Source organism: Pteropus medius, unplaced genomic scaffold, assembly GCF_902729225.1.
Source record: "Pteropus medius unplaced genomic scaffold, Ma_sr-lr_union100, whole genome shotgun sequence".
NCBI lineage: Eukaryota > Metazoa > Chordata > Mammalia > Chiroptera > Pteropodidae > Pteropus > Pteropus medius.
In genome coordinates, this window is record NW_024345601.1 from 10,301,002 (window position 1) to 10,589,359 (window position 288,358).

Consider the following 288,358-nt stretch of genomic DNA (forward strand, 5'->3'; position numbering starts at 1 on the left):
TGTCATTTCCTGAAAGCATACTTGACACCTTACAAAGTTATAATGAGCAAATTAAATGGGAAATTGTAGGTGAACTTGCTTTATAGATTGTAATGGGAAATGCACTTACTATTATTGTTTCTGTTTTAGTGGTAATATTTCACCCATGTAATTTACAAGACACTTTAGAATTACTCATTTTATTTTTAATACATTTGTTTTTATATCCTCCTTTTGATGGCTAGTATTTCATTTTGTGCATCTCCTCATAACATCAAATTGTGTTTAAGAGCTGCATGAACATCCATCATACACAATAATTTAACCATCTTCCTTCTATAAGACATTTAGGTCAATTTCACTATATTCTTATGAATAACAATACTGTAAATAATGTTTCTAGACATAACTTCATTGTGGTGATCACTTTGTAATGTATATAAATGTCTAATCACTACATTGAAACTAATATATCATATGTTGACTATCACTTTAAAATAAGTTAGTAAAAAATCATTTAAAAACATATTATCACCTAATTTAACAACAAGCTACTGCGGTGGATATTATTATTGTTACTTTGACTTAGTAAAAGTGTCAGCGGAGGCTTAGAGAACTTAAACAGCTTGACCAAGATCACACACTTTCTGACACATGGCTCAATGTGGTTGCTTTTCACTATCCATGGATAAGTCTCTTTGGTTCCACCCTGCTTGCAGCTGCATCGCTTCAGTCCAGCTTGCTTCTAAGTTAGGCAAAACCATTCTGTGGGTCACCAGGCTTCAGAGCATGCTTCTTATAGAATATAAGATGCCAACGAAGGTAAGACACATTAATATACAATATTACACAGAGAAAAATAAACTGCTGACAAACTTAGAATCTATATTTTATACTTATTAAAAGAACTGTTTTTTACCTGTTTCAGGTAAAAATAGGAATACAATGCGAACAGTAACCAAATTGAAGTTCAAACATGCAATAACAATCTAATTACTTCTTACTGCCTTATGACTGACAACAATTTTGAAATGCATCAAATTACAAGATCCATCCCAATTACAATGATGTTAACATAAAAAATTGTGTGAGTCTTAGAGCCAATGAAATATGGTATCAACAAACTAAAATTGAGTCCTTAATATAGCCTGAGAAATTATTGAAAAGGAAAAGCTGTTACAAAATGTGTTATTTATTGGGTTGTCTATGAATCACCTGCAACAATTTCCTATAACACCAGTGGTTCATAGCTATATTTACTCAACTCTTACACTCAATAAATGAAAAATGGTCATTGTTCTTATTAAGAAAGCAAACCCTTCAAAGAGAAGCTGTTGATACAAGTCTAGACTGTTTCGTATTTATATACAAAGGAGCTTATGATCATCTGTTCACACTATTTCAACTAGTTACATACATAGAGAACAACTGTCATGAATTTTCTGGTTGAAATGTTCCTGTTGACAGTCTAAGCCTACTCTGGCTGAAGAAAGTTTGAGTCACCAAAAACAGTGTGAGTTCTTCCTTCACAGTAAAGATGTACCAGAATAATACATGACTAGCTTAGTGTAACTCCTTTTAAAGAAATACCCATGTCTTTTTTGTCTTCAAATTCAGGTTCATCCTACCTAATCTTTTGTTGGAATATGATAATTGTTCAATTAAAAAAAAAAAAACTTTTAATCCCTATCCTGTTTGAAATCGAAACCACTGAATTCTAGGATAATTGGCACCCGGCCTTGTTTCTCTTTCCTTTATGAGAAGCTCAGCGTCCTGTCTGAGGCTTACATCCACTACTTTGATCCTTTTCATAGAAAAAATTGAGAAGGTTCAGTGGGTCTGAGTGTCTGATTTCAAATCAAGTCTTTATAATAATAAGAGGAAGGAGTCATCATACTGTATTCCCAAGTTCAAAAGTGTTTCTGTTATTTTGAGATTAAATTAAAAATAGATTAGACTTAACTGTACTTTAGCAGAGTGAATCTATTACTTACACCTCCAGAAGATAGTTTTTCTTAGAATGAAAAAAATAATAATAAATTATCATTTCCAAGTACCTTTTTATAACAGCTCAGGTCTATAGTATGAAAGAAGGATGCAGATGAGGTTACTGGATGTGGGCAGCCATTAAGAAGAGTATATATTCAACTTCACAATCCAAGGTGATATAAAATGAGTCTTAAACCATCTTTTTTACTTACAGGCTTGGAATATTCAAAAACATATATTAATTAAATTTACTAATGGTGTATGTATCAGTGGATCATGGAAAGGAAGAGACACACACAAATTGACAAGAGTTTAAGGAAGGGACTGTTTACAGTGAGTGGGCGAAGTTTAGGAGACCAACAAGAAAAGGCAAGACTCCTAAACCAGAAAGAGCAAGAGTTGGAGGCAGTCACTATAATACTGAAGCATGTCTGTAGAAGAGAGCTGCCTAGCAAGAGTCATGGCCTTTCATAGCAGTATCAACCAATCCATGGTTAGGGAGCAGGTAGGGAGGGAGTCAGGAGAAAAAATACTCCATCATAATGCTCCAGTCCCCTACATCTCCTCCTCATACCTCTTATTGACCAACCAAACTAGAAGTCAGAGGAGATCCACAGAAGTCAAAGTAAGGTGGATAATATGGAAATTGTTTGATGTTCTTCTCTTTCTAGTCCAGGGCTGATCCACTACCACCACCAGAAGTTCACCAGCAGCCTGCAGTGGCTCCACAACTGTCCATGGCATCCACATGGGCTTGTCTTCCTTGAGTCGCAGTCCTCATATTTCTACTTTACATCTTTCTACATCCTAATTCTTCAAGGAAAGTTACTCCTTGCTAGGTGGCAAGCTAGCCAACCTCATAAATAATTCTATACAAATATCTAGTATCACTAATTGGATATAATCATAGATCTTGGAGATAGAAGACCTCTAAGAAATTATATCTGGCTCTATCAGAATATTTGATATAATAACATGCATTATTTTATATAGGAGGCAGCAAAGGCCTAAAAATGTAAGGTAGCACACAAAGCTTATGTGCAATGTCTTTTTTCCCAAGTAGGTCTTTAATAAAGAACTTCAGGAAACTCAGTGTATCCCAAAGTGTGAGACTCACCTTAATTGGATGGCATCAAGAACACTGAATCACATGGTAAGAAATTGATTCTATTTACATTCATCTAACAATTTATTATATTGGGAAGAATGTTTGGATTAGGACATCTTAATCCCTCTTTAACACTTGCCATACTCCTTTCTTAACAAAGAGAAGCAAGCATCAGGCACAGACTTCAAGTTCAGGCAATGGCTAATAGATTTAATTTAATAATGTTTTATTTCCCTTGAATTTATATTTTGTGTCTCTTTCTGTTTCGCGATGAATAATAATGACCTTCAGGTTATGTTATTGACATTAAAGTTTCCTTTTTAAAACAATTTTAAGTTTAAAAAGTAATTGATTTAGAGAAAATATGTATAAACAGCAGTATGCTTTTTTTCAAGGTTATGTAAAAATAAAAGCATTAAGTGAAGAAATGTAGTTTAGAAAACATGACTTTATTCCAAAGAGTTTTTAATCTATAATCTTATAGTAATTTACATATATATGTATTATGGATAATTTACGCATATATATGTATATATATATATTTATAATGACAGGGAGAATTCTAACATGGCCCCCAATATTCCCTAGTATACATGCTCTGCATAATTTCTTCCCCTTGAGTGCAGGCAAACCTGGAAATACCATGGGATATCACTTCCATAATTATGTTACATTGTATAGTAAAAGGGGTTTTGCAGATATAATTAAGGTCTCTATCAGTCAACTTTGAGTTAATCAAAAGGGAGATTATCATCTGACCTAATCAGGTGAGCCCATAAAAGGAATTTTAAAAAAAACAGCAACGATGTTTTTGTGCTGGCCTAGAAGCAAGCAGCCATGTTATGAAAAGAGAGGGCCATGTGGCACAGACCTTAGGGCATCATCTAAGCAAAGAGCAAGCTACAGCCAACAGCTAGCATAAAAGCATAACCTTGAGTCCTATGGCCGCAAGATACAGACTCTGCCGACAAACAGTGAGCGTGGAAGAAGAACCTGAGTTTTAGATGAGACTTAAGACCCAGCTGACACTTTCATTTCAGCCTAACAAGAACCTAAGCAGAGACAGCTAACTCATATCTAGAATTCTGACTCATAGAAACTGTGAGAAAATAAATTTGTGCTGTTTTAAGCTGCTAATTGTATTATTATTTATTACATAGTAATAGGAGAAATATGTAGACATACATACACACACAGATGTACACACATACATATACATATATACTAAAAACCTTACAATGTAAAGGAACTTGAGAGAATTAATTGGAGGAAAGCCTTATGGGAGCCTTCAGATTATACAGAAACTATAACATTACCTATACTATATAGGTAGTATTATATATCTACATAACTACCTATAAAACTACTCATTAATTCACATGCTAAATAGAAATCTTTGAACTTTCAAAGAATTATCAGGAGTCTTGGGGCCTGAGATTTTACATTACTACCAAGCTCGCAGGTGATGCTATACTGTTAATGTGAATAGTAATTTTCCAGATTTGTCCCCTTTTTCCTAAGAAGGCTTTATCTAAGCCACAGTAAACGGTTTCCTAACTAGCTTTAGAGAATTATCAAGATGACACAATCTCCTTGCCATTAGCCAACATAGCCAAAGCCTTTCTATTCATAGTCCATTCATAAAGTTAAAGGGCATTGGGACTTGTCCATCTCGGAATTTAGATAACCAAGACTGAATTTAGGAGCCACCTCTGTGACACAGCGCAGGTCACCATGAGACCGGAAGTTTTGTTGAAATGTATGCCCAAGATTTGCAGCCTAGTCTAAGCTCTATTCAAACTTCTGAGACTGTGAAATTAGACTAGAAATCTCTGCATTTATTATAAGATTCCTGGTATTTCCTGTTTCCATTCAGGCTGGCAATATCACAAGCACAGCCTCTCTCGTGTTTTTTGGTACTTCCACTTACCATCTCAGCTAGAATCAAGAAAAATAAAGTAACATACAAAAGACGCAATGTTCAAAACATCGTGGGAAATTTCCAAAGAAATTTCATTTGGTTTTCACTGCAGTAGTGAAAGATAGGTAATTTCTTCACTTATATAAAATCATGTGCCTGGTTTTCTTTTCCCTACTCTCCTACCTTCTAATATATTTTATTGCATAATATTGGGTCGAATTCTAAATCTTGAGACTAGAAGGGAAGCTTTAGAGATGACCTGTCTGGCAATTTGTAGTAAACCAACCACCACTGTATGCAAATATGCCCACAGATTTGTCTGAAATTTGGGATAAACTGATAGTATCTTCAAAAGAAACTGGATAGTCTTATTGATTAGTGAGAAAGCCTTCTTGCTCATGCTGACTGAGGAGAAACAGAAAAGAGTTGGAGGAAGGATTTAGCTAAAGTTGGGAAAGAGGGAAACTGTTGTTAAAGAAGAGGTTGAAGATAGAGACTACAAAGTAGACTTCTCAGGCAGCCAGACAAAACCTTGAATCTAGGAGCTGATTCAAGTAGTAGAGATTTGTTCTAAGCAAAAGAGGGAACATAGTGAATATTATCTTCAGAGAAGTATGAAGCCACAATTCATTTTGAAAATTACCAAATGTTTCATTGTCAAGGCCCGAATTACTCACCTTGCTTGTATTTAGAAGTATTCGGCATTCCACTTACAGAGACTGGCCTTACTGAAAGCATGGGCTTCGTGGGAAGGGCTAAGAAATAATAAGAAACTGCTTTTAGTATTTGGTAGCAGGTGCAGAGTGGAGTTCATTTGCCACTTACCAACCTTGGATGGTAGCTGCCTGAAATTCGATGCTGGGGTCTTCTACCTGATGCACCTCTCTCAAGCACATAGATCTGAGATCAAAGTTTTAGAAGCCTAAACCCAAGATAGGGCTATTCCTTGATGCTACTTTTTGAAAAGTCTCTTGTGTTCTGAGGCAACCTTGACACTATGTACCAAGTCCACTATCAATCCTCAGTTTCCAGGCAGAGCTTAGGACAGCAGACCTCGGAGGGTCGTAATGCTGAGGGATGTATGGCAGAGAAGGTATGGCATGAATTTTCTCTAAATACCCACACTGTACTTTGTAATAATCCCACTCGTAGTACAGGAGTAGAAATAAATATACACAAACACACATAAACACTATACCAAAGACTCATAAAGGTGTGTATAATATTTCAAATATATATATACATATATATGTGTGTGTGTGTGTGTGTGTTTATATATGTATTTTTGACTGGGTTCACTCTGTTAGCTACTTAAGATAAACATGGTTGGAGGGTGAGGTGATTCTCAGAGGAAATGGTCATAATACTAGGAAGGACCTGGCATTGAGGCAGGAAACCTAAAATATAAAGAAGATGGGTCAGTGGCTCCACAGGGCATTTGGGGTGATAGAACTTCCACTCTGGATGGAGGGTCTGACACTTGAGACCAATAATCCAAACTCTCGGCTGTAATTTTTCCGTGTGACAATCATAGCCATTTGCAAAAATTAAATTTCCAATGATAACTCAGAATTCCCTGAGGAAGGCCCCTTCTACCTATCCCTTTGTCAACATGCCTGAGCTGCCATGTGCCCTGTCCTGTTCTCTGGAGGAGACTTTTCCTTCTGCCAGCATCACATTGGCCAGCACTAACTGAACTCCCCAAATCTCCATGCCTGCCTCTGCTTTCACATGAGTAAAGAAAAGTGGACAAATAAAACCACTTAGAGAGCCAGGAGTCTCTGCTCTTAATTACTTTTGCTTCTCTGATGAACCTCAGTATACAACCAACTGCTGTAGTGAAAACATAACACACCTTAGTTAGCAATTTGAAATCCTATTGAAACTCCATAAAGATGGCCATACAAGATCCATGAAGTAAAAAACAAAAAACAGTATCACTGCCAAATAAATGTGGCTAACTTTGGGTCAGACAATGATAAACAGATCTTATGACTGTAGGACTTCTCTGAAAGGATTGCCTTTCATCTGTTTGCCTGTCTACTTGCCTCATGACCCTTCATTCTATTCTCCCCCACCCTCCCTAACCTGCTCTGTTTTGTACACAGGACTAGCCCCTGCAGGGTAAATATCCCAGATCTCTTTGCCCATTTGGTTTCTAATTACAATGGGACAATGGGAAGCATTGGCCTTGGGGGCTGGGCAGGAGAAAGAAAGAGGTCAGAGTATTTTTTTCTTCTCTCTTTGCTTTGAGTGATTTCTCAGACAGAGACTGCATCTCTCCATGACTCCAGCTCCTGCCCAATGGAGTTTCCTCTTAAGATCCAGATCCCCATAAGCAACCCCTGAGCTCTGCTAACACCACATCCCTGCTCTGTCCTGCAGCCCTTGGAGTGATAGTGGCTTCCTGCCATGTTCACCTTTAGATTGCCCTGCCTTCCCTGGTTTTCAGCTCTTCCAATACCTCTCTAGTTCAGTTTCTATATCAAATTCTATTGAACCACTTTGTGTGGGTTCGATTTTCTTGAAAAACCATAATAGATACAACATACTTACTTGATTTATGACTCTCCAAGAGAAAGAATGAGCATGCCCAAGACTTATTTCTCCATATTCCCTTCATCTTTGTGATCATGTATTGACATCCTACAGAAGAATTGGTAAAGCCTGTTAAGATATATTTGACTATTTTCCCAAAGTTCTACCTCCTAAATACAGAATATTTTTGCATGAAATGAATGACATCTTCTAGGAAATTGCAAAGCTTCTGAAGGCCAAAAATGACATAGCTAAACCCATTATTAAATGTCCAAGAAGAAAGGGTAAAAGTAGGCATCCCAGAGCTGAAGGCTAATTTCTAGAACCCAAATAGTTCTCACAAAGAATTCAGTTCATCTCATGAGCCAATGACTTTGCTCCTTGAAAGTCAATTTGGAGAAGAGTAGTCTATTGACCTCTCCCCACCCCCACCCCCCCACGAAAAATCAGGCCCTCTAAGGCTGGCTTGGCTCTCAATAGTACTTAGAATTTACACAGTACTTTCTGTCTTCAAAGAACTATGCAGACATTAACCAATTATTCTGTTCTTGGCCCCATGCTGTGTTACACTATCAAGATTTGACAAACTCTTTATACTCTCTGCAATTCTATAAGAATGTAGGTTTGTCTATTTCAATCAAAACTGAAGCCAAGCCGGGACCTTCAGCTGAAGGAAGCCTTGACAATTTAATATTTAATACAAACATCCTGTTCTCATAAACTGATCCTCTTTAACAGAAAAAAAAAATGTCATTAGAACACAGCTGAGCAAAAAGGGAAAGGTTATAAACTTTAAAAAGAACAAAATAGTTAATGTTTGGAGCTTTTAAAGTGTTTTCAACAGACAGTTGTGCAGCTGTGGCTACTTGGGAGGGGGGCTTTCGCTTCATCTCCTTTCATCTGCCTATGGGTGCCTATTATTAAAGGTTTACATTTTGTTTATGCTCTCCATGATATGCAGATATTTTCTTTCCCTTTTGAATTTCCTCCTTCTTGCTTCCCCTTTGAGACCCTCTTGCCTTTCAGGCATTGAGCTAATGAAGAGCTAGAGAGAAATTAGTCCTAGAAAATAAAACTGTCTGCTTAAAACAAGATCAGGCACTATGTAGAAAGCTGCAAACTGAGCCTTCTCACCGTGCCCTTTCTCTAGACTGATGGCTGACCTGAAAGGACCACCCTCTCCCTCTCGGCCTTCCTTACTGCCTCTTCTACAAGTCCTGCTTCAGAACTGGCCTTCTGTGGTGGAAATTGAGGCAACTGGCTAATGATGCCAGAATTTCACTGTGGCAAACGTATCTCCACTTTTCATCAGACTTTGGAGCATTATACAACTGGAGTATAACCAAGATCCACCAAATACTGTTTGCAATCTGGTCTTGATTTAAAAGCCAACCACATGGCATTTGAACTTTTTGACTGACAAGTTCAATCGCAAACCAACCTTGGCTTTCCCATTCCACTTGTCCTTGGGACTTAAGATAAATAATTTTGGCATTGAATACATTCATAAATATCCTACCAGGATGTGGATCTATGTGATCATCCATAATATATAAGGAGTTGACCCTAAAAAATTATGCCACAATCAAAGATAGAAAAAATGGAGACAACTTAGATTTCAAGAAGCATTAGCAGTTTCATGGTAGGCACTTGGTGATTAAAGTTTCCACTGGGTACTGAAGCACTATTAATGGTTGACATTTAGTACAGCAAAGAAAAAGAGAGGTTTATAAGAACCCCAGAAAAATGCCCTCCACGGATTCCCATGCCCAGAATTTCATTTAACAGTGTACTTAAATCACACTTTCACTTAAAGAGTGAATCTAGTGACCCCAGTTTTCATGATTTCTTCTTATTCTTTACAACTCCTGTATTATCTATTTATGCTCTCTTCCTCCCTCTCTCATATATATAGTATCATTTCACTACATTATTTATGATTTTGTGAGTATATGTTTTGTCTTTTCATTTTAGCTTGGGGAAAGAAGCGGAACCCGAGACAAGGATGCAAGTATCTCCTGGAATTGTCCAACTGCAAGGTAAGAGGATGTAGCATTTACTCACCAGATCTTGTTCCCAGGTTGAATGTCATCCCAGGAGTATTAGTCGCCGAGCTTTTCTGAGTGGCACAAGCCAAACAAGCTCAAACTCCTATGTCTTGGCAGAAGGCCTAGCAGGGAAAGCCACACAGACACCCTCGAAGTGAGATGCTGACAGCTGGAGTTGAATCTTTAGTTCATGGAATTGTCTCCCACATGTGGGCTGAAATCAGAGGTGGGTCATGGGTCTATGATGCCAATACCAGAGGCATTTGCTCTTGTCTATCACGCCAACTTGGACTGCAAGTTTCTCAGGGCAGAGGTTGTCTCCTCTGACTTGGTGCCATGCCATAAATCTAGCATAGCACCAGATATTGGAAGGAGGAGCAATAAATATTTCTGATAGAAACAATTTTAGAATAAATCAGTCATATATTCCCCAATGTCTCTTTTCTCTTTGTCTATTTTTCTCATTCCTAATTTCATTTTCCACCTTTCTAATTTTTTTTATAGCACCAACAAAAAAAAATAGTTCAACCTGGGTAGAAAGAGGGTTGAAACTTACAATACAAAGGCTTAGGTTTGAGTCTTAACATCAACCTTAAACTAATTGAGTGACATTCAGCAAGTCAAAAACCTCTTGATTTCCAAATCTATAAGATACTTTTCTCCAGAGCTTAATGTCAAAATGTGCACATATCTATGTGCATGAGAACCATGGAAATGTGTGCATCTAGAAGGGACATCTTACCTCCTCATCTCCACGGTCATCTGCTTCCTAAATATCCACTCCTGGAATTTAAAACTTCTGAGCATTTCTAACTGCCAGGAAGACACAGAACATAGGAAAGTGATATAGTTTGACCAGGGCCCCCTTCTTGCTGATAAACCTTGAGTTATTTTATGACTTCTGGTCAATATACATCTTCCTAGAAAAGTAGATCTCATCAGTACCATTTGGATAGAAAACACTGTCGTGCAAAGAACCCCAAATCAACCACTTTTCCCAGAACCCTCGCTTATTCCCCCAGCTAAGGCTTCCTTTTATATTATTTCCACTATATCAATTACCTATTGCCACAAATAATGCTTACATAACACCATCTCAGAAGTTAGTGAGTAAAAACAATAACCACCATAAAAAACAAATATGGTCTGATGGATGAATAGAAGGCTGGATGGATGGTTAAACAATATAGTAAAACAATATAGTAAAATGCTAGATAATGATATATGGCTGTTCACTGAAAAAAACATTTCAGTTTTTCTATATGTTTAGAAATTTTCATTTAAAAAATGTTGAAAGACAAACCAAGCACTTATTTAGTTCATAAAAAGGTTGCTCTGGGCTGGGCTGGGCTGATCTTGGCTAGGCTTACTTATGCCTCTGTCCTATTACATTGGAAACTGTGCAGTCCATGATGGCCTCACCCAGCATAGCTCTTCTCCATGTTTCATCTTCCAGCAGGCTAGCAGGGGCTTGTTAACATAATGGTTACAGGAATCCAGAGAACAAGTGAAAGTGTGAAAGTCTTCTTGAGTCCTTGGCTTGAAAATGTCATGCTGTTACTTTCAGACTGTTGGCCAAAACCAATCATAAGGCCTTCCTAGACTGGGGCCATTTTTGCAGTCTACCACATCTACCTTACTGGTCGCTAATCACTGTTACCACAAAGCAACTGGGCCTCTATAGTCAAACTTACACTCTCACCTAATTTTGATCACTCGCCAGCAGTCACACACATAGGACTTTCAGAATCTAGAAGATCTCAGCTCCAGAAGTGAAGGACGATACTTTAATATCTATATCTTAGTCAGGTGAGGTTGCAGGCCAGAGAAAGTTAGCAATTACCCCAAGGAAGCAGTAATCAGGAGGTAAATGTGCTAACATTCAAAACCTGGTTTGGGGCCCTGCTACACTCTGCTATCTCCATCATTCAATCCTAAAGTCATAGGTCTCCCTATGCAACCTCTTTCCTGGTTCTTCTTGGAGAACACACTTCTTCCCTGCTTCTCTTCACTCACTGCTTACAGTCTGTCTTTTGTAAACTAAGATGAGGTCACTATCCCATTTTCCCAGAACTCATGCCTTCTCTCTGTTCAGCAAAGATTTCAGGGTTCATCAAGCCAGGCGTCTGTTGTCTCTCGGTCCTCCTCATATTCAGAGGAATTAGACCAACATAAGCAGTGCAGTCTTGGGTCAGAACATTGCTGTCTCTTTGTGCTGAGTCCTACAAACACACCTGGGGTAAAAACTCCACTTCATTAGCATCATACTAACACACCACTGGCTCAGACAGCTAACTGGCTCAGACAGGGGAAATGGCAAACACAACATTCTAAAAGCTGGGAAACCTAGGAAGCATTGCCCTCTTCAAAGTCCAGTCATGTGTAGGGTATTTCAACAACCTTTTGTTACCATTCTCAGTAAAGAGAAGCAGACAGTGAGAATTACTTCCTAATAAGGACCATTGAGTTATTAGCAAGCAAGCTAATGGAATTAAGCCTTTCTTGTTAGTCACTTGCCAAATTCAAAGACTATAATATTTATTAGTTTTTAATTAGCCTTGTCATTACATCATTAGTACCTTCCCCACTACTGCAATTCAGAGAGAGTAGAAAGGTATAATTTTACGGTGCTTACTGATCGTATTACTTGATTAAAGATGACAACTAGACCTGCCTAGCATTCTTAAGAGCTGAGGAGAGGGCAAGTTAGAGCAAGGAATTAGGAGGGGTGAGAGGTTGGACATCAGGGAAAAGCAACCACTTTTAGCTCAACATGAATGAAATCACAGACTCCTTGCTGCATCCTGTTTGGAATATAAGATATTATCATGGCCTGTAATGGGAACTCCTTAGTTTATTAAAAAATAATAACTATAAGGGGGAGAAGGAGAATAGGGAGGTGAAATATTTGCAACAATGACTCATTTTATATCAAATCATAGGTCAGATGATGTCAGAGATATGAGCCACCCTAAGTACAAATCAGACACCTCTGTCCACTGGAACTCTCTTTAGACTCAAAGAGAAGACGTTGGCATAGTTAGTGACTTACTGAGCCCAAGAAGAGTGTTACCTTACACACATCTCTGTTTCTCCACCTGTAACATGAGGGGTTAAAATCAGATCCTTCCTCAGAAGTCTTCCACCACTAACTTCCTGAGACCCAGAAGCCAACATCTAATATTTGCCTTCTCAATACCAGTGCCCATGTCAGGCGCTCTTACCACTGCTGAGTCCTGATAATAATCCTGAAAGGTTGGCATCATTCTGAACCCTGTTTTCCTAAAGAGCCAACTAAGACTGACTTTGGTTCCAAGACTTGCCGGGTTCCTTGCTACTCATAGCTGGTGAAAGGAACATCAGCAGGGCATCCCTTGGAGCCTGGCAGAGAGGTAGAGTCTCAGGTCCCATCCACACTTACTGAGTCCAAATCTGCATTTTAGCAAACCTCCCAGGGGATTTGTACTCCAATGGGATGTAAACCACGTTACAGTTTAAAAAGTGCCCTAGGTCACAAAGCCACTAAATGTCAAAGCCAGAAGGCAAATTCAAACCCTCTAATATTACATCTTGTTCTTTTTCCACCCATACCACACCCATGATTTCTTCTTCCAGAAGGAACTGGCCCTTGTTCAGCTCTTCTTATCAGCCACGGTCAGGATGCCAAGCAAATCTCTGGATACTTTCTGCAGTCTCTCTCTGAGGGACTCTTTAAACCCATTACACACCACTCAAATCATTCCCTGGATGGCTTACACCTTGCCCCCACCCCATGTAATTAAATTAGTCTTGAATCCAAAATGACAGCATTGCCAATGGCCTTGGAAATGATAAATAAACCAACTTTTCAAGTGACTTTAAGGATAAAACCTAAAAGAAAAGCAAAGAGCAATTTTTTTCTGTTTCTGAAAAGAATTTAAAGGAAAAAAAAAAAAAACTTGTCGATGAAGTAGCAGAGGGCTACTATCAGCACCAGGAGGACTTTCTTTAAAGGAGAGTTGGCTTTGGCTTCTCTTTTGATGCTTTGGCTTAGAAGACATCAGAGGAGACCTCCGCTTAGCTGGGAACAGTGATAGTCTGGAGACCCCCAGGCAGACCAGTCCCCCCTTAGTTAGGTTACTCTAGAGTTGTAAACACCGTGCTCTCTCAATCTGTTTTCCAAGATGAACTGTATATAAAGCGTGTGTGTGGCAGAAGATGATAGCTCGCTTGAGGCTTTCAGCAATCGATGTTTACAGACTATAATGGAAACCACAAGTTTCTTCTTTAACTCAAGTCAGTATACATTCCTTTAACCGCAGGCAAATAGGAGCAGGGAGGGGGGTTGGGAGGAGCTCACAGTGAGTCATCATTTCACATTTTTTAACAGCTTAATGAGCATCTAGAAATGCTGTATTAGCCAGCAAAAATAGTCTTATTTTCCCCCAACAAATTCAGCCATGACCCTATTTGGATGTTGAATTCCTTGAGCATCTACTTCAAGTGACTCCCCTCACGGAAGGTGAGTGACTAATGTCTCTACCACAGAATTACAAATAAAAGCATCTGAAAGGCCCCACAACCAACTTCACGTTCATCATCTTCCCTCATTTTGCCCCAAGATTGAGAAGAGAAAAAAAATATTTCTCCTAGGTTCCATTAATCCTCTGGAAAACCCAGCCCAGGGTGCTTGGAAGAAAAGACAGAATTCTCAGATCTGTGAAGCAGCTCTCTCAGCCAAGATTCCCGGTGCTAACAGACAGATGGTAAATATAGCTAGGGTTCTAAAGCCACAGCTGTGTGCCTCTGGATCTCTCAGATCTATGTGTGCGATCATTAAAATTGTTCAGATCATCTAAAATAGCAGTCTCTGTGTGATCTGGGAAACTTTGTTATTCCTGACCCACTTTCATATTTTACTTTCAGGGGCCACATGCATAATCTGAGCAAAATAAGGGGGAAAAATTCAGAATTTCTCAGAGCTACTAAATATCTTGAATGTATGTGCATTTGTATATAGATAATTTAATGCTATATTAAAGTTATTAGTATTTTGATATCTCTTTGATAATTGAGAAGGAGAAACTGAGTTTTTCCCCAAGTTTTGTCTTGAGTCCCAAATAAATTATCTTTTGTCTTTTCATTCTTCTTTTTCCAATCCCCTCTAATGCTATTAGTCATATTCTGGCTCCCAAGCCAACTATAAGATCTGAAGAATCCCATTTGTCCTATAGACAAAAATATACATCTTTTAGGTCATTGGTGCCAATTCTGTGCAAACTTAAAGGAAGGTGAATTTAAGAGTCACCCAGTTTCATGAGAAAAATCTATGAGACTTTCTTCTTGAATTTACAAAGAATAAAATGCAAGTATATCATTTCTGGAATAGTGCCAGAGGACATGACCTTGTGATCTCATGGCCATTTCTTCATGTCCCTACAGATTAGCTTTAAAACTCCCTGCTGTTTCACAGCAAACGAAGTGTAGCTCCTACAGAAGTTGTGGCAATTGACAAAAATATTCCTGTTATATGGAATTCTTATGATGATGCTGATAAAATACAGAATTAAAGAAAAAAATGACATTTTTAATTCTAAATTGTTTCCCCTTATACTGGGTGAATTTCTCTGAATAAAGCTAATTCGCCTTTTTAAAAGGTCATCATTAGGTCTGGTCAGAACATATGATTATTTAGTATTGCCTTCTGAGGACTCCGTCAGGATAATTTCGTGACTATTCGTTCAGTTTTCAGTCTTTTTCTTTTATTTAACTTGAGCAAGAGGAAAAGAAAAATCAGTCATGAGTCCTATGGATTGCAGGCCCCAAATAGGAGGTTGTAAATATATACAAGTCGATATGTGGACAGAGCAATTTCCATACATGTCTTTTCATTTATATATTTGTAATTTCAGCAGATATTCATGAGAATCTAGTATACATTGCTAAGCTAGGTGCTAGGGGGACTCTGGTGTGCAAAATTGACAGAGTCCAGCTTCCAATTTAATGGGGTTTTAAAGGGTGGCTAAAGATGGATTAATTAACAAAAAAATGAACAGATTATCTAGTAAGAAAAATATCAAATGACATTAAGTGTTATGCAGAAAATTAAAGGTATATGGACTTTATTTGGATTCTGTTTGAAAAATTAGTTGTGAAACACATTTTTCAATCAGTCTAGGAAAACTGAACACAAACTATGTATTTGATGATGTTAAAGAATTAATATTAATATTGTTGGGTGATAGTGGCTTTGTGCTAATGCTAAAAAAGAAAAACAATAAAAGTCCTTATCTATTAGAGACACATACTGAAGTGCTTGCAAGTGAATTTGCGAGGATTTGCTTTAAAAATTTCTCAAAAAAGAAGGAGTCAGGATAGAGGAAACAAGAATGTCAAAAAGGTAGTGGTTGTTACAGCTGGGTGGTGGGCAAGAAGGATTCACAGTACTATTTTTCCCACATTAATGCATTTTGAAAATATCCTTAAAAGTTCATTTTAATAATAACAGAAAGAATGATGCTGTATCACATGGGTGTTCAGAGTTAACACTTTCTGAGCACTTAGGATATGAAAATTGCTTTACATACACCATCATTATTGCCAATCCTTAGAAACAGACTGGACTCCCACCCAAAATTTGGTTTGCATGTCTAGAATGATGAAGCCACACACACACTAAGAGGGTATGAAAAGATTTATTGTTTAATAATGAAACTTTGAGAGGAGAGCAGGGCAGGCCCCTCAAGCTGGTCTGACACTGGCTTGATATTTTTATTGTGTTGGAGGTGGGCAGAGTAAGAGTTCCCATGTACAGGCAGGGACTTGTGTGGCTTGAATCTTCTACCAGCTCAAAAAAAAAAAAAAAGCACTGAGCTTTCTTATCAATAGTCCTAGATGTAGGGCACAAGGGAAAGAGGGAGGAGTAAGGCTTAAAAGTTGTCAGCAATCGAACATCAAAAATTGAAGTCAGACAATTGCAATTCCCTCATTTAACCATCACTGCAGTTCTCTAAAGTAGGATAATATTTCACAGAGGAGTACATCGAGGCCTAGCAAGGTTAAGGTACTTGCCGAGATCGTCAAGGAAAAAACATTAGAACCAGAACCTACTGTCTTAATCACATACTGCGCTTTAGTTATTCCTTCCTTTTACATCAGGGGGACATGAGGCACTTCCACATACAAGGATCATATTTGGACCACATTTCAACCTAGGAAAGTCAACAGGGCTTATTATGCCCATATCCGATAGAGGAAATTAAGGCCCAGGCCAGGCAAATAATAGAATCAATAAAGATGGCATATGTAAGAAGCACACATTCTTCTCTGCTGACAAATTGTTTTTCCACTGAATCAGTTAGGATGTTTTTGGTTGCAAGAGGCAAAATGGCTTAAACAATAAGGACTGTATTGTAACCCCTAACAGGAAGTACAGGTGTGGGGCAGGATCCAGGGCAAGTGAATTCAACAGCTCAACAAGACCTTCAAGGATCCAGATTCTCTTCAGGTTTCCATTCTGCCACCTTGGGACTGGTCTCATTCACAGACTAGAAGCAAAATGGACACAGATGTCAGGTCCACATATGACAACATTAGAAGAAAAAAGAGAAATTCTCTAAGAGAGAAAAAGTCTTTGAAGACTTCTGGCAGATTTTCTCCTGTGTTTTGTTGGCCAGTGGTCTGAGTCACATGCCCCTCCTTGAACTACTCACTGAAGGCCTTAAAGTGATGCTAAACTTTAGTAGACACTTGAGCTCCTTATGAGCACACCGTAGAATACACTGGAAGTCTACACAAACCTAAGAGGGCAGGCTCTACTCCATTCCAATAGATTGTGCCACACAAGAATATGAGGTCAGTGATGTCAGACCTTTAGTTTTGTCATGATAAGTTGTAAATCTAGATTTTTTACATCTAGACTTGGAGATGTTGACAACAAATTTAATTATAAAAAATAAATTATAGGCCAACATTCTGTAGCTCAAAAAAAAAAAAATCCGTTGATTTAAAAGCGTCTTTGTCTTGCTAGTGTTCAACCTCTAAGCAAAAGAATCACAGAGATTTCAATTCAGAAGGTCTGATGTGACAGCTGAGGTTTGTATTTCTCACAAGCTCCAGGGTGATGCTGATGCTGCTGGTTCATGGGCCACACTTGGAGTATGTTGTTCTACACTCCTACTCCATTTTGCTTTTCTCTACCCTATGGGGTGACTGTATGAGGTCCAATATTTCATTGCCCTGGCTGGAGCAGCCTATGCTCCTTCCCTTTTGCTCTCATTGAGCATCCTAGCAGCCTATCGATGCTGCTCCTGCCCTCTTCCAGCCTTTAGCACATTTTAGGAAACAAACTGGATTCTCAGGTTGGCCATCGATGTCTTTTTCCTACCTTTCTCTCCAAATGAAATGGAATGAAATGAAACACACCATGATATAGAAAGGCAGAAAGAACTTCAAATAAGCTGGCTCATTACTTCCTTCCACAAACTAGGGAAGGGCACAAACAAATAAACACAATATTGCAAAGGGGAAGCCAGTTAGGCTGGGCCTGGTTTTCACCAAGCAGTGACCTCCTCCCTTAAATTAAATGCCCAGAGCCTCACAGTCTCATCTGGTCCTGATTTTCAATCGGCAGTAAACTGATATGTTTTTTTTTTCACTTTCATTATAGCTTGTTTTCATCTAGTTTATATTTCCAAATGTACTGGTTTTCAAGCCTGGACTGTCATATTAAAAAACAAAAATACAACTTCAAAAAAATGTAGGCTAGCCAACCCTATGGCACCAGGGAGAGGGCCCAGACCTTTACTTGTGGGAACTCCTTGGAGATTTTCTATTCTCTGAGCTAATCCCATTGGGAGTCACTGAGTTGGTGGGTGGGTGTAAAGAAACTGCTTTCTTACCTCTGTGTGGAGTGGCATGCTGAGCAGAGAGAAAAGAGAATGGAGAAATCCATAAAGGTTTCCACACCCTGCACACTACAACCCATTCTAGAAGGGCAAAAGAAACTCTGAAGGAATGGAAAGCTGGGCAGAGGGGTCATAACAGAGACTTATAAACTTGCCAGATAATGGAGAAAAGGCCTAACTCTTCCACCAAGTGAGAGTAGAGGCCCATGTTTTGTGCACAGAAAGGAATAGCCAAACCCTTCCCTCTGACTAAGTCTCAAAGGAATTACTCAGCAAATGGAATGAACTCACCCTGAGGTACATGGACAACACACTCTTCTACTGGACAAAAATCATCCAAGGTAACCCTCATGGATGCCTGCCAGACCTCCAGCTACACCATCATTGGAGGATCTGAGCTCATTCCCTTGGGCAGGCGCCTCCCTACTCTGAGCTCTCTGCAGCTGGATCAAGGCAGTCTTTTCTCCCCATTGCAGGGGGTATGATTTTGGCCATTTGGGAGTATGGTAAACAGGCTTGCAAACTCTTCAGAGTAGAGGTCAACATCTAACAGCTGGTTCTTCAGAGGCTCAGGCTGCCCTCAATTATGGAATATTTGGTGGTGAATTGAGATTCATCACAAGGCAGCCTCCATTTTCGGTAACTCCTATGTACAGTTCCAAAATGGACTTTCTCCTTGACAGAAATGATTCAGAGTATAAACCCAAACAGGCTTTTCCTCCAAGTTTAACTTTTTATGTATCAGCATAAAAAAATAAATATTTAGTGTTGGCCTTCCCAGACTTTCTCTGAAGTCTCTTTCCTCTTGGCTGATTCCAAAGCTCATTCTTTCTTCTTCTCTTAATCTCTTCTGCCAAGGTATTTGTCGTTCCTGGTGACAGCACTTTCTCTTCTGAGGATGCTTTAAATCTTTTCTCTCTGGAATCTTCTTAAAGCTTCTATTTCCATCTGGTGTCAAGCTCAGAAAGTCAAAAAATAGTTTCCCAATTCCCATCTTTTAGTAAACACCTTTTGGTAATCAGACCATTCTCTCTTGCTCTGTTTTCTGCAGTTTTAAACACACACACACACACACTCCCTTCATCATTATCTATCTTCCTTCCTCCTTCCCTTCTTTTCTTGACCTTCGGAAGTTCAGGACAGCATATGCCATGCAGAGCAAATCTATGTATGGTATGAAAGAAATCTGTCTAATCATAAAATGAGAAAAATGAAATTAGAAAAAGAATACCAGACATTAAGTATATGAGTTCTTCACAATCAGTAGTAAAACTGATTAAATTTTCAGGTTTTGCTGGATATTATCTTTTAAAGGAATTGTTTCACCCATTCCTCAAATAATTCCATGACTGATGAACCACCTTGTACCCACTTGAGGATTCAGAGAGGTTAAATAACTAGTCGAAGTTGCACAGCTAATGGGTGATGCAACCACAATTTCAATCCCAGTAGCCAGACCCCTGCTTTAAACACATGCTATGTTAACTCCTCCTCCCCCTCAAAAGTTCCGGAAAGGATCTGACAACCTTTCCTCCAGACCTGAGGGAAAGATGCCTAAGTTTAGCTCAGGTACTTGGAGTCTGAGAAACATTCAGAGCTCTGCCACACAGTGACACACTGTCATAGCAGGAATCAAGATATCACGTCTCATAACAGAGTAGCCAGCCTCAGTCTCAGCTGCACATAGACCTGGAGCTTTAAAAATCCTGATGCCCAGGCCACACCTCAAAGCCTGATTACATCAGAATACCTGAGGGGTGAGACCCAAGCATCAATATTTATAAAATCTCCCCTAGTGATTTCAATGTGCTGCCAAGACTGAGAATCACTAAAATAATGAAATTAGGAGAGCTCCTCATTATGAGTAGCAGGGCTATCCTATCATCTCTGAAGTCATGGTATTAAGCAATCAAATTGCTTTTCCTATATATCAAGTCAGCTAGGGATAAACCTACCTCACAGTATCCAAAATGGCAGATGGCTGTAAAGAAAAGTATTTTGAATTTTGAATTGATGAGACCGAGGTTCTATCAATCTGCTGTGTGCAAGCTGTATGACTTTTTAAAAAAAAAAAAAATTGTGGTAAAATACACATAACAAAACTTACCATCTTAACCTTTTTAAGTGTGCAGTTTAGTAGTATTAATTACATTCACACTGTTGTGCAACCATCACTACCATCCATCTTCACAACTCTTTACACTGTACAAAACTAAAACTCTATATTCATTAAATAATAACTCCCCATTCCTTACTCTCTCTAGCCCTTTGCAACTGCCATTTTACTTTCTGTCTGTCTGAATTTGACAACTCTAGGTGTCTCATATAAGTGTAATCATGCAGTTTTTGACCTTTTGTGATTGGCTTGTTTTACTCAAGTTCCATTCATGTTGTAGCACATTTCAGAATTCCCTTCCTTTTTCGGGCTGAATAATATTGCATTGTATTTGTATATACCACATTTTGTTTACTCATTTACATGTTGATGGACAATTGGGATGGTGGATACTTTGGCTATTGTGAATAATACTGCTATAAACATGGGTGTACAAATATCTCGTTAAGACCCTGTTTTGAATTATTTTGGATATACACCCAGAGGCAGAATTGCAGGAACATTAACTGTGTGACTTCAAGAGACTCATTAAATTTTTTCTGAGCATTTATTATTTCCTCATTGATAAAATTTATGTTTATAAAACATGGTTCTAAGTGCTAGAGATATTTCAGTAAACAAGACAAATAAAGTTCCCATCTAGAAGGAGAAACAATTCTTACTACCAGCTACCCTAAAATGAGTGAGATGACTGAGGTTTTCTAGTATTCATTAAAAATTTGATATAAAAAAATTTGACTTTCTCACTGGATGTTGAGAACTTTGTATCAAGAAACAAAATGAGTTTAAGTGAGTGCTTGAGAGTGATAAATGAAAAATGAGAAAGCTCCCATATTTTATCTTTGAAGGAAGAAAACTTGAGTCCTGGAATTTTAATTAGATAGGTCAATTGTCAATCCCAGCCATGTTTCCCCTTGGGCATGGTATTAGCAAGAATTCATGCCAGGACCTAATTAAACATTTCAAATATCCTTTCTCAAAGAAAAAATGAAAAAAGATCTCAAAGCTCACACATACACAAATATCCTACATTTTTAGATGAATTTCAGGAAAATTTATGAGACATACAAGCATATAAATCCATGAACTCTGCAAGTCAAAAATCATAAAACCATAAAAAAAAGAGTCCCAAATGGTAAAGAAATCTCTGACACATCCAAATGAAGGGCAATGAATGATTTAAATAGTCGTTGAGAATTTTTTGTGAAGAATGAGTTGTGTATTAACTAAATTCCCTTAATTAAAGTGATGATTTCCTAAAGCGACAGGAAGACAAGTGGAATATAAGTAACGAGAGATGTACATGGCAGTAGACTGGGAATTTTCCATTTTGGAAACTTTTGAGAGAAAAATTATTCTTTTAAAAAATATAGAAAAAAAGCACGTCCAGTCAAGATGGTAGAGTAAGAAAATGTTGTGCTCACCTCCTCCTATGACCATATCAAAATTGTAACTAAGTTAAAAAACAATTGAACTAGAGAACCATCTGAACACTAGCTTAACAGAAATCCTATAACTAAGTATATAAAAAAAAAGCCACATCGACACTGGTAGGAGGGACACAGATGCAAAACCATCTGGCCTCACATCCACATGTGGCAGTTGGAAATCAGGAGCTGAAGAGGTACCCTCTAAGGAGTGAGGGGTCCCAGTTCCACATTGGGCTTCCCAGCCGGGGGCCCACAATATCCAACTATAAATATCAGTGGGGATTCCATCCATCCAGGAGAGATAGAAGATTGCTGAAACTCTAGGCATCCTCTTAAAGCGCCTGCACACAGACTCACATGCCCACAGGCATGCACCTTGACCTCTGATGAAGGGACAGCAGCTTGGGAGTGGCATCAGAATCTTACTAGGAGAAACTGATTTATGTGGCTTCAGTGTAAGGGCTGGAGGCATAGCTACCATTGTCCCTGTGTTCAGCCCTCCTTTCACATAACCAGCTGCCGAACTTTATCTTTCCTGTATTGAGCCCCCACCTCACATGGCCAAATCTGAGTCTGCATTAACCTGGTGAACTCTGCTTGATCCATCCTGATGACAGCAGGTACCTTGCCGCACTCAACTCGAGCATCACTGGAGGCTTCTTCAGTGGCAGACAGCCAGGCTTGGCCTACACTGCAGTGTTTCTTAAAAATTCTCAAAGGTCTGCAGGCCCCAGGCCCTGTGCCATTTGCTGAGTATGCCCAGGCTTGTCTGCATTAACCTAGTGAACACCACTTGCACGACTCTGAGACCCTACTTTGTGTAACCCACATACTGCCTGATGCTTTTTCTGTGGCTGTGCCTTATAGGCAGCTGGCAGGTGGTGGCAGGCCTTGTGGTGCCCTGTGCCTTTTGATGAGTGGCCCCAGGCCTGGTAACAGCTAGTCTTGGTTCACAGCATGCCTTTTCCCACACGCCTCCAGGTCCAACACAGTCTGCTACCAACTACAGATTGCTTTGCATCTCCTACCAAGTGGCCTCAGGCTGATCAAAGGCAGCAGCTAATCTCGGCCAGCACAAGAACCCTTCCCAAGAGGCCCCAGAAAAAGAAACACCTGGAGGCTGGCTTCAGACCACAACAGAGCACCACCTGATTAACCCATAAGCGTCACACCCAGAGGATGGTCTCGGCAGGCACCAGTGCCTTGCCAGGGAGAATTCCACTCTGTGGGGTAAGCCCTACAGCCCTACACTGTGGTCATGGTCAATCCTCATAACCAGTCACCCTGAGGGTCAACTCTACCCTCTGACATTCCAATGGCAATCAAGACTCAACTACAACAAAAAAGCACACAAAACCCACACAAGAGATAGTCCTGAAGCACCCAGTTCAGGTGATCAGGGAGACTGCACTACTGGGTCTCACAGGACACCTACAACGTAAGGGCACCCAACCAAGACTGGTAAATGTAGCAGATATACCTAATACATTAAAAAAAGAAAACACAGAGAAGCAATGAAAATGGAAAAAAAGAAAGAAAGAAACATGCCACAAATGAAACAACAAGAGAAATCTCCAGAAAAAATCTAAATTAAATGGAAGCAAGCAACCTACCAGAAACAGTTCAAAACAATGGTTATAAGGATGCTCAATAAACTTAAGGGGACAACAGATGATATCAGTAAAAACTTTAACAGAGATAGTAAACATAAAAAAGGAAATAGAAACCATAAAAATGAATAAGCCAAAAATGAAGAATACAATAACCGAAATGAAAAATACACTAGAAGAAATCGATAGTAGATTAGATAAAGCAGAAGATCAAATCAGAGACTTGGAAAACAAAGTAGCAGAAAACACCCAATTGGAACAGCAAAAGAAAAAAAAATTTTTTTTAAATGAGGGTAGTTTAAGGGACTGAGGACAACATCAAGCATACCAATATCATAGGGGTACCAGAAGGGGAAGAGAGAACAAGGGATTGAGAACCTACTTGAAGAAATAATGAAAGAAAACTTCCTTAACCTGGCAAAGGAAATAGAAATACAAGTCCAGGAAGCACAATGAATCCCAAACAAGAGGAATCCAAACAGATCTACACCAACATACATCATCATTAAAAGGCCAAATGTTAAAGACAAAGAGAGAATTTTAAAAACAATAAGAGAAAGGCAGCTATGAAATGAAAATGTCAGCTGATTTTTCAACAGAAATTTGGCAAGCCAGAAGGTATTGACATGAAATATTCAAAGTGATGAAAAACAACCTACAGCTAAGACTATTTTACCCAGCAAAGCTAAAAATTAAATGGAAGGTGACATAAAGAGATTCCCAGACAGAAAAGAGCTAAAGGAATTCATCACCAATGAGCCAGAATTACCAGAAATGTTAAGGGGGCTTCTATAAAAAATAAGAAAGGGGGAAAAAACCATATACAAATAATAAAATGGCAATAACTATGTACTTATCAAAAATCACTTTAATGTAAATAGATTAAAAGCTCCAATCAAAAGATATAAGGTAGCTGAATGGATAAGGAAATAAGACCCATAATATGCTGCCTACAAGAAACCTACTTTAGATGAAATGACACACACAGACAGAAAGTAAAGTGATGGAAAAAGATATTTTATGCAAACAGAAATGAAAAAAAAACTGAAGTAGCAATACTTATATCAGGCAAAATACACCTTAAAATGAAGGCTATAATGAGAGACAAAGAAGGACATTTCATAAGATAAAAGAATCAATTCAACAAGAAGCTATAACCCTTGTAAACATTTATGCACCCATCATAGGAGCATCTAAATATATTAAGCAAATAGTGACAGATATAAAACAAAGTATCAAGAGTAATACAATCACAGAAAGGAATTTTAACACCCCATTGACAACAATTGATAGATCTTCCAGATAGAAAATCAAAAGAAAACAGTGGCCTTAAATGACACATTAGACCAGATGGATTTAATTAATATTTTTAGAGCATTTCAACCCAAAGTAGCAGAATATACATTCTTTTGAAATGCACGTGAAACATTTTCCAAGATAAACCACATGTTAGGCCTCAAAAATGTCTCAATAAATTTAAAAAGATTGAAATTATATCAAGCATTTTCTCCAACAACAATGGTATGAAACTAGAAATCAATTATAAGAAAATAACTGAAAAATACACAAACACGTGGAGGCTACATAACAGGCTACTAAACAACGAATGAGTTAACAATGAGATCAAGAAATAAACAAAAGATATCTGGAGACAAATTAAAATGAAAACACAATGACCCAAAATCTATGGGACACAGAGAAAGCAGTCTTAAGAGGGAAATTCATAGCAATAGAGGCTTACCTCAAGAAACAAGAAAAATCTTAAATAAACAGTCTAACCCTATTCCTAAAGTAACTAGAAAAGAAACAATAAACAAGACCCAAAGTGACTAGAAAGAAGGAAATAATGATCAGAACTGAAATAAACAAAATAGAGTGTAAAACCACAATAAAACTTAGGGCTGGTTCTTTGAAAAGATAAACAAAATTGATAAACCTTTAACTGGATGCATCAATATAAAAAGAAAGAGGACCTAATTAAATAAATTAAGGAAAAAAAGAGAAGTGACAGCTGACACCACAGAAATTCAAAGAATTGTAAGAAAATACTACATAATTATATGCGAAGAAATTAGACAATCTGGAAGAAATGGATACATTCCTAGAAACATACAATCTTCTAAGAGTGAACTAAGACAAAACAGAAAATCTGAACAGACCAATTACTACTAACAAAATTGAATCAGTAATCAAAAGACTCCAACAAACAAAAATCCTGAAGCAGATGGCTTCACAGATGAATTTTACCACACATTCAAAGAATTAACATCTGTCCTTCTCAAACTATTCCAAAAAAAATTCAAGAAGACGAAAGGATCCCAAGCTCATTTTACAAGGTCAGCATTACCCTGATTCTTAAACCAAAGATATTACAAAAAAAAAGAGAAAATTATAGGCCGATATTCCTGATCAACAGAGACACAAAAATCCTCAAGAAAATATTAGCAAATCTAATTTAGCAATACATTAAAAAGATCGCACATCATGATCAAGAGAGATTTATTCCTGGGATGCAAGTGTTGTTGAATATCTGCAAATCAATGAACATAATACACAATATAAACAAAACGAAAGCTAAAAGTCATATGATCCTATTAATAGATGCAAAAAATGCATATGAAAAAATCCAGCATCCATTTATGATAAAAACTCAGCAAAGTGAAAATAGAGAAAACATAACTCAACATAATAAAGACCACATATGGCAAACCCACAGGCAGCATCATTTTCAACAGGAAAAGCTAAAAGCATTTTCCTTAAGATCAGGAACAAAAAAAGAATGTTCGCATTCACCATTGTTATTCAACATAATATTAGAAGTCCACTACAGCAATCAGACAAGAAAAAGAAATAGAAGGCATCCAAATTGGAAAGGAAGAAGTAAAACTCATTATTTGTAGATGACATGATACTATGTATAGAGTACCCTAAAGATTCAATCAAAAACTATTAGAACTAATAAATGAATTCAGTAAAGTAGCAGGATACAAAATTAATATTCAGAAATCATTTGCATTTTTATACACCAATAACAAACTATCAGAAATAGAAATTAAGAAAACAATCCCGTTTATAATTGCATCAAATATAAAGAAAGAAATAAATTTAACCTAAGAGGTAAAAGACCTGTACTCAGAAAATTATAAGACATTGAAGACAGAAATTGAAGATACAAATAAATGAAAGCATATACCAGGCTCACTGATAGGAAGAATTAACATTTTTTAAATGTCTATACTATCCAAAGCAATGTAAAGATTCAATGCAATCCTTATCAAAATACCAATAGCATTTTTCACAGAACTAGAACAAATAATCCTAAAATTTATATGGAACCACAAAAGACCCTGAATAGCCACAACAATCTAGAGAAAGAACAAATTTGGAGATATCACACTTCCTGATATCAAGCTATACTACAAGGCTACAGTAATCAAAACAGCATGGTGCTGGCACAAAAATAGACACGTAGATCAATGGAACAGAATAGAGAGCAGAAATAAACCCATACCTATATGGTCAATTAATCTATGACAAAGAAGGCAAGAACATACAATTGGATAATGAGTCTCCTCAATAAATGGTGTTGGGAAAACTGACAGATACATACAAAAGAAAAAAGAAACTAAACCATTTTCTTACACCATATGCAAGAATAAACTCAAAGTTGATTAAAGACTTAAATGTAAGACCTGAAACCATAAAACTCCTAGAAAAAAACGTAGGCAGTAAACTCTCTGACATTGCCATTAGTAATATTTTTTTTTTCTGAATATATCTCCTTGGTCAAAGGAAACAAAATAAACAAATGGTACTTCATAAGACTAAAATGTTTTTACACAGCAAAGGAAACCATCAATAAAACAAAAAGACAATTTGCCAAATGGGAGAAGATATTTGCCAACGGTACATCCAATAAAGGGTTAATATCCAAAATTTATAAAGAACTCACACAACTTAACAACAAATAAATAAACAATCCACTAAAAAATGGGCAGAGGACCTAAACTGACATTTCTCCAAAGAAGACATACAGATGGCCAATAGACATGTGAAAAGATGCTCAATATCACTAATCATCAAAGAAATACAAATTAAAATCACAATGAAATATCACTTTACACTTGTCAGAATAGCGATCATCAATAAAAGAACAAACAATAAGTGTTGATGAGAATGTGGAGAAGAGCAAACACTCATGTACTATTGGCGGGATTGCAAATTGGTGCAAATTTCCAATACGGAAATTTCTCAAAAATTAAAAATAGAACTATTTTATGACCAAGCAAATCTACTTCTGAATAATTATCCAAAAAAATCAAAAACACTAATTCAAAAAGATATATACATTTCTATGTTCATTGCAGCATCATTTATAATAGCCAAGAACGAAAACCACCTAAATGTCCACCAAATGGCAACTGGATAAAGAAGAAGTAGTGCATGTATGCAATAGAATATTACTTGGCCATAAAAAAACAACATATTTGCAAAAACATAGCTGAATCTAGAGGATGTTATGCTAAGTGAAATAAGCCAGACAGAGAAAGATAAATACCATATTGTTTCACTTATTTGTGGAATCTAAAAATCAAAATAAATGAACAAACAAAACTGAAATAGACTCAAAGATATAAAGAACAAACTGATGGTTGCCAGATGGGTAGGGGATAGAGAGGGCAGAGTGAAAAACGTGAAGGGATTAAGAAGTATAAATTGGCAGTTACAAAATAGTCTGGGGAATGTAAAGTACAGCATAGAAAATATAGTCGATAATACTGTGATAACCATATAGTGCTAGATGGGTACTAGACTAATCAGAAGGAATAATTTCATAAATAATATAAATGTCTAACCACTATGCTGTATACCTGAAACTAATATATTTAATGTCAACTATAATTGGAGAAAAATTAAAATAAAAATATAGAAAAATACAGGGACAATATAACAAACACCTGTGATTCAGTCTTTCATTGTTGGTTTTGTTGAATCAACCTTATTAAATGAAGTGTAATTTATATGCAATTAAATGGAGACATTTTAAGTCCAGAGTTCAGTGAATTTGGATTAATGTGTATACCTGTGTAACAACCCACCCCAACCAAGCTATAAAACATTGCCATCATCCTGGAAAATTCCCTCATGCCCCTTTGCAGTCAGGCCACTTTTGGCCCCGGGCAAACACTGATCTGATTTCTATCACTGTAGATTATTCTAGAAATTCAATCAAATGGAATCTACAGTATGTATTATTTTGGTCTGGCTTCTTTTGCTCTAAATTCATGTTGCATGTATCAGAAGTTCATTCCTTTTCACTGCTGAATTGCATTTCTTTGTACAAAGGTGTCACAATTTCTTTATCCATTCTCTTGGCTTGTTTCCAGTGTTTGACCATTGCAAACAATGCTGCCATAAACAAGTACAAACCTTTTTGTGAACATAAGTTTTTACTCTTCTTGGGGAAATATCCAGGAGACAAACTGAAGGTTCACAGAGTAGACATTTAACTTTATAAGAAAATATTCAACTGTTTTCTTAAATGGTTTTAAAGTTTTACGCTCACACCAACAATATATGAGATCTCTAGTTGCTCCATACCCTTGTCAACACTTGGTATTGTCAGTCTTTTCAACTTTATCATTCTGGTGGATGTGTAGTGATACCTCATTGTGTTTTTAATTTGCATTTCCCTAAGAACTAATGATGGCAAACATCTTTTTATGGGTTCAGTGGCTGTATTAGGCAGATTGGGCTTCCATAACAAAACAATTGATTGGGTGGCTTAAACAACAGAAATGTATTTTCTCACAGTTCTGGAAGCTGGAAGTCTGAGATTAGGGTATTAGCATGGTTGGGCATTCTGCCTGGCTTAGAGACAGCCATCTTCTTGCTGTGTCCTCACAGCAGAGGGCAGGGGAGAAGGCACTCTCTAGTACCTTCTTATAAGGGTGTTAATGTCATCAGATGAGAGCCCCACCCTCATGACATCATTAATTTTTATTATCTCCCCAAAGCCCTATTTCCAAATACCATCAAATTGAGCATTAGAGCTTCAACATATGAATTTTGGAAGGATACAAACATTCAGTCCATAATATTGGTCTTTCCTTTAAGTCCTATTTATCTATACAAGCCTTTTCCTGATGTTCGCATTGGATTATCTGTCTTCTCATTATTGAATTGAAGCATTATTTATATATTATACATAAAAGTCATTCATCAGACATATTTATCGCAAATACTTTCTCCTAGTCAGGACATGCCTACACATTTTCTTAATATCATTTGAAGAGCAGGGGTTTTAAATTTGATCACATACATTTAGTCTTTTTTTCCTTTTAAAATTAGTGCTTTTGAGTCATATCTAATAAATCTTTGCCCATGCCAAGGTCATGAAGATTTTTCCACATGTCTTCTTCTAGAAGTTTCATATTTTTAGCTTCTGTGATTAATTTTAGCTTTTATCCTTAAGAATAGAACCCAATTTGAGTTAATTTTTGTCTATGTCATGAGATAAAAACTGAATTAAATAAGTTAATGTATTTGACACAGGGTAGGCTCTCAATCAATGTTACATTTATTAGCAATTAAGGATATTAAAAGCCATAGTTACTCATTTACTGCAAAGATCAAGATGGTTTACATTAAGGGAGAAAAATTTGAATGGGGCACTTATCAAAACTAAGAGCTTTTTTTTTCTTTTTGCAAGAAGCCTGTATTAACTGGCAAGTTGGTGGCTATAGCTGATGCGCCAGATTGCCACAAAACTCCACTTGGCCTAGCCCCAAGGGAGCCTGAAAAGATTTCCCATATAGATGGACCATTTTCCCCGTCTCTCTTCTGCACAAGACCATTCTCTGGATGTGGCTCTATCAACCTAAGTAGGCTGGAAAGTCTCAGATTGAGGGTAACAACTCAGGAGCAAATCTTGACACAAGAGGGACCAGAGTTGGTGGATGGATGCCTGAACTGCCTCATCCTCCAAGGGACAATTTTCAGTTATATTACACAGTGACCCAGAGGGTGTCCAGTGGGATTCAGTCCTATGGAGTTGTTCTGTTCTTTTACAACCTTTTATTGGCTTTCTTCCCCTCCCTTCCCTCCCTCACTTTCCCCACTCCCTCAATGTGCTTCCTGGGATCCACTCCCAAATAATCTGCTTACGCCAAAATTCCTATCTGAAGGAATCTAAACTAAAGCAGATGCTGACTTCAGAAATTCAATGCTCTGGACACATACGAGTGTCTCCTGTGAAGGTGACCCTCACTGAAGAAAGAAATAAAAGGGAGAGAAACAATTTAGGTCAAATCATGAGTTCAAGTAAGAAAGAAGGTAGAGAGATAGTCACTCAAGGTAGTTTTTGCTACCAAACCTTCCATGATATCACACCCATAGTGTTCAAAAGTCTTTGTTCTGGAAATTTCTTAGCCAAATATTTCAAGGGCCTTGGCAAAAATACCTTGCTCAAGGTAGCAGTCTCACGAGATATTGGAGTAATGTCTGGGTCGTGACTTTCTTCTATGAGAAACAAGCCACAAGCCATCAGCCAAAGCAAGGAGGACATCATCCCAAATACAACAATTTTGCAATACAGATGGTTTTCTTTGAAAGAGCTCTACAAATACATTTCTCTCACTTGGAGACTTCAGTAGAAGATAATTATTCTTTTCTGCCTCATAATATATATTAGAAATGTTCAAATGTGGTTTTCCAGGGATTTCTGCCAAATATTTCTAGGCACCAGATCCAGCTTTACTTAATTTTATATGGCCTTCTTAGTCTATTACAAAATACCCTTTCGTGCAGAATAAATTTGCTAAGGAGACTAAAATATATCCCTATATATTAAAAATCTATTTTTGAAAAGCTTTCAAGGCTAGGGACTTTCATCCTCAGACTTATCTTATGAGGAGATAGCCACTAAAAAGAAACTGAAGCCTACCTGAAATATCGTACACTTCTCCAGCTTGTCACTTACCACCATGAAATGAAATAAAACAAGACAGCCACCTTCCAGGAAAAGCAATGTACATCACAAGAAGGCTGTTTTCAAACAAATAGTATACTTTATTGCCACCAGGGTATACAGTATTGCAACCACTACATTTCATGGCCTATTCTATTTTAATGAGCTTCTGCTAACAACTAGTAATGAGCACAAAAGACTGAGCGAAATACTGCATTCGTTGGTGTGTTTGTGTTGGCTTCCTTCAAACCGGCTGATTTCCAAATCTCATTCTTCACTCCACCTTAGTTATATTTATACTGTTGTGCAAAACAAACTTGTATCCATATTTAAATATGAAATGCTTTGTAGCCATTCGTGCAAATCTCTTTATCGGGGTCTCGCACATTAACGGCCTTCACAATTGACCCACAAGTTGATTGTTTAACATAACGTTTCCACAGGGCTGTGTTCATGCACTCACAGCCCTGTTTTTACTTTTCTTAGCTTTCCTGGACAATCAAAAGGAAGTGGAACCGAGCTGGCTTGCTGAAAGCTGGAGCTGCCCCAGTGTCTCCTCCTACCTTCTGTCCCGGGTTTTGTTTTTCTGCTTTTTTTTTCCCTTGTCATTTTTGGTGGTAGAGAAGGCAGAGCCAGACTATGTAGCTATACTCTCTTGATCCTGTATCAGCTGCTTTTATCCTACTAGCTCAGAGTCAGTGTGAAGATTCACTGTGACCAATCTCATGAAGCCAAACTGAGCCACCTTACTTTCATAGAAAATGTGTTCTGTGTAGATTCACAAAAGCAATGCAAAGGTGTGTGTGTGTTTGTGTGTATGTATGTGTTTGTGTATGTGGTGATAGTCTTGAGAAGGGGGATGCAGAACCTCTATTTCTTAATGTAATAGAAACATCCACCTTAGAAAAATGTTTATTTCCTCATCCCTCTTTAATTTCGGAGTGAACATAAAGGGTCACAGGGTTCTACACTACATACTTCCTCTCTCTTCCAGTTTTTTTTCCTTTAAAGAGAAGGCTTGCAATCTGCACAAACTAAAGCAGAAAGACTTAAGGTGCCGAAAGAATGTTTCCATGAGGTATATGTAGTCTTTCTAAGCTACAGTTTTCTATAAGCTAAAGATTGATGTCTATTTATTGAGTACTGACTGTAACTACTAAATACACAAGGCATACACATAACAAACAGTAATAATGTCTGTCTCATATGGTGGTAATGAAGACTTAAATTATCACAAGTAAAGCACAGAGCACAGGGTCTGACAGGTAGTGACTGTGCAGAAATGTCAATTATTGGCATCATAAATCAATCATGAATCATATTGAGATTAAGAGGTACAGGGACTAACACTGAGTATATTTACTATGGTTAATATAATGATCAAGAGCCCAGGTATTGGATTCAAGTATATCTATCTACCTGTAAATCTCCACTTTGCCACTTCCATAAATGTGATCTTGGGCAAGTTGTCTAAGCTCTTTAAGCTTCAGTGTACCATCTGTAAATAGGGCTAATAAATTGCTATAAGAAGAGAGAAAAAATGGCGTAGAAGATAGAGGCTCTGTTCATTACTCTTGCTACTAAATCAAAGTTATGACTGAAACAAGGAGCAAATAGCAAGGAAAGTTTCCTGGGATCTAGAGGAACAGAAGCTCTACAACTAGGGAGAGAAATAATTAATCAACCTGCAACAGTAGAAGGTAGGAGGGGGCGAAGATGCCAGGCTGCATGGTCAGAGTGGCTGCATGGGACAAAGGCTGTGGCAGTAGCAGCTGGCAGCTGCAGATGCCTCTTAAAGGGACTGTGTATGTAAGCAGACTTTCAAGGTAATGGACCTGCTCACTCTGAGCACCAGCACCAGGTTGGCTACTTCAGGGACACCAGGGTCTTACAGGGGTACACTGAGTTGTCAGAGTGAGTGCCGAGGTGAGACTCACTCTGTACAGAAGTGCCAAATATATCCATTGTTCCTCTGTTGAGCACTCCCGTCTCCCAGTATGTGGATGCAGCACTGCCAAAGCTGAGACGTCATCAAACTAGATAACAGAGGTCGCTCCGCCCAGAGGATTCCTTAAAACTCCACCTTCGCCAACTGGCAGCCCCACTCAAGCCACATCCAGTCGTAACCTCAGTGAGCCCAGTGCTTCTTACTGAGCCAACCCTAAGACTCACACTGGAGGCAGCTGACCTTGGTTTCATGGCCTAATGAGGCAACTATAAGTATAGCATCTGTGGTTTGCTTGCTGAATCTTAACAGGTGGCCCCAGAGGGGCACAGGCTGGGACTAAATTTGACCTGTAGCTGAAACCTTCTCAGGACTGTGCCACTGGACACCTACTTCACAAAGCCACACTAATAAGAACGGGATACTTAAGAACTTTGCTTAGCACATAAAAACAGACACAGAAAGGCTGCCAAACAGGGAAGACAAAGAAGCAGAAATCATATGAGAGAACAGAACAGAGATCTAGGAATAATGGAGTCAAGCAATCTAACAGATGCAGAGTTCAAAACACTGCTTATAAATATGCTCAATGAACTTAGAGAAAGTGTACATGAATTCAGTAAGAACTTTAACAAAGATATAAAAAAAAACGTAAAAATGGGAATGGAAATTACATAAGGGAACCAGTCGGAAATGAAGAACACATTAACTGAGATGAAAAGTATATTAGAGAGAATAAACAGAGAGGATTGAACCAATATAGAGGATAGGGAAACCAAGGACACTCTATTAAAATGGCAAGAAAAAGAAGCCAAGACTATAATCATAATTTAAGGAACCTATGGGACACAATTAAATATAAAAATATTTGTGTCGTAGGGGTTCCAGAAGGAAAACGAGACATTGAATAGCTATTTGAAGAAATAATGATGGATGAAAAATTTTCCTAACCTGGTGAAGGAAACAGACATACAATCCCAGGAAGCTCAGAGAGTCCCCAAAACCAGGAATCCAAAGAGGCCCACACCAAAACACATCAAAATTAAAATGCCAAAGTTTAAATACAAAGAGAGAATCTTAAAATCAGTAAGAAAAAAGCAGTTAGTTAACTACAAGGGAGCACCCATAAGACTGGCAGCTGATTTTCTTAAAAAGAAACTATGCAGGAGAGAAGTGCTTGGCACAAAATATTCAACATAATGAAAATCCAGGATCTACAACCAAGAATACTTCATCCAGCAAAGCTATCATTTAGAGTCGAAGGATAAAGAGCTTCCCAGACAAAAATAAGCTAAAAGAATTTATCAAGTATTAAAGGAAATGTTGGAGGGACTTCTTTAAGAAGAAAAAACATGTATCAAAAACAGAAATAAAGAATGGTAATAACTACTTTCCTATCAACAAGTACCTCAAATGGAAAAGAATTAAGTACTTCAACCAAAATATAGAGTGGTTGAATGGGTGAGAAAACAAGACCCCTACATATGCTGCCTACAAAAGACTCATTTCAGATTAAAAGACACACACAGATTAAAAGGAAGGTGGTGGAAAAAGATATTGCCTTGATGGACCTAGAAGGTATTGCGCTGAATGAAATGAGTTGAATAGAGAAAAATAATATCTCATGATTTCACGTACATGTGGAATCTAAAGAATGAAATAAATAACAACAAAAGTGGAAATAAACTCATAGATACAGAGAGTATTTTGAGGGCTACTAGATGGGAGGGGGGTTGTGGGGGATGGCAAAAAAAGGCAAAAGGATTAAGAGCTACAAATAGATAGTTGCAGAATAGACATGGAGAGGTAGAGTGCAGCATGGGGAAGATGGTTAATAATGATGCAATAAATATGGAAGGGAGAAGAGGGTTACTAGATTTGGTGGGGTGATCACTTTGTAAGTTATGCGGATCTCTGATTTAGTGGGGTGATCGCTTCATGAGTTATATAGATCTCTAATCACTATGCTGTACAACAGAAACTGATATATTATTGTGTGCCAACTATAATTGAAAAAAAAAAACCTCATTGAATTGTACAGCGTAAATATGAGCAATGAATTGTCTATTATAGTTCAATAAAGCCAGGGAAAAAAAGTTATAAAAAGCAAACCTGAAAAAACGGAAACAACTGAATTCAGGTGATGGATGTACAGTGTTTATTGTACTATTTTTCTCAAAATTTTTTTTAATGTTTGAAAGTTTTGATAATAAAAATTGGGGAAAATTGCTAAAAGATTGTTCTTATAAATGTACTTAGTACAGTGTTTTGCATATCAATATATGCTTTACATATCATTGTATGCTTTACATATCAATATATGGTATGTATTATTAACATTACTTTGGCTATTTAATGTATTTTTTAAGGACATAATCCAAAATTAGCCCAAAGGACAAATGTATATCTACTTATCTATACACCATAAAAATACAAATTATTTTTATAATCAATTGGTTTGATGGTGAGCATATACTTTAGTCCTAGGAAAGCTTTCAAACCAAGGTGTTACCATATCACATACAGGAGGAGAGTCAATTAGCCAGAGAAACTAATTCTGTGTCAAATAGGAGAGTCAATTAGCCAGAGAAACTAATTCTGGGGTAAATTTTCCTAGGAGATAGTTGGATGGAACATTAATGATGGTACGCAATCTTGCAGTTGTAACACATGGAACCCACATTATACTGGCATAACACAAAATATGGTTATATATAACTAAAGTGATAGTCCACAGGGAGGATATGCCTCTAGTTATTTAGGGACCTCAGTCTACCTGTCAATTGGCTCTACCATCTTTTAATTCCTCTAAATCTTCTGTTAGCTTATTCCCATTCATCCAGTAGAAAAGGAAAAAGAATATCAGAAGATCATGTAAGACATTTTACAGCTAGCATCACTTCCTGCCTGTATTCCACTGGCTAGAATTCAGTTATATGTTGTCATCTACTTCAAGGTATACTGAAAATTGTCTTCTTAGATGTCCAGAGATGTGAATATTACATAACACTTTGCCTCAGGAGGGTAGAAAGAGCTCACTTTACATCTGTCAATCTAATTTAAATTAATTAAAGGATAACAGCTACAAACTTCAAGGAAAATGCATTATCCAGGCTGAATATTTTATCCTTGCAAAAGGTGACTATATAATTTTTGATATAACCTGGGACAATTTTGAGAGTGAAAAATATGTTAAAAATAAATAAAATAAAATAAAATAAAATATTTTGAAATATTTAGAAAGAAAACTAACATGTTGATTTGTAATTTATTGGTGGACTATAAAGTAGTTCTGGTCAACACTATTTCTGGAAAATATTTTTAAAAATTAATGCAGAATATATCATATATATTTTTAAATTTAAACATAATATTTATATTTATCTGAACATTAAAAAACAAGACAAGCAAAACATTTTTTCTTGATATTTATTTAAATACATTAATCAGCCTCTTACACCATAATGTTTTTCAACGTGATCTCATAATTTTTCTTGTTATTATAAAATGCCTGAGATCGTTCTCAAAACTGATGATTAACATATGTGAATTTTTTAAATTATTTTAAAGAGAAATTTTTTTTGCATTTGTTATGTTACCTGGCAAGCTAACAGTAAACTCTGCTAAATGAAGGTTGTCTTAGTCTGTCCAGGCTACTATACCAAAATATCACAGCCTGGGTGGCTTGAACAACAGAAATTTATTTTTCTCTGTTCTGGATGCTAAATCCAAGATCGAAGTGTCAGGCAATTCAGTTTCTGGTTAAAGCCTTCTTTCTTGCTTGTAGACAGCTGGCTTTTTCCTGTATCCTCATAAGGCAGAGGAAGATAGAGAGCTCCCTGGTCTTATAAGAATACTAATCCTATTGGATCAGGGCACCACACTCATGACCTCATTTAACCTTATTTACCTCCTTATAGGTCTTATTTTCAAATACAGTAACATTGGGGGATAGGGACAAATGAATGAGGGAAGAGTTATACAACTCAATTCAGAGCAAAGGCCACTATCATTGATACCACTTTTTTATTAAAATATATAAATATTTCAGCTCAAATAATTTCACAGAGACTGACTTTTGCCTCTCGCTGGAGTACTTTTCTTAGGTGAACATTTTTACAAGCAAAGTTTTTAAAAAGAACTTATTTTTATTTATAATACTTTGAATGTTTCAGATGCTACAGAATCATGGACCTTTTCAATTTTATTTTATTCCAATATATGAAATATAACTTTATCCAGTTAAAACTAGGAGCTCTATCAATAGAGTCTTCTCACAAGGCTTTTTTCATAGCATAATTATAGTCTCAAACGGAAATCTCACACACCATTTGAACTCTCATTGTTTAACACATATAATGTACAGACATAAACTTGAATGTCTTTCTGTCTGCAAATTTTATTAATAATTTCAGGTCTCTAAAAGCTTCAATTGTCAAAATTTTCTTGACATGAATAATTTGATTTAAAGATTGAATAATTTGATTTAAAGATTTCCAACTGGTTTTGAACAAGACGCAATCAAATTGAGAAAACTCATTTACAAAACGTGGTTCTCCTTCACCAGAATGAATCCTAAAATCTTGACTTAAATTCCAGGAACTGGTGAAAAAAGACAATCAAACTGTTAATAGAATCACCTTAACCAATCTCCTATTTGAAGTGTGACTTGCAAGTATCATGCAGGCTGCCCCCTGAGCCACAACGTTACTGACGGATACACGGAGTGTCCAGCAGGAGCAGTCTTGAATTCATCTCTCAATGACACTCCAGAGGAAGTTAACCAACTGTAGCCACTCCTATCTGAATGCATCATACCTGCTGCCCTAGAAAGGGAGATGTTGATTTTGATGCACCTAGAAAGAGTTTAGAAAAGAAAAATGTGTCATCTCTATTCCTCTCAGATGTGACTGCTTAATAAAAATGCTGTCCACTCTACATATGAGATCACACACTGCTAGGCAAGACAATGGGAGAACTGAAAGTATAATGTGAAGGTCTTTCCCTTATATCCCAGACTCTTAATACAAATATTGTTAATAATTCATCACTTAAAGGAAATATCAGGGACAGATGCTAACCTAGACGGATGACAGAATAGCAGGTATGAATGGCAAACCAGTACTTGCAATTACCCAATTTTTGTGCTCCTTCATTGTTATAATTTTTTGGAGCTTTTACCATGAAGATAAGCAACATATTCATCTTTCAGATACCCTGAATGTAATCTGCTTAGCAAACAGAATCTACTGTGTCCAAATGAAACCTCATCGCTATAGCCTCGGAAGGGGCTTTGCTGACTATTCGCTGCCCTCTTCCAAAGCTGGTCATCCTTCAAATTCCAAGTGGAGGGGATAAGACACACAAACAGGCTAAAATCCACTAGAGCCTTCTATTCTGACAAATTAGTGGAGAAGAGTAATGGATGCACTTTTAACACTCATGAAGCATGAGTATGTGGAGTGTGACAGGAGGGACAGGATGGGGTTTGGTGGCCATGCGTGCAGTACTTTAGTCACATCATTTTACTCTCTATGTATAGTCCACTTGCAATTTGGGATTCTAGGTGAGTAAATCCATCAAACACCTGTTCACCAAATTGTAGCTTAAAAAACTAGGAGCTATACTCTATACACAATTCAAAAAGTTCAAAACAATTAGTTTTAGGACAAATTAATAAAATCCTATTTTAAACCCCAAATAGCAAATGCTGTGTTATTTATTTGAAGAGCTAGTTTAGACTGAAGAGAGAAATGGTTTCAAGAAAAAGATGTAAAGCAAGCATGCAATTTTGTAGTTTACATTTGTAATTCTGTTCTTAAACTATATCTTCTAGCAACTTTTAGAGCTAGACAAGTCTGCATTTAATTAAGATTTTTTTTTTAAACTGTACTAGGAAACTAGATTTCATCAGATCATTCGTTTACCTATCCATTCACTCAAATATTCATTCAACACTTATTTGGTAAACACTTTGGAGACAAATGGCACCTTAGGCTCTGTAAAGCCACAGTATTTTCCTGAAAGGAACCCCTTAAGGCTGTGGGATATTCCTTAGATTTAACCAAGGGGATAGTCACGATATTTAACAATGACAGAGCATGGGCATCAGCCAATCAGAATGATACCCCTCTATAGATTGAATGCTAGGTTTCCCCCAAAAATTCTTATGTTGAAAGCTAATTCTCAAGGGGATGGTATTTGAAGATGGGGCCTTTGATAGGTGATTAAGTCATGAAGACAGTGCCTTCATGAATGGGATCGTGCCCTTATAAGAAGCCCCAGAGAGCACTCTCACCCCTTCCACGTGATGACACAGCAAGAAGACAGCTGTTTTTGAACCAAGAAGAGGATCCTCACCAGACACTCAGTCTATAGAATCTGCAGGCACCTTGATCTTGGACTTTTCATCATCTAGAATTGTGAGAAATAAATGTTTGCTATTCAAGCCATACAGTCTATGGTATTTTTGTTATAACAACCAAAACAAACTAAAACAAACCCCCACCACTCAACCAATAAGGGAGGATGAAGCTAAAGAATACAATGTGGCCACCTTAATACTTAATACTTAAAATAGCCTTTGAGCAACCTTTAATTTCAAGAATAAAGACAGATCTTTTTATTTTATTGTTGGGTTTTGTTTTGTTTTGTTTTGTTTTGTTTTGTTTTGAGTTGCTATGAGTTTTTAAAAATTTTTAATTATAGTTGACATACAGTTTCCTATTAGTTTCAGGTGTATAATACAGTGATTAGACATTAATATGCCTTATGAAGGGATTACCTTGATAAGTATAGGATCCATCTGATACCATATATAGTTATTACAATATTATTGATTATATTCCTTATGTGGTACTCATAGTTATCCCAATATTATTGACTATATATCCTATGGTTTTCTTAACTTCCCTGTGACTATTTAGTAAATGTGAATTGGACTTCTTAATCGCTTTCACCTTTTTCTTCCATCTCCCCAAACCTCTTTCCTTCTGGCGACTATCAATTTGTTCTTTGTATTTATGAGTTTGTTTCTATTTTTTAGATAAGTGAAGTCATATGGTATTTGTTTTTCTAGGATCTATTCACGTTGTTGCAATGGCAAGATTTCATTCTTTTCTATGACTGAGTAATATTCTGTTGTATATGTGTACCATATCTTCTTTACCCATTTGATTATCAATGGACATTTAGGTTACTTTTCTACCTTGGCTATTGTAAATAATGCTGCAATGAACATAAAGGTACACATGTCTTTTCTTTAACTTTAATTTCTCTGATAAGAGAACTTTTTAATGACTAATGCTTCTAAATTCTGTGGTAAAAGCAACAGTAGGTTGAGCTATACTGTAAAATGTTCTCCTGTATTACTTTCTGAAGAGACTAAAGGAAAACTGTCTAAAATATGCAAAATCTACCTTTCATTCCACTGTGTCAATTCAAGGTAAAAATTAGAGAAGTTACTGGGTGACTACTATATATAAACATGGGACTCATGCCTTACTTTTATAATCTCTAATTCTTACAACAACCGCATACATATTACTAAACCCACTTTGCACACAAGAAAGCAGTTTCTGAGAGGTTCTTTGTTTTGCCAAGGTCACCTATTTAGCTGATGGTGGGTTTTAAAATCAGGTCTGTCAAGCTCAGGTCATCTTCTCTTCATTCTTCCTTTTGGGAACTAAATAACTTCTCTCACATTGTGTTCACTCTTAGGAGTAAAATTGACCAGCCCAGGGAGTAGACATATGATCAAAGCAAAGTTTGGTGAATTGAAAAAATATTTTACAATTGTTCTTCACTACTGCCCCATATCCATACCACTTTGCAATATGAATTTTTCAGCTCCTCTCATCAACAGCTAGAGTCTCTTTCCCCAACACTTGAATCTGGACTAGCTCTATGACTTGCTTTGACCAATAGAAAGTGGCAGAAGTGACACTGAAAGTTCTGAGCAAGAATCTCAAGGCACATTTCATATTTCTATAAAACTCTTGGACCTTTGATCATTGCCATGCGAACAAATTCTTGCTGGCCTGCTGAAGAACGAGAGACCACAGGAGTAGAAACAAGCCATCCCAGCTGGACTATCTTAGATGGACCAGCTCCCAATCAACATGAAAACTAATGGAAGATATGTAACCATTTACATATCTAGGCTAAGATCAGCTGGGCCTGGTACAGATCTGCAAAAAAGTTTAGCATACACCAAACTGTCAATCTGCAAAATCATGAGCTGCACAAATGTTGTTTTAAGACACAAAGTTTTTGGAGCAGTTTGTTATACAGCCAAAACTAACCAACAAAGAAGGTTTGAAAAGACCTATGATAAATTTTAGAGAGGGCCCACAACAAGATTTTTAACTACTTCTTGCTGCCTAGTTCACTAGACCTTCCCCAATACAGCCCTCTCTGAGCCTGGTTCTTTAACATCATCTTTAATACTATAAGTCACCTATATCCTTACGACAAGTTCTTTTGCTTAAATTTGTCAGAGTTTCTGTCAATTGAAAGCTCATTAACTTACTTTAAAACCTTTAGGGCCAAAGTCTTCATTTTGCTGCTAAAAAATTGAAGCCAAAGAAAAGGGTTAGTATCTGCCCAGAATCATGCATCCACTATCGGGCAGATGCCAGGACCAGAATTTAGACAACCTAACATAGAAAACAGGACCATTCGCATCATACAAGGCCATTACCCTAGTCATGACATAAACCAACACAATATCAGCAAAGTAAGTAAGGCAAGCTGTTGGAAAAGCAATCTCTAAATCTCAGTGACTCGTTTAACACAATGACATTTTTATTCTCATACCTCTCACTGGCTAGTAATGGATTTTTCTGGTGGGATAATCTTCCATGCACTCATTTGGGGACTCAGACTCCTTCTATATTGTAGCTTTACCCTCCTCTAAGTCCTAGGGGTCCTTACCATTCAGCAGCACATGGAGAAAAGGAAAAGAGATGATCCACGAGGGGGTTTTGTGAGCCATGCTTGGAAGTAGCATGTATGATTTTGTTCATATTCCATTGGGCATTGCTCAGACACGTGACCACATCAAACTGTAAGAGAAATATATTCCAGCTGTAAGGAAAATATATTCTCAAAGATGAAGTAAGAGCACAGATATGGGCAAATCTTTGCGACAGACGTTTAGCTGATTTTATACAGCATTACATCACTGAGAGTAAGCTCTTTCTGCTCTTTAGTAAATCACTCCATTCCAAAATGTGATCAATAAAAGAACACACCCACTTTTTACTTACTGTTAAAAAAAAGATAATAAAAAATGTTACTTGCACAATGGAGTACCCAGAATCTGAAATTCTTAAGTTCACTTTAGCTTGCTAAAGAAAAATCTCTGTTAAAGACAGGAAACCTGGTTCAGAATATACTATTGTCTCACCGCAATATTCTGCACTATTTCCATTCCTTCCCCCAAATTAGTCTGAGATCAGGGGCCAGGGAGTCTACAAGTAATCGTTTGCTAGCCTTTGTTGAAAAGCAAATTTAGCAGTTTACCAATCACTAGATTGCTCTTAAGATTTTGGCATCACAGATACATTGAGAGAAAACACATTTCTCTGCTTCTCACCTCCCCAATGGATTTCTTTACCTCTTCCAATTTCATAAGAAACCCCTCAGGAAAATAGACTTGTAAAAGTATCAAATTAATAGATAAGTTGACCCTACATTTTTATTTCCCCATGATACATTCTAAATACCAAAAAAAAAAGACTAGACGGAAAACAAGATCCATCCATCCACATTCCAAGACATGCTCCAGTTACCAAATCATTGCAGAGCATTGCCAGGATGCAGAGACCACGATTTGGGCTAGAATCCAGATATTTCCAATATATTTCAGTTACTTAGTTGATACTGAAGACTGACCAGCCGTTAGGTGGCCAATGGATTTTGCCAAGGAACCTGCATGGAGGGCATTGTGGCATCTTATTTGCTGTAAGTTGCAGCTCTTTGAACCACAAAGCATGCCTCTGAACAGCTGAGATTACGAAACCAAGTCCTGGAATGCACATACACTCATTCACTGTTTTTACATTTCTCTGTTTCCAAAATGTTTGGCTACAGTTTCTTCCTCCCCCAACCCCAGCTCTTTCTTAAGGACAGAGAAGAAATCTAATTCTCATAAAATGATTGGTTTTCAAAATATGCTAAGCATTTAGAGATTTATTAGAAACTGTTTTAGTTCCTCATTAATCTAAAGCAAATTATTATTGATTTACAACAGACGGCTCATCTGATATCCTTCAGGCAGTCATAAAAAATTAGTCTGAGCATTAAAAATGGTTGATGTCTTTCTGGCAATAGCAACTAAACTTAGTCAATGACAGCCCCTTCCAACTGGATGAAAAATAGCCCATTCTCATTGTGTGTTCTGCTCACTTATGTGTAAATGTTCTGAATAACCTGTGTTCACATGCATTTATTTTCATATTGGGCTCATTTATCAGGGAGCTCTAGATACCCCATGTGATTTTCAAAGAGGGAAATAACACTACCATGTGTTTTTAAACTGGACATGTTTGGTTATAGCAAGATTTTTTCTTTCTTTCTTTCTTTTTTAACTAAAAGTCATGAGGGTTTTTATTACTTGTAAGTAATCTCAATGATTACAGTTCAAAGTCTGCCTTGCATTTGCTGGCTAGGAACATCAATTCTCTACCCAGTTTAGGTCTTGGCTCTGCCACTTGAGCACCTTATCTACCCTTGGTAAACTTCAGTTTTCTCCTCTACAAAATGGGAATGCCAAGATCAACTACCTCAAAGTTGAGATTTAGATGAGATTTCTAATTTTATCATAGCACCAGGCATATAGAGATTTATTTATTAATATAAGTTATTGGTACAGTTCCAAGACTAATAACAGGCAAAAATTAATAGTTTGCCTACTCTCTGCCTACTAAAGAGGATTATGTTTTGCCAGGTCAGTCGCTTCCTCTCTTGTGGTCCTCCCTGAAGTGTCCAGCCTTGCCAAATTAGAGTAAAGCAGAGGGGTGCAGGTTTGGATGAAGGCCAAGACAGGATCAGAAATTTTAAATAAGAGGCTCTGAGGAAAAAGGCATTGGCATAGTATATGAGGAAATTTATTAAAAGGTAAAGAGAGATTTGAAGTTATGTTCTTATGGTATGTTCTTATGTTCTTCACAGTATTCAAGGAATTTAAATAAAAGATTTGATTATTTCTAAAAATCTTTTTGGATGCTGGACTGTGTGTGTGTTTGTGTATTTATATATGTGTGTGTTTATTATCCTGATGGGCTGGATCACTTGGATTATGGAAGTATGTGTTATTATTACTACTTCTGCTATTACTATTTGGTTTAGACTGGCTGCACTGCCCTTAATCATTAATAGCACCTGCTTCAACTTTCAAAAGTAGACTTTCAAATAGAGAAACGGAAAAAGTAGTTTATACAATAAAAATTATGGTCACCCTTCTTCTATTGCTGCTGTTACTGCTATCACTGTTATTATTTTTTTAATCTGCAATTGAAATAATCAGTGCAAGTTTTTAATTTCCTACTTCATTCCACTTGGAAAAATGTTTTTTCATAGATTTTATTATTAAGCAAACTAATTCCTCAGACAATTAAAGCACCTAAAAACTCATTTGCCCCACAAATGCCAATTTCTGGGAGAAAAGTTAAATTTTAGATACCACTCAACCCTAACTTATCCAATGAACTCATTCATATACCTTAATAACATCTTCAAATATTTTTTCCACTTAAATGTCCTTTCCTATTTATCTCCTGAAGAGACAAAGGGCAGATACAAAAGTTAGGCTACATCAGGTTTCTTATGTGTCTTATGGGACATTTTACCCATAAGAACATGAAAATCTAACATAATATAACAAAGCCATTCTTATTTCCAGATCTTCAGATACAACAAGCATTTTAGCTACAGGAGCAAACATCTTTCCCTAAGCATAATTACCCATCAACCTCATATCACTCACTTTATTGCCTTGCTCTTTAAATATTCATCAAGAATTATAATAGGCATAAACTGATCCACTAGTCCACTATGGGAAAAAGTAAAAAGAATAGTCACAAATAGCATTACTTGTAAATTTGACACCCTGTATGTTAGTTTTTCCTTCCAAAAAAGACAAGGTTTGAAACATTCAAGTAGCAGTTTCACATTTTGTATTATGCAGCTTAGGACACCAGTTAAAGATAGTTTATTGTCAGCCCCTTTAATTTAATGATCTTCCTAAAACATATATGAAGCATATGAAGATATCATTACAGGATTTCATTTTTAAGGAGTAGGAGGAGAGAGAATCCACTATGAATCTCTTAAAGCAGTTACAGTGAACTACTCATTTGTTCTCTACTTGGGAATTGTTACAAAAACTTTTTTCAAAAGTGTTTCTTACAAAGGAAATGGTTTAGGATGTAATACGGACATGTTTCTAGCCAAATGGACACATTTCTCTCTTGGGGGAAGAAGAGAGTGGAGGATAAACAGAACAGAAAAATCTTACTTTAGTTGGGTTACCCCAAGATTCAGCACTCTAGTAATGAATTTTCAAAGCTCTTTCTACTTTTCAAGGTCTCCTCCATCTTCCTTGGATATCTGTTCCACATCTCCCTCCAGCCCCACCACCACCTCTCTCTCTGCCTCTGTCTGTCTAAATTTCCAAAGTATTTCCTTGGCTTCGATCCTCTAACACCACTCAACAAAATGTGTTCACTACCTTGGGAATATCTGTGGTCATGTAATTCCATAATCATATTCCTAGATGGTATGTTACAATTCATTTAAGTTGGACTTAGAACTCAGCATGAGCTCACAAAGATGACCGTGAGAGTGGTCAACGATGACTTCATCGTCTAAGGATGAACTCACCATCTTTTCAATGTCTACAGATGGGAGGTCCAATTCAATGGCAAACAGAACTTCAAGGTCAAAAGAAATCCTAAGAAATCAAGTACATCTGAAATCTGAAAATAACTCATTTCATGGATAAGTGTGGACTAGAGAGATTGAAAAATGCTTCTTTGGCTGGCATTGTCATGGAAAAACAAGAATTGGAGCATTGCTTCCCTGAAGTTATGATGAAATACTTAGGCAACACACCAAAGTGAAAGCAATATGTGCAAAACTGTGTGTGGGTGACTGACAAAATTCCAAGTTCTGATCTGTACATGGTCCATTAAATACAATAGGATCTATTTAATACACAAATCTATATGCTTATATGTTTCCAGTCCTACGGCCACTTTTATCTCTACTAATCCGTGCCCAGCTCCAAACCCTTTCATGTCATTTGTAGAAAAATTTTGTTAATTAATTTTGCTCTTGATGCTATCATTTTATTGTCTACTGCGTATACGTTATTTTTATTTTTAGACCTGTCATGAGAACATTTGGACGATGATTCCATTTTGCTAAGTTGCATTTTTCATTGCAAAATTTTTCTTTCTGTAATTTGTCTTCCAAATACTTTCAAAATCATTCTTGGGGTATTTTCATAAAATCACATCATTTACCTGACACTCTCTGTATTATTGCATTCCCTCCAATTCAGTTTTAAAAAAAAAAAGCAATTGGATTATTTATGCTAAGTCTAGGAAAATATTTCAAAATTAAACTTTTAAGAAATTTGTATTGGAAAATTATGTAGAAGCCTTCAATCTCTCTATCAAAAGGGAAATAATTTGTTCAGTTCTCTTTTGTGCTTCCTGAAAGCTTACTTAGCAATGTAAGTGTTAAAGAAGTAAGAGAAAAAAATGTAAGTAATAAAAAGACAGCATCCAAGAAAAAAAATACTAAGGTGATATGAGAATATAGCTGCTTCAAACGAGAATTAGCATAAAATTTAAGGTACGTAGATAATTTGTTCAGGGGCTGGGTGGAGAAAAATAAAGTTTCAATAAGAAAAAAATTTGTCGAAACAAAAAATAATGTAGCGCAGGGGGTAGGGTGCTAGGCAAATTGCTTGAGGAGGAAACCACAAGTGGCAGATGGACGAAGTTAGGTGGAGGCTTAACTAGAGGATTTGCTTGTATATGGATCTAATTATTATGTATGACTCAAGGAATTTATTCCATGATCCATGCCTTTCTTAACAATCAGCCCGATACCAGGTTAAGATGCAGGTCTTTTTAGATTCTTTGGACATAGAGGCACATCCATGATAGAAATAGCTGTTAGAAGCTTAGTCAGTAACTCCTAGCTCCTGACACTCTCTCTGCAGTGGAAGAAATTAAAACAGAATAAAATATTCTTTTCAGTAAGTATTTTCATAGGAAAACTGGGCACTGAACCATGAAACTTTGCTGAAGTTCCTAAACAAAGGTCAAATATAAAACCAACACCCTGTCCTCAATGAACTTTCCCTAAGTGATGCCTCTTTCAGAAATAGGAGAATTCTGAGACCAAATCAGAAGACTCCAAATAGCTGGAGTGACTGAAAGTAAAGATATATCTCTAACTCATGAGCTTTTAGGAACTCAGCAAGTCTTCCTGTTTATCATTAAATATTTTCTGTAATAACTTGTATAGCTGCTCTGTGACTTAAAATGTATCATTCATGCAGAATCCAAAAGTAACCATTAGAAAAATCCTAGCCACTTGCAGAACCAAAGAATTCCATTTGATTAATCTCTGTTAAATAATAATAATAATAGAAGCAAAAAAGATTCAAATCTGAATATCTCTGAGATCTACATGGCTGGCCTCAGACTGAGCTAAAATATAACTACACTTATCATACTAAGCTCCTCTAAATTTTTTTATTTTTTTTTTTTTAGTTTAAGGAGAATATTGTGAATGTTAGAGCAAAGCTGTGTGTTCTCCTTTGTATCCCAAGGCTTCGAGAGGGTGGGGTTACATAGATAATGAAGGCTGCAAATCAGACCTTGACTTTCCCAAGAAAATTCCAAAATGCACATAGCAATAGATATTTGCTCAGCAAAGAATAAGCAACAGAATTTCAGAGAAAACAAGCAGGCCTGGCCCATAGCAGAGCATTGTGTTAGCATAGAGCTTATCTTCTTTTTTATCCCATTCTTTCTTTCAGCTTTCATTCCTAGAAGCAATTAGCATTCACTGACTCCCTTTGAAGATCTTAGGTGAGAATGGCTCATTGCTCTTGAGCTACACAGAAATGTGTCTGTGGGCATCCTAGATAAGTTCCCTGGAAGAAGAGCCTCAGACAGGGGGAGCAGGGAGAGGTTCTCATACAAGTGATATATAGAGGCAGGGCTCATAGCAGAAACCTATGAGAAAGCAATGGGATCTAGATGTGTCAGGGGCAAAAGCCAGGCAAATATGTGCTTTTAGAAGTCCATAGTTAGACTGATCCCCTCAGGGAGCTCTTGAGAGTGAATGGCAACATGTAGTTGGTCCAGCTCATTGGACAGGGAGCCAACACTCACTGTAACCCACCAGCCCAGTGAAGGGAATCTGCGGGAGCCACATATAGCATCTGCTAGAGTAGGTATGTGTGGCTGTTGAATAAACATAGATCATCTTCCAAGACAATTTTGCTCAATATTTGAGGGGCCCTGGTTTGATTGTTATTTTTTCTTGTTGGCAAAAAAATATAAAACTTTTTCTTTATAGTAGGTCATAATGTATTTTAAAAATAAAACAAAAAGGTTTCTAGCACAAAACTAATCATATCACATCTTTCATCAAAATGTTCCAAAGTCTCTTTTCCTGAAAATTTTTGTGATCGGTCCAGCATCTCTTTGGAGAAATGCCATGGGAATTAAGTGGATCTCACTGCCCAGTTCCAAGAATGACCATATGACTTGTCAGTCGACATTCTCTTATCTCCAATCACTGATTCAGACAAAGGAACATGACTCAAGTAGAGCCATTGAGAATTCTCCCTGGAACTTTTAATGGAACTATTATGAAAATATTATCTTCTTTTTGCAAGGATAGCTAGATATAAGCCTAGACCTTTGGGTGCCATATTTGCCTAAAAATGAAGCTGACCCACAAAAACAAAAGTTAAGGTAAAAACAGATGTATTTGTACCTGAAGTCAGATACAACCCTGGATTTTCAGTTGCCTGTTAATTATTATGAGAGCTAAAAATATAATAATACTTTTCCTTCACCTTCTAAGTTCTTCTAGTTGGGCTAATAATCAAGTTACAGAGACAGATTAATAAGAGAAAATCAAATTTTAATATGTGTTCATGGGGAATTCACATAAGCATGAAAATTCTAAAGTCAATGAGGTAAAACTGGGTCTATGTGAAGTTTTGGACAAAGAAGAAAATAAGGGTAGCGAGTGTGAGATATCAAAGGAAATAGATAATTCGCAAGTAGTTGAGAAAATTTACGAGGCATGTAAATTTTTGCTAGGCATCCCAGAAACAATGATACACAGGGAGAATCTAGTAAACATGCTCCTGCTTTGAGTCTTCCTGTCTAATGCTGAGGTGATCTTGTTAAAGTTTCCTTCCTGAGCAGGTTTATCCATCTGAATCTCTTAGGAAAGTGGGAAGGGTCAAAAGTTCTCAGTCTTTTGTTTCTAAATAACCAGCTTAAAAATCAATATCCCAAAAGGCAAAATTTTTGGTCCCCTTCATTACTTTGCAGTTACTTTTAGCTGAAAGGATATTAATCACTAGAGTTACTCATCAGCTATAAGATAAAATCTAAATTCTTTTGTAGGAAAAACACGGCCCTCGACTGACACACACAAATCCTTCTATCAATCCCCCACCCATTCCAATTTATGTCCTCAAATTAGTAAGCACCTCACCATTCTCCAGCTTTACAATGCTTTCATTTCATGTCACCAGACCTTTGGAAAGACTGTCCCCATTGCCTAGAATGTCCGTCCCCCATTTTACCTATCCTTCAAACTTCTGCTAAATTACTTTCCCATCCAATTTTTTCTTATGGTCTCAACCTCCTCTCAGATGTTTTACCCCATGTTCTGCCCTTGATGGGCTGTGTGGTAATGACTGGATGTCCTGACCAGGCTCTAAGACCTTCCAAGAGGGACATGCTTTTCTTTTTTGTATCCTCAACCTAAAGTAAAACACCACATTCTAAGACAGAGCCCAATAAATATTTTAGAAAGGAAGAAAAAGATATAGGAAAGGTGGGAAAAAAGGCCAATGGTTCAGGAAAATTCCAAAATATTCTTGGGTTCCAAGAAAAGCATCTTTACTTGTGGAACTTCATGTACTTATAAGGAACAATGAGAGAGAGATTTTGAGGTAGGAGTTTCTCTTCTTCCTTCACACATCACATCCTTTAAAAATTTGTCTTATCTGCTTATGAATTAGACTATGCCTTTCTAAGAAAATACTTCATTAGATCTCTGCTACATAAAAAAATGCCTATAAGACAGGCACTTGAAACTCCATATCACTCTTCCAAAAGCTCAGAATATATTGCATTCCACTGATGTTAACAAAATTACCTATTAAAAAGGACATAGTCATGAACTCCTTAGCTTGGCTCTCAAGTTCCTTTGCAGTCTGTCCTGGTTTATGAAATGAAAGTAATATAAATTCCCTGATAATGTTAGGAAGAAGAATTAAATGAGATGATGACACATAAGTGAAGACTTAGTGAATGTTAGCGAATGTTAACATTATTCTCATCTTCATTGCTAGCGCCTCTAACTGTTATACCCAAAAGATTGCCTGCCTTCTTCCCCCTGTTCCTCCCACCTGGCTTGTCTGTCCCAGTTTTTGCCCTCCTCATCTTTTCTCAATCTCTCTAAACCAGAATTAAAGCCCACCTCCTTAAAATATCTTTGTGACAATTAGCAAATCTTCAAATATTTTTTTAAAATCCTTGTAGACCTGAAAATATTTTTTAAGTAAACTTCAGCTTTAACTTCTCTTTTAACTGCAAATAAGTAGAATCTTTTTATTGGGGAATTGGAGCTTAAATGATTGCCTCACATTTAAAGTGGCTAAGTTCTTTTCTCAGGTCTCGTCTGCTAGTGTTCTATAGTATTTTCACCATCAATGTCTAATTCAATAGAATAGATCTTTATTTTATTCAAAAGTCAAGTCATCAAAGAATTTTAAAAGCAAAATTCCCCCCTCCACCCCATCAACTCTAATCAATTAGAATGGCTTCCCAAAGGCTTATAAAGGCTTTGAGAAGGGTCAGAGAACTTAATTTGCTAAAATCACCTTCATATATTCTGTCTTTAACCTGGGAAATCCAAATGTGGTAATATGATGAGTCCTGGTTAATCAAATGGTTGACAGTTTACTATAATGTCCCTGTTCCTCAGCCATCCTTAAATGGAATTTTCCTGTAAATCTCTACTTTTCCTCTGGTTCAGTGAAAAAGTCATGATGCTCAAGTCATTGTGTGACAAATCCCTTCCTTTCACACTGGGGAAACGTTAATTATCTGCCAGGTTTCTGTAATCCTTCTCCACACTTCTGGGAGAGTGGAATTTCAAAGTGACAAGTGAATGTGAGGTGTGTCTCACATTAACCCCAGGAGAAAAGGCCCCTTTTCATTCACATTGCTTCCTCTCACCCTTGGAGTAACAGGAGTGTCAGTGAGCTGTAGAGGAGATGTTCCAGGTCTGGAAATTTCAAGTCAAGGCCCACTGGGAAGAATTTGCTGAAACCTTCCTATTCCTTTCTCATGTTGCTGAATTTTTCCCCCCTGGAAATCGTCGACTACCAGATAAGACATCCATATGGAAATCCTGTGCAACTCAAAGACTAACTGTATTGCTTTGGGGAAAGTATAGAATTTGGCTTAGATGAGTAAACTAGTTGGTCCTTCCAACTCTGATCTTTGCTACTTCTCCCATTTATTTTAAAACAACACTTAAATTGATTCAAATTTTAAATAGCTACTTTGTCCCAAAATACTATCAAATGAAAATTGGCCAGATATATTTAAAAACTATGTTATTACTGGACTCATATTCTTAGTAGAAGTGATCATGATGATCACTTACTGTGTCTATTTCTTAAACACATATTATGTGTCAATCATTTTAGAAAAAGTCTTTATGCATTTCTCTTTTAATTTCTCTCAAAAATATTATTTCGCATGAACACTAAATGATCTTTGCAAAACACAATTCTGACCATATCATCTTCTAATACCTTTCATAAATTTCCATTATTATCCATACATCAAAAATATTAATAATACTATAACATAGGTAACAGTAAGTACCTACCTACAATGTGTACTAGTCACCATGCTATAATCTTGTAGGCCTCTAAGAGTGACTAAAAGCTTGTGAATAATTACACCAGGGAGCAGATATAAACCGGAATTGTCTCATGCAAACCAAGATTTATTGTTACCCTACCAATAGGGCCATACTGGTCTGGCTGCTGCCTGCCTTGCCAGCCCCACCACATATAGTACCCCATTTATTGTCTAGGCATCCATCCTACCGCCCCTCTTTCTGTTTCTTCAACATGCCCTACTGTCTTTGGATATGTTATTCTTTCTGCACAAAATATTCTTCTCTACCTATTCCCCTCACTGTTTTTTTCTAGTTAGTGGATTCATCCTTCAGCCTTCAGGTCACTATAGTCCCCCTGAACTAAGTTAGGAAGGCTTTTATGTGCTCCATGGGATGGCATTACTGTGATTTTGGTTAACATCTCTCTTCTCCACTTCCCTCTATACTCCATATGGTCAGAGACTGGGTCTGTTCCCAGTTTTCCTTAATTAGCCTTGTACCTGGTATAGGTTAAGTTCTTAGCAAATATTTATCAAAGAAAAAGAAAGATGGAAAGAGGACAAATGAATGACAAGATATTGGCATTAGTTCAGATTATATAGATATAAATTTATCCATTAATTAATTATATATATTTAAATTTATATATATATATGGTCTCCTCTGTTCCAGTCACTAATCAAGGTATTGAGGATATAACTGGAATAAGATAGGTAAAGTGTCCATTCTGTATAATCGTCAATAAACAAATAAACAAGATAGTTGCAGATGTTTCAGAAAGCAATAAACTATAAAACAGGGTGATGTAGTAGAAAGTGACTTGGAGGTAGATTTAAGTTTAGCAGTCAAGAATTCACGACAAAGTAACATTTGTGCTGAGTCTTGAATGATGAGAAGCTCTGCAGAAGAACACTCCAGATGAGGCAAAGCTACTGTTGGCTATGTAGGATAGAAAGAACAGTATGGCTGGAGGAGAAAATGACCAGGAAAGATGGTTTAGAGGGGAGTTGAGGAGATGCAGAGGCTGCTTCATAGACACTATTAAGTAATGGCAAGGAGTTCATTTTTTATTTCACGTGCAATGGAAAGTGTTGTGTTTTTAAGAGCAGAATAAATTAATTTGATTACCTGGGTTTTTTTAAAGACCACTCTAGTGGCTGAGTTAAGAATAGACAGGTGGACAGAGGCAGAAGCTGGGAAAGAATTTCAAAATCCAGGCAAGTGCTGAGCAGTGAATGAAGAAGTTTTATGGAGGTGTGATCTAGCAATGCTTCTCAAACTTTAACATGCACATGAATCGCTGGGAGCTTGCTAAAGTGCAAATTCTAATTCTACAGGTCTAGAGTAGGATCTGAAATTTTAAATTCCTAACAGCCTTCTAGGCGATGCTAATGTTGCTAATCTGAAGACCACAGTTGAGAATCAAAAATTTTTAGAACTTATCGATAGATTGCATTTGGAAAGCATGAAAAGAGAAGAATCAAAGGTTATTCTATTTTGTTTTGTTTTGTTTGTTGAGAAATTATAAAGATGATAGTGGCATTTCCTGAGATCGGGAGGTTTATCACCATTCCTACTTTTTAAGTGAACTTAATGCTGTCTGGTAAGACTGGAAAACTTTTTAGGAAAATTGAATAGCAAGATACTTTGGCAAAATAGCCAAACTAGAGATCATGATGATGTAGAAGCATGTTTTTGGCCCAATAGAAAAGTGACATGAGCTAGCATGAATTCAAGCTTTATCAGTAAAATGACCATTATCTGATGAGTATGTATGCATTGTCAAGTACTTGGTTACAAAGGGTGGTTAGTAGATAATTTATGGATCATTCTCCAGAGACATCAAGTGTCTTAAAGGATAGTAAAACAAAACAAAACAAAACAAAACAAAACAAAACAAACAACAACAACAAAAACAACGTGGGAAGAGGGGCGGTCATAGCACTGCTGAAGTCAAAGGGACAAAGGAAATAATTCTTATTCTTTTGCACATACTGGCCAACAGTCATTCGCTTGTCCCTAACAAGCCCACAAGCTTTGTATTGCTGGCAGAGCTTGTTTAACTCTGCAGTCAACAATTTTTCATGTTTAGACTTTATCATGCTTTCCGGAAAATGAAGCCTGGCTATTGAATTGCTGAGCAACTGCTAAGTGTGCTTACAAACGAAGCCTTTTAACATTTATGAATCTGAAAGTTGTTCTAGAATTCTCTGCACTTGCTCAGAGATGTTGTACAAAACCAATTGAAAATTATCTGGCTCCAGATGTGCATCATAAATTGAATCTGACTTTATAGGTTGCAGGTCGTCCCTGGTTGTTCCTAGAAATGGAAAACAATGGCAGGTCCAAGAGTCCCTATACTATTCAAGTTCTTTTCATCTCCCTTCTCCTCTGCTTCCCCTGTCTCTCAAGGACTAGTTGAGTGGATCTTGTTGCACAGCTCACAACTAGAGTTATGTTTTGCCTGAGTTTAAGGCCTCCTCAAAGTATAGTCTTTCCAATAGACCCAGAATATTTCTGTTTAGAGGGGCACTTTGAAGTAGAAAATATGATTTTCTGGATTGAAGAAGAATTTTAAAAGACTTATAAAAATTCCCAGAAGACTCTTTGGACATCAACTAGTGCTTACCAAAGAACATTGTGCAAATGAATCAGAAACATATGGATTAAGCTCCCCCTAAATTAAACATGGATTTTATATGTGAAGGGGATGGGAGCAGGGGTTGAGTATGACAAAAAGATTTTGCATCTTTGTTAAATTACAATCATTTTTTAAATCCATTTTTAGAACAAATAAAAATGCTACTTATATTTCAATTCATCCCAATTTGAAAAGTTAAGTTTGTTTTAGTGTGGAGACCATTGTGGACCTTGGTCTTTAACCATGACCTGATAGATCAGATAGCAAATATCTTTTCCGTAGCTCAGGGTCTCTTTGGGAGTAAAGTCTAGGAAGAATCTTCTATTATCATGATCGAGTGTCATTTTGTGACCACAGAACCTTTTCCAGTGGACTTCCAGAAAATTAAGGAAAATGCATCATTATTTGACAATTGGAAAAGAGATCTTCACTTAAGACTTGTGGTCTCAGGATAGAGCGAAATGTTGAGCAACAAAGAGATGGTCCCTACTTCTTTCTTGATTCATTTTAATAGTAATTACAGTAAAAACAAACCAAAAAAAATGACCTTGATAACTTACCCTGCGTATAGGCAAGGTCAAGTCCAACTTACATTCTTTTCTAAAAATGCTGCTTTGTCACACTGCCAAGGACAAAGGAAGGTTGAGTCCAGCTATATATCTTTTAAAATCTTGGGAATGTTTTAACCCAGAAAGAAAATGTTCTCATAATTACCATATAACATGTCTGAAATCAATGCCTGCTATTTTCCTGCAGTTTGAAAACAGTGAGCTGTCTTTTAAGCCTAATTATTTTTTCTTATTCATTCTGTGAGTCTGCTTAGCAAACACTTCTGATTTACAACATTATAGCAAATCTAAGTCAAAGGCTGACAAATTGCCATTTTTACCATCTTAATGCAAGACAGGGGAAATCACCAAACTCTTTACAATGCTAGCTTTCTCCTATCCATTATACCTACCTCTCCACTCTTTTCTTACAACTCTCCCAAGTTCACCACAGGGCCACTGGCCTTCATTCTCTTCTTCAAACATTTGAGCTTCTGCCCATATTAAGGCCTTGACAATAGCCACTTCCTCTGCCTAAATATTGGGTCCTCACATCCTTGCATGATTTGCTCCATTTTTACCATTCTGGTCTCTATTAAGTGCTCAACCCTTGTCCTAGTCATTCAAAAATCTATTTAACTGTTTATTTTCTCTCTTAGAAAATTATTGCTCTCAGAAATTATCTTGTTGCTACTAGTTTATTTCTGTCTTCCTCACAAGATGTAGGTTTCATAAAAGTAAGGACCTTATCAGGCTTGTTCACTACTCTATTCTCAGCTCCTAGGACAGAAACTCGCACAGAGTAGGCATTCAACAAATATTTGTTAAATGGATAAATAAATGAATGATCGAATGAAAGAACCATATAACAATCAGTGCCCTGTGCGGTTCTCTTTACCAGTTCTATTCATCCACAGCTGCTATGTGTTCCATACTGTTAAGGGCTCATGCACGCACTATTCTCTGGAGAATTATCCTGGGCATCTGGAGCTCCTCACTCAGAGTGAGTTTATAATCCTCTGAGGCATCCCATAGACAATGGCTGTATGATACATGGAAGACATAAGTCCAGTTCTCAGATAAAACAACAGTAATGGTGCCATTCACACACCAGACCTACTTGCAGAATTGGACTGAAACTAGACTTTCCCTGCGATCTTGTCTTTGCTATGCTTCTTCTCATTTCCTGTTCTGTTTCTCTCATTCTCTTTCTCTCTCAATAAGCAACTTTTACCCAAATCCTTTTTTCAGGCTCTGTTTCTAGGAAACCCAACCTAGACAAGCCACAAATAAAAGTTCATGAAATTAGCATCTGCCTTGCTAATAATTATAGGCAGCATCCAATAAACAATTGCCACCATGTGCTCTGAATGTCACTGGGGAGAAAAAAGGCACATGTTTTTAAACAGTGGTCCAAGAGTCCTTGCAGTTATTGATAAGGACCCATGTATTCATTTGCACATTAAGCTTCATTTGTAGAAAACATTAATGAGATGCTTCATAGAAATATATACCAATAGTAACAAATACAAATGGATATTGTGATAATAAAATTCACTTTAGTACAAAATGTTCAACCAATTCAGGGTAGGTTTTGGTCATTTTATATTTTATTGATTTCAATATTCTTGGGTATGTAAGATTTTTTTTAATGTTAAGTAGGAATTCTCATACCCTAAAAAGGTATTGTTGATTTAGAAAATAAATTCCTGAGTTCCAGTCAAAATGACAGAGTAGGTAAAGCTGTGCTTGCTTCCTCTCATGACCACATTAAAATTACAACTAAACTACAGAACAATCAGCATTGAGAATCACCTGAGGTCTAGCTAAACTGAAGTCCTATAACTAAGGACATAGAGAAGAAGCCATATTAAGACTGGTAGGAGGGGTGGAAACATGGTACAGGGCTGGTCTTACACCCGTGTATGTCAGTTAAAAACTAGGAGGGATATCTTGACTGAGGAGCCCCACCCCCTTGAAGAGCAAGGAGTTCCAATCCCATACAAGACTCCCCACTCAAGGTTTCAGTGCTAAGGAGAGAAGTCCCCAAAATTTCTGGCTGTAAAAACCAATGGAGATTGTGGCTGAGTGAGATGGAGAGTAGCTGTAGTTCCTCTTAAAGGGCTTGTCTATAAACTTACTGGCAGGAAGATTCACTTCTCTGAGCTCCAGTGTGAAGGTAGCAGCTTGAAAGGTGTAAAGGACATACAGGGAGAAACTGAATTTTCTGGCTTCAGGGAGAGGGCTGGAGGGGCAGCTTTCTCCTAGACAAAGTGCTAGCCAAAGCTATTGTTCCTTTGTTGAGCCCTCCTTTGACCCATGTGCAGAGGCAGATGGACACCATATCTGAGTCTCTATCAACCTGGCTAAGACTGTTCACTTTACCCTGGTGATTCCCTGAGACTCTGCCCCACCCAACTTGAGGGCTCATCCAAGCCTCTTCCAGTGGCTTTTCCATACAAATGGCTTTTCTTAGTTCATGCTGTGGACTTTCCTAAAATCTTTCAAAAGTTCAAAAATCCCCCCAAAAGTATCTGGCCTTATTCAAAGCTCAGCCTTTTCTAGGCACCTCTGAGCCCAACACAAATGGCAACCATCTGCAGATCACTTTGCAGCTCATACCCAATGGCCCTACACAGGGAATAAGCATCGGCTAAACTTGATCTACAAAACAATACTCCCAAGAGACCTCAGAATCAACATAACCCAGTTTTAGAACACACCAGTGTACTACCCAACCACCTCCACAAAAGACATGCCCAAAGGACAGATGGCAGCACCAGAGCCTGTTAAAGAGAATCTTGTTCCATAGGGTCAGACCTCCACTGTAGTGATGGTCAGTCCTCACAGCCAATCAGCTTGAGGGTCAATACCTTCCATTTATGTGCAAACAGCAACCAATGCTCAACTACATCAGGAGGGCACACACAACCCACGCAAGGGATATACTTGGAGCACCCTGCTTAGGTGACCAGGGATACTGTGCCACTGGGTCCCATAGGACATATACTTTATATTTTTCTAAGTATTTTCAACATTTTCATTATTACCTGAAATTCCATAAGTTAGAAATTCATTTGAGCTAATGAGCATCTCATTAAAAAATGCTAATGTCTCTGGAAAATTAGGGGTTAACAATCACTCACATTTTAGTAAGAAATTGCCAAGCCATTGATTCAATGTTTATTGAGAACTTACTATGTACAGGGCTCTAAGCTTATCTATCCAGAGATACCAAGTCCCATAAAGAACGGGTCTTTTAAAAAAGAAAATCTTACAAGCTTTCTTCTTATCATCTGACTAAAAAAAGGTTAGAGCAACAAGAGGAAGAAAATGGGATTGAAGAAATTTAATGAGGCTGGAAACAAGATAGTTGGTGCTATTGACCTACAACAAGACTCCAAACACTCACTTCAGTTACCTTTGCAGAAGGCAATGCTGTTTTTCAAACTTACTTATTAATATGTATCTTAACCTGCAATTTAATTTATAGAGCACTAGGTCTTTATGCACAGGATTACGGTGATATTATTCATTAAAGATGAGCTATGACTTGGGAAATAGGCCAGCATTTTCCCCTATGAAGTAACCTCTGTATTAGCTAATAAACACTCCCATGTTCAACACAGGGAATTTTGTTACCATATATATCTCATTGGTTTTAGATCCTATCTGGAGGTTTGAAGGGAAAGTGAGACATTTATTCCAAAAGCCAACTATTATGCACCAAGTGCAATGCTATGCACTGGGGACATGAAGACATATTAGTTAAACACCTCATTTCCATGAACTCAAACTGGGATTCCCAAAGAATCAACATTAATTCTGCCTAGTTGAATCAGGAAAGGTTTTAGGACAAAGCTAATATTGTCTGTCTGGTCTTTAAAAGAAAAGTAAGTGAAAGGGAAGATAAAGATACCCCAGGTAGCCAGAAAAGCCTGTGCAACGATACTGAAATAGGTAAGTGTGTGGCCTAATGGGGAGTGGTGAAGAGATTAGTAAAGCTGAAAAATATTGTCTGAGTATGTCTTCACGTGTTTAGGGCCACTGCACATTGTATATGCTCTTTTGTAAAGCATTTATTCAAATCTTCTATTTTATTTTACTATTAGGTTATTTGTTTTATCCTTATTGATATATATGAGCTTTTTATACATTTAAGACATAAGCCCATTTTCCAGACACATGTATTGCAAGCATTTTCTGCTCTATGGGTTTTCTTTTCTCTCTCAATGGTGTCTTTTAAAAGACAAAGGTTCTTAACAGAGCCAATCTGTCAAACGATTTTTCCCTTTATGATTAGCACTTTTTAGGTCTTGTTTAGAAAAACTTTTCATAACTATATTATTCATTATAGCCAAAATTTGTAAGAAATCCAAATTTCCATCAAGAGTAAACTGGATACTAAATATCTGCTTAATGGAATATTATACAATGAGGAACATGAATCAACTATAAACACATGCAATATGGATGAAACTAACCTAATGTTAAATGACATAGTAAAATACCTATGATTCCATCTATGTAAAGTTCCAAACCATAGCTAACTAATCTGTGGAATTAGGAATCAGGGCTATGGTTACTCCTGGGGGATAGTTACTGGAAAGGACCTTTAGGGGTTGTTGGGGTTCTGGTTATATTCTGTTTCATAATCTGGTTGCCAATTTTGTGGGCACACAAATTTTATAAGAATGCATCAAGCAGCACTTATATATTCTACATTTATGTTATACTTTAATAGAAATATTTACATTAAAAATATAAGAAAAGATCATCTGAGGGAGAAGAGTGGCAAAAAAATTAGTCTGGAAGCAACAAAGAATTCAGAATTTGAAGGTCTTACTAGGAATTTGGGGGAATTTTAATAAGTTTTTAACTTCTGGGCTTTAGAAAGACTAACTTGTCATGTGGAAGACTGAGGTTGAGTGTGGATGTGATATGAGGCAAGGAGACCCATATGGAAGATCTACAACAGTTCGACTGAGGGATGAGGAAGCCTGGTTGGAAGGAGAGGCAGTGGAAATGGATAGATAGAGATGACCTTGAGTTTTCCCACTGAATGTTTCTTTTAAATCCACTCGCCAGAGCTTGAAGTACAGAAGCACCTGTCCAAAATGTGGGGGGCAAAGACCTTCAAGTCTTTGACAGATGTTGAATTTTCAAACAATGAGAGACCTTAATAAACAAACCTCTCTCCTGGGTTTATTAAATCCAAGTAATTTTGTCTGGCTCTTGTCTTGGATTGTAAGACATGAGTGCTGATACAAATCCACATATGGATTAGTGGAAAGTTATAGAACTGACACAGTACTATTTGGACAAATTTTTTCTTTCCTTCTTTCCCCCACCCTCCCCTGCACACTATTCAAGTCCTCTTGCTGGGTGGTTTCCACTTATCTCCTTAATTCTCTCTTCAATCTGCATGCTCGTTGGGAGAAAGAGTGATTCCTTTTCTTGGGAATGAGGAGCTCTGGAAGGCAGCAACTGCACAAGGAACTCAACTAGGCAGGATGGTGCAAGATGGCATGTGGCCAGGGCCTCCAGGCTCAGATGGTACCATGAAATCTTCCACAGGCACAGGGTCAGGACCATATTGGTACCACCTCCTAGAGGAAGTAGAGAGGTCAGGTAGGAGGAATGAACATCTTACTGTCATCAATGTTCCCACCATTATGTTTACCTGCAAATATTTATTGGGCATCTCTGGCTGAGTCACCCACTACTTGTATGCTTCATGGGAAAAGGTAAGAAGGAATGGAATCTATCCCCACAGCTTGAAGTTAAATCATGATGAAAAGACTTAGTGTGTACCGACTCTATCCTACCTCAGGTCTTGTGAGAATAGACTCTGCTCACCAAGAGTCTTCAAAGAATAAAGAGATAGCATGAAGAAACTTTAACACAGACTCTCCAAAAGCAGAACCATAAACTGAAAGGAGACAAATCTTTTCTGGTCTAGCAATGGGATTTGGTTTACCAATCTTTCCTTTATGGCATGTTCTTTTCTCAAGATCTCTCTTTGGAACTGGTATACTCATACTTTTTTCCTGGTTTTATATGATATGATCTCTATTTGTACATTTCTTGAACTCTGTTCCATGTTTTGTGTCTTGCCACCTTATGAAAAGGCTGCAAATGTGACCCAAAACCAGCTCCAAATTTCACCTCTCTGAGTTTGCTGTATAGTTTTCCCTAGAAAGCTAAGATGTCAGAATCAAAGTCACTCTGCTCAGTAGTTAGTAGTAGTAGCAGCAGCAGCAGCAGCAGCAGCAGCAGCAGCAGCAGCAGCAGCAGCAGTAGTAGTAGTAGTAGTAGTAGTAGTAGTAGTAATATATAACAGCAAGCTTGGCCCAAAGTGGGGTTTTTTCACCTTTTTTTTCTGAAGGAGCACAGTCTGTGCAGAGTATTGCTCAGTCCCAAGGTGTTCCCACATATGTTGAACAAAAATACCTTAGCTTTCTTCCATAAGGAAATATGGCCTCCCCAATTGACCTGGGATAATTTCCAAGTGTAACTCGGGTTACATGCTGCCAGTTCCAAAGAGGCAGCAATGTAATAGTGATTTAGAATCCTCGAGAAGCAAGGCTTTTCTCAGGACAGCTGAAGGCTTTTCTCAGGACAGGTTAAGCCTACGAAGTCCCCAGGACCGAACAGCGCCAATTCACTCATAAATTATGTAACTTTTATTTTGTAGCCAAAGAGTCATCTGGCCACCATTCATTTATTGGGCATTTGCTTAATCACTTCCAAGGAGCAACATTTGAGTGGTGGTATATCTTACCTTCCACCCATAGAGTCAACCACGCTTGTTCTCCCCATGATATATACCAAAACAAAACTGTTTTGTGATCTTCTGGTGTGAATTCTTCACTCCAGAGAAGATGGAGGATAGTATTTTCAGCTAGATCATGAGTTAGTCATCTAAACTTGGAATATTATTAGTATTTCCAGCCAGGTCAAAAATGGCACTAGAAGTTTTCCCATCTTTTCCTCCTTTCTGTTGTAGTTATTTTGAAGACTTGTTTACATTATCTTATGAACTTGTAGGAGTCATATCTAAAAGTGTTTCTCAGACACTTCCATCCAAGTTGTCCTTTAGCATAAGAGAACACTGTACTACACCAGAGATCTGAGGGGTGAACACTTTATAGTCAACCATCATTGCAAACTTTTTTCTGAAATCTCACGTCTATCTTTAAAGTTCATGTACTACTTCTACACTACTTTAAATTATCTGTGCCCCCTTCCAATACAAAACTAGTACTACAAATTATGTAACGTCACCTTCAGAACCAAGTTCTATTCTATAGACAGTCTTTCATGGCTTTGTGAAGCAAAGGACAAATTTCATAAGATCCTTTCAAAGAGAGAAATAATAACTCATTTTAATAAATGTTAATTCATTTTTTAAATTGAGTTTACAGAGACATTCTTATAAGATGTCACATATAAATTGGAATAAAAGACCGAGAGACAGAGACAGAGAAAAAATGAATGAAAAAAAAAAAGAGTGATGATTCCTTACCCACTTTTTAGAAGAAAGAAGAATATAATTCTGAGAAGGTTCTGTATTGTATTCCTCCACTGAAACATCAGAATGGAATAGGGCTTTGAATTCAAGTGAGTGACTGGTTCTTCAGCACTTGTAAGCCTAAGCCTAAATCTACAGGCAATTTTAAGTCTCATTTTTTTCTGGGACAAATTATTGTGATCTTTCCATGGAAAACCTGTCCTATGTGCCAGTCCAGCCAGCATTTTATAAGCAGGCAACTTCATACTTACCATCCTAATTTATCTCCAAAGTTCTTTGAACAATCTTCCTTGGCGAGTGTGGAAGGAAGGCAACTGTCATTACACAAAAGTGGATTTCCACATAGTCAGAAGAAGTCAGCATGTAATTTAAGATGGAGGTCATTTGGGTCCTGGAAGACTCTAGGCCTAGCTGGTATTAATCGTTATAATAGTAACATGGTTTATCAAAATCTATGTGTAGATTTATATGAGTTATCAAAATTTATGTACAGACCTCAAAAGCACATAGCCTATTATTGCTGGTTCACATATTCAAGGTCCTGTTGTTATCCCAACTTTTATTCAGCCCATCCAGCCTCTTCTCCCAAACAAAGACTTGGAAAGAATCAAAACAACACCTACCTGAGATGTTTGCCTTGCCAAAATCCAACAGTAATGTCTCAAAAATTCTGCAGTTGCTCATAGTGCAGTTCCTCTTTCCTTCCTATCTTAAGTCAGGACCTAGAAGCTGAGCCCAAGATGGAGACTCACATGGAAGCATTTTATTGAGAAAGGAGAAAGTGAGGAGAGCAGGACTGAGAAAGGAAAGTAGAGCTAGAGCGAGATCTCAGCAGGAGTCCAGTCTCAGTAGTCTGAAACCATGGGGAGCTCTTGAACATGGATTTCACCATGGAGTTGCCTCCTTCCCTTTTTGAGGCAAAGGGTCCTTTTGTGCTCCTGAGTCAGTCTATCATTGGCCACATCCAGGGGCAGAAGAGTTGCTTAAATTCCCAGGCAATTCTAGGCTAAGCAACTCCCATTTGGCCAAGGGCAGTTCTCCAGAGAGAAAGAGGAAGCTGAAAGCTATTAACAGCCAATGTTCATAGCACAAGGAATATGGAATCATCAGCCTGGCAAAGGGGATCTGGGTGGGTCAGCAACAGCATCCCTATACTTACCATCCTAATTCATCTCAAAAGATATTCTTTTGGACAATGTTTGGACCTCTAATACTTGATTTAAAACAATTACAATGGAACAGAATATAATATGCTAATCCATAGAGTGGCCTACTGTGTGCCAAACACTTTCCTAAATGATTATGTTTACACAATAATCCTATGAAGTAGGCACTATTATTACCTACATATTACATGTGAGAAAATGGAGGGACAGAGTAACTAAAGAACTAACCAAGCTAGTAAATGGCAGAGCCAGAGTTAGTACCCCTTCTTCTTAATTCTGCCCTAAACTAAATTCTGCATTAAATTCTACCGAAGGGTAGCAGCAAAAGAGAAAAATAATCTCAGAGCTAACATGTTAATTTTACTTACATAAGATACGATGCTCAGCTAGGTGAGAAGAAAATCTTTTGAATTATGGATATAAGAGCTTGAGGATAGTTAATACTCTTTAGTGTGTGTATGAATTTTGAAAACATGTTGCAGTTTTATCTACTGTGTTGATGTTCACCATTTGAACTTTCATCATTTAAATCCCATGAAACTGCAGTTGCATAAGACATAACTCTGCCAAATGAAATAATAGCTAACATTTGTTAAGCACTTTCTGTGTGCTAGGCACTGTTCTAAGCAGTTTATATCAATTATATAATGTCATCTTCAGAACCATGCCATGAGGCAGTCCTATTTTCAGATAAGGAAACTGAGGCACAGAGAGAATAACTAATACACCCAAGCTAGAAAGTATCAGGGCCAGATTTCAGTGTGAGTAGTCTGGCCATGGATCTTGTGTTCCTAACTTCATTACATTATTGACAGAAAAGTTATAGATGGTTGCAGCTAGGAGTTGTTTTGGAGAGTCCAACTTTCCCAATTTAGAGATAAGGAAACTGAGGCCCAGAGAAAGCTGGTGGCTTGCATAAGGTTACACAGACTCATGACTGAAAATTTTCTAATCATGTTTTCTATATTTTGACAATTTTTTTTTTGTCTAAAGAAAGAAATATAGAAACCAGGAACACTATCATTTATTTGCCGGTAATTCCAGAGTATACTTTAAAATATATAAAGTCTTTTTGTTTCCTCTTCTCTCCCAGGAAACAGATGATATCAAGGTAAGAAAGAAATGTCAGTGTCTGTCTAGCCTAGGAAGAAAATGCTCCCTGATCCTATAGACTATTATAAAATATGGTCATTCATGTACATCAATGTGATGTGACTTACAAGTTGCTCTTCTGGGCTAGAACCTGCCAACTCCCATCTGTCGGTACATCTCTTTAGGGAAAGGAAAGGAAGATAAGAACCAATATTTATTAAATATCTACCAGATGCCAAATTCAGTGCTAGTAGCTCTCTGCATGCTGTGTAAATTATCCATCAAAATAATCTTTAGAATCAGAATATGTATCGGTTAGCATTTCCTGCATAACAAACTAACCCAAAATGTTGTGGCTTAAAACATAAGCTTTATTACTGCTAACGAATCTCTAGGTCACCTGGGTGGTTCTGCAGATTCATGCCAGGCTTGATGATTTAACCTCAGTTCACTCATGTTCCTGTGGGTAGCTAGTAGGATGCCCTAAGCTGGGACAGCTCATTTCTGTTGCATAGCCTACAAATGGATATTTCAGACTTGTTCACTTGGCAGTGGTAGAAGAGAGCAAACAGAAGCACATAAGACCTCTGAGGCCCAGGCTCAAATGGGCACGCTATTTCTTCTACTACATTCTATTGGCCAAAGCAAGTCCAGATTCAAGGGGAGGGGGAAAAGTCCATTTTTTTAATGAATTGAGTTGTAAGATCACAATTTCAATGGTATAGATATAGAAAGTGATTGAAAATTGGAGTCTTTCTTCCAATCAATCTACCACAAATATTCCAGAATATTACAGATTATTTAAGTTATATATTTTCCCTTAAAGGTATGTCTCCCTGAATTGGTACTACTGAGTTTTAAGATGGCATTTTAAGTTTTCAGTCTTTCCAAGTAAAACAAAGGACCATCTAATACCACCAAAAGTCTTTGGCTCTTATTCTAAATAAAAGTAGGATAAAGCAAAATCTCTCTCCCCTCTCCCTATATCTCTTACTGATTGAAAGAAGAAGTAATTATAGATAGGAAGCATTCTCTTCTTGGGTTTCCAGCTCAGTTTGGTAAGAGACCAGCCCAACAGCTCTCATTCCCAAGGGAAGCCCAGTGGCCTCCACCAAACTAGAAGTACATCTTTTCCTGGTGTTTTGTTTTACAAATAAAAAATAAAGACATATTAGAAGAAAAAAAAATCTCTAAATCAGAGATTGAAGATAGTTTTTATTCCATATGCCAATTCCAGCTTGGTCAGTGGAAGCTTCCATGAGTGCTATATTGAAAAAAAAATATTAACCCTCAGGCAGTTCTAATACAATCAGTAAATTACACGAATTTTTCAACTGATAGAGATAGTGGTGCCTAAAATGAAATATAGTCAAACGGTGATCAATTCCCAACATTAAGTTAAACTCACAGGGTAAGCTGACCCTCACCTCTCGGACCTGTCTCTCGACACTTTTTTCTCTCAACTTCTAGCTGAGTGGTTTGTGAGAAAAGGAAATACAGCAGGGTTTCTGTCAGCTATTGGGTTTTATCTTAGCTACTCAAAAAATAAATACATGGGCTCAAACCAAATCCAAAATCCAGAAGGAAAGATCAAAAAAAGCAAAATAATTCATGAGCATCACAGCACTCTGCACACACCAGGCCTGCACTTACGTTTCTCAATGTAACATCATCTATCTACTAAGTCAAGTGTCTGAGGCTAGACCTAGTTGATCAGGGTCTGCTTTAATTTAAGAAGAAATATCACAGACCCAGAGTAAAGCTTATTAATAATGCAATAATCCATAAAATGGTTTAGTGAAAAGGTCCCTTAAAAACTGGGGTTCAAATTCCATCTTTGGCCCTTGCCATTATGCAAGTTTTAACATCTCTCCCATAGTTTCAAATGAGATGTAATATCTCTCATCTCCTAATAATCCCCATCTCAGGGTTTGTGGTGAGAATTAATGGACTAATATGTAAAGCACCCAGATTAATATCTGGGTAATAGTCAAGGCCTCTAAATGTAGCTATTATTAACAACAGCATGGATTTATTCAGTTTCTATTATGTGCTGGGAATTGTGTTTCATGCTATGTGTAAACAATAGAGAAAAGAGTCAAAACATAAAACCCTGCTCATTGCCTTTGGGAAATAAAGAGTCTATTTGGGAGACGAGGTGAATATGCATAAAATAAATAAGAACTGTGGAGAACAGTATATATAATGCTTAAGTAGACTCTGAGAATATGAGGAATCTAGAATGATTGCTTCTATTTCTTGCCAGAACAATAAATTAGTTTCTCAAACATGTTGACAATCCCATTTTCTTAAAAGAGTTGTTGGAGGTGACTTAACCATCCAAACTTGTTTTGTCTCATTGAGAACATTTTTATTTGTACTTTGAGTACCACCAACTCATTTTATATGATGGGAATAAAAGATAGTCCATCATTAGCTAAAGAGAATGAGGCCATCACTAGTCACTCTGGTGGCCCATTTTTTACTTTCCATATGATCATTCACCCATCATCTGGCATATCGTGGGATCTCGATGAGGTAGAATAAAAGTGACAACAGGCCATGTCCTGAGGCTTTCCAAATTTCCCCCTCGATGCCAATGCTTCTGAATCATCATCCTTTCTTTCCATTACTGAGATGTCATTATGCAGACGAAGCATGTCCTCCATTGACTGCAGTAGGCTAGTGGCAAGAATATATTGTTCAAAGGTAACTCATGTCTTCATAAATGTCAAAACCTAACTCACGCTATGTAGCCACTGCCTCACCCTGTTGCAGGCTGGAAAATTCATCTGGGCTAGCACCTCTGTGAACAGTGGAGAGAAAAGGTGATCACTGAGCCCCACTGAAGAGCAGGAAAAAATGATCAAACCATGGAGTTGAAGGTCTTTGTCAGGTCATAAAGCAACAATGATTGCAATTAATTGCTGATAAAATATGAAAGAGTCTCTTGTTGCTGGAGGTCAGGTGCTGGAACAAAGTACAACTCTTTCTGAAAAGCTTGGGAAAGGCATGTCTCTGAACTGTGCTTGTGAGAAGATGGATTAGTTTATCTATGTTTTGAGTACTATAAAGGATAGTATGGATCCACAGAGAATTGAGAGAAAACTCAAAACATAGGCATCTCTTCCCAGGTTGATGGCAACCTCCCTGGGCTAACATAGCTCCTTCAGCACATGGCTGCTTTTGAATGATTTCCCCAACTAGATTGCAATGAGAACACTGTTGCTGAGAAAGTATATCCCACAGTTGTTTTTTGTCACAAGAGTCAAAAAAAAAAAAAAAAAGGAGAAAATATGTCAGATGTAAAAATCTTTACGATATAGGTTTTTGGGAAAAGCCTAGGTTCTCTTCACTCTAACATGATATTTAGATCTTATTATTCCAAATATACAAAGGAAAAGACGTGGTAGTAAATGCATTTCCAGTAAAGGTTTCCTAAGTGTCTTTGAAGTCTAAAGGATATCTTTCCTAACAGCTTAACCCCACCCCCAGGCTCCCGATGTCTTTGAGCTGTGCTTACGTGGATGTGTGTTTGCATATTGAGGTCTGGCAGTTATAAATGGACATGATTTTTTTTCAGTACACTGATCTCCTCAGTGATTAGGAAGTGATAAGAAATATACTGAATATCAATATGCACTAACAAAATAGTGTAGACGTTAGCACAGCTGCTTTACAAGAAGAAGGTCCTGGGTTCACGCCCCAGTGGAGCCATAGTCCCTGATCTACGGCCATGCCACCCTGAACAAGCCCGATGTCTGATCTCAGAGCTAAGCAGGGTCAGGTCTGGTTAGTATTTGCATGGGAGACCACGTAGGAAGACCAGGTGCTGTAGGCATAAATAATAATAAATAATAAAATAAATAAATAAATAAATAAATAATAAATAAAATAAAGTTTAAAACTCAGATTATGCCAGATATAGATTAATATTCCTGAATGACTTAGATAGTGGTTTCTGAAAGTTGATCATGAGTTGATCAGGGGGCCTTATTAAAATACTAATTCCCAGACCTCAGCCTATATTAACCAAAAGAAAACTATTGAAGAGAGGCCCAGACACCCAAAATTTAAATGTTCCCCCAAATGATTATGACACAAAACTTCTCACGAAGGTGACAGTTTTAAGTCTTGAAACAACTGAATTAACAATTTCCTGGGAGCTTGTTAGAAATGCAGAATCTCAGGCCCATTCCTCACCTACTAAATCAGGATCCACATTTTAACAAGATCCCTATGCAATTCCTGTGCACTTTATAGTTTGAGAACTGTCTGGACCATATCATTCAGCCTTCTCTGGGTTTCATTTGGAAACTGATGGTCTTGAACCAGTTGGTTTCTACATCCTCCTCCAGCCCTGCTATTGCATGATAACCATCAGAGTGAAGATACAAAGGGGGAATAAAATAAAAGTCTGGATAGAATGCCAAAAAAAAAAAAATTGAGATTAAATAGACAGATACACACATGGCCACCACACACCACACACACACTACACACACACACACATCATCGACAATAATAATAATATTTTTATAGTGAGAAACTACTGTCTAAGGAAATACAAATCCCATGACATCCACGTACTCATCTGAGACCATGAAAATCTGATCAAGCAAGAGCAGTCTCTTGCTGGGAATGGGAAACTGAGGAAGTAAGAAAGGCTGTGGACAACCCAAAGTTCCAGGGCAAGTCCAAAGGAGAGGATGGACTAGAATCCAGGTGTCTCCACTCCCAGCTCTGGACCACCCTGTCTTGTTGTCTCAGCTGCATCAGGAAAAATCAAGAAAACAAGAGCAGGACATAATAACAAAGACAGCAGGTGTTTATAGGGGGTGGTATATGGACATGGCTCCTCAATCCCAACCTGGAGCTACTTTAGTCCTTGGATTACTATTATAACATTATTAAAATTCACATGATTGAGATTTAATACTAGGGCCTCCATATTTAACAACCATCCTCTTTCCCCTCATCTTCAGAGCTTACAGCTTCTCTTTGAGGAACTAATGTCAAATGAATATACTCTTCTAGTTTCTAAGAGTCAGATTTTATAAATTCTGATTGGTACTCTTCCTTTACAGATTCCAGATCTCTATCATTTACCCTTTTATGAGCTCTGCAGGTAAGTTATCTGTACTCATAGTGATAAGATTCTTGTGACAGGAATTTAGACTAATATACAGAGCTATATACAAATGTATATTCACATATTCTTTCTTGTTGTACAAGAAATTTATGAACATTAGAATATTACATAAAAGGTGAAATTCCTTTTTTTCATAGGCCCCCAGGAAAAAAAAAAAAAACTACTGTCAACAACATGGCATATATTCTTCATCGTTTTTAATTTTTCTTATGCATAATTTTTTTAAAAACAGGATCATATCACACAAGCTATTTTGCAACCCGCTTTCTTCATTTAAGATCTCTTGCATCTTTTCAAGTTAATTTACAATGTTCTCCCTTCTTCCTCATAATATCTTCATGGTGTACCAAAACTTTCCCACACATGAACCTGTCAATGAACACTTAGATTATTTATGATTTTTCTCTATTACAAACCATGCTGCACATTTGAATATGCAACACCAAGAATGCCCACATGAAATGGCAAGATCTTTGGTTTATTTTCTTTGCTGATTGCTTATTTTTGTACCAATGCACCTTTAGTTCTCAATTGTAGTAATGGTAGTAGTAGGAGACCAGATTTATTGAAGAGTTCAAAGATTATAAAATTATGGCTCTCATTATCTAAGAACTGTGCATGTGCTCAGAGGGGGTGGTTCATCTTTGCTACAGGGGCCGCATATTACCTGCCATTTATCCCAACAGTGTCTCAACACTCAACTCCTGGGGACCTGGTTGCTTCATTCTACATATAGCTCCAGCTGCTGGCACTAGGTCAGTCAGTAATACAGATTCAGTCACTAATCTCAAAATGTCTCTAGTCTAGGAAGGATATTAGAGAAATAAACAGAGGAGCAAGAATTGCAGATGGAGATATGTGGCATTAAGAAATATTACCAGGTAATAAGATGGAGAACAACTAGATAGGGTAAGGGAAGAAAATTTTCCTAAACATTTTTTGAATATATAACACAATTGCATGGTTAAAACTTCTAAAAATAATAAAATTAAGTATAACAGCTCATGAAAATTAACTTCTCACCCTTGGGCCCTAATCATCCAGTTACTCTCTCCTTTGACAACCAATGTTTCTTGTGTAATCTTTAGAGATGATTTTTATGTATGTGAGAAAATGTATGTAAACAGACAAATATCTGTATATATGTACATATACTATCGTCTCCCATTTTTACACAAAAGGTAGTATCCATCTTTTTATCTACCATTCTACCTCACTTATTACACTTAATATATTTTAGAGATTACTGCATTTTGGCATAATTTATATATAATATTTACATAGTATTTCACTGTATGAATATACTTTAATTATATGGCCAGTCCTTTATTAATAAACATTTAGTATATTTCTATTCTTTTGCCAACCAATGCTGTAGTGCGTGTTACATATCTTATTTTACATTACTATTAGCATGTCTGTAGGTAAGTTCCTACTTGTCTATTCACTAATTCAAAGGGAAATTATAATTTTGATAGCTATTTTCAAGTTGTAGAGTTGGCAATTTTTTTCTACAGAAGGAGTAAAAGTAAATATATTCAGCTTAACAATCTATATGGTCTCTGTCACAACTACTCAAATAGCACTAAGGCAACCATAGACATATAAAATATCAGCATTTCTTTGTGCCAATAAAACTTTAGTTAAGAACATAAAATTCAAATTTTATATAATTTTTACATGTCACAAAACATTATTCCTTTGAATTCTTCCCACTATTTAAAAATAAAAAACTTTTCTTAGCAGTACAAAACAGGCATTTGTCTGGATTTGACTCAGGCCATAGTGTGCTGACCTTTGCCATTTATATCCCCTTAGCTATCCATGAAAGTCTGTATATGCCCACATCATTGGCAATAGCAGGCAGTATCAAAATTTTAAATCCTGCCAATTTGACAGGTAAAATTCTATCTCAATTTAACTTTGCTTTGCATTTCTCTTTTTATAAGCAAAGTAAATCATCTTTTCTTATGAATTTCCTTTTGTATAAACTGACTGTTCTATTCTTGTTCATTACTTATTTAATAATTAATCTTTTTCTTATAGGTTTGGGGGCCTTCTTTATTGCACAGAGGAATATTTTTCCCAGTTTTTCATTTTTTTTTACATTAATCTTCGTGGTTTGTACCAAGTAGAAATTCTTTATTTTTAACTAGTCTTCTGTTTTATGTCTTATGAGTTTTCTGTCTTCCTTAGGCTTTTCCTGTCTATAATAATTTTTGCATTTTCTCATATTTTTAAGGCTATTGTTTTTAAGATTTAAATATTTTATTCATTTGGAACTTATTATACTGTAAAGTATGATGTGCTATTTAGTTGCCCTAAACCAATTCTTTGAATAATCTTTCTTCACTGAGTTTAGATCCAAACTTCATCTTGTGTTAAATTCCTATGTGTATTTGGGCCCGTTTTGATATTTTCTATTCTGTTCCAACAATGTCTATGTATTCATATGAAAATACTTTGCTACTTTAATTAATGAGCTTTTCTAAGGTAGGGTAGGCGCTCATTACCTTTCTTTCTCAGAAGGTTGTCAATTATTATTGATTATCTTTCTACATAAATTTTAGAATCATTTTGCCTAGTTTTTAAAAATAATCTTATTGGGATCACATAAAATGTATACATTAATTTTTAAATATTGGCATCCTTATCATATTTTCTTCTTATCTATGAACATGTCTTTCCATTTTTAAGTCATCATTTATGTTTTTTAAATTATTCACAACTACTCCCAAAATTGTTCAACTATGTCAAAATATTTTTTAATCTATGATCTTACATGTAGAAAAAGTAGATTACAAAGGGAAAGTGGAAATTATCCAGGGGAAAAAACTCATTTGAGACACTCAGAAATGAACCCTCATCAGAGTGAGATGATATAAATAATCTAACTCATACTAATGTAATACAGAGAAAATTTTTTATTTATTGTAAAAGAATTGGCACTGATAGTACTTGACATAAAAGAATTTTCTAATGGTAAAATGATAGATGGTTGGATGCATAGATGGATGAATAGATGCACGGACGGACAAACAAATACCAGGTTATTTAAGGAATTTGAATCCTCTGTATGCCTTCTATTTATTACTCATATAGAATACAGCTTTAATTTAACTCAACAAATATTGGTGGGAAGTCAAGAACATCAAAATGGCTTTTGGAGATTTCTTTCAATTCCAGGATTCTACAAAGACATATGGAAAAACAAAATGTTATATGGTTTTCATTTCTTGTTTCTTTTCTTCTCTTTGTTAACTAAACAAAACCCAAAGCAAATTTTAAAAATTAAAATTTAGGAAGGAAGAAAGAATGTAGTTCTTAAATGTTTTCTCTACTGTGGTTTCCCTTTAATTGCTCTCTCTCCCACTGGATCATAACCCAACTGGCATAGAGTGTTACTGCAGATGGAGAGAAAAAATAAATTACTGAGTTAAACCCCTGATTAAATTTATATTTCCTAACTTGCCTGTGGAAACACTATATATCATAGAGAGCAGGGGATGGGATGTGTGTTGGCGACAAGATATATATGGTGGATATTTGTTTGTATATTTTTAATAAGACTATCTTGGTTTCCCTATGAAAACTGAAACATGAACTCAGTTCACTAACATATATTCTGCGCCGAAAACCCAAGGCCCAACCCCAAATCACTACTCTTGCTCCTTCAGATTTGAGCTATTATCGTTTTAATTAATCTGTCTCACAGCTGTGTTGGAAACTCCTTGGACTAGAAGTAAACCAACCCAGGTGGAGTCTTATTATAAACTCTTCCTCATTCTTCCATTCACGTCTCAAATTGTACAATGTGTCTTCTAAAGTTTGCTCTGCATTGGAGCAGACCATAGTAACACATAGAAAGAAACAAGAAGAGATAAACAAGAGCTAGTCAAGAATTTTTTTAATGTCCCAGGGTGACTTGTCCTTTATTAGAGGTTCTGAAACGCAGTGCATTAAACTAAATATTCAAGATCCAACAACAACAAAATTTATTAGTTGAAACACTAATTTCAATGTAATGCTATTTGGAGGTAGGGCCTTTGGGAAGTAATTAGGTCATGAAGATGGTGCCCTCATGATGGGATTAGCAACCTTATAAAAGGGACTGAAACGGCTCTCTCATCCTTCCCTTTCCAACATGCAAGGGTATAATGAGAAGTCAGCAATCTGCAACCTGGAAGAGGGTCGTCATCAGAACCTGATCATGCCAGCACCCTGATCTCAGACTTCTAGCCTCCATAACCATGAGAACTAAATTTATGTTGTTTATAGGCCACCTACTTTGTGATATTTTGTTCCTGCAGCCCATGCCGCCTGAGACAATGGGGCTCTAAGTTACAGCCTAAAAATGTTGATATATTAGGACCAAGACTGCCTACTGAAAGCACCTGCAATTTCTGCTTACAGATGTTTTTTTCTGGAACAAAAGCATTAGGGAATTAATACATCAAAATCAGCCCTCAGTCAATGGTTGAAGGAAATTGATGGATAAATATCCCAACTCTCTCACCCCTCAGGTGGATACACCATTCTGAGGCACACCCTACACTAAGTTCCATTGTGCCCTAGGATTACGCTCCAGTTGTCCACATTGGTAAATATCTTGATAACACATCCCTTACCTAGCAGACTATTGTTCTAAGTGTTGCCTTCCTTTACCTCTCTGTCTCACTTTTCTACCTTGCTACTAGAATTTTCTTGGATTATCTCCCAAATAAACTATTTGCCCTGGGCTCCTTGTATCAAACTAAGAAACTCAAACTAAGACAGATCATGTTACCCAGTACAGTGCTATGTACACAAATTACTCCTTTAAAAAAAATGGCAATAAGCAAATTGACAAAACAGAGTGATCTAGTATAGATTTGTAATAGAGCTTGAGAGGAAGATTAAAGCAGGATATCAAAACAGATAAGTTTTGTCTCCCTACTCTGGCACTATTCTCTTTCACCTTCTTGCTTCTTGCTGTCTGCCCAAACCCTCTAGTCTAGCAGACTGTTGTTTAGGTGTCACAGACATATATATGCATTGTCCCTCTCTGCTTTTGTGTATGCCATTCTCCTAATCCAGAATGACTTCTCCACTCCTTCTCAATCTGTTAAGATTGTACCAGTCTTTCAAAACTTGTTTTGAAGCTTTGCTGTTTTAAGCTTTTAAGCCTTGCTGCTTCTGTGACACCTCTTGTGTCACAACTAAGAGAATCATAGCAGTTGTAGCCTCTAATTCAAAACTGACTGCTCAATCATATGCTTTTGTGTAGTCTCTAACTATTGCACATGTGATAGTCTTGTATCCCTAATGAAATTGAACTGTCCTTGGGAATAATAATCACATCCGTACTTCTCTAGTCCTCCCGGGGCCTAAAATAGTGTGACACATACAATTACTTGTCAATGTGTGATTTATACATTTAAGTAATAAAACACAACATGTGCATGACCAATAGTAATGAATCATCTTTAATGGATTTTAGAAAGCCTTCTTTTCTCTTATGCAAACTGCCTGGCAGACAGTTATCTGAAACATCCTTCTCAGTGATCCTTTCCAGGGATTCAAAAAAAGACAACAGGCCACAGCAACACCTTGGTTTATACACACAACTCCCCCTCGCTGATTTAAAGACATAAAAGATAATGCCTCTCATTTATATATAAAAAGTACTTAAATGTAATTTTGACAAAACATGTCCCAAGGATGATCGAAGTCTTTTTCTCTCTGTTGTAATTGTTGCTATTATAAATAGACAACCAGAGAATCAAAAGGGGGAACCTTTTAAAGGCTTACCCAGGGCTCAATACCCTCCCCACTTTATTTTTCTTAGCCCTAATGCCCCCCAAAAAACAAACACTTATCAACGTACTAATGGTGTTTATTCCCCTATCTGCCTTGGAAGAGTGGCAGTGTGCCAAGCCCTGAGACAGTTTGCTAAAGCACCAAGTCAACTGAGGTCAACTCCATTGTCAGCTATACCCATAACTCATGTTTTGAGGGCTGAGGAAGGTTTAGGATTTTGAATTTCTTTTCTCTACCTCTGTGCCTTTGCAATACTTGGGCAGTTTTTCCCTGGCCCAGTGTAAACAGATCCCTTCTATTTTGCCTGTCAAGTCATGACCACCTGTATGCCCCTAAAAAAACAATCTAGTAGAAGACAGTCAAGAAAAAAGCGGAATAACTCTTTGCTTCTGCTTTGTTCAGGCTTCTGACTCTTAACTGCTAACACTGGGCCAGGGAAAAACTGCCCAGGTATTGCCCACCACATTGCATCCAGCAGCTCCTCAGGAGCTGCAAAGAACTGGACTTGTGTTCTACTGCAAGGCTTTTCATCTTCTGGCAAGTAGTCCCTTACCAACACAATGCTCAACCGTCCTGTTCAGGTGGGAGGTCCCTGAAAGATCCCAAGAGAAGAAATGAGCATTTCCTGCTGTTTTTCTGTCTCCCTTCCAAGCAGCAAGAGGAAGTAGCTCTACTTTCTCCTGTCTTTTATTCAAGTCTTAGCATTTTTGGCACCTAAACTGAAACACACGCCCAAAGCAATCTTGTCTGCAGCAAGATTATCCTTTGGTGGTGATATTATTCTTAATGACACCTCAGTGTATCAGCTGCTCCCGTGCCTCTTATGATTCATTGCAATGAAGCTTCCCTAATCTTGACAATAGACTTTTTCATGATAACTCTAAAAAACACATATTAATTAGGAAATGGAATCTAATATCTTTTTAGACTGAGTTCCACTCATTCATAAGCAGCTTTCAGTGACTGAAGTAAATGTACAGCCAGTCTCTACGTTTGCTAAAAATCCTCTCAACAGACAAGAATCATAGAAGGATGGGGTTGGGAAGGTTTTAGTTATAATCATCCCTCGCAGTTGTATAGAACTGCTTTTTTATTGTCACCTTCATGTTTATTATTTTATTTAATTCTCAAGGAGCAGGCAGGATGGCTTAATAATTAGGAATGCCAGTGGCAAATGCCTAAGTTTGAGTTCCGGCTTGAAAATTTACTGGCTTTGTAACACTGAGCGGTTACAAAGATGCCTCTACTTCTTTTCTGCAAAATCTAGGTAGTCATCTACACACCTCGTAGTTAAATATATAACTATTTGGACTATGCCTGGTACATTGTGAGTGCTAAATAAATTATTAGTAGTGATACTATTATTATTATTAAAATATTAGAGCTGAGAAAATAAAGGCTAAGCAGATTCCATGCCTTGCCTAAGCAATTTTTAAGTGAAGAGGTCATATATTGCCTTAGTTTGAGTTTCTTCAGAAGCAGGCCCTGAGACAAATATTTGAGTACAAGTAACTTGTATGGGAAGTGAAGAACTAGTAGAGGGAGGAAACAAAAGGAAACAATTAAGAGTGTGTTTATGAGCAAGTTACCACTGTGGGCAACTGGGCATAATCTCACTAGGGACCCTCTAAGTGACTTTACAGAACATACTACACACCTCAAAATTGTCCTTCTAAGGGAGGAGGCAGCAGGGAAATTTATCTGCCAGCTCCATACACATTGTTGAGGGCTGCTTCTGGGGCAGAGACCCCACAGTGAAGACTTCCAGCTGGCCCCATGCATAAAACCACAGAACCAGATGCCTTAAAGATGCAGGAAGCCATTGGCATATCCTAGAGCCATCTGCAAGTGACCTTCTGGTGTGGCCAAAGGAATGTGAGCAGGGCAACAACCTCAGTGATTCAGGAATACATGGAAAGTCTTAGAGTTCTTTGACCATTTTACACATTCAGGCAAAACCAAAGCCAAATAAGCCCAGCCAAGGAGAACATATACTGAATTACCTTCTGGAGAAAGATACTGTGGGATATTTCCTAGTAACTTGTTCCAAAGTTTATCAAACTTAATGACATCCCTACATGCTATCAAAATCCTTTTTTGGTGAGCTTTTCTTCTACATTGGTTTCCAACAGGGAAAAAGAAGAGTGAAATTGACAACATATTTTAATTGGTAAAATAAAGCATTTTTTAAAAGCCATGACATTGCTTTAGACTCTGTAGGTATACGGAAAAGAACACGTGCTATGAGCTGAAATGTTCTACTCTGAAAATGTGATAAACTATTTGAAAATGTCTATCTTCAAGTAGGTTGACCCCTCTGCATAGGAGTAGCTCCACACATATGTTTCTTGGATCATAATTTTGGGAAAAAGTAAAGTTTGGAGCAACTATTATCGATCTGACAAACTTACACTTGAAAGACAAAATGTACACCTGAGCCCCTCAAGGCAGGACTCAAACCAAGTTCCTTTAGTCAAATATCTGCTTTTCACTCTCCTTCATTCCTCCAGGCAGGGCTTTTATTTCCTATTCTTACCCTTCTTTTCAAAAGAAAGAAATTCCAAAATTAATTTATAAAAGCAAGAGCTTTCATCCACCATTTATTTCTAAATAAAGAAAGAATACCAAAGGAAAACAACCAAACTTATCACAACCACACTCTTTGATTTGCAGCCAATCCCTCCAAATGTGAACAAGATACAGTTAGTGATGAGGAGATGGTAGAATCTGGCTTTTATTTAAAAGGCTGGTTAAGCCCATTTGTAAATAGGCATTTTTGTGTCTTTTTGTACAAGAAGGGCTTATTTTCTCTATATTTGGGCAGAGCTCACTGGAGGAACTGAAAACCACCACCTCTGCAAGTAAACTCTGATGTAGACCAGAGAAAGTCTTAGTCAAGGTAACAAGCCAGAGATCCACAATGAAACTGCACTGTATTATTTCATTTTTCAAACTTGCATGTTCTCCTGCAGCCCTTTCGTTGGGTGATTTATGTTCAGTTGATTTTGCTACAGGCCTGGAATGTTTACACAAAGGCTTAATAGACATTTACTTTGGAAGTTACATTGTGAGATAGAATCAAGGAATTGGCCCATTGCCGGAGTCAGAATGGGAGGCCACCTGGAAGTTAATGATCGCTTTCTGAAGACCAGAGGCATGTAACAGAAGGTTCCAGAAGAGTAGAGACTTCAAGTAATAACCACACTGCACTCAGACACACACTGTCAGAACGATTGAGAAGAAACTTTTGTGTAAATAGAGACATCCACAGATAGAGATGTTCAAGATTACAATTCCTCAATACCTTAATACTTTAATATCATATTTCATACTGTATCTTACAGTTTATGTATGCTTTCATGTAACATCCAAATTAATGCTCTCCAAAAAGATACCTGTAACCTCAAATGCCAGTTAGTCTACTTTAGATATTTGATTCATGCTGAAGTCACCTTTGAAGCAAATATAAAAGAATTATGATCCTCATTTTACAGATGTGAAAACTGAGTCTCAGAAAGGACCAAGAACCCACTTGCTCGAGATTACATGATGTGTAACTAGCAAATACCACAGTCCCTTTAGTAACCACCACTTCTCCACAGCTGTTTAGATTAAGCTATTCATTTTGTCTATGCTTCAACCAAACCCCACTTTATCAAACAGCATTAACATTACTTGGCTGAGTATAGTGGAAGAAAAAAGTAAATGTAATATCCTTGAGATTATAGCCTAATTAGAAAGAAATGTATGTTTCTTTAAACTGCTTGTTTTTTCAGAGAAGGGGTAACTCTAAGAAACTCTGTAAGAGACAGGATATAAACAAATAAACTAGTCAACATATGGTACAACACTCCATTTGGCACGGGGTGAGGAGGAGTTGCTGCTTTAAAGAAGGTACTCAGGAATTCTCCATACAAAATGATATTTGATAGACACCCGCAGAAGGAAAAGGAATAAGCTGTGCAGGTATCTGGGGAATATCATTCCAGGGAGGGCAGACAGCAAGGGCAAAGTTCCCAAGGTAGGAATACACTAGGCTTCTTCACAGATGACAAGGAAACCGATGTGGCTGGAGCAGTGGGCAAGGGGAAAGACTAAGAGGAGAAGACGTAGAAGAGACAGGCAGGAATTCGTGTAGGGCCTTCTAAGTCATAGTAAAGAATTTGACTTTGACTACGAATAAGATGAGGTGCCATTGGAGGATTCTGTGCAGATAAGTGGCCTAATTTATCTTCTGCTTTTAAAAAGATTATTCTGGCTTCTTTGTGAAGTCTATAGGGCAGGGGTCCCCAACCCCTGGGCCATGGACAGGTAACGGTCCGTGAACTGTTAGGAACCAGGCCACCCAGCAAGAGGGATGAATGAAGCTTCATCTGTATTTGCAGCAGCTCCCCTGCACTAGCATCACTACTTCAGCTCCACCTCGGTTCATCAGACATTAGATTCTCATAGGAGCACTGGTCCCTGGTGCCAAAAAGGATGGAGACCACTTATATAGGAGGACAAAGGCTGAAGCAGGATATCAGTCTTAGGAGATGGTGATGGATGTGGTGAAATAATTGGATTCAAGATTCTGGTGAATTGGATATTGAGGTAGGAGAAAAAGAATCAATGATTTCTCCAGGTTTTTTAGCTTAAGCACCTGGAAGAATGGAGTGACCACAACTGAGTTAGGGAAGGTCAGAATGTGAGAGTTAGATGAGAAGGTCAGTTTCTGTCCTATAAAATTGGAGATGCCCATTAAATGTCCAAGTATGGATGCTGAAAGACACTCATTTTGGAGTTTAAGTGAGAGATCTGGGCTAGAGATATAAATTCGGGCATAATAAAGACATAGGTGATATTTAAAGCCATTAGACTGAAGGAGATAACCAAGAATGGGAGTCTAGATGGAGAAGAGGGCCAAGATTTGAACTAGTGAAGTGACAGAGCCCAACATTTAGAAGTTGAGGAAGTAAGGAGAAAATAGCAGAGGACATCAAGAAAGATAAGTCAGTGAAATAGGATGAGGATAAAGAGAAAGGCATGCCAGGGGTGCTAAATGAAGAGAAGTATTTCAAAAAGGAGGGCATCCAGAGACATGAGAGCAGATGTCCACAAAAAAAGTTCATAGTGGCTTTATTTACATACCCCCCAAATGGGGACAACACAAATGTCCAAATGCAGGAGAACGGATAAACAAACCATGGTATAGGCATATAAGAGAGTACTACTCAGCAATGCAAAAGAATGAACTACTGCCACCACAAAAAACATAGATGAATCTTCAAATATAATAAAGAGCAGAATAAACCAGACACAAAAAAAAGGACATATACTCTGATTCCATTTATATGAAGTTCAAGGAAAGGCAAAACTATCACATAGAGGCAAAGGTCAGAACAGTGGCTTCCTCTCGTTTAAGAGGAGAAGGTATTGACTAAAAATGGGGTCCAAGTGAACTTCCTGAATGAGTAGAAATGTTCTTCATCTTGATCCAGGTAGAAGAAACTCATCAAGCTCAGTCTTCAAACCTGTGAATTTCACTGTATCCAAATTATGCCTCAATAATAGAACAAGGGTGGGAGAATGAGGGCATGGTAGTGATGTCACATGCTATAAAAGGACAAGAATAAAAGAAATGGTCTTTGCCCTTGAAGAGTTTATTCATCAGGCCAAAAATAGAAAATGCAAAAAGTTCCTCTTCAGAACAAGAGGACTGCATACTTATATATTTTTACACTCTTTTCTACAGAACTTCCTCTTGCTCTGCCTCTCATCATGCCCACTTCAGCCAACGGTCACTTCTGCTTGGCAACTAGACTTCACATACCTTAGATGAAATAGGAGAATATGTTGAACACGTTGCCTTGGTAACCAAAGCTTTTATATGGCTGGCCCTTTGGCTCTGTCCTCTTTGTCCTGCCTTCCTAGTTCCTATCACTCCCCAGATGCTGTTTGCCTGAACATTCCAGCACCTTTCTGTTAAACCCTCCATGGACCAGGCTGCTCCTCCCCACCAATCCTCTTTCTTCTCTTTATTTCCAACCTACTTCTTATTTTGAACTTGCATAGTTATTTGCATCTAATTTTTAGCAGGCTTCAGGGTTTCTAATCCATGGTCTTTCTTGAATCTCAAATCACTGCCACTTCCCTGTCCTCTGATAGGACACCTTGGATAGATTTCTCCCTGAAGCTAAAAAAAATTCTTTCATGGCTAGAGAATTCTTCCCCCACCCCAAACCTTTTAAGTTAGATGAGATTTATCAAGTTGTTAATTATCGAAGTCAAAACTTCATAGTCAGGACTTGGAATACTCTTTATAGAAAGCTGAAAAAGAAGAAAGGTTTCTACTGTGAATAAGATCACAGATTGGACACATACTTGCTTCCAGTTGGAAACCTGTGCCCAATGGCAAAGTGGGTTCCCCCCAATAACACCTGCAAAATTGTCCTAATTTGAACTGCCTGCTTTGCGTGCCAATTAAGGTCACTTCTGGGCAAGAATTAAAATTTACCGAAGAGCCAACATGTGATCCTATACTGGGACATGGCTTTCATGCTGACCCATGCCCAGCTCTGTCCACCACACCATCCCGTTATCTCCTCCCTGGCCAGGTTCTCAGGGTGGTCACAGGGCAGCAGATCATAACAGTGATGTGTTGGGCTGATTTCATTTTTTTTCCAAAAGGAGAGAGAGTTAAAGGAGAACCTGGCTTAGGGTTTAGACCAAGTATCCAAAATTAAAGCTTAGTAGTGAGAGGCAGACGATGGAGAAAGCTGGTGAGGTTTCTGCAACTTGTGTTACTGCTCTTGGGTTATTTCCAGGACCAGCATCACGAGCCTATGATTCAGGAAGTTTACACAGGGTTCCATGCTTAGAAGGGCCCCACAATTGGTTTAAGGCTCTGCTATTATCATCATAAAATTGTTTATAATTTTTGAACAGGACCCCACATTTTCATTTTGCTCTGGGACCTGCAAATTATACAGCCAGTTCTGATTGTTTCAGCTCAGTTATCGGCAAACTAAACACCACTAGTTATTTTAAAATACTCTGCCTTGAGCCTTCTCTGCAATAGATTCAAGTGGATAAACTGAGAGGCATAGACTCACACTCAAATACTTATGGAGATCAGTTTTCAATATGAAACTGGAGGAAGTTACGTCAGTTTGGATTTCCAGGCTTGGATATTCTCCACCAAAACTGGAAAATGATAAGGAAGTTTCTAAAAATTGAAGGTCGAGATCATGGTTAAGAATGTATTTATAAGTAAAACTTTAAATAAAACTTTCATCCCTGGCTTGGAGATGGCATTAAACATATACTTACTGCTATGAAAATATTCCATCAGTCATAATACTGATGATTGAAAAACACGTATGACCTGAAAAATCCCCAATTCATCGTTTATAAGAGGTAAGATATGGTAATATGGCTGAACTGCATTGTAAATCAGTGGTACGATGAAGTAAAAAGAGGAATTCAGGTAATTCACTAAATAATTTCTTCTCTTCCTTCTCCCCAAAAGAGTAGAGATATGTTTCCAGAGAGGCCCATCTGATCCTCTATTATTCCTCAGACTTTCTCTGTGTTCTTAGATCAAGTCCGTCTAAACTCTCTGCTCCTCTATAAAGTCTTCCCTGGCTATTTAACAGCAATTCAGAATTTTTTCCCTTTACTATCTCCCCTTCTTTCAATAAATCTTTGAGCATGTAAAGGCTCTTCTGACCCTTGTCAGCATGACGCCCAAAGGGGGCTGGGACAGAGTAAACAGAGAAAGTAGACCCTAGTAGCTCAGCTCAGTGACTGGTTGTAACCCTTTTTATCACCCACAGAAAACTCCCTGTCATGGAATTCACCACCGCAGCCTTCCACTGCCTTCATTCTCCTTCAGGTCTATTTCCTCCCCTGCCCCTTTGCTCTCAAAAAATGACCTCTCCACCTACTTCCCTGGGAAAATTGAGAACATCTGATGAAAACTCCCACAAGTTTCCTTCCAACTCCTTAAGTTTTCTTTGGATTATCACCCAAACTTTCTTCCTTCCCGCCCATCTTGGAAGAAACTTTTCCTGCCACATGGACAGGTTAACCCCTTCGCCTGCCTCCTATGATGCTGGGGCCTCCCTCTCAGGACTATGATCTCTGTTTTCCCTTCTGTTTCCTTTTTCTTTACCAGCTACTTGTGCAATTCCTCAACATGTGTTCAAACTTTTTCACCCAAAAATGCAATACACATACTAATACCAATTACATCCCCTCTTGAGCTACTCTCCTTCCTTTTTCTACCAGCCTCGCCCCTCGTCTTCTGCTTCTTGCTCTCTCATTTTTTCTTAATAAAACAAGATAGTCTGAATGCTGTCCAGCATGAAGTTTAGAAGCCACCAAATAAATGGGAGGCTCATTCCTCATTCTCATGCACCTTGTCTCTTTCTCCTTCCTGTCTTTTGAAATTGCCTTCTCAAAGGTCAAACGAAATCAAGGCCTCGGTTTGCTGCCCATCCTGCTTGTGTACCCAGCAGCCCTTTCACCTCTCAGGATGAATCCTTGGTTTTGGTGATGTTGGTTTTCTTCCAACTTTCCCACTGCTCATATGAAGTGTCCTTTGGGGCTTTTCTCCCTATTGTTTGTCTATCACTTAATGTAGATTATTTCAAAAAAATAGCAGCCTCAGCCTGTTCTCTGTTCACTGTGCCATCTCTCTTTATCCCGAGAGGGTTCTAATTGGCTCCCATCCCCACTGTGTGTTTCCTAAAAGCATAACCCTATTTCTGACTCACTCCAAAATTCCAGAGCGTATCTCCAAAACCTGCTGAGTGTGGCCTATTGACTCCTCAAATTCTGGTTAAGTAAAACAGAGTCGATGTGACACAAAGAATCACTTTTCATAACTTTTAGGAAGATTTTTATATGATTCTTGCTAGGGGCAGGAGCTGATGTCAGTCTGAGGCTCAACAGGCCTGCAGGTAAAAGCAAAAGACGATTTTACCTGTCTGGAAGAAGAGTGTGACATAGGGGACAAGGCCGGATCTGACCCAAAGCAGCACAGTTGCACCTACTTCTGTGCTTAGCACTGAATGTTGCCTCTTGGTCCTCCTAAAGTTTACACTGTGCGGGACACTGATAACAGATACAGACATCACTCAAAATTAGACAAACATTGCTTTTACACCTAGAGATAGAAAATTAAGTACTTATTTTGGCTGCAAATCAAGACACAACGGCATTATGAAGCAGGAAGCGATGGGGGTGTCTAGCTTGAGCATAGTGGATTAAGAAAAGCTGTGACCTCTTTTCCACTTATTGTTCACACTGTAAATGCTTTACTTCCATCAATTAAAAGGCCTATGTGGATTCTGTCCTTCCAACTATTCGTGGGTCTGTTAAGCATCTTTCTGTGACAAGACTCACTTTTCTTTTTAACATGAATACCTGGATCTGCTTTCCCAATCATGGCATTCCCAAATTCCAAGGAGCTCTGTAAGTGATACTCTCCTGGAAGACACTGATGCTAACATTTCCCTCCCCAGGTAAGGAAAGTTAAGAAGAATTAATAAATTTTTGGCTATGCAAGTGTCCCACCACCTATTAAAGTGGGAAAAATGTCTCTCTTTTGAAATAAGGAGAATTAAGGAAAGTTCCCTTCCTCCACCAGGAGCCTAGACTCCCCATCCAGGGCCTCCCAGTAATTCCAGACCTCACCCTGAAATCAGGGAGGCCTGAGCCCTTGGGATGCTCACCACCCCTCTGGGCATGATCTGCGGCATTCAGAGCTTCCGAGTAACCTAATCTATTCCATATTCCAGGAGGCTCTCCAAAGGGAAAGGTAATCATTCTCACACAAACAGTTACTCCACACTTTCTTTCCCACTCACATCCGCTTGGAATTGAGAACAAGGAGGGAATGGACTTCTGCCCTCCCTGGAGCTGCATGGCTCCTTGGCCTTTGCTTAATCAAGGCCATTGCTGTGGCAGTAAGCCATGTACAAAGTGGCCTGCTCAGAAGAAAGCAGGGAGCTATGGAATTTCCTTCTCCCAGCTTAAAAGAAGTATCTGATCAAAGCCATACCAGAGCTGTTAAAGAAATAGAAAGAGCAAGAAGGAGCAAACACCCTTAAGTATGAACAATTATAGGGAAGACTTCATGGAGAGAAACACAATTAAATGATCCCATTACATCCCCTTAACTGCCATTTTGTATCATTTAATTCAATACTGTATTAGTGGCAGGTTCATCCACAATGAAGAAACTGGAATTAAATGTAAACAACTCATTTGAGAAATGTCCAGGACTTAAGATAAAGCAAGTCCTGTTCTCACCACACCTAGACAATTGCTTGACTACTAAACCTAGAGTTCCTAACTCTGCCATATCCAATTTAATGGGAAGTCTTTACTTCTAGAATATCTTCCAAATCCAGCCCCTGCTCACCTCTTTCACCACTACTTTTTTTTTGATTCAAGGTACTATCATTTTTTGGCTGGAATATTACAGTTTTTGGTCAGCAAGGCTTTCTATCTCATCTGCCCCCCATAGTTCAATTTCCACAGAACTAGAGAGTATGGGAATAACTAAGTTACCTTCCAAAGGCTCCCAAATTGTCCTTTGAATGAAATCTAAGCTTTCACCTAGCCCGCATAATTTTCCTTCAGCTGCCCCCTTCCCCTAAATGTACCCTTGCATCCTAATACTCTCTCTCTCTCTTGCTTTCTATGCTTCACTGGCCTCCCTCTTTGTCCTTCCATGGTATCAGGTTCTTTCCCATTGTCTTAGATTGGGTCTCCTAGAAGCAGAGCCTGTGATGAAAATTCTTGTGTATGTGATTTATTGAGGGAAAGATTTCAAGACCAAACTGAAAGAGAGTGGGAGAAGCAGAACAGGAAATGGGGAAAAGCCAAGCAAAAGTGTGGTCTCCACTGAAGAATAGGCTCAGCCTGATGATCTCAAGGCCCCACTTGAGGCAAAAGGCTGGCATTTTGTACCACACTATCAATCAGGCATTGGCAGTGTTCCGTCTCCCAGGGAGGTCGTGATGTCAACCATTCTCCAGCTGAGAGCAACTGAAGTTGTGAGCGGATAGCAGCCAACATTCACAGCAGCTAGGGAATGGATGCCTTGGCCCAGGATTTAGGCAGGGCATTAGCAGTTTTATTAGTATCGCCTTAAGAATTTGTTTTAGCTATTCCCTCTGCCTAAAACACTCTCCTTCCAGATCTTCATGTGTTTAGCTTCTAATCATCATTCGTACCTCAGTTCAATAGTCATCTTTTCTGAGTGGCCATGCCTGGCCATTGAGCTGAAGGAGCCACACTGCTCTCCCACTTAGTCAATTTCATTATTTTATAATATCCTTTTTCACTATTTGAAATTATATTTCCTATTTAATGTTTACTTACATGTTTATTGGCTGTCTCACCTACTAAAATGTAATGTCCATGAGAGCATGAACCCAATCTTTTCACCTATCTAGTGGTAAAGTCAAAAGATTCTGGAGTCAGACATCTTTGTCCAAAATCTGATTTCATCATTTGCTAACTACGTAAGCTTGAGCAAATCAACTTCTTATAGTACAAGATTAACAGGTTATTGGGAGGATTAAATGAGTTGATCCAAGTAAAGTTCTTGGAATAGCGTCTAATACATGTTAATTGCTCGAATGCTAGTCTAAAAGACACATGGTAAATGAACGAATGAACAAACAAAATAATTTCTTGGCAACTCAAGCTGCCACCTTGCTTTGCCTATATGATATGTATCAAAGGTCATGAGAAGTTCTCTGATTTTTATCTCTTAAAGCTACACAAATTCTTATTCTTTTTCTCGGCTATCAGTAGGCATCCAAAATACTCAAATTATTTTTTGTTTCTTCATGATGCTCAAAACCAGCCAATACTCCTATATTGATTGCACTCATTGCAAGTCTGCAGATGTAAAGGTTCAATCTGCTGGGCCACAACATGCTAAATCTTGAAGGCAAGGCCCTCATCTCCCAACCATAAGCAGTCACTGCTCCAACAACACTTGCCTAGTGTTACCCTCAGGCCAACCCTGCCATGTGATTAAATAAACTGACTGCATCAAGAGGAAAGGAAGCTTTCAGTAAACTTCAGCCACCAAATGAGCTGTGGTTTTTGTCTGTGGCCTGGATGAAATGGGTAAAGGAGCAATTAGTTCAACTCTCCTCTGAGAGAGAGGTTTTATGGGAAGTAGGAAACGGGCAGTCATTAAACAAATATAAACTCACCACTTTCTGCAAGCAGGCACTATAGGGTACATAAAGATGAGCCATGACGCAAGAGATGATGAAGAACTAAATACCCATTTCAGAAAGCAGTTGTAATGAGGGATGATCATTTTATTTGCCTAAATTTTTCTTAAGGAGGCTATTATATTTGTTTGGATGAAAAGGTCTGACAGGATATTTAGAATTTATGGTAAGACATGAAGAACCAGTTTAAGCTACTGAACTGTTATGGGGAAACCAAACAGTGTTGTTTGTTCCTGTGGAAGAGGAGGAGAGCAATGCAAAAAAAAAAAAAGGAGAGGTTAGGGTGCAGATGGAAGCCAGAGAAGGCATTAACAGCTGTCCACTTTGTCAATGACCCCAACCTGTTATACGGTGCCCAAATCAAACAATGCCTGGTATGAAGCAGTGGTGGGTCCAGGTTTTCAGACCAACTGACTTACAATGACACAGAGAGCACAGTAAACTTCAGCCACCAAATGAGCTGTGGTTACAAGAGGTGGCATTGCTGAAGGAATCTCAAGAAAGCACTAGCCTTTGCAATACTTGGATGGGGTTTGTGTGGTATCCACCCAGATTTCCAAGGGATCAGGAGGGCTTAGCAAACATCTACATATTCTTGTACTCAGGCAAAAGGAACAGAGTAGATACCCACATCTCAATGACAATCTCAGTGGCCCTGTTTTCAAACATGGCCTAGGATCTTCATCATGTGCCCAAATCTCAGAAAATGAACTATTAAAAGCAGCGGCTGGAGTCTCAGAAGGAGCACAAGTGGAGCAGGTTCATGAAGAACACTCAGCATCTCTTCTTCTATGTATTCTTCCCGGGTAACCTCACTCATTCTCTTAGTGTCAAATCCCATCTGTAGTCTGAAGAATCTTCAGCCCAGATCCTTCTCTTACGCTCTAGAACTGCACTGTTGCATACAGTTGCCACTAAACATATACGGCTATTAAGCACTTGAAATGCGCCTAGAACAACTGAGCAACTGAATTTTTAATTTAATTTAATTTAAATGTATTTTGATTTTTTTAAATGATACTTAATTCAACTACTGAAATGCTTTTAATTATATTTGAAACTATTTAAGTATGCTAATCAACTATAGTCATCATGTTTTACATTAGATTCTCAGTACTTATTCACCTTATAGCTGCAAGTTTGTACCCTTTTACTAACCTCTCCCTATTACCTTCTTTCCCCCCAGCCCCTGGCAACCATTCTATTTGCTGTTTCTTTGATTTTGACTTTTTTTTTAGATTCCACATGTAAGTGATATCATGCAGTATCTTTCTCTGTCTGGCTTATTTCACTTAGCCTAACACCCTCAAATTCCATCCATGTTGCCACAAATGGCAGTATTTGCTACGTGTTGAAATAATAATGTTTGGGATATATTTGGTTAAATAAATATGGTATTAAAATTAATTTTACCTGTTTTTTCTTACTCGTTTTAATGAGGCTACTATAACACTTAAAATTACATATGTGGCTTATATTATATTTATATTGGACAGCTCTCCTCTAGAATCATATAGCCACATCTTCCCTTGGGTCTTTCACAAGTATCTCACACTAACATATCCAAAATTAAACATCATATTTTGTTTCTTACCCTCACTCCCAATTACTTTCTCCTCTAGAAATTCCTAAGTGACTTCATTTATTAAATTACATTGGAAAAAGTCTAGGAGTTATCACTGATGGTGAAAGTCAATACCACCTTCAATACCATATACTCTACTCAGCCCATGAGGGCAAAGCCAATGTCTGTGTAGTTCATGTTTGAATCCATCCTCTGCAAAGTACCACAGAGTGGAGACATAAAAATGAGAATCCAGCAGCTCCCCATGCAAGAGAGAGAAGTTGGAGAAGCAACTGAAGATAACCAAAGCAGTTCAAGAACTGTCCTATGGATCAGGGAGGTTTGGAGGTTTTATAGCTGCCTCATTGAACCACTCCCTATTTGGCTTTGAGATGTGGCTATTTGCTATGAAAAGCTGAATAAAGAATTATAAAGACAGCAAATCTAGCAACAAATAACAAACACTGATGAGGATGTGAAGAAAAGTGAACCCTCATACGCTGTTTGTGGGATTGTAAACTGGTGCAGCCACTATGGAAAACAAGATGAAGATTCCTCAAAAAATTAAAAATAGAGCTGCCATATGACCCAACATTACCACTCCTGGGCATTTATCTGAAGAAAATGAAAGCACTAATTCGAAAAGATCTATACATCCCTATATTCATTGCGACATTATTTACAATAGCTAGATATGGAAGCATATATAGTACTATTTCATACCTATAATGGAATATTACTTACCAATAAAAAAGAATAAAATCTTGTCATTGTGACAACATGGATAGATCTAGAAGGTATAACGCTAAGTGAAATAAGTCAGATAGAAAAGGATAGATACTGTATAATTTCATTTATATGTGAGACCTAAAGAAACAAAACAAATGAATTTTAAAGAAAAACAGAAACAGGTCCATAGATATAGAGAACAAGCTGATGGTTACCAAATGGGAGGGAGTGCGTGATGGGCGAAAAATTAAGAGAGAGAGAGAGAAGAAAAGTTATAATGCCATGTGGCATTCAATAGAGCACAAAGGAATATTTGTAGGGGCAGGGGGAGGGGCAAGGAGGGGGAGCAAATCTAGGTCAGCAGAAGCCCTGGGTGGATTAATTAGAGAGCATCCATTGAACCAAAGCAGTGAGTGGTTAATAGTTGCAAGTGAAAAACAAGCTGTGGAAAGTCAGGCTCATTCCAGAATTATTCAGGCATGTGAATCTAGCTTTTCATGCATAAATTTTTCAACTATAAATAGAAAGTTAATATCCAAATTGAGATGTTTTACATATTAAATATACCCTGAATTTAGAAGATTTAGGCCTAAACTCTACCTAGAACAACAATAGCAGTGGCAGTAGCTAACATTTATACAGATTTAAATGGCACATATTATGTACCAGGAGTCACTTTAAGTATTCTCTCCTTTCTACCTCTCGTTTTCTTTCTGTATGTATACATATATGTATGATTTACATATATTTGAGTGTTTATACATATGTCTGTATTAGCTTTAATTCTCATAGCAACCCTATAAAGTTGCAGTCATTATTGTTTCTAATTCACGGATGAGGAAAATGAGACATAGGTCTGAGGTTCAAACCCAGTACATCACTTATGGAATGTACATTTGTAACCAGTATGACAGTCCATCAATCATAGGTCAGTGAGGAGAGTGATGAATCCTAACTTTAGGTGCACTGAGTCAGACCTAAGGTCTACCTGCCCAGTGTTTAGTGTCTGATAGGTTTATCCAAGGAGCATGTTTGTGACAAGGAAAAGAAACAGGCATTATTTTCTTCCCTGACTCTAACCACATTCATTTACTCCTGCATTGGACATATGAATTTTTTAAGCTCTCTCGTCTGTTTTTCTTTTCGTTCTAGCCTTTTCTTACGAAAAGGACTTCTCTTCTACTCTTTGCTCTATTGCAAAATTAGAACTTATTAAGAAAACTTGGTAACCTCTGAGTTAACTGATGATGAGAGTTAGGTCTTCCATTTCTGCCTCCCTGTGCCTTCAACTGAGGATAGAATCCAGCTAAGCATAGAGAACATGGAAGAGGTTCCTCAGTCAGCAAGGCTGGGGAAAGAAGGAGAGTGAGATCATTGGTGAGTTGACATAGTTTTAATCCTTATAATCTTGCCCCAAATTAGACCTACAGCAAATAAATAAACCTACTGTCCCTTCCCCAGATCAAAATATTCTCAATTCAAAAGGGCACATTTTGCCAATATCTTTTTCTTCCTATTACATAACAAATACGATGTTGCAGTAGTTTTAGAAAAACTAAACACACAAAATGGAAGACACAAAATTAAACCTCTGGTAATGCCACTGTACCCAAATCAACATTTTTGTGAAAGAGAGGCATAGAAAGGGTATGATGATGTTCATCTGCCACTATTCCCAAATTAACATCTTTGAGGAAAAAAAGCATAGAGGTGGATGATGTCCATCTTCAAATATGTGAAGGAGAAGCATGTAGCAGAGAGATTTCCTCTGATTTGATCATTATGCCAGAGCAAGAATCAGTAGGAAATAATTTAAGGAAGATTTCAAGTCAATAAAACCTTTTCTAACCATTAAAGCTGGTCAAAAATTAAACCATCTCAAGTTCTGGTCAAGATGGTGGAATAGGTAAACTCTGTACTCAACACCTCTCATGATCACATCAAAAGTACTATACTACAGAAAAATCATCATTGAGAACTGCCTGAAGTCTAGCTGAACAGAAGTCCTATAACTAAGAATGTAGAGAAGAACCCACATCAAGACTGGTAGGAGGGGTAGAGATATAGAAAAAGGTGGTCCTACACCTATGTATGGCTGTTAAAACTCAGGAGGAATATTGCGGCCATGGAGGTCCCCCCTGAAAAGCCCTCCATTAACCTGAGTCCCACACCAGGCTCCCTAACCCAGGGTTTCCATGCCAGGGAGAGAAGTCACCATAACTTCTGGCTGTAAAAATCAATGGAGTTTGTAGCTGAGTGAGGTAGAGGGCTGCTGGAATCTCAGGTGTTCCTCTTAAAGAGCCTGTGCATGGACTTACTCATTGACTAACACTCACTCTGAGCTCCAGTGCTGGGCAAACAGTTTGAAAGGTGCCAAGGACAAACAAGAAAAAAACAAATTTTCAGGCCTCAGAGAGAGGGCTGGGGGGCAGCTCTCTCTTAGACAGGGTGCTAGCAGAAGCTATTGTTTCTTTGTTGAGCTCTCCCCCAACCCAGCGAGCAGAGGCAAGCAGGCCCCATATCTGAGTGTCCACCAACCTGGCTAGGACTTCATCCCACCTTGGTGAATCCTTGAGACCCCATCCCACCCAAGTTGCAGGCCACCCAAGCCACCTCCAGCAGCTTTTCCATACACACAGCCTCTCTTGGCTCATGTTGCAGACTTTCCTAAAATCTCTCAAAATTTCACAAACTCCAAACAAGCAGCATCTAGCCTTGGTGTGCCCTGTACCTCTTGCTAAGCAGCTCCTAGCCTGGTACTAGCGGCAGCCAGTCTCAGTTAACTGCTTAGCCTCTCCTGGGCACATCCAAGCCCAGCACAAGAGGCAAACATCTGCAGATCACTTTGTAGCTCCACACAGGGCACAGGCCGAACTTGTCCTACAAAAGAGCCCTTCCCAACAGACCCAAGAATAAACAAACCCAGCTTCAGAACATACCAGAGCACCATCCAACCAACTCCACAAAAGACACACCCATGGGGCAAACTGGGCAGGCACCAGAGCCCTGCTAAAGAGAATCCTGCTCCATAGGGTCAGCCTCTGCACAACAGCTCCTCCACTGTAAACATGACCGGTCCTCACAATCAATGAGCCTGAGGGTCAATCTCTCCCACTGATGTGCAAATAGCAACCAAGGCTCAAGTACAACAGGAGGGCACACACAACTCCTACTGGGGACACACCTGGAAGACCCAGCTCAGGTGACCAGGGAGATTGTGCCACTGGGTCCCACAGAACACATACTACATAAGCCCACTCTACTAAGACTGGGAGACATAGCAGCTCAACCTAACAAATAGAAGTAAACATAGGGAGAAAGCTAAAATGAGGAGACAAAGAAACATGTTCCAAATGAAAGAACGGACTAAAGCTCTAGAAAAAAAAGAAGTAAACAAAATGGAGACAAGCAATCTACCAGATGCAGAGTTCTAAACATTGGTTATAAGGATACTCGATGATTTCAATGAGGACATCAACAAAGGACAGGAAACATAAAAATAGAGATAGAAAACATAAAAAAGAACCAGTCAGAAATGAAGAATACAATAACTGAAACAAAGAATATATTAGAGGGAATCAACACTTGATTAGATGAATCAGAGTATTGAATCAGCGATTTGGAAGATAAGGTAGCAGGAAACAGCCAATCCGAACAGCAAAAAGAACAAAGAATCGAAAAAAATGAGGGTAGTTTAAGGGGCAACATCAAGTGTACCAACATTCATTCATAGGGATACCAGAAGAGAAGAGAAAGATCAAGAAATTGAAAACCTATTTGAAGAAATAATGACTGAAAATTTCCCCAATCTGGTGAGAGAGATAGATATACAAGCCTAGGAAACTCAGAGAACCTCAAATAAGATGAACCCAAAGAGGCCCACACCAAGACACATCATAATTAAAATGCCTAAGGTTAACAACAAAGAGAGAATCTTAAAAGCAGCAACAGAAAAGCAACTAGTTACCTACAAGAGCGCTCCCTTATGGGAGAGTCAGCTAATTTCTCAACAGAAACTTTGCAGGCCAGAGGGATTGGCATAAAATATTCAAACTGATGAAAAGCAAAGACCTACAACCAAGATTACTCTCCTTGGCAAAGCTATCATTTAAAATCGAAGGACAGATAAAGAGCTTTCTAGACAAGAAAAACTAAAGGAGCTCATCATCACTAAGCTTGTATTACAGGAAATGTTAAAGGGACTACTTTAAGAAGAAGAAAAAGAAGAAAAAGATTAAAAATATATCAATAATTAAATGGCAATAACTACATGTCTATCAATGGTTATTTTAAATGTAAATGGATTAAATGCTGCAATCCAAAAATATAGGGTGGCTGAATGGATAATAAAACAAGACCCTTACATATGCTGCCTACAAGAGACTCACTTCAGATCAAAAGACACACAGAGACTGAAAGTAAACAGATGGAAAAAGATATTTCATGAAAATAGAAATGGAAAAAAATCTGGGGTAGCAATACTTATACCAGACAAAACAGACTTTAAAACAAAGGCTATAACAAGAGTCACAGAAGGACCCAGTAATCCCACTTCTGGGTATTTATTGTAAGAAACCCAAAATACTATCCTTATGTTCACTGTAGCATTATTTACAATACTCAAGATATGGAGGCAATTACTCAGCCATGGAAAAGAATAAAAGCTTACCATTTATGACAACATAGATGGACCTACAGGGTATTGTGCTGAGTGCAGTAAGTTAGAACAAGACAAATGTCATATGATTTCACTGATATGTAGAATCTAGAGAACAGAATATATGAACAAATAAAAAGAATTAGGCTCATGGATACATAGAGCATTTTGATGGTTGCTGGATAGTGGGGAGGGTTGAGGGATAAGTGAAGTCAGGGAAGGGATTAAGAGGTACAAATTCGTAGTTACAAAAGTTATGAGGATATAGAGTATAGCATGAATAGTCAAGAAAGAAACTATGAACATTTATACAGAGTTACCTCCATATTTTCCCTAAGCACCTCCCAACCCACCCTATCTAAAATCCCCAAAGTCATCAGGATCAGCTGGTGTCAAGGATGAATATTTAAAGGAGGTTTTTGAAAAAGAAGAAAGATTTTTCCTATACTATACAACATGTTCTGGAGTCTAAAGAAAGAATATTTCCTAATTTTTTTAATGAAGAGAACATCAAAACTGATACCAAAATCTGAGATCAATAGCCTAAGAAAAAAGTTATAAAACAAACTTATTTATAAATATTGATATGAAAAATCCTAAATTAAATATTAATAAGTACAATTTTGCAGTGCATTAAAAAATAATAAATCATGACCAATGAGAATTATAAGATGGTTCAAATATGAGTAGTCAGTTAACATAATTTAAAAATGCAAATGACTAAAAAAAATCAATATATTCAGAAAATGCATTGAATAAAAACAGTATTTCCATTTCTAGAAAATGGAATTGAACGATAATACAATACCACCTCACATTCTTATTTTGGCTAACATTAAAACATCTGCAACTATAAAAAAGATGGCAAGGATCTAGGAAAACAGAATTTTTATATACTCCTGGTGGGAGTTTAAATTGGTCTAATCACTTTGAAGAACAATTTGGCAGTATCTAGCTAGAAAAATTGAAAACCTTCATACTGTGACCAAGCAATTCTACTCTTGGGTGTATATATTCTAGAGAAATTCTTCCATATGTTTGTAAATAGACATGTCCAATCATTTCCATTGCAAAGCTCTTTAAAATATGGGGGGCCCTCTAAATTTCATCAATAAGGAAGCGAATAACTAATATTTGGTATTTTCATACACTAGAATACTATGTAATGGTTAAAATAATGTAACACTCTCTATTCAGTCATATAATTGGAGTTTCGCACACAATGTTGAGTGGAAAAAAGCAAGTTTAAAATGATGTACACCTCGATATTTATGTCCAATTTTCAAACCAAAAACTAAACATTATATATCATTTATATAGAGATACACATGTATGTAAGTGTATCAAATTGGAGTGGAAAAGATACATGCTCGGTTCACATTCTCCTCTGGTTTTGGGGCATGAGGAACAAACTGCAGGTGGAGGCCAAAAAAAAGAAAAAACAAACTCTATGTAATGCCGGTTTTCTCTATAATGCTTTATTTCTTTCATTTAAATTAGGATGAAATAAATGAAGCAAAATATTTCTAATTCTCAATTCTGGTTGGTTGCTATATAAATATATGTCATCATTCATTGTACTTTTGGGTATTTTTCAATTTTTTTGGAACCAAAAAAACCCCACAGTAAATTAAAAACAGAAGGAAAGTCTCTTAATATGATTTTTTAATTATATGTATGTATCTCAAAACAAAAATCAGCACCATTCTTAATAGTAAAACACTATAAGTATCTATATCAAAATGAGTTTTAAAATAAGGATACAAAACTATTAATTAATATGGGTCTAGGGGTTCTAGCTATTAAATTGACCAAAATGAAAAAGTATGTGTATATTTGCATATGTATATGTGTATTAGTGTGTGTACATGAGTGTGCATATGTGTGTGAGTGCATATGTGCATGTGTATATGTGTATGAATGCGTATATATCTGTGTGAGTGGTTATATGCATATGAGAATACATATTTATGTATGCATATATATACATATATATATACATGTGTGAGAGAATAAGTATACGTGTGTGAGATTATGTGTGGATGAGTGTATATGTATGAGTGTACGTAGGTGTATATAAATGTATAAAGGTATGTATGTGTGTATTTATGCATAAATAATCTACATATACTTATATATGTATTTAAATATGTATTATTGTATATACATTTTATACACATGTATAAGCATTTATATATGTGTATGTATATGTGTGTGTGAGTATATGCGTGTGAATGCATACACATGTGTGTATTTGTGTGCATGAATGGATATATGGATATGTACATATGTATATACACACATCAAATCAGAGCAAATACATACCAGGTATTCCATATGTTTGTTCTGCTTTTCAACTAGACTTAATGCTTATTAAGGTCTGAAGCTGTGACTCATTTCTTTTGGAATTTGCACGTAGTGAGTTCTCAGTAATACTTATAGACTTGAATTTGGCTCCAGTATCCCTTAATTTCCATGGACCAGCAAGAATTCACAGACCAAATTTCAGGGCTGTTTTTCTCTCAGTATAAGACAGTTTGTAGTCAGAATAAAAGGTAGAAAATAAAACCCCAGAGATAAATGTGTTTTAAAATGTGTATAAACATAAACATAGTTATTCCATTTTGTCAAATCCATAGCAAATATCAGGTACCAAGAACCTATGATTACCTGTATATATTTTATGGCTTCTTAAAAATCACTAAAATTAGTTAAGGAAAGATAGAGACAATGCTGTGCTGTAGATGATCCACTTTATTAGAAAAACAGAAGAGAATCCATCAGATGGACCTTGTCTCCACTATGGGCCAGTGGGTAACTCACTCATTTGGGTGAAGGTGGCATCAAGAAGCCAATGAAGGTGAGGGAATCCCCTTCATGAATCTTTCATAGCAGGTGATACAGTGGTGATGGTGATGGTGATGGTTATGGCTTTCTGATCCTGTGTAGGAAAGCTGTAAGATCACAGATTCAGTCCCCAGGAAAGGTGGGTGGGTTTTGCAGAGCAGCATCATAGCCCACGCCTTAGCAGATTTGCTTAGCAATTGATCCCTGACACAGAAGACACAGTCAGAGCTTTTGTTCTGTAGGAGAGACATCTAAAAGCAAGAGAGACCATTTCCTCACAAAAGGAGAGGTTAGTTAGTCTCTTATTTTCTTTTCCCCTGGAGGCTGAGTCAGGCAGGAAAGCAACACCTTAAGGTCAGATCTAAGTTGAAGAGGTGAGAATTTCATTTGGGTTCATTTCAGCAGGCTGTAAGACATGCATAACCCAGATGGGCAATAAACCAGGAGATCCGCAGCAGCAGAAGGAATGCCTTATTCCCAAACAGCACTCAGAGCCCAAGAACAGTCTCTTGCATTTTAGCTCAGACTCTCCACCCAGCAAATCAAGCTGTGTTCTTTCTAAGTGGCTAGCTTAAAGAACTGTACATTACAGTGGAAACTCCATTTACTTCATTTACTGCCATTTATAATATTTTCCACTATTTGTAGATAATGAATTCTTCCTTTTCTTTTTTCTTTCTTTTTTTCTTTTTTTCTCTTTTTCTTTTTCTTTTTTTTTTTTTTTTTTTTTTGCCAGACATTATGCAGGCCACTACAGGAGCCAAATGTTCCAGAATTCTTCTCAAATGTGTTACCCTTTATTTTCTATGAGAGCTTTAGTAATTTCTTTGGAAAGGCCCCAATATCAACCAAGTTAACAATGCTAAGAATAAACTCAACTGTCACCTTCATTCCCTTTGAACACCCAGGGGGAAAATGCCACCTTCAAGAGTCTTTCCAATGTGCAGGCTTAAAAAAGACAGGTTAATTAAAATCACTCCCAGGGAAAAAAAAAAACAAAACCCCACCACAGAAAGTTTCTCCCCAGCCCAGTCAAATTCTGTATCACAGTGGTAATCAATCTCCTTTACCTGAAATTCATTTCACATGCAAAACTGAAACCATGAAGTTTGTCAATGGAATTACATTCTTGGAATTGCCCAGCTGAGGAGCATTTTGGAGGGATGTTAAGCAGGAGTCTTAGTAGGAGGTAAGAGGGAAAGAAGGAATATTGCAGGCTTCCTTTTTTTTCACAGAAGCCTGGCAGTTTTCTCAGCTCGAGAAGAGCCAGGCACACATTGCAAATGTGCTGCATGTGTAGAAAAGAACTCACCACTCAGAAAGCTTACTTTTTACCAAATAGCAGCCTCACAGCAAAGCATGACGAACAAAGCCACAACAGCATCTCTTTCATTTTTACACCCTTCAGTCCACCAGCAAATTTGGAGCAATAAATATGCCAACAGTTCATTTGTCTTTCTTATATTCTTTCACTGTTTGCTTTGGCAACAGCCACTACCATGGGGCCAACAGGAAAAGAGGACATACTGAACCAGTAAAAGAAGATGGCAGCCAGCTAACTCTATCACCAAACCCCAACTGGTGAAGAAAATTGGTACACAAGTCATATGATTCCTACTGCTCATAGCCAAGATGTTGGGTGAAACCAAAAAGCTATTCTGGTGGAGGTGGCAAAAAAATGCCATTTCCATACAACTAAACATGGCTACTTATTGGCAGTTTTTTAGAAAATAGAAAGGGGCCTTATTTGATTGTTTGCTAAACTTGTTGAATCTCTGAGGAAATGTTTTCAGTATGCATCAGCACTAGGTACTTCCTTGCTCCAAGGAATCAATCTTATATTTCCTCCTCTGTCAAGGCTTTGGATGTCTATATAAGTATACTTCCTGCTTCAAACAAGGCAGGTGTCCCCAGTTTAGGTGGTCAGTCCCTTCTAGGGTATGCCTTTTTTTCATCCTATGACTTATAACCTCTTTGTGTCTTTATATCAAAAATGTATCTTTTATAAATAAAACATAAACGGACTTTATTTTTTCACCCAGTCTGACAATCTCTGCTTTTTAATCTGAGTGTTTAGTCCATTAACATTTAATGTAATTATTGATTTGGTTGGGTTTGACAATGCATTCTCGCTGCTTGCTATTTGTTTTACTTTTTTGTTGTTGTTCCTTTGTTTCTGTTTTCCTGTATTCATTTGGATTGATTTATCTAGTACCTTTTAGTATTATTTTTTATCTACTATCTTTTAAACTATATTTCTTTGGATATTATTATTGTGGTCAGTCTAAGAATTATAATATGCATTATTAACTTATCACAATCCACTGCGAATTAATATTAGACCATGTCATATCTAATGTATGAATCTTATAACAGTGTTCTTCCTTTTACTTACATTTTATCTTTATGTGATTGTAATCATATAGGTAATAAATCCCAAAATACATTGTTTATTTTTTTGAAATAGTCAATGATATTTCTTTTAAAAAATAAGAAAATAGAAAAAAATTGTATATTTTCTCATGTATTCATTGTTTCTAAATCTCTTCATTTCTTCCTATAGAACATTCAGTTTTGCTTCCATTTGTCCCTCTGAACATTCCTTCCTTGAAAACAAGCCTAAGGCTGGACATGATATAAACCTAACGCACATTGGTGCCTTGTGAAGCTCTAGTTCCAGCAATGGTCCGTAGGGATGTGCAGCAGCCTTCTGGTAATCATGAATACGTATACTACACAAGTGATTTGCAGCAGAGATTTTTAGGGCCCATTTATTTTGGAGGAGAGAAAATGCAGAGGGGATAGAGTAAGCCTCAAAGGCTGTCAAGATAGAAATAATCTTTTCTGAAAGTTAAAACCAGGATCAAAGGGTTTAAGAAACTTAGAAGCTGATTTACACCCGAGATAAAGAACTAAGATTATTCAACATGAAACAAAATGTGTTGAAAACCATTGATTCTCCCTGACAGGGCTACTCAGTCTAGGGAGGCAGCATGGCATAGAGGTTAAAAGTGTTGGCTCTGGTGTCTGACCTCTTGAGTTTGACTCCTGCCTCACTACTTACTGGTAGTGTAAACTTGGGCAAGTTCATTGACTTTTCTGGCCTTGTTTTCATATCTGTAAAATGGACATGGTGATAATAGGACCCACCTCAGAAGATCATTATTGAGGGAGCATCCATAAAGCACTTGGAACACTACCTGGCACATCTCTAGTATGCAATAAACATTAGCTTCTACTATTATTGTTACTAGGTGGCACTTCATGTTGCTTCTAACTATAAGATTCTGTTTTGCTGAGTCTTCTCTCATCCATTATGCTTGAGGTTCAAAGCAAAAATAAGATATTTGTTTTTATATTGTGCTTTTTTTTTCACCCAACCTCAATATACACTTATGAAACACTCAGTAATTTTTGCTTAAATTCTTGATTTGCAACACTGAAGGAAACTATTTCTTTTGTTAAAGTAATCTACCAAGACAGGAACTATGGCACAAATATATCATGTTATATTTTCACCAATGAAAATACAAATACATTCGTTTTTATCATTGATGGAAAATGCCATTTCTTGTCAATAGAAAACTGAATACCATAGATGAAAACAGACCGACTCCTCGATATGTGCTTTTGAAAAGTGGTCAGCCATGAAAGAGATAAGATTTAGTCTCTAAGTAATCAGACAATTAGAAACAAGAGAACTAACTTATGGTGATGACTTATATTACCTACTAAATACTGATAGGAAATTTAAAGTTTTAAGCCATCTTCATGATGGTAGCGACTAACCTCATTCTACAGATGTCATACTGAAGTTGGATAAACTTAAATCATTTACACAACTACACAAATGTGCCTCCCACAGCCATGATCTTTCCAGTATAGCAAATGCTATATCATGCTCATAGGCAACAGGAGAACAGTGACATTTGAATGTGTTAGGTCCGGAGTACTAAACATAAGTTTGAATAAACTCAGTTAATGAAGAATAGAACATATGGAGGTCAGGAATGCAGTCAACCAAAAAAGGGAGTTGAGGAAAAAAATCAAGTTAGGTCAGGCTTGAAGTGCGTTCCTCAAAAGTAGACACAGAGTCAAGGGCTGATTTTAAGTAGTTGATCTGGGAGGTAAAGAAACCAGCAAGAGAGTGAAGAAATCAAACAAGGAAGGGAAGGCAGCCAATAAAGTCTGCATTATGGAGCAAGTTACTACTGTGGGCAACTGAAGTTTAACCCCACTAGGAACTCTAGGAACCAGTGTAAAACCACGAACCTCAGAGTTATCTCATCCAGAGGGTGAGGGAGGTAGAGTGTTTATATACCAGTTTAATCTATTTTTGTCTGTCAGTCAGTGGTTAAGGGCTGTTTCTGTTGATGCTAATTCCATGGAGCTCCAATCTGACATTCACCTGAATAGAATGGCCTTTGATGGCAGGAGAATGCTTTCAAACAAAAAAGAGGTATGTGCTGGCAGTTGAGAGATGGGTCAGTATACATTGAAATGGTAAAGGCCAAAGTCAGAAATTCAGCTTCAAAAGCATCAAAAATGGTGGTAGGTTGATGGCCCAAAATTTGCACACACATAAAGCTAAGAAACAAGAAATCATTGATTCAGCTTTATAGAAACTCTACATATTTTCTAGATCAACACATTTATTTTTGTACTGAAGTCACAAAAGTCAAGAAGAAAATTGCCCTTGGATGTTCAAAGTACTAACGGCAAATTAATATTTTAATTCCATGGATTCAGACTCCAGTATTCTCATCGATTGCACCATACAGAGAACTGTGATGCATTTTATTCTAAATTGATCCAGGCAACATCCTTTTTTAAACTACTGGGAAAGGCAAAAAAATTAATTTGAGGAAATAAATGGGGTCTGGGTTGCAAATTTATATAAGGAAGTAAGTAGCAGAGAGGAAAATAGAGAAATTAAAAGTCACAGTAGGAACTCCTATATACTATTGGTAGGAATGCAGAATGGTACAGCCACTTCAGAAAACAATTTGACTGTCTCTTAAAAGGATAGTTTGGATTTCAATATTATAATAAGGAATTGGAATATTAAAACACACACTTACCATATAATACAACAATTCCACTGTAAGCATTTATCTAAGAAAAATAAAAACTAACATTCACACAGAAACCTATAAGCCAATATTTATAATAGCTTTTTCATAACCATCAAAAACTGGAAGCAAACTGCTAAATGTCTCTCAACTACAGAATGGATAAAGTTTGTACATTCATACAATAGAATACTACTCAAAATCAAAAACGACTATTGATCTATATATACGACAGCATGGTGAATCTCAAATGCATCATGCTAACTAAAAGAAACCAGACTCAAAAGGCTATACTGTATGATTTTATTTATATGACATTCTTGAAAAGGCTGGATGTGTGGGGAAGGATTGACTACAAGAGTATTTTGCAGATAATGAATATATCTTGATTGTGTTGGTGGTTACATGAGTGTACATTTGACAAAATTTATAGAATTATACACACACACAAAAAGAGAATTTTGTTGTGTTTTTTTAAGTAAATCGCTTTTTTAAAAGGCAATGGTAGTTTCTGACAGCAGCAAGGAACCTCAGTCAAAGTCGAAAACTAAACTCAGGATACTGGGACTGAAAGTTCCACCCTCTTGTGCTTCAGCCATTGGCAGCAGCATCCAGGCCCTTAGTAACTGAGACGGTCCACGATTAAAGCAAAAATATTTGCAGACTAACAGATTCTTTGAACTTCTATAAGACTACACCTCCAACTCCATGACAGAGCCAAATCATGTGGATTGAGTGCAGTCCAGTACCACAAAAATGACAATCATTCAATGAGATAAATAACAAATTTTTTAAAAGCAGAATATCAGATTTTTTAAAGGGTGGAAACATAACATCTGCCCTGGAGACTAGGAGTCACATGGATGGTAAAAGTGTCTTTGATTGAACATGAAGAATTTAGAGTAGTGGAAGAAACAAAGACTATGGAACTGGAAAAAAAAAATTAGTTTGACCTCTAGATTTGACTCTGGCTCATCATATGACTATGGCAGATCAAATTTGGGGCCTCAATTTCTCCTACTTCCCTCCACAGAACCTTGTTTTTGCCATATAACTTCATAGTTCTTCCCCTTGTACTCTGGGTATAGGGTACTTCTCCAATCCTTAACTTTAGGCTTAGTAAAAAGATATGTTTTAGCCAATGGAATGTGGATGGAAGTGACAACATGACAGATCTGAGGACCCACTTTAAGTACTTATAAGCTTCTGCTTGCCATCTTACGTTTTTGCCATCTCCATGAAAAGAGCGTCTCTTGTGCCCCTAAATGAATTCACATGATGCAGGCCATCCCAGCTAATCTCCTGAGATATATGCTAGAATAAATGAATCTGCTTTTAAGTCATTGAGTTTGAGGAAGTTTGTTATGCAGCATTACTATGACAACAGCTAATTGATACAATGATCTCAGGTGAGTATCTTTATATCTCATTTATCCATTCACTCATCCAAAATATATATTTATCACACATACACAACATGCTAAGGACTAGAACAGGTGCTAAACCTCTGAAAAGCAATGAGCCTAATTGTCCCTTCTACGTGAAACTCAAAGTTCACTAACATGTGGGTCCAAATGAGGTCATTAATGCACATATTTTTTCAGCTTTAAATCTCCCCCTGCTTATACAAGAAATACAGTACATAAGCTGATTCCTAGTAGGTTCTAAATTAATTTGGGCTGCATTCATCTGACATCTCTCAATCCACATTCTGTTGCACTTTGTGCCTACTGACATCCACATCTTTAATTTGGTCTTCATGGGCTGCACTTAATTGTGGGATCCCACAGTATTGAAACATTTATCTGCGGTACACACTAGACACATGGGGCCACTTAATTAAAATTCAGTTTCTCAGTCACATTAGCCTAATTTTAAGTGCTTAGTAACCCCATGTAGCCAGTGAATACTGACAGCACACATATAGAATATTTTCATCATAACAGAAAGTTCTACTAAACAGCATCAACTAGAGTTCTAGTTTGCAGATATTGCACTTTTCTTCCAGTGGTTCATATATGCTGTCAGAGTGTCATGTGCCAACCTCAGTGCTAAACCCAGGACCAACATCAATACAGGCCCCACTGCAGAATCTGCCTCATCACAATGTTTCCTTCTGTTGGAAAAAAATTCTCACTGGGGTCTGCAGAATCCCTCCATAAAAGTTGGCTTTTGTAGTAACCCTTCCCCCTGTCAAGTCCATTCCAATTCAAGTTATTTTCCTTCTACAGGAAATGTTTAGAATCCAATGAAAATCAGTCATAGTAATCTAAAGGAAGACATGTCACCCAATTTCTCCTGTTTTATGTGTTCATACTTCAGATCCAGCTAAGCAGGACTGAACTCACATGGAAATTATAATGCTCAGGTGTTGATGTGAAGAATAAATAAAATAATATGTGTAACATGTCCAGTGTAGGATGAGGAGCATAGCAGATATCAAAAAATAATACTTTCCCTCTATCTCAATTGTGTTAGCATTGTACATAATTTTCTGATGCTTGAGACTGCCTGATTCCATTACAGTTTCCAATTAATGCCCACCCGGACAAGTTCATAGGTAACTGGAAATGACAGCACTATCCACACTCTTAACTAGGACCCACCATTATCTTCTTTCGACTTCATCGAGATCTTATCCTTTTGCCACCAGAGAAGTAGAAGGAAGAGAGAGACTTCTCACTGGAGAGTCTTGACTCCAACTGGGTGGCCACTAAATGATTCCAAATGGCTCTGAAGGAAACCCCAAGACTTCTCTTGGCTCCCAGTAGCTGCTTTCAAAAACATAACATGGCCATAAGAAACAATCCCAACCTCTCAGCTACTTCTATATCGATCTTCCTTCCTTAACCTTTGGGGTTCTTCAAAAAATTAAAATAGAAGGAAGCCGACCTGGGAAGAATAAGATCTGCCTTGAAAGAAGAATAGTTAACCAAGAACAAAGCTGCAGGAGGTTGTGTTTTCTTCTAAGCTCCTTGGAATGTCATGTCTTGGACGAACTGATCAGCACAGCACATCGTTCCCAAGTTTCCAACCCCAAAATATTTTTCTTAATTTTAAATCTTTGAAGGAGAAATGTTACATTTGCTTCATAATTTTTTACTATTGAATGTGATGGAAAGAGAATACTAGCTCCTGCCTCTTGTCCCCAAAAAGGAGTCATGCCAATGGAAAAAGCTGAGACTTTGCTTTTTTCTACCCATCTATTGAGATTTTCAAAGTATACCACTCAGAAAATATTCCTACTTGAAAAGGATTTCATCCCTGGTACTTATGGCTTTGATGACTAGGCTTGAAAAAAAAAACACTTATAATTCTTAAGTAAACTCTCAGTCCTTCCAAGATTCCAGAACCTAAATACCCCCAGACGCTTCCTCTTAGAGGAACTGGAAGAATAAATTTGTATTTGCCATTCTCTGAAAATGCTGATCACCAGACCAAACTCCTTTGAATAGTTCTTTCAAACTGTAATGCATCTTATCATACTGTGCATCACATTTTCTAGCCAATATTATTAAATTTTTGTTTATTCTTATTTACTTCATTTTCTTCTAATTCTACATTTTCTCCATTTTAGTTTGTACATTGTGGCATACTCCTTTTCTGTCTATTCACTTCCTATACTTTTTCTTTCATTTGTTTCCTTCTTTCTGTGATACATAAGATCCCTGCCTCTCCCTTGGTCCTTCCCATCTCAGTAAATAGCTAAAACAACTGCCCAGAGGCTCAACCCATAAAAGAAGGACTCATCCTTGATTTCTCCTTTTCTCTCAGAGCCAACATCCAGTTCATTAATATGGCCTGCTGAATTTGCCTTCGAAACATTTCCTGAATTCATTTACACCTATTTCCTTTGCCCCACTACCTTGTTCCAAGACATTATCTTTACAATGACCTACTAACTGATCTCTCTGCTTCCACATTTATTCTCCTATAATCCAGTCTTCACAAAGCAGTTGGAATGATCTTTTCCAATATATATGTATTATATTATACTCCCATGTATAAACTCACCAATAGCTTCCCTTGAGACTTAGAATGAAATCAAAATTTCTTAGAACACCTTACTATGGCTCTGAAGGATCTACCCTGTGTCTGCCTTCCAATCTTATCTTCTGGATTCATTTCCTATCATTCTCCCACTCTAGCACACTGGCCTTTCCTTGGCACTTTAAATTGCCAACTTTCTTCTTACCTTAAGACAGTTGCATTAGCTGGTCTCTGCCTGAAACAGCATTCTCCCAAAACTCCGAATGGCCAACTCATTTTGACCTCCAAGTCTATGTCACTTTGGAGAGGACTTCCCTGATCACTCAAATTAATACAGCTCTCAAGTCATTTGGATTCCATCTCCCTAACATATATTTTTATAGTATTTTTCATATCTAATGTTTGCTGGTTTTATTTTTTGCTTATTGTCTGCCCCTCTACAGTAGAATATTAGTCTCATTAGAGCAAGAACTTTGTCTGTCTTATTTACAACTACATCCCCAACACTGAACTGTGATGAGCACACAGTAGGTGCTAAATTAATATTTTTTGAAGGAAAAAGCAAGTAACCCTTTCCAAATGTTTTCTTCTTCTAATCCGAAGGTTGGAGATGGGAAGGAGAATAAATTGATTCTTTAGGGTAAATGTCCCTCACCTCAATCAGAGAGATGAAGTCACTCTCTTGAAACAGAATAGGAAGGGAAATAAAGTTAAAATTGATTTAGCAATTTCTCTGTGTTTGACTGGCTCTGTGTTTAATTCTCCGAATGCATCATGGAACATGTTTGGGGACCTAGGACTTGAATCTCAGGAAAACTTCAGAGTTGGGTAGCAACACTTGTGGTTTTGGAGAATATTAATTTCATTTATTGAGCACCTACTACCTACCAGATATTGTAACATGACTTTTCACCCTAGGTATTATCTCCATTATATAGGTGAAGAAATTGAGATAGAGAACTCAAGTAAGGTGTTCAAGGTCACAGAATAGACAGGTAGCTTTTGGGATATAATAAAGATACAGAGCCAGTCCTTTAACTGCCTCAAAATCCTTTAATGCCTCTTAAATGCCTGGAAGAGCGATAATAAATGTCTTGATCATCATAGTTTACATTTCTGTGCCAAGTACTTTATAATCATTATTCTGTACAATCGTAAGTATAGGTCTGTGTTTTTTAACACTCTTGACCATTTCGAAAGAAAGCAGAAGCTCAGAGCAGAGGTTCTCGAATTTTGGCATGTACCAGAATCACCTGGAAGGCTTTTTAAAATCTAGAGTGCTGGGACGCATCCCCAGAATTTCCAATTCAGTATGTTTGTGGTAGAGCCCCACAATTTGCATGAACCACACTTTAAGAACTACTGGCTTACAAGAATTACATAGCATTTTTAAGACTCCAACCCTTCAAAGAGTCTATTTACACCCTAAGCCTTACTGCTCTTAACTTTCAAAGGGGAGTGCCTGCCCACTCATAACCAAGGTATGCTCCCACTGGGCCACAAGAGCCAATTGCTATCAACTCCTCACAATTCATATCAGCGATGCCACATTGATAGCTTCAAATCAGCTATGGTGGGAGTATTTACACCATGGAAATTGGGAAACACCAAATCAAGGTTGGTTGGTTTGTTTCCAGGAAGCCAGTTATTAAACTTTCACCAGTACATCACTGGGCAAGACCATGCCTACAAATTTCTCTGCTCACTCTCTATCCTCTTAGAAAGAATTCATCAGTGACCTGTGACCACTGACCACAACTGTGACCAGGACGGTGGCACCCATTTAGTCATAACAGTTTTTAATAGCACATTCTCACGTAAGTCCATTTACTTTCCTCAGTTTTTCTTTAAGAATTGATCGATTTCAATGTAAAATTACTCCCCTGGAAATGATGGGCACAAGCCAGCCCCACCATGGGTTCTAGGGAGCTGCAAACTTCTGTGTAAAGTCACCTCACCCATTCCATGCCTTCATTTATATTTCTAACAAGTATTTTTGAGCCCCTTTTTGCCAGTTGCTAGATTAGGCAAAGGGGAGAAGATCATGGTAGGTTCTGGCCTCGAGAAGCAAATAGTCTCTCAGGTAGGCTTGAGAAAGAACGATTCCAAATTTTTAGACAGAAGAAAAACTAAAAGGAAACTTTATCTGGGAATTCTGATTAGGGCTCATATTTTTTAAGAATAACACATTCATATACGTAATACAAAATTCTAAAGATACAGAAGGATGCACAATAATTCTCTCTCACACCTCTGTCTTTCAATCACTTCTGGAAGAAAATATTACTTCAACTTTTTGTGTGTATCCAAAGACATTGTATGCACATGCAAACAAATACATTTTTTTTTTGTACTAATGATAAATTACAACACAAACTATTCTGCACCATGCATTTTTTCCATAACAATATATCTAGGGCATTATTTTACACCAGTGCATAAAGGAAAATCTGCCTCATTCATTTTAACCACTGTATGATTTTGTGTGTTGCACCATAATGTATTTATCCAGTGCCCCATTAATAGTCATTTGGAATTGCTCCAACCTTTTGTAGTTACAAATAGTGCCACAATGAATAACTTTGTGTATTCATCAATTCACCCATGGGTGATATTTCTGTAGGATAAATTATTAGAAGTAGAATTCTAGGTCAAAGGACATTTGCCATTTTTGTAGCCAGTACCAAATTGTCCCTCAAATTGCTTGGTCCCATTTACAAGGCCACTATAATGTGTGAGAGTTCCAGTTTCTTCACATCTTTTTGACCAAGTATAATATGAAACATTTAGGTGTTTGCTAATCTGAGAAGTGAAAACTATCTTATAGTTTTAATATGTATATTTATTATTATGGATGAGTTCGAGTGGCTTTTTATGCATGCAGGATTAATTTGTTCCATAATTTTCTTTTTAGTGAACTACCTGATCATATCTTTTGTCCATTTTTCTTTTAGGTGTTGTTCTATTCTTATTAATATGTAGCCACTCTTTATATATTATAGAAATCTCCCCTTTATCTGATGTAAATTATAATTTTTTCTGTATGCTTATTAGAAACTGAGGGAAAAAACAGATAACCACAGGAACTTTCTCCTTTAGCCAATAACTACCCCCTATACTTAAATACATTTGAGATGAATAAGAGACTTTGTGTCCAGAAGCCACAGATAATATTAAAAGTATATGTCTCCATTGAAACAACAGTTCTGTAAAATTGTGGCAATAGGCAAAAGCTCTGACCAGAGTACTTGACAGTAACATGTAGAATCTCACTCCTGAACTAAACAAGGAAAAGAATCTCAGAGTGCTAGACCAGAGAAGTGATAGATAGGGAGCAGCTTTAACCCATCCTCTCAGCAAATGTCAGAGTGGATTGCTAGAATGGTCTTGGGAAACTTTCTCACTTGTTTATTTTCAAATGCCTTTGAGAGCCCATGAGAGGGAGCTAGATAAGAATAGACAGAGTTAGAGATGGTGAATCCACTAGCCATGGGGGGCTCACATGAATCTTTAAAGAGACTTCCACTCCTACTCTCAACCCTATCAAGACATTTGCCAACTGGAAAAGAGGATAGCATGAATTATCTCCACATATGTCTCTGAATTTCTGGGCTTAGTTTTGATGGCAGCTTTCTTTTATGATTCGACAAATATGTTTCCCACAAATAAGCAACTTTCTGCTTCAGCACAGGTTTGCCAGCTCTGAGCTAGTGCCAGAGCTGTCTGGGCTGTCCTTTACTCCAAATTAATGTTTACTTAAGTACTATTTTCAGAAAGTGGGGGTTGCTCTTGTTTATTTCTGACAATCAAGTTTTACCAAGACTTCTGGCTAAGAAAACACCTTATAAGCCTCAAAATTCCAAAGAGGCTCAGTAAAACCTGAAGGAGAGAAGATAAAGCTCTCGATAGGTGCCAATGTACTAGGGCTCTGATCATCAGAGCAGCATAAAATCCACATTTCAAGGGACTGAGAGATGGAATTCCTCAATCTCTGAAAAATGGTCAGGAGACAGCATCTTCTGGGAAAACTGGCAATCAAACCCCTTGCTGCTATGGAGAACATCTGAAAGTATATGCATTGATCTACAATTTCATGGCTCTTCCTGCACCCTGCCACAAAGTAACATCTCCAAAAATACAAATGGAAAGAAATGGTAGGCCGACCTTATGTTGTGCAAAAGCCAAGATGGAACTTAAAACGACCTTGATACCCCAAAGGCAAGCATAACTCTCAATTTCATGAAGACCGGATAATATTTCCTGCTTCTTTTTCTTCTCCCGTAGTTCCCACAAGGCTTACTACACAGTAGGTGTTCAGTGGGCAAGAATGACCAAGAAGGCCCTTCCACAAAATGCCCCAAATGGTTCCAGCAACATTTTCCTCTCTTCTGTACTCCTAGCCATGTCTTGCCCATTCCTTAAGTACCATCATGATTAGCTTACTTTTAAGAAGTCTTCCTTGCTGTTTATTTTAGTCTTCATTGATCTCACTCTGTGCTCTTCCCACTTCTTGCACGAGGGTCTGAACAAATTCAGCAGTTAATATAGTTCATTTTGTGTAATAATTGACTTCTTTATTTCTGTGTTAATCTTGATGTCACAGCTACATAAGCAGCTCTCTAAGCAAAAGAATATTTATATTTATGTATCCCTGACAGCAGGTAGAAAAAATGAATTTTGGAGCTTCATGTTCCAGGTTTCTCATGTTCTTCCCTCTGCCTGAAACATCTCCTTCCATCATCTTTCAGGCCATAGCTCAGCAATATCTCCCATTAGGGAGGCTCCTCTGAGGCCCAGTATGTATCTCTATGACTATATGGTGATTGCTGCCACATTAATTATACTATCTATCTATTAGTGAGTAATAGCTGCACACAAATCTCCCCCAAACTCAGTGGCTTAAAACATTAGTCCATTTCACTGTGCCTAGCTGTGCTTGCTCATGCAACTGTGATCAGCTATGTGGGCACTAGCTGGTCTAGGATGGTCTTAGTGGGGCTGACTTGGCTCTGGTCCATGTGCCTCTGGTCTCCATCCCCCAGCATGCTATCCTGAGCTTGTTCACAAAGGAGCAAGGAGTCAAGAGTCAGAGCTGACGCAATGACAGGTAACAATAACAGGACAAAACTGGCACAGAGCAGTCTTATTTGTTAGATGCATATATGAATTAATTAACTAATAGCACTGAAAGGAAAGGAGAGGAGGGATGAAAACTCTCATGACTGAGTACCTATGAATAGTTGAATATTTTATTTAATCCTCCCAATATATTTCATTGGTTGCAGAAGTAGTATCAGGACTCTTGCCACTGGTACTGTCAACTTTAAAGTTGGTTTTCTATATGCCAGGCACTATTCTAATTGTTTTCTGTGAATTAGTCAATAAATTGCTACACAAACAATATGCGGTAGGTATTGTTATTGTTCTATATTCCAATATACAGATAAGAAAACTAAGATGCAGAGAAATTAAGTCACCACCACAACTTCATTGCTCAGAAAAGCAGAGGTGGTTTCGAATCCACCCACTCTGGCTCAAGTCAAATATTTCAATCACTACATCATATATTATCTCAGAATGTGTTGTTTACAATCTTTCCCCATCCCGGCTACTAGAAGAGCTTTCTACTTCACTAGGGTTGTCCAATACAGTAGCTGCTAGCCACATGAGGCTATTTAGATTTGAGCTGAAACTTAATGAAATTAAAGATTTAGTCCTTCAGTCACACTAACCACATTTCGAATGCTCCATAGTCCCAGGTGGCTAGTGTCTACTAACCAGGATCGTGCAGAGAACATCTCCTTCATCACAAAAAGTTCTATTGGACAGCACTGCTCTAGAGTATTCCACTCTCAGAGAATTTTCCTGAGGTCACAGGGAGAAGTAAACCTGATGAGGACGCAGTTAAGATCAAAATAGAATATACTGTCATATATCCATGTACCAGCTATGTGGGAAATGGACAACTTGAGTCTTAGGGACCTTGAAAGTAAATATGATCATGTGGGGGGCACTGAAGCACTGCAAGTTGTTTCTCTAATGAATATGACTTGTGTTTGCTATTTTGTTAAAATGCAGAATTCACACAAGCACATGAATTATCCAGTTTTCCTATTTTGTTATTCCTATTCCTATTTTGTTAACATGCAGAATTCATGCAAGCACATGAATTATCCAGTTTTCCTAAACCCATGTGATTTGTTTTCTAAGGAGCCCTATGCCTTGGTCCCCCCATTCTCAATTTTCTAAATGTAAACACCTATACAGCAAGGTAGAGAGGAGCATATTATCGGTATAGAGAAGATCTCCAAACAAGGTGAGGGAGGGAGGCGGAGAATATAAAGAAGATCCATGAGAAAACTTTTCTAGAAGAAAAGTGGGAGGAGCCAGAGAGCAAGATCAAGGGGACTTTTAGAACATCTGACTTGCAGATTTACAGAGCTGGCCTAGCCTTCTTGCTTCTCTAAATTTCACTTTGAATTTTATGTTAAATAATTCCAAACAGCTGAGGAAATTTCAGCTACGCTATCTGAATATTGCTGTTTTCACTCATCTGCTTTATACCCCTTTATTTAAATCCCATGGTCTGCTCTACAAATTTGATTAAGGTTTTCCTGAAAGCTTACATGGTATTGAAAGTTGATAACAATAGCTGATACTCAGAAGTTTGCCTTTCTTTGCGCCTTTTTTGCAACTTCCCAACAGCATTCTGAGAGCAAGCACCACCTAGCCAATAGATGACCCCCTTCTTTCTGCATCTGGGCATTTCCAAGAGTCCTCAACTACTGAGGAATTACAGTGAGAGCCCTTGGGGTCACCCTTGAAGAGTTATCCTTTTAATGTCTCAAAAATCAATCTTTCATGTTTTGGAAAATAAACAAAATTAGGACAAAGCACATGCCATAATAAAGAGGTTGACTTCACTATCACCCTCTTTTATTGTAAAGTCTGCTAAAAAGTGCCCTATGTTTTATGGTTTGCAAAATATGATGTTTCCACAAACTAAACTTTAACCCACTAATGGCATAGTTAAATAATCTGATATATTTTTTTAGTGCAATTCAGCCCCTTGTCTTTTCTCTTCCTCTTAGGAGAATATAGTTAGACCTGAACTCAGATGGTAAGAATGTAAAATCTGTTTTAAAAAAAGAATAGAATCTTGAGGGGAGATGTACTACTAATTTTAGAGCACTGCTCAAATGCACTTTAACAGGTTTACAAAGTCTTTGTGGTTAGATTCCCCACCTTTTCCATCAAGATGGTCATTTAATGCCTGTCATATTTTCACTTAATACTATAAGCCCCATACATCCAGGCACATCTACAGTCTCAGCTTTATCAAAAAAGCTTGAGAGGAATATGATCAGTGGCGAAGATTAAGGGGGCTTTGCAAACAGAGGAAGGCATATTGGCATATTCCATGTTAATTGCTAATCAGTTTCAGCCAATATGGTACTGTGCCAAGGCAGCAGGCCTTATCTAACATGAAGAGGAAAGTCATGCTTTTCTGGGGTACAATATGTCTAAACAGAAGAATAACCCAACAACCCCAGGTGACTAATTTCTCTATAAATATAATATTGACATAATAGAGGCCTTTTTAATGGGATTATAACTACCCAGACAGCTGCTCTGCTAGTTGAGGAGAACATGGTTGACAAAAAGGATTTAAAGGAAAGAATAGAGGAAAATAGCAAACCTCCAGCCAGGCACACTTAAATGACCTCATTGCTTCAAAATAATAGGATCACGTTGCTGATACAAAAAGAAAAGCCAATACGCTTAAAGCAATCGCTTTTTGCACGCTCATCACCATTTCTCTCCCACTGTTCAACTGAGAAGCCCCCATTTCCCTGTGCCAGAAGCAGGCCTTCCAAAGCAAAGGCCACAGTGTCTACTACAGTGTTCTTTAAAGGAATTATGTTTGGATTTAAAAGGCCTCTAAAGTGGATATGTTCCTTGCTTCTACAGCCAGGCTAACTTTTATAATTTATATAAAACTTTTCAAGTTTTCTTCAAAAAAAGCCATTCTCTCAGATGTCCACTTTTCAAAGAAAAAAAATAAGTATATAAAACAACTGATCGAGGCAAAGAAAATTGTCTTAAAATTCATTTCCACAATTAAATCACGCTCTAAGTTAAGAATAAAAGCAAAATATAATGGTAGTATCCTTTTATTGTTGTCCATTAAGAAAAAAGTGATGAAAAATATATGGTATTGTCTACATTCTTTTAAGGTTCACAGAAAAGAATGCCTTTAGATAAGACTTGAGAAAACATAGAGTCAAATCCATGACTTAAGTTTCCTTATATTTATCCAAAGTGTCTAGTGACTTACACACATAAGGCACTTATACATTCATTCATTGGATAACTAGAAATGTAGTGGAAAATGAAACAAAGTACATTTCTGCCCTTAGGAGCTCACATTTTAGTGAGAGGATGACTTAGATTGGGACCCCGTGGAGCAGAACCTGAGATGGGGATTCTTGTGCATGTGATTCATAAGGGAGGACTCTCAGGTGAAACCTATAAGAAAGTGAGGGACACAGCGTAGGGCAGAGGAAGGAGTTTAGGAAGGTTGTGGTTTCAGCTGATTCCACTATGAACTCTGGATGCGAGAGGTACCACCTCACCAAACCACCAATACTATTCCTATTCCTCCAAAGTTAAAAGTGATTAAAAAAAAAAAGCAAACTTTTAAAATCTCAAGGCTTAATAAAATAGCAGAGTTGGGGGGTTGTTTTGTTTTGTTCTTGCTCATATAATTGTTCAACGCAGGTATTTTTGATCAGGCAGCTTTTCTTCAAACCCTCACTCAGAGACTTAGACTCCTATCTTGTTCCTTCACTGCCTTCAAACACACAGCTTCCTTGGTGGAAAGAACAGACATGGAAACCCAACAGAGATGCTCCTGGGAGCTTTCAAGGGCCTGGAAGAAATACACATCACTGCTATCCTATCCACAGTGGAATTCTTTAGAGAGAACAAACAAAATATCAGAGAATTTAAGAGCTATGGCCCAAATCGCAACAACTAATAAGTAATGTAAGTAAAACTCCAACCCAGAATTTTCAAGTCCTGAATTGGGACCTTTCACTGTATTGCAAGACCTCTAGTATCAAATGTGAAATTTTGTGGAAGAGTATAAATCACTGCCTAGATGTAAGGTAGAATTTTTCTTGTTGCATACCTATTGAGAAAAAAAACATCTCTTCCAAAAGGAATGTTTGCAAGCTGGAGCAATCAAATGACAAGTAGGATCATAATAAAAGTAGACTGAGTCAGAAATCTTGCATAGAAGCCCTGAGATAGGTTGGCTCAGTGGTTCTCACCCTAGCTGCACATTAATATCACATGGGGAACTTTTTAAAAATGCTGATGCCTGAGTCCCACTCTAGATGAGGTAAATCTGTGGGGGTAGGGCCAGGGCATCAGTATTTTTTTGTTTTGTAAACGATTCTCTCATACAGCCAAATTTGAGAACCACTGGTTCTCACATTTGGATCTTCACAAAGACTTGTTGGAGAGTGAAGGGCCCCCCTTAAAGAAGGTAGGGGCCTGAAACAGGCAAATAAGAGGTTTGAGATAGAAGAACATCTGGACGCTAATGGGAACAGACACATGAAACCCCCACAAAAACTGGGACAAAGCTGTGCTTCCATATACTTTCTCTTGCTATGTCCCACTTGCTGGCATCATTCCTAGAACCATCGCAGGCCTGGGTCTTCCTTGGGAAAGTCTTACATAAATTGTTTCTAAGCTGCCATCAAACATCCTGAGTGAGGGTCTTCAGGACAGGAAGCCAGAGCTCGAGAATGTTGTTAATTGCTGTGAAGGAGCGAGAAGTTCACAGGTAAGATAAGAATCACCCCCATTTATTGGGCACGCACTATCTCTCAAGCATTGAGCAAAAGGCTTCAAATGCATTATCTCATTTAACCCCTTCACAATGCTGTGAAGTAGGTATTATGACACCATTTTACAGAATAAAAAACTGAGGCCAAAAGTAATTAGATAACCTGGCTCGAGCCATCCAGCTAATAAGCAGAAAAGCCTGGTTTCAAATTTAGACTACCCACTTTCTGAGTCCCTGTAGCTAACCAAAATGGTAGCTAGATGTAGGGACCTACTCAGTGTTTTCACCCCAACCACCCTTCAGTGTTGTAATCCTATAATAAAGGACAGGGAGCAAAAAAATTGTGAAATTGTTTTTAATAAAACTTCCAGTGATTAGAAAGACCAAATGTTGCACAAATTCATAATATCGGAAAACCAAAAGTAAAATTATGATAGATTCTTTAAAAAGTCAATTGCAATAATTCTTCTGGTCCACTTAAACCCAAAGCAATCGGGGCTTTATAAAAAGCTACATAAAATATGAAAGAAGGGCATAGTATAGTGCCCTAGGAATTTTATTGTTGTCATTTTTTCTTTTAAGAAGACAGTGGAAACCATAGGCCCAGAGTCATGTAAAAAAAAAAAAAAAAGAACATACACATACTTCCAGCTTAGGAAATTTAAGCTCCATAAAAGAAGGCAAGACATTCTGAGTCCAAGCATTTTCTTTTTTTTCTCTTTTTTTTTTTTTTTTTTTTTTTTTTGCATTTTTCTTTTTAATATATAAAAAAAGACTCAAAATATTGGGTTCTTTCAATGGAGAAAAGGAAGTCCTATGTGTCTGAAAGAAAGCTGACTTAACCAAGACTCATCTGTGAAGAGCTTTATTAATCAGAGATCTAAGGGACTCCATAGTCTACGCTCCAACAAACCAAACCAATTATATGTATATTTATTTTAATGAACTATATATAAGCCAACCAAGTGTGGTAGACAGGTTGTAAAAATGGCCTCAATTCTACGCCATTCCCTGGATCTTTGCTGTTGGCTGTATAAGAGTGCAGTGCCTGCCTCTTGTCTCTAGATTCAGCCATGTGATTTGTTTTGGTCAATTAAATATCAGCAGAGGTGATGTGAGCTGGGGCTTGAAATGCACTTGCATGTTTCCACTTAGTCTCTTGCTCTTCTATTTTATATGTGAGCATGCCCGGACTAGATTGCTTAAGGGACAGACATATGGAACAGATGCTACTTGTACCAGTGAAGATTGTGGACATGTGAGGGAGTCCAGCCAAGATCAGCAAGGCTACTCAACTGAATCAAAACTGATAATAGATATAGGAATGAGCCTGACCAAGCCCAGCTCAGATCAGCAGAACCACCCAGCCAAACCACAGATTTGTGAACAAAAATATTTATTGCCATATGCATTTCAGGCTCCATGGTTACTCATTATGGTGCATTATTGTGGCAATGGGTAACTGATTCATAAAGTAATAAAGATTACATATGGTAACCATTTCTAGGTACTATACAGATGCTACCATCACCATATCTTTTCAATAAAAGGTATCTCAACACACACACACACACACACACACACATACACACAGTGTTTCCCTTAACCCTGATTCTCTGAACCTCTTGGGTTATTTTGAGAATCAAAAAATTTGCTTTGTGAGTTCTGACAATTCAGCTATCACTCATAGCCATATCTACCTGAAAGTAGTACGTTCTATATTCCAGGGTTTACAGAAGACTTGACCTTTAATTTATATCTTTCTTCTCCACACAACTGGTAGCTGAACTTTTTTGCAGTACAGGCACAGAGTAGGCACTAATAAATATTACTTGAATGAATGAATGAATGAATGAAGTTAAAAAGTAAAAATGACCTTAAATGAAGGTAAATTTAAAGATCTACTGGTCTCTTTTGGTTGTGACAAAAACCACATGTTAAATTGGCTTTGACAAAAACAGGTATGTAAATGGCTAATGTACTAAAAAATTCCATGGGTAGTTGAATCCAAGAATTCAAATAATGCCATCGCATCAGCACCTGGTTTCTCCTTGGATCTTTGACCTGCTTTCTACTTTGTTTCTTTTTTCTAGTTTTGAGTGGTATGCTGGAAGCTACAGTTTTAACATCCTTTCAGCAAAAAAGAGAGGGTGTCTTTCTCCAACAGTCCCAGAAAAGCCTTGATTGGATCTCCTTGACTCTGACTGTATCATATGCCCATCCCTGGTTGGAGAAATGCAATGTCTTAATGAGTCAGGCCTGGAGGATAGCAGAGGTGGGAGATGTGAATGGAGGATAATTCCACTGGAAAAAAAGTGAGGGTCTGGGTTCAAAAATAAAAAATTGGGTTTAGAGTAAATTGGTGCTGCATCAACTCAGGTGCCAAGTTAACCAAACTAAACAAGGAAAAGCATGTATGAAATTACAATACGCACACACTGTATCTGGTCCCTCTTGTTCCTCACCTACAGTCTCTTCATCTTTCACTACAACATTGCTGCAGCAACAAGATGTATGGACATAATCTGATGGCACCTCACCTTAATTGCATTGCATACCTCTCACTTTATGTCCTGGGGCTTTTTCTGCCACAGTCACGAGGGATGCCAGCAGGAACACAACCAGCCATTCTGGTATATGTGCAAGCCTGGATATGTGAGGGAATTAGCAAGCCATAGGGCATCCTTGTCAATGAGGCATGGGAACCAGTGAATAAATATTCCTTTCTTCTCAGGAGACAAATATATATGGCTTCTGTTGAGTCTGGACTGAACCCCAGTTGCCCACAGCAAGAATCAGCTCAATAATGCACCCTCCCATTGACTTTCCTCCCCTCCTTGTTTCACTCTTCCTGGTCTATTCCTGCTCCCTGGGCTCATTTCCTAAAATAACCTACCTACACCCAAATCTTTGCCTCGAGCTCTGCTTTTCAGTAGAATCTAGGCTAATGCACGTACACACACACACACGAAGAGACAAGCACACACCCTTAAATGTCTGCAAAAGGCTAAGAAAACACAACAAATGGTTCTTCTCACTATTCTTTCAGCTCGGAATTCCTTTACCCGTCTACATTGTTTTCTGCTCATCTTCAGATGCACTTCGATAGCTTTAATCGTTTTACAAGAAAAAACTTCCTTAAGAACTCCCCTCAAAAATTCTCCTCCAGATCCTGAGAAGGATTCTCTCTCTGATCAAGCACAGAGCTTTGGCGTTATTAAACAGGAAAAAGCAATAGAAGAAGAAGACCAAGAACTGGAAGAGAAGGTTATGTGCAACTTGGACCTTAAAGGATAAATATGCAGAGAAGTGATGTGGAGACAACCTGGGCTGACACATGAAATGTGGAAGGCATCACTTATATTAGAGCTGAGTGAGACTATAAATTGATACAATGTTTTAGAAAGCCATTTAACAATATTATCAAGAGCCCTACATTCTTATATTCTCTTTGATCAGGCAGTTTCATATTTGGGAATCTGTATTAAAGAAATATTCTGGACACAGAAAAAAATCTGATTTTATAATTATCATGCCTATTTACAGCAACATAAATAGCAAAGAAATAGGAAACATTATTTTCTAATAAGAGAATGCCAAACAAAATTACAGCCCATTAATGCACTATATTATAAAACCATTTCTCAAAGATTTACAAAAATATAGATGCTTAATATCATATGAAGTAAAAAAGCAGAATACAAAATAATATATGTAAATATGATCAAATTATGTAGGAAGAACAGCAATGCATGTATAGAAGTTTGAAGAAATAAACGCTAAGTTGTTAACAGGCATTGTCTTTGATGTAATGGTATAATATTTTTCTATTATATTTTTAATGTTCTACAAGCACATACCTAAGAAGAAATTTTAACTTTTATTATTTATTTTTTTAAATTATTGGTTTAAAAAGTGCATCTATATGGTGAAGACCAAAACTGTATAAAAATATGTCTACCTATGAACATATGTTAGGCAAAACACAAAAATATAAACAGTTCTTGCATTCAGATCCGAGGACCAGAGTGATTTTATTTCTGTTACGGTCCTCTAAATTTTGTTTTTGCAAACCCCTCTACCACCACCAATACATACATACATAGAGAAATAATGTTGGGGTTGATTTGAAGGTGGCTGGACCCTCCGCTCCATAGTGATGAATCCTAAATCCAGAATCGAGTCAAGGCCCTGGAAATCATCAAGACTAAATGCTCACGAATATAAAAGCAAGCAGGATTTCCCCCAAGTCTAAATTAAGATTGATACAAGGAATTGAGACTTTCATCTCTGATCACTCTCCAAAAATTTAAAAGCATAGGCTTTTTGACTATCAGAACCTGTTACTACACTGACAGGACCCTCAAGAAGACACACTGAGGGAGAAAAGTCCCAGCGCATGTAAACACACTCTTGTGCATAAACACATGCATTCTCTTAATGGGGTTCAATGGGTTTGGCCACAGCAAGGACATGACCATTTTAGAAACTGCTGGCTTTCTCCCTTTGGACCCAGCTAGGCAGTAGTAGCTACTTTCAATTTCTGGATAATGAAGAGGACCAAAGTTTGCCAACCTAAAGCTGCCTTTTGGGATATTGACTTTTAAGCTGTTTATTAAAAAACAAAAGACTCAGAAAGAACCTTTTACCCTGCCCACTTTCCTGCCTAAGAGATTCAGATGAAAAAAACCTGCTTCAGGAAGGGAACCATAACATAATCACCTTAGCATTAGACAGAAAGACTCAAAGCAGGAGCATGTTTGCTAGATTCCCTCTGTGTATCATTGTATTTGAATTGCTTAGCAAAAATTTTCTTGCCATTCTTAGCAAAAATTCTCTTCCTCAACTATCTGTAAGTCGCTCGTTCTCACTTCTGAAATCTAAGATCTACCCTGCCCCTTTTTTTTCCTTCATCCAAAATGTCATATGTACCCAGTTTAGCCTCGTTGACTTTGAAATTTTTTTTATCTGAATTCCCCTTACCCATGTATTAAAATTTTGATTTTCTCCTGTTGATCTATCTCTGTTAATTTGATTATTAGTCCAGCTAAAAGAACTTAGAAGGTGGAAAGAAAAGTATTATTATTTTTTGGTCCCCACAATAACAAACAAAGTTGAAGTGCTATACTCCAGAGTGAAGGGCTTGAGAGAAAGGAGTTTGGGGTAAGCCAAACTGCCGTTCAATTTACTGAAAGCTTCAAAATATTACCAACTCTCTGTTTGAAATGCGTCAGCAACGGTTCATTTTTTTTTTCCTTTTATCAAAACACATTTAGACTGTGGTGAATGACAACATAAATCTTAAATAGAAAAGATAGAGGGGGAAAAAAAAAGACCACCCGGGTAGAACATAACTGTAAATGTGTCCATAAAACTATATTTGAATTCTGATCTTATACACAGAAATGCATTTAACCTTCTCAGCAAGACGCTTTCACCAACTTCCAAAGAAAGTGTTACCAATTAAGCTAAAGAAACTTTAAGAGTCAATTTTAATTACACCAAGAGATGCTCCAATCACTTCCCAGCTCCAGTTGAAGTTTTTACTAGAGATGGCTGGAACCAATTTACATGCTTTTATGTTGCGTCTAGACTTTAATAAGCAGTTTAAGCACAGAGCAAGCCGATGCCAGCATCCAGCAGGCTGCAGAGTATCCTGCACAGAGAAACACAATAGCCCTCAGGTTCCCTCCCAGGACTTTCTTGCTGCTATCAGAGAATCTCTCTCTGCTATGTGGTTTCAAAAGCAACAGGATCCAGTCTTTGTGATAAGATTCAGGGCCCTTTTCTTTAACCTACTTCAAGTTTTCCTCTCCTCCTCAATACCAAATGCCTCATAAGGCCTTTCACTCTAGCCTCTTATTCTTAATAACTGGGAGAAATGGAGATAAATGATTTGGAGACAGGTGCACCTACCAGAACAGAGCAACTGGAGTCAGGAGTCCAGGTGCTGTTAGCTACTAACTGAGTGAGCTTTGGAAATTCAGGTGGTTTCCTTGAGCCTCCATTCCCACATCTGTAAAATGGAATTCCTACATTAAAGGGTTTGTACCGGTGAAACATAATACTTGCCTGCAGTCAGTCAGGCCAGGATTGAAAGGGAAAGACGTTGAGCAAGGTTGAAATTTCCCACAAATTTTCAGCCTCTGCCTGATCCCATGGGGAGCTCTAGAGCAAAAACTATACCTCAGAGTTCATCCCGCATTGAGGCAAAGATGCTATGCTTTCCTAGTCTCACCCCTGACTAAAGATGACCATCTACAGATGGTCAGGCTGGGGCTGGCAGAGAATTTCAACTCCTAGGCCCTCAAGACTCTCAGTGTGGGTGAGGCAGCTCCGCGTGCCCAGAGGCGACTTTCTGAAGGTAACAGGTTCAAGATACTGGCAGAAGCTGGCATAGGTGCGCCTAGCAGGTAAAAGAGCACCATGTGTACCCTACTTTGCAAACTGTGTTGGGGGAAGTATTATACCAATAACAACTACAGTGGATCTTCAATTAACATTGTTTTGTTCAACGTCATTTCATTGTATATGCATCATTTCACTTAAAGTCATAGAACCTACCGATGACGTTAAGTGAGGACACATTGTACTATTAACATGTTTGAGTACCAGGTATCTCATGAAGCACTTTACATGTATTAGCTAATAAGCTATGAAGTATGTTCAGTTGCTATCACCATTGCACAGTTGGAAAAACTGAGGCTATGGAGGACAAAGTTAATTACTTACGCATACACCTAGAGGAAGTAAAATTGGATTAAGAACCTTATTTTTGTAACTCCAGAGGCCAGAGCCCAAGTTTCTAACTACTGGATTATTGTTTTCTCTGGAACCTCTAAATTAAGAGTCAAATGGCATCCACCTTCACAGGATGCAAGCACATAATGGGAATGCACAAAGCAGGTAGGATTTAGACAAAACTCCAAATGAAACCCTTTGATAAGGCTTATGTAGCCCACAGGCAGACAGTTGGGACTCTTGAATCTTCCTCATACATCTTATCTTTCTTGTTAATATAAGAGGCTCCATAGAGAATCTGGCCAGCATCAACTTAACTATTTAAGTCTGTGGGGCCCATGTTTCTAATAGTTACATATAGATTAGTTACTTATAGGAAGAAAAAGATGTTCTGCTTCCTTTACCATCAAACACATTAAATGGAATGTGAATAGTGCCTCCTGGAGTTGTCTGGTGCATCTGCACTTTCGGAGTCTTATTGCATCTGAGCAGCATGAACCAGACTATTGAGCTTGGTGGGGCTGCCTTCTCTGGATCTGATACTGACCTAATGACAACAGATATCTTTGGTCATTACTGTATGTCACATAATTACTCTCAAAATTGCTAATTACTAAAATCTACCATTTGCGGACTTATATTTTCAGGGATTTCTATACAAGAGGGCAAAGGTGCAAGTGACAAGTTTTTGACTACATATGTGAAATTGCCATTTTTGAGAGTTTAAAAACAGTTGACTATTGACAAGTTCACATGGTTCAACCTTATAGGTCACTGAGAGAAAAAGAAATAAAAAAATACCTCTTTGGTGAATCAAAAGAGATGTTTTTTGTAAATCTCCATGTTTTTCAAATGGCCGAATGACGTACAACATGAGTAAATAAGTACAGTTGTTTGCTAAAACCAATGCTGTCTTTCACCAGAGTGGTAGATAAATGACAACGAATAAAACTGGAAGTAAATAGTCTAGAAACTTTGGGCCACCCAAACATTTTAGCCAAACAAGAAGAAAAAGAGATTGATTTGCATTTCCTCTAACTGGCCTTACAGAGGTGGTCTTAACTGGTGGATAAATAGACCAAAGGAAGGTGGCAAAAAGAAGAAAAAGAAAGAAATCATAAGCCAGGGTAACTTTCAGACTGGATGACAAATGCTGAATGTACTTTTAAGAATCCAACCCCCTTTCCTCTCACGCTTGCTGCCGCGGCTTAATATGAATTACATGTATCATAAAAAGCTATATTTCAGCTAATCTGTGCAATTATGAAACTTGAAAACTCAAGATTTAAAAGGCAAAATCACAAGTGTTCCACTGTCACTAACAACAGTTGTAATCACTAAACCTTGGGGCTGAGAGTGACAGATAGCTTCTATTCCAGGGGATGACAAGTACATTTCTGGGTAGTACCTGCCTAGAACACTGAGTGAAGGAATCTGAGGTCTTGTTTGGGCTGCATGGAACCAGTACCATGATCAATTGTCTATCAAGGACATGGGAGAACTAGTGGTCAAGTATGTTCCACACATTTGTCATCCTGACCTTGGCATTAAGCCTTCTAGGCCTTAGTTTATCTGTACAAGTAGACACTTGAAATATGCTACATCTGAGAATCCCTCTATGTCTACCACTTGGGATTTTCTTCTAATTAACTGTAAATGTCCTTTTTCCTGATATTCTGTCTCAGGCTCTTGGTTGCCCAAACCTTTTTATCGCAAAGGGAGAGCAGCGGCAGTCCAATAAAAGCCATGCCATTCTTTATTTCTTCACACTTTAAGTTACCATTCTTGCCTTCCTCATACCTCTGCTCAGACCCACTCTATTATGTTGCTTTAATAATGTAATAACAACAGGTGCCCCATATCACACCCTTCAATAATATCACACATTCCCATCTTTCTGAATTTGCTACAGAAAATTCAACACTGTGCCACTGATGAGTCTGTTAACATCATTCCCATTATCTTGGAAGTGACCACTTTTAGGTTATTGAAGAAACTAGATGCGATATGTGAGGAGACCTTATGTCTCCTAGCCACATCATATTGCTTAGCTCCTACCCACAAACATGGCAAAAGTAATAACGTAGGAGCTTCAAATTATTGAGTCTCATAATGCACTTGGCCCTTAGGAACATAAACCCATTTCATTCTTAAAACTATCCCTGAAGTTGAGTATTTGTCCTGGTCAGCATGTGATATGTTTAGCTCTATCATACCTGCAATCCCTGTATCACCAAGGTTCCAACGAGTAAGACCTGGCCCACGCAGAAGGTTCTTTGATGGGGGTTAGATGAAGGAACTATTTGCAAAACTATGGTTAGAGTTAAGAGAACCAACCAGAGATGGTGAAGCCCCAAGGATACAGCAAAAGTGGGAAGCCATTACCCTCCAGGCGGGAGAAGAGCACTGTTACTCAAATGCTAGAGGGAGTGGTAGCTATGGTAAGAGGGGCTGATGGACAGAGGCAGGGCACTGCCAAAACCATAGCCAGGTGATGGGTTGCAGGGGGCGAGGAAGAATCAATACCCCAACTTTTCTCTCTTCCATCTTCTGACCTTCTTCCAATGCTTCCCATTAGCTAAACCCAATAGAGCACAGGCAATATAGTTTATAGAGGTCAGTCCCCAGGACACATAGCAAGGCAGAGAAGAATGGAGAATGGATTTGGAGGGGCAAATAGAGATTATCAAGCACAGTCCCCCTACAGAAAAAAAAAAATAGCCATGTTTGATGTCACATGATCCTGATGCCCTGGCTACTGCAGATTTTCCAGGGATTAGATCCTGAGCCAAAAGCAACCACCCATAGGTGGAGCCAGCTCTGAAAAAACCTGGACTGAGAACCATCCAATAGGGATTCCCTATTGGATGGTAACCTCTCTATTCAGTGAGATCCTCTATTGGTGAGCTTTGTATGTAAGAAAAGGACAGGGAGAGAGAGTGATAGAAAGAGTAGAAGAGAAGAAAAAGTCGTGAAGGCAGAAGGGAGACAGGCATACAGAGAGAAGAGGAGATGAAAAGAAACTATTTCGTGAACACGGCAGGGCCTCTTATGAAGGGGCTGCTGTATCCTGCATGGTGATCATTTGCCACATTTCCTAAGAGCTGTGTCTCTTTAGTAATCCCTGATCTCCAGTGTAACCTGAGCCTGCCTTTGATCCTTACTACCTGAATGACTCCAACCAGCAAAATGCAATTACCCTGATTTTACAGTTAAGCTAATTAAGCAAGGAGAATTAAGAATACACCTGAAGTGACACAGAAAATAAATAAGTCCCCACAAAGGAATTCAAATCTGGTTCCATCTGTCCCAGTAACAGAATTGAAGGACAGTTTTCTGATTATCTAAAGAAAATCCCCCAATGATTGTAGAATTTCTGCCACTTCCAGTTGATAAGTGTCCATGCTTTTTTTGTGCGGGGTGGGGGGAGCGGTCTGGAGCTCATGGCCTTTCAAGAGCCATCCATAACGGTCTGTATAACTCAAGGATATTAAGAGTACCACCTCAGTGATATTGGCAGATATTCCTGGCTTAAAAGGCTTTCCGGACTATATGAGAAAGATATTGCACACCAGTTTCCATTCTCTTTCCTAGATCTCTCTAGACCTAAATGTGACTGACACACTTAGAACGCTGTGTGACACTTCTTCCTTAACAAACAATACTTGAACTTAGGAAAGACAGAAACTATTTCCATTGTTTGCATCTTCCATTGCTTCAGCAGGTAGGCATAATGGAACCATACTTATTTAGCAATGTAAGTAATGTAACCATAACAAAGCAATCAGAAGACTGGTGGGCAGCTGAAGAGTGAGAACTGTGTGGAGAAGATGTCAAGATCTACAAGTTTCTGAGATCTTGTGCTTCGTGGAGGCTTTATTCTAAGACAGTGTAAGCATGTGTTCTGTAATTCCCAAATGGTCCCCTTTATGGCCTTGTCATTAATTTGAAGGGAAAGTTCATTTCCACAGGTCAAGCTTCTCAATAAATGTTGAGAACCCAGTTCAGCAATGGAAAAAGCTCTAACATGTTTTTCCACATTCAAACTAGGGCTTCCTTATCGAGTTCATCAAAGTGTTTTTTAAAAATATAAATGTCTTACCAATTTGCCCAGGAAGAATAAATCTTCACAGCCACCTCAAAGGCTTGACAACTTTATCTTCATTGTGTCGAGCTGGGTGGGTCCCCCTGAACTGGGCTTCCTAAAGAGACCCAGCCCTTCTCCAAACAGTCTCCAGGCCTGCCACTCCAGCGAGTGTGATCAAAGGGGGAATAAAGCTAAAATAACAGATTTGTTTCTTGGCTTCTCTCTTAAATACGTTCTGCGTGTTTAAAGCCCTGTAAGGAAACACTCTGGGGCCCTGGATGTGAGAGAGGCACATCTAAACCCTTTCCCAAGAGGAAATCTCTCACCTCGGTGGGGTAAATTAGCTCATTAAGAGCAGCCAGAAGCAGGCAGGAAACCTGGGAAGTAGGAGCTTTAATTCAAAGCACAGAAAATTATAGATTTCTTTACACATTAAAAAAGCATTTATCTTGGCGAAAAATGAAACGACTTTCCAATGATCAACACATGGTTTAAATCTGCTTTGCTAATTTATATCTATCCACCAGTCTGTCTAGCTGCTCAGCTACCAGGAAATTTAATTATATTTAAATAACCTTTATTGTAAACCTACTATGTGCCTGTGGCACATTTATAAATTGCATAAACACAACAAAAAATAGAAGGCAGGTGTTTACCTTCTTGTTCAGGAGGTGAGACTCCTGTGCATTAAAGATTGGAATACGTTTGCATTTCACTTCTCAACAAACCAGGCACTGAGCTCGAAAGGGAATAACGCAAAATGGAATGTTGAAAAGTACTGTATTCAGTGGAATCAAGTGTTAAGATGTACAGAGGGAGTAATGGGTCAAAGGGAGGTAGGGAGTTGAAACTTTCTCCGGAAGGTTTCCTAATACAGGGCGTGAACTGACTCTGAAGGAGATTAATGTGAAATAGCAAGAGTGGCCTCAAGACCAGGGATCCCCAACCCCCAGGCTGTGGACTGGTACCAGTAAGTGGCTGTTAGGAACCAGGCCGCACAGCAGGAGGTGAGTGACGGGCAAGCAAGCAAATTTTCATCTGTATTTACAGCCGCTCCCCAGCGTTAGTATCACCACCTCAGCTCCACCTCAGATCATAAGGCATTACATTCTGATAGGAGGACCAGTTTCTGGTGCCAAAATACTGGTGACCTCTGCATTGGCTTTAGTCTCTGGTCTGCTGCTGGGACTTCGAATTATTCCAGTTCTCTGGGCCTTAGTTTCTCACTTAAGAATAAATATATTGGACTCGATTTATTGATTTGTTCACTCATTTATTCAACTATCCATACCAGACAGTCTTGACTTTTTAAGATGCATCCAATGAGCTTGCTTTGACCCGACGCGTGAAAAAAAAGGCCTCTGCTCTCCAAGAGGGGCTCAGATATCCATGATGCCATGACAACCCCTGTTGTTATCTCTTTTTCACTTATCAATCCATCAAGGTTGGTTTAGGGAAACAGGACACAGCACAGGTAAATCTTATTGAAAGAAAGGGTCAATAAAAGTAGAATATGTCAATGGCTTGGCATCTACTGGGTGTATGTGTGATGACAGAATGAGGTGGGGTTGGGAATAAACCTAAATGATGGTGACAAGACTCAAAGGCAATGGAGAGGCTAAAAGGATAGCTGCCATTTTGCTCAGAGTAATCAGGTTTGGCCATTCGCTTGAGGCTAGCGTGCTGCCCTAAACATTGTGGCCAATTGACAAAAGGCCAGGAATAAGAATAGAGAAGCTTAGGATTTAGTCCCAGTTCTATAACTGGGTGACTTTATCTATATTGCTTGAATCCCTTGAACTTTGGTTTCTACATTAGTAAAATTGGGTTGATTGAACGAATGTATATTTTTCATATTTACATCTCAAAAAGAATTTGGAGAAATGAATAATAATAATAATATCCATCACACTCAGTATGCTAATTTTCTATCAGTTTTCATGTATTAGTTCTTGGCAGAGTCCATGTGGCTAATTTTATTTCAACATAGTAGCAGCCTCTTTGAAAATGATACCATGTGCAATTAGTTCAAAATTATCTTGTTTTATGAAATTTCAGAAAAATTTTCCATTTGAGGAATTCCACAGCAGTCCTTGGGTGTAAGACCAGTACACCTAATACTACTTATGAAAACGCAATAGAAGGGCAAATTTGAATAGAACATGTTGGCGGGAATGATTTAAACCGCAGTTAAACACCTCCCAGCATCTGCCATGGTTTTGATTAAACAAAATAAGGAGTGTGAACATCTGACAAGTTTACGGCACATGCTCCTCCTGTTTGACACGTCTATCCAGTCCCTTGACACTGTTCCAATTTGAGACAAACATCATGAGGTTTATAGAAAACTTCCTTCTGTGCTGACCCACAACCTAAACCAAAGGTCAAAATCACTTAAGTGTCTTCAAAACGAAATGGTTGTGATACAAGCCAGCAATGTGGTGTGGATAGAAGCCCATGCAATTCCTTTGTAAGTTGCAGAGTTAAGTAAACACTATGAAAGCCTGCTATTGTTTACTCTGATACCATAGTCAACACTTTGGAATCATTAGCTTCAGGCCCTTGGGTAAAGCAGTTTTTTAACTCTCTATTTCACAGTCAAGGTCGACTTTTTCTATAGCCAGCAGATTCATATCCTCCCCTCAGATACACATGTTCAGCTCCCACAGACATCAACAGGAGGGTCTCCTGAGACCCTGAGGCAAGATGGGGGTTACCTCCCTCTTTTCTCTTTTGCCTGAAGATTAAATGCTAAGGAATACAAGTTTGGGGTTATCAAATACTAAAGGCCAAAAGCAAGAAATAATATGTTCAAACTGAATTATAGATGATTCCCAAATTTCTTGACCACAGAAATTTTATCAATGTCAAACAATATAACTAATTGTTACTATATATTTATATGTATATATATTATGTATACATATACATATAATTGTTATGACATGTTAAATTATCTTTTCATCAAGTGACCCAACTGAGATACAAAATCCTCTGCTTCAAATGTCACCCATTTATGAAGAATGTAGTGACCACATATTATCAGTGGGACTGTAATACAATTACTATAATACATAGCCCTCCTGGCTTTCATATTTGCACCAAGATTATATATCTAAATGTTGTTCTAGAAGGCAGAAATCTTCCACCTCAGCTATCTAGCCAATGACACCAATTATTGGAGTGGCTTTCATGAGTCATTGAAACTCTCTGACATGTGTTTTCATTTTCTTTATTTTAAAAAATGGTCCCAAAAAGTACTCAATGCTATAAAATTCTGTGATATGTAAGAATCAAATGAGAGAATCTAACAGCACAAATCAATAAACATTGCTAAAGGAAACTATAAACTTAAAATAAAACCTCTGGGGCAGTATGATTATCTTCAATTATGAAGGACAGAACATTAATCATTAACAGTGCACCACTGGAGAAAGGAGATAAATTAAGTAAGTACTAAGGTGACTTTCTGGCCTGTGTCTAAGGTAGCCCCAAGGAGCTACACTGGTACAATATCCACCCTATAAATTAACTGAATGTGTGACCAAGGCCAGCCAAACCTAAGCTGTTTGGGATTAGGGAAGGAAGAGAACACATAGACACAGCATGTCTAGAAAATCCTCCAAGGCTAGGGCTTGCACCCCAGGCCCTGTGAGAGGACAACAAATACCACAGTCAGGGTATCTCTTCATTTTCAACAGGCTGGGTTCATTTGCAAGTCACACAGAAGGTATATTCTGCACAAGGGATTAGGGTCTTAGCCACCCCACAGAAGCCTCCTCAACAAAGAACACCCTCCTGAAGTACAGTAGTTGCAGAATTGTTTCAAGAGCCCTCAGGCTATATGCAAAAATTCTTCCAATGAAAAATATTTTCCAAGTACTAGGAAGAAAGCATTGTGCTCCAGCCACCACCCCACTACACGTGTGTGCATGTGCATGCATGCACGCACACACACACACACACACACACACACACACGCACCCTAGGCAAGCAGTTTCTTTCATCTTCAGGTACTTGTTCAAAGTGAGCACTGATAGTATAGCTATCCTGGATATGCTGGATGAAACCTGGTAGCAATTACCTTTTTATGGGAGTAAAAAGTCTGTGGATTGGTCAAGGTCATCTGCCCAACCTTGGCAGTTATCAGTCAATGGATCAACCTCAAATGTAGTATGTTGAGTAAAGAAAGTCAGACACAAAAGAATATGTACTGTGTGATTCCAAATGTATGAAGTTCTAAAACAAGCAAAATGAATTTACAGTGATAGAAATCAAAATAGTTGGTTTTGGCAAGGGGGCGAGGACTGTCTGATAAGGAGCCCAAAGGAACTTTCTAGAGTAATGGAAATGTTCTGTGGGTTACATGTGTATGAATTTGTCAAAAATGATTGAATTCACACTAAAGATTCATGCATTTCACTGTAAGTAATTTGTACAGCAATTGAAATATATGGGAAAAAATAGTTGAGCCTGGGGAGGGAGATGATAACTAAAGATAAAAATGACGATACTCCAATCCTCCAGGACGTTCCAGTGACGGAGGAGACACCGTCTTTCTGATAAGGTCAAAGAGCGTGGGGAGGAAAGGACAAAGCTGTTGGACACATTTTACAGCACATATGTGGCCTACTTTTTTTAACCTCTAGTGAATAAAAAGTATTTTTCTAAAAATAAGTTGAACTGGTAATCCTCAGTCTAAATTAAATTTTGGGATGGGAGCGGGAGGGAGGAATAAATGTGGCTGTCACCAGACAATGAACATCAAGACTACAAACTTCAATATCACCATTTTGATGTAAATTGTGTCCTAAAGTCTTCAAGTTTTAAGATTGTCCATTGCATTGAAGATATGAAGCCTCATTCATCTTTTCTGTAAATCACAAAGGAATATGTGATTTAGGGCCTGAGGATCATGAAAATATCTCCCCCACTGCCCTGGCCCAATACTCAAAATGCCCACATCACATATTCCTTTGTGTTAAAGCAGAGATAGGACTGAAGGACCCTATACCACATATCTTACTCACAGCCCACCTCCAACTCATAACATTTGAAAATTTGGTCCTCCCTTTGCAGAGACTCTCTTTCTATCCTTTAATGAGCTTTCCAGCTTTATTTTCTACATCCTTAAAGACACCCTTCAGTTGATAAATTTAACCCTCTTCACAGAGACTGAATCTTGACTATGAGATGACCCAACCTCTTGGAACCGAAGAAGGGAGGCTAGAGAGTTATATCTTCTGTAGATCAGGCAGGAGAAAACAAAAGACTGAAAAAGAGGCTGAAAACACCCCACTTCCTAAACTTTTAGACTACTCTTCTACACCTACTGTCTGTTGACCGTAAAAACATCATGGCGGCACCCTGTTTAAACTATTCAGAGTCACTGAGCACGCAGTCAAGTCACCCCTCCACTACTCCCACAGGTCATCCTGTCTTCATTAATAAATAGCAACAAACTAGTCTGACCCATACAAATAAATGCACTACAGCCCAACAGAAGGTACTAAAACTTTTCAAAAATGAGAAAAAATCACAAGCATTGAGAGGCAGAGTTGTGTATTTACCCTTTTCATGAAAAAAAAAAAAGAAGAAAGAAAAAAATCAAACCTGAGAATAAATCCACCTGTGAGTTCCTATCTCTCTTGAGGTCACCAAAAATCCCTCCTCTTTATTTGCAAACAGTTCAGAAGCTACTGAAGGAAGTCGGCCAATAAATGTTTTTCAGACCAAGATTAATGGCTGATTTGTCATCTGGGAAGGGAAAGGTGAGTCTGCGGCCTCCAAGAGGAAGCAAACCAGAGGAGTTGGGGCCGCTGATTAATGGGGTTGTGAGGAGGCTAATTAGAGCCTCATGGAGGGAGATAAGAGGGACCAAAGGCATTTGGGAACAGCAAAGAGAAAGGTGGGGGCACAGCAGAGGACAGAGAGCAAACAATGAGCTGGCAGGGTAAGGAGTAGGTGCTGCAGAAATAAGCTCCAGAAGCAAAGCAGAGAGACTGTAGGTGGATTCCAAGAAAATAGCATGTCTAGAAAGCTCCTAGAAGCCACAGAGAAAAGGCCCATGTTCCTGAATCTCAGACAAGGTCCTAAAACAAAGTCCTTGTGGCTTAATTTTGAACAGCTAACCACCCCCATGATTGCTCACAAGTGGCCAGCATGCTCAGGGTCACCCAGCATGCTTTCCATTTCCTTCCTATCCCAGTGGCCCTGTGAAACAGTTTGCTCAGTGGTCTGGTAGTTTATTTTGTGGTCAACCAAGATGTACCTTAACTTGGGAAAATCTGCCCTCACACCAGCCCCATATGTATCTCTCAGATGTCCTCATATCAAAGGAGCCATCGGAGACACAGTGGGGCTGAATCCAGGCCTGTGAAGAAACACAGGGAGAAGGGAAGACCCTCCAGGCAACAGGCTCCTGAGAGAGGCCCAGGCCGAAGAGTGCTGAGTGGCCTCTGCAGAAGACTGGCACTGAGCCAGGGTAGGGCCTCAGGCAGTCAGGACCCTGGAGTGTGGCTGAAGTGGAGGGGTGGTGAAAAGGAGAGGGCAACCTACCTTACTTTCCTGAGCAGAGTTTCCTCTTTTTAGGACAGCTGAGCACCATTTGCTCTGTGTGTGTGTATGTGTGTGTGTGTGTGTGTGTGTGTACATGCACGTCTGCAAGAGTTCAATCTCCTCTCTTAGCCTTCAAATGATAAATGTAGGGACTCAACTACCTTTATTGGGGTGTTGCATTTAGGTATAGGAAACAGGCACAAAGTTCCTCAAGCATCTACCTAAAACACAGCAGTATTTCTTCCCCTCTCATTTTATAAATAAGAAGAAAGAGGAGGCAGAGAAAGAGAGAGAGAGAGAAAGGCAAGGAGGGAGGGATAGTCAGAGAGGAAGAAAGAGAAAGAAAAAAGCAAGGAAGAAAGGGGGAGGAAGAAATAAAGAAAGAAAGAGAGGAGACAGAGAGAATGAAAGAAAGCGAGCAGGCAGCTGGTGCAAGAAATAAGTAAGGGTCTTTTCTCCCATTTCCTTGTCTTTTAATAAATCACTGTAGCAGCCTGTGACAGCTCTCTGTTATCCCTAAATGCTCAAGCAAACAGCTTTTCTTTGAGACTATTCAAGTGGCTGCCAGGGCGGCTGGAGCTGGGCAAGCAATGCGGGCCCTCAGACTGCCCCCCTGTAATTCAGTTAGAAAAGCAAGCATGAAGTCAATATTCATTGCGCAGGGTAAGAATTACCACAACATAATGAAATGGTAATGAGCCAGTTCACAAAGGAGACAAGGCAGATAATCAGTTTTTAAGGAGGTGCTGGGCACACGAAGCTGTCAGGGCCGGAGCAGGAGGCCCAGGCATATGGGCCCCCACCTGAGGGGCCTGCCCTCAGCCCTCACCATCTGGGGCATTGGCAAGAGGCCGTCTGGAAACTAAGGGAATCTTGCCAGGCCCTCTTTTCCCGGCCACTTTTCTCCGTTTTGCCATTTTGGGGCCTCGAATTGCCTCAAATGTGAGGACAAAAAGCCATTTCACAGCCATGGCCCCTATGCCTGCTTTCGGGGCGAAGGCCAGCAAATGGGAAAATTGAAAAGTGTGCAGCTGTACCTGGCATATGTGTTTAATGCACTTTCGGGTCATTACCTAGTTCAGGACAGCTGAGCAAGAAGTCACCAAAATAACGAGAACTGAGGAGTAGAATTAGACCCTGGATATTTATATATATATGTGTGTGTGTGTATATATATATATATATATATATATGTCAGCAGCTTCAAATATACAAAAGGATTTATTTGTTTTACAAGATTTCATTTAATACACTTTTCTTAACAGTCAGATTTTCAAATTCCTCGATCAAGCTAGAATCAAAGAAAGGTCCAAGTAAGATGAAGCCATCAGATGAATGGCCGCATACGAGATGCACTTAGATTGACATGGTGCTGGAATTGTTCTAAGGCGATCGGTGTCCCTGGATTTGAAGAGGATTTTTCTTCAGGACATTCAATTTGATTTTATCCTGATTTGTGATTGGCTCATACTTAGGCAGCTGTCAATAATCAACTATTCTGATTTTCCCAGAGTAAATCCGTTGTCATCAAAATCATCATCATCATTTATATTTGTACTCTAGTGACTGCAAAATTAATTTACGTGACCTACAAAAATGCATGTCAAAAAGCGAGGTGATGTACAATTAAAAATAAGGGTTGAAGGGGAAATAAGGGCAGGAGGTGAAATACAGCTCGAGGTCCTACTTCCTTGCAGAGGTGAGCTAGGACTTGGTTCTTGGCTTTCTAGTAATCACCTCAAAGAGGAAAACATAATATGTTCAATCAGTGGACCTCGACCCAGTCCCAAACAATCTGATAGATGTGGCCTGGGGATGGGGAACCCAGGCAGCTGTATTTGTTTAAAATTCCCCTATGAGATAAAACCAGAGCAGTTGCTCAGGAGATAATCATTGATAATGCTCATAGGAAGGAATTATGTTGTATGAGGGATAAACCCTCTCAGCAACCCCTTTACGGTGAGAGCAATAAAAACTGATATATGAAGACATGAATAAAGCCCATGGAACACACAGAAGATTGAGGAGGGGCAAAGGGTACTCCAGGGAAAAGGAACAGCATAGGGAAAGAAAATGAAGCAAGTCACGGAATGTTTAGAGATTGGCAATAACATAGATACATGTGGAATTCAGCATGTTGATGAAAGGGACATTATAAAAGATTCTGAATGCCCTGCTTAAGGTATGAGATTAAGAATGCAAGGAGTCCAACTACCTAGATGCAAATCTTAGCTCCCCTACTTACTAGCGTGTGAGAATTTCGGCATTTTTCTTGCCTTCAGTGGGCCTTGGTTTCCCCATCTGTAAAGGAAAAGAATACCTACCTTGTAGGAATAAATGAGACATTCTATGTAAAGTGTTGAGCATAGCATCTGCTACATTAGCTACTATTGTTATTATCATTATTATTGCTGGTACTACTCTCTATGTAATGAGAATAAGGGTATAAAATTATTTTCAGGAAATACCTTCTAGATATTTTCACATATTATCTTATTTAATTTTGTAACTTCCCAGTTGAATAGGCATTATTATTTTTTCTTCAATAAACCAATTGAGTCTCAGCATGGTTAAGTACCGTGCCCCAGTTTATACAGCAAGAGAGTGACCAAACTGAGATTCAAACCCTGAAACTGTAGAATATTCTAATAATAAACTGAGGCCAACTTACAGTAAAGAAAATGAAGCTTAAATTTCAGAGACACCCTTTCTCACCTTTCCAGGCCCCTCCAAAGCTCTGATTCTAATTTTACCTTCACATTTTTTGTATTCTTTTTCTTAAAGAGAGCCCCTAAATTTGTGTAAGTTTAGGATCCGCCTTGGTGATAACATGAAAGACATAGTGTGATCAGAACTGTGTTCTAAAAAATGAACAAGGGTGACCAAGGGTAAAGTGATAGAAGGAAGGCAAGGAGAAAATGTGTTTTGTGGGTAAAGATAAAGAGTTAAACATTAGCCACATTGTGTTTGATGGGACCACAGACCAGCCAGGTGGAGATGGCGCAGATATTTGTAAATATGGGTCAGTAGAGCAGACAGGGCAAGAGACACAGAGCATAAATAATGGAGTAGATAATGACTGAGCCTAAGGGAGAAATTATCACCCATAAATATTGTTCTACAGCTATGTCGTCTAATACGGCATGGGGCTATTTAAATTAAAATTAAATTAAATGTAAAATTCAGTTCTTCAGGCAAGTGGCTATGGTATTGGACAGAGCAGATATAGAACATTTCCACCATTGCAGAAAGTTCTGTTGGACAGTACTGGTCCAGAAAGTCAGAAGATGGTTAAGGACGGACTCACAAGGAAACATATGAGGGACAGATGGTGGAAGAGGGCGATAAATAAGACTGTGGCACATGGCCTGTAGAATCAGAAGGAGAACCAGGAGACAGAGACCCAGCTAAGAGACTTTCAAAGGAAGAGTTTATTCTCCAGTTCAGCAGTTAGCAAAAGAAACAACAACAGACTCTCTGCACAGAACTAGCATATGTGTAAACCAGCTGCCTCCAAACCTTCTGTTTTAGTCTGTTCAGGCAGCTATCACAAAATACCACACACTGAGTGGCTTATGAACAACAGAAATTTATTGCTCACAGTTCTGGAGGCTGAAAGTCTGAGATCAGGGTGCCAGCATGGTCAGGTGAGGGCCCACTTCTAGGTCACATACATCTCCTTGTTTCCTCACATGATAGAAGGGGCTAGGGATCTTTCTGGACCTCTTTTATAAAAGCGCTAATCCCATTCGTGAGGGCTCCACCACCATGACCAAAGCACCTCCCAAAAGCCCACCTTCTAACTTCATCATTGTTCAGTAGGAGCCCAACCTGAGAATTTCAGGGAACACAAATTTTCAGTCTGCAGAACCCCTGCATCAGTGCTCCCACAAAGACCTTGAAAAGGTACTGTTTTCTTACAGCCACAAACAACACACCCTGAACTTGGCCCTGCCCAGAAAGGAAACCTTGAGAAGGACAAATAGCAGCTGTAGTTAGAGAAGCAGATGCCCAGGGGCCTGTTTTCCGTCCCTGCCCTCAGCAGAAGCCTTTGAAATTGTACTCAAAGGGACAAGGCACACGCCTGCCAGTGCCAACACACACCTCTCCAACAGGTGGCTGCCTGCATACCTACGCAACTTCCTGTTAGCTTGTGCAATTACCTACAATTCACACAAAAATGCATGTTCTGAGCACAGCCTTTTCTGGCCCACACATGTATGTGCATATTTTGAAGGTGCAAATGAGGCACTGAGCATTCTTTTTTAATGTAGCCCTAAGGGGTACATTATTCTGATCAGCACTAACATAGCCTTCCTACATTAAGGCCTCAACTTAAGGCCCCACTAGAGGCCACAATGTTAAACAAGCAAACAAATCCAGTTTCCCCTGTTGCACAAAGCTTTCCCTTTGCCCTTCACTCCTGCCTTTTTCTATTAAAGTTCCATTGCCTCCCAAGCGCTCACCTCATCCAAAAATCTCTCTAGTCCTTCCCCAGACTCCAGCTTTATATTCCAGATATTCGCAAGGGTATCTGGGTCTGTCTCTCCTTCCTAATTATGGCCTTGTCTTTCAAAACTTTGTCTACCCCACAGTATCATGCATTGACATTTTGAAATGTGTCCAGTGCACCTTCTCCTGGAATGAGTCACAGAATCTATAACTCTAGCAGAGTCCAGCTAGGTATTTAGCAAATCATTTTCCCTTTTCCTCCTAACACAGCTGGACCATGTTTCCCAGCTTCCCCTGTTGTTCTATCAGGCCATGTGACCAAGTTCTGGCTATCAGAGTGATATGTATTACACCTCCAGGTGGGGGCAATTTTTTAACAGATGTTTCTGCTACATATTTGATCTCTTCCCTCATCTACTGGCTGGAAACAGAGGACTCAGTAGAAGGCTCCATGACCTTGGATGGCACAGCAACTAGATAGAAGGAGCCGAGGTTCCTGAATGACTGTGTGGAACAGAGCCCCTCCTCTGCCCACCTTTATTGGACTATGATAAAGAAATAAATCTTTTTTTTGTTAAAATTCTGAGACTTCGAGTTTGTTTCTATAGTAATCAGCCTCCTCTGATGTGGTAAATGGATTGCAAAATTTCTCCGTTATTTTTCTCCTAGGTAATGTGGTTTAGTAGCCTCTTTTATCAAATGTTGGAGTCTATTTTCTATCCCTTGAACCTAGGATTGGCCATGTGATTTGCTTTGGCAAATGAAACAGCAGAAGTGACAGTGTGCCATTCCAAGCCTAGCCCTCAAGAAGCATGTGCATGCTTTCATGTGGATATAAAAAATGTTTTGTGATTGTTCTGTTAAACCCTGCCAATGAAAGGATGCTTCTCATCTTTTAGTTGTCTTTAAATATTTAACCAGTTCTCCCAATAAAAATGTATTTAGTTGAGATTTGTTTTGTATATGATAGTTTCAATGGTCTTTGGAAAAGATAAAAAAAGAAAAAGCCAACTTTAACACTTATCTTTTACAAATATGTCAGAGACCCTACTAATAAAGGCTGGTAATGTTTCAAAACTAAGATTAAGAATTATCTCTGTGGGTTCAAAGAGAAGGAGGGAATTGGATGGTTTTGAGAACTTCTATTTCACATACATAGCAGCTTGTGAACAGTGTCTGGTGTTTTTCTTTGTAGTAATAACTGTTATGTCTAATAGCAACATATCTTTATCCTTTGTGGAATGAACTAAGGTATTACTATAAATAACATCTTCCCTTACAGTCATACCTGAAAAAAACCGAAGTAGGGTTTTCTTAAAAGTTATGTGTTTGATTTAACATTGTTTCAATATTAGCTCACCACTAAGCATTACATCATTGTATTAATTATTTGAATTACATTCACTTTTTCCACTTGTTTGCAAGGTCTCTTTGAGCAGTCTATTTTTGGCTGAGAGTTTTTCCAGTGGTTCCACTCAAGGAAGTACCCACTTGTTTTGAGTAGCACATCTTGTCTGCAACAGTGTTTCTCGAACTTTAGTATGCATATATATCCCCCGGAGATCTTGTTAAAATGCACATTTGGAGGCAGTAGGTCTGGGGTCAGGACTGATATTCTGCATTTCTAATAATCTCCTAAGCGATGTTAGTGATGTTAGTCCATGGACCACACAAGAGTCTACAGTGGACTTTTGCTATGCTAGACTTCCCAACACTTACAATTTTACTGAGATGAAACATGATATAGTGCATGAAGATCAGGCCAGAAAATAGGCAATGTTTGCATAATGCCTATAATTCACCCTGTGATCATCTGCCTGAACTCAGTCCTGTGTAAAACCAAACATGTCATCACCTAGCTAGTTATTTGCTGAATAAAATCAAAACATTTATTTGTGTTGACACAGAAAACAGCAGTTCTTGGACATCTTTTCATTCTAAATTCACATCTAAATTACTTTCACATTCTAAAGAGGCTGGATTCCTCCACTTCTTCCTGTAATTCTCTTTTCTTTCCTTGTCTATCCCTATTACCAACCTACCATCTTGAATATATGTCGACCAAGGCTAAATACTAAATATTAAATACCAAGGCTAAATGGTATCTACTGACTCTAGCACTCATGGTAAGGTATATACAAGTTGGGTTTTTTTATTCAGTTGTTTGGTCCATCTTTTTTACTTGATAGTAATTACTATATATGGGATTAGAAATTCTATTGGGCAGCACATAAAACCAATTCAGCAGGAGAGCATTTTTAAGGAGATGTAGCTTCTGAGATTTGGTTTAAGCCCTTAAAAGTGAGTGTCTTTCAATTTTATGGTCACAGTGTTTGGATCAAGTGGATCCTTCAGCCACTAGTCTACCATCGCAAAAGGCTTATTTTTGATAGCTCATAACAAAAAGTACGATTCATGGATTAATAGAAAGATCCATCACTTGAGCAATAGAAAACTAGGTTCTGGCTCCCCCTAATTATCAGGGTGAGCTTGCACAAGATGTGCTGCTTCTCTAAGTTTTATTACTATTGATTATAAAAATAAGTGTTCAGGTCTAACTTTTCTTCCAGCTCAGACTTCCCTTGACCTGAAATGCCTCCAGACCAGAGTGTGTTCACAGCAAGTGACCCACACAGTACTATCAGCTCTGTCATCACACCTACTTCAGTACATGGATCCTTGGCCATAAACACTTTAGGCAAGAAGGTCCCCAGAGTAGCTTATGCCAACTTCTTCACTTAGCGTGAGAAGAAATCAAGGTCCTGAAAGGCAAGATAACCTTTCCAAGGTCACATGGCCAGTTAAGGGCAGAGTGGAGATCAGAACACAAGTTTCCTAATTCTCAGTCCAATGGTTTACATGACAACCTGTGAACTCAGGAAGCCAGGCTTTAAGAAGTCACTGCAGGGTTAAAAGTTGTCCCTCCATGCTGGCTACCATGGAGCTCTTATAGGAGAGAAGTGTCCACGCACTGGCAAGGCCACCAAAAACAACACAAACTCATTCTTTTCCATGTTTTTCTGCAGTACTGGGATATAGGAAAAGCTATATACACATTTGTTGAATGAGAAAATATTTTATCATTTTATCAGAGATATATATGAAACCATTGGAAGAAAAATGAGCCAGAAATCTGCCTAGCCCAGTCATGCTGCAAGTTGACCTAAAATGTTCAGTGGTCACATCAGTTTCATAGCTCCCCTGTCTTCGACACCCTCTCCTGGGGGCCGGGCGGCTGTCAGGCTCACAGGACCGCACAGGCGTTTTCTTTGATGCCTCCCTGTTCAGTGTCACCGAGACGGCCTGATTGGGGGGCCCCGAGGTCAAGGCACTATCAGGAGTAAGGTTTCTTAAGTGCCATGTGTGAGACACCATCTGACACTGTTTATAGATCGATTTAGCCCCTTATTGACCATGGACAGAAGTTAAAAGCATTGCTTTTGGAACTCAAATGTGTTAACTTCTGAAGTGATGTTTGAATTAGGGTTAAGAAGGGCCCAAAGTTTTGATCTGCTGATTGGGGCGGGGAGGGAGGAAATGGACTAAAAAAAAAATTTTTTTTTTTCCAGAAAAGAAATCAGACTATTTTGACTAAAATTAAGAGACTGGCTTATAATGAATCTGTCAACTTCGGGGTTGACATGAGATGACTACAGAAGTTTCTGAATTCTGCAGCTGCATAAATGTAGATGATCTATTAAAATGTAACTACTGATTCTTGAAGTCGCTCACTGAAAAAAGTAACTTCCCTCTTCAATAGATCAAGGCCAGAAAGGGAAGCATCCTTTGGATTCAGACCCAAAGCAATCACATGAAAGTCAAATAAAACAACATCCCACGCCTAAAAGCTACCCATTAGGGATAGAATAGTCTCACAGTAAAAAGACACAGACACTCCACAAATCCCACTGTTGGAATTTGGCACTGATTCTCTGAAAGGTTTTGGATTCATAACACAAAAGATCTAACAAATGAATTTGCCACATTTTAATAAACTATATGATTAAATGCCTATAATCTATGTGTTACATAGTGGGATTGACAATTTTCAACTGATGTATTTCTTATCTAATCATGTGGCATAATAGGAAGCAGTGGCAATTAAGATAATTAGATATCAATAGGAAACAGCTCTTCTGATTAGAACCAAAGACTGGGCATGCTGCATATTCAACACATGGAAATCAACGTGTGTGGCATGTTATGAGCTGGCACAGACACACTTCTGCAATGTAGTGATGATTATTGCATTAATGATGAGCATGAGGCATGACAGGTGCTGGGGTCCCTTTGTACCATTCAGAAAAGAACAAATGATGCTCAACAGGGTTTGAAAAGTTTAATAAACTCTATTATGCTCTAATCCTTTTAAAATTAACAAAGTGAATTAAATATTAGTTAATTCTCTATTAAGCTATATATTGATGAGCCAAGGTTTCACCAGAGAAGAGTTTGCTGTGGAATTTACCAACCCAGTAATAAATAGACCAGAATCCTTAGAAAATTAATGAAATGATATCTATAAGTAAAATGTCAAGAAGGAAAAAAATGCAGTGTTGATAATTAACTAGGAAATATATATAGGCAACTCAAAGGACACTTTAAAACCATTTTTGGACTCCATTCACAATATTAAGAAGCATTAAAGACCTAAATTTTTAATAGCCTCTAAGCTAAATGTAATGTGGGCACAGATATTTCACAGGATCAAGATGTTTGTTACAGTACAGTACAAGATGGCTTTGTACAGTCTTTGTGTCTTTTATAAATCATGTTAAATAAGACTTGTAATTCATCTTGAGCTCTGTAAATAAAAACTGAAACTTTCATCATTCATGTAATTGTCTGATAAATATTTGTTAGACGTCAATACTGGTGTCCTATCAACATACACATCTGGAAGAGTCCATTCGAATGTCCCTACCTTACTCAAATGCAGGGACATTATCCAAATGATCAGATAAGGAGCATGCCCATATGGCCTAAGCATGTTTAATTGTGTGTGTGTGTGTGTGTGTGTGTGTGTGTGTGTGTGTGGCAGAGTGAGGGATGAGGCAACGTGTATATATATTATGGCAGAAAGAACTAGAGTTAATCATTTTTCAGGCCCTTGAATAATACTTGTGGTTCAGTAGGATGAAAATTTAGAATGTGGACTCTGATAGCTATCAGGTCTACATTCTCTGAGAACCGCCCCAAACCCATCCATTCTTTAATTGTTTAGTCAAGAATTCTTTATTGAGCATTTATTAAGTACCAGGAAATATTCTAAGAAAGTAATAGTTCCTGAGAACAAAGACAAGTTTCCTTCTACCTGGTGTAACAATCAAAGTCAAACAAATTTTTAGAAACAAGTAGATCTTCTGATCCATATTTTTCATCATAACTTTATGATATACAAAGACTTGATACTGAATAAAATGCTTATATGGCAATCCCATTTTAATTAGGCTGAATTCCGTTCCTAGGGAAATAATGTGGGCTGAGAATGAAAGAAAGAGAATCGTCTCACATGTAGGAAGGAAAATTGTCCATACAAGTGAGGCTTTGGTAACTCCTCTATTGCTTTAAAGACTGAATTGAAATTGCGCTAAAAAGTAATATTTTTTTCTCCCACTTCCTAAGTTCTTCTAACTGGGCTAAAAATCAAATTAACAGAAACAGATTAACAGGAGAAAATCAAGTTTTAATACAAGCACACGGAGAATTTACATAAGCATGAAAATGCCAAAGGCAGTGAGGCAACACTGGGTATATATGAAGTTTTGGACAAAGGAGAAAAGGGGTGAGGGGACAAGATCTTAGACTGCAGAAGTAGGAATAGGAGATTTACAGATAGTGGAGAAAGAGTGGAACACACACTGCAGGCGAATTCTTGCTAGGCAACTCAGAAACAAGGGGACACAGGGTATCTACCTAACAGGACCCTGCCTGAAGCTCTGTTTTGTTTTTTTGTTTTTTTTACCACACTTAATTCAAATTAGGCTAAGGAGAACATCCTGTTTCCCTTCCTGGAGCAGACTTTTCCATCTAAATCTCTTAGGCAGGAAGGAACAGAGTTAAAGTTTTGGAGTCTTTTGTTTCTTAACAAACAGCTTAAAATCAATATCCCAAAAGGCAGCTTCAGGGTGGTAAAACTTTGTCCCCTTCAAAATAAAACAGTTCAAACCAGCATGGAGAGAAGAAAAGCTGATTTGGACTAGCGCCCTCCTATAAATTAGCATGATTCCAAAGTCTGCATAACTAGTTCTTCTGTCTTAGATGCGTTTGTAAAAACGGCATCCCAACCTAGGAGACAAAGGCATCATTAGTAGACATTAGTAATGGTAGAAGCAACAGCTCCCAGCTCAAGTTCCTCTGTTGACATCTGAAATGCTCGTACTAACTCAAGCTTTTTGCTCTGGTCACATAACTCTTCCAGCTGTGGAGTATTTCGAAGTACAAGAGGCAATTCTAGAGCAGGGTCCACTAGATCACCCTTCAACATTCAGTTTCTATGTCTCTAATCAATCTAAAATGCCACAGAATGTTTCAAAAATATATGTGTACCTGATGCCAAATTGCTTCTATGGAAACCACGATCTATTTAGACTTATACAAGAAAGCTGGCATTTGCCAAATTTAAAATATCAGAAAAAAATCCTTAATTACAATCTTGTTGGGATCAAATGGTGTAACTGGAATTTTTCCATTTTGACCTACTTTGGGGTTAGCTAGTATGAGTATTAATTCACTTTTCATTTGCTTAACAATTCACTTCCAAGGCAGCTGTTAGTAATCACCAGAAGAAATAAAAGAACTAGAATAGATATGCAAGCATGCAATCATAGTAAAGAACAGTGAAGGAGAAGGAGAATGGAGAAAGACTAGGCCACACTTGCAATGTTTTGCTCATTAAGGAAGAACAAAAAATGTCCACAGAGTGACTGGATATCTGCCCATAAGTGAGGCATCCATGGTGATGGCTGGAAAGTTTTTAAGGACGGAAGATATTCAAAATACTCATTCGTACTCAGCGAAGCCTGATGATTCCTTCCTGGTGGGTGGCAAAATGTGACAAAGAACCTGAGTCATCGAATATTTTTTATTTGCCAGTTGTATATGATTCCTCTGTGTACATGGGTTTATCTGCATAGTTTGATATTAAACAAAAAGCTGCAAGCACTTTACCTTAAGAAAAAAATAGAGGCTCCCAGATTCTAGTTCTCCCATTTACATATCACTTTTTCCATCTCTCTACAAACATAAAAAGCTTCACATCAAGGAAAATAAGGCTTCTCAATTCATTACTCACGCATGGTACCACACACCTGTCATTATTCAACTCTTAGTTTACGAATAAGCCACAGAACATTTTACAAGCACAGAGCAAGCCATTTTATTGATGGGAATGTAATTCAACATTCTTTTATACTTTCCCTTGTTTACTTCCAAGCATAGGGTGGCTCCATAAAAAAGACTGGCTGGGAACACATGCAAATTTCCAATCAACACCTGTCTTTGAAAATTCCCTGGGTCTCTTGTCAACAGTCTGACTTACAGAATATCATGTTCCTACTCACCTTTTTTAACATCTAGTAATTAGCCAGAAAGAAAATCCATCAGGACTCTTTACCACTGTGTAGTAAAGGAAGCATGAAATGCAGGTATCTCTTAACCTTGCTCTTAAAGGCCATTGAAACTACTCCTCTTACACTCTGTAAAACATTTCTGGGGTGATGACAGTTCTACAGCAAAACAAATAAGCAAACAAAAAACACATTTTCCTTCCTCATTATGCTTTTCAACTGTAATAGAAAATAGGTTTTGCTGGTGTCTTGACTATTGTCAAGAATAATGATAATCCTTACATAATGTAATAATGCCTTGTATCTGTATAACATCTTTGCCTTCAAAAGCTCAAAGCACCTTCATGAAGCACTAGCTTTATCACCTCCATCCTCACTGACATGTACTTAGGCATATATGCAATCCTCACATACAGAACAGGAAAATAGAGATACTCAGAGGTTGAGCTGATTCTCTGAGTTTGCACAATCTAGTTAATAATGAGGCTGGAACGCTTCGTATTCATTTACTGAGTTGCTTTCTCTTCTCCTTAGAAGATTCCAAAACACATAAGTAAATTAATCTGACATTTCTGAGAAATGAAGAATAATGGGTGGTTAAGGCAGAAAAATATTTTACTCTTACCATCTCATAACAATACATACTATTTAAGGGCCTTAAAAATGTTCAGACCCCTTATTTCTAGATGAGTATTAATTATAACTTGGAGGCTGACCATCAGTAGATACGTAGGACAGGAGAAGAGGCAGAGATATGAGTTTCAAGAGTGTTACTTCCAGCCTCACTAAAGTAGGATGCCAAAACTACCAATCAGAATTCAGGCACCACAACAAACACTCTATGCATGATTTCTCACTTAATCCTACATCAGCCTTCAAGGAAGGTAATAGCATCCCCACTTTAAAGATGAAGAAAGTAAGACTTGGGAGGTTAAGTTACTTGTACAGAAGCTCTAGCCAGGAAATGGCAAACTCTAGGTGGTCTCACAAAGGAGATGATTTGTTGAGCCTGGAAGTCCTTAAAAATAATCTGTCTTCAATTGTGAGTAAGGCAGAATGATGGGTCCCAGATAAGTGACCTTGAGTGCGTATGTTAAGTTGAATCATAAGAAATTGCTAATATTCACCTGCTTTTCACCTATAAGAATGGATATTTTATATGATTCAAACTATTACAAGAGGTGGGGAGAGTCCCTGAGATGTACTTAGGGAAAAAATCTCAAAAGTATTAATACTAAGGGTAAAGTCAGAGGCTGCCTTTGAAAACACAAACCAGGGCTTTAAATAAAAGAGGCCGGTTGGATGGAGAATTGTAATTCAAAAAATGCACCAGTTCATAATAAGCTTAGTGAGAAAGGGTGTGTTCCCACCACTTGAGCAGAAACTTCCTTTCCCAAGCCCTTCTAGGATTTTGCCCTTCCCATTCATCCTTTCTGATCAAATTCATCCTTTAGGTAAACACAGGAGGGATTAGAGACCTTTAATTGGCTTTGAGGAAGAAATGGTAATCTGAGATGCTGGGGCAAGAACTATCTTGTGTCTTGTGGGAGAGAAGCAGGGAGAGAAAGAGGAAAAGAAATAGCTGCAGCTTGACAGACTGTTTCCAGCCAAGAATATTCAAGAACAGACAAGACTGTCAAACCATTCACCCAAATTTGGCCATGGGCTATGAGCATGCCATCTTGGATTTCTTTTTTCACTCCAGCTCTTCCTGTGTGAAGTAGGGAAGTTCAATGGCAACCCAGAGTCTAAATAAGTGGTTTTCACACTTTAGCATGTGTCAATATCGCCTGGGGCCTCAAGCAATAGGGTAGATTTTGCTTTATTAGGTTTGCAGTGTGCCCTAACAAGTTCCCAGGTGATACTGATGTTTCTGGTCCAAGGAGCAGACTTTAAAAACCACTAGCCTAACTTATAGCTATGTCATACAATTGCATTGCATTTTCTTGCCATGCAATTACCTGAGCCATGCCTGCACATACAGAAGCCACACATGATCCAAGAGGATAAACCAAAGAGATGACACTCCCCCAGGGATGGACTTTGGTGCAAATCAAGTTGCAATGATAAGGAATTGGCTTTGATGCAAACTTAGTTGCAATACAACTGACTCTGTGGGATTTATATTAATAATAAGAGCTAACAGTTATTGACCAGGCAGTGTGTCATCTCTACCTATATTATCTTTGAGGTAAGTGTACTGTTATCACTGCCGTTTTATAAATGTAGACTCTGAGCCTCACTGGGTTAAGTCTATGGTCACTCAGAGAATAAGAGAGCTGGATGTAGAATCCATGACTCTCTGACTTAACTGCTGTACACTGTACTTCCTAAACTCAGAAACACTAGACCAGGAAGAGAGGTCCACCTTCAGTGTTCTTTGATAAAGGAATAAACATAGGTGAATGGGAGGCCATAGCTCTTTCTTCACTCTACTTTATTATGTCTTCTCTGGGTAATGCAAACATTCTCCTCCAGCCCCATTTCCTCCTCGACCTTTCCCATGCTAGCACATGGGAAAATGCTTCATGTATTACAGTGCAGGAGATTAGAAAAGGGGGTACCTGGCTACCAGAAGTGGTGTCTCAGTTTTACTTATCTTCTCTGGTGAAACAAATACCTCATTCCATGTGGGAACATCACCTGGTGTTTGGGGACTCTGGCCCCGGAAATATGATTTGAGGCTCCAAAGGAAGTTGATTGCAAGGAGTGGAACACCTTAAACAAAAAAGCTTCTTGTTTTTATAACACCCAGTTCTTGCATTGTCTATCCCATCTCTTTGATGTTGTGGGATAGGAGGTGGGAGAATGGAGCTGCAGAGATACCAGGCTCTTATCTGAATATAGAATTGCTTTCATTGTTACTGCTCTGACTTCGATATGCTTCTTAACTAGTCTCATAGCTTGCTTCTTCATCCTGAAGTTCCTACTTTATAGCTTAATTCGGGACCTGGCTTTCAGAGCCACTTGCCTGGGACCAGAAGCTTCTAGGGTAAGAGATGATGAAGACTCCCCTCTTGATTGGAAAATGCTGAGCTTTCCCCAGGCATTTGGCATACAAAGTTCAGGTAAAAATTATAGACCAAATCAGTGGCTAGGGACAGATCTTCAGGAACACTTGCCACACAATGGCCCATCACTAGCTCCAGAAGAGTGATGTTGCATTGTACTTTTGTCCTAATTCACCCCTTTGTTTCACCAAACTAAAGTACACAGATGTGTGGCCACAAGTCTGCTTCTAGCAAAACACATCCTACTGTCCCTAGTGATACATTTGGCCCAAAACAATCTCCCTTTATACTAACTATTTTCAAATCTGTGCAAATATTTCCACATTAAAATTTCACATACCCTTTGACCCAGCAATAGCATTTCTAGATATTTATTCTACAGATATACTTGCACATGTCCAAAATGAGGTATAACAGAATTGGCTATAATAATAAAATACCGGAACCAATCTAATCCATCTGATCCATCAGTAAGAAACCAGCTAAATAAATTACAAATAATGTGCAATCATTAAGAATGAGGCAATCTACCTGTACTGACATGGAACAAATCACCAAAATGTAGAGGAAAAAGAGGAGAAGAATTTTATACATAATGTGGCACCATTAGGGTGAGAAAAATGAAAAGTGTATATGTATGTATACCTATATATGCATACATATATGTGTGTATGTATGAATATGTGTGTGTGTGTGTGTGTGTGTGTATGTATATGTGTTAATATGTATATGATGGTAATAGGATATGTTTCCAGAATATCTCTGGAAGGAATCATAAGAAACTAGTAATGTTGCCAGTTGCTTCATGATAGATATTAGATGATACGACCTAATTGTTACTCATTCTTCCTGAGAGGACTTGAAATTGATTTCGAACATTATTCCATGCAGCCTGAAGTAGATTCAAAATGGAAAGGTAATAATATGGAACAAATCTCATGCCTCCTCTGACCACAATGGAAGACCCCCAGGGTCCACACATGCTGGAACACTATTGGCACATACACCACCTACTCCAGTTTCTATCAAGATCACTCTTTAATAATCTATAGCAGAATTTTCCTATGAGAACTGCTAGGTTTTATAAAGAGAAGAAAGGAGATGTTGACATAGTAAGGCAAAAATACAAAATCCCAGAGGACTTTGAGACGGGCCTACAAAAGAAGGCAGTGTCCTCAGGTGAATGCAGTTGGGTGGAATGAAGATTCAAGGGTCACATTTCTTAAAATATAGAGTTGCTGGAGACCTTGAACTTCTGTGAACAAAATCTTCGGAAATATATAGCAAACCTATGATATTTTCTCTAAATAAAGTAATATTTCTCAAAATGTGCTTCTTAAATCACATGTTCTGTCCATGTATACTCCATGCACATGTATTCAATTCCAGCCCTCATGTATTTTCCTTTATTTTTTTTTCACTGTTTGCCTGCCAGGTGCATGGGCACAGCACCCTTTGCTGGTACACTCCTCTGAATTTAGCGGGCACCAGAATCACAGCTCTTTTAGAACCAGAAAGGAAATTAGAAATTGCAACTCAAGGAAGCAAAGGGATTTATTTGCCCAAGATCCTGTAATAGCGTCACTGGACATAGAATCTTTGAATCTTTCTCTCCTAAAACATCTACTAGTCTCTCTCTACTGGCTCTATTATTCCAGCACAGAAGTAAATTCTTATTTCCCTCTTACCCCTCCACAATCTAGAACCTATGTCCTCTTTTAAGCGACTGTCTTTTATGTCTTCTCTCCAACAAGCTTCTGGATTGTTTTATCTCTGCTCTGTCTCCTTAACTCTGTTGTTAAGCTTGCTCCCTCACCAATCCACAGAAAAGTCTCTCTCTAAGGATACCTGTGACCTGCCATTGGCAAATCTTATAATACAACCGGTTTCGTCCTTATCATAAGAAAGTCTCTGAATACATAACACCCTTAACCACTTGCTCCTCCATCATCTTCCCTCACTCCTGGTTTTCCTCCTGCCTCTCTTCCTCATTCTGTCTCTCCTCTGCAGAATCCTCTTCCTAATCCCACCCTTGAAATGCTTACTTTCTGTCTTCTTGTCTCACTCTACACATTTTCCTGGGCTTATCTTTTCCTATTCATTTTATTTGTATCAAAAGCTTCCAAATGCCTTATCTTCAACTTTAGTTATTTCAACGATCCATAACTCAACCTCCAACTTCTTATGGAATATCATCATTTGGGTGTTCCTCAGGCACAACAAACTCCACATGTGCAGAAATCTGAATGCATCATCTTTTTTTATCCCCCAAACCACTAGTACATTCCCTATTTTAATGAACAGTAATTCCACCCCCCTAGTCACCGAAGGCTGAAATTTTAGAGTTATCTTTAATTGGTACTTCTTCATAAACCTCACATCCCATCAGTCACCAAGTCTTAATGCCTCCATCTTTGAAAAACCCGTCTAATCCATACTATTTTCTCCATTCAAGGGCCATTAGTTTAGGTCGTCATTACTGCTCAATGTGCTGTTACAGAAGTGCCCTAGCTGCTGTGCTTGCCTCCCTCCATTTCTGTCTCTTTCTATTTAACAACTCTGATTTTTTTGTTGAAGTCCCTTTTATGATGCTGAGTGACCTTAAGATGGCATTCCCAGATCCTTATGTGACCTACAAGGTTCTCCATGATCTTCCCTCGCCTACGTTTCTAGCGTCATCTCCTGCTTCTCCCCTACCTCCATCTGTATTGAATAGCATACAGTCTCCCAAAGTTCCAGCCCGCAGCCTACCGGTAAGTGCTAAATGTGCTATTGCTTCTGCACATTGCCCTTCCCTACCTCAATCACTTGCCTGATTTCTACCCATTCTGTAAACGCAGCTCAATTATAACTTCTTCTCACAAATAGTCTTCTTCATACCAATTTCAGCTGAGTTAGCTGTTGTTCATCTCTACCTCTAGGATTCTCTGTATTTCCTTCAATGTTTAATGCTGCGTGTTGCACTTAAAAGAACTTATCTCTTTTTAAATTAATCTTTTCTTCTCTTATAGTTTTTGCACCTTGAGCATAGGGACAATTTTTTTACTTCTCTTTCTATCCCTAGGGTCTATGTAGTGTCTATTACACAGTTCATGCCCAGTTCCTCATAAGTGATTAAAGAGTAGGATGTCATTCTTTTGGTTTCTAGAACAGTATTCTCTACACTACATCTAAATAAAAATTGCCTGATTGATTAAAAAGGAGGTATATCAGTAATCAACAGTGATTTGTAAAACATGAGGTTGTTCTTTACACTATACAGAGACGTAACTGTACAAATTTCCCATTATTCCAAAGACCTGATAATTGGAACTATGTTCCAAGAACTGATTTAATTACTATTTAATTGTGCCCTAAGTATTAAGTTATTCATTCAAGTATTTATATATGCTGGCTTCTTACTACTGGTTAAAGTTTGAGATGCCCCTTCTACCTAGATTAACTTACTGAGGTTCATTTTCAGATTCAATTGCAAGTTATAATAATTTCTGCACTCCCAGGAGTCTGATTCCATGACTCTCATCCAGAGAATTCCTCAGCTGACTTGCAGGTTTGTCTAGAAATGTCTGGTCCTTGAGAACACCCTCAATTGTCTGTAAAGACACAGATGAAACACTTTGAGGAATTCTCTCGTTCCACACCACCCCATCTTCTCCCATCCTCTTTCATTTGACAATGAAATGTGAGGGTCAGTGAGTCTGATAAATCATGTTTAGATTCACTGGAAATTTGCAACATTTTTATTTCCAGATTTCATGCCATAAGACCAACTTACAGGGCAAACTACTTTAGAGTAAAGATATTTGGGGTCTAAATAATGAAACCCATCCAAGTAGACACCAAGATGTACTCATAACACATAACTGTAAAACAAATAGAAACCACCTGCAAAGAGCCCACTAAACTCCAGAAATTAATTTGTACATAAATTTGTTTAGAACTCAAAGTTTATTTTCCCAGCCAAGCTATGTTATACATCATGAATACCTGCTTTTAATAGGTATTTAATGTCCTTTAGTTTAACTCTGATAGAATCAAAGAATTCTTTTGCACATCTAATAGTATTTATGTGTACAACAATGTAAATCCAACTTCCAGTGAGTAAAGTATCTGATTTTTCCACAACCCTTGCAGAGGTTGAAACCATGTTTGAGGAGGATGAGGAGGAAACCCCCAAGACAGGGCAAAGGGGAGTTTGCTAGAGCTCTAGACTGCTGGGCTGTAGAAGCTGTTTCCTGCAGCCAGTCACATCCCAGCTGGGCATTTGTACTTCAGGAGGCGGTGCATAAAGTTAAAAGGAAATTCCACAGCATCAGACAGACCCAAACCGAAGGACATTCCACAAGATAACTGGCTTGTATTCATCAAAAATATCATGAAAGACAAAGACGAAAGACATGTTAACTGAATGCAACATGCGATCCAAGATTTTCTTTTGGTACAAAGAACATTACTGAGACGATCAGGGAAGTAAATGAGATCTATAAACTAGATAAAAGTACCATATCAATGTTAATTCCTGATTTTGACAATGCTAATATGATTATATTATATAAGAGAGTGTCCATGTTTTTAGGAAAGAAGCACTGAAATATTTAAGGGTAAAGAGGCATCATGTTTGTAACTTATCCTCAAACATTTCTTGAGAAATTACATATATACATATATATATATATATATATATATATATATATATATATATATATATATATATATATAAGAGGAAAAGAAAGGAGAGAGGGAGGAAGCAAGCAAGGAAAGAAGGAAGGAAGGAAAGAAGGAAGGAAGGAAAGAAGGAAGGAAGGAAGAAGGAAGGAAGGATGGAAGGAAGGAAGAAGGACGGATCTGAAGAAAGGAAGGAAGGAAGGAAGGAAAGAGGAAAGGACAGAGGGAGGGAGAGCAGATTGGTAAAACTCTGAAGGTGAATGTGAAAGATATATAGTAATTTGTGCACAGTTTTGCAACTTTTTGGTAGGTTTGAAATTATGTTAAAATTAAAAAAAATTGAAATTCCACTGTTATTATAATTCTGTCATGTGATAGAATTCTGTCATGTGGTATTAGAAGCCTAACATGCTTTTTAATTTTTTTTTTTACTGGAGTAACAATGAAGCAATGCTACAAGTCCTCCAAATTGTGAAGCCACACCTTTGAAAGTGTCTTTGCCTCTGGTTTCTCTATGCTAAGCTGGCTCTTAGAGGGAAGGTAGAGCCAGCCTACGGCCTATAGCTGCCTCCAAAGGTCACTGTTTTGAGTGTTCTGAACAGAGCTTGCCATTCCGAAGGCATGAGCAACACTCAGCAATTTCACCCAAAACTTTGGTTGAGGCTATTTAATTTGGCTTTCCTTATTTTATTCTGCTATGCTTGGACAACTGTGTGGATCTATTTACAGCTTTCCCGATTGTCTGAGAATGTGGCTTTGAGACAGTGTCATAAGCCATTTCCAACATGGACACTAATGATTTTTTTTATCATACCTAGATCCACTTCTGGGCCTCCCCTCTCCTCTTCTTCTGTAGGGTCGTCTGTGCCACGGGACTTGGACTGGTCCTCTTCATTCTAAGCAGCTCACCCAGACTGCCTCTCTTGGCCCTTCATTCCAGCAGCTCTCGTAGTGAAATGCTTGACATGGCCCTGCTCGGGCTTGTCCACATGCCAAGATCAACATGCAATACGTACTTCTGGGTTTTTTAAAGCTGACCCCGAAATATCTATTTACCCAGACATTGACATTCTCATGAGTAATAGGCAAAGCTCTGAGTATACACTGTTGGTGGCAGAGTAGAATTCAGAATGCCACTCAGAATTTCAGATTTAGGCAGGGATGTAGAGATTGTCAATTCCAACCATCTCATTTTAGGATAAAGAAAATGGGCAGCAAGTGGTAAATAGCTTGCCTACTAAAACCAGCATTAGAACCCAGGTACTCTGTTTCATGATTCATCAGTTCCTTTTGACTCTACCAACAAAACGAACGCACTTGGGTAAAATGACCCCAGGAGCCTGAATTATTAAGTAGGTAATGGCAAAGGCAGCCTCCCAAATACATACTTTGGGATTAGAGACAACATTTCCGAATCCTTTTTCATAGTCTTACATGAAGAAACCTCAAACCCAGGATTCTAGCCAAAAACAATGATTCTCAAGTCCCTATGAAATCCTGGATGGATGTTTAACTGGGCAATGTACTAACTGCCTCCCATGGCAGATGAAGGCCTCAACAGAGTTCCAGAATTGACACTTCAAAGGGAGCGGATGCGTGTGTGCATCTGAATCACACACAGTAGGTTATTTGCTCTTATCAACTGGATGAGTGAGTGCAAGAGAACATGAGAGAAACTTCTGAAAAATAATGCAGAATGATATGTCTCCTATTAACTTGATTCACACGTTTCTCACAGATACAGAGAAGTTTACTGAGAAACTTTATAGGGAAACTTCCAGAAACTTCCAGAAAATATATACTGGAAAAGGAATATTTTATTCTTTCTCAGGTCCTAGTACTAAACAGGACAAACAAAACTATTAACTCATGTATTCACTCATTCACTCTCAATCATTCATTCACTCATTTGTTTATTCATTCACATGATAAATAATTGTTGATTTCCACTTTGTAATAGGTGTCATGATGGATTGCAGTGCAGTATTTATATACCCATTCTTGAAAGTTGTTGACGAGGGTCACTTCTAGGGGCTATTAACTCTCTAATACTTCACGTCTTCCTCATGCCTGGGAAGAGTGGGCTCTAGTGGTCAGAGAGGCCCTTGAGTAAAGTAGGCTGGAATTTGGGCCAGTATGTATAAAAATGTTAAATGTCAAGGGAAAGTGCCTAAGGCACAGAGATCGTTGTTCTTAGTGTATTCTTCCAGGACTGATAAGGTGCTCGGTATGGATGGGGAACAGATGGTGTCGGAAGAGGTGGAAGAAGAGACCTCTGAGATCAGAATGAGGCTGAGAGGTTAGGTCAGTAAAAAAGATCTCTTCCATCATATTAGTAACTTCTTAACAATGGGAAGCTACCAGCATGTGTAAGTATCATCATGATAAGACCAGATTCATAGAAATTAATTTTATAACTGCAGGTTTGATTGTGGAGGTTTCATTGTATTCAAAATACTGATGTGTAAAGATCCATCATTGTGTGTGTGTGTCACAAGTAACACTCATCACATATCTATTGAGCACACACTATGAATATTATCAAGTGCCAGGAATATGCTTTTAATAATTTTTTAAACACAGAGTTTACAAGTGATTTCTCTTAATGAAATACAGATAATTCCACAATCACCATGTAATATCAGTTCTACATGAAGTCCCATGTGGTCTCTTGAGTGGAAACACATAGGAAAGGAGCCACAGCCATAGGGCATTATGCTAGCCGTGGGTAACCACCCCACCCCAGGGATATATATATCTTACACACGAGCACCATCTGTCAGCATTAAAATTGTTTTAAAATGTTGGTTTTTAAAATGCAGTGAGATCACAAATGGGACAATTAGAACAATTGGGAAGATTTTTTTCCTGCTATCCAAGAAAGAGATAATGGTCTTGAACTGAGGCTGAATTTTCAATAATCAAAGCAAGGAGATGAATTTGAGCTGGTTACTCTCCACTTGCTGCTTATCCCACCAGGCCCCTTTTACTCCCATCTCTTCCCTTTCTGTGCCCAGGAGCCTGACTTCTGTGACCTACAGCACTAAACTCCTTTACTCACCAATTTTTGGCTAATCTTTGCTGACTGGAGGCAAAGATGGGCGGGAGGGCAGTCAGGGCTATTTTTGCCCCTGCACCTCTCTTGTATCACCTCAGTTCTGGCAGTGGCTGCATTATACTGTTTCAGCTCTCATTGGGTGGCCCTTCTTGCATAGCTCCAAGCTCACATAGAAGGTACTTTTAGGAATTCCATGGCTTCCCTTTTCCCTCTTATTTACTATGGTGTTAGCATTTCACAGTAGTCCTTCGGTCTTTTATTATTCTTTCTCAGCTTTGTCAACCCTATTTTGTAAGTGGGCTCTTTATTAAACTGTCTGCCACTCAGCTCTTTGAATGTTTCCTGCAGGAAAAGTAATTTTTCCAAATAATGAAGATCGTTTCCATGGTTACGTGGTTAGACTTTGTGATCAACTGGATGTGTGCATCGGAGGTTGAGAAGAAAGAAAAAAATGAGGACTCTCCAGGCTCTGGCTGGAGCAATGGGGCAGATATTCAGTGGTGTCAGGGATAAGCCAGAGTGGAACAGAAAGAAGTAGCCTGAAAGGCAGCAGGAGGAAGGAGTGGGCGGGGTCACTTACCAGTGACCTAGTATCTTAGATGTGTTGACTTAAGTCTCCAAGTAGAGGTGCTGCCATTGGAACAGAGGTGTTAGAGTTGGAGCTGAGGAGTGGAATTAAGACTGGAGATAGATTTGGAAGAATGGAAAGCAATTAAGAAAAACTCAGGCAAAATTTGCCACTTACACTTCCATTCTTTGTCTTCTCTTCTGCTTCTCCCTCTGCTCCACTGCATTCCTCCCCATCTCCCCATCTCTGATTCTCCACATCTCTACCCAAGGTTACCCTCCCAGAATAATACTGTATATTTTCAAGCCTCACCTTTTTTATCAGCAAAGATTTCTAGTTCTTAATCCCTCAGTGACCTGAGTACTATTTTCCAAAATGACCATGAACTCCTCTAACAAATTACCTCCTCCTAATGTAAAAATGAACTATATGTCACTGTTCCAAGGGAGGATTTGTATATTTCAAAGGACAATGGCTGGACCACCACTTGGACAAAGACTGAAGTCCTTGTTTCTCAAAATAGGAATCTGCTCCTTCTGAGGAGACAAGACAGTGTCTGGAGAAGTGCTCAGGGCTGCAGGATAAACATGGCCCATCTTCCTGGAACATCAATTTTACTCATAGATTTGAGGATGGCTGACATTTTTAAATTAAATAAGACATGAATATGTTATGGAAAGGATGTAAAATCCCCAGCAATTTTTAAGATAAAACATAAGCCTCCAAAGCATTCCCAGCCATAAGGTTCACACTGACTTTGACCTGCTTATGGGGGTACTTAGTGGGAAAGTTGAGCTAAGTCAGTGCTTCTCTGAAAACTGTGCCAAAGATGGGAATTTCTGGACATTGGAAGGCAAAATATTTTAGAGCCAGCAAGACTTATGATACCCTGTAAATCATATCTCTTTAGCCCACCCAGACAGCATATACCATAAGCCTGTGACTTAAATGAAAGTTCTTTGTTTAGCTGGCTTGCCTAGTTTTGGAACTTTGTGCATAAAATAGCTTTCAGATGATGTAAATCCATCCACTACAAGCCTTCTTTAAGTTTTTCTGTCATACACTGTTTTGAATATAACTTATTTGCTCTCTTCCTGCAGAGAACATATCCTGATTCCAGAAAAATCTTCCAGGAGAGAGTGAAAAACTGCATACACCAACTTCTTAAAACATTTGGCACCTGCCACAATCACCAATAAATCTAAACTGGACAGCTTGACATTTCCTCAAACAAGACCCCACCTCTCAAAGAACTTTTGTCCTAACATGAAAAACAATAAAATCCCAGCTGATAGTATGCAAAACATTTTCCCTTGTCTAACTAGAGAAGCAAAAACAAAATAATTGCTTGCTTAGGCAGTGATTTGAACTGTTTCACAGTCCATGAATATTATAATCCTGTTCAAATAACATCGGCAATAACCTTCAATAATCTTCAAATTGGAAGAATTTAAAAGCTGTCCCAACACTCAATTTTTTGAAAATTACCTATCCAAAGAAAATTGCACTCTGATCTTCTTAAGCATTGTATATGCCTAAATGAAGGCTGTGGAACTCATTGCATCCTTTTTTACTTTGTAAAAACACAGTTGTCAGTTCCGGCCTTAGAAACAATTCAACTTATAAACAATTTAATGGAGGTTTCCTGTCTCCTCCTTTCCCCTTTAACATGGAGCCTTCCTCCGTTGTTTCCAAAGGGAACCTTAGCTTCCCCACCAAGCCCCCACTCCCACAGGCCCTCCTCCCTCTCACCACTCAAGGACTGCCAAGTCCTCCCAAAAGGAGAAGGACAGGATATGGCAGAGCCTCTACCAGTTTCCCAATCCATCGAGCTGTCTCGCAAAGGGTTGGAAGTTTGGGCCTCCGCAGCCTCTCAGCCCTTTCATTCCAACTCAGCCACTTGGGGAATCCAATAGGCTTTTATAATGGCTTGGGAAGATAACCGTCCCTTGGAACATTGTTCTGCAGGAAAAATGCATCCAAAGTTCCAAGGAACTTTTGGAACAGAACATTTTCACATGATAGGACTTCCGTGATCTACATAATATGTTAGAGACTTACACATGGTTTCCATGGGCCCACAAGATTTATTGGGAGTTCCCTAACAATGTCACCAAAAATTAATCTAGATGCTTTTGGGAAGGGCTGGGAAAATCATCCACTTCCTTAAAGCACTCACAAATTAGGAGCAAAAAGTTCATTCTTTGAATTTGATTTTTATTATTTTGTAAAGTATCAGAAATAGTCATACTGTGGGAAATTAGACCTCTTTTGGACTTCCTTCACTTATTTCATGGCTTGATATTGTTATTTTGAATTCTATGTGGGGAAACCAAGTTACAGCCTTTTAGCAATCTTAAACAGACCTGATACTAGATAGAGAGAAAAAAAATTAATATTTGTACAAAGACCAGCCTTGACTTCGGCCCTAAGCAGCTAACATCTGGGTGTCTATTTTCTCATGAGTCGGGTTTGCCTAAGGATTCCTTCCAGTTTAACATTTCTAAGGATTCCCTCCAGTTTAATATTTCATGGTGTCAATCATTTCTCTCCTGTCTTCATGCGAGGTTCTCCAATGGGACCTTCCTGCCCTGGATGAATCTGTGCCAAGATTCCTCCTGATTTAGCTATAAACACAGCTGTGCTTCCTGGATTCATAAATTGACATCCCCAAAACCTAATGAAGCAGCAGATAACATGGAGGACGTCAGCAGATACTATCTACAAACCTCAGTAGACAACATCTGCAAATCATCCTGTGACCATTCATAACCCAAGTCAATATTCACAGTATTCCAAGTTAGACAACCTTTGAATTACATCTACCAGAGGTCAAGCAGTTGGCAGATTTTCTCAACTCATCACAATACAATAAATCCTGATGTTCATGTTATTTTAATTCCCTTCCATTTTAAAAGACAGGTAGTAAGACATTCTAAGTTTTGAAATAACAAGGCCAATAATCTGTCAGTTGGTATAAGAGAAAACTGAGTTAATGCTTTTTGTTATCTGTTCATTGTGCCTCCGCACGCGCGCACATGCTCTCTGTCTCTCTCTCTCTCTCTCTCTCTCTCTCTCTCTCTCTCTCTCTCACACACACACACACACACACACACACACACACCTCACCATCCTTCCACACGTGCCAAAGATTTCAACAGTCAAAGCATGTTGAGCATGAAGCCAAGTCTTGCTTGGCATGGAGGTTTTGATTCCAAGGATAGATAAAACAACTGCTATGTCGAAACGACTTGCATTTGCTTTGGAATCAGATGAGGCGAGGGGTCAGTTAACTGTGGCCTATGGACCAAATTTGGCTCACCACCTGTTTGTGTATACCTGCAAGCTAAAAATGGTCTTTATATTTTCAAGTAATTGAAAAAATTCAAAAACTGTATAATAGTTCGAGATACATGGATATTTTATGAAATTTATATCTCAATGTCCATAAATAAATTGTATTGGAATATACCTACTTGCTCATGTGTTGTTTATGACTGCTTCATGCTACAGCAGTACAGCTGAGTAGCTGCGACAAAGACTGTATGTCCCATAAAGCTGAAATATTTACTAGATAAGCCCTTTACAGAAAAAGTTTGCCAATCCATCTGATAGACCTACACTTTGATTCTCCTAATTAATATTTTTGTGGCATTAAGCAAGTCTCTTGACTTCAATTTTCTCTTTCTAAATCAAGAGCAATGTTATCTAACCTGCAGGTGTCTAGGATGATGCTTGGAACCACATAGATTGGTTCATTTGCCACGTCTCCTTCCCATGCCTTTCTCTATGCAGCTTAGAGGTATCAGGCCAACGGATGTTGGCAGAGTTCTAATTTACAAAGAAGGCAGACCACATCATATCTCGGTTGCAAAGACCAGAGCTGGGCTTCTGGACTTATTTTAGTGAAAGTTGTTTTTGGCCAGTACCTGGACTTTTTATTATTTTTCTTTCGGCAGAGGTGAAAGTGGATATTAACAAATTTGCATCTACTATTTTTTCCATTATACCCTTGGGAAACTCTTGAACAAGAAGAAAGTATGTTTTAGTTGTTAAACTGATAAACCATATGAAATAAGTCAATAGTATTAAAAGTTGGAGGATCCAGACAGCCCACTCCATGGAAATTGGAATTATTTATTCAATACGCAATTACTGCATAGCATAACAACCCTCACAGTGAGAACCCAAATCACATGGTCCTTTGAGACTTCCCTGCTATTCTCCAGATCCCTCTGCCCACTTTATTCAAAAATTATTTTACCGCTAAGTCAACTCAGCAAGGAAAATGGAACTCTGAAACCAGCTGAGCAGATGATTCCTACCTCAGAAGGAAACCGCTATGTTTAGAGAAATTAAAGTTACAACTTAGTCATTTTCTACCTAATTGTGAGGTAGTATGCTCTGGTGGAATAAACTTTGGAAGTAAGCAGGCCTGTATTCAAATATCACTGTGTCCCCTACTCCTCTGTGGCATTACCCACCTGGCTCTCTGAGCCTTAGTCACCTTATTTGGACAATGAGAGAAATCATTTTTACCCCACAGGGTTGTTATGGGGTTAAATAAGATGACTTATAAAGCAACTTAAGAATTTATGAGCAATGCCTGACACATAACAGTTGTTCAGCAATTGTTCATTCTTCCTTCACTCTTTCAATTCCAAACTGAATTAGGGGTTCAGGATTGCCACCATTCTGATGCCTGTCAGAGCCGGGAACTGTGGCTATATGAAAGATCTCAGTTACTATTTGCAATGCCCTATGTGGGTGATATTTCTAACTTCGGCCTTAGATGAAGATATTGACTATACCATCCTGAAATAGTCATGTTAAAGTGCTATTCTGTCTGGAAAATATAAATATAAGTACTGAAGGAATTGTCTATAGCTGGTTGGCTCAGCCAGCTAGCTTTGTTACACAAAAATTATTAACAGTGTCTAGAGCTATGAAGGTGGTAGAAATAATAAACCTATCTTGCCAACCTTTAACAACGTTTTACTGAAATATAATATACTGAAAATACACTTACTCTGAACACAACCTGCAATCATCACCCAGACTAATAAACAGAACGGGACTTGTACCCAAGAAGCCACCAGTCATGCTTTCTTCTGGTCACACATCTTCCAAGGGTAACTGCTGCCCTGACTTCTAACAGCCCAGGTGAGTGGTGCCTATTTTTATACTTTACATACACTGTTTTATCTTTTGTGTCTGGCTTCTTCTATTTAACATTTATGTTTATAAGACTTATCTATATTGATGGATGTCATTAAGATTAGATCTGTGACTCTCAATACTGCAGAGTGCCCCGTTTTGTGAACACGCCACAATTTATTTATCCATTCTATAGCTGATGGGAATTTGGGTAATTCTAGTTTGAGAGTATTTGAGCATTCTACTACATGTCTTTTGGTGACTATTTCATGCATTTCTTTTGAGAACATACCTAAAAGTAGACTTACTGAGCTCTGAGGTAGGTTATGTTCAGCATTAGTAGCTATAACCAAGCATTTTTCTAAGGAGTTGTAACAATTTATTGTCGTACCAGCAATGCCCCACATCCTTGCCAACAACCAGGCTCTTCCATTTTTTATATTTTCACCATTCTGGTGACTCGTCCTTGCATTTTTATTTCCAACACATTTATGTAAAATATTCAACTAAAGAATGAAAGATGAGAAATGAATATAAAAAGAGCAAACTGAAGAAGCATCACAAAGACTTCATTAAAAACATGAGGGCCACAGACATGTAATCAGCCACTGGACAGCATCATCGTCATCAAATGTACATGGAACTTACTTTAGCATTCAATGACTCAGCCCCCCTCCCCATGGTGCATTTAAATTAAATTTCTGTAATAAGATTCTGTTTTTCCAACATCTCACATTTTGACTTCAGAATTACATTTTTTCTTCCCACCACTGACTGCTTGGGTCTCCCAGGATAGCTTTAATGAAATTTGTGATATTGGCAAAGAACAAATAGGAAAAATTGGAAAAGATTGGTCTCCAGATCCAGTAACACTCAGTAAACATAAATATGTACTTCAAAATGGGAAACAGTGTGGAAGGAAGGTGGAACTTGGGTTGTGCCCAATATGCCACATCTATAGGGACCACTTCACTAGTTAATACATGGTAATAGTAATATTTTGCATTTGTATAGCATTTGCAGTTTATAAAATGTCCTGGGAACGGATGGAGCACCTAGAAAGAAACAATTCTGGTGAAAGCAACAAGATAAAGGACTGCTGCTTAGCTGGCTTCATACCAAAACCTCTCTGCAGTTGTCAGGTAGGGTCTACCTTATGTAAATAATAGGAGCTGTCAAATGTGCACGCTCTCTCTCTCTCTCTCTCTCTCCCCTGGTCTCTGTGTTCTGTGTCATGCCATTTGACCTTGGAGACAAGCTGAAAATGGACACCTCTCTCTGCCCCACCATGACATTTCCTGTGCAACTTGTATCCCCACCACCCACAGCAATCCAAGGCAGTTGTGGTTTTACCACTGACTCCTTTAACACATGGTCTGTATTCCATAGCTCATAATAATCACCAATCCTTACTGAGTGCCCATTACCTGCCAGGCAGTGTGCTAAACACATTACATGCATTATTTATTTTGATTTGAATTAATCCCACAAAGCCCAGAGTCACACAGCACATAATTAACAAGGTCCAGCATGCATCCTGATTTGTTCCCTCTCACGTCCAGTGTCTCTTCTATGTGGGCCAGGTGATCTGAGGAACATCTTTCTTCTCTTTTCTCAAAAATATACCCATGCCTGTTGATGCTTAATATTCCACAATTCTATGTCAGAAAGGATGTTTGTGCTTATTTGATGCATTAATGTTTAATGAGCACATTAACTGTAGCTCCTAAAAAAAAAAAAAATCATGTTGAGAAGGAAATTGACCCTTTGTAAACTGGGGGCCTCGATAATGGGCTTCTGAGAGGTAAGGGAACCTGAATTGCTGGAAAATTTTCCCTGCCATTTATATGTCTAAATCAACAAATATTTTTGTAGATTTCCTTTGAGATAGCTCTCTTAGACACTGAGGGAAAGATTAGCTTAGAAGGTAAAGATAAGATAGAGATCAAATTATTCCCTCAAAGCCAATATAACAGAACAAATGAGCCTCCTTTTATTCTTTACTCGGAGTTAAGTTTAATTACTTTATCCAAAAATATATTAACCTACATGCAGATACAATTTAAAGAAACAAAATAGACATTTTGAAAAAGGTCTTGATAATTCATGGTTAATGGAGGCATAATGGTTCCATTTGGCCCACTGGGCTATCATAAGGATGCATGTTGATGGTTGATTAAGATAAGCAGAGGTTTCTCCACCATCAGCCTGATACCATCAAGGTAGGAAGAACACCTTCATCTCTGCCTCTTGAGCTAAGATCCCAAACTCCTAACATTGGCAGTCACCTTAGGTGTCTGGCTTTTGCCTACTTTATGTGACTCATCTCTCACCAGTCTATGTGGTAATCATATTGACATTCTTTTTAGTTCTTCATATACTCCCAAGTGCTCAATATCCTCAGGCCTTAGCTTAGATTTCTGCAAGAAATATTTGTCAAGTCCCCACATGTGGATATGATCCCAGTCTTCTTAATAGTCTCCCATGCATTAACCCCAGGTTCATTATTCACACTGATCATAACTGCCTATTCATGTGTCTATACCTTTAAATATTTTGTTCACCAGGTATCCACGACCTAGTGCAAAGCCTGGCCCACAGTGAGCACTAAAATATTTTTTTCATTTTGAATTAACTGCAAATTTGTTTATTAAACTAAGATAATTTTTCTAATCAAACAATAGTAAGTAGATCTCCAAGCTGCCTTCATTCTTCTAAGATAAGCTTGCCATTCTTTTGTGGAAGGAGGGAGAAGAGAAATTTAACAGAGATTAGAGCTAGACTCTGTAAGACCAAATAAATTAATTCTACTTAGCCAGCAGGTAAATACAGGATTAGGAGTCAAAAGGCTGCAAAAAAATCCTCTTCCTTGGCATATGCAGAACGCATGACCAGCTCTGAAACATCTTCTATTTTTCCAGACAGCTATTGTTGCTTAATTGTGCATCAAAAAAAAAAGAAGGAAATTTGGGCACTCCCAAGTCTCTCTCCCACAGAAACCTGTTTCACTAGATGCATTTTACATTGCTGCAGAGGAATTTATGGAAAAGAGCAGGGGCTGACAACATGCATCCTCACAACTCCAGAACAGACGTGCAGGGCTCATAAGAGATTCTGCTTTTGGTGTTTTCCTCGTGTTCCTCTTAGAATTGCTGTGTCATTCATTGAACTTGTATTTTGGTACTTGTATAAAGCATTCCCTTTGTGGTTCATTCCCAGTCTTAAACCTGGCATGTGACCACATGTAAATGTGTATTTTTATGGTCCTATAATCTCAGGACTTTTAAATCTCCATTGCTTAAAGGCATACAGTGAGCTCAAGTGGAAAACTCAGGAGGTTTCTGATCATTTAGAAGCAGTTTATGTGCTGGTTCTAAGTGCCTTTGCAACTTCAGTCCTTGCAGGATCTAGGGCATAGCAAAGATTAGGTCCTGGCACCTAATTAACTCTTCAAGGCCTTAAAACAAACATCAAAAATCATTGGAAAATATGCAACCTCTTTCTATTTAAATACTTCATTTGCAGATGCCGTATCTGCTTACTCACAGGAAGGTGTTCTTTATAAGAGTTACTCCTATTATATTGTCAGTCTATCTTCAGAACGCATATTTTTTCCCCAAGCTTGCATGGGTCTCCTTGGACAGCCTTAAGGAAAGGTGGGATATCATCAAGGAAATAAAATAGGAGAGAATTGGGCTCAGTATCCAGGAAATGGATTCTCCTATGTCTGCAGAAAACCTTTCTAATAGCTTCTCAACTCACATTTCTTTTATTCAAATCTCTTCTTCATTCCTATAGTTGAATATTTTGCGATCTGGGTCAAGATCCAAAAGGTAGGCAAAATGCAGAAACAAACCAAAAAAAACCCCACAAATCTATTTCATATTCAGATTCTGTTTTTCTCCAAAATAAGTATCATTTCCTTGGCACTGACCACAGGGGATTACAAATCCAAAAAAAAATTTTTTTTTGCAAATATTAATTTGCTGTATCTATCTGTCATTCAATTAAATTTTCTATCCCCAATACTCTTAAGATGTTTTTCCATAATAAAACTGCATTTTCCATATGCATAAACTATTTGCTCTTTAAGCCAAATTGGTCAGTTTTTTTTTTTAATCCACTTCAACTTTTGTTTCTCTCTTCTTTTTTCTGCTTGTTTTTGTTGTCATTGTTTTATTTTTAAAAATCCATTTGTTTCTGAAGATTATCATAAGAAAAAAAATAGGCAGCAGGTTTTGAAGAATAGTATAAAGTCATACTTAAAGTCAGGTCACTCAACTCCACTGACCGTGGAGATATCTGTTCTGTGGGTTTGCTCAAGAATTCAGAAGCTGACAGCCTCATCAAACCACTGTGTACTGGGTCCAAGACCCCCCAACCTTTTAGTCAAGGTCTTCACTTCCAGATCCCTAGATTCTGCATTCAAGGACTCCACGAGGAATGGGTGGGAGAAGTTGGATTTCTACCACTTCACATTTCTATCATGAATTTATTTGTGGTAAAAACTCCCAACCAGGGTTTGGTTTGGTTTTATTTTTCCTCTTTGATGTGTACTGTTTACGCTGGCAGACCATTTTTGATCCAAGTGGACAATCTTACTTATAGCGCTATTCATTTCAACTTGTTAGATTTGGCCCAAACTCGGCTGTCATGACCTTTAGATTTTAACTCAATCTTAAAATCAGCTTAAGTCTATTACTCAGAAATTGTGTTCTCTCTCAGCATTGTGAACATACCACACTTGATAATCATACTTTCAACTCTTTATCCAGAGCTCTGATTACTGTGTTGGTAAAGGCAGTTCAAGAGACAAGTTTTGGTGTCCACTGTTATGACTGGATTTTAAAAGACTGGGTTTTTATTGATACAGATCTTCAGATAGGCATCAGGAAGAAACTTTGAAAGTAAAACCTGGTGAGGGATGATGGAGGTGTTACATTTCCAGCACATGAGTTTTCTAAAGATGGGAGGGCTTGCAAAGAGGGCTAACTTCTGATGAAGTGAAGGTAAAACTAAATAACCTCTTTAGGTCTTCACTGGGTTTGTGAAATTGTTTTGTTTGGTATCTTGAAAAAGACAATGATCCCTTCTATACAAACATTTCCATTTTGCATATCTATACTTTTATAAAAAAAAAAGCCCTAGAGAAAGAAACAGTCTTGTGGGAAGTTGATTCTCATTCACATTTGGGGGGATTGCCCTACAGTGGGGTCTTTTCACTATCTGGCTCTATGCATTTCAAGAACAAGTAGGCAAGACTCTTCTTTCTTTGGTGGAGATTCACATATATCTGAGTCTCTAATAGTCCCTTCCAACATAGTGAGCAAATGTCTTAGGCCATTTTATTTATCTGCTTATTTATGTATACCTGGAGTTGCACTACAAATTGAAGCGGATATCCAAAAGTAAATGCAAGAAACAACCCTCTTCAATGTAACCTTCCCTCTCTCTCCTTGAGGCTCCAACCCACTTTGATGGGTATTAGAGCGCAGCATGAAACTTATGTCATTGACACTTGCATAAAACGGAAGTTTTCTTTCAATATTATGTGTACTTATGAGGTGTCTGTGGCTTTGAAGGCATAAATGATTATGCTCTGCTGTACTCATGGGATGTGATCAAGTTACATCTATGCACAAAAGAATCTACATTGCACCTTTTTCTGTATTCTTAAATACTTGAAATCCAACAAGAATCTTCAGGAATTACCGCACCTGTTTTTCAAGTATATTTACATTGTGCGCACATTCATAACTGTCACATTCTCGTGGCATTTATAACTTTACGTAAATATTAAGAGAAAGGAATTCAGTGGGGTTATGAATGAGTAATTATGAAAAACAATCTAGATCTCAAGAAAAGGAAATTTTGGATTTTATGTTAAATATTGAATCTTGTCTATAATGAACTCGCTTCTTTCTTATATAAACCTAATCATCTATTAAAATTAGTGTGTGAAAGTTTGATGAGAAACAGAATTTTTACATAGTCTCAAAGTATCTCCCCACAGAATAGATATTAATTACAATAAGAAAATTTACAACTTAATAGTGAAGAAACCAAACAGATACCACCTTAACCAAGTGATCAAAATTAACATCAGTAATGAGATATCAACATCATGTGCCTCTTGACACGGTGTACTGAGAAGGACACAATATCTCTTCTCTGGTAGTCCTACTAAAAGTGCACAAGCTGAAAAGAACCACAAGGAAACGTCAGACAAACCCAAACTAAGAAATCTTTTGAAAAATAACTGGCCAAAACTTTTTTTAAATTTTAAGGTCACAAAAGACAAAGAAAGCCTAGTGAAATGTTTCAGATTAGAGGAGAATGTGTATAATTGAAAACTAAATACAACATATAATCCTGGATTGTATTCTGGACCAGAAAAAAGATATTAGTGGAACAATTGGTAAAATTTAAATGAAGTCTATCGTTTAGACAATAGGGTAGTATCAATGTTAATTTGCTGATTTTGATCATTGTACCGTGATTATAAGAAATATTAACATTCTGGGAGTCTGGATGAGGGCATACTGAAATTATTTATATTACACTTGTAACTTCTTTATAAGTCTGAAAATGAAAAAGTTAAAATGAAAAGTTAAAACAAAAAATTAAAGCCAAAAATATGAATAAATATATTCACATGTGTGTCACAGCTGAAAAATTGCTAATAATAATAATAATAATAATAATAATGGCTGAAAAATCTAGAAGTCTGAGAACTACCGAATTAAACAATATGTAAGGACTCCTTCCATGCTAAAGTTTTGCAATTCCAGGAATCATGAAGTATAACAAACCAGACTGTGTCCAGATGAATTACTTTTAAAAAAAAATCCGGTTAAAGGTGAGAGTGAGAATTTATTTTAATTCCTTACATCTTTCTGTTTATACCAGGGATGTAGGATCAGCTAACACTTTCATGAGAGAAGGTGGTTGTTTGAAATGAATGTGCTCTTGTTTTTTCCACTAGTAGGAACATATCTACTATTTATATCATTAATATATTTTATTCTAGATAATAAATAATACATAATGTTGATAATCCAAATTATCCATACTCATTCCAACCTAGATTGGCCTGACACCCAGGTTCTTGTTTCTCACAGTTGGAATGTTCGCAGATTAAAATTTTCATTTCAATTCCCTCAAATATTCAGGAGACAAATTTGCTATTAGGAGCGCAAAAAATAATATATAATATATTATGTGGGACCATTTAAATATAACACGCATCATCGTGCCACAATGTTAATTTTTTAAAATAATGTATGTACTTAACTTGGCAATATCCACACTCTAAAATGAAGGTAAAAACATATTTGAATTTGAAAACAAATTTCCTGGCTAAAATTAGCTTCCAAAATTGTTTATCATCCTTGATTCTTACACTTAAAAGCGTTGTTTTAAGGAAGTGTTTCACGTTGTTTTTACCAAGCGTACTCTCTTCTGCTGCAGACTCCTGCAACGGTGGGAACAGACTGGAGACAGCATCATGGCTTCTGGCTTTTTCTCTGCTACTCACCAAATTTCCTCGGCTTCCTCAGCTGTAAATAGAGGATATTGGGCAAGGAAATCTTAAATCTTATAATATGGACCTCTTTAGCAGTCCAATGAAGTCTGTGATCTCTTCTCAGTATAATGTTTTTAAACAGGTAAAAGAAAATACCTACAATTACCAAAAAAACTAATTATATAAAAAACAGCACTTAAAATAATTTTGAATGTGTGATATAGTAATATATGCATTTTCTTTAGTAATGCATTAAATAATAATGTCTAGCAGTAGATCTAATGACTACCATAATTTCAAAGAAGCGATGAGCATTAATGATATCTTGAGATAATCTACAACACTATAATGTGATATAAAGACATCTTTGATTTCTACTATGTCAAAAGTCACAGGAGTAGGTGATGTCCCGGTGGTTTGTTGCCCACATTTGAAATGGAAAAAATAATAAATTTCAATTAGAGTTTAATAAAAACAAAAATTAATTATTTTCCCAACCGCATTCACAGATTCCCCTAGATTCTCTCCAAGGATCTCCTGATTACAAATTTCTGGACCAGATGACCTCCAGGTTCTCTTCTAGCCCTGTGAGTCTGTCATTTCTGTAATCTTCTCCAGCCAGGCACCTTGAGCAGGACCCTAGGCAGCCATGTGTATGTGTGTGTGCCTCTCTCTAGGGACACAAGTTTAACGAGATATCAAAATATTTCACTTGCAAGTCTTGGCTGCTGTACAGCACTTAGCAAAGCAGAGCCAGTTTTCCTGGTTGAGATTGGTCAACATCAGGTTCATTTGTCTAGCATTTCACAAAATATTTTCCCACATTTGTCCAACTACAGTTTGAAGGCTGTAATTGACAATATAAATGTGCCCTAAGGTAGAAAGTCCGACCCCATTTCCCTGAGTGATCTCCAGGGTTGGCCATTACCATGCAGATGCCCAGAGTCAAGGGATCTCCATGGATCTGCTAATTATTCCCCAGGCTTTTTCACCAGCAATAAAAATCCCATTTGTGGCAGCTCATTTGCAGAACAGCCCCCATTTTCACAGTGGTGGCATTAATTAGCAAAAACTTGTGAAAATGACCAGAGTTTACAGGTTTTAAGGGGAGAGAAAGAAAGAACCCTGAGCCACTTCTAAATATTCTTATAAATTCCCTCATAGCTATCAAGGGCTAAAAGCCCCCTTGTCTTAGTTGCTGTGATTTTTCCTGTTTGTAGTCCTAAGTAGGAATTAATTGAGGTTTCCATTAGAGTAGTGACTTTGGTGAATCCTGAATGCGGAAAGATGGTGAATTTCTCAGATAATCAATCACCATTTTCTGATGGCCTACTGATGCCTCACACTGGGGCTGGAAAAATCCTGGATGTTCTATTCTTGAAGGGAAGATCCCCTACCCAGTGGGGTGCTCTAAAAACAAACCATCTCTCCGGTGTTCCAGGAGCTATTCCAGATGATGGCATTGGGCTTTGAGGATCGGAGAGTGATGAGAGGAATCCCTGCCCACCCCCCAACCTGGAAAGATACACAGTCTTTAACCTTAGTGATATCTGATATACCCACACAAAGACAGAAGCCGATGGAGGAGGAGGAATGAAGCTGGGAACATTTTCATCAATGATTTTATCAAGTCTTTATTTTAAAGCAGTTATGGGGTTTTTGTCTGTTTTTGTTTTTAAGTTATGGAGCCTAATTTTCTATTTAACAGCTATCCACCAATAGAAAACTGTCTGTCCTACTCTTAAAAATCCAGGACTTAAGCACATCCAGAGCAAGTGTGACTCTAGCTCTACTTCTGAAGGGTTAAACAAATGGATAAAGGGTAATAAATCTTTCCTCTTCACTTTCAATGAGTTTCAGAATATTTTCGTCCCTAATTCCTACCCTGAGCCAACAATCACTGCTGACTTTAGCTAAGAATTTTATTATTTAATTTTTTTATAGCTGCAATGCGAGTTTCCCATGCAGTTTTTATTAACTCTGTTTCATTGCAAGGCCTTGCAAGCAAAAACAGCCCTTATTTTTATTTGGAGAAATCTATTTCAGTGACAATCTAGCCTCAGGGCAGCTATATGTCAATCTCTTTGCGCTTTTTTTTTCTGTTGAAACAAGCATGGGAAAGTTGCAAGACAAATGCCACACAGGGCAGGGCTGAAGGAAGGAGCATACCAATCCTCATCTCTAGTCAGCTCAAGACCAGAAAGCAAAAGAAAAGGGAATGAAGGGAAGGTCCAACAGTATAAGGTGGAAGAAAACTCCTATATGTCTACCAGCTTTTATTCCCAACAGATGGAAGGCCTTAAATTCTCACCATTTTTCCCAGGACTGACATTATTTGGGATAAGGCTGGAATATAATATTTACAATAAGAAGCATGTCTTCTTAAAAAGGTAATAGGAGCTAAGTGCCTGATGTTTCTAGGTTGCCATCCCGGGGCTTCCTTCCTGAATTGTCTTGACTATGATCCCTGAAATAAAGCCAAGTCAGTCAGAGAGGCACCTGAAGGTTGAGGGTAGGGATTATGAGAGATCAAACTCCAGCAACTCACACTACAAAATGGTGGTGTAGCCAGGTGTAAACATCCTGAGGCCAGGTTCCCTAGACTTACACAAGCTTGTCATAGGAAGCCTCATTTGCTTAACCGAAAACGGTATTTGAAACTTCAACCCCTAAAGCTAAATTCTAAAAACAAATGGGAACCTATTGTAATGAGTGTAGGATGGGGACATGAGTGACTTTGAATGAACCAAGCATTGTCACAGATGTCTACATCTTTATATGATTTCATTTAACCTTCCCATCAATACTACCAAGTAGGCTGTATTTTTACCATTTTATATATAAAGATGAGGTTGGCAAGAAAATTAGCAGCCATATAAACAGTAATATAAGTTATATGTTCTCTTTATCGGGCATATAGGAAAAAAGAACCCTTTCTCTTTTCCCAAGAGAAAGTCAGAAGGAAACCTAAAGACCATCTGGTCTCATTTTTCAGCTGATGGGTAATAGAAAAGGAACAAATCTGGCCCACAATCTGTTTTTGTAAATAAAGTTTTTTTGAAGCATGGCAACACATGTTCATTTACATATTGTCTGTGCTTTTATATTACAAAGGCAGAGAGTTGAGTAGCTACAATTAGGATCATATGGCCTACAAAACCTGAAGTATGCACTATCTGTCCCTTTACAGAAAATGTCTGCCAACCCCTACTAGAGATCAATTTGAGAAGAACTGACATCATGATAATTTAAGTTTTCCAATCCATGAATATGTGATATTTTTCCATTTATATAGGTCTTCTGTTCCTGCAATGTTTTGTATTTTTTAGTGTACAAGTCATGCACATTTTTTGTTAGAAATAAATTTAAGTGTGTTATGCTCTCTTATGTTATTGTAAATGGTATTTTTTATTTTATTTTCCAATTGTTTGCTGTTGGATATACAAATGCAATTGATTTTTGTATATCAACCTTGAGTACTAAAATCTTCCTAAACTTACATATTAGTTCCAGCAGCTTTTTTGTAGAGTCCTTAAGATTGTCTATGTAGATTTAAAAAAAAAAACCGTCATCTGTGAATAAAGAGTTGTATTCTCCCTTTCTATTTTTATGCCTATTTTTCTTTTTCTCACATTTTGCACTGGTATGACCTTCAGTAAAATGTCAACGGTTGTGGTAAGAGTGGACTTTTTATCTTTTTCATGATCTTGAGGGGAAAACGTTCAATAGTCATCATTAAGTATGATGTTAGCTATTGCCTTCTCCTTGGATTTTAAAGTTCTTCACTCTTTCATTTCTTTGTACCTTTTCGCAGAATGATTTTTTTTTTTTTTGAGAGAATGAATGAGTGAATAAAAAGCCTAAGTAATCAGATATCGGATTGTTTACTAATTGAGTCCTGCCTTATTGGTTAGTTAGCCTGTTTGATAAAGAAAGAAGAAGATAAGGGAGTCAGAGAGAGTAGTACAAAGAGTCTTCTTCCAGTACTGTTGATCTTTCAAGAGAAAACCTTGAGTGGGAGTGGAAAACAGCACAATTGCTTTGGAAAACTGCTTTCTTATGGTGGTTTCCTATGAACTTAAACATATATCTGCCCTCTGACCCAAAAAATCCTCTCTGTGAATCTGCACACGAGAAATAAGTGCATGTTCCAACAAAAGACTTGTACCTAAACTTTCATGCTAGCCTTATTTGTAATGCCGAAAATTAGAAGAGATGACCTAAATGTTCAGCAAGAATGGATTTTAAAAGTCATGGTGTATTCATACAATGGAATAATACTCATCACAAAACAAAACAAAACAAAACAAAACAAAAACAAACAAACAAACAAAAACTCCTGGTATACACAGCAATGTGGAAAAACCTCAAGACCATTAAATTAAGTGAAAGAAGCCAGACTCAAAATAGTGCTTACTGTTTTGTTCCATGTATGTGAAGTACTAGAACAGGTAAAACTAATCTATATTGATAAAAAATGAGAATAGTTGTTATGTGGAGTGAGCAAAGGGTCAGGAATTGACTAGAAAGAGGCAGAAAGGGACTTTCTGAGGAGATGAAAATGTTCTAAATCTTGATTGTTCTGGTGGACCCATGGGAGTATATATTTGTCAAAACTCAAACTGTATACTTAGGATCTGTGCACTTCACTGAATGTTACTCCTCATAAAAAATAAATTTAGGACAAGCAAACCTCTGGAAAAGGCAGAGCATTAATGAATAAGTCTTCAACTATGTAATTTTAGACAGTTGGACCTCTGGTACAAAGAAGATGTTCTGGAGGCCAAGTGACAGCACCAAGGATTAGCTCAGTGAGCTGGGTTTGGGCCCCACAATCTCTACCAACAGACATCCCCCAACCAATAAACACACAAACTAAGCAAAAATTATGTATGTGTCAAGCAAACAGCTTCAAGATAAGTTTTATATACCCTTTTCAAACTGGATTGCAGGTCCCTAGCCCTCCTAATCATAAATTCAGGGAACCTCAAATCACTTAGGCAGCCAGTCACCTGGACATAAGGTACCTTTTTCTATCTGTTTGCAAACACTTGTCCATCCTTCCAACTTGCTGAATTCACTCAAATGTCCCATGCACTGCTGTAAATCATTAGGCTAATTGACTACATGAGTAAATACAATCCAAGTAACCTCCTTATGGAGGTGCTGAAAATGTAACAAATGCCCAGGAAATGTCACATATCACTATGGCTTTCGTTTCTACCTTTCCCTCTAGCTCTCCTTCTGTCCCACTAAATCTGGAGGGGCACTTGAGGAACAGCATCATGGGTATGTTTTCTTGATATCCCTAGAATTTTGGAATGAACCATAGGAGTCTCCCGGGAGATAAGAGACCAGAGAGTAGAGTTTTACTGTGAGGACCTAAACTCTCACCCAGGTTCACCATACCCTAGAATTTCCAGAGGGCTCTTGAACACCAACATTTTATACTTAAGCAAATTGAGACCCAACACAGTAAAATGGGTTTCGCCAAGCTCCCCAACCTGTCAGAACCATGTTAGGACTTTGTACCTTGCTACACTTGCCCCTTAGGCTTACACTCAGCTATCACATTTGGCAGGTGCTCAGGAAATGTTTTCATGAAATGTGTACTGCATGGGGAGAAGGTGGTTCCTTTTCACAGTAGTGACAAGTTCAAAATGTGCTTCAATAAATTGGTTCATCTATACAAATTGAAATGTATTGAACCATGAGGATATACTTTGAATTTTTAGAACTAGATTCTTTTTTTCCAGGTGAGAATATGTTTTGTTTTCTTGGGTTATAAAGAAGAACTTAAACAACTGAATTGAAATATCTGCTTTAATTTTTAGTGCAGGAAAGGCAGTGTAACAGAAGGGAAAAATTAGAGACTTGGGGGTTAATTCACCCTAGGTTCTGAGCTAGAACTTGTTACCCAAAGCTACTTCATATCTGTGGATCATAATTGCCTACATTGCAAGGTTATTGTGGGAGCCTGAGACTGTGACTAACATAATAAGATCACAATGAACAAATGTGTTTTTAGTAAAAATAGAGCTTCTACTTTCTCTAGGCACATGGGACAATTGGCTCTGAGCCCCATCACCCCCAGCCCATCACCTCCTGACCTAATCCAAATCTATCCCCAGGTCAGAGGTTCAGAAGCAAAGTGGATCATGAGGACAGTCTTAAGCCAAAGCAATGAAGTCACATTCTGGTCCCATTAGGAAACTAAAGAACAATGACGCTTAAAGTATCAAGAGCAAGCAAACAAAAGAGGCGATGGCAGCCTGAGCTCCAAAATTCAAACCTAGAGCAAGCAATGATTCCAAAACAGCCTCAAACTGGGGCACAACGAAGCATTATGTAACCAGAAGGCTCCTTTATTTATTCCATTGGCAAACATTTCCTGCTTGGTTTTATATAAACATGGGTGCAGAATTTCCTCACAGTCGTATCTTCTGTGGGGCCAGCTATCATTACCCTGTTTGGTTCAAAAGGTTGACCTCATTGTTTTAGCTGTTCACTTCTCCCTCTCAGACACTTGGGTGAATTGGCTCCATTTAGGGATGGAAGTTTGAATTAAAGCCTTCTGTATTACCAATGCAACAATGTCATGTTGTCCCAAGTAGTATCAGCAACACGAAAGAAAGCCTTTTTGCCTGAGAACTTGAAGCTCAAGTAGTTCCTTAGCTTTTCTGAGAGGTGAAAAGAATCTAAAGATGCATAAGGGCTTAATCTAGGTGGGGTTCCTTCCTAGTAAGACCCTGCGTACGAGAGAGAACTTGATATGTTCCAGGAGCTATTCTAAGAACTTTGCAAATACCACATCATTCCATGCACACAGCAATCTTATAAGAGACACACTATTTTATTTTCATTCTGTAAGTAAGAAAATTGAGGCACAGGGAATCAAAAGGTTAAAGTTAATAAATGGCAGAGCCCATATTCAGATCCAGGCAGGTGAGCCCTATACTTTGTGGTCTTATCCACTATGCCATACTACCGAAATAAAGTTCTTAGAAAAATTAAATAGAACAGATTTGAATTGTGTCTTCCATGCCACCCCAGCCCCATGCCTTATCAACATGCTCCTTGCATACAACAAAGAACATGTACTGAGAACCACCACATCTTGGGCTATATCCTAGGGAATTCAGAGCTAAATAGGACATAGATCCTGTTCTCTAGATCTGCATGGCCCAAACATCTGCCATGAAACACATTTAATTAAGGGGAAATAGAGTTTTAAATTTATTTCCTCAGCTGCACTAGCCACATTTCAAGTACCGAATAGCCACATGTGGCTAGGGGTTAGTATACTGGACAGGTATAGAACATTTTCAACATTGAGGAAAGTTCTATTAGAGAGAATGTTCTGGACTTTGCTACTCAAAGAGAGTTCCCTGGATCAGCAGCACCAATAACACCTTGGCGCTTGCTAGGCCCTGTCTCAGACTTACTGGATTACAATCTTCATTTTAATAAGATTCTCAGAAGATTCATGTGTACCTTAAAATTTAAAAAGCACTCAAGCCTAGAAACTTTTTTCTGCACTTAACTTCTGTTTTGCCAATAATCCCCCAACCCTTTTTACTACACACACACACACACACACACGTGCACACGCACCTCCTTCTTCCCATTCCCTGCTAAAGCAGTCATTGATAACTAAGATGGTTACAATCAAATAGCATGATTCCTCCCTGGCTCATTGGCCTTATAATAAATAATTTAAAGAACCGAAGCTGCCTAAATTAGAGAACTAAAAGATAACATTGGAGTAACAGGCAGTGAGAGTCTGTCTGACAATCCCTCCAACTCCTAAGTATAAGGAGAGTCTGGACAGAAAAACTTAGACAGGAGGGAGCAGTGGAAAGAACCTGAGCCTGGTGATCAGAACTATGTGCCAGTCTTAGATGATTTCTAAGTAACTGGATAGTCTTAGGCAAATTACTAAAACCCTCTGGAGTCTAGGTTCCTCACCTGAAAAATAAAAGAGACTGTGTGATGGCCCCTTCTAGATCTAAAATACTGTGTTCCCATTCAGCTGGTGGGGAAGAAAGTAAAAAGAAGAACTAGTCTTTTGGAGTGGGGTGTCAGGCCTGGTTAATGATGAGGGAAGGATTATTTCACTCATGTATAAAAGAATCTCAGTATAAAGATTCTTTCTTTATAAGCAAAATTCAGCATTGAATAGAGTCATCATGAACTCTGTATCCTACGGTGTCAACTGAGATTTGTTATAAAGCGTCTCCCAGTGCTAAAGTGATTTCATTAATGATCCATTCATGTCTATATCCACATTCATTATCATGTGACTTTAGGGCTTCTCCCTTCAAGAGATGCGGCCTTTTCTTCCTGCCTCATTTAGTTCTACAGTGTAACTTTGTAGTACCCTTCTCCTTTAACTCTGGGACTGGCCACATGATTTGTTTCGACCAACAGAAAGAAGTAAAATGGTGGTGTACCAATTCCAAGCCTAGGCTTTAAGATTCCTTGAGTGTCTCTACTTGTTCTCCTGAGCCTCTATCATCACTGTGAAAGCTACCCTGCTGGAGGATGAGGGACACATGGAGCAGAGCTGAGTGTTTGCAGTTGACCTAGCAAAGATCATCCTAGATTAGTCAACAGACAAGTGACATCCAGGTACATGAGTGATTCCAGCCAAGATCAGCAGAGATGGCTGGCTTACTCATAGCTGAGTCTTGATGCATAAGCTGTAAATGTTTAATTTTGTATGTCACTGAAGTTTTGTGTTGTTGTCACATGGCATCATTGTGGTAATAGATAATAGACACAATCCCCTAGTGTGTCTTCCTAAATACATGGTAAAATTTGTGATTGAAGTCATCATCATAGCAAGAAAGCTCTTTTTATTCATTTCTAATTTAATGCTCACAACTACCTTATGAAACGGCCTCCTACAAATGAGGAAACTGAGACTCAGGAGGTTAAGTCACTTACGTATAATCACACAGCTTATAAGGATTTGAACCAGGTTGTCCAACTCCAACTCTGACCCAAATTTTAAAATCACAATGCTATCTAAACACTGATGGCATGTAAAACCACCAACATGAGAGCCTGGCTTCTACTCCACTTCTTGCCATTTAAAGAATTGGGTGAATTTGAATAAGTCATGACTCTCTATGCCTCAGTTTCCTCAACTGTAATAGGATAAAGATGAACACACTGATAATTGTTTTTCTTCTATTTCAACAGTCCATGAATTCAGTTCTCTAATTATCTAGACCCCTGCCTGGAATGACAGAGATATATCTTAGATATTCTATGGTACCATTCCTAATAAATTTGGACTCAGATCCAAGTCTAATGGATATTGGGGTTCTGCTAAAATCTCCTCCATACCCTGCTTGAAGTTAGATGAGCTGAGTTGGAAACTCAAGAGTGAATGCAGGAACGAGAGTGTTCTCAAAGGCTCAAAGCCAAAGGAGCCAAATGGGTCTTGCTATCATCATGGACCTCAAAATAGAAAACAGCACTCTTAGAGCTTATGCCAAGCAAAGGGGGAAAATAGTCCATTTAGGAGTGGGCAGGGTGAGGGAGCAAGAAGAGGGCAGAAATAACAAAACTGTATATAATAAACATAACATCAGTGATAACCAGCAATAATCATAATAACTATCATTAACTAAATATGTACAATGAGCTAGGTTCTTGTAATTGACACAGAGATGCACCACACAGATCCCTCTTCAGATTGAGCTTGTGGTCCAGTCGCAGGTTATGCATTCTGCACACAGCTTTCAGCTGCCTGCTTCTTCAGACTCTGCCTCAGCCACAGAGTTCCCAGGCCCTAAACACACCCTTTCTTGGGGCAGCCCACTAAAAATGACTGATCTAAGAAGAAATTTACAGAATTGGTCATCTCGACCCAACTCAGGAGAGCTCTGGAAGGCTATTCTAGCTCCAGAGTTCATGCCTGATTGACTAAGACTTCATCAGAACTGTACCACAAGCTGACTTCTTCTTTTTCTCTATCTTTAATAAACATCTTACATCCAAAACTCTGTCTTAGTGTCTGCTTCCAAGATCCCAAGACAAATTCACTGTAAGAGTCAATGGTTATAGTAAGCACTGAGATACAATCCATCCACCTGATGAAAGTCCCATTTTATTTTAAAAAAAAAAAGAAATGAAAGAAAAGATAGAAAAAGAGAGGAAAGAAAGAAAGAGAGGAAGGAAGAAGGAAGGGAAGGAAGGAAGGAAGGAAGGAAGGAAGGAAGGAAGGAAGGAAGGAAGGAAGGAAGGAAGGAAGAGAGGGGGAGGAAGAAATTAATAGAAGTTATACACTTCCCAAGATTCGCAACTCACTACAATAAACTCTGAGAAAATGGAATTTGTGACACTTTTAGACCACTATGGAAGTAGCAGTCAAAGGTCAACTGAGCACCAGCCTGGATGAGGAAGAAGAAACAGAAACTTCTCCCGTCTGTTCCCACATTGCTGACAGTCTTTCAGGTTCTACAACAAGAGTGGAAGAAGTGGGGCAATAAAGGACAGACTCAGGGCATGTTGGAACATGAATCTCAGCAAGATCTGAGTTCCCAGAAATTCCTTTGTTTTTTGCTCTCTTCAATTTGTGGCACCATTTTTTTTTAAAGAAATAAGAATGACTGCATATTGATCTTTTACTAGGTAACAAGCAAATGTGCTAAGAGCTATACATGTATTATATCTCATGACAATCCTAGGATAGATATTATTGTTCAACAACGACTCACTCTTCCCCCCTCTTTCCATGGGAAAAGTATGATTACCCCCCGCCCCCACCTCAGTGTTGAGCTTGGCCAAATGATTTGTTTGACCAATGAAATGTGAATGTATTAATGTAGAGGCTATGACTGGGATTGTTAAATGGTTTGGTTCATTCTCTTGTGATCTAGACATTCCTCTCAGAGAACCACTTCTCTTTTCACCTTGTACCTGCCAGGAGAGTAGATTCAAACCCAACTTTCATCCCAGACCAGAGCTGCCACAGTTGACCTACAGACCCTTGAGGGAGAAAGTCAGTTATAAGCCACTGAGATATGGGAGGAGCTGTTTGTTTTACAGTATTACTGTAGTAAAAGCTGACTTATACAGACATGCTCTGTAATTATTCCCAATTTTAGATGAAGAAATTTAAGTACACGGAAGTTAAATGACTTGACCAAGATCACACAGCTAAATTAATGGGAAAGCTGAAATTTAAATCAAGCAATAAAACTCTAAAAATGTTCTTAATCCCTGCTTTATATTGCATATTTAGTGTTTGAGGTAAACATTGTGATCCCATTCTATGTGAAATATTGAGATCTTTAAATTTCTCCTCAAACCAAGATTCAGTTATTTTATATCTTAGGTCTTCTTAAGCATTCTTAGATAATGTCTATGAATGGGCCAGCATTTAACATATGATTACTATGAGTATCATAACCAAATAAATAACACTAAAATGTCCATCATTGGTTTAGAAAATTATGCATTATTTTTTTCACAAAGTAATGAGTTATTATTGAAAAATACCTGATTTTTTTAATTAATAAAAAACTCAGGGCAACTCTAACTGCAAGAGAGTAAAGAACAGGTTAGAAAAGACGTATCTCTAAGCCTGCGAGGAACTATAAACTTGCATTTAATTAAAACTTTTAAATTAAATAATTAATTATATGCTTTCTTTTTAATTGTCAAAAGTGGAGATCATAAAAATCTTCTCACTTGTTATTTCACACTTATAATCAAGCTTTTCCTATATGATACTGAAATTATACAATTAAGTAAAATTATTTATGTGATACCTGCCCTCCTCTTTTTTTTTCTTTTTTTTTTTTTCACTTACTGAATAGACTACAAGAAATTCTTGAAACTTCCTGGGGAATTTCAAGACCCCAACAGCATTTCCATGCACACCCTTCCTCAGGACAACTCAATTCATCATCCCCTGCCACTGTGGCTGCTTTAACAGCCCTTAGAGAAGATAAACTTGTGACCCAAACTGGGAAGTTGGGGCTGACTCATGCTGAGAAGTTGAGCAGTATAAAGGGCATCTGGTACTTTAATTTATTCCTTCAGACTTCCCACTGCCCTAACCAGAAGCTTATTGCCACAGTCCTCTGGGCTCTTTCAACTCAAACCATTTATACACCTCGCTAGAGATGCATTAACTATAAAAGTTCCAAGCCATTAGTTTAGATTCTTTCCAGACCCCTTCGGAAGGTCTGCCCTAAGACAGTGACATGCAGTAAATGACTTCAAATGGAACATGCCACAAAATACTTACTGGAAAGATGACCTAGGAAGGAAGAAGCATAGCCAAGGAAGGCATTTTAAGATTCTGCCTTTAATTGCCTGAAACATATTTTAGATCTTTTTGCTGGTAAACACCAGAACAAAACAGTGATACTAATATTATTCCCCTCTCCTCCACAGTGGATGAGCAAATTGTTCTTTTGTGCCTTTCCAGAGGATCTCCCATCAGTGACTTTCAAAAGGCAGGTGAAAATGTAAGAATATATATTACAATTACAAAATAAATGAAATGCCTGCCAGTTTTATATACTCGATATGAGGTCTGCTGTAAGCCCAGCCTCACCAAACGCATGATGGGAAATGAATGATAATGATGAAGCCTTTATCCCTTCCTTCAAGATGCTTGCAGAGCCCGTATTCATTCAGCACATCACTGTGAATAAGCTCAAGGTGTGTCCCAGGCCCTGAGAAAGAATACAAGGGCAAATCAATCAATTATCCTAATCTCAAGGACTTTACAGACTACAAGGGGAGAGAAAACCAACATTAAATAATTCTAATACCAAACAGAAAGCAATACGTGCCTAAGACAGACCCAGATAATGGACTATGAAGGGAAAGAAGAAAGAAAACTACTTAGCAATAAGGGGGAATGGATTGAGGAAAGAATTCTCCACTGAAGAAGCCTTTGAGATGGGTCTTAAAAGACAGGATGTGGATGCATGCAGAAAAAGGGAGAGCATTTTAAACAGAAAAGAATTCCACTCAAACGAGCAAAAGACAATGTGGGGAAACAGAGGAAATGTATAGAAGTTCCCTCGACTCAACTGTAGGGTACATAGTTGGTACGAGTGAGAATCAAGATAGAAAAAGTAAGTTGGGAGAAAATTTCAGAGAGCCATGACTACAAGGGTCAGGAAGTTGGCATTTATTCAAAATCTCTTCTGTTGAGTTCTGGGTGTTGTGAAGACAGAATAGGCAATGATCCAAGATACTCCCCTGGTGCGACCAGAACAGCCTGCTTTTACCTCCTTGACATACTGGAGTTTCTGGACAAGATTTCATTCTGGGGACCATGTATGAAATCACTGCTGTCAATGAATTGAAGCTGTGCAAAGTTTTAAAGAGGATCAGGTAAGTCAGAAGATCAGATACCAAAAAATGAATCTGGTAGTAGCAGTGTTTGTGATCAAGTAGAGGGAAAAGAGTGTAAATCTGAGAGGATGAATTAAGAGGTGACTGCAACATCCCCAGGTAGAGGTACTTGGGGCCTGAACTCAAGCACAGCAGTGTGGGAAATGAGTAGTGCACAAGTAGTACAAAAAGGTCAACCTTCTGGGCCTTGGAAGCTAGGGGGATGCAGAGAGAAATCAAAGGGTTTGAGCCTGGAAGATGGGTTACTGTCACAAGAAATAGAGGACATAGAACACAAGACAAAGTTGGAAATTGAGAAGCCAAGTTCAGTTTAAGAAATACTAAGTTTGAGGTTCCAGCAAGATTTCCAGAGGGCAAATAGCATGATGAGAATATCTTGTTAGTAGTTGTGGAAAAAATCTCACTGGATAAACACGCACATAAGAGATGAGAACATAAAACAGTTAATCATATAAAGGAAAGTATTTTTTAGAAAAGTGCAAAAGCTCATTACATGCCAGACTTCATTTAACTATTTATCTCCCTGGTTTATCTTCCTAACCCCTAAATATGTCAGGTGCACAAGGTTTGGTCCTGGACCGTCTGTTCTTCTTGCTCCTTATTCTTTTACTCAGAGATGTTATTTATTACTAACTTCAAAAATCCACATTCCATATCTTTATCTCCAGCCCTATAGTTCCAACTGTCTGCTAGAGATGGCCACCTTACTTGGGCATTCCAACCCAGTCAAGACAAAGATAAACTCATCTTCTCCTCTCCTCTTTAACTGCGGCTTCTTCCCAATGTCCCTACTTCTCTGGACTGGAACTTCAAGCTGTGGTGCCTGAGACTTCCTCTCATGTATCATACAGTCATCCTAGAATGGCACTTTCCAACATGTTGTTCCCCTGTTCAAAAGCCTCTGGGAGCTCCTAACGTGCAGAGAATAAAAGCCACGGTTCTCAGCTCAGATTTCAAGGCCATCCACGGGTCCACACCCACATCACCTTTCCAGTCACAGTTACCACTGCCTCTCTGCCCAAGCCTGTTCCAAGGAGACCATCCTGCATCTGACACTCAAGCATACCCACCTTGATTTCTTCTCACCTTTTCAAGTATATTGGCTTTCCTTCCTCCTGCCAGAGACCATTACTCCCCAGCCCTTTCTTCATCTGCCCTGTACTCATCCTCCAAGCCTTGGCAAAGGTCCCATCTCGCTTGAACACCTTACTTGTTCATTCCAGGTGAGAGGTGGTGTTTCCTCTATACTCACAAACCAGATGGTGTTTGCATATCTACTTCTTTATGTGTACCTATATCATAAGATTCTTTTGAAAATTAAATGTGCTCAATAAATAATTATTATCAGTATTATTATATGTTAGACATTGAGCTAGGCATTTAGGGATACAAGTAGGAATAAGATATAGTCCCTGACCTCAAGATGGTCAAAATAGAGGGAAATGGATTTAGGAGGAGAGAAGCAAGTAATAAAATGATTTTTCACTATCTTTTCTATCTTTTCTAGGATGCAAAGTGTGACTCTTCTACATGATTGTAAGCAAAAGAAGTTTAATATTTTCTTGAATAACTCTTTGGAAAGCATAATTTATTTTTCTTTTTTGTGCTTTTTTATTTCTCCCATGAGACTGTACACTAAATAATTATATTTTCACAGGGTAAATATTTTAATTCTGTCAGAGTTTTTACTCATCTGACTATACTTCAAAACAATAGTATTATTATTAATAGCCCAATATTTAACATGTTCTACCGATAAGTCCTCATCATTACAAGCTTGAACATCACATGCACATGTGCACTCACACACACACACACACACACACACACACATCCCTAACTGTCCAATGCATATGTACGACTTAAAAAAGTACCGAATCTAGAGCCAAAGAAAAAAAAGAAAAAAATTCCAGCCTCAGCTCACCTGTAAAATAGGAATGAAAATATTTATTATTCTTGCCAAGCCTCAGTCTACTCATCTCTTCAATGTGTACAACTAGATTGTGGCTCCTGGTTGATCATACAACTCCCATCTAGAGACATTTAAAATTCGTATTCCTAGATTCTAATCTGGACCTGCTGAATCAGAACTTCCAGGGGAGAAACCTAGAAATCCATACCTTTAAAAAACACTCCAGGTGATGACGATAATCAGCCAAGTTTGAGAATCCTTTTTGCAATTCTGATTCTCCTCACATCCTCTCCAAGGAGCCTCTGATGGCCTGGAGTCTGGGATCTGAGGCAGAAAGAGTATCTCTCCTAAAAGAGATGCTCTAATAATGGACAACGAAGTCTCCTCCCTCCCTATTTCATGCTCACTTCCCAACTGTGGTTTCTGAACAACATAAATGGTTCGACCATTTATAATTCTTTCACAAGACTGCAAAGAGCAAAAAAATACTTTGATTATTTTGATACCTCATAAGGACATAAAGCCAGCTTTGAACGTTCGACACAAAATCTCTTCCATCAGATAATATTATTGCAGTTGCTGAATTTGATTTGAATCAGATGCATATCTTCGATTGTTTCACTTACTCAACTCTGTTATTTTAAAATCTTATTGAGTCCTCCCTGTTTACATAATGATACATTTATGGAATTATCCTCGGCTTTACTGATTTTGATCAAATCTCTTCTATAAAATGCCACTTTGCTGGGGCTTTCACTCAATCAGCTTAAGACGAAACTTCTTTCCATTCTCCCAGAAGAGCTCCAGGGCTATGCTTTGCAAACTGTAGGGTATGAGTTTTTCTAGAAGAGCAAAACCACCTATAAGAGTTTCGTAAGCAGAAAACTTTCTAAACTCTGAGCCAATTCCCAGGAAGCATGTATATGAGCCTATACCATATGACTGGGTACCAATACGCAAACAAACAAAATCACCCAAATTCTCTAGGACCCTAAGTTTTAAGAGTGATGTTGTGCTTCTGTCTCGCAGGTTGTAGTATAAAAATCTTGATTCCAAGCAGCCCCATTTCATGGTTAGGGGCTCTCAACCTGTGAAATCTGCCTTCCTGGCTTCACTTTTTGCTAGATATGTGAATTTAGGCAAGGTACTCATGCTTTTTGTATCTCAGTTTCCCCATCTGAAAATAATAATAATAGTGCCTGTCTTGAGAGGTTACTGTGAAGTTTAAATTAAACAGTACTAAAAGGCTAAAAATAAATCCCAGCACATGGTAAATATCGTATTATTTCTTGCAGGGCTTTAGCATTTGACACAAAATAAGTAAAAAGAATCTCTACGCTGCATCCGTCCCACCACCTCAGCGGTGGCCAGCTATCTTATTGAATGGTTTGGTTTTGTCTATGCTAAAAAGCCCATTCGATCAAGTGAACAACTTCTCTCATCAGTAGACGCTTCCGTTTTCTTCCTTGAAAAAAGACTTGAAAGAGTCCCCCTTCTTGGATGGCCGTTATTCTTAACTGAAGGGTACGACTTCATTTGCTCTCTTTCCTTATAGCCTAAAGGACACCAATAGCCAGGTCCCAAGTGTTCCATTGCAATTTGCCACTGTGAATTCATCTCTAATAACTTTTGCACACCAACTAAGTCAGAACACTTTGACTTCAGCTTATCCCTACTGCTACCGTTCTCGAGGAGAGAAGCAAAATTCAAACTCAGTTGACATCAGTGGCTGGCATCAAGTAGACATCCAACAAATATTTGAATAATTAAAAGCTGCTCTCCCAACTTTCCGTACTAAGGCACTCAGACTATGTGGCATGGCACTCTGAAAAATTATCTATTAATCTAAGATTGTCCCTTTAAAAGAGCAAAGGAAGTGAAGAAGAAAGAAGAGGTTAGGTTTGTGGATGTTTTATCACGAAAAAGTGGGCAATGTTCTATCTGTTGGAAAGGAGGGCACGAATATGAAGTGGTACACATTTAAATAGAATTCTGTCTATTCTATGCCCAGATTCAAGTCTTCGATTGAGGTAGATGAGAAAGCACAGGACTTTAAGCCATTTCCAGGAAAATGACAGGAAAAGAACTACCCAAGACTCTAGATGAGTTTCTTGACAAGGAAAACTGACAAGTCAAATGGTCAGTTACATTTAAACAGCCAAGGGGGCTTCTGCACCAGAAAGGGTTGACCATCTTACCCATAAGCCCTCACATGCTCATTTCCTACTGAGTATGGTGACCCTGCATTCAACAAGGGTGAAAGAAACCAATTATGCAGAAAGCCAGTTTGCCGGCAAAGCTTCCAGAAGGAAAAAAATTTATCACTAAGGGTAGGAAATTAGGCAGAAAAGAGGGAGGGAATTAAGAAATACAAACTTCTGGTTATAAAATAAGTCATGGGGATGTAATGTAGAGCCTAAGGAATAGAGTCAAAAATATCATAATAACTATGTACAGTGACAGATGGATTCTAAAATTATTGTAGTGATCAGTTTGTAAGGTATATAAATGTTGAATCACTATGCTGTACACCTGAAACTGATAATATTGTATGTCAACTATAATTTGAAATAAATTTTAAAAAATAAAAATAAAACATGATTTAGATGGATGATCTCGATTTACTTCAGAGCAATGCATAATTAAGCTAAGATTGTAAGCTACTTTCCCTCAAGCAGTGAAAAACAGAAAATTAGTGAAACATAATGTTCAAAGTATGTGGCAAAGAGTTGGCTCTTTATGGAGTTTTGATTATATCCTGTTCACTGGGAAACTAAAAACTCAGTCTGTGCCCAAACCTAGTATCATGGTCAGAATTCTGATATTCAGAAGAAATATAATGAAGCTTCAATATTTACTTCATATCTGGGGGAGGAAAGGAATAAATAGTTCTAAATAGAAAAAATATGAATTATTCAGAAGAAAATTCTCCATAATAGCTTAATCTTCTCTGTTTCCACATATTTGTAACTGATATAACTTCAGGAAGTAAAGAACTTACACCCATCTTAGTTTTAACTTAAAAAGGCCATGGCATTCTGGGAGTAGTCTCTTATCAGTGTTACCTTGGGGAACACAATAGCTTCTAGGTAATATCAGTCTTCTAAATTGCTAATTCTCTTCCCCAAGAGAGTGATTTAATTAACATAAAAATCTCCAATATAATGCATTCCATTATCCTAAGGATGGCTTTTAAGTTTCAAAATATCCCAATAAGTTTTCTTTTTATTAATAATAAAGGTAGTGTAGGTAGCAAGGAAATAACATGAATGAAATTTTATTTATGGAGAATTTGTTTATTGAATATATACTTACTTTTAAGTCTGATCAATCTCTAGATAGAAACCCAGCTTAATATGCTAGATCTTTTTTGTCTACTCTCTTCGTATATATTTTTGCAGTCATTTCTGTCACCAGGGCTGTGACACCACAGGAAAACGTGTCTGTTCTCGGCTTGGCTAAATGAGGCACAGTTGTTGGTACATGGATCAAGAAGGTAACAGTGGAAACACAAACAGGAACAGTGTCCGATTTTGCATGTAGAAAAATGAGCCACAGATATCTAAAGAATGTATTACTTAGAGAAGATAAAATGTAAACTGATTATAGATTTGAAAAAGAGCAGGGGAGAGAAATGGTTAAAGGAGCCGAGACTGGGCCCCTCGGGGTGGCTGAGTAATATATGGAGTGTTGTTAGATCAAAGTTCTCTATCTCTAAGGAGAAAACAACCAAAAATTGGATTTAAGTCAGTCCAGAAAGATGTCAGCTTAGCTTTTAGGATAAATTCTTGGTGTATAAATTGATACATATCGTATTAAGTTACAAAGAGAAGTCGTAATCTCCCTCCGGGGAGATGCCTGAGACAGGAAAAGCCCACATAGCGCATGCGCATGAGCGTTTCCATGGCCGCTTCACCCTGAGCCAGAGAAATAAACTTGAAGATTTCCTGGGGTCCTTATAGTCTTAGGACTTTCTAATAATGCAACAAACAGAAGGCTTTAGTAGTGACTGCTCTGCCCTGTGTTTAGCAGTTTTGGCAAATTCCAAATACTTTTCCTTCATACAAATGAGGTTAACAGCAAGAACAGATTTTACAAGAACATTTTACAACCAATCAGCACCTCACAGATGGGATAAATACCTACTTTATTCTTAATATGGTAAATGGCTGGACACAGTATAAAACAGATCCAGAACTCGGTTCAATTAAAAGAACTGGTGAAAAAAACACCACTTGCAGGGCAACCATGTAGATAGTCAGCCTTTCAGGAGGAAATTAGCAGTCCTAGTGTTCACAGAGGAGCTTCACTGGATTTATAAAGTCAGCTGCTGCACTGAGGAAATGCAGGGTCAGCCATGACGGTTTTGGTCCCAAGGGAAAGCTATCTAGTTGCCAGAACATGATGGAGAAAGAGAAGGAAAAATATCTTTTCTGTCACAGCTGTGAACAATGACTGAGGAAAAATAGATCATATGCTAAGGTCTACAGAGAATACCTTCTGATCATCTCTCACTCTCTAGTTGAGACTTACTCTTGCCACGCTAGAGAGGCATGAGTAGAACCACAGACTTTTCTTTTTTAAATTCCCATCCCCCCACCTCATCCCCTTTGGCAACCATTAGTTTATTCTCTATATCTATAGATCTGTTTCTGTTTTTGTTTTGTTTATTCATTTATTTTTGCTTTTTTTAGATTCCACATATAGATAAGATCATACAGTATTTGTCTTTCTCTGTCTGATTTATTTCACTAGCAATAATATCCTCTAGGTCCATCCACATTGCTGCAAATAGCAAGATTTCATTATTTTTTATTGCTGAGTAATATTCCATTGGGGGTGTATATTTGTGTGTGTGTGTATATATATATATACATACATATGTATATATATGTGTGTATATGTATATATATCTCACATCTTCCCTACCCATTCATCTATTGATGGACATCTAGGTTGCTTCTCTATCTTGGCTAGTAATGCTACAATGAACATAGTTGTTCGTATAATCTTTTCAAATTAGTGTTTTGTTTTCTTCAGATAAATACTCAGAAGTAAAATTCTTGTATCATATGGCAGCTCTGTATTTAATTTTTTGAGGAAACTCCATACTATTTTTCATAGTGGCTGCACTGATTTACAATCCCACCAACAGTGCATGAGAGTTCCTGTTTCTCCACATCCTCACCCACACTTGTTGTTTTTGATTTGAGGACAGCCATTTTGACAGGTGTGGAGTGATATTTCACTGTGTTTTTAATTTGCATTTCTCTGACATTTAGTGATTTTAAGCATCTTTTCATATGTTTGTTGGCAGTCTGTATGTCCTCTTAGGAGAAATGTCTATTCAAATCTTTTGCCCATTTTTTGAATTGGATTTTTTTTTTGGTGTTAACTTGTATGAGTTATTTATGTATTTTGATAGTAACCCCATATTGGATGTATTATTTGTAAATATCTTTCTCCACTCAGTAGGTTGTCTTTTCATTTTGTTGATGATTTCCTTCTCTGTACAAAAACCACAGACTCTTAAGAATGAAAAAAATTAGAAATTGTCAATTAAACACACACACACACACACACACACACACACACACACACCTCCACTATCTAGGAAGACAAATAGTCCAAGAAATCTTTTTTCATTCTCTCACAAGAAAGTCACAGTCTAGGCATACAAACAAACAAACAAGCAAACAAACAAACAAAACAGTGGGAGGATACCCCATGTCAAAAATTCCAGATTGTTGCCCCAGTTTACCCTCCACTTAAATAAAACCTCCTGCTTCTTCTCCAGGTGGCCATTTACCAAAGAGACACCAGCATCTCTCTGTTCAGAAAGAGATCTCAGTAATCCTCCTTAATTGCTGGGCTTCCAAACAGCTTTTGACTCCACTATAATTATGCTTTAAGAATCCCACGCCCAGTTTGTGTTCTAAGCCATGAAATTCTTTATGACAGTTAAATCAGAAAACTTGGGCCCATATTACTCTGCCAAATAAATCATGTACATGGAAAATAAACTCCCTGCTAGAAAGCCCCAAGCTGTGCCTAGGTGTGTCAGTTGTCTATTCTATATTTTTAAAAATACATTCCTTCTGTGCTATTATTTCTTTTCTTGGTGCTCAATGAAAAAGTAGAGAGTTTTGTAACCAACCCCCAACTTGAAAGGAGAGCCCCCTATAAAACAATTCATATCATGCAGAAAAAATAACCACAATGCTATCCATTGAAATAAAAATGGAAACTTTTTCAACTGTTACTAAGCAAAGACAACAAAGGTGTGCCCTTTCAGAGTTGAAAAGAGATCATGAGGTTGAAATTCTGCCTAGCACTTTGAAAACTAGAAGTTTTCGTCTTAGGACCTCATTCTTCTTTTAAAGCAAATAGCTTTGAAAGCATGCTGGATTCATAACTAGCTCCATCCTATGCTATGTTTTTAATCTATGACACACTAAAACAATTACTATTATAATCAAATATATGTTGATTATTTATAGCCCTCTATGCCATTGACACTTAAGAAAAATAATTCCTGAAGCATATCTATATTAGGACAAAGCAAAATGGCTTTGAAAATGAACCAATCCTGCACAAAGCCATTTTTTAAACAACAAATTTTAAAAAAGGAAACAGATATTTTTGTTTGAAAGCTCACAAAATTGGAAACAAGGCAGGTCAATAAAATTTTTTCCAAACCACCCTCCCTACCCCTGGAAAACATTTTATGAGATAATGAAAACCTCTAACATTGAGTGATGTGATTAAGTAATAAAGCATTGAATTTTCCTTCCAATGTAACTCCACAGGGTGCTTCCAACAGCATGGCAAAAGTCTGCATAAGGAGTTAACCATGTGTTGTTGTAACATCAGATTACAGGTGTTTGTTAAAGGAGATCCCACTGAGCTTTTTCTCTAGGCTGGTGAAACAACGGCTTCATTCTCTCTCCCTCTAATGGGCTGGTTAGCAAGCCTTACTTACCCTTCCTAGAAGGCTCTGGGTGCGTTGCCTCAGCATTGAGTCTACAGAAAAGCAAGCTTGCACACTTGAAATCTCATGAGTCACTGATGAGCACAATTTGGGTGAGAGATCTTACATTTAGAAACAACTTTCCCTCCACAAGTTTCACAAGAGACTGTGGGGCTCAGTCACTGCAAATATTTCAGTCCACTAACTGAAGATGTATGGCCAACCTCCAACCCCGGGAAGGCAACACTTAAAGGACAGCTAATGTGCTTTTTCCCTCTGGAGGGACAGTGCAGGGCACACAGGCTTGACCTAGACTGCTGCTCTGAGAGTTCCCGATAACAAGCAGGTTAAACCAGCCAATAAATCAACCCTCAAACCAGGGCTTCATCACCCTACACTCTGGACTCTCAGAGCCTTGCAGCCAGCTGAAATTTCTTTAATGGGATTACCCTAGTAGACACAGAATTCCTGGAGTCTGTCATTGTGAAAGGACTGCTACCAAGATTATCTATGGGAAGGTGCTTTTGTGGCTCATCTTCACATTTTTCTCCTAATATTCAAACTATTTGTAGTCTAAATTCTCCCATCAAACCTTTCTACCAATTGATACGTGTGTGTCATGGGAACATGGGCTTTATTTTTCAAAGCTTATTATTTTGAAATAATTTCAAATTTAGACACAAGTTGCAAATCTTAATACCCTTTACATCAATTCAACAAATTTTAATATTTTGCCAAGTTTGTTTAATCCCCTCATCCCTCCGTGTATATCCACACATACATATGAATATCAATATAATTATTTCCAAACCATGTGACAGTAGGCTACATGCTCAATACCTCAATGTATGTTTCCTATGAATAAAGAGTCTCTTATATAATCACAGTACAGTTATCAAATTAAAGGAATTTAACACTGATGTAATAATTTATCTAATCTACAGTCTGTATACAAATTTCATCATGTGCCTTCAACAATGACTTTTATAACAATTATTTTTCAAATAAATAATCCTATTTGGGATGGCATATTGCATTCAGTTGTCATGTCTCTATAGTCTCCTTGAACTTGAGAGCAACCCCTCAGCCTTTCCGTTATTTTCTAGTGAAGGGAACCAAAGTTTTGCCACCCTAAGGCTGCCTTTTGGGATGTTGATTTTAAACTCGTTGTTGAAAAACAGGAACTCAGAGGGAGCCTCTGGCCCTCCTCCTTTCCTATCTAAGAGATTCAGATGAGGGGCCTGCTTCAGAAAGGAAATCTTGGGGTGTTTGCCTTAGCCTAATTTGAATTAAGTATAATAGATAGGAAGGCCCAAAGCAGAGGGGACTGGTAACTAGGTCACATCCTGTGTTGCATTGAAGCAAGAATTTACCTGCCATGTAGGTTCCACTCTTCCTCAACTACCTGTAAATTGCCTACTTCCTTTGAAATCTCTTCAATGCTCCCATCTCCTTTGTCCAAAATGACGTATATACCCAATTTTGTCTCACTAACTTTGGAATTTTATGCTTATGTGAATTCCCCATGCCCGTGAATTAAAGTTTGATTTTCTCCTTTTAATCTATCTCTCTTAATTTGATTATTAGCCCAGCTAATCGAATTTAGAAGGTGAGAAGAAAAAAATATATTTTTTTAGGCCCCACAATAGAATGTCTTTCAATTTGTCCTCTGATATTTCCTTGTGATGAAATTCATGGATCACATTTGGGGCTGAAATACTACATAATCATGTGTTCTTCCCATAATATCCCATCTCAGGACCCAGGATATCCACTTACCCTTTTGGGATAATGCTAATTTCTATCACTTGGTAAAGATTCTATTAAATGTTTTCACTGTTTAGTTAACTATTTTGTCCTCTGCACTTTTAGATAACTTGAGATTATGTGAGTATTCTGTTCTTTGTTGAAACTCCACCTCTGGATTTAGTATTCATTGATTATTCTTGCCTGGGTTCATTTTTATTCTAATGGTCACATGTTTCATTTTTTATTTAAGTAGGATTGCAGAAATTTAATTCACTGAACACCACCACAGGGTAGGAAAAATCTTTAGACTGCATTAGCGCACAACTGACTGGCCTTCCTCATACACAGGATGGTGACATCCTGTGAATTAAGGAGGAAGAAAGAAAGACATGCATACACTACGGATGGGCCAGGTTTGCCACAGTATGGTTTCCTTTTATCCTAGTTTCTCCAAAAGAGTCTTACCACCAGAGGTGAGAGTCCAAGTCTGAAATCACCACACCATCTTCTCCTCCTATGATTCAATATCACGCATTTTTCATTATGATTACATGCAGTCACCAGTCCAGGGCATTTCCTCCCCTTTGTTTAAATTGCTTATAGAATAAACATCTCAGAACTTAGGATGGCAGCCAACGGAAGATAGTCTCTCAGGGGAAAACATTGGAATCCTCACAACTTCCATCAGTAAGAAGCAGAGGAAAATGATAAGTTGCCATTTATTTTCAAAGAAATTACACTCCACAGTAAAGCTTCTCACCTTTAATTTTGTGAGGGTCGAGAGCTAGCATCCCTAAAATGTGCCACCCTAGCATGCAGATTGCTTTCAGTCCAAAGCAATGAAAGCCCGACAATCTCCGGAAGACGTTTTTACTTCTCCATTATCTGCCTAAAGAGATTCAGCGAGAAAAAGCGGCTTCAGAAAGGGAACCTTAGCATATTCACTTTAGCTATTCACCTTAGCACCTATGAAATAAATGTGGCAAACAGGGAAGATCCCGAGCAAAAATCTGTTCTGCTAAATTCCCCTTTGTCCCATTGTTTCTAAGAGGCTCTGCAAGAATACTTTTACCAAATATTTGCTTTCTCATCTTTCTATGAATTGCCTGCCTCCCTCTCCTTAGTCCAAAATGACATGTAACTCATTTTACCTCCCTGTCTTTGGAATTTCATGTTTATGTGAATAAACCATGTGCACTATTAAAATTTTATTTTCTCCTGTTAATCTGTTTTACGTTAGATTATTTGACCAGGCAGAAAAACTAAAGGGGTAAGGGGAAACTTTCTCATCCCCAACAACTCCATGGAATAAAAGTTAGTCGTTCAAAATGTTAAATTTTATATATGGCAGATAAATCATATTGTAACATTTCCCATGGAAACAGAAACACACACATATATATATAATATATAAAATTCACACCCATCTACACTTTTCCTTGTAAGAGGAGATCCATCTTATAAATGTGATATGTTAATTAACAAGAAGATACTATACTACTTCCCATGAAATGAAAGAAAGGGGAATCTACTGGATAGGGGGATCTATCACATCCCCTCTAGGATTTACCTTGTTCACTAAAAATAAACATATTTCCTTGAGAACAGATGGAAAATGTGAGGTAACAATTTATTCTCCAAGAAAGCACATTACCTCCCAAGAGGCAAATTCTCACTTCAAGATGTGGAATATCTACATGTATAAAAAACTCTGCAATCTGTAGGCAAGGAAGCCTACTAAAATGAGCATTATTCTAATAAAACAAGAGTTTGACTGAAAATAAAAAATAAAAAAGACAAAGTGGCCAGGTCCAACATACAGATGCTCACATGGTTGGTCTGCTTCCCTCATTACCAATGAGAATCTGGCAACACGAGTTACATCTTATCATCTGACAGACTTTTGCTTGTCTTTCTTGCATTGGCATGTACAGTTGGCCCTTGGACAACAGGGTTTGAACTGCATAGGTCTACTTATATGTAAATTTTTTTATAAATATGTACAGTAGTATAAATGTATTTTTTCTTCCTTATGATTTTCTTAATAACATTTTCTTTTCTCTAGTTTACTTTATTGTGAGAAGACAGTATACAGTACATGTAATACACAAAATATGTGTTAATCAACTGTTTATGTTATCGATAAGGCTTCCGGTCAACTGTTGGCTATTACTTAAGTTTGAGGGAAGTCAAAGTTATATATGAATTTTTGACTGTGTGAGGGGGTCAGCATCTCTAACCCCTACATTGTTCAAGAATCAACTTTATTGTGTAAAGATTCTGCATCAAAATCCGAGCAGACTAGCCAAGTGCAAAAGACTACATACCTACATATAGAGTGAAAGCATATTGTGCCATGTTGTATGGTATCCTATCATGTCAGGTGTCACTGTATTTTAAAGCTGGAAGGAACTTAAATATCATTTTACAGCCCCCTTACTTTATAGGCAATGCGACAGACACTTTTTGAATACATGTTCATTTTGTAAATATTTAAACTTATTTAAATATTTATTTGTTCAAAAAATCTGTATCAAACCACTACTTTGTGCCAGGAACAAGGCAAGGTCCTAGATAAATGACGAGGAACAAGACAGATATAATCCCTACACTCACAAATATCATAACCTACTTGTGCAGTATTTATTGCTGATAAAAACATCACAGCTTATTAATAGTTTTTATATGGATCAGTAGTGCCCAATACAAATATAACATAAATCACATATGTAACTTTAAAATGACCAGTAGCCACATTTTTTAAATATAAAGAGTAATAAGTGAAATTAATTTAATAATAATTTAACTCAATATGTCCAAAATACTATCATTTAACATATAGTCAATATAAAAGATTATTAATTGTTTTCATACTCAGTCTTCAAAATCTAGCATGTACTTTACATTTACAGACATCTCAATTCCAATGCTAAATTTTAAGCAGAAACATTTGATCTGCATTTTGATTTTTTAGACGTTTACGGCTAAAAAAAAAAAAAAAGTAGATAGATGAATTCAAGTTATACCAACCATTCTTAAAAGTTTTCCAAGAACTATATCAAGGAGGTTTAAATTTTAAATTAGCTAAAATTAAATGCAACTTAAAAATCCCATTTCTCTGTTGTACTGGTCTCATGCCAAGTGCTCAATAGACCCATGTATCCAATGGTTCCCATATTAGTGGGAAAACTTGAATGGTATCATTTTATTTTTCTAGGAAATAAATGAACTAGGCAGGGCCGGCATTACTACCCACATAGTACATATGAAAAACAAACACAGCTTAGAGAAAATAAAATCACTCATCTGAAACTATAGAGTCACCATAGTGAGTGGTAGAATCAGAATTTACTCCCAAGACTTCCAGAGCCTAATGATCTCTCCCTTATATCTTACTGCATTAAAAACAAGTGAGGAATCTTAACTCCATTCACAGCACTGTGTTAGACTATAGAGAATCTTAAGTGTTAAATTAATAAGTTTGTACTTGAGCTAGCCCAGAGGTGGCACAAAGGTGGTCTAAGGCCTGAATTAAGCCATAGATGTGTTCTGTTGGCCAGGTCTAATTTTTCTTTTAAAAATCTGAATTTGAGTATTTTTCAATGAGATATGCATTTTTCAGTTTACCACAGACCCTATCATCCACTATAACTCATAACTATACACCTCTACTTACTGTTCTCTTCCTTGCCCATGATGCATTTGAATTTGCCAACCCAGTGAGGCAATTGATGACATTAAGAGTTTTCAAGCTAGGGAGGAGAGTGATTCAACACTGTTTTCAGAAGATTAATTTGGTCCTCTGTGCAGGCTCAGTTGGTAGCGGTAAAGACTAGAATCAAGGAGATAAATTTAACTTGAGTACTAGGCTTCTTTAAAGCTTGTCTTGCTTCTTTCAGGGTCATTTCTTTCTAGTTATCATTAAAATACCTTTTCGACCCCCCAAAAAGTCTTCCAAAATGTCTTAAATATTCAGTCAATGGCTCAAATAAGCTTCCAGCGAAATGATAGAACTACTCTCACATACACCAGACAACACACACACACACACACACACACACACACACACACACACACACAACTGGTCTCTACCTGAAAGGCTGAGGGGCACCTGAATAACTCATACTGAAGACTTCTGAGTTGAAGATAAAGATATGAATTTTTTAAATGTAATGACATCTGTTTTCCTTCCCTACTTGCCTGCTAGGAGGCACTGAACAAAACCTACTACTTCCATATATCTGTGTTCTTTTCTTATTGAATAAAAATTTATGAATTTTTCATCTCTGCTATACCACAGGCTTCTAAAGGGGATGATGTAATAGTAGGTTTCTCTCTCCTTCTATGAAAGAACCACAGGAATATTGACTTGGACATTATTGGCAAGGAAGGGAAAAATGGCCCAATTTTGAGACGCATCAGTTTTTAGGGGCCCCTTGCAAATACAAAATCAAAAGAATAAAAGCATTCATTCAAACCAATTCTACTAATATGCATTTATTGATAAATTTGATGCAGCTATGACATATTACATTTATTATAACTTGGCAAAGGTGAGAATCTGTTTAAGGCAATTCAATGGAAAAGTCTAACTATATTTATTTATTTATTTATTTTGTAATTCACATCAGCATCAGTTTTCCACATCCGAAAAAAAAATATTCTCTTATTTGAGTCTATATATTTCAATAATTGTGTTGAGTAGGTGAATCTATGCAGAGACTCTCAAATATGAGTGTAAGAGTTATGGGGGGAAAGGGGGATTGAATAATGTGTAGATTTCTGGGACTCAGCCCAAGAAATGCTAATTTAGTAGATTTAGGGCACCTCAAATCCCACAGTGAACCTGTTGCAGGAGGTACCTGTAGACCATACTTTGAGAATTGTAGCTCTAGCGATTGGCCATAGGTCATGGACCTATCACCTAGGGCAGAGATCACTATCTTTATAGAAAATTACTTTCTAATGAAAGTGCAGCCTGATGGGAGATGAGAGATTACATGCAGGAGATCCCAACTCTTCCATTCAAAATGATTTGGGACCAGTTTACAGTCTGCTCAGAAAAGCAGAGCTCCCTATCCATAACTGGCCAGAGATGCATGGTGATTCTAGCCAAAAGGAGAACTGTCCAGCTGACCTAAAAGCAATAAATCTTACTCTTTTAGGCCACAGAGTTTGGAGAAGCTTATTGTGCAATAATAGTTAATTGGTGCATAAGGCAAAATCCTTACAGTAGCTTCTCTGTTCAGGAGAGTCTGAATGAAACAATAATTCCTACACAAGAAGAAAATACATCTGTTGTTTTAGCAGGTAAATCCATGGCTAAACTTTTACTATTTGGTTTCACTAGATTCTTTCATGGCCCCACAGCTCTCCCAACACTGTTGAACCAAGTTGATGACCAAGGAGACAATATAAGACAAGCAGTGAAACCCAGGCCCCAAACAATGTAATAATTAACAATAAAAATATAAAATGACATTATTTAAAAACATTGCAAGACTAAATAAGACATACCGATTTTTTTTAGTGTACCATTAGAGTCTTGCTGTCTATTCACCATAAATAATAATAATAATAACAACAATAATAATAATAGGTATAGAATTTGTTATTTTGAATGAGAAAGGAGACACATGTAATCTGGTATTTTTTATATTTTCTGTAAAATCCATCTAGTCTATGTGAATTCCTCAAAAGTATTCAAAATCCTATCTTTTAAAGCTCCCCAAATGCAAAACCAATTAAGATTTCCTTAGTAATTCAAATACAGCTTTACTGAATCTAACAGCTGCTGAATTATTACAAGCTGTCTCACATATCTAGAATCAGAATGTCAGAAAGACCAGGTCTCATAAGAGAAATACATCGTTGGGCTTCTAGAATATTGATTGTTTTGGCACCAGTTTGCATTACTCTCTGCTTGTAAAGCAATGTCAGTGGTATAGGAGACTCTCCAGAGCAGTGAGTTGCAGAACAGCACACCATATGCTCAGCAGTTCATAAGCACAATGGCTTTAAGTCAAGGGTGACACTTTGGCTAAGAATCTCTTTACGAACTGGACTTTACATGAATGTACTGGATACATTACATTCAAAGGCCAAATGAGTTGCTTCTTTTGTTTAATAGATAATTATTTCACCCCATATAGAAGAATGAACAAAGCCTGTCAAAATCATAGTGTTTCCTCATCACTGACCATCTACAAACACACTAAAATGGAGACAAGATTTTAAAAGTCTATTTGCCCATTAGAGCAAATATTAGCCCCATTCGACCCACAGAGTTCTCATAAGTTTCTTAAAAATTGGCTCCTTATAATAAAATGGCCAAAAAAAAAGTCATCAAGGTAGCCACAAGTAAGAAATCACATTCATGTAGTCTTTCACAAAATTACATATACCAGGAATGAAAATAGGAAAAGAAATCCATAACACAGATTCCAAAATTATTTCCACACCTTTCAACAAATTTCCTACCAGGTGTGAATCCCAGGCTTTTATGATAACCCAAGAACAAGGAAATCCTTTGGTTCCATAACCCTCATACTTGAAAACAAAAGCCTAAAGGTCAAAATATTCCTAGGTATATATCAAGAGACTTCCTCCTCATTTTAAGTTAAACCTACCACATATCAGGCTTTCTTATTGTACAGATCCTGACACTTGGCTGTTTTAATAGAAGCTGAGTGGCTTCCAGTTCAAGTTTGCCAGCACTCTAGGAGTGCCCTCTTAGTGTGAGCGGTCAGAGATGATTAACTGAAAAATATTTCCAAGTTAAACATTGATTTGCCTCTGCCTCCATTTCTTCCTATCTTGGATGACCTTTCCAACTCTTTTTTTTTTAACAAAAGAGAGCAGGCACCAGTGGCTTTGTGTTTCACAGTTAAGAAGCAAAAGCAGAAATCTGCATTTGTTAGTTCTTGCGGTTGTATCTTATAAAGAAGTGAGCAGGGTATTGGGGCAATCCAAAGAAAACTATTTGTTTTTCTTCACACACACACACACACACACCCCATACTCATGTCTTTTGTTTTGTTTCATTTCAGATACTATTTTACTTTAGTATTTAGTCCACACAGATTCGGAAGCTATAAAATCAGCTTAGTTCAAGGGTTAACTTGAACCTTCTCTTTATTTGCTTCCTACCTTTTGTACAAAGGACTACACATATTTAAGACATCAGTTCTCCAAATCTCAATCTGCTATTTCAATCTATCACCAAATCTTCCTTTAACATGCCTCGTAGCAGATACATTCGACGCTGCAAGACACACACACACACACACACACACACACACACACACACACACACGCCTATCCTTTCCCCTTAGTCAGTCCCCACTATTTTCCAGCACTCTAAGCCTTAATTTTTTGGAATAACATAGCATCCCACCTGCAAGATTATTCTTACTAGAACATGTCAGTAATCATGTCGTCTTCCTGCTCAAAGACCTACAATGACTTCCTACTGCCAATATCAAAGTTAACATCCTCTTCTTAAGTCAAAAGCCTTTCTATAATCTTGTTCCATTTTATCTACCTGATCTAATTTCTTGCCATTCTTTGCTGCATAACCTTCATCCGATTAGGCTGGTTTTTCTCAGGCCATCCTCATCACTGAGGAGCATTACGACTTTTAATATCTAGTAAACTCCTAGGCACTCACAAAGTTAGGTATAGCCATGTGACTGCATCTGGTCAATGAATTCTAAGCAGACAGAAGTGACACTTACCACCTCTGGGTGGAAGCTTTTCTGAGCCAATGCATTATTTTAATCTCTTCTCCATTTTGCCACATAGACCTATAATCTTTCAAACGGTACCGACTCTATTGTCTTGGGTACCTAGTGAAGATGAATTGCAACAGAGACCTCATACTGATATGTGATGAATGTTAGCACAAATAGAACATATACCCTATTGCTTTATGTCACTGAGATTTGGGGGTTGCTTGTTACATAACCTAGACCATCCTACCACCCTAACTGATACACTTGTGATGCTGGTTCATGCTTACAAGCCTTTTTATTATATACATGCCTACTCTCTATTTCTTCCATACAAATATATTCTTATTCCAATTTTTAATATCCTTATAAAATCTGGAAAAAGTTTATACGGCAGTAGTTGAACAACAACTTCCTGGGAAAAAATCATTTATTACCTAAAATTATCGAAAATATGCCATACCAAAAAAAGTACATCCAAAAAATAGGCCAAATATTTTTACATCTCCTGCTTATAAGAAATTTAATTAGGTGAATATATGTGGATGGATGTTAAGAAATAATTGTTAATATTTTTAAGGCATGATGATACTGTTATATTTTATGCTATTCTAAAAAAGTCTTTTTTTTTTAGAGTGTAGTAGCAATGGATGAAAATATATAAAGTCAGAGATTTGGCCAGAAAGTTTAGAGGATATAGCTGAAAGATTAGCTATGATTAATTATTGAAGTTGAATAATGGGCACTTTTCTGTCTGTTTGAAATAATAAAGATATTTGTATGAAAAAGTTTTTCTACTTATGTAAAATCTTCCTAATATGATTAGACTTCCTTCCTTTAAAATAAAACCACTTTGCATCCGATATTTAACAAATATTTCCAGAGCAGTAGGCACAACACATAGAGTCTGAATATTGTTTCTTTCAACATTAAAACAAATTACAAAAAAAAATAAAAACAAAAACAAAACCTAGTTGCTATCTTTTCTCGATAGCCATAGAGAGCTTCCTAAGTTATTTCTCTGACTTAACTCCTACTCTCATTTTAATTTCAGGTTTCAACCTCTACACATTAACCACTATGATCTTACTCCACCCTTGCTATCTTTTCTTAGTAATCGTCCATTCACCCTTATCTGAGCCATGCTCACAATATGTTTTCTGTGGGTAGCAGAATATGGAGCAGCGCTTGTGTTGATTTTGTGCAGCTCACATTCCTGGAATGTTAGTGCTAAGCACAGAATTTGACCTGTAACACAGTGAAGAAAGAGTTCAAATGCAAACTCCAAAGATATCCATCCCACAGAATAAATGCCAATAAGCAATTTCCTTTTCCCAGCCTACCAGAGATTTTCATCAGATAGCCCATAACAGACAGAACCCGTGCCAATATTTTATAACCCATAAAATTTCTTCAAGCAATTGTACAGATTTCCAGCCATCCTTTGATCAGTCTTTGTAACGGTGACTCCAGGCCTTTGCCTAAAAACGATTCCTAGATCTCGATATATATATATACAATGGAAAAGATCTGGCCTTCAGAAAGCCTCTCATTAAAGCACTAATCTGTTCCACCACATTCTTCTGAGACACAGCGATCTGAATTCTAGCCGGCCTCAATGGCCAGCCCTAATAAGACTGATAGAAACAGCTTAAGTAATTGGATTGCTATATGGGATTGAATGTCTGACAACAAAAGATAGTCATCTCTATTCGACTACCATATCTTTGTTCCAGCACTGAATTCATTTAGCCATGCACTTAGAGGCTCCTGGGCCCAAGGAGAAATGACAGACTAGGGACACAAAAGCTGGGCAAGCTGATGAGTTCAGAGCAGAGGCTGTGCAATTCCGAAGAGTTAATTACAGTGAACACAGGCAGCAGACAATGACTTGTTGAATCATTACCATAATCACTTTATTGCGCTGGTCTCTCGTGATCGGCTGAGGGCAGCCTTGGCTCCTTATCGTTCTGCCCATGTACTTAATACTCCTTTGCCACCTGCAGTCTACTGTACATGACTTCTTGGCTGATACGCTCTTAACTGGCCCAGTTTGTCTGCATGTCCTAGACATTTTAAAAATATATTTTTTCTATCAAAAGACGCTGATAGTGTAAAAGTGTTCAAGGAGTCAGTGTAAAAGATGTTGGAGCTAAAATTATCTCATATTTGTCTCCAAATTTGTGACTTAAGAAAGTATCGTTATCCATTAAAATATAATTGCAATGCCAAAATTATATATTTATGTATAAATTTAAATAGGATTAAACACCATTAATATAAATCAAAATATTAATTTACAACCTCAGGTAGGTATAAAGAGGTCTAATATAATTCAGAATATTGATATCTAAAGCCCTTCCAAGAGTGCAAAGCAGCAAGAAGTGCCCACACTCAGTGAGTCTGAAGCAACATTCCCAGTTAATATTTTCCTTGAAGCTTTGACATGTTTATTTCTTGACCACTGGGTATATCATTTCCTCAGCAGTGTGACATAAATTATTTTTGCTTTTAACTTCTCTGAGACAATTTTGGTCTGTCTGGAAAGAATACCAGTCGGCAAGTGAGAATGGCATCTCATTTGATATTAAACAGAGATGTTGGTATGATAACCATGGCCAAAAATGTAATAACTCAGTAGAAATAGCATTTTTTCAACAATAATTACTTAGACATGCCAACTTAGAGAGAGAATTCTAAATATTTCTAAATGAAGCTCTGATTTAGCTATACACAATTCTCTAACAGGACTCAGGGATCATTCATTCTACATTAAAATGGAAAGAAATAGCAAAGCCAGGAAGTCTTTGCTTTTTCAAACAGTGGCACCAAAGAAGCTCAAATACAAATGTCTCAACATCCAATCCAATACTCCAGGTCGTTAAAGCGCATCTTTCAGCCAAGATTTCCTGACCAACTTGGCAAAGAGATTGAACCAGCTTCACAGTCCAAATTGTGACTTTGGATGGGAACTGAAAATACACAATCATATGTTGTCCAAAGTTGGCATGTTTTTCCTTCTCGACTTATCATACTGCCAATATAATCTCAAGTACTTGAACTATAACCGTGACAAAGATTGAAATATTTCTATTTGTGGGTAAAGAGTATATATTTTTTATTTGAACATAAATTATGAGCAAAACCATACAAGGACTTTTTACCCAAATCTTCTAAGCAGAGGCTTCTGGGGGCTTTGCTGATTTCTTTGAAGGCGTGTTTTACAGTAAAGGACATTTCTAAGTTTTCAGTCCAGGAGGTTACTCTTTTGGTAGAGAGCAACTATTCCCTCATCAACACAGCCCACCAAACACACTATAATTGTGACCATCACATCTTGTAAAACTGAAGTTACTGTAATAAAATAGGCCTTAAATTCAACAAAACATCTCAAATACCTGCTTAAAGTGCTTTCATTTTCCAAAAGAGACTGAAGTTATAATCAATATATATGTAAGACTATCAAGAGAAGTAATATTTGCCATATCTTTAAGGACAATCTCTATGTAGGACAGGACATGGGTCCTACACCCTACAGAAAGCTCTTCTACACCATGCCAGTCCATTGGGCCTTTCTTCTCCCCTCCCATCTATGCCTCAGGATCCTTCTATTTCCGCCATTCATATCTCACTGACCATTCCCTGCCTGTATTAGACAGTGTTTTGCTTTTTCAGGACGGTGTATTCCTTCCCTTTTTTCCTAGACCATTAAGCCTCAAGTATAAAAAGGAGTGGTGTATAATCTATCCACTCCTCATAATGCCTAACACAGATTGGCATTCCATAAGTATGTCACTGACTGATCAGGCTGGAGGTCAAAACACTAGTCAGACAGAAGGTGTCATACTTACATACAATGTAAATATGCATTTATGGGTTACCTTTGAGGTTATGATTAATTTATTAGGAAAAATAAGAAAACAATAGACTTTCAGTTCCAATATTTGCAGTATTTCTAAATCACCTAAGGTATGACTAGAACACAGCCATAGCTTTGTATAAATCCCAAACCTGACAGCCACTTGCAGAGTTACAGAAAATGTGTGTCTACACAGACAAGGCCTCGGTCTTGGAGCAGTAAGCACCTACTGCATCTGTGACTAATGGTGAAATCCTTTTCTGAGACCATGCCTTGGATTCTCTTTCAGCTGCTCGGGGGTAACACAGGCAAATACGACATGATCAAAGACAGGTATACATATGTCCTCTGATCCACAGTCATTTCACATTTCCCCCTTCCTTACCCATCACTCGTAACCTTGCTGCCTGCTCCTGTGTGGCAATGGAAGGTTCTTTCTTCTTTGAAAAAGTTCTGGAAATCTCTCATCAAAGTTTCCCAGACTTCTCATGGCTTCTCCTTGGCTCTGGGACAAAGGCCTAATAGGAGCCCAGGATGATTTCTACCCTTTATTCTTTAGCTTAGAGCATTCCCAGGCCTGGCTCTTATCTGAGTTTCTAGGCCTTTTCCATTTAGCACGACATGGATACTATAAATGGGCAGCCTAAAATATACAGACATTTGGGCTTACAAATGAATTTAATTTATGCTCTATACTTTTGTTGTCATTTTTATAAATTCATCATCAATATTTTTAAATCAAGAGATTTTATATATCAATTGAGATGTCTAATTGCTTTTCATAAATTGAGAGGTTTGGCCACCCCTGGTCTGCATTCCTACCTGGCACCATCAGCTGAAGTTGAACTATGGCTGCCCTTTTAGACATGACAACAACACTCACCTTTACCACTGTTCCCATAACTCCCATTGCCATACATCCAGACCCTTGTACTCAGGTATGTACCTGCCACGGCAGAAACTGGATAGAAGTTTACAAAACAAGATTCCTTTTCTTCTTGAACACACAAATCTTTATCTCCCATCTTCACTTGCAGTGAGGTGTGATTATGTGACTGTTTTGACCAGTGGAATGTGTCACTCTGTGATGAGTACCACAGAATTTCTCACACGTGTGATCATTCATGCTTCTTTCTCCTCCACTTGATGCGACCGAGCCATATGTTGAAAATAGCAGAGCCACTATATAGAAGGATCTGAAGTTAGGAAATTTACCTGCAAGAAATGAAACTCTATCATATTTGAGTGATTATGTATTTTGAGGGTTTTTTTTGTTACAACAGCTAACATGACCTTAACACAACTGCTTTTGAACTTCACAGGAAGTCCGTGGCTTGATTTAATACCTATGTGCCCATAGTTCTCAGCTTACATTGATCCACCTATGACTAATCTCTCTGAAAGGCACCATGTCTTATAGAAATCTACCCACCATGAACTTCAAAAGATGTGCTTTCTTCCCAGATCACTCTAGTGATTAGCTTGTCTAACAATAATAATTTATTCAGCTATGATTGTGTCTGAATTTGCCTGGCTCTTAACCTAAATATTCAACTTATGTTTTAGAAAATTCTGGATCCGGTCTCCATGAACTTGGAAAAGTAATGGACACATAAACAATAGAATTAAAATAAATATAATTACACTTCTTGGGAGTTGAAGAAATCATTAAGGTAGTCTGGTTCACCAGTGGAATTTTTTTTCAAGGTGACCAAGGTCTAGAAAAAAAAAATGACTTGCCTAAAATTGCACAGCCAGAAGAATTAAACTCTCTTTTTTTTACTTTTAAATTCATTATCCTTCATCTCTTATTGCAATCCATGGTGTTCTTTACCTTTCTCTACCCCTCACACATCTCTAGCAATTTATGGAACATTTATTATGTGCTAAGTACTATGCTGAGGTTTTACATGCATTTTTAAAACTTTAATATCAGAATACATGTATGAGATTATATTATTTCCATTTTTAAGATGTGAAAAGTGAGACACCAAATGGTTAATGAAAGTTCTTAAGACCACACATCTAGAAAATGAAAGCTATTGTCTAACTCAAAATCCATGCTCCTAAAAACCATGTTATCTTCCTCCCTAAATGCAAGAATTTTTATGTCAGTTAGCTTTTCCTGGGAAACAAATTACCTTAAAATACGGTTGCTTAAAGCAACAAGCACTTATTTAGCCCATGATACTGTGAGGTGGCAACTGGGGTGGGTTTGGCAGGGCAATTCTTCTGCTGGTCTTGGCTGGACTCATACATGTATGAGAGGTCAGACAGCCAGTTACTTGGTGCAAGGTAGTAACTTACCTCTATTTTTTAGATAGGGAGACAAAATTGGAAAAGTGAACTGGGTTCATGGCTAGATAGTAAAGCAATCCTATCAGCAGGGATTTGAATTTAAGTTCAATCATTTAAAAGATTTTCTCTTATCATGACATCATGTCCCATTCTCCAGAAACATTAGTTCATGTCTTAGATTGGGTTCTCTAAAAGCAGAGCCTGAGACAAGGATTCATGCACATAAGTTTATTAAACTCTTCCTTTATTCACAAAGGGCTCCCAGAAGAAATAGTAAAGAAATAGGGGAACCAGGACAGGGAGAAAGGAACCACAGGGAAAGTGGTAGGTGGGGTGGGGGGACAATTTTAGGCAAAGTCTCAACTTCAGCCTGATCCTGCAAGTCACATAATTTAAACCACATTAATTATACCACAGTATCTGTTCCTGGAGGCAAGGAAGCCAGGCTTTCATACACACATTCAACAGTGATTGGCTACTGGCTACACCAATCCCAGGTACTTCTGGATCTCTGCTTTTTGTCTTGTCAGAGCAGTGCCGGTAGCCCAGGGGCTATTCTCTGAAGAAGGCCAGGAGTTCCCACTGTTAAAATCAAAGCACACAGAAGCTGAAGCATGAGCACCCGGACCCAATGAAAGGAGTCTGAGAACATTGGTGGCAGCACCAACAGAAAGCACAACAGAATATTCTTGTTAATCTTTATAAAAATGTGCTTATTAAACATCTTCCTATGTGGACTTTTACATTATAAAACTTGAAGTTCAACTGGTTCAGAATAAATGTTCACTTACTTACCCTGGCCTATTGCCATGAGATATTTGCTTGAGGTTACAATATCAGCTGAGGAATCCTGGGTGGGGTGGGTGGGGCCACCCTTGAGCAATAGCATGAAATCAAAGGGCAGGAATCATGGAAAACAGACCCAAGGATATCCCAGTGCAGACCAACCTGTTTGTTATAGAATAATCAATCCCTCTGTTGGAGAACTGTCTTCCATGCCCTACAAACCACCCAGACTACAGAAATCCACACAAATTAGCTTAAGTAAAGGATATGTGTGTGTGTTTATAAACTAAGAGTGTCTCATATAACTCAAGATTACAAAATTTAGTGGGGCATCATGAGGAACCTGGAGAACCATCAGAAACAATCTCAATCTCCTCTTTCCCTTTTCCTTCCTCTCTTTCTCTACATACTCTTAGGTCTCTGCTCCTCTATGCACATGGACTGAAAGCATCTGCCCCAGCCCCTGAGCCCACAGACCATGATAGCTCCAGAAGTAGATGCAGAAATATGGACGTCTCTTTCATTGGATTACCTAAAAATCTCAGTCAGGACAGAATCGGGAGGATAGGATTGCCTTGTATAAAGATGGTATCAGGGGTTTGGGCAGGGGTACAGATTAAGTTAAATGGTACAGCAGATGAATTTTTCCAAAAATGCCCACAGCAATATTTCTTGTCTCCTATATGCTTCAGAATCTTGTCACTTCTCACTCTGAGAAATGGGGTCTCTGTCTCTTCTTGAATCTGGGCTGGGAATTTTGACTACTCTGACTAGCCAATAGAATATGGCAAAAATGGTGCCATGAGACTTCAAAGCTGCTAAGTTATTAAAAAGATACAGTTTTCACCATGGCTCATCTCTCTCTCTCTCTCTCTCTCTCTCTCTCTCTCCTCTCCCCACCCCACCATGTGTGTGTCTCTCTCTCCTCACCCTCAAGAACACTGTCACTAGGGTATGAAAGAACACATGCTCCATGAAAAGGTTGAGTGTCAGTGTTCCAGTGTCTCCTCCAACAGTCCCACCTAAGGTCTCAGCTGATGGCCAGTTTTGACCACAAGAAACATGAATGAGGAGCCTTCAGAGGATTTCCAGCCCCAGCCTCCACACTGCTCCAAATGACCCTGAATTGAGCAGAGGTAAGTTATGGCCACCAAACCCTGTATAAATTACAAATTCATAATCAAAATAAATATCATCATGAATGAATGAATGAATGAATGAATATTGTTGCTATTGCTGGTTTTAGTTACTTGGTTGTGGGTAATTTGTTGTGCTGCCATAGTAACTCGTTTCAATAAGCTTTGGCATTCCCATCTTCTTGTCCCTCATTGAATGTGCGACCTCCTGATTACTGATGACTTTGCTATTCTGCTTTTCGTGTCTCCCCACCTCACTGCTACCCAAGCCAAGCCTGACACTGTGGACATGTGGGAAAGCAGTGTCTCATTTATGACATGGCTTCTATTCCACCAGGGATGGTTTGGGATACTTCTCCCCAGATCATGCATGCAGGGTGAGAGAAAAAAAAAAAAAGACCACCTAATACCCTTTAAGTAAAAAGTGTAAAGAATGACCAAAGATGAGGCTATTTAACTTTGGTCAGATGGAAACTTCTGAGTTTTTATTTTCATTTGTTTGCATGACAAAATATCCAGGGGCAAATCTAAAAACTCCTCCAAACAACATCCTAAATGTAAAGATTTGTTCAGATTCACTATTGTTTGGAACAACTGAGACACAGTTCCTCTTCGAATCACTTCATATCCAAGACCCGTAGGAGACTTGTGCCAGGAGCACAAGTAGCACACCATTCTGGAGTGAAACTTCATGCTGCATCAGTTTCATGGTGTCTTGAGACAAAAATTCCTTTGGAGGCACGTTGCCTTGTCTAGTGCAATTGTTCTCAAAGAGTGGTCCCTGGACCAGCAGTGTTAGCATCACATGAGAATTAGCTAGTAATGCAAATTCTTGGGCCCATCCAGACATACGGGAACAGAAACTCTGGGGGTGGGCCCAGAAATGTGTGTTTTAACAAGCCCTCAATTGGTGCTGATGCACATTAGAGTTTAAGAACTATTGGTGTAGTCAGGTCCAGTCAGGCATCAGAAATCACACTAGTAATTGAGGATAGAGAATATAATACAAAGAATTGTTAACTAGTTACAAAGTTCTAATTAGGTAACTTAAAAGGCAAGTAGAGAACCCCAAGATATCAAGGAGATAGCAACTGGAGGAAGCAGCTGACACTCCTAGGGCTACGAGAACAAAAACAAAAGATTAGAATTATTAGAACTTAGATGTTAATAGGAAGCGTCCTGAAGAATTGAGACGGGGCCACTGGGAAAGATCCACAGTTCAGCTGATGCTGTTCTCAGAACTTAGTCCCTCCAGTAGGCTAGCCCCAGGCTTCCGAAGGAGGGGCCCTGGAGGCTGGTTCCAGTGTCTGAGGGAGTGCAAGAATGCTATTTCTTTGAGTGGTGAATAAACTGCAAACTACAACTAACTGCTGCTGCCACAGAGAATCAATGTTAGACAGGTGATGCCCACCGAAACAGGAAGCCCCTTCTTCCTCTTCCAGCCCAGAAGTCTCAGTCTAGCACCCCCTATTGGAGCAGCTGACAAAGCTGAACAGGGATTAAGGGTCTAAGCCCCAGCATCACAGAACAGGGAGGGTTTAGAGTTCAGAGACAATAGCTTCATAACGGCAAGGTTATTTGGAGCTATTACTTCCAAGCAGTGTTATGTGGTCTCAGAACAAATATCTCTTTTGGGGTAGACTGCCCTTGGCCTAGAAATCTGACACCCACAGTACATTGCATGGTCTGTAGTTGCTCACTCACATGCGTGAGTGGGGAAGTGGGGAGTCCTTCAGATAATAGGATGCACTTTTCTTGGCCTCTTCTTATGGCGAAATGGCCAAAGATTCTTTTCTCCACTGCAGAGGATGAAAGCTAGAAATGAAAGAATGAAAGGTGACAGCTGAATGAGCAGGGATTCTCGGTGACAGGAAGGAATTGAAAGATAATGAAGGCTCAAGGCCTTTTGTTGCTTTTGAGAATAAAATATGCAGCAGAGCGTCTATCTTCTATGTTCCTGGGACATCATCATTCTCAAGAAGTGATAACTCCTTGGATTTCCATGGAGTTGGGGTGGGTCTGGTGTTTTGCATGACTATTTCAGAGAATTGCCTCCTGAGCTTTAAAAAGAAAAAGGGATAAATACTTGAAGCCTCCTCTGACAGCTGGCAGCAACACCTCCAGCTCATGTTGTTCATCTCTGCATCAGGCCCCACCTGCTTCCCCACCCCACCACCATCACTTTCAAAGTAGCACTGCCAGCAAGACTGAGATATGTCTCTCTTTCTACCACACTCTGGCTCTTTCAGGAAATAGAACGCGTGACGCTTAATGGCAAAAACAACATGTACAACTTTCAATGAAATTGAAAAAATTTTTGAAAGAGAAGAAAATCACTCGTCGGGAAGTGGAGAATAATGAGGACTTTTTCATGAAGGACATGGATACTCATAAACACCTTCGTGTTTTTCAGTCAGCTCTAGTCCTTACCTCTTTCATGTCTTAAGAAACCCCAAGAAAAATACATTGGAAAATTCTGGTAATAAACACTTTTTACACAAAGAAAATAAAGGTAAAAAGAGGATACATTGTGTGCTGGACCTTCCTTGCAGTTCTTCGAACTCCAGCTTTTCTTAACGTTTGAGAGTAATACCAATTCTAAACTTGTCTTTAATGCATTTGACTTCATGTAACTGCTTTTTCTCAGTTCACACCCGGCTCTAAATCTAAATAAATTTAAAAGATTTATCACAAGGTAAACCTACTTCTCCTGCCCCACTTGCCTCTTTGTAGAAAGAAAAGAGTCAGGCTAGTTCAACAGATCATCCAACTTTGGAAGGCTCCCTGTGGAGTAGAAGATTAACTCTAAACTCTTTATCCTAGCGTTCAAGGTCAAGAGTCTGGCCGCAATCTTCCTTCTCACTATCTCCAACCCTCTGTCACCTAAACATGTGCAAGTTTATGTTCACAGACTTTCTTCCAACTTAAAGAGTTTATCCTTCATCAAAATGCTACCCAAACTTCCAGCCCTACCTCTTTTATGAGACCTTCTCCAGCTTAACCAGTCTACCTATGGACTCTTCCCTCTTCTGTACTACTTAATATTAACTAACTCCGATAATTGGTACTTCATCTGTCTTTGCTCCTCAGTGAGAATGTTAGATACAAAGGCAAGAACTATGTTTTACACAGCCCCCTGAGCTCCTAATATATTTTATATTTGAAGCATAAATATAAATGCACGTGTCAGTGTTCTTGGTTGCAAACAACAGAAATTGACAGCAACAAAAAATATAAGGTACATAAGAATTTAACAAAAGATATATAAGTATTACGGACAATTTTTTTTTATTTGAAAGTCATTAATAAACAGCTTTAATAAACAAAGCAATGAACCAACCATGTTCATGGGTGGGAAGACAAAATTGTAAAAAATGTGGATACGCAAATTAAAATATAATTTTAATGTAATTCCAGAGTTTTTCATGGACCTTAACTATCAGATTATAAAATTTGTATGGAAGAAAAAAGGCTCAAGAATAGCCAAGTCAATTTTAAAAAAGAAGAATGAGGACGAATGAAGAAACTCATTTACCAAATATCTAATAGTTATGTCTGGTAATAGTAATGAATGCAGTATGGATTTGGCACAAGGATAAACAAAGGTCAATAGAACAGAATAGAAATCCTTGAAATGGTTTCATTTGTAGCTGAAAATGTGACATATAACAGAAGAAGCACTACAGATTATTGAGGGAACAATGAACTAATTTAACAGTGCTAGTGGGACAGCACATTACATATGAAATTCAATTCTTACTCTGTACCATACACAAAAATCTATTCCAGGTGGTCTAAAGGCCTAATAGTGACAATATAGGAGAAACTGCTTATGATTTGGAGTAATGAAAATTTTTACCCAACATAAAAAAAATAACAAATCACAAAAGTAGAGGTTAATAAATTAAACTACATTAAAAGTTAACATTTCTGTATATCAAGACACCATTTAAAAATGTGAAGTCAGGCTACAGACTGAAAGAGGGTATTTTTTTAATGCCTGTAATGACAAAGAATTACTATCCAGAAGATATAACTCACTCCTACAAATCTGCAAGAAAAAGACAAATGACTCATAAGGGATAAAAAAATGGGCCAAAGATGTGATTCACTGAAGAGAAAACCCAAATATCCAATAATCATCTATAATCAATTTCACAAGTAATCAGGGAAATGAAAATTTAAACAAAATGTCATTTTCCACCTATCAAAAATAGGTAAAAAATGTTTTTAATTATGATAATAGTATTAAGAATATAAAACAATAGGACAGAATTATTAAGCGGTGGTAGGAATGCAAATTGATGTGACCATTGAGGAGAGCAATTTGGCAGCAGCCAATACATTTAAAGATAAATATATGCAGAGACCTAAAATTCTACTCTGAGAAATATACCCCCAGGTAATGCTCCTACATGATGCCAATGCAGCTTTGAAGGTCAAGTTACTAAAAATTACCTCAAAGTGACAGTCAACTCCCCTTTCCAAACAGAGGTAGCATATGTGCTAGAAATTCAACCAGATGTGCCCTTAACACCTCCAGGTCTTTAAAGAGGATTCTAACACCACCAAGCATTCATTCCAATGGTTCTCAAAAAGTATAAGACACTTAACCCTGACAGTAATCTTGATTTTTAAATAATGAGTAATAGCAACCAATAGTATTCCAAGTTTTCAGTGGCCACTTAGCACCTCGCTATCAGAACACAGATATGATTTAAACGAGCTTAATTCCCAAGGATAAAATGTCCTAAGAGTGGTTTTGTACCTTGCTAACTGTGACCCAACTGACTCTTTAACCCAAATAAACTTTAACACCAGAGAAAAGGACAGCCCCCGAATGAAAATGTCATCATGTCCACAATTTAAAATCCATATCTCACCTGAAAAGACTTTTAAATAGAACCAGGTTTGCAAGAGTGAAAAAGGCTCAGCTATTAACATGGAATGTTTGGAGACCACAGTAATTTGGATTCTACCTTTACAGCCAGAATGAATTAATTATTCTCTGTCCACTTTATACCAAGAAGGAGAGAGGCAAAGGCGATTGCAAAAGGTAAACCAAGCAAGATTTCCAACAAGAAGGCTATCTTTTGTCCATTGCTTTTAGTGGCTTCCAATCTGACCTATTAAAGTATACCCTCAGCCCCGCAAAAGGGGAAAGAAACTATAGCTTTGTATTCCCAACGCATGTATCTTTGCTTGCAATCTTGCATTCAATTTCAGTGTAACATGAAGAGGCCTATTCTTTTACAAAACGTTCCCTCTTCCCACCAGGCTTGTTTGTTATTTTATGTGTTTCTGCATCATTTGTAGACTTTGCTTTGATCTGCATTCCTCCTGGATGTGGGGTTTCCTTTTCAGCTACCAAAAGGAAAGCTGGTTTGTTTGAAAATCTGTTTATTTAGATTTTTTGCTAGCCTAAAGTCCCTATCTTTATCAGGATGCGCAGAGCTCCGTGTCTGCCAGTCTCAGACATCACTCGTTTTCCCCAAGGAAAAGGCAACTTGGAAATAATACAACATGCCCATTTGTATTTGTATTTGAAATATTCAAAAAAAAGAGGTTTTTAGAGGTTTCAGTTTAAAGCTTAAAAGAAGTGATCCTTTACCAGATATATTTAATCAGCAGTGGATCTTTCATGTTTAGACTAAGAATAAAAGTCTCCTTTCTCCTTATTTCTCAATTAGGAATTTTCTCAGCAAGCAGGAGTTTACTCATGTACATAACTAACTGCATCTACATTTATTGATACAAACCTGCACCCTCAGCAAAGCAAGGAAATCTAGGGCAGTGTGGCATTACTCTTCCTGTCTAAGCCAGTATGGTCATGTAGACCTAGGAAAAAAGGAAGTAAAAATCGCACAAAGTTGGCAATATCACTATGTCACTGTTTGCAGAATATTTTATTTTTTAAAGTCAATGCAAAAAGTCAACTTGACTAAGAGATTGCAGCTAGCATCCTAGCTCTGATTAATGAGTGAGCGCAGACTACATGAAGAACGTTGGGCACATCAGGGCCCCTTGCGAAGAGGGAGCCATGGTCATGTGATTAGGGATGCCTTCCACGGAGTAATCATCAGGTACATGCATCTAAAGGCACAGTGTGAGTATCAGATAATTCTCTTTGATGTGTATTGTGGATGGTGAAGGTGGGCATTACTTGTTGAGGCAGGTTTACGGGTTCCTTAAACCAATAGTAAACCATAGTTTACTATTTATTACCTATAAGTGATATTGGTTCTTGACCAGTGTTTCTTCCTAGGAACAGTTCTTAGGAAGACTGAAGCAGTCTACAGACAAAACATAGGGAGGAAATAAAGGCTCTGTGAATGGGGAAGACAGCAGACATTCTTCCACATCCTCCAAATGTCTCTTTGATAGAGAAACAGGATGTGTTCCCCAAAGAACTTATGAGACAGTCACCTCATGAGATGGCAGTGGCCAGGACCCTCTCTTTGGAGGGTTACCAGCAGGATTCAATCTGGGAATCCAAACAAACTTAGGAAAACAATAGGCAGGACCAGGAAGGAATGGGAATTATTTGTCTGTTTTTAATAGAATCCTGCCTTCAAATTGCAGCTTTGCTCTAGGAAAAAAAAAAAAAAAAAAAAATCAGTTTTCTTTAAAGTTACACATGAACAGTTTCTGGCTTCAAAAGATAGAGATCAAAATAAACTCCAGTTGTTGCCTAAGAACCACCTCTTTTTGCACAGACACTAGGCCTCACTCAATTTAGGCTACCTTGGGACAGGTGGCAAATCTACAAAATCAGACTGGTTGGGTAAAATGACTCCACACTGAGATTTCTCAGCTATTCAAGCAGTTACAAACCCCAAATAGCAATTGAGATGGACTTGTTTACACCAAACTGTGAGCTGTTCTGATTCCTCGGCTTGGCTGTCCATAGAAAGACCTTTGATTCTCCCAGAACCAGCAGAACCTTATACCCTCTTTGGTAACCAAAACTCAGAAGTTCACATGTTTGAAGAATCCAGGACTATTTGTTAAAACAGAGGGCTTTATTTTGGCAGAACATTTAGATTAGACTTTGCTCTTAAAAAGACATCTATTTGCATTATAAATGCTATTTACGAGGTCCAAAAAAAGAGTGAGGTGGGGTCAAAACGAATTGAGGATTTCATCTTGGCAGATCAAGGAGAAACAAAAGGATTCTTTGTAGAAAGTTTTGGGTTTGAGACTCAAACTACAGAGGAAGCTCAGCAGTGTGGACAAGATAGACAAAAAGATCATTAGGAGGAGGAGGAGGTCTTCCTTCTCAACAACTCTCCCTAGTGCAACAAAAAATATGAGTACTGTTGGCATACAGGCTCTAAATTTACAAAATTTTATAATACATCTCACCCTCATCTTATGCCTCCATGTCTCATGTGCTTATATGGGACTCTCCTTGGAAGAACATTCCAAGGAATGGTGACTCTCCTTGGAAGAACATTCCACTAGAACATCGCACATTCTAGTTTCCACAAAACCTTCTTTAAAAGGACCAACATTTGAGTCATATTAATAAATTTCCACTGAGAAGCCTCGTCTGAGGCCAGAATCCCAACTCATAGCCCCTAGAGAATTTATTAAAGTTTAATCCCTCCCTTAGGACATAAGCAAAGGCATATAGCCAAGAATCCTGAGATGGTGTAGGGTGGACTCAAGTGTGGACCTTGAACCACCAGCAGCAGCAGCAGCAGCAGCAGCAGCAGCAGCAGCAGCAGCATCTGGAAGCTAGTCAAAAAGCAAATCTTCACTCCCACCCCCACCCGAGACTTGTTGAATGAGAATTGTGGTGGGGGAGGGGAGCAAATCTGTTTAACAAATTTTTAAAGCAATTTTTATGTATCCTTAATTGTGAGAAGTGCTAGGCTGGGGGGATCTTAGGGAACTGCTTAGCAGCTTCCTGAGAAGTCAGCCCCTGAAGGACTTTGTAAATGCAGGAAAGACAGTGCAAGAGGGCAGATAGAAGAGAGTGGGTGCCAGAACCTTGGGGAAAAGAGAGTTGGGTAACCACCACCTATGCCTTAGTCTGAGGCCATAAAACCAACCAGGATACATTAACTTTGATTTCTGGTGAAACACTGTACCTTTCTGACATCCTTTTCATCCTGTATGAAGGTCTCGGTTTTGGCCTATCTTGACTTCACCCCTAGCTGCCCATTCAATTCTATTCTTGTGACCTACCGAAAACCTCTCAGACACACCACCAGTATCCTTTTTCTCCTCACCCCTCTGGCTCCTCTTTGCCAGGTACATTCACTCAAACTCATGACTTCTCTCTTCGCTGATCATGTCCTGGACCCTCACCCATTCTGCTGTTTTCTCACGTAGAGTCAAGCTCCACCCAAAAGTCGGTGTTACTGCTATCATAGATGCTTCAGTTTCAGCTCAAATCAATCAAGTTCTTCACTGAGCAATTATATAACCAACTGCCTCGCTCCTTGGATACAGTCAAGCTCTCTTCCTCTGAAAATGCCCTATAAACACAGACCTCTTCAGAGATAGGAAGCTTCTCAGAGCTCAAATATACCAATCATGATGTCTTTTTAAAGAGCTCCTTTAGTTTTAGTTTCTGGGATCTTTTTATATGTTTTAGTTTCTACTCTGTTCATTCAGAAAAAACTTCACTCATTTCTCATTTTCCTCTACTTCTTGATTGAGGTTGACCTTAGGTATCCACCCCACATCCATGCAATGACGACCCTGGTAATGATAGTGGTAACTGCAGCTGAAATATGTAAAGAGCTTACCATGTGCCAGGCATGGAGGTAAGTATTTTACATACATCCTTTAATTTTCTCAACCACCCTATGAGGAAGTTACTATTATTATTTCCATTCTACGTATGGAAAGACTGAGGCTTAGAAGGTTTAAGTAACTTGCCCAAGTTTACAGAGATAATCAATAGCAGGGCTGGGATTCTAACCCAATTCTATCTTTTATTATTTGTTTTGACTCTATAGTCATAAGAGAAAATACATGGGAAAGTAATTTTAAACTGTGTAGCACTATCCACAAGAAACACATTCTTCTGAGGACTCTCCCACTCTTACCTATTCTTCTATTATTGAATCCCACTCCCCACTTGATAAATATCAATGTGGCATTTTCTTAGTTTCTCTTTCACCACAACTGCAGGCCCCAGTCTTGTTATGTGTCCTCAAGCTTCCTCTCACTAATTTTTTGGGCCCGTTGCACCACGAGACACATTATCTGATGGGCCCTCTGTGGAAGAGAAGGCTCTGGTAATGTTATTAATTCATTCGCCTTCTTAGTACACGGTTTGTCCAGAGCTACCTTTTAACTTTGGCTACATATTGGAAGACTTAAACAGTCTCAGTGCCTGGGCTCTAATCTAGACCAATTAAACTAGTGTCTCTAGGGGTGGAGCCCAGTCATCAATACTTTTTAAAGTTCCCCAGATGATTCCAATGTACGGCAAAGACTGTGATCACTGACTAGAGGATTAATCTCCCTGCTACTGTTCTAATATTCTTGTTTAATTTTTCTTAACATACAAAACCCTCCAGAATGGCCCTTACATCTGTTTTCTCCAGTATGCTCCCTGGACCATCCTACATTCAGTGTAAGTTTAAAAAATGTTGCCTGCCAGTAGACTGAGATTTCATGGGGGTCTTATAAGAATTTTCCTCATAGGGAAATTACCCTAAATTAGCCAGCTGAGATGATTAATTCTCCAAATCTGCTTGAGTCCCAAAACAAGCCAGAAAGAATTTATTCTTTGACATATGAATGAAATCTCCTATCTTTCGCTTTCTCCATAACCGTATGAATTATGAGACTCTTATGAAGATAATTCTCCCAGCCTGGAAAGACCTGAGGAAGTCTGGGAGCATGAGTTCTGGAATAAAAAGAGTAGGCGTGATGCTTATTCTGGATATATCAGTATCTTATGACCAAATTTTTTAAAATTAAAGAATTTGGCTATAAGATTACATACTTCTTGGTGCAGGGGAGAGACCTGAGATATGTGGCTATAATTGTTAATAGGATAAGATGGCCTAAGAGGTTTCTTTCACTATGTCTAAGATAAAGTGTAAAAATTTTAGTAGGTCCTTAAGTTTACTCAAACCCCCTCAAACCATCTCTACTTTGCCTCTGCAATTTTGCTGTCTTTTCTGAATTTAATGCACAATAAAAGATAATCAAAATGTTACTTTTTCTTGAAGACTTTATTTTCATCACTCTCAAATAGGGGTTACGAGTCGAAGATTCTAGATTAGGGAAGTCGCCTTCCTGGATAGGATGTCAAATCATGTGACACCTTTCATCTCCTTTCCAACATATGAATTAAGCCCAGGTTTACCTCAGCCAACCACACCTCAGTGAAAGAGAGCGAAGAGGATTTTCAACAGGATTAAATGATATGAATAGCTTTCAGGTTTCCACTGGGGGCAGAGCTAGGGGGTGGGGGTGCTGCAGCAGCTGCTCCAAGGAGAGAATAAAGGATTTGCTGGAGCTTTGTGACTCGGTGTATCTGCTGAGGATTGATCTGAGAGCCTTTCTTAGCCTCCTTTTGGCGGGAGGAGAAGGGCTTCTTTTCAAAGTCACATTATCTGGCAACAAAGCCTGACCGAGGAGGGTGGTGTTTGGGGGATTGCACACTTGCTGGGGAGAGAGGTGGGCTCAAAGCTCCCCTCAAGAAGAAGGCATATGGGCCTCAACAGATGGGTCTAGAAGCTGGGAGGGGTAGGAGGAGGTAAGCCCAGCCTCCCTGACTTTCCCAAAACCTCTGACCTCAGCCTTCTCCCAGGTGGCTTGTGCTCCTGGTGGCTATGTCCCTGAGATCCTGAAGTGAAGGCTGTCTGTACTGTGTGTGCCTAGGAGCTGGGAGGAGTGCATGGCATGCAGCTCAGAAAGATCACTCAGCTATTGCCAGGGGCAGTGCAAAATGGTGCAGCCACTCTGGAAAGCAGTTTTGCCGTTTCTTATAAACATACACTTATTATGTGACCCAGCAATCTCTGGAAAGTCCTAGGCATTTACCTAAGAGAAATGAAAATTATTTTCACACAAAACCTTGTACACAAGTGTTTATAGCAGCTCTATTCATAATTTCCAAGAACAGAAACAACCTAAAGATCTCTCAGCTGGGGATGGATAAACACACTGTGGTAAATCTCTCCTATGGAATATCACCCAGCGATTAAAAAAAAAAAATCAAACTGTTAATACATTGAACAATATGGATGAATCCCAAATGCATTATGTTAAGTGAAAGAAACCACTCAAAAGGATGCATACTCTATGGTCCCATCTATAAAGCAATCCAGATTGTTAGATATAAGGCTATAGAGCATAGGGGCCGGGGCTGAATACAATGGGGCAGCATGAGGGGTTGTGGAGGTTGAAAGAATATTTGCATCTCGATTGCAGTGGCGATTACACAACTGTATGCATTTGTCAGAATGCATAGAACTGTGCGGCAAAAAGAGTGACTTTTACTATATGTAAATAAAGAAAATAAATCAGTAACAGTTATGTCATGAAAGGTGTGAAGAAAGGTTTTAAAGCTCCCAGACCTTGTAGCAGCTTTCAGTATAAATGCACACTGCCTTTTCCTATTGGTGGTAACCAGGAAAGCGGAGTGGATTGTTCTAGATTCCCATCACATTTTCTTGCAGTTGATGAACAGGTGACCGTATTTCTTAGTTGCTTCCCAGAAGAGATCATGGTTGGGCACAAGCAGTGGGTTTTCTTACTCTGCCAGTCCCCATTCCTTCCCCTCAGCTTTCCCTCCTTTTTTTTTCCCCAAAAAGAATGTGTGACCTTAGCATTCCTCCTTGGACTCATTCTTTTAATATAGATTCCGCTTTTGTTCCTCTTCAAATTCTTCATCAACAAATTGAAAGTCAAATTGTATTGTGTGTATGACATGATCAAAGGACCATTCAGGACCTCCACTTCCTGTGAAGGAACTTTCCAGGCTCTGCACTGATACCAATGGGGTTGAGAGACTCTCTCCTCCAAGTCTACTAGTCCCAGGACGAGTAGCATCAGCATTATGTGGGAGCTCATGAGAAATGCAGATTCTTGGGCCTGCCCTGGCCAATAGAATAAGGATCTGCCTTTTAAAAAGATGCTCAGGTAGTCACAGGCACATTAAATACCAAGAAGCCCTACTTCAGATTCAAGTGTCTATTCTAATGACATGATAATTTAGATCCCCACTAGCTGTTGTAGGAAGAAGAAGGCCTTAAGTCTCATCTAACCCTGACTTCTAGCTCTACTGCTTACTATTTACATGCCCCGCCCCATCTCAGTGAGTGGTTTCAAATATATGTAACCTTTTTGAATCTCAGTTTTCTCATCTATAAAATGGAGCTATTAATGTCAACGTTATAGTATCGCTGTGGAGGTTAAATTATGTAATATAGGAAGGCAACGCTACTGTGCCTGGCACAGGGCATAGATTTGTATGTCTCAGTTGCCCCACCTCACTTCTCAACCTACCTGAGCAACTTGACATTGTTGCCAGAACATTAAAGTCAAATCTCAAATCAGATAAGACACTTGAGTCTATGGCCATGCCACCCTGAACATGCCCGATATTGTCTGATCTTGGAAGCTAAGCAGGGTTGGGCCTGGTTAGTATTTGGATGGGAGACCACCTAGGAATAGCAGGTGCTATCTATAGGTGCTGTTAAGTGTAAAAAAAAAAAAGAAAAAAAAAAGTCTCTGGAGAATCCCAAAGATAACAAGAGATTTTCAGAGTATGCTAGATCAATGATTATCCAAGTTTGGTCCCTGAAATAGCACCACTTGGCAATTTGTCAGAAATACGACTTCTAGGGTTCTACCCCAGACTTACTAAATAAAACTCTGTGTTGGAACCTAGCAATCTGTGATTTCATATGCCTTCCAGGTGATTTTGACACATGCTAGTGAGACATTATCAAGTAAAACTGAAAACCTACAATTTCATTACAGCAGCCAAGATGTTGAAGCAACTACATGTTCATCGATAAACAACTAGATAAAGAAGATGTGGTACAATAAAATATTACTCGGGATTAAAAATAAAATAAAATCTTAACCATTTGTGACAACATGGACGAACCTAGAGGGTATTATGTTAAGTGAAATAAGTCAGAAAACAAACACCATATGATTTCACTTATATGTGAAATCTAAAAACAAAATACAAATGCACAAACAAAACAGCAACAAACTAATGATTGCTAGATGGGAGGGGGTTGAGTGACTGGGTGAAAAAGGTAAAGGGATTAAGAAGTACAAATTGGCAGTTACAAAATAGTCATGGAGATGTAAAGTAGAGCATAGGGAATATAGTCATATAATATTATACCTTTGTATGGTGTCAGATGGGTACTAGACTTATCAGGGTGATCATGTCATGTCGTATAAATGTCTAATTATGTTGTACACCTGAAACTAGTATAATATTGTATGCCAACTGTAATTGACAAATAAAAAAAGAAACTTTGTTAACTTCCTGAAAAAAAAAAAATCCTATAATTTCGACCTTTATTGAAGACATAGAATAAAGAAGAAATATTTAAAGAGGTTTGCTAGAAAACTAAGCTATTCCTTAGGCTTCTGGATTATTGGTTTTCGAACTCAGTATTTAAACACACTCGCATGTGAAGACACAGCTTATTCTGTTGTGATGTGTATTGCCAGCAATTGCAACTGATTAGTTCAAAAAATTCATTCAGTAGCTTCTTATTGTGCTCCTGTTACCTGTAAGACACTGCTCCAGGCTCCACTAATAGAATGAAACCTTAAGTGATGCAATCATGACCAGTAATTGGTGGGTTAAAAAAAAAGTTAAAGATGAAGTCAGAAAACCTTTTACTTTAACATAAAATATGGATATTTATTTACCTACCTTTTGTTCTAAGAAAAAGACTTCTGAAGTTGCAAGTGTTGCATCCTATCTTATTGATAAAAAATCATTTATAATTCTCAATTTTGGTTTCCTTAAGTTGGAATGAAAGACACTTGTTAAGCCATCTGAATGCAGAATCCTTCTATATTTTTCAGATTTCCCCCCCATTATTTTGAAGTTGTCTTGCTCACATTCATTCAATGAGAATTTATTTTTAGCTACTGACATTGATTCTCATCAAGTTATATTCAACTTAATTTACATAGAAGCAACATCTTGCTTTTAGCACTCATATTTCAGCTGTTTATGTAATAGTGAATTAAATTATATAATTACAATAACAAGTTTAACTGGTATATACAGGTTTGGGAACACACCCAAACCAACTGTTGGAAAATACAACATCCCACTCCTCCTCTTTGGAACAGAACTTAGTTTATTAGCTACAAGAGTTCTCCATGCTGTGGGGGAGAAGTCAGTATTTATTAAAGAAGGGATGGAGGACATAGGTCAATCCAATGATTAGGTTAAGTAGTGATGGTTATAAGAGTCTCTATCAAGATTGTTTTAAAGAAGCTTGCAAATAACTTATTTTTAAAGATAATTTGAGCAGACTCAAGATTATTTCTATAATTATGCCTAACTCACATTTCATTCTCAAGTGGAGGCTATTAAGGATGGTCACCCCAGGCTATGCTTAACTCACAGAAGTTTACTAACGACACTTATCACTCTCTGCATTCTTGCAAGCCATTTTTATGGTTCTGTTTTCTTTAAAATTTCACCCATAGAGGCTGTATCAGCTACCTACTGCCACAATAGTACTGCATAACAAACCAGCTCCAAACTTATTGACTTAAAAGAACCAGTTGTTATTTCTTACAAGTCTTTAAGTTGGTTGGGCCAATTAGGCTATGTCAGTTGGGCTTCCTGGTGTGTCTGCAGTCAACTCGTGGGTCAGATGGAGGCTGACCAATTAAGGAAGATCTCATCTGGGACCACTCAGTTCTCTTCCACATAATTGCTCATCCTCCAGCTGGTTAGCCCAGTTTGTCCCATGACAATAGCAGAGTCTTGAAACAAAAAGAATAGAAGTGCACAAGAACTCTGAAGGCCTAAGCTTAGAGCTGGCACACTATCACTTCTGTTTCATTCTGTTAGCCAAAGCAAGTCATGAGGCCAGCGCAGATTCAAGGGATGGGGAGATAGGCTGTAGTTCTTCGTGAGAGAAACTGCAAAATCACATCCCAAAGGGGTGTGGATATGGGACTAGATGGGTAAAGAGTTGGGGCAATTTTGGCAATTAACCAATCATACATGCATTTGTAATTATGAGTGCAGAAAAAGATAGATTAAAAAGTAAATTTAAATTCCCTGAATCTAAGTTTATAATCTTATTACTATTATTTGTGGAGTTGAAGTCTAGAAGAAATTAAGGCATTTAAAAAATCATGAATCAATTATCTTTTAATATCAGATTAGCCATATCATCATTTCTTCTTGTAAAACTTACACTTTTGAAAAAGGTAAATGGCTCATTTCACTACTTATATGCTTATAAAAGGCTTTTTATAAGTATCCTGTAGCACAAAAGAAGAGGCCAATAGCTCGTTAGTTTTACTTCCCAGAAAAAGTGTACTGAATTTCGTCAAGATCCACACATTTACACGAGAGATCTCAATTTAGAAGAAATCCACTGTATCACTGAACTGGGAAATCACACCACGTCAACTGGAAGATTAGTGAGCTCAGAAAAGCTGTGTTATTAGGATCCACATTGGGTCAGTCTTTGGACAGGGCAATTGGTGAACACCTTTAGAATAAGAACAATTAAATTGTTACAAATTTAGTCTGTATTCATGTCTCACACGTGAGAATTTATTCAGTGATTCAATAAGTAGTTGCTGAGCAGCTATTAAAAAACAAACAAAAAGCTGCTGCACTAGATAGTTAGGGATCGTCTTCAGATTAAACAAAACTGTCAGCAAGATGTATACTTGGGACCATATTAACTTTTCTCCCTTACCCCTTTTACCTCCTTGCTCAGCTTCCTTTGAGCAGTATTTTGGTGTCCTGCTCACAATTTTTAGTGTGTGTCATTCTAAGAAACAGTTGCATTTCTCGGCATTCTGTAAGACCCAAGTCTCTCTCCTCAAACGTTTATAATCATATACCCACACATATATGGATATATTTTATAACAAAATGCCAGGAAAAGCCTTGTTTCATCATCTAGCTTGTTGGCTCTGCATGGGTTAAGTTAATCTTGAAGCTGTGTTTTCTTGGCCACTCTGGCTGGCTGTGAGCTTGGCATCCAATTCTCAATTCAAGTAGTTATGCCTGACCTGCCTGTCTCCATTTATTATTTTCCTCCTTGATCTTGGTCTTCTACCTTTAACTCTATTTTCCCTGGTCTTGATATTTATTTACTTATATATTTCACCTGGAAGATGCCTGAATTTTGTTTTCTTTTTAGAATATGCTGATACATAAATATATACTTGGGTTAATCACTGTGACAAATTCCAGTTATGACACTGAGCTCATGATGGGACCACGAAAACGTAGATTTGACTAACCAATACTTCTCCCCAATCATGCAGCATGCCAACCATTGAGTGGAAAGAACATTTGACAATGTCTGCCTAACTGCACACTTTCTGTATTCAGTGTGGGGTAGACCTTAATGTACATACAAATCACCTGAGGATCTTGTGAGATTGCAGACTCTAACTCAAAGGGGAGGTAGGACTGAGAGTCCGAATTTCTGTCAAGCCCCAGTGATGCTAATGTGCCTGGTCTTCAGACCCCATTCAGAATAGCAAGGAATAGATTATATAATAACGAACTAGACTATGATGACCAACTCTGCGACATTTAGAATTGACTTATTTGTTGCAACCATTTGTCAAATATGTGAGTGATTGATCCTTGAGAAGTTAGTTTAGAAAGCAGATGGGTTTACGCTGTTCTCATCCCTGCATACCAGACTCTGCTAATCCTTAATCGGTGGCATCAACATTATGTTTGTCTAAAAGTGAATCCTAGGTTCTCGTTGTATGCATAGACCCCAATTCCCATTCTACCTATTTATTTTGCCATGGCTTCATAGAGATGAGGTTCCTAGGAAAGCACTTAGTTCAACTTCCGATCCAGAATGAGGAATCTTCCTCTCTTCTGCCGCTGACGAACAGTCTCAGCAGCTTCTGTTTGATTGCCTTCAGTGGCAGATATTATCTCCAAAGCAGCCTGTTCCATTAAGGAGTAGCTCTTATGAAAATAATGTTTGTCTTTCTGCTGAGTCAAAATCGACTTCCTTGTAACCTCCATCCACTGAGCCTAGTCTGACATTTACAGTATCTCAAGTCTGCTCTTTCTTGTCAGTCTTTCCAACATTGCAGACATCCACTATGCCTTCTTTCCACTCTTCTCCAAATCAGATCCTCTCAAGTTCTTCAGTTGCGCTGATTAAAGGTCTACATTTTTAGACCTTTCATCACCTTCTTCTAGGCATAGCCTTTAAAATGGTGCCCAGTGACAGTCACAAAAAAGACAAATGCTATATGATTCCACTTATACAAGGTACCTAGAGTAGTCAAATTCATAGAAAGTAGTATGGCAATTGCCAGGGGCAGGGGGAGGGAAGGAATGGGGAGTTGTTTATAGGTACAGCGTTTCAGTTTGGAAAGATGAAAAGTTCTGGAGATTGGTTTCACAACAACATGAATGTACTTAACACTATTTAACTATATACTTTAAAATGGTTGATGGCAAATTTTGATATGAGTATTTTATGACGATTTTTTAAAAAATGTGCCCAGAGCTGGTCAAACCCTTCAGTTGTATGAAGGTTGGTAGAGAATATGCTGGAGATATAATTTTTCCTTAATTGCTAACCCCCTAAATTTCTAGTAATGCAGCCTCAGACTGTGGCCCTACCCTTCTTAGTGGCTGCATTCCACTGTTAAGGCATATTACACATGTGATTTATTAAAACCCGTAGCTCTTCTTCACATGAATCACTGCCAAATTATTCTAAACGAATGCAATTGACTTTTCTAGTTTTTACCCGCCTTTGAAAAACATCACTTCCATGGATGGAAGCCATCTTTTAGAAATTAAATTTTCTTCTTTATCTTCATTCTAAGTTTTCTATGCCTTGGTTTGATTTCCAAAAGAAAAAAGAATCTGCGGAAATCATTTCTGAATAATACTTATGAAAATCTGTGTATCAGTAAACCTATATTATGACTACTATCTAAAAATCTAGAAATTTATAGGTAGCACTTGCACCAATATTTCTTTGCTCAAGCTATTGTTACTTTAGCTATCCTTGAATGTTCTTGGCAGAAAAACAATAATAAGAACAACAACCGTTTACCTTCCAAATGAAAAATTAAACTTAAGCATTGCAATCATCCACTTTTTATGTTCTTAATGACTTCTAATTTAGAGAAAGCCACCAGTAAAGAAATCATTGGCTTGAGAACAAAAGTGTCAAACACAGACATGGTCTTGTAACTTATTGAGAACCATTAACCCAAACATGAAATACTGGGATTTGAAGCCCTGTGGCTTTTGTGCTGTTGCCAGGTGTAATCACCTTTCTTTGACTCTCACATTTATGTGTTTTGAAATTTTCTCAGATAACTAAGTATATTTAGCTCTCCTTTTCACAAGTTCCAACAACTACTTTGATTTTTTTTTTTTTTTTTAAGATCTGGAGGCAGATTTTGTTTTGCTCATGTTTGGAAAGCTGAGTGCAAATGAGATGAAAAGGTGCTCACAGAGTGAACTGTATTGTGGTAGTTTCTGTGGGGACTAAAAAAATAATACTTTTCCTCCCAACTTCTAATTTCTTCTAGCTGGGCTAATCAAATTAACAGACAGATTAACAGGAGAAAAGTCAAATTTTTAATATATGCACATGGGGAATTCACATAGCATGAAAATTCCAAAGACAGTGAGGCAACATAACATTGGGTAAATATGTCATTTTGCACAAAGGAGAAAAAAGGGGAAATGGGGTCTTAGATTTCAGAAGTAAGAGAGACTCAAAGCTAGTCGAGGCAGAGCAGAACACACAGGGCAGGTAAATTTTTGCTTGGCAACTCAGAAACAATGAGACACAGGGGGTAATGCAGTAAACATGCTTGGAGCCTTCCTGACTAATGCCAGGGTGAAAACGCTTAAGGTGATTATGCCAAGCTTCCCTTCCTGAGCAGTTTTTTTTTGGTCTGAATCTCTTTAAGAAAAAGGGGAAGTGAGAAACTCTTCCTGAGTTTGTTGGGCTTTAGTTGATTTCAATTCTAAATAATTTGCATGCCAAGGCACCTCATTCCAGGGACACCCTCCATATTTCCCAATGCTACCTGCTTCTGGAAGTGTAATTTCCAGAGCTTTTTAGGGGATAAAAAGGATTATGAGAGCTCAGTCACACTTCGCAATTATAGAAAATTGTTGCGTTTAGATCAATTAACTGTACAAATGGACCAATTTGGTTTAAAAAATGCTATCCCAGAATATCTATGGATCAAGTCATTTAAGTGTCATTCACAAAACAGGCAATGGTCTACGTCATCACCACAAGGAGGGTGAGTGAATCATTTGCAGCTGTATTGAGATTGCCACTTTAACAGCAACTTACATCCAGGATTTATTTTCAAAGAAGACCCTCAACTGTAAGAAAAGAGTACATTTTTAGAAGTGAAACTCTTCCCAGCTCTAATGAAACTATGAAAGGTCATAAAGAATCTTTGGTTTTAATTCAGGGAGTAAAATGAGAGAATTAGTCCTACAATTCCTGGATTTTGCATCCTGGGTTTTTTGACTTTTTGTGACTGGCTTGTTAAAGGAGATGAGTACACATAATTCTGTTGATAGGTTTCCACGTAATGACTGTGAGACAGGGTGGGAGCAGGACAGGCAAAATTATAAATACCTGAGCTCAAAGCAAAACCACAACAATGTTTAAAATGAAGCTCATACAAAATTGCTGTTGATAATGCAAGTAATTCATAGTTCTGGTTTCCAAAGAAAATTAATTCAAATCTCTTGTGTATGTAAAATGAAGCTTCGAAAAACATGCTTGGATCTACTCAATTTATGCTTGAATGTATAAACTTGTGGCTTGTTTATGGTTGCTGTGGGAGCTATAACTTAATCTTGATTTTTTAATATCTAATTTTGTCTAATTTGTTGCCCATCAGTTGCTTTTTTTCTTCTTCTTTCTTCAGAATGTCTTATGATATGGAAAAATGAGAATAATCCACTGGATGTGCTTCCTTGGAGAGCTGGCTGGGGAGAGTTATGGGGCCTGGCATTTTCTGCGATGATAATGTGGTGGAACAAGAGAAAAGCTTATAGGACATGTAAGCATCCCTTGGTTCTGCTGAAAAGGAACAGAAAGATATCACATCTGCTTTTCCATGGAATAGGGCTTGTGAACTTGCCCTAATGTCTCTGCAATATTCGAACAAAGAAAAAGGAAAATATTAAAAGATGTTTTACATGTCCCTTTAGATTTGGACCTTCCTCTCATATTTATAGGAAAGAAAGGAATTATAAAGAAAAAAATGTGGAAAAGGAATCACATTCCTTTTGTTCACTACTGCAATCTACGCTATCATCATCCCTTACAAGCATGCCCTCCACTCTGTAGTGCTTACTTAAGTCCAGTATTTTGTGTTGTCCACCGTATTCTTTGCATCCTACACAACACCTGGTACATCGATAACTATTTTCCTCAACATTTTATGGTGAAAAAATTCAAACACAGAGAAATTTGAAAGAATTTTAGTGAACACCAGCATGCCTACCACTTAGATGTTGCTTCAGCATCTACTTATCCATCCAGCCATCCTCTATCCATTCATCAATCCCTCTAATTCTTATGCATTTCCAAATTGCAACTATCTTTTCATTTTCCTCTAAATACTTCAGCACTCATATAATTAACTCAATTTGAATACTACAACTTTTTTCTTTTGAACATAATGAAATATACCAATCTTGTGTACTATTTAATGACTTTTGACAAGTTCATATGTACACCTCTGTAACCCAAACCCTTATCAAGATACAGAACATTATCCTTCCCCCAGAAGAGGCCTCAAGCCCATTCCAGTTGTCTTCATCCTCTTATCTCTTCAACCGATAACTTTCATTATTTTTTTTACAATAGTTTTTCCTATTTTAGAACTCTATATAAATGGATTAATATGTAACCTTCTGGGTTTAGCTTCTGTCACTCAGCATATTTTTGAGATCATCCATATTTCTGCATGTAACATAGTTCTCAGTAAATACTGATTTGCTGATTTGTATGTGTTGATTAACCGGGGCTCTAAACTAACTAAATGTATTTAAATACAATTATAATAGCTTGAACATCTCTTATCATGCCTTTGGAGGGGGATTCAGCACTGTTGTTTGTTGATGACTCAATAAAGGTAGGGCAAATTGTGTGTAAAAAGAAAAATGAGGCCTCATCTTTTAAAATTAAAACAGATACCCACAGACTGTTATGGTTTGAGCACAAAAGACAGGCTAGACAGTAACTGAGTGTAGCCTCTCCTCTTCTAGGTGCAGGTGTAATGGCTAAATGCAGCATTTTTCACAGGACTGTTTTTGTTTTCTGGAATGTTCACTTACTATAGGCTATACCCAAAGGCAAGATGTGACCTTGGCCAAAGGGAATCTGCATATTTGAGTTCTTTCTGCAGCAGTTCCCCATTCTCCAGGGAGGGAAGCTGAGAACTGGCTGCAAGGAAGTGGAGGATAAGCTTCCACTTGATGTCTGTTGTGGCAAACGTGACTGGCTTTTTGGGGGAGTACCAATTAGCTGAGAGTCCCAACTGAAAATTTTCAAAAGAATCCCCTCAAGCCCACAACAGTCTTCTTTAAAGTGGGTTCCCAAGCTCAGGGAGGGTGAGGAACACTGGCATGAGGATTTTGTTTATTAGTGATCTTACATTAGTTAGGGTTATTCAGATGGTTTTGACCCCTGGGAAATTTGTTCTCTTTCTCATTAGTCAAGGGGACTAAACTCATCTGTGGCTTGAAGACGGCTCCAACTTACAAGCAAGCCAGTTCACTACCTGGAGATACCTGCAATTTCAGGTAGCCCTCTTGGGTTGTCAGGTGGCTGGATCTAAACTCTTCAGCTAAAGGCATGGCTCCATAGCCTTCTTCCTGAGGAGTGTGGCGGGGAAAGATTATGTGGCACAGGATTAAAACAGTTTCAGGCATGGGGAACTCCAAGGGATGTTCATTCTAAGACATCACAGCCATCATGAGTTTTTCCAGCACCAGCATTTTGCTTTTAAACCATTATTTAGCTCCCTGGTTAGGGGAATTTGGGGGTTAGAGGGGAGAAGGGGACCAAGAAGTGGTAGAGGAGATTGGTTTATGAAAACCGGTGAGAAGTCTGTATAGGAATACAGTTGACAACTGGATGCCTTGCATTTAGGATAATTGGGGAAAACAAGGACTGGGACACATTAAAACAAAATGCCTAGGTTGCTACTGCCTATACCAGCTGCAAACTTGTTCTGCTCTTGGATATGCCCATTTTAAAATAAGGTTGTTAATTCACCAATGAGCATTAGATGAGACACATTACCATTAAGGAGGTACCTTTCTTAGGTGCACTCTTTGGACCGTTGAAATGCCAAGATTCCTAAACCATCCTTGGTTGCTTTAAACCAGTATAAAGAGGTCCGTTAGCGGTCTTATTATTCCCCAGTGTGATTCTGAAATCTAGCACTGAAAATATTGTCCATGTTGAGCCACCTATTAAATATAGTAAGTAAATAACCACAAATTACCCACCCTTTTATGCTCTCATAACTCAGTTATGTTGGAAACTACTTTCCCTTGACCCATTGCTGCCCATCATGACCCAGAGCTATGAAGGGGCCAGGATCCGGTCCCTAAATAATCACGCTTTTCCACAAGACATATCCAATACAAGGGCCAAAGCTTTGTCCACCCTTCAGTGGAAGTACTTTTTTTTCCCTAAAGAGGTCCCCTCAAACGCAGCAGCAGGTCCACTGGGAGTGGGGTTGGGAGAGGCTTCGGCCAGCCAGCAGGTTTCCTTTAACCTTGGTTATGACAGGGAGTATCGCTGTTAATCGCGAGCCTCTCCTCAAGGTGGAAAACAGCATTCGTTTTCACGGCCACCCTAGAGAAGTCAAGTTCTGCTACCGGGCTATGGCGGTGAAATGGTCCCTTCCAGGCTCATGTCTTGCCACCCAGAAAGCTGCTCGGAGGCCGCCTACAGGTGCAATCCCGGCACTGCCGCTTTGGCAGCAGGGTTGGGAGGATGTGAGCCCAAGCTCACCAGCATCTCTATCTGCCCCTCCCAAAGCCCGAGTAGGGCCCCAGCGTACCCGCCGCCCTCTCCCCCGGTTCTTCCCTCGCCTCTGCCCTGGCGCGGCTTGGAAAGGAAGCTGAGAGCCCTCTGGGGCACCGCAGACTCGGATTTGGGAGGGGGTGGGACGCAGCCGAGGCTTTCCCTCGAATCTGTGGCAAGCCTGGCTCCGGGAAAGTTTTTCAAAGTTCCCAGCAGCGCCTGCCCAGGTCGCCTCCGCCGGGCGAGCAGACGGCGGCAAGCGCGCCAGCCTCGCCGCCGCCGCCGCCACCGCCGCCGCCTCTGCCACTACTGCCGCCAGCAGCGCGCTCTGGGCGGCTAGCTCGCTCGCGGGAAGCGGGCCGGGCTCCCGGCGGGCAGGCCCTCCTCCTGGGGCGAAAGCCGCAGCTGACGCAGGCGGCTCGGAAGGCGGAAGCTGCTCTGCTCCGACCGCTTAGGCAAAGCCGCGGCGCCTACACCTGGGGCCCCGACGGGCGGGCAGAAGCGCCCGACCTGAGGCGCCCAAGGGGAGCGGTCTGCACAGGGGTCCTCCACACCTCCCGAAGGAACAAATATTTCTAAGTTCCTCCCCGCGTCCACCCCCGCCTTCCCGCTTGACCCAAAGCTCCCGTGGGCGGGGGTCTCCGGTGGGGTCCCCGACGTCGACTGTGCCTTGCGCGTCCCTGAGCCCTCAGCCCCTTCCAAGTTCCTCCCAGTACTCCCCCTACCCATCAACCCGGAGGGGCAGGGGCGTGTTCTGGTTAGACACGCCCCTTCATGAATATTAATACGCGCGCATGCGCCTGCCCAGAGCGCTGAGTAAAGGTGGCCAGCCCGGGCTGCGGCTCCCAGACGGGCTCTCCGAGTCCCTCTCCGAGAGCCGTGCGGGCACGCGTCATTGTGTTACCTGCGGCCGGCCCGGAGCTGGGCTTGGTGGTTTTTTTTTTTCCCCTCCCTCCCTCTTTCTGTGCAGCTGATCTGAAAGGGAATAAAAGGCTGCGCATAATCATAATAATAAAAGAAGGGGAGCGCGAGAGAAGGAAAGAAAGCCGGGAGGTGGAAGAGGAGGGGGAGCGCCTGAAAGAAGCGATCAGAATAATAAAAGGAGGCCGGGCTCTTTACCTTCTGGAACGGGCCGCTCTTGAAAGGGCTTTTGAAAAGTGGTGTTGTTTTCCAGTCGTGCATGCTCCAATCGGCGGAGTATATTAGAGCCGGGACGCGGCGGCTGCAGGGGCAGCGGCGACGGCAGCACCGGCGGCAGCACCGGCGGGAACACCAGCGCGAACAGCGGCAGCGGCGGCGGCGGCGGCGTCCCGAGTGCCCGCAGCGCGCTGCGCAGCGATGCGATCCCCACGGACGCGCGGCCGGCCCGGGCGCCCCCTGAGCCTCCTGCTCGCCCTGCTCTGCGCCCTGCGAGCCAAGGTAGGAGCCCGCTGGGCCTCCCTCCCGGCCCGCCCTCTCCTTTCCCTCGTGGCGCCCTGGACGCCTGCGGTTGAGTGCCGCTAGCGGGGTCAGGAGCCCTCGGTCGCTGAGCTCCCCGGCTCGGCCCCTGCGCTGGAGAGGCTGCACCTGGGCTGGGGAGACCCCGGCCTCCTAAATGTATCCTCTAAGCTGGGCAGGGGGCGCGTTCGCTCCGCTCTTGGTCTTCCGGGGCAATCGTCGGATTTCTCCCGCATTCGTGCATTCTCTGCCCGGGAATCACGTTGAGTCCTTGCACCCAGTTTTGCAAAATTATTTTCACTTGGCGTCGAGGGCTCCTCGGGGTGGGCGGGGAGGGAGTCGTCTGGAAGAAAACTTTCCCCGGTGCTGATCGCCCTCCCTCGCCGGCAGGTGTGCGGGGCCTCCGGCCAGTTCGAGTTGGAGATCCTGTCCATGCAGAACGTGAACGGGGAGCTGCAGAACGGGAACTGCTGCGGCGGCGCCCGGAACCCAGGGGACCGAAAATGCACCCGCGACGAGTGTGACACGTACTTCAAAGTGTGCCTCAAGGAGTACCAGTCCCGCGTCACGGCCGGGGGTCCCTGTAGCTTCGGCTCCGGGTCCACTCCTGTTATCGGGGGCAACACCTTCAACCTCAAGACTAGCCGCGGCAATGAACGCAACCGTATCATTCTGCCTTTCAGTTTCGCCTGGCCGGTGAGTGACCCACGCAGGGAGAGAGGCCGAGCCGAAATTCGCACCCGCGCCTGCGGAGCCCTGCTCTCTCTTGCGAGAGGAATAATAAGCGTCTTGGCTCGAAACGCGGCGCTAACTAGGAAAGTTCTTTAGGGTGGGGTTTTAGGGAGCGACCCTCAGCAGGCCCCATCCCCGCCGCTTTTTGCTAAGCGCACAAAAGTGGGAACCCCAGATGTTATGGAGTAAAGCTCCCCGGAAAACGGGTTTAACTTTCAACTTGAAGGCCCCAGAGTAACTCCCTGAGCCAGGAGATCATTATAGATGATCTTTGCTAAACCAACTAAACCTGATGCGCCGTGGAAGGCTGCTCGGCTCAGTTTTGGCCTTCGAACGCCGTTCAAATTGGCACCCTCCCCTTTCCCGAGAACGGCCGGGAGGGCGGGCGTGTCCTTCCTGGAGGGTGTGGATGGAACCCGTTTCCCGCTGCTCCCCAGGAGATTTTGGTGCGTGCGGGGGTGCGCTCCGGGCTAGGCGCAAGGGCGTGGGGGCGTCCGCGGGGGTGGGGGGGTGTCTCGCAGCCTTCTCAACTGCTGCCCTGGGAGCCTCCGCCCCCTGTCGGTCCCTTCCTGCCCTCGCCCCCGCGTGGTGTAGCCTTGTGGCCTCACTTCCAGCGGTTCCCGGGCTCTGGAACAGCTGTGTTTGCAAACTTCCCCGGGAAGGGCGGGGGTGCACCCTCGTCCGGAGGGCGCACAGCCCCCGCAAGGCTTCGGGGGCGTGCCAGCGCCTGGAAGGGGTGGCCCGCTAGAGGCAGTCCTTGGGGGTGCAAGTGAATGGACCCCCGCCCTAGAGTCACTTGAGGCCTGGGCCCCCGCTGGCAGACCCTGCAGCAAGGCCCTTGCAACATCCAGAAATGGGTGGAAGGAAGATGGGTGCGATTGCAGAAGGGGAGGAAAGGGGAAAATGTTGGTGCCCTCTGCCCCGCTCCTGTTGTCCAGGAGGCGTGACTCATTGCCAGCCTTGGGGCTTGGCCTAGCCTGTGCTAGGGGGTGGGTGGTGATGGGAGCTCAGTGCCGCGGGGAATACTCTCCACCACGTGCTCTGATAGGGTGCACTCTGCTGCCTCCTATCCGCGGGCTGGGACTGTGATTCCTAATTTGGGGAGGGCAGGAGAGAATGTCTTCCGTGGTGTGTGTGTGTGTGTGAAGCTTGTGGTGGCTCTCAAGGCCCACGTTTACAGGAACTGACGTTATAAAGTGCCCTCTGCTGTGGGGGGCGGCGGGAGGCGGGGGGATAAGACGGTTATCAGAAACTCGCCATTAAAAGCGTCTTAATAAAAACCTGTCGTATGTGGAGTTCTGAGAATGGAGGGCTGCTTCTGTTGTGGGATTTCATTTTTACAAAGCGTGTTTATCTTGTTTGTTAATCCCCTATTAGAACTTTGAGCTAAAGAGGTTCGCCAAAGTTTTAATTTGGCTATGCCCAAGTTGACTGAATGCTGATTGCCCTTGAATGTGTGTGTGGAATTTAGGGGGAATGGGCCTGCAGGTGGTTCCACCCTCCTGAGGATAAGTCCTGGAGCCCCTTGCTTTCTACAAGACCATAAAAGGAATCTTATTGGTGATGTGGAAAAGCAGCAAGCCTTACTGAGGTTCATTTTGAAGAGTAGGGTCAGAGAACTGCATGGGTAAAAACAGGTAGCCTTGTTCTCCAGGCTGGCTGGGGAAAGTGACCTAGAAGGTGTGTCTGTCCCCTTTTGACACTTGGCAGAATTCTGGATGGGGAAGGAGCGGAAGCAGCGTGTGAGGGCAAAGAGATGATTGATTTGCTGGTGCTCTTCTGTGGTTTTAGGCCCACGGGTCACCAACCATGAAATAGACTTTCTAGAATGGGGAAGACCGCAGGGGCTACACCGAGAGTGTGGTTCTTTTGAAGTTGGGCCAAATGCATGTATCACTCATAAACAAGTCTCCACCCTGCCGCCCCAAAAAGGCCTGCTGTGAAATATAAGCTTTATTTCCCGAGAGAAACCAGAGTTTAGGTGTATTGTTTTAATTTTCTTAAGTGTGATTGGATAAACACTAGTCGGTAACTTTCAAGAATGATTCCAGGGTATTAACTGAAGTGAAAGTATCTAGGTAGCCAAATAAGTACGAAAGTAAATAAGCACAATTAAATTCAGTTTGGTAATTAAATATTAATAAGTGTGTCTATTTAAAAGTGATTTCTTTGAATAGCTAATAAGTGAACTTGGTACAGAATTCGAGATATACAGGATATATAGCTTGAAAAAAATCAAACCTTGAACTTCTGGCCACCTGAACTCCCAACCCCCTAGCAGCCACAATTTCTGTTAGTTGACAGTGGAAGAGCTGTGGTTCAGAGGGCACTGTAGAAGGTCAGTTTACAAGGTCATGTAATTCATGTCTTATTTGAAATTATTCCCCAGTTAAACAACTGTTCATGTCTGGAGAGGAAGAGGAGGAAATGGTTTGGTCAGATATGAAGTATAATCCACATCCCAGTGTCCATGTGGGCAGCTCTGTAGAGGTGGGACTGTATGCTGGATAGTATCAGATTGTGTCCCACTTGGTGTCTCCTGTCCCAGGCTTGTGGTACTTTTCATTGGTGGCTTCTAATTCCCATACCAATGCTGCTCTGAGGGGATTGACTTAAAGCAGCTAGCCTGATTTATGATCTTTGCATCTGGGGACCCATGGTAATATACATAGTGAGGTAATTGGGCTCAATGGTAAATAATTTGTGAATAACCATTTATAAATCACTGAAATCGTTACATTGCCCCTTCCAAACTTAGTGCTCAATCCCAGTAGTGCTTGCTTATTAAAAATACCTTAGTATAATTACCACTACCCAGACCCAAAAGCTTTTTAGGAACTCAGAATTCTGGTTAACTATAGTGATGTATTGCTGGCCCTAGATCAAAATGAATCTAGAAAAACTTTTGGGGAAGCAATTGAGGGTTCTGGTCTCTCAGCCTCGTATTTAAATGTCATTGACACTGATAAAAGGCTTGCTTGAGATCAACTTACTTTTTTAGGAAAATCCAATGAAGTGTGATTGTTGCATACCAGAGGGGTGCCAGCTTTGGCTTCCTTCACTCTTAAGGCCTGGATGAGCAACTGCCAGGGTTTTGGGTAAATTGGATGCCACAAGGTTAATCACAATATAATTGACAAGTCCTTGCCTTTGCCTTCTGTTTCCTGGTCCCTAAGCCTTTACAGATGTGGACGCGTGGAGGGCAGAGGGATGGTGTCCTCATTCCGGCTGGCTCATTTCTGCAGCTAGTATGTGGAACCCATGTGGTCAGAATGCATGCAAACGAACACATGTGTGTACGTGCTCAGAGCAAGGGACTTTCTGTGTGTGGAGAAAAACACCCTTTGCCCTAAGATACCTGCCTCAGAGGAAAGCAATGAAATGACACGTCTGCATTGCAAAACCAGCCTTGGGGGAAAAGTAGAGCTGTGTTCACTTTGCACCAAGTGTCTGCAGCATGGCTGCTTCCAAATGGAATCCTTATTCGGATACTTGGCTTCTAATATTTTTTCTCTACCAAGTATAATCTTCTGTGTTTCTTCCTCCTTGTTGTCTTGTTTCTCAGCAAATTATTCAAACCTCCAGTATTTGCATGAGTTTGCAACCCACCAACTCCCCACACATAATTCTACCAGGGACTTCAAACATTTTTAGAGAACAGTGAAGCTTTTGGCATCAAGGCCGTTCAGGGAATTGGATGAGTGAGAAAAAGCAGCAACCACTCAGGTGTGTAGCCTCCCAGAACACCAGTGACCCGAATACTGCCTAAAATCTTTACAACTAAGAGTGGTAAGGGATCCTTTTAATACAAGGCAAGTGGAAGGTATAGCGTGGAGGAAAACTGTTATGTATGATAAAACAAAGCCAAGGCAACAAGGAGCCTTTATGGTCTTGGTCTGAAGAGAGGAATGCAAACAGAGACCTTGGCTGGATTCGTAGCAGCCACTGGCCCATTGTAGAAGGGCCAGAACTTGGTTCCATGGTCAGACTTTCAAGATTAGTTACAATGTCAGAATGCATAATCTCTGGATGTACATACAATTAGCACGGTAATCCGTAAAGGCAAATATTTCTAAGAATTCCTCCTTGGTGGGCTTTTGGAGGTATGTTCCTACCCTTGCAACAACTCCTAGGTTAGGTTCTGACCCGAGGAAAGAGACACTTGGCTCCAGCTTTTAAATACGTTTAACAAATTAGAACAAAACTTAAACTGTTTTTCAACTTTAGGAAGATATATTAGGATGCGTGGAAAGTGATTCTTGTGTTTTCTAGAATGGTAGGGGTGGGGTAGGGTTCTGGGTTCAGAATGTCCCGCCCGGGAGCTGAGTGGTCCTGTTGTGACTTTTCTGGTTTCTGATCACTGTATGGACTGCCTTACCCTATAGCCCTTATTTTTATAGTGCCAGTGACATTTGTCACTGGCGCAGTGCATGTGCAGGGAAGAAATTCCACAACATAGCTCCCAGTGGTTAGGAGTGGTACGTAAATAGTCAAACATTCAGAGCCCTCTACTAGCTCAGCCCAGTTTTTATGCACTTTTGGTAAATAAGTAGAAAGGCTTCTTGTTCAGGCTTGCTCGGTGTGAACCAACAGTTGTGCTTGGCTGGCTTCTTGGTATTCTATCTATTAACCTTGCCACCCTTTTGTAACTGGTGCATTTAATTATCAGTGGGATGCTTTTCAAACAGGTAAGGGTAATGATGAGAAAGGGGGTGGGGGCTCATTGAGTCTCAAATCTGGATATTAGCTCTGTGGCCCTCTTGGTGTTTGAGGTGAGCTTTCATGAGAAAGTCACCCTTTGTAACCAGATCAGACTTGATTGAAATGTCAAGCCCTGCAGACTAACTGGCTTTCTATAACTAAAAGTCTTCTTAGCTTGGATGCTGTGGGGTAATCATCCTTTCTCCATGTCTCACCTGGCCAAAGCTCCACGATACGTGAATTGGTTGTGCGAGCGTGTGCCCACACATGGAATCTCTGACACCTTTATTTAATGTTTGTGACTGGAATATTTTATACTCTGGCCACCCAGACGCAGGCAGGACAATAGTGTGGCCGAACTGACTGAAATGAGGATTACAGAGAATAATGTGGCCTCTCCAAAAATAATGCTAATACAGGGCCAGCAACAGGAAGCGACAGTTGAGTCAGCAGAGTACAGGGCCCCAGACAAACCCGGGGCTGAGTGCCTCTGTACAATAGCCCCGTGGGCACATGGGGCATTCCCAGGGTGTGAGTTCCTCGGGTCCGCCTGTCGCAGCAGCCTGGGGTTTTGGATGCTGCACGCGTGCCGTTTGGATGGTGGTTTGTTTGTGTCCGTCAGCTTGGCAGGAGTGGAGGCAGCCACTTCTCAGGGCTTGGTTTGGCTGCCACTGTTGCCAGGAAAAGGAAGCTCCCAGCTGCCAACACAATTACCTTTGTTTCTTACATCCCCCTTCTTAATGTGGCAATTAAGTGCTTACCACTCTGCCTGGTGCCAAGGTAACCACCATGGAGTGGGATGGGCGCAGCCCATAGCCCTCCCACGGCCTCAGTGCTGAAAGCAGGAAGGAGGTGCTGGGGGGTCCCTGTGGCCCTGGGATGCCTTGGGCTTGGATGCCAGGACCCTCCAAGGTAAAATTCCATGGCGGTCCTCCCCAAAGTTCATTCTGTAAGCTGACCATTCCTCCTTCCTGCTGCATCAGAATGAGAACTGCCACTATGTCGCAGCCAGATTTCCTTGGGCCTAGAGCTGGGAAGAGGCAGAAATGATTCACTCTGCAAACTTAGACTGAAGGTCTATTAGCTACACACCCCTCCTGCTTTGTGCCCAGGTCATTTTTCTGGGCAAACTTAAGGGGAAAAAAGTTGAAAGGCGGGTGACAGTTTTATAAGAGCCTTATAGTCTGAAACCAAGAAAATTCAGGTATTTTGCTGTTTATTTTTTGTGTGAGTTTTGGATTTGAACTCATTAAACTCACCCCTCTCCTTGCCTGGTACCCCTGTCCAAGACCTTTGGAGGGCTTGGGGACTTTGCTGGGGTCAGATTTGCAGTGGCTAATTGGGTGTTACGTGATCATAGCAGATCGCTAATTTTTCAACTTGTTACCACACTTTGGCATAAGGTGTGCCTGGTATGAATCTTGGAGTCTAGATGTGTATTCTGGGATGCACAGAGGTCAAGCGTGGGCCTGGGAAAAATTAAAGTTTCCTAGCAACTAATAATCATTGTCAAATTATCTTGATTGTCAATCTATAGTGGGGATGGAGTGGGTGGTAAGAGTGCCTCCTAATAGAGGCCTTGAAAGGGAATCCTTTTCTCTGAAGGTTGGGCAGGAGAAATCCTCATGACCCAGGAGGTGAGTCCTAGAACCATAAACCCTTCTCTGAAACAAGGGAAGAAAAGGTCCACGACTCTTTTTTTGGCAGAGCTTTTTTTGCCAACCCTGCATTCAAGCAGCTATCATCCCATATCTACCTTCAAGAAGGCAGTTTATAGAAAATCATGACACATAGCATCTAGAGCTCTGTGCCACTCTCTTCCTCCGGAGGGGCAGTGTTGGTCAGCAGCTTCTGAGGCCTTTCCTATCCTGGCGAGGATAAGGCCGATAGACAGCTTGGTCTTCCAAGTGCAAGACCAAGGATGCCTTCTTTTTTGAGCATGAAGCAGAGTTAATGCAGCCACACCTGCTCAGCCCTGGGATGCCATCCCTCTCAGTGGTTCTTGGAGGTATTATGTGTTTAGCACTTATACAAGTCTGTCAAAACTCTGGGTATCAACACATCTAATCAGGATTAATTACAGCAATATGTGGAAGTGAAGAACGTGGGTCTCAACGTGACCAGCAAATGAAGGGCTTAATTATACAGAACCAGTCCCACATCTGGCCTCATTTGGACTTGGCTTGCCTCAAATCAGTAGAGAAATAATTTCTTGCTACTCTCAGGGAAGAGTCTTGTAATTTATAGGAATTCCTAGGAAACTCAGAGGCTGTAGATAAGGTGAAACTTTCACTAATAAAGTATCGACGACAACAACAATGGGTTTGGACCTGTGGCCACTCATAGGAGAGGGCTGGGTGTGTGCCCCAGCTTGCCCGGCTTTGCTTGCCTTTCTGAGCATTTTCCCACAGTTATCAGTGAACGAAATGGAATCCTTCTCCGCTTTGAGTATGAAACATATTTCGGCTGAATTCCAAGGCAGGGTCTATCACAAGATATTTTTATATTCGGAGATGGCCTGCTGTGTCACTGTGAGCAGTAAGCTTGTCTTGAGTTATGAATGAAACTCTTTCCCCACCACCCCTGTTTTTGCCTTCACTTTATAGGTGCTTTTCCTTGGCATTTCCAGTGGCATGGCATTATTTGATCAGTATGTGCTACTATTTCCTATATATTAGTATCTGACACTGAGTGACAGCTCAGGGGTACATAAAAGAGAGGGCTCACGTGCCTTTTCTCCTAACTACCTGTGGATATATTTCTCTAGTGCCAAGATAGCTGAAAGTTTATTTAAACCCTAATGTTTTGTGGGACTGACCTCATTCTAAATTACAAATGAAGATTTGAGTAAAAGTGGGAATTTGCTAATGGCTTGGGTTTTGGGGGGAGGGGGAATTCTGAGGTAATTCTGGAAGATAAAAGGTACCTTCAGTATAATAGCTGGCACCCTGCCAGTGTCCAGGGAATTCTTTTAGTGAACTCTGATTATTCTTGGAATGTTAGATCTTATTGACAGATAAGTTCATCAATAAATAGAACGCTCAGATGTGTGGTTATTTCTCCCTTTTGTACTTTCTTCCTTTCCCAGAGTCTGCCCCCCACGCACCCCAAGTTAGGTTGCCGCCTTTGTCTTGGGAATCTCTTTGCACCTACCCTCTCCTGCTTCATAGAGCCAGCCACCTGATACTTGTGGGAGCCTAGATGGTCTCACACAGACAGGGCTTTGAAAGGGGTTCTGAAAAGGAAAAGGGGGCCTCTCTTGGGACTGCCCCACCAGGGCCCAAAGTGTAACCTTAGCAGTACCCGGCCCTCCTCTGGATGGGGCCCCTCCCCCAGTACTACAAATACCTGGTTACATTAGCTTAGAATAAATTCTTTGTGTGTTTTTCTTATGCACTAGAATTAGATTCTGGAAAGTTTTGGAAAACTGTATGCTAAGTGTTAACCTATAGGGAGATGGTGTTTCCTGATGACTTCGAACTGCCTGCATGATGACCACAGTGGGCCGCCCCCTCGCCCCTCCCCAGCCAGGAGAAAGGAGACAACCCGGGGTGGGTCTGGAGCGGGGAGGGGAGTTTGACAGCAAACAATTTCATATTGGCTTTATGGTTTGGTTTGGCGGAGTGTGCAGGGAGGCCAAGAAAGTATGACATTGACAGCTGACCCCTATTTCCGAACACTAAGTGCCGTTTATCTGTTTGCAGAGGTCCTACACTTTACTCGTGGAGGCGTGGGATTCCAGCAACGACACTGTCCGTAAGTATCACAGCAAAGGACTTATCTCTAAGCGTGTGTTTCTGGAATTGCAGTGCTTGGCATAACGGTACCTGTCAGAGCTGGAAATGTCTCCTGGGTGCCTCAAGGAACTTCTACCACCCCCTGCCATCTGTCCCCCGCCTCCTCGGGTGAATCTTTCAATAGAGTCTTCCATGACTTCTCCTAGACTTTTCTCTTAGAACATTAGGTAGCCAGGACAGATTCCCAGTTAACTCAGTCCCTGAATATGGTACCTAGATTATCTTTGGGATAGAGATCTTAATGGTTTTACAACTTTAAAACCTTGTAGACTGCTAAAGGATCAAAGTAATGACTTTTTAAAACCATTTAAACTTTAAGTGAGCGTTTAATCTCTCATCAGAAAGATAAAGCAGGCAAAGGTGGCACTGGGCTCTAAAGACTGACCTTGAATTTCACTTGGTGGGCAGGTGAGCTTCCAGCCGGTCAGGGTTTCCCACACTGCCCAGGACAAACCTTTCATTGAAGCAGAATTCCAGAGCCTCCAGTCATTACACTTGCCTTGTCCCCTTCTGAAAGATGACTCTGCTTTTAGCACAGGCTGCTTTTCAGAGTAGCTAGAGGTGGGTTTTGGTGGGGAAGAAATGGAGGGTGTCTATGAAAATGACAGCAGTCTGGCTTATAAGCAGTCTTTGCTCTTTATTGTAACTTTAAAAATATATTTTCCCTCACTCAAAACTGCGAGTTCCCTTTTTGTCAGCAGGCTCTGGGTGGTTGTCATTGGAAAACTTGATTCACTCTGAAATCTTAGTCTACACAGGAGAAGGGTTGATCCAACTCGTCTTTGCCCTTCATTCTCCTCTGAATATCTTATCCCTTTCGTTTCTCTAGGTTACTGACCCTTTCTTTGTGTTTTTGCTGCTAATGATGTTCACCCTCCTTTTCTCGCTTTGGCATCTGAAGTCCAGATCTGGACTTCTTCCCTGTGGGGCACCCATGTCCCACGGAGCTGTAGTGGGCAGGGCTTGTGTAACCAGCCTTGGTTGCGTGTGATGCCAGTCAGGGTCATAGACACCTGTTTGTTCTCTCCTCCATCTCCTGCCACAGACGTTGGGATTGTGTGAACAGTTAGGATTGTGTGAACGTTATGTCATTGTGACCTGCTTACAATGGTAACTAAGCATTGGGAAGATGGGGGTGGAGAGAGGGAGAAATAGGTTCTTCAGATATATTCTGGTGCACACTGTTGTTCTCTTGCCCTTCCATTTTAGATATTAGAACAGTTTGGTAGAATGAATATCCTTGAGGCTGATCCTGGCTCACTGTAAGATCTGGGTTAGGACACCTGTGAGGGCATGCAAGGGACTACCTGGGCCTTCCATCACCCCGCAGATCAGGTAGCTGCTCCCCTAGGAAGCCACTGCCCATATAGAGCTACCCACAGTTGTCTGCATGTTTGGGTAGCCCCATTCAGAGTTCTGGGCATCTCACCTCTTGCTGGAGGTGTGACCAAACCCCTGGAAGGGCCCACGGAAGACAGGTAGATTAAAGGGCTTTCTGACCTCTGCTCCTGAAAAGAGAGGTTGCCATAAAGTCATAGAATGCCCATTAGAGGTCGTCGATGCCCAGTGAGGAGGGATGGGAGTTTGCTGGGAGTGCCTTATGTACTTGCTTTTTTCAGCCTCTCTTAATGCTTCCAAGTTATTGAATTCAGCACATTCAAATCCAAATTTGACATCTTCCTTTTTCCAAAAGCAAATTTAGGGCCCTTTGTGGGTGATTGGCACCAGCATCTGAACACCCAGTACCGTAAACCAGAAATCGGGAAGGCATCCTGTGTACCTCTGCCTTAGCATCCATATCTAATCCACCTCCAAGTTCTAAAACTATTCAACACATTGCTAGAATCCTGCTGCCTTCGCCATCTCCCCTGCCATTGCCCTGGTCCAAGTCACCATCTGCTCATGCCCGAACTCTTAAGAGTAACGGCTGAATTAGTCCACCCATTTCTACTCTGGTCTGCCACCAGTGCTTTCTCTTGCCATCCTGGTCTTTTCAGAGCATAACCCTTAATTGTTACCTTTACAAAAAGCTTCCTGTTGCTCTTGGGACAAACCTTTGTGGCCCACAAGGCCTTGTACAGCCCAGCTTGGTCTCCCTGCCAGCTCTATCTTACATGCCACATTGTCATCCATCATATTTGTATTCTAGTAATACCCCCACTAGTCACTTTGTGTCCTCAAATGCATCACATTCTCTCCTGTCTCGGAGCCTTCGCACATGCTGTTCACTCTGCCTGGAATGTTTTGCTTTTTTTACTCTCTTCACCCTCTGTCTCTCCCAAAGGACTATATATTCCATGAGGGCAGCTGCTGAGGAGATATAGCAACTTAAGTGGAGTTGCTGCTCTTAGGAATCCAAACATGTTGCAGACATCTTGGCTTCAGATTAGAGGCAGAGACCTGAGTTTTGGAACAGAGAATCTCACATCAGCTGTGCCATGAACCCTCAAGCAGAGCCTGACCCAAATGAAGCCCAGGTGCTAGTCATGTCCTAGAAAGTATTGTCTAAGGCTGACCCTCCTGTCATCAGTCCTCCAAGGTCATTTCTATTACATTTCAGAACTACAGTATATAAGGATACAAATTTATCTTTTCTGTCCCAGAGTAGATGGCTTCAGTTTATTGTACTGCTAAATAGATAGATCAACACAAACTGGCATTCTAAGACCAGATTTTTCTTATAGCTTAGCCGTGGCTAAAGCTCCTGTCTAGGTTTGTAGGTTGCTGAGGTCCTGGGGTTATGCTCAGACTTGCCTCTCATTACCTTCTCGGCTTGCAAGGCTGTCATGGTTCCTGTGTGCTTCACCTTCATGCAGTTGGAGGATTGAAAGAAGGCCTGGTAACATCTTTTCCCAGTAATGAAACTGACCTACCAAGTGAGCTACCCCAGATACATTTATAATGCCCCAAGCTGATAGGAAGTGTGATTCAGGTGGCGGCAGCTTAGAAGAAACAGGCAGCAAACTTGCTGTCTGTAACCCAGATGCCAGAAAGCATATCATAGATACACTGGACTCCCCGCCTCTTGGCTGTTAGGAAAAATCTGTCAGGCAGGAGTGAAGTTAGTTATACAGATCTGTTCGCCCCATTGAGGATTCCGAAATGATCACTTTATAGCATTTCTTCCCTGGAATTAGTAGAAAGTATACTAAGCTATTGAAAACGCCAATGTCAGCCTGTACCTTTTGGCTTAGACTCTTGTCTGAATTGTTTGTTGTTGATACCTGCCCGAGAGAAGCTGGAAGCCTTTGAGCCATGGCAAGTGTGTTTAAATAATTCCTTTATTAAGATCTCATAATCACATGGTAATAGCGCAGTATACTTTTTAATTGAACCAGCAGAGCAAACACAGTTAATGGAGGGACATTTTTGTCATTCTTGGGCCTGTGTTTATTTGTAAAACTTAAGTTAGTAAAGTGTTTTCTGCAAGTAGTTCTGTGCGTGCCGGGGTGTAAGTCTGCAGGTATGTGGGCTTGTTCAAGGCTTGTCTTGCCCACATGACAGTTAAAGAAACCCAGAGGGTGAATGCTGGGGTGATGTTGGAAGTGAAGTGTGGATGAAGCCACTCAGGCGCAGGCGTTCCTTCTCTCCTGGTCACCTGTAGGATTTGCGTAGCCTTGTAAATGAGCGCAGGCCCTGGGCCTAGAAAAACAGGGGCGTGGGTGGGTAGGAATCACAAAGACATTGCAAGTAGGTCTTAACGCGGTCTCTCCAAGGTGGCCTTGAATTTGACAAGGTGGTGGAAGGTTGGTGCTGGCAGGTTTAAGAAAACAAACAAAAGACCAGGCTAGGGTGCTGACTTAGTGCCTTGCTTCCTTTTCACAAACCTCCCCTGAACTCCTGGCACCTGGTGTTTGGAGTTATTTTAGTACCTGTCTCTTCTTAGGCTAGATTATAAGTGGCCCCAGGGCAGGGACCACTTCTGTTCCTCCTGAGAGCTGCTTGAGCCCTGGGCGTGTTTATTTTCCTCAGTAGGCACTCTTTGAGGAGCATGACTTGGCGTGCCTCTCCCCACCCCCCCAAAGAAAACACAAAAACCTCGATCTACCTGCCTCTGAACTGGGGTGAATTCTTTTCCCATCTGCCTTCTGGGCAAAGGCAAAAGGTGAAATGCATCAAGCTTGTAGATTGCTATTTAAATGCCAGCTTAAAAGTTGGTAAAGTTTATGATTTTTTAAATAAACATAACTCATTGGCTTCCAGTGCAGAGTTTGGAATTAGAGTCTTTCTAAAGCAAGACACAAAACTCTAAAACCAGAAAAGTAAGATTGCTAACCTTGACCTGGAATAAGGAAATTTCCTGATGAGCAACATTCCATAGGGGGTTTCTTTCTATAATATGTAAAGAGTTTTTGCAAATCAGTATCACCAGCAATGCAGTAGAAAACTTGTTAAAAGAAATAGGTGACAGTTCATAGGAACAGAAACAAATGGTTTTGTAAACATGTGAAAGGAGGCTCACCCGTCACTTAATTAAATGCTAATTACAACAAGAGAGACTTTACCTATGAGGCAAAGATCAGAAAGTTTGATAAGAGTGTTAGGAAACAGTTTCCTGTGCTGGTGGGAGGATAGATTGACAGGTCTTTATTCACGGTAGTTTAGGGTTGTCTGGCAGAAGTGAATTGGCTGTGTACGTCCTGTTTGAGTCAGCACTTCCATTTCTGGATTTTCTTATTAGAACCACACATGGGCAAATGGGTTCAAGAATGTTCATTGTGGCTTTGCTTAATAGCCAAAGGCTAACACAACCTAAATGCATATATGTTGGAGCTAGGTAAATTATTTCGTTGTATTTCTAGACAGTGAAATACTATGCATCCATTAAAAGGGTAAATAAATAAATGGTGACAGTGGTTGCCTCTGGAGATTTTTCATTTTCTGCCCCTTTGTACTGTTTGAATTTTGTACCGTGTGCATTTATTAAAAATAGCGACAATGATCAGGAAAGAAGGCTGTCTGAGGTGAATGTTAATGCAGTTAATTTTTTTTTTTCTTTGCCTCTAGAACCTGACAACATCATTGAAAAGGCTTCTCACTCGGGCATGATAAATCCCAGCCGGCAGTGGCAGACGCTAAAGCAGAACACAGGGGTTGCCCATTTTGAGTACCAGATCCGTGTGACGTGCGATGACTATTACTATGGGTTTGGCTGCAATAAGTTCTGCCGACCCAGAGATGACTTCTTTGGACACTACGCCTGTGACCAGAATGGCAACAAAACTTGCATGGAAGGCTGGATGGGCCCCGAATGTAACAATGGTGTGTGGGTGGGTTAACCAGCTCCGGGTGTCTGCTGCTTTTGGGGGTCAAGTTCTCACCTCACCTGCATTTAGGTGGTTATCTCAGGTGGGGGGAGATTTTGGCTTTTTAATGTGCCTGAAGCACACAGATGTTGAGCATAGGAGATGCTATTGGTGCCCCATGCCCCGGCTGCTCTGAGAGTTGGCTGCTAACAGCTCACAGCTGCTTCTCCTCTGGAGCATTGTCCTTGGCCAAACAGGAGCCACTCCATGTCCGTTCCCTCCATCTCACAATCTGCGAATCACTGACATAGGGGTACAAAGGCCAGCCCCCTTTGCCTTAACTCTGTGCTACAGTTCATACTCAGCAGCTTCCCCTGGGATCACAATGAAGCCAGACCAGCTGAGACCACATTCTTGCTCAGCTCCTACCTCTCCTGCCCTCAGCCCCTTTCTCTTATACCCAAATCCCTTTTCAGGCTGTGCTTCTAAATAACCTGACCCTAAAACGGATGCCAAGTGAGAATGGGTTAGCCCAGTCAGTGTCAGAACAGATGATGCTGTAAGAAATGACAGCTCCTGAGCTCAGAGTTGATTTATGGCAGGTTTTCACTGGGTTTCTTTTGACGCTGTAGCATTGAGGAGGTGGGCAAGTGGTGAGCCTGAGCTTTCCTGCTTGTGTAGCGTTGAACCCACCCACAGCAGCACAGGTGTGCCTTGGAGATACTGTATTTCAGTTCCAAGCCACCACAGTAAAGCAAGTATTGCAATAATTCCAGTCATAATCTTTGCTGGAGGAGGATCTTGCCTTCAATTTACATATAAAAAAAAATCTGTGAAGCACAAAAAGAGACGTGCAATGAAATGAGATCTGCCTGTATAAGTTTTAGATGTGCTACATCTACTGTCCCAGCTCCTTTTAGAATTTAGTGAATTATCACATTCACAGATATTCACAGAATTATCTGTGGTCTTTACCTTTACAAAGCTCGTAAGTCAGGAAATTGATGGGTAATTTTAGTTAACTGTAATAGATCCTCACGAACATTCTCTTTCAAGATAAAGTTGAATTAAAAACGAATTTTCGAACTGTGATTGAGAAGCAGGGCAGAGAGAAGAATTTGCAGGTCTCCTGGGTTTTACTGCTTAGGTAACTGGAAATGAGAGTTTTAAAAGGATGATGTTTCTGAGATTCAAATGAAAGTCAGAATTGATAAACATATTTTAAATAGTTGGTATTCTAAAAATAAGTAACAAATAAGTTAATTAAAAATTATTCGGTCTATTCAAATTTTTTTTAAAGGAAGCAGAATCGCTTTGCGAGGATACTTTGCAAAAGTACCACCAGATCTGGTCTCTGAGTTAGCCAAATGATGGCAGCCTGGTCGGCTTCGTTAGTCCCATGGGATTTTTGAGCCATCAGGCATTTGGCAGGAGTGGGCGGGGAGGGGGGGTTGAGGAGGCTGGAGCTCATCTGAATGTTCCCTGATAGAACAGAGTGGGTGAGGTGAGGAAGGATTACATCTAATTTTCTTTTGGCAAGGGTGGGAATCGACAAGGGAGCAGGGTAGCTATTGTTTGGAGAGACTGGATGAAGATCCCCTACCCCCATCAACTTGCCTGCATTTTTGTCCCCAAACAGTATCATGTTTTGAGGATCTGCTAGCGTGGCCTTGAAGTTTAAAGCTGGATTTGTTATTTGGGCACCTCCCATCTTCCTCTCCTTACGATGAGCTTGATATGAGATTTCTTAAAATCGTGGATTTTGTAGGCTTAGTGTACGAGGCTATTCTCATGGCGGTGGCGGTACAAGAATCAGGCAGTGTGCTGACACATCCTTCTGTTTTTTACAGCTATTTGCCGACAAGGCTGTAGTCCAAAGCATGGGTCTTGCAAACTCCCAGGTGACTGCAGGTAAATGACTAAACTGTTTTTTGTTTTAACAATTATTTCTTGAATGCAGAAGGGGGACTTTATTGTGAATGTTTCTTTGGAGAACAAGAAAAGCTTTTAAAAAAATTCAAATAGGCACATCCAAAGCTTATTAAATTATACCAGCTGTCCAGTGGAATGCGCACACTTCTCTCAGAAAAAAAAGGAAACTTATGAGCATAGTCAGTAGCTTCATGTAGTAACTGTTCTCTAAATTGATAACACGTTTTTGTAATCTTCCCTGTAACGTGCTAATGGAGTAGATGGAGGGATGTGGGTATGTTTCTTTGCGTCTCTGCCCCTGCCCCGGTTTCCATCTCCCAGCCCTCCCCCACTTTTCCCATCAATAGGGGAAAGTGGAGCATTCTTTAGAATGGGATTAGTACAATCTCCTGGCCCCTTTGCAGGCGGGAGACAGGCCTGTGCTGAGAGGTTAATGGCTGCGCTGGAATCTTGTCAGTTGAGCCTGATGAATGTAGACTTTGCTGCTGGCCTTTGAAGTCTGTTCTTTTATGGTCCCAGACAATGCAGAAGCCAAAGGGAGACCTACCCCGACTGCTTCCTGATTACAGTTTTTGGAACTCCTTGAAATGTACATTATACCAATTTGGGAAAGGCTTGCTTTGAGAAATATTGTCGGTCTTGTGGCATTGTGACCCAATCTCACAATTTACTCTTCTTCCTCATATCTTAAGAATTAGCAGATTTAATGTGACACCAACTGGGGTGGGGTTGGGGGGAGGTCCTTTGGGCCTGCCTCTTTTGGCCCCAAAGCTACCCTGGTTCGAGCCAAGGAAAGCTTACAACACGTAGTCTGAACCAGTGTATCTCAAACTAATGTTACATGGGGCACTTGTCACAATGCAGATCCTGAGTCCATAGGTCTGGGGTGGGCCCAAGTCTGCATTTTTAACAAGCTCCTAAGTGATGCAACTCTTGCTGGTGGGGGACCATACTTTGGGAATCACTGTCCCCAAACTTCGGTACTTCCAAGTGTAATTCTCCAAATTATCAGAAATATCAAAATGCAGATTCCTGGGCACCAACCACCCTACACCCGTGAATCTCAGTGCCTGAGTTTGGCCCAGGAATCTGCATTTTGACAAGCCAGCCACGTGATTTTGCTCCTCAGTAAATTTTGCAAACTGCTGTTTGCAAATCACTGCATCTGTTCCCCTCCCATGCAGTGGGGAGCACTGGGCTTGAGGCTTGAGGCCGGAGTAGGACTGAAGGCAGCTGGAAGTAAAATAAAAACAGGTTGACCTGAAAATCGTCTCCTCTACACTTCAGAAAGATAAGAGATTTTTCTGGAAGGCTGAGGGGGTTTGCATACTAACGCCTGTTGGTGGCGGCTGACTATAGTATTTAACAGCTTTGCTGTCAAACGTTGAACAGGCACCCACCTCCTTTAACTCTTAGTAATTAAGGGTGTTCTGGAGAAAGTCAGATCAGCACTGCTATTAGTGACTCTGGTCTTGCTCTGCACTCAGATGAGTATCAGCGGAGGCCAACCACGATTTCTGCAACTGTCATCAGAATAAACACACGGCCGCTCAGGGGAGGGCCCTCCCAGCCAGAACAACAGGCTTTGTTTCCAGAATTTAGCCCTTTCTCTTTCGAAGTCTTAACCTCCCACTCCCTGCCCAGACACGCACCAGTGTTCTTATTTACTTAAGGTGCGACTTTCCCACACCTCATTTGCATAGTCTTTCTGCCCATCTCCTTCTCCCTACCTTGAAAGAAAATCAAGACAGAACCTTCTAGCTGAGGAAGTTTCTGCTCCAGGAATAGTTGAATGGCAAGTTACCTGTAAGTTGTCTTTTGGATTATGTATTACACGGATTTTTTTTTTTTTTTCCCACATGAGAAAACTTTACTGGTTTTGTTGTTCCCAAGTAGACTTAGAGGCCTTTTCCTGGGTGCATATGCTTGCTTTATTGCAAGCCTGCCAATAATATCAAACTTAGTTATGAATCATCATATGAGGAAAGTCACTTCAATTTCTCATGAGAACCTTAATCATATACTATTAAACTGGGATAACTTTGTGATGCCTCTTTTAGGGTCACCATTTTTATTTTCTTTTGAAGTCATCCATGGCCTCTTGTGGTTCCTTTTTTATGCTTGGGGATCCAGCTTTCATTAATTAGGAGATGATGTTGGGTCCTCCGCTGCCTCCTCTTTTTATTAGACAAATTGAAGAGATGTAGGGATCCTTCATTTGGAAGAGAATAAAAGAAGATGTTACAAATATTGCTGTTTCCAAATCAGTTTCCTCTTAATATCTTTCAAGCTAAGAATATGAATATCAATCTTTAATTGAATGTTCCCTACCTCTCACCGGCTTGAGTGTCCAATGTTTAAAAAATTCTACCAGCTGATTTATTTTGCTCTTATTTCGCTCCTTTAAATAGTCACTTGTCATTCAGACTGATGTTTCGTTTACATAAACCAAGATCCTTTGTCAGATTAATTTTAAATCACACACCCTGGTCATTTTTTGTATTGGGCTGTGCGTGGCTTGTTGGTAGAAGTTAGGAAGCGGTTATTCAGTGCTCTTAGGGGTTAAGTTGAGTCTCAGCCGTGGGCGATTAGCTATTAGCTGGATCCCTATAATTTTCCCATGACAAGGATTTGCTAGCCTGCCTTCAACTCTGGAAACCGAAAGCCTTTCCTTCTTGGGGGTGCTTGTTTTCCAGAGTTACAGCTGAGCGGCTTGGGGTGAGGGGTGGGGATTGGTTCTGACCATGGCTTTTCCCAGGTCCCGTTATGGAAATATTTGCTATTTCCTCCCCGACCCCACCTTCATTCCACTGTCAGGCCTTCCCCCACACCCCCTCCTATTTGTGAAAGCTTGATTTTTGAGAAGGCAGTTAAAGTTTCAGAGGGCTTGAAACTTGAGGGGTGAGTGGTTGAGACCCTGCCCTCTCTCCCACCCCAGGTGAAGGTTTATGTTTGTGTTTTTGTTTGGGGATCAAAGGCACCATTTGGCCTCGAAAGAGTCCGATTAATGAGGCGCTTATAAAGGAAACTCGACTCCCTTCCCCAATACCAGATAAACTGAGTTGACCTTTTTTTTTTTTGTAAAGCGAGAAATAACTAAAAATTAGATTAGCATAAGCAGCCACGGTAGTAGGTCACAAATTATCTATGAAATTGATTCTGAGAGCTGTTGCTTCTTTCACCCTTCCTGCAGAAATGGGTTCAGGGATCCTACCGTCATCTTTGCCAAAGGAGGTGCCCCATTTCCCTCGTTTGATTTCATAATGCCTCATCGTGAGGCAGTTTCCTGCTGCACTGGGTGTCTTGTTGCATTTTTTGCACTGGGGTCATGACTTGCTGTGTAGACAAAGAGCGGAGCCAAGCTGCTGTGTAAAAATTGCCCGAAGTGCTGCATTTGGGGAGACTTTCACATAGCTATTGTTGTCACCAGAGTGTCCTTCCTTTTTCCTTTCCCTCTATAGTCTGCCCTGGGATTGATTTATTCCATCCTCGGCTCATTCCTGTGAGCCTGAGAAGAGTGTCTTTGTGTGAAGGGCAGCCCCACACTGGCCTCTTCCCAAACAGCCCTCGCTTTGTCATGAGTCGCCTGGGAGGGAACCTTGGCCCAACTATGACAATGTTTGTTTAGAGGGAGCCCCCAGACAAACTTTGAGAGTCTCTCATCCTGTCACCAAAAATGAAACAAAACAGAAAAGTCCTGGACTTTGCAGCCTTGTCCTTTAATGGCACAGACCTTCCTGAATGTTTGAGGCTAACAGGGGGATATGCTGTCTGTCTCCAGGTGCCAGTATGGCTGGCAGGGCCTGTACTGTGACAAATGTATCCCACACCCGGGGTGCGTCCATGGCACCTGTAACGAGCCCTGGCAGTGCCTCTGTGAGACCAACTGGGGCGGTCAGCTCTGCGACAAAGGTAATACCCCTCAGGGATGGGACCGTTGTGGGTTGGAGATCTTGGGAGGAACCTGAGGTCTTAAGGATGGCACAGCAGTAATTTGCTTTTCTTTTCCTTTATTTTTATTTGCAGGGGCTTTTTATCATGAATCTGTTTAAATTTGCCTTTAATGCTATGGTTTGGGTTTTTTTCTTTTTATTGAGGTATAATTGGCATAAGATCCATTAGTTTCATGTGTACAACGCAATGATTTGACATTGTTCGCACTGTAAAATGGTCACCACTATAAGACTGGTTACCATCTGTCACCTTACAAAGTTAATACAATACTGAGTATAGTCCTTATGCTGTACAGTACACCCCATGACTTATATTTCATAACTTCCGGTTTTTAAAAGGGATGGTGTAGGAGCGAGTGGGTTGGCTGTCTTTACATATTGAAGTGACTGACTTCTTTGGGAACTTTTTGGCAGATCTCAATTACTGCGGGACTCACCAGCCGTGTCTTAATCGAGGAACTTGTAGCAACACGGGTCCTGACAAATATCAGTGCTCCTGCCCTGACGGCTATTCAGGACCCAACTGTGAAATTGGTAAGTAGTCCAGGCAGCATGAGACCCTTTCGTTGAATATTTTTGTACACTTGGCTTAAATATACTTAAGAACATGTATGACTTACTGTTGAATTATACACTTGAAATTTACTGGATTTTATTAACCAATGTCACCATAATTAAAAAAATAATAATGGGAAGAGTGAAAAATATATATATATTTAAGGACTTATAAAAAGATGAACATATCCTCCAAAGCTAAGACTTGTTATCCCAGCAGTTCTGTGGGTCTTTGAAACTTTCTTCATGTTGCTCACACTTTTTGTGTGTTGCTGACTAGCATGGGAGGTGGTGTGTTTGCAATGCAGTGACCCCGGCTCTGAGGTGCCTTGGAATGTGGCTGGAGACAGCTTATTGAGAAAGATGACTTTCATATTTCCCTAGACACAGCATGGTTATATCACACACTTGCTTTTAGTTTTTGAAATGAGCTTGAGCTGGTGGCCCAGGTGAGGGATTTGGTTGTGGGGAGAGGGTATAGGTAGCAAAAATCAGTATCCCTCACCAACTGCCATCTGGGTTTCGCAGCAGAGCACGCCTGCCTCTCTGATCCCTGCCACAACAGAGGCAGCTGCAAGGAGACCTCCCTGGGGTTTGAGTGTGAATGTTCTCCAGGCTGGACGGGCCCCACCTGCTCCACAAGTAAGTCCAGGCTTTGGCCTGTGTTATTTCTAGAGGGTCATTGTGTTGAGTTACAGGGTTGAGGCAGATTCCTGGGCTTGTGAACCCACATGAGGTCTAGATGATGGGTCTTTCTTGGTGGGAGGGGGTGGATGTAGTCAGTCTTGGGGGGAGTCTGGCTTGAGACTCCTGAATTTGCATTTGGAAGTCCCCGCACCCTATCTGCTGTTAACACATGTGTGTCTGCTACGGGAAGAAACTTTCTCACGGCATAACTCCTAATTTTGCTGTGCCCACTGGAGCTCTGCCTTCTCCAAATTAAATCATGGAGAGTCTGCCTGCAGGGGAGATTGTCACTACTAAATTTTGTCATGGGGGCCCTGAAAGGGGGACCCAGACTATAGAGTCACCATGGCTGCCAGACTTGGCTACACATCAGAAACATGTGGGTGCTTGACAGTATAGTTCTCTGGGTTCTACAGTTTCCTTTGGGAATCAAGGAGTCCATATTAAACTCCTGGATTTCTGAGGTGTAGCCAGGCCTGAAAACCATTGTCAACAGCACCCCTAAAAACAACATGCAGCATGGTTCAAGATGTGAGTTCTGGGGACAGATGGCTTGGGCTGGCACTGTGGCCTCCACCCACCGCTTGTGGGACTCTGGCCACGTAACCTCCCCGTTCCCTGTTTAAAAAGGATAGTAGCAGTCCCCATCTCCTAGGGTGGTAAAGACTCAGTGAATTTACGCAGAGAGGCTGGCACCTCCCTGAGTGGGCAGTAGATGAATTAAGAGGCTGCTATAGTCCAGTGCAGAAGTGGGGAGTAGGGACCCCAGGTGTGTTATTTTGGGACAACTCTCAGCAAATATTGAAGAACAGGGTTTTCCACCAGTAAGGAAGAGTTATTTTTCCTTCTTGGCTGCCTCTTGAGCAGTGATGAAAACTTTCTTTTAAAATAAAGAGTGGCAGTGCTGTCCTGTGTGACCAGAGGGTTGACGCTCTTGGGGATCCAGCCGGCTCTCCCTTCCTGCTTAGGGGGGGTGGATTAAATGATTTGGGGCAGTGGAGGATTTAAAGCTAAAATCAGGCCTGATCGTCATCAGAGCAGTCACTTATAGCAGGCGTCTGAAAGCCCCTCATATGAGGGGTGGTATTATCTAATTGTCAGACATGGAGATTAAATTGCCAACCCTCTCATTTTTGTCAAACAGACATTGATGACTGTTCTCCAAATAACTGTTCCCACGGGGGCACCTGCCAGGACTTGGTTAACGGATTTAAGTGCGTGTGCCCACCCCAGTGGACTGGCAAAACGTGCCAGTTAGGTAAGAGAGTTCCTGCCCCAAGATTGGCTTTGATAATCAGAACTGTTAAGGAAGATGAGCATGTGGCCAGCAGTGTGAGCTCGCACGCCATCATACGAAGAAGTAATTTATTATCAAGAGTCCAGCCAGCGGGCCTGGGAGAAATCACTTGAATGCAAATGGACTAGCTCTTTTAGGCCCTGTGGGAAAGTCGTTGGACTCCTTGAACCATGTCAATCGTCTGTCCGCTGAGTGTTCAGCTGGGTTCCATGCGGGGATGATCTCATGAGGAATGAGCTGTCTGCATTCTTTTTGCTACATTTAAATCCCAGCAACTAGGCTGTGCCGGATTCTGAACAGAAATGCCTGGTGGCTTTCTGTTGTTCTGTTGGGGGCCTTTGTTAACCAGCGGCCAGAAAGTTATCAATTAGCATTCCTTATTGGATACTGGTTAGGAAAAGAGATCAGATGTTCAAAATAGAGGGAACCTAGTATCTGTTATTTAGCTAGCTTATTAAAATGTCTCCTATTTCAAAATATTGGCACAGTGTGTTGGGGAGGAGAGAGGGCAAGTGGGGGGTGGGTAAAAACTCAGTTCCTCACTGCTCATCTTCATTTTCTTTCAGATGCAAATGAATGTGAGGCCAAACCTTGTGTCAATGCCAAATCCTGTAAGAATCTGATTGCCAGCTACTACTGTGATTGCCTCCCGGGCTGGATGGGTCAGAATTGTGAAATAAGTGAGTGACTTTGTTTTGATTTTGATTTTCATGAAACTTGGGTGTCGAAGGCATTTGCCAGTCTGCAGAAGACTAGAATGGTAAAAGGAAAACTTTATGAAGGGAATGTTTTTGGAGAGGGAGTGATCAGGGCAGAAGTGAAAACATTCGCTTTATCAGGTTCATTAGCCAGTAAAAGGGTCATACTCTGATAAGGTGGCTGAAACAATGATGTGAAGTTTCACTAGCTTAGTCTGGAAGAATTAGGGAGGGTTCCCACCCAGTGCAATAACCTTATCTCACCGGAAGCACACAGGAAATCTGATTTGAAGGCTTTATCTGTCCTGAGCTGAGAAAGCTTTTCAATTAAGCCCAATTTCAATGTAAATTGCCTCTTTAATATGATGACTTGTTTATTTTTTAGATATTAATGACTGTCTTGGCCAGTGTCAGAATGACGCAGCCTGTCGGGTATGTAAATCTTTTCTTAAATCAAAACCTTAATAGTCGACAGCAAATTTAAGATTTGTGTGACCCTGGGAGAGCTCTGTCCCTGTGAGATTTAAAAATGCAGGTGAAAAGTGAGTCTCTGTAAGTTTCACTTGGGCTCCTGTGACCCCCAACCTCCTGGGAGTCATCTCGAAGACATACACATAGGAATTCTCACACATTTTGAGAGGCTTGGCATTTGGCTATTTCAGCGAATCAGCTGGACCACAACAGTCATGCTAAACCGCTGAAGCCCTGTGTTTGTGGATATATAGAAAAAAAGCATGTTTCTCCCCCTCCTTCTCCTCTTCTAGGATTTGGTTAATGGTTATCGCTGTATCTGTCCACCTGGCTATGCAGGCGATCACTGTGAGAGAGACATCGATGAATGTGCCAGCACCCCCTGTTTGAATGGGGGTCACTGTCAGAATGAAATCAACAGATTCCAGTGTCTGTGTCCCACTGGTTTCTCTGGAAACCTCTGTCAGGTGAGCAGTGTTAGAACCTCTGGCCAGGTTTTTAAAGCTGCATCTCCTCCCGCTCCTCCTTCCCTGACTGCCTCCTCTCCTTCCCTTCCTCATCCTCCCACTCCCTTTCCACGCCTCCCTCCTTTCTTTTTCTCTCCCCCTTATTCTATTCTCTCCGTTCCCCCTAGACTACTCTTAACTCTGTAGCTGGAGTCTCTGTGAAATCTGCGAACCTCCCATTGACTAGGGATCTCTGCTAGACAAATGCTGGTGGAAAGAGATTGATGAGTGATGTTCTTGGTAGTGTCAGTAGCTTGTCCATTTCATCCACTGCTAACCCCCTCCAACTCAGTTCTCCCTCTCTGCCCTGTTTCTTCCAGTGCATACCTGGACAGTCTCTAGGATATAAAACTGTGTATTATGCAGAGTGTTCTCTTAACAGAAGCAGATGAAGGCGTCAGATTCCAGTATCTGCTGCCCCAGAGACGTTGTACTCACACCTTTGTTTTACTTTGTTTCCTCTGTCGCTGTCCTACTCCTGGTCCTTGCAGCTGGACATAGATTATTGTGAGCCCAATCCCTGCCAGAACGGTGCCCAGTGCTACAACCGTGCCAGTGACTATTTCTGCAAGTGTACCGAGGACTACGAAGGCAAGAACTGCTCCCACCTTAAAGACCACTGCCGCACAACCCCCTGTGAAGGTACTTCCCTCCTCTAGGCTCCTGGCTTTTCCCCAAAGCTCGTTTCTTTCTCCCCACTTGTCAATGCCACTTGATACTCTGAGAAGTAGTGTAGGTGAGGAGATCGAAAGCCCCTAACCTAACTGCTCAGGGAAGTCAGCACATGGAAGCAATCTATTCAGGCCCGCCGGTGAGAACCATGTCTACAAGTCGCCCAGGGGAGAGAATGTGAAATTCATTCAGCATTCCTGGTCTGGGGTGGGCTGATGTGCAACACTGAGACAAATTTCTCAGAGCAGCCCTGTCAGGAGTGGAAATGTCCAGTACCTGTGCTGTCAGGTGCAGTAGCCACACAGGTCATGTGTGGCCAGTGGGGCACTTAGAGTATGACTAGTGCAACTTGAAACCCTTATTTAATTACAAATCATTTGAATAGCCACATATGGCTCGTGACTGCTGTATTAGGTGTCATAGCCTTGCAGATTCTGTAAGTTTGTCCTTCAGCCTTTTTTAAGTATGATTAAGTAGGTCCTTCTTTAGTGAGCTTCTACCAAATTGGATGGATATCAAAGAGGATGAAAGGGGCCCACAGACATGTAGGCTTCTTAGCCACATAGGGAGAAAATGCCTTTAAAAAACAAATAGAACTTCTCTCCATCTGGAATCTCAATGTTTTCACAGTGAGACATGGCATGTTGCCAGAGTGTTCGGCCCCCCAAAATGCCTCTTAATTTCTTACCCTCATTAGCCAAAGTTGCCTATCTCTAGGAAAGTAGTCTCAGTGTATGTCCTTGGCTTAGGAAAGCTGTGTCTTATGGGTCAGTGGCCATGATCTGATCCCAAGTCTGTTTTCTAGTGATTGACAGTTGCACAGTGGCCATGGCTTCCAATGACACGCCTGAAGGGGTGCGGTATATTTCCTCGAACGTCTGCGGTCCCCATGGGAAGTGCAAGAGTCAGTCAGGAGGCAAATTCACCTGCGACTGTAACAAAGGCTTCACTGGAACATACTGCCATGAAAGTAAGTCCCCTCACCTTGCTTCTGCCCAGCTCAGGGAGCCTGTGAGTCTGAATTGTTTCAGTTGAGACTAGTGAAGGTTTTCCATTACGTCCAGGATGTAAGACTCAGTTGTGTTTGAGATCACCAATGCCTCTGAGCCTTCGGCACTTTTATTTTACAATGTTCTAGAATCTTAATAGTTTGGGTGGTCCCGCTTTCTCCAGGAGTTTCTTCCTCCACCCACTGAGCTTAGCATTTGAGAGCGTTAAGTAAAATCCACGAGGCAGTCTCTAGAGAGCTCTGCTTGGTGAGCTGTCCACTGAATTCGAGAAACAGTCCTAATGGAGGCGAGAATCTTGAGGTGCCAAGTGCATTTTTTCAGGAGGCAGTCTATAGAACGATGCCTGTCTGTGGCATTACTTGTCCTTTATTTACCTGGTTTTGACTTCCTCTTCCTTTCACAGATATTAATGACTGTGAGAGCAACCCCTGTAAAAATGGTGGCACTTGCATCGATGGTGTCAACTCCTACAAGTGTATCTGTAGCGACGGCTGGGAGGGGGCCTACTGTGAAACCAGTGAGTCTGTGGTCTTTTTGGGGACAGACATCTCTGGGATTGGGGAGAGGCAGGGAGAATCAATATGAGAAGCTCTTTTTAATGGAAATTCTGAAAGTAAGACCCCAACTATTCCTGCAGTCGGACAGCATTGCCTGCTTCCTTTTCGCATTTGTTAATGTGGATGACAGACAGTGGGAAGAAACTTATGCTGAGCAGCTATAGAATCAATCTGTATAATTAGGATGATGAATACCTCTGCTTGTAAGGAAGGGAAAGGAATCATCTTTCTGTTTTGATCATTTCTTCCCATCTTGATTTTAATTTTGTGAGAGTGACAGAGGCCTGCCCCTGACTTGCCTAACTTGTGGCATTAAAAATAATCTAGCTCAGGGCTCCTTTACCCCTGGAAAAGGGTAATGGTGTTAAAGTCCTGGGATTGTTCGGCTGGCCTTGGAGCTCGAAGTGGAAAGAAAGGGTGGAGGTGGCCATAGGAAAGGCGTGGCTTTCATGGGTTGTGACTTATCCTGGAAGTATTTTCAGCTGGGTGTCTCCTCCTTGGTTCTAGACATTAATGACTGCAGCCAGAACCCCTGCCACAATGGGGGCTCGTGTCGTGACCTGGTCAATGACTTCTACTGTGACTGTAAAAACGGGTGGAAAGGAAAAACCTGCCACTCGCGTAAGTGGTAGCCGGCTGGGATTCTGTCTCTGAGACCCCTCTCTCTCTGTCTTCCGTGAGGAAGGCTGGCCAGGGGCTCACACTGAGATCTTGCTTCTCCAGGTGACAGCCAGTGTGATGAGGCCACGTGCAACAATGGTGGCACCTGCTATGACGAAGGAGATGCTTTCAAGTGCATGTGTCCTGGAGGCTGGGAAGGAACAACCTGCAACATAGGTAACTTCTGTCCCACATGAACACCTGTGAATGTTCTCCTGGGTCTGGCTTCTACCCCTTCAGACTGTCTGGATCCTCAGGGACGGTGGTCTCGTCTGTTCTTGTCTTGTAGCCCGAAATAGTAGCTGCCTACCCAACCCCTGCCATAACGGGGGCACCTGTGTGGTCAATGGCGAGTCCTTCACCTGTGTCTGCAAAGAAGGCTGGGAGGGGCCCATCTGTACTCAGAGTGAGTGTCCCCCTACCCCCTGGGACTCTCCAAGGGCTGTGGGAGCACAGCCTGACACTCTCAGGGACTCACAGTGGAGACCAGAAGCAGAGCTGTTTGATGTCTGCTTCTGCATCACCTGGGTCTGTTCTAATGACTTGATGGGATGCAGCCCTGACCTGGGCATGAGAAAGTCGCCGAGGAGGTAAGTGGAGACAGATGGTGTCTCATTCCCAGCTCTGGTCTGACCAGCAGCCTGTCTCCTTCCATTCTCACACCCCCTTCCCACCCTCACCAGGGCCTCTTCCTGTGTACGTGTGTCCCACGGTGAATGGAACTAAGTGTGGTGCAGGCCTGGTTCCAATTGAGCGGAGGTCTTAAGTGCCTTTTGCCGATGTTAACTACAGTTCTATCATTTGAGTATTATGGAAGCCAGTGGTGTTTTTTCTTAGGGCTAAGACTGCTTTGCCTGTTGAAGGCTTTGCTATTAAGTTGTCTCTTTACTTTGCAGATACCAATGACTGCAGTCCTCACCCCTGGTAAGCATGACCATCTTTTCAGCTGGCACTTGTTGGCAGTAATGTGCATGGGCATCACCTTGAGGATCTTGTTTAAAATGAAGGTTCTGATTCAGGAGGTCAGGTGGGGCTGCAGACCCTGCCTTTCTAACAGACTCCGAGTAGTGCCAATCCTGCTGGTCCGTGGACCGTGGTTTAATTAGTCAAATTACATCTTGATTTAGAGTAGTGATTCTCCACATTGGCTGCCCACAGAGAATCACCTGGGAGCTCCCAGTGCCTGGGCTGCAGCTGAGAACTGTCCCAGTGCCTGGGCTGCAGCTGAGAACTGTCAAGTGACTCTGGGGTGGGACACATCAGTATTTTAAAGCTCCCCAGGCAATGGGGAGTGTGGCCAGGTGTGAGAGCCCCTGATGGTAATCGGTGTGGCTCCCTGCAATTGACTGGCAGCCAATCATGGATCAGGAGGGAGGTTGATCACCAAGGCGGTCTTTGCTCTCTTTGTAGCTACAACAGCGGCACGTGCGTGGATGGAGACAACTGGTACCGGTGTGAATGCGCCCCTGGTTTTGCTGGGCCTGACTGCAGAATAAGTAAGAACTGCACCTAGCCGGTTCTCCCAGTGGCTTTACTTCCCCATGCCAACCCTCAGCCTGAGACTTTTCAAATCTTTAAAACAGTTAAGGCCATAGTTCCCTTTAGTTGCCTGTCCGGGCTTTGTAATCTCCCACCCCTAGCTGGCTGGATCCTCCCAGGTACTTGCTGGCTCTTCCCTGGATGGCACAGCCCTCCTTGTCCTAGGGGAGAGAGCCCCAGCCACAGAATTTGATGATTAAGCTACCAAGGCCCTAAGGAAAGAGTGTGCTTTTCCCTGACTCACATGAAAGTATGGGCAAGTGGACGTCAACCATAGCTATGCTGGTGGAGCACAGAGCTGACACCAGTGGAAGGGGCTGGGGGGGTGGCTTCCCAAGCCTTGCTCAGGCCCTGGTGGAGCGATTAAAACAGAATGGGGGCAGGCAGTGCAGTTTTTCAGGAACCTTAAAGTTTATTCTTTATTTTGAGCCTTTTCCCTACTTTTTTTTATGCTCCTTTATAAAAGTGCTAGAATAGTTGTGGCGGTTTTTTTTTTGTTTTTGTCCCCAGGTTACTTGAAATTTTACTGGTGCTTGAGATTCCCTAGTCTGAGACTGACTGGACTTCAGCACTAGATGGGAGTGCATTGTTTCTATTTCCTGTTTCTAAATCAGAGGTTGACATAGGCCTGGGAGCCAAATGTGGCCCACTGCCTATGCGTGTAAATAAAGTTTTATTGGCACCCAGTCATGCTTATTTACTTACTTATTGTCTAGGGCTGCTTTCAAGCTACGATAATAGAATTGGTTAGTTGTGAAGGTCACATGGCCTACAAAGTCTAGAATATGAGCTATCTGACCCTTTTAAAAAACTTTGCTGGCCCTTCTTCTAAATTGTACTGTCAGAGAAAAAGGAACTTATTTAATTGAAAATTGCTGCCTCCCAAAATGATTCTCAGCTTTTAAAGTCAAGCTAGCAGTGATTTGGTGGGGGTGGGGGAGCAATGACTGGTGGAGGCTTTTGGAGGGCTGATCTCTTTCTTTCTTTGGGTGCTGGTTACATGATGAATTCATGAAACATATCTTGTTTGCTTTTCTAGTTGTGTATTATGCCAGTAAAAACTTAGAAAAACATTACTGCCTCCTGTTGGAGCCTAAACGTGAACTCTGTTTCTCCTAGACATCAACGAATGCCAGTCTTCACCTTGTGCCTTCGGGGCAACCTGTGTGGATGAGATCAATGGCTACCGTTGTGTCTGCCCCCCAGGGCACAGTGGTGCCAAGTGCCAGGAAGGTATGTGGGCCAGGCCCCAGCTGCCCATGTGTCCTTTGGGGTGAGTGGGTACTCCAGTCAGCACAGTCACCTTTTTGACTGTGAGTAGGTATTGTGCTTAGGGAGAAAACGCAGAGGGGGGATGTATAGTGGGGACCAAAGGGAAGGGGAAACTGTGAGAGGTCCCCTAAAAACAGGGTAACTGTTTAGTTACCTTTGCCGCAATCATGCTATGTAACAAATCATCTCAAAACTTGGTGGCTTACAGAAAGCATTTATTTGTATTCATAGGCATGCAGAGCGGGCAGAAGGATAGGTGCTGTGGTTTGGGCTCAGGTCTGTTCTTTGTCCCTCCTCAGCCTCCCTGGACCAGCAGCTGCATCCGGGTCATGTTTTTTTTTCCTGGCAAATGGCAAGCTTGCAAGAGGCTCCGCTTATATTCCTTAGCGTTGCCTTGGCCGAAGCAGGTCACATGGCCATGCATAAAGTCAGCAGGGAGGGAAGTACACTCCCCTCTCTTGGAAGGAACTGTTGTCATGTGGCAAAGGGCACGGGTGTAATCATTTCCTAACAGGAAAGGAGTAAAGAAGAATCAAGAGAAAAGGAAAGTCCTTCCACTCACGCGTCTCTGCCTTTCAGTTTCAGGGAGATCTTGCATCACCATGGGGAGTGTGATCCCGGATGGGGCCAAGTGGGATGATGACTGCAATACCTGCCAGTGCCTGAATGGAAGGATCGCCTGCTCCAAGGTAGGATGGGAGGGCTGCTGCAGGTCACTTGAGTTCTGGAATTGCCGATGGGTATGTCTCCCGAGCTGCCCGCTCTTCTCTCTCTCCAGGTCTGGTGCGGCCCTCGACCGTGCCTGATCCACAAAGGGCACAATGATTGCCCCAGTGGGCAGAGCTGCATCCCAATCCTGGATGACCAGTGTTTTGTCCACCCCTGCACTGGTGTGGGCGAGTGTCGCTCTTCCAGTCTTCAGCCAGTGAAGACCAAATGTACTTCTGACCCCTATTACCAGGATAACTGTGCAAACATCACATTCACCTTCAACAAAGAGATGATGTCCCCGGTATGGAACAACCTCTTTTTCGTTTTGGAATGGTGTGTGGCTGCGTGTACTAAGGCAGGAGCATCACAGGCTGGGATCTAGTTCTCTGTAGCATGACTTGAATGGTAGCCTAACTTGCAAGGGAACATCTGCCTTTTTTCCTTCCCAGTATCTTACATATGTGTGGACTTTTAAATATCATTCTAGGGTCTTACCACGGAGCACGTTTGCAGTGAGTTGAGGAATTTGAATATTTTGAAGAATGTTTCTGCCGAATATTCAATCTACATAGCCTGTGAGCCTTCCCCTTCTGCGAACAATGAAATACATGTGGCCATTGTAAGTATCAGATCTGTTCACAATTATTTGATTGCAAGGTAGCTAGCAAACTTCTGTTAGCCAGTATCAGAATGGAGCAGATATGTCTACGGCCATGCTAGCCTGATCAAGCTCGATCCCGTCTGATCTCGGAAGCTAAGCAGGGTTAGGGTTGGGCCTGGTTAGTATTTGGATGGGAGACTACCTAGGAAGACCAGGTGCTGTAGGTGTAAAAAATAAAAAAAATAAGGGATTGTAAGCTGACAAGGTCCTTGCAATCTATAAGGTCAACCAAGGGTTGCCTCGCCTAAAAAAAAAAAAAAAGAATGGAGAAAATATATTAAAAGAGAGCTTGATGTGCGTGTGTTATCAAGTAATTTTGAATAAAAGTGACTGTTGAGTATTCCTTAACCCTCCGGTCTGACAGTTTTTATTTTTCCAGTCTGCTGAAGACATACGGGATGATGGAAACCCTATCAAGGAAATCACCGACAAAATTATAGACCTTGTTAGTAAACGTGATGGGAACAGCTCTCTTATCGCTGCCGTTGCGGAAGTGAGAGTTCAGAGGCGTCCTCTGAAGAACAGAACGGGTAGGTGTTGGGTGGGACTGGCCCCTTTTTGTGATGACTGCCAAACAGATCTCAAAACACCATCCAATAAAATTACCAGGTGGGGAATCCCCCCTGAGGGTCTCCCCGCATTGAACTGGTGAGAAAAAATTAAGGGCGGCTGATGTGACAAAGGTCATATGGTGGTGGGCACACTTTTTCCCCTGGCAGCAATTGTGTTCTTGCAAGCAGGCGCCCCTATAGAATATGCCACGTTTTTGGGTCCCTTGCAAAGCCTTAGTGCAGAGCATCGCCATGCTCTTGGCCTGCAAAACCTGCGTTGGCGTTCTGGTGTCGTGTGACAGCTTGTCCAAGCATCGTGAGACACTTGTTTGATAGGCGGCTTGATGGCCCTGCAGCATGTCCAGGCTCTCCTGTAGATGATCGCAAGCTTCCTTATTCGTTCTAGTGAGGTGAAAAATTAGCGAGGTTCTAGCATGACCACACAGGGCATCGGAGCTGTCTATGCTCAGATCAGCTTTCCGATAATTCTGTAAACCAGACCCTACAGTGAGCTGCCGAAGTAGCCAGACTCCCCTTGATTGAGCCGGAGGCTGCTCTCGCCACACAAAGATGAGCCTATAGGAGCTGCTCCTCTGCTTGGTCTCTCTGGGACAATAGTGTCAGGGTCTCCAAGGGCCCTGGTTCCAGCCCTGCTGATTAAGATGTGAGTTGACAATATGCAGTTGTGAAAAGGGACTTGTCCCCATGGTGCCCCTTTTAGGGGCTAAGGATAGGAGAACTACTGTTGGTATTCTTTTGCTCAGAGTTAATTGGTTTGGGGCCTGCCTTGCAGATTTCCTGGTCCCTCTGCTGAGCTCTGTCCTGACCGTGGCTTGGATCTGTTGCTTGGTGACTGCCTTCTACTGGTGTGTGCGGAAGCGACGGAAGCCCAGCAGCCACGCCCGCTCAGCCTCCGAGGACAACACCACCAACAACGTGAGGGAGCAGCTGAACCAGATCAAAAACCCCATTGAGAAGCATGGGGCCAACACGGTCCCTATCAAGGATTACGAGAACAAAAACTCCAAAATGTCGAAAATAAGGACACACAACTCGGAGGTGGAGGAGGATGACATGGACAAGCACCAGCAGAAAGCCCGGTTTGCCAAGCAGCCAGCGTACACGCTGGTAGACAGAGAGGAGAAGCCCCCCAATGGCACGCCGGCCAGACACCCAAACTGGACAAACAAACAGGACAACAGAGACCTGGAGAGCGCCCAGAGCTTAAACCGAATGGAGTACATCGTATAGCAGACAGCAGGTGCCACCTCCGCCGCTAGGTAGAGTCCGAGGGCACACGGGGCTATCGTTCTTTAACTGTCCTAGTCCAGTCTGAGGCTGTTGTTGACCTAGAATCCCTGTGTTAATTTAAGTTCTGACAAGCTGGCTTACACTGGCAATGGTAGTTTCTGTGGTTGGCTGGGAATTCGAGGGCTGCATCTCACAGCTATGCAAAAACCAGTCCAAAGTGCCCTGGTGCACGGTCCCTGCAGCCACCACTTCTCGGATCGGCTCCCAGGAGCAGGCCCGGTCCCTAGGCCTTGAGCTTCCACTTCTGCCAGATGTCCCGATGGTGATGCAGTCTTAGGATCATAGTTTTATTTATATTTATTGACTCTTGAGTTGTTTTTGTATATTGGTTTTATGATGACGTACAAGTAGTTCTGTATTTGAAAAGTGCCTTTGCAGCTCAGAACCACAGCAACTATCACAAATGAGTTTATTATTTATTTTTTTTATTGTATTTTGTCGTCATTGGGGGAGGGGGGACTTTGATGTCAGCAGTTGCTGGTAAAATGAAGAATTTAAAGAGGAAAAATGTGTCAAAAGTAGAATTTTGTATAGTAATGTAAATAATTCTTTTTTTTTATTAATCACTGTGTATATTTGATTTATTAACTTAATAATCAAGAGCCTTAAAACATCATTCCTTTTTATTTATATGTATGTGTTTAGAATTGAAGGTTTTTGATAGCATCGTAAGTGTATGGCTTTATTTTTTTGAACTTATTTTCTTACTCTGTGTTGCCTATAAGCCAAAATTAAGGTGTTTGAAAATGGTTTATTTTTAAGACAATAGGATGGGCTTCTGGAATACTGGTGGAATTTTTTTTTTTTTTTTTTTTTTTGTACAACATCAGATGTTTTAAACACCTCCTATAGCATCACTTTAAAACACATTTTAAGGACTGACTGAGGCAGTTTCAGGATTAGTTTAGAACAGGTTTTTTTTTTTTCTGCTTTAGACTTGAAGAGAGACAGGCAGGCGATCTGCTACACGGCAGTTTAAGGGAACAAGCAGAGCTATGATTTAACGTAGCCAAAATGTGAGTGGTTGAATATCATTAAAAATATCAAATTAATTGTGTGAAGTTGGAAGCACACCAATCTTATTTTGTAAATTCTGATTTCTTTTCACCATTCGTATGTAATACTGAACCACTTTTAGGTTTGATTTTTGTTGTTATCTACTGCATTTAGGGAGTATTCTAATAAGCTAGTTGAATACTTGAACCATAAAATGCCCAGTAAGATCACTGTTTAGATTTGCCATAGAGTACACTGCCTGCCTTAAGTGAGGAAATCAAAATGCTATTACAAAGTTTAAGATCCAAAAGGCTTATAAAACAGTAATTTCGTTGGTTCACCATTGAGACCGTGCAGATACTTTGTATTGTCCTATTAGTGTTATATAAACATAAAAATGCATCTTTGATGTGTTGTTCCTGGCAATAAATTTTGAAAAGTAATATTTATTAAATTTTTTGTATAAAAACGTGGAACAGTGTGGCCTCTTCTGAGCTTACATAGTTCTGCTCGGCGCTGCCATGTGCCCCTGCCACCCCGCTGGGTCCGCTCTGGCGATCGGGGTGTGTGATAAATAGGCCGTGCTTGACAAGGGGCATGAACCAAGAACTGAACCTTTTCAATCACCAAATGCATCAGCTGCTGCGAAGCTGGAGCTGTGAGAGCCCCGTCTTGGGGGCCTTGATACCCCTGTCAGTCAACAGCAAGTGTGAATACTGCTTGAATAAACACCACTGGATCAATGGCCTGCAGCGTGGAGGTGAATTGTTTGTGAGCACTCGGGGGAAATGCCCGCCGCACTAAAAGGGCTTTAAATAGCTTGGAATTGGTATTGGGGGATGGAGAGGGAGACTGAAAGCTTCTTCTCTTTTCCCGACTACTTGGATTAATATTAATGTCCCTCCGTCGTTGTAGACCACATCTTCGTGGGTTTTGTGCATACTTGTGCCTCCACGGGGGTTTCCTCACCGCATTGGAGGTAGTAGTTACATGCTTCTGGGGTCAGGGCCCATCTATCATCACCTTGTTCCCAGGAAGTGAGTGTTCTGTTGGTCTCGCCGTGCAGACTTGGGGTGCCAGATGTCTGGCCTTCCATGGGGTTCCAGAGTTAGGCCATTCCCACCTGTCAAGGGCAAGAGAGCTGGGGTTCTCGTGGCTGCTGGGCCGCAGGCCAACATGGCCCTGCCCCCACATCATGGGTTGGGAGCAGGGAGCATTGCCTCCGGCACCTGTACGGTGAGGGACAAGCTGAGGTGACAGGCACATGGACAGCTTCCAGCAGCTGCTTGGAGTTGCCAAGAGTTCCCTGCCTCTGGTTAATAAGCCAAAGCTTATCCTCAGAGCTGTCCCCCAGTACTGCAACATTCAGGCCATCCACCCACCTCCAGTTTCACAGCATAATTCCGACTGGAGCAACAGACTTTGAATGGAAGAAAAAGTGATGGGGATGTCTTTTCGTTCTTGTGGAACTTTTTCTACCAGGCTAGGAATTGTGTTCTTTGATGAGCACCTTGTTTAAGAGTGGACAATGAATGGGCTTTTAAATACCTCCGGCTCCTTGTGCATGAGCAGACCATCGAGGGAGTCAGTCCATTGTTGTGTTTTGCCATGTTGGGGAGGCAGCCCAAAGGACCTGGACAGCAACGAGTCTGGATTCCCATGACATCTCCCTGCCCTAGTGTAATACTTTCTGTCACTAATCTCTGCCAGTGAACAGCTGGTTTCTGCAAGGTGGGGTCAGGGAGGGACACTTGCTCTCCTGGTACAGACCCAAGGCTCCGGAAATGGTCTGGTTTAGCAGTGCTGAACTCAAACCATCCTGAAGCAATACCTTGCTCTGGTGATTTATAAACTTGGATTATGCAGGACCCCAGAATTCTTTGGTAGTTGCCAAATGCTTTTGTGCCAAGACAAAACATTTAACGAGCTTCTGTGATTCTTTATTCCAGGAGGGAAGCGATCTTGAGATTCACATGTGTTGCTTTAAGAAGCCTTCTGTCCAGGAAACTCAATAGTGGGAAGGTCGAGATCAGGCTTCTCAAAGCTAGGATGGTTTTCCCCTTTCTCCAGGTAGAGGGACTCAAGCAAGGAAGCCTTGGTCATCCTGGATACAAGGAAGTGAAAAGGAAGGGAAGGGACTCAGTACCTTTCCCATTCCCCATGAACACTGGGCCCTCTTTAAGCAGGCCCTGGAAGAGAACTTTCAGTCCAGAAACTTGGCTGACTAGAACTCCAGCATGAGAAGGTACCGTGAAATTCAAGCAGTTAACTCGAGCCGATTGTTTTTAGATGGGAAACTGTCCTGAGATTCTAGACATACAAGTAGAATCAGAATAGAAAAGTGGTAGAGGTATATCTTAATTAACTGGCTAAAAGCCCAGTGAGACTGGGTGGTGATCAGAAGCATAACTCGAAAGCAGCGTTTCTCCTAAATGCAGATTCCAAGGCCTGGCCCATGATGCAACAGAAGTGGAGCTAGGGCCTCTATTTTCGAGAGCTCTCCCCTCCTCCTCCTTCCTCCCCGCCTCGTGTACAGTAAAATTTGGGAACAACTCTACTAAAGCATGAAGTACTAAAGTACAAGCTCTTCATTAATTACAATGTTTTTCCTCCTTGTTAAACTGAATTAAGTAGCCTGGAAGCCAGTTTGTTGCTAAATTGCCACCTGACATCATTTTTAAGTAAAATAATTACACCGCCCCTTGAGCAAGTTGTGGTCTAAATGCTTTATGTTTACTGGCTGATCTGAGGGGTCAGTGAGTCAAAGTTAACTTCCTTGGTAATATTTCTTAGGCAGCAAAGAGCCAAAGGAACAAGGGTGCGGACTTTCCACCTTTCTAAATGCCGTATACCTGTCTATCCAAAAGTGACCAAGTATGCATCTAAAGATCAGTTGCCTTTAAAGAAAAAAAAAAAATCTCATGGACCTTCAGAGGTTTGCAACTTGGGCTGAGCAATGTTCCAGCATTTCCGTTTCGGCTGTGGGTCTCTTTCTTGCCTCTACTGGGAATGAGAAACAGGAGTTCAGAGGTTCTTGGGCTGGGAAGAGACAAGCACATGGGTTATGGGAAGCCTCCTCCTGCTAATGTGTATTTATACTTTGTAAGCTCTGATTCATCCAAGCACTGGAACCGAAATCTGCTTCCTGAGGTTCTGTTTTTAAATAGATAGTTTGCAAAAATAACAATTATTTTTCTTAAGATTTTTTTTCCCACCCCACAAGCAGCTAAACATCCCAGCTCAGCCTATGTCAGTCTCTAACAATGCCAACAGACAGCTTTGTATTCAGAGGTAGGAAGGGTGCCCGGAGGCAGTTCTGTGGGGTTCTGGCCCCACAAGTCTTAAAAACAAAGTTTAGGCACCATTATAGCAATCTCGTTATGTCACTCCAAAACTATGAGATATTTCTGGTCTATTAAAAATAACAAATTTACCTTTGAACAGTTGCTTCCCGGTGATGGTTAAAAGTAAGAGCAAGTTGGGTGATGCTCATGGGGCTGCGGGTGCTGTTGCCTGGCAGCGGAGGGGCCTGCCTGCGTGCCCGCGTGGCACCCTCTGAGATCGTGTCAAAAGGGCGTGGCTGCCTTGCTTTGGACATAAATTCTACCTGTATTACTTGCTCTTGCATGCCTGGTACAACCTTCCTGGCTTGGAGTGTTTCTTTCAAGTCCCAGGCAGCTTTTACAAGTCTTAAATTATGTATCATTATGCACAGGTCCAGTATTAACGAGTAATATGCAAGTTGGGAAGATTAATTTGAGAGTAAACGCTCTTAAATCCAGTAAGAAACTCGAATTGAGGCCTGCCCACTGCCTCCCCCACCTCACTCCATCCCTTTCCCCTGCAAATATCCACACCAGGGCACCCAAGGGTTGAATTATCCAAAGAGCAAAAGCAGATGCCAGCAACATGAAAGGCACAGCTTTGTTTTAAAGAGAAGCTCTCCTGGCAGGGCCAGGGTGGCTCCTCCATGATCCTGAGGGGAATACAAGTTTGCAGCTGGCTTCCTAATGAGTACCCGGGTGCCGCAAAAGACTCTCCTGGATCAGAGCTGTGTCTCCTCCAGGGTTTGAATAGAAAGGGCCATCTTCCTAAATCTGAGAGCAATGGTGTTTTCCGAACCAAAGGGAGATTAAGCCCTGTCCCTTTGTAGGTGGTTCCTTTGTTCTTGGGCAGCTTCGGATTTTCATTTTAGTTTCTAGTTTCTGCTTCATAGAATTATAAAATGAATCGCTAGAAAAGAGTTTCAGAAAGGAAAGCGACAGCCCCACTACATCCTACCCCTCCCTGTGCATGCACACACATGTACGTGTGCACGCGCGTGCACACACACACACACACATCACACACACACACTTTAGTTTTCAGGACAACAGCATTGCTCTCTGTGCACTTGGGACAGTCCTGGCCAGTGGTCAGGTGACTGCAATTATCATTAGGTTTCATCACACATTCCCTAACCATTCTTGCTTCCCCTGACAGGCTGCTTCAAGGTTTTCATGAAAAAAAATCACCTGAGTGTTAAAAATATTAATATCCAAGTAGCTTGAATGTGACAAAGTTCACTAGGTCCAGTGTGTAGTGGGGCCAGCAATGACAGATCTGGGAGTTCCTGAAACTGCCTGTGGGCAGCTCAGCTTCCTCCACCCAACACCCCAAAAAGCCGGCTCTCCCAAGCTCTCCCCACCCGCTGAGGGATTAGGAACGTATCACAGGAGTCATCTTTAACCTATTGTCAGGTGGGCCAGAATTACATATTACACAAAAGTTTCCTATGCGCTGAGGCACCCACGCTGAACTGCTTGGAAAAACCCTGTCCTGGAGACAGAAATGTAAATCATCCAAGTTCAGCACATTAATAATCAGATACTCTCAGAGGGCTCGCTCTGGCCGTGCAAGAGGTTTTGAGAAGTGTTTTTGAACGAATCCGAGGCTTAAAACAGAAGGGAAGAGTACCAAAGTGAAACAGCTACAGGTTTGCACAAAACTAAGGAAATTGTGTCTGTGAGGTAAAGGAATGGGAGGGAAGGGGATGGGGTGGGGGTGGGGCAGGGGGCACGGCCTCACCACAGCCTCACCACAGCCTCGGGCTTTCCTCATTTCCACAGTCCTGTTATTTCTGTGTTTCCTGTGAGTTCTCAGTCCAACACTCAGCAGAAGAGGTCCTGAACATTTCCTCCAGGGCATTCTGTCTCCACACAGGCCCGGCGGGTCGCCAGGCCCTGTGTGCCCAGTGGTCAAGGGCACGCACTCTGGAGCCAGACTTCCTCGATTCCACTCACAGCCCTTCCTTCCCGGTTCCTGGTGCTGGTAGTTTCTGCCTGTGCAGCATCGGGCTCACACAAAGTGTGGCCCGCCAGCAGAGTTTCTGGGCTTTGGAGTCAGACAGACCTGGATTGTGGGCTTTGCCACTTCACTAACTTGAGAAGATTTCTGTACTTCTTTGTGTCTCGGTTTCCTCATCTGTGAGATGGTGATAGTAAACGTGTGACACTGTTGGTGATCATGAAAAGGGCTGCAGGAAGAAGATAGTACGCTGCGCTCAGTATTGCTTCAAGCATTCTCTAATACGATACAGAGCCCATCGGAAGATGAAGGAATCCAGTCAGATTTCAATGACAGTGTCCGTTCTCACCATTAAACTGGGCCCCTGTCAGAGAAGTGCTAAGGGCTGCTGGGTCTGATGCTAGATGGAATCCCAAGGTGACTCCCAAAGATTTTTGGCCCCTGGTTATTTCATCAAAACAGGGATCCAGGTGCTGCTGTGAAGGGATTCTGTCAACGTAATTGAAGTCCCACATGAGTCTTAAAATATAGAAATAATTCAAGTGGAGCTGCCCTAATCAAGGAGCTCTTTAAAAGCAGAGAGTTTTTTTCTGGCTGGCCACAGAAGGAAAAGTCAAAGAGATTCAAAACATGAAAGAGTTTCAGCACAAGGGAGGTTTCTCCATTACTGGTATGAAGGGGCCACAGGGCAGGGACCTGAGAACAGCCTCTGGAAACTGAGCGAACTCCCTGGTCAACCAGCAGCCAGACAACAGGGCCCAAAGTCTCACAACCTGGAACTGAATTCTGCCAACAACCCGAGGGAGCTGGAAGTAGATCTTTCACTAGTCGAGCCTCCAGTTGAGGATACAGCTGGCTGATACCTTGATCTCAGCCTTGTGAGACCCAAGCAGAGGACCCAGCTAAAAGGTGTCAGTAACTGTTCGATAATCAATTTCTGTTGTTTTAAGCTGCTAAGTTGATGGTAATTTGTTACGCAGCAACAGCAAACTAACACGGGCCTCTTCTAAAGCGATTCGTATCAGCCTATGTGTAGGTGCTGTACTTGATTTTGACTACACGAATCGTCAGCTTTTTCCCACATCTATTCAGTGCTTCCTACCTGTGCAGCAGAAGGGCTCATTCAAGACAAGCATGAACTTGGTGCTCAATTAAATTCTACAACATTGCGTGGTCTGTGAGTGTAGATAGCCTTCTAAAGCCTCTAAATAATAATAGAATATAGTTCTTTTTTCCATATCCTCCCTCCTGCCGCCCCCCGCCCAATAGTTTTATAAAATTAGGGCAAATAAGGTAAGCTCAGGCGCCTGGCCTTGGAGGACTCCAGGACACAGAGAGAGACTTGGGCCAGCTTTTTCTCCTTGTGAAATGTGATGTTTAACTCTTGTTTTCTTGATGAGGTTTTCAAGGGATTGGACATCTCAGAGATACTTAGTAATCCCTGCTCCAACCCCTAGCAGCCCTTCCCCATAAAGGAGTTCCCTCCCTGGATGTCCCCACTGCACAGTGGCCACTTCCTTTGGACCAAGACAGGGCTAAATGTCAAGCCCCACTTTCTCTCCCACCATCTCCTCTTTCCTAAGTTTGCCTTCTTATGGTGGCCAGCGAGCCTAAGTGGACATACATAGGTGGCAGAAAGTTAGGCTTTCTATCAAGTTCAGCGAGCTTTTCTAAAATACTACCAGGACCCGGAATTAGGCCTTAGAAACATGTGGAACAATAGCCAAATTCCTTTCTACAACCAGGAGCCAGAACAAGCTATTTGATAACCCAGTACCGAGAAATACTGTTTCTAAAAGAAAAGGCAAAGCTAACTTGATATTGACAATTCACAGATGAATGAACGATCTGCTTGTTTTTGAGCCTTATATGGAGATTTTAGGTGAGGTCCAGAGATTCTTATTAGCATCAAAATAAAAACCCCAACAGCAGATCCCCCCCCTCATCTCTTCCAGAGGGGCTTTCAGATTGATCAGGCACTTTTCACTGGAGAGTTACTTGAGGGTGCAAACTTTGGCAGGTGCCCCAGGCTCTGCCCATGTAGTCTCCACTCTGCTCTAGATGGCCACCGAGCTCAGCAGAAGGCACATGGACGCATTTTAAAGGAAATACCCACGTCGAAGCAGCACTGCTCTTTCACAGGCCCCGATTCACTCTAGCATCGTTATGAGAAAGTCCTTCCAGGCTCCTCCTACTGGGACACATCCCAAATGCCCAGCCCAACCTGCCACATCAAGGCTGGAGGTCGCTTTAATTTACTGTTCCACCTTCTCCCTCTGACAAAAGGAATGGATGGCTGGTATTAATCCCCCCAGGCACCCACAGTGGGTTTGGGAACCAGCCCTCTGCATTCTTCTCACCAGCTGAGCATGTTGAGGAGGAATCAAAAAGGCCTTAAGAGCCACTAGGCCTAGAAAAATTCCCCGTCAATCCATCACCTGCCTCCTCCACAGAAGGGTCTGCAGTTTCAGGGGCAGGTGGGGAGAGGGTTGTGAGGGAGTGAGTGGAATTAAGAGTTATGTGTATCTGTTAGTGAGTCTGTGTTTGTGTGTGTCTGCTTGCGTGTATCCCCCATGTGTGTGTGTGTGTGTGTGTGTGTGTGTGTGTGTGTGTGTGTGTGTGTGTGTGTCTAAGCACAGAGACAGGACCAGTAACAGAAGAGCCGGCGAGAGGCCGTGGGAGACTGGGAACTTATTTATAAAAGCTCTTCTGCCCTAAAGCAAGTCAAACTCCCCGCTGAGGAATTGCTTTTTCTTCCTCCCTTTTGAGTCTTGTGTGCTGAACTGACCTCTCCCCCGGCAGAGGTCAGCACTCTGCTCGCCCTGTGAGCACTCGGCCTTCTGGGGCTTGGTCGCCTTAGAAGCCCAAAGAAGAGAGAATTCTTCAGCTTTAATTTCTGAGAGAAAAGCTGTTGTAAATCTCGTGAAAAAGCTGTGTTTCTTCTGTTTTTTTTTTTTTTAAAGAAATATATACGTTATGGTCTTTTGGGAACCGTGGAGAAAACAAAAGGCAAACATGAAACTATACTAGAATCCCCTCCCACAGCCTGCTTCACCCACTAAAATAAATCAGGCTGGGTAATGAATGAGGTTTTAAGAAATGTAACCGAACTTAAAATACAAGGTCAGCATCTCATCCTAGGTAATCCTTTGGAGGATGAGAAATTCTCCTGATTTTCCCACAGGGTTATTTCAGATGCGCTTTCTGAGCCAAACTATTTTAAAAGCATTCACTCTTCTACTGCTCTGCCAAATGTGAACTTGAGATTCTCATGCACTTTTCGAGAGCTTATTAATGATATTAATGATCATGGATCAAAGGCAAACCCCAGACAATTATTTAGGTGCTTTAAAAACTCATCTTCTGTACGAGGGTAACAACTTCTCAGGGCTGCCAAAGACGAAGCTGTGCCGGGTCTAAAGCAGCATTACTGTCGGGCCTTAAGGAGAACACAAAACACGTCTCTTTGTATAATTAAAATGTATGCTTATTGACACCTTATCACCAAAGCCTTTTCCATTTGTAAAGCAGGTACACTTCTGATTTTCAGAAAGCCCCTCTCTTAAAGGATCCTCAGTTCTTGGCAGACCCTGCCTCTTTTAACATCTAGCATTTAAACACACATACCCTATGTTTTTAAACAATAGTTCCCAACTATGGCTTCTCACAAGAATCATTATTTGAGGATCTTTTAAAACCGCCAACACTCAGTCCGTATCTCAAGGATTCTGATTTAACTAGAAGCTACCCAGGTAATTCCAATGTGTGGCCAGTATCCAAAACCGGTTTTTAAACAGGTGGAGAAATTAACACATTGGAGTGATCTGTTTACCTCAAGATTCTACAGGGCCAAGGATGGCACTTAAAATATTAGAGATAATTTTATTTGACAGATGAAGAAATTGAGGCCTGGGACATAAGTGGCTTGTCCCAAAACACACAAGCAGCTGCCTGGACGCAGGGCTTGCTGCGTGCAGCGCCATGCCATCGTTTAGTCTCCAGATCCCCAGTCCAGGTCCGGGGCATCTTTCCTATGGGCTAGGCCATATGGCGCGCCGCCCTGACCGAAACATGAAGAAGAAATGGGTTTTGCTTCATCAATTGCAGTAGTTGGTTCTCGGCATTTCACGCAGTTACTCAAATGTATTATTCCAACCTGACATTAAAATGCTTCTGAAAAATTATGTACAGGACCTGAGGGAAAATACATTTATAAGCAACTAGTCAGGCTTGGGATTCTGTCATGAACGGTGGTGTAGAGAAAGATTCAGCACAGGATTACATTCAGTGCTGAATCAAGGACTAGATCTGCTTAGAAAATGGAAATGAATCCACTTGGGAAACGTTAAGATTCTCTGGAAAGGAGTCAAGGTCGCATTCTTTAACCCCTCACAAGAGGGGTCTATCTTAGCTCACAATTGGGAGCAGAAGTGGGAACATAACTGCATAGTAAAGACCACCCCAAAACTTTACAGGCCAATTTAATCATAACGTCCCACACAGGGTTTTTCAAACCTAAATCTTTAGGACCAATGATTCAAATGCATAGCTCCTTTGAATATTTTAACTCAGTATTCAAACCCTCAGAATTGCTTCAAGGAGAAAAAGTCTCTTAACAAATAGAATATAATTTTAAATAGCATGTTCGGAAAAATAGATGTATATTCCTTAGGGTTAATTCACTTGTTTTGAAGAAAAGTGATACACGTTAATTTTTAAAAGTTTTACTTTTTATTCATAAAACAGGTTCATTTCCACTATATACTATTTTCATCTCCTAGGCATGCACAACTATTTAAATAATTTAAACAAATGAGAGGACAAGGCCAACTGGAAAAGGAGCTCTCCTGGTGATTACTGTAGTGTTTGGCTTTTTAACTTGATTGAAGTAAGTTATTCTAGGGATCTGTCAAACCCACACCTATAGTTGCCTGATCAGATGCTTTGGGGTTGAATGTGTGGTTTTATTGGGTTTTGTTTAATTAAAGAATTATGATTTTTGTTAAGTAACTATAATGACAATTATAAGGTAACACATGATGATATGCTGCATAATAAAACTTATTTGAATGGAATTTGAAGCCTAGTTCTGAGTAGTTCTCGACAATTAAAGGCAATAATTTCACCACTCAAGTCCCCTGTTATGCTATACAGTGACATATATTATTTGTTCCTTGTCTGGCTAAATAAAGAAAGAAACCAAATTAGAGGGAGTTCTGCAGACTTCTGAGAATCTAATTATATCATTAAATTCTCATACCAATGATATGTAAGGTTAGACTCCTGTCTTGAGTAATTAGCTGAATTAACTTCATTTTACAATGCTTAATTTATTTTGTACTAAGGAAGGCTTTAAACCATTTAACAGAATCAGCTTAATTTTGATTTTTTACTTGCTCCAACGTGTTTCAATTCATTAGTGTTTCAGTAACAAGGAATGAGCTCTCTTGGTTTGTCTTAATAAACCAAGCATGGACATTTCCTCAGAAGAGAAAAAAAGGGAACTGAAAATGACTTCCATATTCAAGTCATAGCACGCTGAATAGAGAACTTTTGGCTCTCAGGAAAGCCATTTGTTACCTCAAAAGGAAGGCCACTCACTAGAATTTGGTAGAAACATTACAGTGGGGCCTGCCAAGAAGGAACTCAAGGAAACTGAGAAGAGGCAACACTGTGATCCCAGCCACTCTCTTGGGCACAGAAGTTTCCTTCTCTAAGTGCTCTGCCCTCACCAGGCTCTTTCTGAAATCAAAGGCCACTGATATGCACAACAATTTACGCTAAAATCCAAACAGGACATCAAAAGCAAACAATTAACTGTGATTCCATTGTTGTCCCCAAGATATCCCATTCATAGACAAGTGACATTCTCCCATAACGCAAAATAGAGGGTTTTTGTGAAGGTTGCTTTTTATAAAAATGAAACACATTTTCCTACTTCTTTCATATTAAAATGAGTGAACAAAAAAGCTGCAGCACTTACTCCTCTCCCTAAACTTTGCTCCTTTGTGTTTAGCAATTTATATGCATATCTGGATGACAATTAACCTCCAGTGGCAAAGAAAAGAAAAATGTGTAAGAAAAATCACACTGACTGTTGTCAGACATTTCTTACAGACATAAAATAATCTAACAAAGCAAAACCCAACACCAACCTCTCAAAAAGTTGTTTGCAAGCACATCAAGATAACTTAGAAGCCACGACACTGAGAAAGTTAGGGTGTTTAAAATTATAACATTAATCGAACAGGGTCCACATTTCTTCCAAGCATCAGAGTTACAAGGACTTGAGTATACATTTAATTTGGGGTTTTAAGTAAGTGATTGAAGAACTTATTCTTTTCAACCAAGAATAGATAACATCTCAGGTTTTCAGATGCTGAATTACTAAGATTATTAAAAATATCAAAACACGTGCCACTCCCACAGTAGAGAACTCTTCACTTCCCACCTAATAAGCAACGAAAAGTCCTAGTGGCCATTTTCCCCTTTGCACTTCCAAATATCCAAAGAATCACACAACCACTCAAGTAACAAGAGATCCAGGGGTGTTTCAGACACGTGGAAGGAAAATGCTTAAAGGCAAAATTCCTCAAACAAATGCCATAGTGCACGGAAGCAAAGAGCTATTTTGTCCGTTAATCCTGTTAAAATCCAGTGTCCGTGATGGCTGCGAGGCTGTATCAATCCGTAACCAGTGGTACTATTCTCCCTCTTAGATCACAGTAATTGTTATTTCCACAAATACACTGGACTCTAAAGCTAAGACTTTTCTTACATCATTAAAAGGACAAGAATAGGCTTTAACCATTGGCCCAGGTTAGCTAATGAAATAAAAACTTCTCAATAAAAACTTTTTCTAGTGCCTCCAGTTCAAACATCTCCTAGTTCTGTGGCAGGCAGCAGTGATTGTTCTGGAATAGCTGTCTTTTTTATTCTAGCCTGGGAGCTTATTATTTACTCTTTATTGTTTATTTATTCTTCTGGGGAGCTTTTTGTTTCTCAGCTTATATTATTTGTGCCTCCTCTGTTTAAACTGTTCCAATAATTGTTTTTGTTTAAGAATTCAGTGGCACACTGTGGTCCTGTCTTCATGAAGAGCACATCTAAAACATGGATCACTGAGGAGCCCACGATGAGCCATGGAACTCGATGTCATACCATTTCCTTAGGTTTCTATTCTGTACAGTCCACCCATACTGGATGAAAAGGATCTGCTCCACTGCGTTTTGCATTCTGTTGGGCTCCCTCTTATCCTGTAGAATCCTTTGACTAGAATCAGCTGGGAGCAAGAAAAAAGCTGGGAGGGAAGAGGAAAAGATACCAGTGAGCAGTGCCATGTTCCTGTTAAGGGTGGTCAGGCTGGGACCACAAGAAGGGTCAGGTTTCCAGGCAAGGTTTGGATCATCAAAGGAAAAGCATCTATATCCATGGCCAGGTGTGGTGACCAAGACTGAATTTCATGACCTAAAATGATGCCACGAAATATGGTTGCTTCTTAAGGAGTCTTACCCTACAACACAAATGGGGAGAGAAGACACGGGGAAAGACAGAATGAGCTGGGACAAACCACTAATTAGTCTTAAGCATAAACTTACACTGTTTCCATATTCTGTTATTTCGTTGGGCTTTTTCTGGATTATTTTTTCTGCTAACTCCAACACTTTTGGGAATATATTTGATTTTCCTTGTTACTAGGGAGGCGCTACTTCAAAGGACCACCCAGTGTTGAGCAGAAAAAAAGATATATTTGATGGGCTGCCTTTGAAGATGGTTTCTTCCTTATTTTAGAATGAAACTGAGTTAAGAAAGTCCTCAGTAGGTGTCTATCCAAAATAAGTCATTGTGATGATTCACTACATAACATTTCAGCAAGCCCACTAGAGACATTAGTGGGTGATATTGTAAAACTAGGCTCCTGTTTTGAAACTTTAACTGCCTGTGAAGACTTCCAAATGGGAAACTGGAAACTCCAGCCACTGAGCTCCCCTTGGGTTCTGGTCAGTCTTGAACCTAACCAAAATCTTAAAGGTGAGGACAGGGACAGGAACTACAAACAAGAACAAGCGTCTGCCATGTCTTCCCCTAATGCTGGCCCAAACTATATGCAAACGTCCTGCAATTCATAGGGTAAGTAACAGTTCACTGGGTGCTATGGCTGTCACCCTTAAGAACCTGAGAACAGAGTGACTCATACACTAAACCCAGGTGCTTTACAAGTTTGAGGGAGCAGAAAGATGCCCGTGTCCACATGAGGGCCCAAGCTGATGAACTGGAGGCCACGGGTAGCCAGGCCGGAGGAAATAAACACCAAGGAGTCTCCAATTAGATGGTAGTTCTTGAACGTGAGCATGTTTTAGAATCACCCAGTTTCCCATTCAGTAGATCTGGTGTGAGGCCCAAGATAGGCATTTTTAACACATTTTCAAACAATGATGTCGGTGTGGGACTAGATGCTGAGAACCGCTGGCCTGTTCCTTTACTGCTGCCCTCGTCAGACTGAGGGGCGGGATAAATCATACCCCTAGAACTGAACTGTGGCGCTGTCTTTGTGTTGCCCAACGCATGGTCTGTACAAGGAGGCACATGGTCGGTTTCTTCTTATAGTTCTTCATGAACGGTGCTATCCCTGATAATGTGAATGGATGTTTATCATTAAAACAATTTTCTGAAGACAATTATAAAGTATGATGAGAAAGTAGCAATGTTGTTAGGATAAGCATATAGGCTCCTGGAGTTGACTGCTTTGAAAGCTAACCCCAACACGGATATATATTTTCTATTTAAAATAATCATTCTAATTCCTTTGAAATCACAGCATCTATACACACTTCTCATTTTTCACAGGTTTGGCCACTATATACTCAACCACAACTTTGCAATCCTCTTTAGTAAGTTAGTGGCCTCTTTCGTACTTCTTCCTTTTCTTGGTTGGGCTGCCCTGAATTGGAGCTAATCTTTCAGTGTTTGTGGCTGAGCCGGTTTGCTCTGCCTGCCCTGGCTTATTTTTCATAAGATGTCTGGAGGAGAGTTTTTCCAAAACATGCAACTCTTCATTAGACACAGTTTTTGCCAAATCTTGTTTCAAAAGTAACCCCGGATCTGACAGCTCTAAAGTTGGTAAAACCCTGACAGCTTTGCTTTTTTCTACTAATATTTCTCTCGGGACTAATCGATCAATTCCAAGAGGCACTCTCTTGTGGTGGTCGAAGTCTTCCACAGAGCCGCAGTTCCTGCGCTTCTGCTGTGTTCTGGCCCCTCGTGGACTTTGTTTTGGACCTGGTGATGCTGACTCACAGCTCCAGACAGGGCTCCTGCTTAGAAGCCCTGTGTCTAACCACTCCCCAGGATGAGGTTTTTGCTGGCTGCTAGTGTCTTCTGGCTGGGTCTGATGAACATTTTCCAGCTTTTGAACAGTTAGCCCCCAGTGGCTCCCAGCTGCCTTTATGTAATCCTTTGCTTGTCCCATGGACTCTGACGGGGGACTGGATGAAGCCTGAGTACCACCCCTTCTCACTGCATTCTCTGCAATCACTGAGTCACTACATGTTCTCACAATGTTTCTGCTGCTCTGTGATTTGCTCAAGATGCTGCTTTTTGTTTCAGCTCTTTTCACACTAAAACAAACAAAAAAAAGATTTTTTTTTTGTTTCGTTAAGCTGTAATGGCATAGTTTCCTCCAAATTCCCCTTACCACATTTCCTACACCTGAAAAAAGAAGGCGCACGCTACTCTCCCTTTTCCCTATTTTCCTGGCAAATCTAGAAAAATCCACAATCGTATGTGGATTTTTAAATGCAGACTGGATCAAGCAATAGCCTTCATGTTTCCCAATACATTAGGACACACCAAGATATACTGTTTATTGATCACTGGGTTATCAATGGAGTTTAGAATTCATATTTTATCTTAGGCAGACATTTATTTCAGATGTTAAGAGTCAGTATTGTCTACATTTGATATATTGATTCCCGCCCCCCCCAGAAGTACCTGTTCGAATACATCCAAAGCAGAGGCTGTGTTTACGTTTCTATGTGTGTATGTGTACAAGAACATGCTTGTACATGCATACACACACACACACACACACACACACACACATACACACGATTTTCATTTGTAAGTAAAGTATCTTCCAGAATTTCTCTCAGGCCATTTCAAGGTATTACTCAAATATAAACACCATTTAGCTGATGTCAGGCTTGTTCATTATCATAAGAATTGGGATTCAGTTAATATAACTTGAAATGTTCTGGAAGAAATTCCAGAGAGTATAAAAGAAAAAATTCCAGAGAGTAAGGAAAGAAAGAATCATGGCAAACACAAGAGAGTGTGTATGTACACACACACACATGCACGCATGCGTGCGTGCACGCATGTGCACATCTTTTTTACAGCACATACAACAGTCAATGCAAACTTCACTCTGATGGTAAAATTCACATTGAAGGGCAGGATAAAATCTACACGGAGAAAATTTAGAGACTAGAGACTTTGACTTCAACATATATTTTCAGGCTTGAGAATGGCAAGACATTTCTTAAACCACCAAACTCAAAACGATGAAGCTGAAATATTTAGTCTGGAAAGAAATATATATATATTCACATTTTCACCGTTGCTATCAGGGGCACAAGGATTATCGTAATTATGTTAGGGTCGAAACAAGTATCTTAGGAAAGAAATGTATTTTTTTTAGATCTGTCTAGTCACTTTGAAAGTTGTATGAAACATACCACTGACAGGTGCTTTTCATCTTCAAAGCGCTTGTAATTAATTACTCTTTGCAACACACCTGTGAAGCAAGGGCTTGATTTCTGTTGTCCAGAAAGCAAGAGAACAGTCAAGAAGGTGGAAGAGCAAGTGTGTGACTTAGGGCAGGCTCAGTGCCAGAGGGGGCTTTGTGATTAAATCCCGTGCGTTCTTGCTGAATTCTAGACTTCACATGATGTAGCCACATATATAGACAGAACTGAGAAAAAGGAAACACATTGGACCTACATTTCTTTGAAAGCATTTCTCTTGAGCTTTGCACTGGGAGGAAGTGGACTCTCCGCACACTCAGCAAAATAATCAGACGCTCCATGGAGAGGTCTTTCTGTCTCCTCCAAAAGATAACAAAGATTCAACAAGAAATCTATTAGCTGAACATGAGAAAAAACAGTTATACTCTAGATGCCCCAGTGAACACATTAATTTTTGTGAGGACTAGATGCAACTGCTTAGTATTAGACTATTTTAATTTTTTTAAATCTAGAACTTCTGATAAATTGTCACTTCTTTTGAACTCTCAGCCCACACACTTCATACATTAACATACGCCACAAACATACGAGGCTGTGATGGAAAGGATGTTGATTCCGAACCATCTGGGAACTCTTGGCCAATGTCTGATATTTCTCAGGCCTCAACTGTGACAAAACCCAGAATTACAGTGCCAGGCAGCAGCATGTTTGCGAGCTTTGATCTTCCAGAGAAACCTTGTCCTGCGGTGGTCTCTATCCTGGCTATCCCAAGAATTGCCCATGTTTTCTCTGGTTACAAAAATACAGAATGTGGCCTTTGCAATACTCAAGACTGCATTGAGAGTTAAGTCTTTTAATACTGGTACCTTGAAAACTGAGCTTGTGACTCTTGGTTGCTAAAAAACTGGGACTTTTTTCCCCCTTAAATAATAGCATTACTATGGTTTTATATAATTCAGAGATCATAGGTCTAAGACTACCTATCCTTAGACTTACATTAGAATTAACGACAGCCCCTGGGAGCCTGGTAGATGGCAGCCATCGGTATGATGCTTCCTTGTCCCACAGGCCGATGTATGAGCTTTGTCTGACCACTGCCCTCCCCCACTAGCCTGTAGCTCTCACTAACCCTGCCTATGGGTTCAGACCTGGACCAATGTCACTCAAAGTCATATCCGGTTATGACCTATGTCAGTTTTAAAAGTCAGCGAACAGAATATTACAGGTATCATTGGATTATACTGCATTTTGATGCTCCTCCCTGCCACAAGACTTACTAGTTGACCCAAAAGAGCTACACTTTAAAAGTTAAATGAAAGATTGAGAGAGACTGAGATTTATGTGTGAAACACTTCTAAACATGCCCTATAAGTACAGTAGATTTCCCCCTCACAACCACACCCTATAAGTGCTGTATTTTCAGAGCTGAACAATTAACATAAGGAGCATGAGTCAGGCTTTGAACAACTCTGTGGGAACCAGAAAGCCTTTTGCTATGAGGAATGATGTAAATTCCCCAAGGCTGGAAGAAGTCCACAATGGAAGGCAGTCAGGGTCATAAATAACAACAATGGATACTGCGGAGACCACAGAAAGTAGGATGCCGTGACAGTGACACTTCGAATCTCATACTGGATTCAATCACTGCCCTTATTTATTTATTTTTAAACTTAGTTTAAAGAACATTATGTATTTCCTATGGGAACTTCAAAAACTTCTTTAAGAAACAGGACAATTGACTGTCATCCCAAATTCCTGTGACAACAAACAATGGGGGAAAATATCCTTGGAAGAAAAAGGACAACAGAAAAAGTGACATAGTGACAAAAGGAAATGTCCAGTTCAAAAAGTGTAAACCCCATGGCTTTGTTTTGAAAGGGGGGGGGGGATGTGAGCGAGAGAGAGAGAAAGAGAGAGAGAGAGAGAGAGAGAGAGAGAAAGAAAGAAAGAAAGAAAGAAAGAAAGAAAGAAAGAAAGAAAGAAAAAGAAAAAAGAAAAAAAGGCCAAGCAGAGTCTCCTGCTTACAAATTAAAACCACATTTGGCAATTTGTTGAAGGAGGCATATTTACATTTGTATAAAGACTGGGTGGGCAGAAAAAAAAAAGAGATTAGACTCCTTCAACCCTTGAACTGTCAGATCTTATTAGAAATCTCTCCTTCTTACATTTCTAGGGTCAATTCATTCCCCTTTGTTGCTAAATCCCAGCCTGCGTTCTCGGTCACTGGGCCCAACAAGTGGGTCTCCAGAGGAAGCAGCTATCACCTGGGAACAGGATTTCCCAAGG

At 39.6% G+C, this 288,358-nt stretch overlaps 2 protein-coding genes, 2 long non-coding RNA genes and 2 pseudogenes across 7 annotated transcripts in view; 3 read left to right on the top strand and 3 right to left on the bottom strand.

Annotated features, from left to right (window-relative positions):
- Positions 1-5,434: 5,434 nt before the first annotated feature.
- Positions 5,435-10,596, bottom strand: LOC120611903 (uncharacterized). The gene is made up of 3 exons (XR_005655317.1): positions 9,600-10,596; positions 7,554-7,643; positions 5,435-5,752 (listed from the first exon to the last, which is right to left on the bottom strand). It is a non-coding gene; the product is annotated as an uncharacterized LOC120611903 (long non-coding RNA).
- A 26,397-nt stretch (positions 10,597-36,993) lies between these two features.
- On the bottom strand, positions 36,994-199,546 carry LOC120611904 (uncharacterized). Of its 2 annotated transcripts, XR_005655318.1 has the most exons (6): positions 198,720-199,546; positions 153,495-153,640; positions 112,215-112,293; positions 42,473-42,603; positions 39,837-39,952; positions 36,994-38,394 (listed from the first exon to the last, which is right to left on the bottom strand). It is a non-coding gene; the product is annotated as an uncharacterized LOC120611904 (long non-coding RNA). The 2 variants fall into 2 exon arrangements; XR_005655319.1 differs by lacking the exon at positions 112,215-112,293.
- Positions 199,547-223,399: 23,853 nt separating this feature from the next.
- On the top strand, positions 223,400-223,518 carry LOC120612050 (uncharacterized; annotated as a pseudogene).
- An 11,423-nt stretch (positions 223,519-234,941) lies between these two features.
- Positions 234,942-270,514, top strand: JAG1 (jagged canonical Notch ligand 1). Of its 3 annotated transcripts, none has more exons than XM_039874481.1 (26): positions 234,942-235,508; positions 235,917-236,222; positions 244,664-244,715; positions 249,764-250,018; positions 251,853-251,913; positions 255,716-255,846; positions 256,302-256,421; positions 256,971-257,084; positions 258,274-258,387; positions 258,993-259,106; positions 259,510-259,556; positions 259,889-260,062; positions 260,593-260,743; positions 261,579-261,743; positions 262,187-262,300; positions 262,848-262,961; positions 263,064-263,177; positions 263,290-263,406; positions 263,897-263,924; positions 264,411-264,496; positions 265,659-265,772; positions 266,391-266,500; positions 266,590-266,823; positions 267,010-267,141; positions 267,563-267,713; positions 268,528-270,514. In XM_039874481.1, the coding sequence occupies exons 1-26, from the start codon at positions 235,428-235,430 to the stop codon at positions 268,983-268,985; spliced, it is 3,657 nt and encodes a 1,218-aa protein (XP_039730415.1). In that variant the 5' UTR covers positions 234,942-235,427; the 3' UTR covers positions 268,986-270,514. The 3 variants fall into 3 exon arrangements, with proteins under 3 accessions (XP_039730415.1, XP_039730416.1, XP_039730414.1); XM_039874480.1 differs by having other exon boundaries at positions 234,946-235,508; positions 267,548-267,713; positions 268,528-269,250; XM_039874482.1 differs by lacking the exon at positions 262,187-262,300 and having other exon boundaries at positions 234,945-235,508; positions 267,548-267,713; positions 268,528-269,250.
- Positions 267,226-267,350, top strand: LOC120612054 (uncharacterized; annotated as a pseudogene).
- Positions 270,515-280,035: 9,521 nt separating the features above from the next.
- The window catches only part of SLX4IP (SLX4 interacting protein), a 174,401-nt gene continuing 166,078 nt past the window's right edge, over positions 280,036-288,358 (bottom strand). Inside the window, exons 7-8 of the mRNA XM_039874485.1 lie at positions 286,329-286,432; positions 280,036-284,944 (exon numbers count right to left, since the gene is read on the bottom strand). Coding sequence (XP_039730419.1) covers positions 284,224-284,944; positions 286,329-286,432 — 825 coding nt within the window. The 3' untranslated portion in view covers positions 280,036-284,223. The remainder of the gene's footprint in view (positions 284,945-286,328; positions 286,433-288,358) is intronic.

Bases quoted from the DNA above. Each gene is read 5' to 3' on its own strand.
- JAG1 (XM_039874480.1), top strand. From the start codon at position 235,428: ATGCGATCCCCACGGACGCGCGGCCGGCCCGGGCGCCCCCTGAGCCTC. The intron at 235,509-235,916 runs GTAGGAGCCCGC...CCTCGCCGGCAG, and splicing joins TCTGCGCCCTGCGAGCCAAG to GTGTGCGGGGCCTCCGGCCA. The intron at 251,914-255,715 runs GTAAATGACTAA...GTCTGTCTCCAG, and splicing joins AAACTCCCAGGTGACTGCAG to GTGCCAGTATGGCTGGCAGG.